Raw genomic sequence first — 265,011 nt, 5'->3', positions numbered from 1 at the left:
AGAGACGGTCTGGGAGACGAAGGGAACTCAGAGGGGGGATGAGGTGTGGCCTCCTTCTGCCGTGTGGGGCGTGAGGGTCCCTAGGAAGCCTTTCTCGCCCTTGGTCTCAGGCTGTTTTTCCTTCACCTGGGTACTGTTTATTGGGTCCTAATCACTGATCCCTGACCTTGTGGCTGTGCCCTGCCAATTTGTTCTCATGGGAAGAGGGCAATTTCTTGCTCTAGGTGTTCCAGGGTGTGAAGAAAAGGTATGTTTGGGGCTGTAAAGAACTCATTGCAAAACTTCCCTTAGGATGTGGAATGTAAACTTTTGTCACTGATGGGACTTTGCTCCTCATTTTCCTGAATGACTCAAATGTTTGCTTCAGACAATGACAGAGTGTATCTTGCTTGAATCATTGGATTTCTGTTATTTTTGTAAGCTGTGGGTGGGCAGTGTGACTCAGTATTATTCCAAAAGATGTGAAAATTATATTGCCTATTTTGGATCATTTCATGCTGAGATCTGGAACATTTTTTCTTGAATTTCAAATCTTGGAGCTTTGGGAATTTTGTTTTGTTTTGTTTTGCCTTTCAATCATTTCAGATCTTTTCCAGATACAATTTTAAAAGGAAAATTATGTAGCAATAGCTCCAAGTTATAAAGTATATTTTGAATTATAACTTGCTCTACATTTTTACGGTAAAAGACTTGTTAAATCTAGCGGTGTGTTTGTCATCGTGATTGTGAGAAAATTGGAGACTGTGGGGTTAGCGGAGTCTTGAAAATCATCTAATTCAAAACCTTATCTGGTTCTGCAGATTCTCTGACAACTGAGTTCTGTTTGAATGTCATCAGGTGATGGAGACTCTTTGGGTACCAGGCAGTACCGCTTCTACACAGCACTTTCACAAGAAACTAAAACCTGCTTCCCTGTAGCCCTCCTTTTGCTCCCTAGTCTCTATGAATCTCTAGTGAATAATTATGTAACAGAATGGTAGTTTTTTAAAAATACTTAACGCTCTACTTTCCATTTTGATAAATCAGTCCTTTTCTAGTAGTCCTCTTACTATTGATGTTAGGAGAAGAGGCTGAGGCTTAGTTTGTCTAGAAAGGATATTCTCACGTATTGAAGTCCTAACCACCAGTCCCTCAGAATGTGACTGTATTTGGAGAGGAGGTCTTTAAAGAGATGATTATATTAAAACGAGTAAAAACGAGGTCTTTGGGGTGGGCCCTAATCCAAACTGTCCTTATAAGAAGAGGAAATTTGAACACACAGATTGACACCAGGGGGCGCGTATACACAGAAGGACAGGAAGAGGAGCAAGAGGGTAGCCATCTTTAAGCCAAGAAAAGAGGCCTCAGGAGAAACCAAACGTGCCAACACCTTGATCTTGGACTTCTGGCCTCCAGAGTGTAAGTAAATGTCTGTTGTTTAAGACTCCCAGTCACGGTATTTTGTTGTGGCAGCTCTAGCAAACGAATACAGATTTGGCAGCTAAGAATAAGAAAGCTATGCGACAAGGCAGTTGCTTTTACCTTGGAGGATCGGAGAGGAAAGCACTGGGTTTCAGAAGCCAGAGTAGCACCGGAGCAGAGCATTGGAGAAACATGTCAGATACAAGTGCTCTTTCTGTCCCCCAACCCCCTCGCCCTCAGTCGTGGTGTCAACTGGAGCCATTGACGGGCAATAGGAATACACAGAAAGTTCTGGAGCAAAAGGTGGATTTATCACAAAACTCCCGAAGCTTAAGTTTCAGGGCCCCTAACTTGCTGGCGCTTCTTCCAATGTGAAGAGGTGCCCTAGCACAATGTTCATGTAATCTTGCTTTAAACAAAAAATTGCAAAGGATATTTGAACTCTACTTGGTTAAAACTGCTTTTCGCTGTGACTTCCTCTCCATCAGACTTACCCTCCTGTTGAGTGACATAGGAGTGGCCATAGGCACTTTTGGCATCCAGCTAAAGGAAATTTAAGTTGAGGTTTCATTTTGTTTGGATTCTGTGGCAACTATTTATGCGGCTTGTCATCAGATCTGTGTATATTTATGCTATGGCCCGCTGTCCTGGCTACCAGGACTGGCTACCAGGCAGTGGTGCACCGTAAATGTTTAACAACTGGATCAGTAGCGAGTGCTGATTCCTATGGTGTAAATATTCCCACCGTGGCCTATTTCAAGCTGTCAGTGTGACATCACTGCATGCAGAGTTGGGAACAGTACATACCATTCTATAGTATTTGCATCCTATAAAAACAAAAGACGTAAATAACCTCAAGCACATAGTAATGGTAAAATGTGGTGGAAATAATTGGGAAATGATGAGTTTTGAGTATTATCTTTGCTGTTAGTGTTATTTCTTTGTACGTTTATATTATTTAATCTTTCATAGTGTCCATGTTTAACAACTGTGTCTTGTGAGCCGGAATGAGCCAGCTCCATCACACCACTGTGGACCAGACTCACTCAAGCTGCCCACTTTGTTGCCCTGTTTTATTATGTGAAGGTGCAGGGCTAAAGTTAGGGACTTTATATGAAATATGTGAATGCAGCAGCAGGAACTGGGTTTTTAAATGTATGCAGCCAGAAGCTAGTCTGTGGAAAATTCTTACAATCATCAGGTATGTAAATTTGTACAGGGACGATTTGGTTGTCATCAGCGCTTAAAGTGGAAGTTCTTGCCTGTGAAGAATATGCTTGATAATGTAATGTATAGAATTTATAAATGCCCTGTGTATTAAAAATGAAATTTGCATGGTGTATTAATTTTCTATTGCTGTGTAACAAATTAGTCCAACATTTAGCGGTTCAAAACACAAACATTTATTATTTCAAAATGTCACAGAATCTCACTGTGGCTCAGCTGGGTTTTCTGGCTCAGGGTCTCTCACAGGCTGCAATTAAGGTGTCTGATAGGGCTGTAATTGGCTTGATAAGGGGGCTTGATTCTTTTCCCAAGCTCACTCAAGTGGTTGTTGGCAGGATACAGTTCCTCATAGGTTGTTGGCCTGAGGGTCTCAGCTCTTCACTGGCTGTTGACTGGAGGTCTCGAAATGAGCAACCCCCCTCATTCTTTAGGCATTATATGTCCGGACCAAATAGGTCAAGTCTCTAGTGCTTGGTTTTAAAAGCTTGTCCCCCTCTATCAAAAGCTGTCCATGACGCTATTTCTGCTGGGGTGAGCGACCCTTGCTACTCCCAGTGTGGTCCTCAGACTAGCAGCATTATATCATCGGGGAGCTTGTAAAAGCTAGAGAATCTCCGTGCCCATCTCAGGTCCACTGAATCAGCATCTGCATCCTCACCTGATTCCAGGTGATGCAAGTACTATCAATTTCAGGAGCACGGTGCTCTATCTACTACATCTCAGGCCTTTCCCTGGCCGTCACGTTCAGAATAAAAACCAAAGTCCTTCAAAGAGCCAATAAGACCTGTGTGGTCTGCCCCCAGCCCCTGACCTCTCTCATATCATCCCCTACAACACTCCCTTTTGCTTTCTCCATTCTAGCCAGTTTGGCCTCCTTGCTGTGTTTATACTTACTGGGTACACTTCTGCCCCAGGGCCTTTGCACTGGCTGTTCTGCCTGGCATACTTTCCCTCAGGTATCTAAATGACTGCTGCCTCATCACTTTTGTGTCTTTTTGTCATTTAGTTAGTTTCTCAATGAGGCCATCCCTGGCCACCCAATCTAAAACTGCCTCACATCAGCCCCCACACCCAGTTATCCCTTGTCCTTTCCCTAATTGAGGTTTCTCTAGAACTTATCCCCTGGGATGTTAGCTTCCTACACTCAGATGCAAGTTCCATGAGGGCAGTTTTTTATTTCATTTTACTTTTTAAAGTTCACTGCCATACCCCCAACTCTTAGAAGAGGGTCTGAGACGTGGTAGTAATTAGTTAGTTCTCTTGATCTACCAGTCCAGCCACCAGGAAATCAGGAAAAAAAGTCAAGTTCTTTGAGCTCTATTGGGTCCTACTGATTAATGCCTCCCTCTCTCTCTCATTTCCTTTCTTGCTCAACTCATTCTTAATTATAGAAATAACAAATGCAGGTAGCAAAATTAGAATGATACAGAAAGGTATAAAATAAAAAAATAACCATCACACTCCCCTCCTCAAACTGCTCCCTTGATCCCACTTCCCAGAAGTCTGCATTGTCAAGATTTTCTGTTTAGAATTTTTATGGTGGTTATCATAACCCCAGACAAGTTGCTTATACCTTTGTTTCTTGATTAATCAATGTAGAAAGTGTCTACTAATTCCCTGCTAGGAAAGTAAAGAGTTTAGTTCATCTGTAATGCCACCTATATTCCCTAGCTAGCTTTTATTAGATATATTATTTCAGTTCCCTTATGGTATAGTTTATAACTTCAAGTAAAACAGTAAAACTTTCATTTCTGGATTTATCAAATTCAGGCAGATCCTGCTGACTCTCTGCTATGATAGATAAGAAAATTGGCATACTCTCGTTTTCTTTCTTTATTCATCTGCCCTTATTTCTTTATTAGACTTTTTTTTTTTACGTTAGCAAAGGTTATGATATTTACATTCTGTTCTGTCACACAATTATAGTTTTCTGTTTCAACTATAGATTGATTCTAAGAATAAAAATCATTTCAAAATCCATTACAATATTATAATTATTTAAATATTATTCACCATTTAACTGACAGTGATTGGCGCTATAGAGAAGGAATGTAATCCAACGTCACTAAATCTTTGAAGGTTAAAGAAAAATCACTTATACATCAATATCTAATGTGTCCCCTAAATTCTTTTTATCTTCCTTTACTTCTAGGTCATTCTCAGCTAACACTGTTTCTGGTATTTCAAGCCACTTTATTTCTTGGAGGCCTGGTTCCTTTTTCTGGACGCTCTGCTTTTTTTGAAAGCTACTTGAATATCTTTTTTCACTTAGGGTAGGTGTCAAGTGCATTTTCTAAATTCTTATAAGTCTAAAAACATCTCTATTTGCCCATCTACTTAATTGCCAGATTGGCTAAGTGTAGAATTTTAGGTTCTAAGTGTTTTGCTTTTCAGAACGTAGAAGCAAGGCTGCCTTTATTGCCATGAGGCCTGTGCACTCTAAGAAAGAAAGTGGCATGAAATACTACATACATTGGTAGCTGGAATGATCTGGAAGTAAAGGAAGTACGAAGGAAATAAAATGCCTCGTGCTTAGAAGGGCCCTGTTTGGCTTAAAGTTCTGCTGTCGCCATCTTGAAAGTCTTAATAATTTTTGACCATGAAGTCCCATATTTTCATTTCTCCTAAGCCCTGCCAATCGTGAAGCTGGCCCTGCTTAGAAGATAGTCAAGTATCTAGCAATGTTGATAAGTCTGAAGTCAGACTGATTTTTATTCCTTGGTAGGTAACATGCTTTGTCATTCTGGAAACTTTTAACAAACATACACATGTTTTTATTTGAACTTGATTCCAGACTTTCATCAGGATGCACGTTGCTATGGGTCTTATTACACTGTTCTGGTTTGGCATTCGGTGGGCCCTTTCACTCTGAAATCATTCATTTCATTCTTAAGCTTAGGTGATTTTCCCTTATTGTTTCTCTGAGTTTTTCCCCCTTGTCTATTTTCTTTCCTTGTAGAACTTCAGTTTGATGGACATTGGACTTCCTTCATCTTCTATGTCTCAATTTTCCTTACCTCTCTTCTGTTTCCTTGTCTTTTTGCATTATGTTCTGGAAAATGTCCTTAGGTTTATATTCCAGATCACTAATTTGGCCTTTACCTTTGTTCATTATTCCACTCATTCACTATTTTTTTTTTTAACTCTGCAGTCATATTTTTAGGTCCCTCAAATTCTGTGAGGAGCTATGAAGCCTTCTTTTTCCTAGCAACTTGCTCTTGTTGCTTGAAATTTTCTCTCAAGTTTCTCTGAGATTACTCATTAGAATTAAGAAAAAGGGGGTTTGGGGGGTGGGAAATGAGGGTAAGGGGGATCAAATATATGGTGATGGAAGGAGAACTGACTCTGGATGGTGAACACACAATGGGATTTATAGATGATGTAATACAGAATTGTACACCTGAAATTATGTAATTTTATTAACAATTGTCAACCCAATAAATTTAATTAAAAAAAAGAAATTATAAGTAATATCCCGAGTACCTACAAAATCAAGTTTGGCAATATCCTTAAATCTTGCATCAATGGTAAACTCCCATGGTTTGCTCTGAAACAGACTACAATTTGACAATACTGGAATCACCTGAGCCAAAGATGAGGCAGCCAGTTATTTTCCATTAATTGTTGTTCCCAAGGTTTAAGTCCTTCAAATAAGCACATAAGAATAAATTAAAACATTTAAAATAATAAGCTATAATCTAAAAAAAAAAAAAATTAAAAGGCATACTTCTCTTATGTTCCTGAATTATGCTTCCTGTAGTATTAGTTGTCTGACGAAATGACTAAAGACAACTCACTAGTTGTTTCTTTTTCTTTTTCATTTTTGTCCTTTTATTCTGTTGATTTTCCTCTTTGTCCCTTCACATGTATAATCATACATTCTGTTTATTAGTTAGTAGCTGGTTTGGGCCTTTGCTGCTGTTTAGCGACATGGTTCTACCCCAAATGGGAGCCCTGACTGTGGTTTTAGATAAGTGGGTGAGGAGTGTGTACTGGCATTCTCGGGCAGCTATGTGGATAGCAGGCCAGCAGGTTGTGGACCCCTCAGTTATCAAAGTAAGAGGCTTTATCCTGGGAGAAGAGCACCTTAGTGTATTTCTGTCTTTGTCTTTATCTTCCTTCTTTTTCCTGGCATCTGTGGTGGAGGCCTGAGTTACCTCAAGCTCTGCTGTGTTTCTCTCCCAGCCCTCAGCACCCCCTTAGGCATGTTGCCCATTTTCTTTAAAGAGCAGTTCTCGTGTCAGCCTAGATCCGTGGTTCTCACTGTGGTCCCAGACCAGCTGCAACAGCCTCACCTGGAAACTTGATAGAAATTCAGATTCTTTACCCCCGCCCCCAGACCCACTGAAGCTCAGGGAATGGGGTTCAGCAATGTGGGTTTTAACAAGCCCCCAAACAGGCCCAGTAGCTGGACAACTATTGGCCTAGGGAAAAGCTACTGCTACCAGCAGCTCTGTTCCTAAGGAGGAGAAGGGAGGGTTATACCTGTTCCACGTGGTTCCAAAGTTCTTTCATGAGTTATCCTGGTGATTGTTCCATGGGTCACTCCTTTTCTTTAAATGTCTTTTCCGGAGCTTGAAGCTCCTCTGAATTACTTTTGGTGTAGTTTCCCGTTCTCTTTTTCAATCCATCAGACCCCATCTGCTTCGAAAAAACATAGCGATTTTGTCATAATAATACAAGGATATAAGTAATAAATCAAATAGTACGAAGTGACTTGCAATGAAAAAAGCAGTTTTCTGCTAACATCATTATATCTTTGCTACCCACTACTCCCCTGCCAGCCACCCAGAGCCATTCTCTGCTCGGAACTATTAATACTTTGAACTCTTTTCGCCACTTTTCTGTCATTTAACTTGTATTTCTAAATACAATGCTTACATGGCAATTTCTCAATTTCTCAGTTTTGGACATCACCTATTGACGACCTGTTAATGTTATGGAGAATTTAACTCTTTCACTCCATCCACCCCCTATTCTCCTCTTTCCAGCATTTAGGAGAATCAATAGCCAGAGTTTAAACAGGATTCGCTACACATGTCCATCATATGCTGATGGTTCCCTGTCTCTTATAATTTTAGTTTGGGCTAAAGTTAAAATCAACTATTTTTTTATTTACTTAGTTTTCTAAGTGCTTTTTAAATTAACTCTTCCCCAAGGGCTTCAAGGTGTCTGTCACGCTGTCATCATTTCCGCCCCCTTCCACCCCCAAGGTTAAAAAGACCATTTCAAGCAATCTATCAGTTTCATTCTTTTTTTTCAATCCCTGGAGGCCTTTCTCTTGTCCTCCTGTCTTTCTGTCCCCCTCTGCCATCTGACAGGTTGTTCTCCAGACCTCTGCTCAGCTATAATCCTGAGAATCCCCTTTCCCATTCTCCCATGTTGCACGAATCTTGGCAGGAAGCACTTAAGCAACTCAGCATCAAGTCATCCTTCCTTGAATTGTGTTTCAAATTCCTGGCCTCTGTCCTAGTCTCTCTGATTAGGTCATTCTTTGGATATTTCCAAGACAACTGAGGCCAAGTACCTGACTTCGTTCTTGCCAGTTATTGCCCAGAGAACGTCACCCTACCCCTAAACCCCAGTCCCATGACTGGGCCCTCATTGCTGCTCACAGAATTCCTTGATGCCAAGGGACGCCTCTTATTCTGGCGTTCATTGTCCCCTGAATTCCACATGATTATGCTGTCATCAGTACCTGGAGGAAAGACATGGATTGAAGTCAGACAGAACTGGGGTCAAATCTCACCCATTCCTCTGGCTAGCGGCATAACCTCAGGCATGTCTTATTTTCCACATTAGAAAAGTCCAAGGAGCATAATTAAGGTTATTGAGGGGATTAGATGAGGCATGTATACTAAACATCTAGGATAGTTCCTGCACATAAAGACTAGCGTTACAAGTGGTTCCCATTCTCTACCACCTTGTCTCTGGTCCCCATGCCAACAGCTTTCTTGGCATCATCATCTGGTGTTACTGTTTCCTTTGGGCCAACTGACCCTTCATGCATCTTCGCCTGGGTCTGTCTCTCTAGCACCAGCTGCCCTCCCCTCTCCCATACTTTGATACTAAGCTTTACAAGAAGCATAAATTATATGAATGTCTAACCACTAGGCTGTACACCTGCAACTAATATAATATTGAAGGTCAACGGTAACTGAAAAAAATAATTAAAAAAATAAAATGAAAAGAAGCTAAGTGTAGTTTCAAATAGAGAACCTTGCTTGTCTTCCCCATCCTGCTACAGATAAGTGGGTCAAATCAATACTGAGTCCCACGTGCCATCTTTTTTAGCAATTTGCTAGCTCAAAGACATCTTCTGATAACAGAAAAACGAAATAGATGTTGAACAATTTTGCTTTATCATCTGTCAATATTACACCATCTGCCCCAAGCTTCATGCCGATACCTTCCTTGTTCTTTTTCTGACTCTAAATATAGATGAAAGAGTCCTTTCGGTTGTCCTTAACTTATTTTGGCAAGACCCAGCTCATCCTACGCTTTAATCTTCCTTGCACCTTTTATGTAAGTCTGTGCTGCAGTTCTGTATTTGTTCTGGATTGAATGTCCTTTTCTCCAAGTTTTCTGAAAATCTTGGCTTTCCAGGCTTCCCTGTGTACCTCATGCTTAACCCTTTGCTCGCTGTTTTGCTCTTATAAATTATAAGTTTCTTAAAAGCAGGATCCATTTGTACATTTCTTTCATTTTTCTCCATGGCACCCAACATAGCACTTTACATGAAACAGACCTCGGTAAAATCTTATTAACCCACCTGATTTTTGTTACTATGTGCGAAGGTAATTTTTTTAAAGTGCGTTTGTTAAAAACATCTTTAAAGCTATTCTTTCTCAAACGTATGGGAATACAAACTTCTTTCCCATACCTGGTCTTGAATAGTAAGCCTAATTTGACGTTAATTCCTATTTTTAAGTACTTAAGCAAAAGATAGCTGGGATTTTGGAACTCTGTCTCTTATACTATGCGGAAAGATATTCAGTGGTATTTTACAGCATTTTTTTCAAGTGGAAAACAAAATAAAAACTTCAAACCCCCTCTGGTTTTAATGCTAACTTCTTAATTAAGACCTATAAAGGAACAAATCTGTGAGGCAATAAAATTAAGAGGCAGGACTCATAATTTAATTAAATGTACAGACTTAATAGGTTGTGAGTTATCTACAGGCGAAAATGTTTATAAGTTATATATCAGGAATGTAAAGACAATGAACAATATTTGAACTTATTACAGATATATTTAATGCTGCAATTTTCAGGTCACACAAAAATTACCTGTCATTTGGGTTCAATTTGAAAGAGATTCTTTGCATTTTACAAACATTTGTTTACTGATCATTAGGAGTGACTGCTGATTCCTCTTAATCAGAAAGGAGGACGAATCACCGCTGAAATAAGAATGGAAACAAAAATTCATCGAGAACGTGTCCGTAATTTTCTATTAGAGTATTTATCAGTTTTTTCTTTATATCTGCAATATTGTTAAACACACCGCCTTGAGTGCTTAATCAATGTTTGTGATTGTGGGTAACACTAGAGATTTTGCCACTGTCTCTCATTTGATCCCCTTTAAAGATACGCACGCCAACCTCATTCACTAGTAAGTACTACCTTGATTATTTGGTTTGTTTCTTATAACCTGAGAAACCAAAATCCTAATATCTATTATCTATGTTGACGTGTATGTTTACACCTGTGCCTGTGTCTCTGTCTCTCTCTCTCTGTCTCTCTCTCTGTCTCTCTCTCTCTATTATCTATTCCACCTCTCCTGGAGGTGGGAGTTAAAATTCCTTATACTGCTTGCAAAGTAAAAGTTGTAGCATTTCATAAATGGGGACAGTGAAGGATATAGAATTTCTTCCTTGAGGATATAGAATGTCTGTCCTTGAGGAGTGAACATTTCCTGATCACCCCCGCCTGGATTAGATGTCCCTGCCACATGCTGCCACATCTCTTTGTGTTTTCCCTCCACTGCACACTTAGCCTATTGTGTTACAATTTCATCTTTACTTGTTTATCTGTTTTACAGTGAGAGCCCACTGAGGGCAGGGATTGTCTGTTTTATCTCTGAAGTGTTAGCAACTCTGGATGTATATAGTAGACACTCGACAATGATGAATGGATGGATGGATACATAAGTTACTTTTAAATGTAGCCATCCCCTCAGGTTTATCCCAGGTCCACAAACACACAGACCCAGACACGCATCCTTTTCCAGACTTAATCATTAATAATCTACTGCTCACTCCACCAGGAATACTGTCCCAAACTGCGTGGAACTACCACAGAACTCAGAATGGGAAACCATGATCTCGTGCCCTGCGTAACTGTTTTTCAGTGACTGGGTTTGTATTTGAAACCTGGGGATTTTGTCGGTGATGCACACTACAATATTTTGATAGACCAAAGTGATACACAAATTTAAAACATCTGTGATTACACCATTGCTCTAGGCTCTAGGCCCCTGAAAGAGAAAACTTTTTGTTTTAATTTTAAATAGACTTTAATTTTTAGAACAGATTTAAATGTACAGAACAGTGAAGATAGTACAGAGCTCCCATAGGCATATAGCAAGTTCCCCTATTATTAACATCCTCTATTTGTCTGATACATTTATTACAATTAATGAAGCGATATTGGTACCTTACGATTAACGAAAGCCCATGGTTTATTCAGATTTCCTTAGTTTTCACCTAATGTCCTTTTTGTGTTTCAGGATCTCATCTAGGATACCACATGACACTAGATTGTCATGTCTCCTTAGGCTCCACTTGGCTGTGACAATTTCTCAGGCTTTCCTTGTTTGCCATGATCTTCAGGTACTTCGGGGAATGCCCCTCTATTGGAATGTGTCTGATGGTTTTCTCATGGTTAGACTGGGCATTATAAAATTCACCTTATAAAAGGTGAAGCCTTTTATACACAGTCTAGCACGGTAGGTACAACTTTTTTCTCCTCCCATATTGCCCACACACACCCAGGAGCAAAATCTCCCATTAGACAAGGGATGGAGGGGTGCGGGCACAGCGCCAGGAGCATTTAGGAGACTCTCCGGAGATATATACAGAGCGGACCAGAAAAATGCATACACATTTTGAGAAAGGAAAAAAGCTGTATTAAAATTGTAATACTAAATATATACGGATAACAAAAGATGAATACAAGTCACATTTGACTTCTGCAATGACGAGGTGCTCAAAGTGGCTACCATCAGTGTCCAGACACTTCCGACTACGGCGAACTACTGCTTGAGCAACGCTGACCCAAGTGTCTACTTATATACATGTTTTTGGCACCCCCAGTATTTTCTAAAAAAGTACCCCTCCCTATTCCTGTTTAGAAGGACTAACTTTTACTTCCCTAGGTCACAACTCATTTGGGTTGTAAAACTTAACAAAATAGTAGTCCCATAGCACTTTGATTTCTGGAAGACAGGTGTAACTCTAGAAGATATTGTAACAAAATAAAAGTAAACAAGAGATATTCAGAATAGGAAATCATCAACTACTTCTGAACAGACTCAAGAAAAGGCTATATTTTTAAACTTATAAAAAGTTTGCAAAGTACAGAAAAATTGAGACTAGTACAATAAACACTCATAGACATATTATTAGCTGGATTTAACAATTGTTAGTTTTACTATATTTGCTTCATTCATCTCCATCTGTCTTCTTTTCTTTTTTTGCTGAATCTTTCAAAGCAAGTGCTGACATCATAATGCTTCATCTTTAAAACCTCAGCATGTATCTCATAAAAATGACATTCTTCTACAAAGCCACAATAATGTATCCCACCAAAGAAAATTAACATTTTCTTAATATCATCTTATACCCAGATTATATTAACACGTTCCCAATTATCACCTAGGTTTCATAGCTGATGTTTTTGGAATCAGGATCAAAGTTCATGAATAGTATTTGGTTATTTTCTTAAGACTTTTTATCTAGAACATTGCTCCTCTCCTCTCCTTACAAAAAACGTTTTCTATAAAATGACAACTGTTTACAAGAAACTAAGCCCATCGTCTTGTGGAGTGTTTTACATTTGGCTAGGTCTTAATTCCCTTATCAGACAATGTCTTGCTTTGTCTCCTGAACTCCCTATAAACTGGAAGTTAAGTCTGAAGGCTTAATTACATTTAGATTAAATATTTTTAGTGAGAATACCTCGTATGTGATGCTGTGTACTTTATATTGTATCTCTCAAGGAGGTGTGTCATGTTGAGCTGTGTTTTGGATTCACTTTCCTGACCAGTGTCACTTATCAGCTGTGCCTCCATTTATACTTTCTCATCACTGTTACATGCTTAGGTTTGCACTTTGATTGAATATGTTCAATAGGCTAGCAGTCCCCCTTTAATAACATCTTCACCTTGGGCTGTCAGTTTAGAATTTTCCCCAGCTCCTGGTGCATAAAAAATCAGTCTGAGTATTGGCAAAGCTGCTGACTTTTGCGTGTTGGGGTCCTGCCTTCTTTCAGAGACTCTGCTGTCTTTCTCCCAGAACCGATGATACATCCCTCTTTCAGATCTATTCTCCCTGGGCGATGTTTCCCATCCAGACATGTCCTCTCCCCTTCAGAGCTGCAAAATTAAAAGTTCTGTCTTCTCCCTGTAACTTCAGGCAGACTGTTCCCTGCTTACTGTGAATCTGATAAACAGGCTGTCATGAGGATCAAGTAAATAAAGTGCTATCCAAGAGCAAAGCGCTATCATTTAATGCCCGTCAGTGGTTCAATGTAGCATTCCCAAACGACCGTTGTTTCCCTGAAAATAAGACCTAGCCGGACAATCAGCCGCAATGCGTCTTTTGGAGCAAAAATTAATAGAAGACTGGGTATTATATTATATTACGTTATATTATAAAGACCGGTCTTATAGTAAAATAAGAACAGGTCTTATATTAATTTTTGCTCCAAAAGATGCATTAGAGGTGATGGTCCGGCTAGGTCTTATTTTCGGGGAAACACGGTGCGTTTGTTCCATGGGGCATTAATGGCTATTAGGAAAAAAGAAAAACACACAACTTAAGAGGTCAAATGACTGGGTGATGGCTGAGTCAAAATTACACAGGTTCCAGGGTTTCTTTACTTGTTTTTACCTGTAGAAGACACATGATGTAGCCTAATCCAAAGGTACTTGGCTATGGAAACCCCTCAGTCCCCAGAATATTTCGTCGGGTTGGTGTTCCACAGAAACTACAATCAGTGGGAGACCCCCCACCCCCACAACTGGCTCCCAATTTCCTTAATACAGTGGTCCTCCCTTACTTGTGGGGTATATGTTCCAAGACCTCCAGGGGATGCCTGAAACCACAGATAGTACCGAACCCTATACATGCTATGTTTTTTCTTATACATACATACCTCTGATAAAGTTCATGGCTTCTCTTTGACACGTCTAAATTGCCAGCATCACTATTCTTGTGCTTTGGGGCCATTATTAAGTAAAATAAGGGTGACTTGAACACAAGCACTGCGGCATCAGGACAGTTGATCTGATTACCAAGATGGTGACTAGGTGACTAATGGGCAGGTAGTGTATACAGCGTGAAGACGCTGGACTAAAGGATGGTTCATGACCTGGGCAGGATGGAGCGGATGGGTGAGATTTCATCACACTACTCAAAACAGCATGCAATTTAAAACTTATAAATTGTTTACTTCTGGAATTTTCAATGTAATATTTTCAGACCACGTTTGACTGCAGGTAAGTGAAACCAGGAAAAGTAAAACTGCGGAAAACGGGGGACTACTGTGTATTTAATTAGATCAATCCTCTTGTACATAACTCATCTCCCATCACCTTCTGTGCCGGCTACACTGTCCCCCACCCCCCCATGCTGACATTCCAAGGTCAAGTGTCCCCTCCAGGAAGGTGAGAATACCCCATATCAGGCCGCTGTGGGGAGGCCCTCCTTTTCCCATGTCCAGCAGGACAGATTTGGCTGCCTCACCTTTCCTGACACACTGTTGTTCTGTCCCCTGAACAACACACATCCTCTACAATGTACTTTAAAAAAATGTTATCTCTTTTCCTTGTTATGAAACCTCTGTGTAGTTAAAGAAGGTATTATCCATAATTTTTCTCTGAACACATCTTCCAGAATCTAGTTCAAGAGAAATGACTTGCCCAAGGTCGCACAGCTTATATAAAGCAGCTCTGAACGTAGGGCTCTTTCCACTCCTCCAATCCTTGATGCCTCTAAACATGCCAAAAATGACAGTAACTTTTTTTTGGTCTCCTTTAGAAATATATTTCAAACTCATTCACTTTGTGATCAATTCTGATTCCCAGGTGGTTCTTTTCCCGCAAAATATGTGCCAAGCAGTGGTGTGGTAGCAAAAAGATTGGATACAGCGTCGAGAAACAAACTTTAGCTCCAGCTCAGATCTGAGACTTTAGGCAAGTTATTTGCTTTCCTCAATTATAAAAATAGACCAGCAATTCTCTGCCTGGGGCTTGGTGACATGGGAGCTACAGCGCTTTCCCCAATGATAGAAATCCCCATGAAATCCAGCTACAGATATCTGATTCAACCATCGTCGACATCCCTTCCAGTTGGTATTTAAGGCCCCAGACGGGGAATGGGCCTAGTGTGGGGCATCCTCACCTCCCGGGAGGGGCCCCTGGGCCTTGGCGTGTCAGCAGGGACGCGGGGGTGAAGCAGTGTGGCCCGGCAGAGGAAGGGACGGCAGCAGTGACGCGACATCAGTTCCGACAGGAGGACTGATCTAGTAAGTACATACGCAGGAGTCCCCTTTTCCGCGGTCTTGCTTTCCTGCGTTTGCCACCCGCGGTCCACCTCTGCCTGAAAAGGCAACCTTTCTCCAGTGAGTATTTGTTAGCTACTGTCATTATCCGTCTCACCCTTCATTCAAAACTATTGACCAACGGCCTATCATGCGACAAGCGCCACACTATTTGCAGGGTCCCCTCTCCGAGGTGTGGCCGCCGCCGGCCTTCGCACCCACGGCGTGGAATTCGTGAACGCGGTGTCCCGCTCCGGCCCTCTCCACCAGCCACACCCGGAGCTGGTGCCTCTCGGCGCACGGACGTGACCGAGCCCCTCTCGGGGACAAGGCCCGCCACCTACCGGCGGCCCACTTCCCAGCCGGTCGGAGAGCAGCCGGGGGGCGGTTTTCCAAGTTTGAACGAGCCCTGCGCACACTCGCGCACCCGCAGGCGCAGACCCGGCTCCGCGTGCCTGGCCGTCCACTCGGCCCCACGGAGGGCGCGGGGCGCGGCTACTCGACGGGAGGTTCGCTCTCCGCCCGGAGGGGGCCGTGGCGGGGCTGCGACTCCCTCGCTTCCCCCCTCCGAGCACGGGCGCCGCGGGCGCCGCCGTTCCCTGCGCAGGGACTTCCCGGCCTCGCTTTCAATCCGAAAGCCGCCGCCGGCCCCTCGCACCCGCCCGCCGCCGCGCGTGTCCTCAGGGAGCCCCGGCCTCCCTCCGCCGCCCCCGCTCCGCGCGCCCTTCAGCCGGTGCCCGCGCTCCACCCACCGGAGGGCGGCGGGGTGCGCGCGCAGGCGGCCGGACGACGTGCGCGCGACGCGCGTCCCCGCCCGCAGCGCCGGAAGGAGCCGGGCCGGGGCCTCGCGCGCCGTGCGCGCGCCGCCTCCCGCTCCCCCCCCCCCCGCGCCGCGGTCTCGCGCGCGCGCACTGAGGCGCCGCCGCCGCCGCCGCCGCCGCCGCCGCCGCCGCCTGGGCTGCTGCTCCGGCTGCTGCAGGAGGCGGCGCTGGCTGGCGGCTGCGCTCGCTCCAGTCGGCGAGCGGAGGAGCGAGCGAGCGTGTGTGTGTTTTTTAAAGATGGCCGGAGCGGCGGCGGCGGTGGCCGCGGGAGCAGCAGCGGGAGCCGCCGCGGCTGCCGTGTCTGTGGCGGCTCCGGGCCGGGCCTCGGCGCCCCCGCCGCCCCCGCCGGTCTACTGCGTGTGCCGGCAGCCCTACGACGTGAACCGCTTCATGATCGAGTGCGATATCTGCAAGGACTGGTTCCACGGCAGGTAAATAAACCCCCTCGAGCCCCGCCGCCGCCGCCGCCGCCGCCACCGGCCACCGGCCACCCGCCGCGCCGCCGGCCACCCGCGTCCCCTTCCGCTCGGCCGCCGCGCCGCTGCGAGCGCCCCGCGGCCCGGCCGCCGAGTCCCCGGCCCGGGCAGCCGGACGACGGGGCCCCGGGCGCGCCGGGCGCCGGGCGGGCTGCGGGGGCCGGTGGGATCGCCCGGCCCGACCAGAGTCGCCGCAACAAACGGGAACAAAGGCGCCGGCCGAGAAGTTGGCCGGGGCAGAGCGGGCGAGGGGACGCGGCCGGGCGGGCGGAGGGCGCAGCGCCGGCCCGGAGCCTGGCCGCCCGCCCCGGGCTCCCGGCTGGGAGTCGCCGCCCGCCCGGCCGCGTTGCCCCGTCGACCGCCGCGCGGAGCTTCCGGCAGGCGGCCGGGTCGCCCAGCCCGGGGTCTCCGGGTGCCGCGCGCGTCCCCTCCCCGGCAGGTCCCCGTCGCGCCCCCTTCCCGGGTCTTTCTCAAACTTCCCGGCCGGGGACGCCGGGACGGAGGCGCCGCAGCGCCAGCCCGCGGGCTCCGCGGAGTAAACAGCGCAACAGATGAGGCGCTGGCGGGGCCGCGGACGGGGCCGGTGGGAAGTTTGGGGCCGGGGGCCGGGGGCCGGGGCGGGGCGGGCGGCGGGGCCGGGGGACAGCCTCGCGGGCCAACCCCCGCGTCGCCGCCGCGCCGCAGCCCAAACTTTACAAAGAGTGAAATTGCCCGTCGCCCGCGGGGCCGGCGACACCGGCGGGCGCGCGGGGCCCGGGGCGGCCGCACTGTGACCGGCCGGCGGGTACCGGGGGCGGGGGCGGGGGCGCCGAGCGGAGCCCGGTTTGACGTTTGTGCGGGCTCGGGCCGCCTCCGCCGCGGGGCCGCCGACTCGTGTGTTTTGTAATCAAAGTGGGAGGCTAATAAAGGGCGGCGCCACCGCCTCTTGACTCCGGCGTGGGAGGGATTCGCAGGCATTTAAACAAAGAAACTAGTTGGCGTTGGGCTCCCAAAGTCCTTATTTGGGTGTTGTGGCCCAGCCTGCGGTCACCCTTAGGTGAAGCAGGTCTCCCGAGCGCCGTTTGGTGGGGCATCGTGGCGTGAGGACGCCCGCGGGGTAACAGCAGATCTGGGGACCGTGATCGTAGGAAGTGTCCTTTGATTGACAGCAGGACATTTAAATACAGCCCCCGCTCCCCCTCCCCAGTTTTACAGAAACACTGCGCGGCCGGGCCAGATGTCTTCGTCTCCCCCTACTGGCCCTGGGAGAGAAAACCATTTAAATTACCCCGGCCTTTTGGGTGCTGAGTGCTAGGGACACTTAGTTTCCCTTAATTTTCAAGTACAGTCAGTTTTAGTTCATCAGGTTTCAGTTGGCACGGTACTGACAGCACCAACAGAGGAAAACAAGAACATGCTGTCTGCGTAAAAGGAGGACAGCGTCCTTATTTTTACATCAGATAATCTTTAGCAGTCCGGAGAATATTTCTATAACCATGCCACATGTACTTAAGAATAAATTATCCAAGGTTGTGTTTCATTACTCCAACCAGTGTTTTTCTATGTTTTGATTATATGTAAAACTGAAACTTGAACTCACCAAATCTTGCCCATTCTATTTCTACGTCCTCTGTTCCCATAACATACCCTAGGCAACAGAATAGAGATTATCCAACAATCTAGGTTACATCCAGAATAAAGCCAGAATCCCTAGTGATTAGGTAAATACTTATTTTTCCCAAAGAACTATTTTAGCTGCATAAGAAATTTGTCCCGTTGTGCAGTGTGGAGATTTGATAGGTTAATACATTTTAGACTACAATTTTATTTATCTTAATTTAGGTAATTTAACACTATAACCATGTGGGGACAAAACCCCAAAAAACAGTTTCCAGGCTCTCGGCCTCACATAGAAAGGTGCTGGCTCGGGTAGTAAATGGCCATCAACTGTGATCAGATGCCAGCAGCTGTGGCTAGTTGGCCGTCAGCTGTAACCCGTAAGCCATTGGCCACTAATATAACGGCTGTGGCTATGCTAGCAGAAGGGAATGGGGGCTAGCAAGAAGATGGTGGCTGGCAAGTGCGGACTGCTATTAGGCAGATTATGTAGATCCTGCTTCCTGTGTCTCCAGCCCAGACGCCAGCGAGAATATATTGGTTTGACTCCCCTACTTATGGCTCCATGGGTGTTCCTTTTTGGCCTTACCGTGTCCTGCGTTCTTGGGCGGGGAGTGGGAGCTGAGACCCTGCACGACAAATGGCGCAGCGAGCAGGGTCTCCCGCCTGACACATGGCGTAGTCGGCAGGATACGGTGCTGGCCAAAGCTTTCCGAAGGGCAGTGGAGCAGTTTGTGCGTATGAAAGCTCAGTCTGAGGAAGACCAGGAGGAGCAGCTGCCGGAGAGCTCGATCCCCGTGGAGGGGTGGAAAGATGTGGATGGTTCCCCAACCAGCAGAGGCCGGAGAAAGCGGAGAAAGCGAAGGTTGTTGCTGCCCTGTGGGCTGGGAACTGCTTGCTGAGGCAACTTGGATGCGGGACTTGTCCCAGGAGGAAACACTTGCTAAGTCCTCCGTGGGAGATGAGGGTGAGGTCAAGGTCATCCCTCACCCCCAGGACAGCCCTGGCGAATGACTATGGACTATGAGGAACTGCCTTCTATCCCTGATTTAATGGACGCTTGACTGTTTGGGAACATACCACCATGTAGTGGGACTGGTTTGATGTTTGCTTTTGTGTCTTGACTGGCCGCCATTGATAATATGTAAGCACCTTGATGTGAGCCGCTGTTGTTCCAGCACAGTACCCCGAGAGGCACAGAGAGAGAGTGGCAGTGCCCTGAGAGCCCTGGCTGAGTCCAGGAAGTCTGGCTGTGCCCAGAGAGAGTGGCAGTGCCCTGAGAGGCCCTGGCTGTGTCCAGGAAGTCTGGCTGTGCCCAGAGAGAGTGGCAGTGCCCTGAGGCCCTGGCTGTGTCCAGGAAGTCTGGCTGTGTCCAGAGAGAGTGGCAATGCCCTGAGAGGCCCTGGCTGAGTCCAGGAAGTCTGGCTGTGTCCAGAGAGAGTGGCAGTGCCCTGAGAAACTCTGGCTGTGCCCGGGGAGACAGGTGGTACCCTAAGAAGCCCAGGAAGTCTGGCTGTGCCCAGAAGTACTGTGGTGGTCCCCTGAGAAAACCTGGCTGTGCCCGGGGAGACAGGTGGTACCCTAAGAAGCCCAGGAAGTCTGGCTGTGACCAGAAGTACTGTGGTGGTCCCCTGAGAAAACCTGGCTGTGCCCGGGGAGACAGGTGGTACCCTAAGAAGCCCAGGATGTCTGGCTGTGCCCAGAAGTACTGTGGTGGTGCCCTGAGAAACCCTGGCTGTGCCCAGAGAGCCTGGCTGTGTTCAGGATAGTGCATTCACCTCCAGGCTCCTTGCACAGGGCCCCTCGCAGAAGACGCTTGTCGCGTAGATTGTGAGGCGAGACCCTGTAGGGGTGGAGTGTGGGGACAAAACCCCAAAAAACAGTTTCCAGGCTCTCGGCCTCACATAGAAAGGTGCTGGCTCGGGTAGTAAATGGCCATCAACTGTGATCAGATGCCAGCAGCTGTGGCTAGTTGGCCGTCAGCTGTAACCCGTAAGCCATTGGCCACTAATATAACGGCTGTGGCTATGCTAGCAGAAGGGAATGGGGGCTAGCAAGAAGATGGTGGCTGGCAAGTGCGGACTGCTATTAGGCAGATTATGTAGATCCTGCTTCCTGTGTCTCCAGCCCAGACGCCAGCGAGAATATATTGGTTTGACTCCCCTACTTATGGCTCCATGGGTGTTCCTTTTTGGCCTTACCGTGTCCTGCGTTCTTGGGCGGGGAGTGGGAGCTGAGACCCTGCACGACAAATGGCGCAGCGAGCAGGGTCTCCCGCCTGACAAACCATTAAAGTTGCAGGTAGTTTATGGAGTATTTTTTAATACTTTGAAGTATAAATTTGAAAACAGGAGAAGTTGAAGGAAAAATAAAGAGGGTATATATATGTGAGGGAGGGAGAGCGAGGCCAAAACACGAATGCTCTGTTTTGTCACATAAATGTGTGTCACTTCATATCTGTGGTAGTGACTCTGAAATATATTTTTTGAATGCAGGGATTTTTTGAGCAGCAGTCCTTGAGAATTTAATGTGGTTCAGATGTCAAAAGTTAGAAAACTTAATGATGTTACCCTGCCATGCAAAAGCAATATCTTATTAGCAAGTTTAATTCCTAATGAAGTATTATTGGTAATTTGGGGTCTACATGTTTTCCCTGTGATCAATATTTGCTTTAATGTTTACTGTACCATGAAATGAGTGATTTTTTTTGAACACAGCAAAATGTTCCTTATGTATTAAATTACTAAAAAAAAAAAATCACTTGTTTATGTGCGAATTGGCCCCTAAAGTACTAAGGTACTTGTTCAGCTTTCCTTTGGTTTCTAGGGCTGGTTCACTTGTGGAGGAGGAAGAGATACAAAGGATTGCCTTTACCTGGATAATTTTATTTGTTCAAATAGAAGTTTTGTAAACTAAAGAATCAGTGAATTTTGATATAAATTTGGGTTTATATCAAACCCTGGAGTTTCTGACACCTGGACATCTGAAAAGTGATTGCCCTAATTTATTCTGACAGGAAAGGAGCGCCTGGGATGCTTTCCTCCCAGGCAGCAGGGTGGCTAGAACCAGCCTCCTCCAAGTTTGAGGCTCTTAGAACTTTGACGGCGTACTTGGTGTTCAGGAATTCCCATCCATGAGCCGCCAAAGGCTTTTTTGTAAGTGAGAGGGGAAAAGAACACTTGCCGGTGTACCATATATAAGTGATACCCTGGGGGTGGTGAGCTGAGAAATTAACAGGATTTTTCTGGGAAGGTTCCTTCCAACCTAGAGCTGGAATTCTTCCTCTCTGAGTCCTTGGTGGAAGTAAGACAATGGAGAGCTTTCCTGATAATGTCCCACCCCCTCATGCCTAGGCGAGGTGCCTTTCTGTAGTACACTTAGTATCGGCCTGTGCAGTACTGTATCTTTGCCCTAATTTAGTTGTATTTTAATGTCGTTGTCTTTCCATTAGATTGTAAACACCTTTGTTTGTTAGTCTTTTTGGTCACAATCTTTCTGACTGACAAAAGTAATACAGAAAAAAATGGAGTATAGAAAACTATCAAAAATATGAAAAGTACCCATGTCTTCCAGAGATTACCACTATTTCAGCATTTATGGTATAGGTTTGTGTTAGAAAAACGAATTCATTTTATGCATTCCACTGTTACCTAACTTCTTTTATTAATGCATACTTTTTCCTGTATCTTTAATGTTCTTTGAAAACATTTTTAGTGGCTACATAGTGTTTAATTTCACAGAAATACAATACGTTTTAAAGCGATTCCCCTTGTGTTAGTTTTTTTACCTTGTTTACTACTTTTTCTTGTATTTCCTAACGATGTATTAATAGGCTGTTGACATCCTTCTAAACAAATCATTGTGAGTATCTGTAATTATTTCCTTAGAATAAATCAAATGAGTTAATACATGTAAAACACTTAGAAGAAGATCTAGCACGTGTAAGTACTCAATAAGAAATTTCCTTGAAGTAGAATTATTAGTCACAGGGCACAGATATTTTTAGGCTTCTTGTCCTTATGGTCAGATTGTCCTCCAGAAAGGTTATTCCAGTTTATACTCTCACCAGCAATGTCCACTTGTAGTTCCCTGCATCCTCACCCATCTAAGGTATTATAAATACTGTCCCCCCCAAAACCAACTAAACAAAAACTTTATCATTTTGCAAATAAGTTAATATATCTACTGAAAGATATACCCAAGATTATTTATGGCAACATTATTTGTATTAGGTTGGTGCAAAAGTAATTGTGGTTTTTGCAATTTTTTAAAACTTTTTAAACCGCAGTTACTTTTGCACCAACCTAATACTAACCCCCAAACTGTAACAACCTAAATGTCATTAATAGTAGATTGGATACATCGTGGTATATTCATAAAATGGAATGCTACTCAGTGATTAAAAAAATGAGTAGTAGGCACTACTCATGCATACAACAACATGGGTGCATCTTAGAGATACAAAGTTGAGTAAAAGACGCCAGACACAAAAGGTTACAGTGTTTGATTCTAGTTATATGAAGTTCAAGTACAGGCATAATTGAATGAAAGAAGTCAGACTATTGCTTACCTCTGGGGGATGGTATTGACAGAGTAGGTCCAAAGGAGCTTCTGAAGTTCAGGAAATGTTCTATATCTTGATCTTGGGTGGTGGTTACATGAGTTGTAAAACTTCAGTGGGCTGTATGTGCATTGAAGACTTTCTAAAACTATTTTAATGGTTGAAGTGTACTTCACACACTTAAAAGTTTAAAAAAATGATAAATTTACCAGTTTGGCAGCTGGCATATAGTATTTTGGAATACATATAACATCTAGTCAAAACACTATTTTATACATTTTTTTGATATGACAGTTTGTCATAGGAGAACATACGAGTAGTCCCTTCATATGTTTCACTTATAAGGCTTTTATGCTCAGTTTTATTTTGTTTCTTGTTACTATAATGGGATTGCCTCTGCGCTTTATCATTGCGTATGATGTTGGCTTTGGCTCGGAGTGTGTGGGCGCTGTTCTTGGTGCTGGGAACGTAGCAATGAACAAAACGGAGTTATTGCTCTCGTAACATATTCTAGAGGGGAGAGATAGATAAACATGTATGTGACAGAAGAAAAGAACACTTGAGCTCGGGGAAGAGAGGGCTGGGGTAGTATAAGGCTCCTTTCATTTGGCGTCATTGTGGAAGGCTTTGAGGACACATTTGAACACAAGAATATTTTGGATTTTATGCAGAGTAATTGGTATATTTTGAGTGGGGGAGTAAACGATTGATTTAACCTTTAAAAGGGTCACTCTGGCTGCTACATGGAGAACAGACTAGAGGAAGCCAAAGGTGACAGACCAGAAAGAAGGCTATTGTAATAATCCAGGTGAGAGGATGATTTTGAAAGTTTGAGTCAGTTTGGGTAATTTACAAATGTCACATATTAATTTTTATTCCTGAAACTTGAATGAAGAGCTTAGTTTATGAGAATGGAAGAATTTTACATAGAATCATGCTATTAGGTAGGAGTTTCTTAGGTACTCACTCTGGAGTCCCAGGAACTCAGTCGAACACTTACTGAAAGCTTTGTACCAAGAGCTAGACACTGTTCTAACGGCATTCGATGAACTGATTAATTCATCTGATTCTCAGAGTCCCCTTGCTGGGTAAGTGCTATTATTATCCCCATTTTACAGATGAGGAATCTGAGGGTTAGAGCGGTCAGTCAGTAACTTTCCCAGGGTCACAAAGCTGACTCCAGAGCTGGCTCTCTCAACCAGTAGGTGGTACTGGGTCTCTTTTCCTTCTCTTTCTCTATCCTGGGATGGAGGTGGGGAAGGAGGCATGGGTGGAGCAGATGGAACAGGCCAGAGAGCTGCCTCTTTAAATACCTTACGTTTCTTCTTTATTAAAACTATTGTTGTTAGCATAAATGTGTTAAAAATGGTCATAACTGCCTTGGGAATAGTATAAAATATTTACTTGAAAAATTTTATAATTTAGCTGTTTTCTTCCTTGTTATAATGGATTTCTTATTGAAATGTATTTTAATTTTTTATTTAGGGATGGGAATTATTTTTAAAATGCGTTTTATATACATTCTCCCTTGATGATGAAGTCTTTTAGAGTATTACAACATAAACTTAACTAGGTACACATCTGTCTCCGCCTGAGAGAACAAAAAGCCCATTTAATGAATCTCGTAATATCTTTTATTGATTTGACAGTTTGTCATAGGAGAATATATGAGTAGTTTGTTCATGTTCACTTATAAGACTTTTATACATATATTCTCAATTTTGCTATTTAAACAAAATATGTTGTGAGATGAGAGTCTTATCTCGGGCTGCTTGACCATTGGTTTGGGGTAGATTTCTGCTTGGTGGGCTCTCATAGCCTGTGTTCTTAGGTTTGAAATTGAGTTTTCTGAACCTCCAAGGGGAAGAAAGCCTTAGTTTTGATAATCGGAAGTGAGGGAGCTCAAGAATAACAGTGAAACCGGTGTAGAGGAGTTGGATTATAAAGCAAGCTTTGGTGGGTTTGAGCAGTTTAAACTCCACAATAATTCACACAGCTTTAAACAGTTGGCCAGTGCTGATCTTGCAGCTGCTACCAAATTTCTGATTCTTTTTGGCAGTTAGGTTTTATTACTGTAGGTATTGTTCACTTGCTTTTTCATTAATGTTAATATACTTTTCCCATTAATTATAGTGTGAATTAATGGTAACTTGAATGATTTTTGTATGTGTTTGTATGAACTCTGGTTCCTTTTATTGGAGATGGTTTTTAGAAACCAAGGTCTGGCACTAGGTTGGTTCAGTGCTTCTAGGGCTTCTCAGTGGACAGGGCTAGGAACTAAACACACACACACACACACACACACACACACACACGTAAGTTTTCATAATACCTTTGATTCTAATCCAATACCACAGTGTTCATTTTGGCCTTCCCCTTCCATACTTGTAACTTTTTTGTCCAGGAGTGAGAAACCCAGCTCTCATTATCTACAATATTTGTTCAATCCTAGTGTATACATAAAGTAGTTCTGGAATTGCTAACCTTTACACTTGTAATAAACAAATTTGCTAACTAGACTACAGTATTTATTTATAATTCTTTTTATCTTTGGCTTTATAATATCTAGTCAAAACACTGTTTTCAAAGTTAACTTAGGTTAGTTCTTCTCTTCCCCGCTTTACTGTGTTATGTCATTTATTTGTAGTACAGTTAGGTTTATTTGTTACTGTTTGTATTGCATTTTGGATTCCTCCCACATCTGGTTGGTTTTAATTGTTCGTTTATATTTTGAAAATGTTACTGTCATTCTAAGAAATCAGAATTCTATGAAAAGGTATACTCAGAAGTGCCATGCCCTCTTCATCCCCCCTCCGCCTTTTCACCCTTTTCTCATCCACCTACGGGTAATCAGTCTCTTTCGTTTCTGGTTCATCCTTTCTGTGGGTTTTTTTTGTTTGTTGTCCCACAAATGAGCAGATGCTTGTATATTTTCTTGTATCTACTTTCCTTACACAAAGGATCGGTAGCTTACAATAAATCCTCCTTACTTGGCCTTTTCTCACTTCATAGTGTGTACTGGGAATCGCTCCATGTCATTTCATAGAGCTCTTCCTTGTTCTTTTTGACAGCTGTATGGTACTCCTTCATGTGGACCCACCCTATTTTATTCATCTCTTCTGTAGGGGTATTTAGGTTATTTACAATATTTTGCAAATACAGACAGTGCTATAATAAATAATCTTGTGCATGTGTATTTTCATATTGTTGGAGGTGTATCTTCAGATTAGATTACTAGAAGTAGGATTGCTTGTTCAAAAGATAAGCGCATATGTTGTTTTGTTACGATTACCAGATTTCCCTTGAAATGGTGGGACTAGTCTAGTGCATTCCCACCAGCAGTATATGACTGTGCCTCTTTTTGCACATTCTTGCTGTCAGGATGTGTTGTCATGTTTTTAATTGTTGCCGATCTGATACATGGGAAATGGTACCCATGTTTTAATCTGCATTTCTCTAATTACAGATGAGTTTGAACAACATTATATATGTTTGGGGGTTGTTTTCTTTTTCTTCTTGTTTTGAGGATCACCTGTTTATATCTTTTTCAGATTCTATCAGGTTTTTGGTCCTTTGTCTCTAATTTTTAAGAGCTGTGTATTAGGGATCTTAGCCCTGTGTGGCATATATAAATATTCTGCCTCAGTTTGTAGTTTTTCTTTCTTGTTGATGGTGATTTCTTTGCACCATGCAAATTTGTAAAAAGTATTTCTGCAGTCATATTTATCAATCTTTTATTGGCTCTGAACTTTGAGTCATAATTAGCAAGCCTTTCTCTTCCCCCAAGGTTAAGAGGATTTTACATATGTTTTCTTTTAGTACTTGTATGGTTTTATTTTTCACATTTAGATCCCTAATCCATTTGGAGTTTATTAAGGAGAACTGACGTTTTTGAAATTTTGAGTCATTCTGAGAATAGGAATGTTTATTTAAGTCTACTTTTGTATTTTTCAGATATGTTTAAATTTTTCTTTATATAGATCTTGCACATTTATAAGTTTATTTCTAAAAATTTAATTTTCTTTTTTACTATTTGCTAATGGTTTTTGGTTGTGTGTATGAAGACTTGATCTTTGAATTTTACTTTTATATCCTGGAAGAATTATTACTGAATTGTTTGAGTTAGTTGTATCGTCAGTTCACTAGAGATTCATATCGTATGTAAATAGAGATAGCTTCACTACTTTTTGCCTGTTCTTATGCCTGTAAATTATTTTTCTTATCTAATTGCACAGGTTTATACCACTGTACAATGTTGAAAAGTGGTAGAGATAGTGGATATCCTTCTTCCCGATTTTAGTGGAAATGCCTCTAATGTTTCCTCATTAAATAAGATACTAACTTTAGGTCTAACTCTTATCATATTAAGAAAGTATTCCTCAGTTCTTTTTTTCTTTCTTTTTTTTTTTTTTTTAGTGTTTTTATCATGAATGGATGTTGAATTTTGTCAAAGACTTTTTCAGCATCTACGGCGAGAATCATATGCTTTTTTCCTGACATATAATGTATTTTTAAGTACATTATCATTCTAAGACGTTAGCTCTAAGAATAGTCTCATGGAATAATATTCTTCAGTCTGTGGTTCACTATTGGGTATTTAAGTTGTATTCTGATAATGTTTTGTACCTAAATTTAAAAATATTCTGTATCTAAATTTAAAAATACCACTGCCTTTGGTAATTTTAGTATGAAGCAAAATTGACAAATGTAAGTGACATGGGGAACAAATAAACACTGAGCAAGTAAATAAATATAATAGAAATCACTAATGCATTCATGATCCAGGAATTTCTCTAAAGTACCGTGTTTTCCCGAAAATAAGACCTAGCCGGACAATCAGCTCTAATGCGTCTTTTGGAGCAAAAATTAATATAAGACCCGGTCTTATATTAATTATGTTATAAAGACCCGGTCTTATCGTAAAATAAGACTGGGTCTTATGTTAATTTTTGCTCCAAAAGATGCATTAGAGCTGATTGTCCGGCTAGGTCTTATTTTCGGGGAAACAGTAGCATTTTCTGTCCTGTGTTTTGTGAACCACAGGGTTTAAGGTATTCTGGGAGTTCACTTTTAATTTGTCCTTTAAAAAGCCAGTGATTATTTTCCTTTCAAAATGGATTAGTTTGAGAGCCTCTGAGTGTATATGAGCCAGCAGACATGAGTGGTTAGTGGAACTCAGCTGAATGTTCTCAAGATTCAGTTACTGGGTTGGTTTGGCATTCAGCTGAATGCTGCTACCTGCCATGAAGATCTTGACTTTAATTTTTGTTGTTTTTAGAGAAAATTTTAAGCATATGCAAGTAGACAGAATAGTGTAATGTGCTCGCAGGTAACTGTCACTCCTCTTCAGTGATTACCAATTCCTGACCAGTCGTTTCGTTTAAGCCCCTCCCCACACTTCCCCTGCACTTAGTGTTATTTCGAAGCAAATTTGTGATGATATCATTATACCTATGACTATTTTAACACGTATATCAATAACGTCTCTTTTAAAAAACTACAATACCTTTATTACAACTAAAAATAATTGACAATTCCTTAATATCATCAAACATTCAGTGTTCAAATTTCCAATTGTCTCGTAAATGTCAATTTTTTTTTAACTACTTGTTTGAGTCAAGATCCAGTTAAGGTCTATACATTGTCATTAGTTTATATGTCTCATAAGTCTCTTAATCTGCAGCAGTGGTTGCCAGCTGCATGGGAGTTTTGTACCCCACACCCCATGGGACACTTGGCAATGTCTAGAAACACTTTTTATTGGGGGGGGTGTTGCTCAGGAATCTAGTAGGTAGAGGACGGGGTGCTGCTAACCATCATGCACCGCACAGTCCCACAAAAAAAAAAGAGTTGTCTGGTCCTAAATGGCAGTAGTGCTGCTGATGGAAAACCCTGATCTGTAGGTTACCTCATGTCTCCCTTTTTCTGTTGCCATTTATTTGTTGCAGAGATTGGTTGTTTATCCTGTAAAGTTTTCCACTTTCTGGATTTTGCTTATTACATCCCTGCAGCATCTTTTCACATGTTCTGCTCCTTCCTGTGAATTGGCGGTTGGATCTAGAGAAGCTTGATCAGATTCAGGTTCCCTCCCCCAAAGAATATTTTATAAGTGGGAGAAGTAGTCTTCCACCAGGAAGCAGAAAACATCTGGTTGCTTCTCCTTTTGTCATGTTTGCTGCCATTGAACAGTGCCGATATCCATTCATGTATTCATTAGTGGTTGCAAAATGATGATAATGTAATTATAAGATTCCTCCTTTAATTAATTAGATGGAATACTTCTATAAAGAGAACGTTTTCCTTCGTCTACTCCTTTGGTTACCTAGTGGTACTTTTTGTATAGGAGAGGCAGATTTAAACGTTGGATTCTTTCCCTTTATCTCTAGTTTTGAAATTAATTGGCTCATTAGCATTTTTTATTGGTTATTATTTGAAGGAAAATTTAAATTTATAGTCAATAATATTGTAATAACTGCACGGTGAAAAATGGTTACTAGACTTAGTGTGGTTATCACTTCGTAAGGTAGATAAATAAATGTTGAATCACTACACCTGAAACTAACATAATATTGTATGTCAACTATACTTTTTAATAAAAGGAAAATTTAATGTATAATATTTATTAGCTTTAAACAATAAATAGAAATAAAAAAGACATGAATACAAAAAAGTGTTCATGTCTCCTTTGACCACATAGCCTGTAATTTAAAAAAAATGTGTTGAGAAATTCAAGCAATATAGAAAGATGAAAAAGTGACAGTGTCCTCTCTTTCCTGTAGTCCCCCTTACCCAGTGGTAGGATCGCTACCAGTTTTGAGTTTTCCATCTAGAAGGAAGGATTCTATACTCTGCTCTTTTTCATTTATTAAAATATCCTGGAGGTCTAGGAGAGCTTTTCATATCATATGCAGACATGTCATTCTTTTCAATGGCTGCATAGAATTCCATTCTGTGGATTTACTCTGATTTATCCATTTCTCTGTTGATGGATTCTTCAGCTGGTGTGTTTCTCTCTCTCTTCTTAGTACTTAAGAGTGCTGTAGTCTATCTATTTTTGTATGTTTATCTTTTTTCTTGATGAGCATTTGGTTACCCTTAAGGTAAATTTCTAGTATTATACACTTTGAAATTGTTTTTATCTGTAGTCATGTTTTAACGTTTATTTTCTAAAAGAACTGTTGATCAAAGACAGGAAGCATAAGGAACACTTATGCTTCAAACAAGCATAAGTGTTGAAACAAGTTTGATGAGGGTAAACATACTAACTATGCAAATTTAACGTACTTCTTTACCAGGACTGTTAATTACATTTGTCTGATAATTCTAATGGATCAAAAATCAATGTTAGAGAAAACAAAATGCCATATCCAACATGATTTTATTATGGGGAAGGGGGAATAAAAAATGTTTAGAATGCTTTGTGGAGAAGTGGTGGACTTCTCTTCCTTTGTAATTTAGAAGTGTCATTTTCCTTGAGCACAAAAGAGGAATTCAAATATCTAATATTGATTCCTGTTTATCAGTTAGTATTCATAACAGTCTGACATCATGTACTGTAAATTATTAAATTGCAAAAGCTGGGGGAACCTATACCATTATAAATAATTTGGTGTTTTTATGTGTAAAAGCGGCCATCAGATAATTGGTCACTATTTCACATGGAAGTTGGAGTGTGATCCATTGTGGTCCTTTCAATTTATACAGTGTCTTATGGGTATTTTATATTAGTAAATATAAAAAAGAAAATAAAATGGTTCTGGAAATACTCCCACTGCCCAGGAACTCACAGACTATTGAAAAAATACCTGAACAAAAGTCAAAACAGTGTAACAGTTTGGATAGCATCCTGACTGCTCCAGTAAGTGATAACGTATGGGACCCCAGGCCCTCTGGGAGCAGAAGTTTTCTGGCCAATTCCCATCAATGACTTCAGAAACATTCTGTGTGACCACAAGAGAGCTTTCTCCCGGAGAGACTGATTTGTGGGTTCCTGGGTTTTTCCTCTTCTCTGTGAACTCCCACAGTGCCTCACCTGTCACACACGCTACACTCTGTAGATGTATGGTGACTCCTTTTTACTTGACTACTTTATGAAGGAAACTTGGGGTAAACTGTCTGCAAATTAGAGCAACTTTAGTCTTTTTACTTAATTTAACTTGCCACAGGTCTCACTCACCTTCTTTACGCTTTTCTTATTTCAGTACTTTTTTAAGGCTAATTTTCTGTGTGCCTGGTTCTTTGAGTCACTTTCCTTTTTTTGCTAGCCCGTCTTTATTTTCTGACTATTAACATTAACATTTCCTTAGATTCCATGGTTACTAGGAGAGCAGAGTCCCTTCTGTTTGATTCAGGGACTTCTTTCCTCAAACCCTCTTTTCCAGCCATCCAAATGCCAACTAGTCAGCCCTGGACTCTGCTTCCCGAATTTTCCTGTCCTTACCTCTAAATTTGTGGTCATACAGCCTATGGCGAAGAGAACAGATTCCCTGATCTGAACTTGTTTTCTGTTTTCTTATTTCTTAACCCTTGTTGGAATTGATTATCCTCTGAAAGCTCGTAAGTGTTTCACACAGCTGTCCCCCAGGATCACCTTGTTAGGGCTGCCCATCTCTTCAGGGGTGTTCTCCAGGAAATCTCTCCACTTACCTCCTGTCAGTCACTGGGGGTGGGGTGGGGGGCTTGTTCTCAGCCTCATTCCTGGCCCCAGACCTGCTGTCTGGTTCATTCACCAGCTCCAATGCTGTGTGGGGTTCTTTCTTTTCTTGGACAGGACAGAGGAAGACTATGGTACAAGTCGTAATACTTGAAGATGTTAGGGTATGGGTGACTTTTCTTGCCTTTCCATGCCTCCCTCTCTACCACGTCATTTTTTATTGCCTCCGTCACATTTCAAGCTTTCATTGACCATCATTCACAGTTTCCGCCACCTCTGTGTAGTATTTATATAACGTATTTCTTTAAAACATCTTTAAATGGATTTTGATTTTTTAAATTTAGTTTTGTCCTAAACAGAAATATCTGTTAAGCCATGTGTTTCTGCATATTTTAATATTTGTGAGAAAAGATATGTTTATTGAGTTAGAGTCTTTATCACATAAAATGTGTACATGTAAGAGTGTCAGAAGGGTGATGGTGGTTGATAAAAAGATAATAACAGACATAGGGAAATGATACAGGTTTCTTCAATGGCAGTAAAGGATTGAAGAATTTAACCAAATGACAATGGCTGTACAAAGCAGGAGGCCCAGCCGAGTGTGTCCCTCTGGCAGGACACACTGCTCTGGCCTTTAGTTCCCGTACACTGGCCCTGTTGCCAGTGACAATGTGGCTAGGAACGGGATGCCATCGGGCCCGACATGCTCAGTGATCTCAGTGCTGTGGTTCTCGGGATTCCTCCTGTTTTACGGGCCACCTTGCCTGCCCAGCAGGTGTGAGTAACTGCTCACAACCTCAGCACATTCCTCGGTTTCTATGGTAAGACTGGCCGACTTGAAGATTGGCTTCTCAGATGTGCCATCTTCCTGGCAGGCTTCAAGCTTGCTTGATGTCTGTTCCTCCAAGTATGCGTAACTCGACAGGAAGGTAGACCTTGAGCTACGGCACTAAAAAGTAACTAGAAGGCTTGTACGCACCCGCTGGAAAGAAGGCCTCCTTAGAGGAGTCAAAGAAGCACATCTGTTTTGTCAAAATAGCACATTTGCTTGAAATGAATGACCTTTTCCCCCTTAGAACTTTTTATCCTAGTTGTTGTTTCTGAAGTGTCAGCACTACACATCTTGCATGCATCCACTGACATGGGAGCCACAGTTGCCAAAGTCTGCTTTACTATGGAGAGCTCTATTTTCAGATTTAGGACATTTCTGGAAATGTAACTTCAGAAGGAAAAGGGAACTGCTAAGTCATTGGCAGTTCCCTTTGGGTGTATTAGATCCCATCCCCTCTCATCTTTTCATGGACATGGCTTCAAGAGTTTCCCACCTACCCCCAATATCATTTTGTTTTCTTATTAGTGTGCCAATAGCATATAACTTTCATTAAAAGAAAAGCAAAAATAACGTTCCTTGACCTGACATTGGCCCTTCAGCTGCAACCCCATTTCTTTGTTTCTTTTATAACAAAATTCATCAAAAGAATTGTCCATATTTGCTGTCTCCAATTGTTTTGTTTGTTTTTTTCTCTGTCTTTTTTAAATTGAGGTCCCTTTCTCTCTGAACCCAATCCAATCAGGCTTTCATCTTTATTCCTCCATTGGAATCGCTCTTGTCCAAGTTACCAATGAGCTTCACCTGACTTGGCTTCTAGGAAATCCCCATGCTGGTTTTCCTCCTCCCTCACCCCTTCTCCTTCTCAGTCCTCATGGCAATTGCTTCTTACCTCCTTGATCTTTTAACCCTGGAGTACCCCAGAGTCCAGTCCTCAGTAGTTCCCCTTTTCTAGCATTTATCTGATCCTACGACTTCAGCTTTCATCTGTATGTGGATGACTGCTAAGTTTTTGTCTCCTTCGTAGACCTCTGCTCTGAGCTCTAGTCTTGAATATGTAATTGCGAACTTTTTGTTTCCACTTGACAATGTCATCCCATCCACCAGTCATCCAAAGTCAAACTCCCTTCCAATCAGCCCTCCTCCTCCTGCACTCTTCTTCTCCAGCCCAGTGAGTGGAATTTCCTTCAAGGTGTTCAGGCCACAATGTATGTCTCTGGAACTGATACACAATAATAAGTTGCTAGGAATGTGTTTTCTTTTCTGGAGAATGGCTGAGGCCTGGTGATGGTTCTTTCCCTGCTAACACAAATCAGTTGTGGACTGCCTCATCAAGTTGGACAATTTTGTCTTTAATCTTTGTTCAGGAATTAAGCATTAGATATTCTTAGTATTATTTACTTAATCTATACCTGTTTAGCCATAACAACTTTATTATATAGTGCATATAGTGTTCTTGTTCAGTATGTCTCCCAGAGAGGATGGAGGAATAATGGCGAGAAAGGTGCAGAACACAGTGAGTATGAAGATGAGCATGTGTGTACAGAGAATGCACGAGTTAAGTGGATATGCACGTCAGTTTGGCTAGACTAGAATTTTACATGGAGAGCAGGCTCTGGAAGAGCCATCCATATCCCCTGGCTTTCTGTGTTTGCAGCTTTACCTCTACCCTGTTTCCCTGAAAATAATCAGCTCTAATGCGTCTTTTGGAGCAAAAATTAATATAAGACCCGGCCTCATATTATATTAAATAAAACCCGGTCTTATAGTAAAATAAGACTGGGCCTTATATTAATTTTTCCTCCAAAAGATGCATTAGATCTGATGATCCAGCTAGGTCTTATTTTCTGGGGAAAACGATATCTCTAGCTTCATCTCTTGAAGACTTCTTTCTTTAAAAAAAAAGATTTCATTGGGGAAGGGGAACAGGACTTTATTGGGGAACAGTGTGTACTTCCAGGACTTTTTTCCAAGTCAAGTTGTTGTCCTTTCAGTCTTAGTTGTGGAGGGCGCAGCTCAGCTCCAGGTCCAGTTGCCATTGCTAGTTGCAGGGGGCAGAGCCCACCATCCCTTGCGGGAGTCGAGGAGTTGAACTGACAACCTTGTGGTTGAGAGCCCACTGGCGCATGTGGGAATTGAACCAGCAGCTTTCGGAGTTAGGATCGTGAAGCTCCAACCGCCACCGGGCCAGCGTTTTGACGACTTCTTGCTGAAAGCATTTGAGACTTGGCCTGAGGCCCTTCTTCAGCTACTGGAGCTCAGCAGCTTGCACTTGAAGCAGGCAGGAAATTCTGGGACCTTAGTGGCTCTATGACAACCATGCAGCATTTACTACTGGGAGACGTAGATAACTACCTAGCTCTCCTCTTCCCTTGAGTGGTACCATGCTGAAGCACTTTCTAGCAGCCTTCCAGGTGGCCGCAGAGGGGTAGGTGCTGCTCAAGACAGCCGCCATGGCTTCCTCCCCATCCCGCTCGCACTGTTCCTCTCCCCTGCCGGTGCTGCCAGGGTCACCTCCCGTATGAACACCTGCATTCAGATTCATATGTCAGAGTCTGCTTCTGGGAGACTCCCATCGAAACCAGTAGAAAATTATTCATGAGAAGAAAGGTCATAAGCAAGAGGTAATGGATTTAAAGTAGGGTTTGGATTCCATTTATTAAATAGCAGATAACAGATTTTTTACGTGATAGTCATGTTTGTGTGTTAATGCCTGTATAATCAGTGTGCTTTCATTTCTTGTATCGATAAGCAGATGCATTAGGAGAATGACTCTCAAAGTAGAATATATGAAAGCTGCTTACTTACCTCATCGAATGGTTTTCTAGTCCTGTTACCTTGAAAAGATGTCTTGCCTTAAAGTTTATGTGTGATATGATTTTAATTTGAAGCTGTTGCTGTTAATTTATCTTTCCCTTTCATTAGTCCTTTCGAATCCCTTCTTTTTCGAAACACTAGAAACATTCCGTAGCAGTAAGTAACCTTTAGCATGGGAACAATTGCAATGAAGTGTTAACATTTCATAGATTAATTTGCATATAAAAAACTAGCAACCACTTTGCCATCTTTGGGGAATGACCTAGCCTACTTAAATAAGATTTTCCTGTAACTGAAGGTTCTGCTTGTGAAATGTAACTGAGTGTCCTTAGAAAAATTACTCAGGAGATAAAATTCTTTATATGTCAACTATTTTTAGACAGATTTTGACAGATATATTATACTCTTCTTAATAGATACTACACTATTTAGTTTTGATGACTAAGCACCGTGGACCTTAGTTTTCCGTGTTATATGGGCTATTGGCCTGTTAGACTGTGCACGAAATTGTTCCAGACTACTGGGAATTTATTGATAGTGTTTCACCCTTTTCCTTGCTGGACTTTCTTGCTGTCTCTGATCTACTTTGCCCAAGTCCCACTGCTGCTTCAAATCTTTGTTTTCGAAACTAGAGTAAAACTTAAGATTTCTCTGGAGCATCAAACCACAGGTCTTCTTCAATTGCCCATCTACTCTGCCATCCTGGTACATGGGTGACAACAGAGGGGACCCAGCCAAGAATGGAGGCGATGCTTGCTAACGGGATTTCACGAGTATTACTTACATCTGTCTGGCAAGCAAGGTTCGAATCTTTGAAGGCAGAGTGTTTGTGGTGCTGGCTAGTAGCCTTGAATTCTCATCCTAGGATAGGAGTTCTGCCTGGTGAATAAGGGTAGCTCTGGCTCATAAGTAATTTTACCCAGAAGACAATATTCAGCTGGCTGGCGTAGAGGTACGGTGTACCTGGCCTCCTATGGATAAGGCTTGAGCCTGAACAGCGCCCTATAAGTGCGTGTTAATTATATTGTGATCGGGAAAATCTGAGACAAACGTCTTTGGTAAGTTTCTCTTGAGGTTAAAAAGATAGTTGAAAAAGTTTCAGTGTGTTATCAGGTATTGACTTTTTGGCTTATATGCATTCCAGGAACGTGTACAGTAAATGCTTGGTAATGCTGTTACTAACTTGGTGTCCTATGTTGTTAAGGAAACCGTTTTACAACACACTTGACTGACTGGTACTTTGTATCAGTTATAAAATTGTAAAACATTGCTTTTTTTAAATTTTGTAAATTTAAGTTGTAACAATTATAAAAAACATTAAATTTGTAATTAACTTTCACAGTTGGTGAGTCTGAAAATTAGCTTGTAGAACACGTTTTCAAGGTGGAAAACAATAACTCCATGGAGTGTTTCCTGAAAAAAGAGACCTGAGGTCCTGTTTCCCACTTATGCTAGTTCCCCAGCATGGATATGCGGAGAGCACATCCATTTCTTAAATTCTCTGAGAAGTCCAGCTGGTAAATAAAATGATTTGCTCTCAGCCGAGCATCTCCCAGTTTCTTTACTACGGACTTTTTGTGAGTAACCCTAACTCCTGTGGGACAGTTTAGTTTAAGAAATGCTCTTTTAGGGATATAATATAGCATTCCTCACTTAGCATGGCTCTGAGATGCACCGATTTCAGTTTCCTTGTAAGGAAAACTATTTCTCTGCCTAACAACGTTTCTGACACCAAATTTCTGGGTTTTCTGCACCAAGCAGTTCTCCAGTTCAAGTAGACACCAACTGGGTGTCGTATAATTTTAATTCATCTCTGACACCATCTAGAGTTAGTGCAGACCGCACAGGTTAAGACTGCCCCCGAGTTGGGACACCAATCGCAAATAGTGGGTTCCTAGGTTACTATGTATTTCTGGCTGACTTGGCCACAGATTGGGGATTCCCCTGATCCCCTCTTGAGGTTTGATAATTTGCTGTATAATGAATGGCTCACAGATCCTAAGGAAACACTCTACCTACTATTACCACTTTATTATAGAGGGTATTATAAAGGTTATAAATCCACAGCCAGATGAAGAGGTACATAGGGCAAGGTCCAGAAGGGTGTCACATTCAGGAGTGGAGGTGCCACCTCAGGGCACGTGGATGCATTCAGCAACCTTGAAGTGCCCCGAACCCCTTCATTTAGGGTTTTTCTGGAGGTTTTATTACTAAGCATGATTGATTAAATCATTGGCTATTGGGGATTAACTCAGTCCCCAGCCCCTCTCCCCGCCTCTGAGGTTAGGGAGGTGGGGCTGAAAGTTCTAACCCTCTAATCGTCTGGTGGGTTCCTCTGGCAATCAGCGCCCCCTCCTGAAGCCATCTAGGAGCCCACCCAGTTACCTCATCAGCATAAACTCGGGTGTGGTTGGAAGGGGCTTGTTACGAATAGCAAAATGTGCTCCTTTCAGAAGGGTTTTAGGCACTCTTGTGCCGGGACTCTATTTCTTATTATGTCATAATGTCACATGGTTTAGTTAAGTAACACTAGTCCCTCGCGAACAGGATTCAGGCTTTAGTCACCATGATATATTATTGACTGTTGCATTTGCACTGCAGTGAAGTACAGAGTTTGCTACAAGCTCTTCAGGGTGCAGATCAGCGAGCCGCTGTGTCAGTGACAGGGCACATCTGTTCTACAGGTCACACACACAGGAAAGGCTGCCGCCTTGTCTCCGTGTGAGAAACCCATGTGATGTATTACACAGCTGGGTCATCGAAAGACGGAAGTGGCCAATAAAAATGAAGGTGTAGCGAAGGAACAAAAAGTGCTGATTGTGGAAGTGAAATTTAAATTGAGCATAAATGGAAGAGTAACTGAAGGTGGGAGGGAATGTTGGCACTGCCGCCATTCAGGGGACTCTAGATGTGCAGCCGGAAGCTCTCAGGGAACGCACATGAATGGCGTGTTGTGAACTCCAGCGTACTACGTGAATATTCCGTTTACTATTTTCTTCAGTTCTCTGCACAATATAATCAACAGTAAAAGGGTCTTTAATGTTTTGACAGACATTTTTAAAGGTCAGGAAACAGTTATAATTTTCCCTATGGATTACTAAGATAGCTTTGCATGGTCATTTTTATGGTCTTGCACTACTGTGCAAAGCGAGGACTGCCTGTATCTTTCTTACATTTGCCAAACATCTATCATCTGACCTCTAGTGGAAATTAAGAAGAATTACAAAATGTACTTTGAGGAACCTGTAATAAATTATTTTTTTTAAGAGCACACACAGGTTTTTAATGTATATGTTAGTAAAGGATATATTCTTTTTTAAATTTATTTTTTGATTACAGTTGACATGTATTAGTTTCAGATGTACAACATGGTGATTTGTTTTTTTGAATGGATCTAACATATAAATAAGTAAAAAGTTTTTCTCACATTTTATGCACTTTACGTATTGTCCTTACTTGCATGACTTGAAATTGATGGTCTAGTGTTGCTTTTGACCTTTCCTGGACAGCTCAGTACTACCCGTTCTGCTTTTGACGAATACTTCAGATTTGCAATTGTTTTGAAGTTCTTTGAGATCTTCTGGGTAGTATATACAATTCCATGTAGGGATATTTGTTATGGATTATGTCAAGATTCCGTGGTCCAAACCTCTACTCTAACTCAGCCTTCATTGAGAATGAAGAAGCCTGCTAAGAAGTTAAGCAGTCCCCCTTAGAATACTACTTTAGTTTCTTTCCCAACAGAAAGTTCTCTAATATGAATCCTTTCTCTTGACTTAGCTTGGAATGTGGTCTCTCCCCCAGGTGCTGGCTGGAACTGAGGACTGTTTACAAGAGGAGAAAGGTTATTAGGGAACTAGATCCACTTGACTTGACTCCTGTCCTTTGTAGCTGACTCATTACTAAGTGTCCTCAATATAAAAGTTTATGATTTCCTGTTATCTTTCATCCCTGGGGGTGATCTCTTAGCCTGGAATATATTAAATCTTCTGTAGTTGTCATTAGACCCTAGAAAATGTAGCTTTCCTTCCCATACTCACAGTTGGAAAACTGTCAGCTGAGTTGAACTGGTTCTAATGGCTGTTGGTTCATCTTTTAAAAATCTAGTTATTTCTATTTGTAATCTACTTAATCTATGTATTCTCTTAATAGATACCCTACTTGGAAAATCAAGGTAGGGACACTTAGGAACTACATGAAAGGAAACAAATGGGCATAATATATAAATCTGTACAAATAGGACCCTTTCTGTGCAATAGGATTATACCTGTGACTACTGAACCTAAACAGTCAAGAATACTGCATTCTTTTTTGTTGACAAAATAAATATATGGACATTTCAAAATAAGATCTCAAAAGAAAAATTCATCAGCGGTTTATTTCCCCCCCTTAAATCCGTTTTCTATCTTTTGATATTTGCAAAATTCATACTTAAGCAGGCTCCAGGATAGTAGTGCAAACTAACGCCTCCCCACGGTGCTGGAATTCCTCTTTGTGTCACTCGGGAAATATGTTGTGAGCGTCTATTCTGTAATCAGCTTTAGGTAGGTCTGTGGGGAATAGGGAATTCTGAGTGATTAAATATCAGTCATGTCTTTAAGGATCTTAAAGTCCAATTGGAGTGACAAAGTTTTCATGGAAGCAACCGTGAATGAGGTGCCAGCCTCTGTGCTAGGGTTCAAGATCAATAGTTCCCCAAATGCCATTTCTCTGCCAAGCTGGCTGTGAAAGAATCACCTGGGGAACTTGTTAAAAATAAACATTATTGGGCCCCACCCATTAACTTTTCCCTGTAGATCTAAGGTGGGGCTTGGAATGTGTTTTTCTTTTTCTTTTTTTAAAATAAGCACCACACAGTACAAAAAACATACTCGAAGGTTAAACGGTGGAAAGCAATTCTTCCTCTCCTCTATTCTGCATCCACTCAGTTTTCTTTCCCAGAGGCAACTACTTTAACCTTTTTTTTTTTTTTTTTGCATATTGTTCCAGACATATACTCTGCACTTACAAACATGTATATGTGGCTGCTTGGGGGTAGAGGGAGCATATTATACAAACTGCTCTGCACCTGGCTTTTGTTGCTTTGCAGCATATCTTGGAGATCGTCCTATATCTCTTCCTACAGAGCTGCTGGTTTCTTTTGAAAGACTGGCTCATAGCCGCTTATAAAAGCTCTGCAGGAGATTCTAATGTGCAGCCAGGTTCGGGGGCCACAGATAGTGTGAAAGGAGTTCAGAAAAAGTTTTCTTGAAATGTTAATTCCTTAAGTCTTGCATTTCATGTGCTTCTAGATTCAGATTGCTTTAGAACAAATTTTTGCATGTTTCTTCTTCCTGCTGCAGTCATTAAGTAGAATTGATCAAAGTACATGAAGGCAGTAGTGTACACATTGATGTACATTCTGATAACAGACTTTTAAATGTCTTCCTTTATTAAGAACATTGCCAAGCAAACCTTTATGAAATTGCTACTGCTTATCCTTGATCATGGTGACAAGTGTTTTCTTCCCCAAGATGATTTACAAAGTTCTTTTGGGCTGGCATTTATTTGCTGTTTCACTGGTTATAAATAGAAATACAGTCTGTCTCCATGCAATAGCAGATCCACTAGGCATTGTTTGCATTCCCTTAGTCTATATAGACCTACCCCGTACATGGCTAGACCGGCAGAAAGTAGATTGCTAAAGAGGAGAAGAGAGCGTTAGCTTGAGAGGTTGAATGGCTAGTGGAATGACCACGGGATGGTGAAAAGCACGTATATTCAGCGGTTGTATATTTCAGAAATTTCAAACATCTTTTCTTTCTTTAGAACATTCTAATAGAAATTATTACCTTCATGAGAGAATGGTTTATTTGTGCTTAACTGTAAAGCTCCGTTTAATCCATTTACCATTTACATCACCTACGCTGTGTACTTTGGGGACCAGATAAAGTGACCAGCAGAACAAGCATGTTTTCTGCACTCAAGACGCAAGCAGTGCACTGTATCATTCATCATGTAAATTATATTTGATGCCTATATTTCACAGATTCATCTTGGAACAAATTTAATTCGAAGCTTGTCAGCAGGGTTTTCGGCTTTTTAAGGGGTACATTTTGTACCAGGGAGCGCATCTATCGGATCTTCAACTCCTTCCCCCCTTATTTTCCTCTCGTGTTCTTTGTTCAGTTCCTTGTTATATTGTCTTCCTCCCTCCTCCTTATTAACATAGATGTTCGTAGTCAGCTGGTTGGAAATAACTCAGGAAGCACTGGGACAGTTGGAAGCATGAGCCAGCTGTCGGAGGTAGGAACAGTGGTTCACGGTATATATGTCATTCCAAACCCTTGTTAAATACAGTTAAGCACATAGTATGTATGCCAATAAATAGCTTTAATGTGTCAAAATAAAATCGTCACAGAAGTTGAATTATGCCATGTTCAACTTATAAAGACAAGCACTTAAATTTTATGACAGCGGTTTTATATGTCAGCAAGAAAAGTTAGGTTTTTCTGAACCACAGTTTTAATTATAAATTACCAGTTTGATTTTCACTGAAAATATCTCATATGTGTAAATTGTAAATTTTTACTTTAAGTGATATCTGATAATAAATTATCTCATGGTTGAAACACTGCATAAAACAATTTAAAAGTGCAAAAGGGCCAGCCCAGTGGCTCAGGTGGTTGGAGTGCAGTGCTCCTAACGCTGAGGTTGCTGGTTCGATTCCCATATGGACCAGTGAGTTGCACCCTATATAGCTAAGACTGTGAACAACAGCTCTGCCTGGAGCTGGGCTGCCCTGAGCAGCTGAGGTTGGCGTGAGCTGCTGTGGGCTGCTGTGTGTTGCCCCGGTGACTGGCCACCAGACTGCCTCAGCTGGGGGGAGTAGTACAAGGCTCATCATACCAGCATGGGCCAGGAAGCTGTGTCCTACACAACCAGACTGAGAAACAACGGCTCTAACCGGAGTGTGGGGGGTGGGGAGGAAGAAAGGGGAGGGGAAAAAAGTGAAAATGCCCATTTGTATTCTAGTACTTTTAGTAGGAATGTGAACCTATTAAGCCAATACTGATTAGCAAAATAAAGTTTTTGAACCAGCAAAACCATTGTTTTCCAGTATCATTCTAAGCATTTTATGTATATTAATTTTTCTAATAACTCTTTGAGGGAAATACTGTCATTATCTCTATTTTTACAGATGAGACAAAAACCAGACAGGCAAAGCAAGTTACCCAAAGTCACCCAGCTACTAAGTGAGGTAGCCGGTATTCTAACATAGGCAGACTAACTCCAGAGAACTCAACCATCAAAAATTAATTAAACATGGACAACAAATTCTCCTTTTTTTTCCCTTAAAGAATGGTCATTTGAGTATCTAATTGAGTGTTCTCTGAAGAAACATATTTGAAGAAAAATATATTAAGCCTAATCATTAAAGCAAAGTTTCCTGCTTAGTCTCAAACATCATAGATAATAAGCCCAGAGCTATGTGAGCTGTGACTGGTGCCTAATAGAAACGTAATAATATTAATGGCTGCCATTTATTACTTAATATATTTACTGTGCCATTGCTTACTATATGCCAAGCCCTATGCTCTACGTGTTTACATACATTGTCCTATTTAATCCTGGGGGAGAAGAGATGAAGAAATGTGTTCAAAGTCAAAATAGCAGAGCTAGAAATCAAACCAAGCCATTCTAATTCCAAAATGTACACATCCCACTGAAGCCAATTGACACTTGTTTGTCTGGTGGCCTGGAACTAGGCTGGGTAGTCCTTGCCTGGCTTATAGCTGTCTGATGACCTCAGCTGACCCAGAGTTAAACAATATGAAAGGAAATGTGAGGAGCAGGTTGTCATCTCTCCTCTGTATTCCTGAGTTAATTCACCTCAAAGGCCACTCCCTACCCCCTTTGATGACTACTGTGGTGCTTTGGGCGAGAAGGTGAATTGTGATACACACGTGAAAACTTGTCTTGAAGCAAAATTTTAAGTGAATGAATTCCATTACCACAGCCTCGCACCATCTAAGGAAAGGCAAAAAAAAAGTCGAATTTATATGTTGGAAGATCTTTCCCTTTTTACCAACTGTTGCCTTTGTTCCTGAAACGAATTCTTAAAAAATTCAAGCTGAACAGATTTCTTTTTAAGTTGCTTGTAACTTTACTACAGCATACCTGTTTTCAAATAAGTTTTCACCAGTTAATCAGCATAAATTTACTGGGGTCATCGTATTGAGGGCATACCGTACTTGGTACTGAGAAAAGTATTGAGCTCATTTCAGGAAGTAGAGGATATATAAATAGCTCAATATTAGACATAAATGAGTGGAAACGTGTATCAATAAAATGCTGAAGGACTTTCTGTGGGGTGATCCAGTGCAATTTCACCAACGAGGAGGAATTTGCGTTGGACTTTAGTGTAAGACTAGGTAGTGTAAGACTTTGTCATGTAAGATTGGTGAAGAATGGGGGGAGCATTTGAAGCAAGGGGAATATCCAAGGACATCTACTGACAGTAAGATCATAAAGAATTTGGCCACAAGCTCTTTTAACACCAAGAGTAGAGTATAAATGGGAGCATTATCCGAGAAGAAAAAAAAAAATGTTTAGCAGATCCTCGGGAATTCTGGTTAGTCATTAATTCAATTCTGTTCTCATCAAGTGTCAAAAAAATGCCAGCTAAGCAGCAATTTCAGAAGATAAAAACAATAGAAAGTGCTAAAGTTGTCACTGTCCCACTCACCAAATGGCATTGAGACTGTTCTTCTATAGAAGGAAGCTATTCAGCAAAGGTCAGATTGGCACCCCTATAGGAAAGCACTGCCCCCTACACACACACACACACACACACACACACAGGTCTAATAAACATTGAACATTTTACTGTTAGGATAAAGGGCGATTTGTATATGAAAGTTTCATAAGAGAAACAAATGGAGTAAAAGAGACTAAAGAAAGATTGAAAATGATTTTTACAAAATTTGCTTTCAGAATTCCGCATTTTTATGCCCTACTGCGTTTGCTCTTCTGTTAAAGCTCTAGTGATTGTAAAATTCTTTTAATGGAGGTTGAAGGGTGGGAGGAGTTTCCGACCCTCTGAGAGAGAAAACAAAATGTACGTAGTAGTTCCTTTTAGTACCCTTCAATGATCTGAAATAACCTTGGTTGTAGGAACATTTAATTTTTGTTTAATTTGATTTTTAATTGTATTTTATATGATTAAAGAATTTTTTTCGGATTTACTAATGTATCAAATTTACTGTTTTTACTAATTTACCAAGTTTACTATTAAGTTCTGCAATTTTTTAAATAAATGTAAGCTGTAAATGTTTTGCCAGTTGGTTAGAGTTAGTCAAAACTTGAAGATAGCTCTGACATTGTAATAGAAGAGAGTGTGTAGGGTGAGTGTGGGGGTGAAGAGTTTAGAAGCTGGAGAGAGGAGCCATGGGTCTCAGGATTATTGGCTAAGTTTTGCCCAAAGTGTCCGTAATTAATTGGAACGTCCCTGTCTTTTCTTTCTTCCCTAAGCCTTGGGCGAGTCATCCTTAATCACGTATCTGAAATATTCCTGGGTAAGTTTATGATATATGCTGGGTTAGGTTTTCCAGGAGACATCTAACAATTTTTTCTCATTTAATTTTTTTGATGTAGCCATCCCTTTTTAAGAATAAGGAATGTGGCCATAGTCAAGGTATGACAAGACAAACCATGGGATATTAGAAGTGTCAAGTTGGCTTCTGTGGCCTTGAGTTTCTGTTCTGGTCAGAGTGTAGCACCTCTTCCTGGGATCTATCGAACCTCACTTTCAGCATCAGGGACGTTTGGTTTTGAACTCTGTTGCGTGGAATGTAGAGCTACCTCTCACACATCTTCTCACTTATCTCCAGTGAAGTTCTTTGTTCCATGTTAGCCACCCGCTGTTATTTACACGTGTACCTTATCACTGTTAGAGACTCTGCTACCCCAGAAATTTCAGATTCTGAACATGCCGCTCTTTGGGCATAATCTCTGCCCCTTGCACATCACTTGCTCAAGGCCTTCCTCTGTGTCAGGGCTGGGAACACAGTGAGACCCCTGAGACCACCTCACCATCTCCTCACTACCTTCTTCACCACCTCACCATCTCCTCACTACCTTCTTCTGTCTTCAGGCCCCTTTTGTCCAGCTTAGATTTCACGGTTTGTCATTATACTAACTCCCTTGTAAATACCCTCAACTCCTTTTCTAGCCTTTCCCTACAAAACCCCAACTGCGAATGGACCCCGCCTCCTCATCTGAGCCTGCACCACATGGTTGAACATTGCTGAAAACAAAACAAAACAAAACAAAACAAAATACAGGCAGAAAAACAATCACACAACTGCGCAGGAATGGTTTCACTTAGAACTCATTGTCACGGACCTCAGGTGGACTCTCAGCACTGCCTTAGCAATACTATTGTGTTTCTTGGTCTTTTCTTTCATCAGATCAACTATTTTATAGTTTCTTTCTTCACACCGTTCTGCCACTTTTGAAACTCAGCTGATTATCTCACACCACAGTAAGCTGAGAAAACAGAGGCCTTGGGACTGCAGTGTGATGTCCAGTTTATCTGTTTTTTTCCTCCTTTTGTCCCTTCTGCTTTTGGTGTAGCATCTAAGAAACCGTTTTCTGATTCAAGAACATGAAGATTGCTGCTATACATTATTTGAGGAGGTTTATAGTTTTCGCCCTTACATTTAGGTGTATATGATTCATTTGAGTTAATTTTTTTTTAATCTGTTTTTTGTTGTTGTTGTTTTAAAGATTTTTTGGATTTAAAAAAAATATTGGGGAATATTGGGGAACAGTGTGTTTCTCCACGGCCCATCAGTCTGGTTGTGGAGGGCGCAGCTCAGCTCCAAGTGCAGTTGCCATTTTCAATCTTTAGTTGCAGGGGGCGCAGCCCACCATCTCATGTGGGAATTGAACCGGCAACTTTGTTGAGAGCTCACACTCTAACCAACTGAGCCATGAGGCCACCCCTGTGGACGCTCAGCTGCAGCTCCTTGTCTTCAATCTAGTTGTGGAGGGCACAGCTCACTGGCCCATGTGGAAATCGAACCAGCAACCCTGTTGTTCAGAGCTTGCACTCTAACCAACTGAGCCATCGGGCTGCTTCATTTGAGTTAATTTTGGTATATAGTGTGTGGCGGGGTTCAGTTGCATTCTTTTGCATGTGTGTTTGTCTCAGTGTCATTTCTTGAAAAGATTGTTCCTTTCCCCATTGGATGATCTTGGCACCTTTGTTGAAAATCATTTGATCCTAAATGTAAGAGTTTATTTTTTGACTCTCAATTCTATTCCATTGATCAGAATGTTTCTCCTTTTTGTCTTGATTACTGTACGGTGCTGTCTTGGTTACTGTGCCTTTGTAAGTTAGTTTTAAAATCAAGAAGTGTGAATCCTCTATCCGATGATTCTTACTTTGGGTTACGTATTTTATAAAAAACCATGGCCCCAGGACATTGTACCTAAATATACAGAAATTTTTTCTTTTATTGGTTTGGAAATGAATAGTCTTTGAGTTAAAAAAAAAAAACTTTTTAAATGATTATTTAAAGCTCTACATTCCTGTTTGCAAGTTTGGTTATGGCCCAGTGTATCGTCACTAGTCCATGTGTGCTTGAAAAGAATGTGTAATCTATAGGTGTAATATTCTATAAATGTCCCGTAGGCCGCGTTTCTTAATCCTGTAGTTCAAATCTTGTATATTTCATAGATTTTTTTTGTTTTGCCTGCTTACTCTATCAGAGACTGAGAGAGTTGTCAAAATCTCCCCTTACAGTTGTTCCTGTTACATTCTCCCAGTGGTGAAATTTTTTATCAATATGAACATGTTTATCATATTTTTTGCTTTAGAGTCTGTGTTGGCTTGACATTAATATATAGTTTCTTTTGATTACTATTTTCATGGTATGCATTTACCCATCTCTTTACTTTCAGTCTTTCTGTATCCTTGTTTTATGTGTTTCTCTTATAACCAGTGAATTATATTATTTAAGCCCAGCTGGACAATTTATGTCTTTTAACTGGAGTTTTTAGTTGTCTCCCCAGAAATTATAATAGGCATCCTCAACTTATTATATTATTGAAGTCTAATGTTTAATGTTAATCATTACCTTCCTTCTCCTTCCAGGGTAAGTACCTGAGGACCCTGGAACTCCTTTGTTCCCTCCTGACTCAAATGCTGCGGTTGTCATGTGTTTTAGTGCTTTATATGTTTTTAAATCTCACATGGCATTATTTTGTTTTATGTAGTCAGTGTTTATATGAATTTACCCACATATGTATTACTTTTCTTAGCTTTTCATTTTTTAAATTTCATCCCAGACCTCTTTGTGGCTATTTTCCTTTGCAAGAAGTACATCCTTTGGCATTTCCTTTACTGTGGGTTAGCTGGAGGTGAACTCTGTTTTTGGTTGTCTACAAATACATTTCCGCTCTTTCTTGAAACATTTTAACTGAATATTGAACTCAAGGTTAGCAGATATTTTCTTTAAGCACATTTAACATATTCTAATTTGTTCCATCTACCATTATTGCTTTGAGAAGGCTCGTATCTTTGTAAGTAACTGGCGTTTTCTTGTACCTTTGAAATTTTATGGCTTTTGTTTTCTGCAGAAAGACTTAGACTTGTTTTTATTTGTCTTGCTTGAGAATTGTTGAGTTTCTTGAATCTGGATCAGTGTCTTTCATTATTTCTGGAATTTCTTAGCTGTTATCTCCTCATTATATTGCTCTGCCCTTATTCTTTCTTCACCTTCTGAGGTGAAGATTAAATGTTATACTTTCTCATTTTATCCTTTATGGTTCTCACCATCTTATTTGTATTTCCCATCATCTAATTTCTCTCTGCTACATTCTAGATAATGTGACCATCTCATCCAGTTCACTAATTTTCTCTTCCATTGTTACACCTGTCAATTGAGTTATTGTCATAGTCTTTTGTCCTCCTTTCTCAACTCTGTGTTAATCCTGCTTTGGTTCTTTTTCACATACAAGTTGTGGTTGTGTTTTTGTTTTATGCTTTTTTGGGGGTACAAACACTTATAAAATTTTACCCCTTGCTACTTGGGATGTAGCAAAGCTGCTGAGGTCATTCTTTAATAAATTACTCCTGTTTTCAAGATGTCACTAATGTAGTTTTTTTCGGTTCCCAGTTGGTTCCCTTCAACCTTTTCACTTCAGTGCCACGGCCATATAGATGGAGTGTTCTAAGTACAGTGCCTCAAACTAATTGAACTGATTAATTAGGGCTATCAGATCTAATGTAGAACTGTTAGGACTCAGTGCTCTTGCCATGTCAGTGGTGTTACCCAACTTACTAACCACCTTTAGCTGATGACAGCCATATTTTAAAGTTAGTTCGTGTCTTAGTTGGCTTGGGTTGCCATAACAAAATGCCGTGAGACTAGGAGTCCTAAACAACAGAAATATTTTTTCTCACAGTTCTGGATGCTGGTTGTCCCAGATCCAGGTCCGCCAGGGTCGGTTTTTGGGGAGGGCTCTCATCCTGGCTTACAGATGGTTACCTTCTTGCTTTGTACTCATATGGCCTTTCCTTAGTGTGTGCATGCAGATAGAGAGAGCAAGCGAGCTCTTTGGTGTTTCTTCTTATAAGGACACTAATCCTGTGGGACCAAGGCCCCACCCTATGACTCATTTAACCTAACTCCTTCCTTAGAGGTCCTGTCTACAAATATGGCCACACTGGGGGTTACAGCTTCAGCATGTGAGTTTTGGGGTACACAAATATTGAGTCCATAATAGGTGGCATTTATATAATGGTTGATGGTCTTATGGCTTATAATTGAGTTACTTTCGATATTTCTGCTACTGCTAATAGTGAGTCACTTCCCGTGTATTGGGTGTATACTTCCCCACAATTACTAGCAAGTGTAAGGGAAAATACTTGTTAGTGAGATCCTTGTACATTTCTCAGATAAATTCCAACCCATGTATTACAGTTCGGTAAAGACTTTCAGCTTACTTCCATGTTTCCTTTCTTTCCCTAATCTCAGCTGTGTGGGCGTGGAAGAGCATCACGCTGTCGACATTGACCTGTATCACTGTCCCAACTGTGCCCTTCTCCATGGTTCCTCTTTGAGTAAGTACCAGATGCGCAAATCAAAACTGAAGTTTAGAACTTAACGTGTACATGATAATGCTTTAAATGATACTCTGAGTAGTTCTGTTACACCCACCAAGGACTATAGGGAAGATTTTTCTGAAGGTGTCAAGAATGCAGTTTTTGTCTGACTTATTAAGTAACTTATTAAATAAGTCAAAATATTAAGGGAAACAAATACTATCATTTTTAACTGCTAGTGCAAAGCCCCCAAACTCAGGTACGTATTTTCAAAGCTTTCAATTTGGGAAGTGTGGTAAATTTTTTTCTGATTTTGGAAACTGATTTCAACTGTTCTTATCTCTATAAATAATATTTTAAATGATCTTTCAGTTGTATTTTGGGACAGTGTACAGAGTAAGACTACTTGCATGCACACATACGCATTATATTTTCAGGAGAAATTTAGGGCATCGATATGCTAAAATATTACTTCCGTTTTCCGAATTTGATCATCATGTTGAGTATGGCCTGGAGTCCTGCCAGCCATCCTCTCTGCTTGAAACCTGTCCGCCATTGTCCCCATCCCGAGGGAGACAAAGGCCAGACCAAGTCTCTGCCAATACTCTTCTTCCTGAGCTGGCAACACAGGCAGGGAAGCTCCCATCCTCCGGGGAGAACCAGCATCACATAGAAAATGGTATCTATTGTTAGCCTTTCACAAGTGCCTCAGAAAAATTGATTGAAATAATTAATTATTGTTGTACAAATGTGAAAGGAAAGATTTTAAAGGCTTTGGACTATAACTACTTTTTTTCCTTTAAAATGTAGACTGCAAACTAGAGTTTTTGTGTCCATTAAACTAAAGGGAGAAACTGTAGACTTAGTCATTTTAGAACTGGAAGGAACCTTTTCCTGAATATGCCTTGACAAACAAGGCATAGTCAGATGAAGGTAACCTATACAACTTCTTTATTTTGAATGTAGCCTTTTTCCTTGAACTTTGGTTTTTAAACAGAAATTTTGTTTTGAGGTTATGGGCAAGTAATTTTTTAAAAGAGACTACTAGCAACTGACTGCTCATATGTTTTGTTAGAAATGTTAAAATTTACCAAATTTCTTTGTAAGAGATTTATAAATTTAAGCTATATGAATGTATTAAAGTATTTCCTTGTAAAATACAGAATACCTATTTTTTTGTTACTACACAGTACAAAATTTGAGGTTAGCAGGTTGGTTAGAATTGTTACATGTGTATTTGGCTAATTTCTTGTCATAAATGTTTTTAAAGGTTTTTATTTTGTGTAGCGCTGAAGTATGTAGATATAACCTGAAATAATTATTGACCGAGTGTAATTCTTGGAGGAAGTGAATAATACTAGGTTGTTATCTAAAGAAGAAAAACAGAACTAAAATTGATAATAGTTTCAGTTCAGAATTTAAGTATGTAATCCCAAAATAAAATAATTTAAATTTCATTCTGTGAAAGATTAAGTGGGTTACTATGAGGCAGAATAGTGTTTAAGATATTACTACATGTGATGCACTCTATTTAATTTTTTTACAAAGCTTGTCATGCTCACTAAATTGATTTCACAATCCATAATGGATCACGACCTGCCCTTGGAATAACAATGCTTCCGAGGGAAGACTAGTGTTAGCTGGCCCTTCGTGTGCTGCTTGTCCTTGAATAACATAAGACCAGGCATTGCCTCTCTTCTGGGCAGAAGTCCAACGCTAAGTACCCATAGGGAAAAATGCCCAAGAGCCAGTAATCTCTTTTATCACGATTTCAGGCTCACCTTCCCCACACCTTACCCTCCACCCACAACTTGGGTAATCCCTTTGGCCTCTTTCCCTCTGCTCTTAAGCCTTTCTTGCTTGCCACCCAGGGATTCCGGTTCCTTTCAGAGTTCCCCAGGAATCCTTATAATAGATACCATTTAGATGGTATAATACCCACTTAATAGGGTGAATTTAGAGTTTACCCTTTTAATGGGAATTAAGAACTCTATTTGAGGGCAGGTATCAAAAAAAAAACCTAACACTTAAACATACATTCTCAGTGTTTTTCAGGCATGTGTAATCCATTCAAATTGTTTTCTCATTTTCCTATAGTCACTACTAAAATATTCACTGGCCTCCTTCCTTTAAGAAATTCAGTTAGCTCTTGCAGTGGCTGATTTTATGTGTCAAGCATGTTGGCCCAACGGGACATTTGTAGCCTTCAGTTAACATCCAGCACAATTGGCAGTTAATATGCCAATTTAAAAGCAATTGGCAGTTTACTGGGTACCAGGCACTACGCTAAGTTAGTACTCTACCTGTGTATCTCCTTTGATATTTATAACAGCATGATGTGAGAAACATGATGTAACTAGGTCTTGCATGTAGCGGTTTGCAGCGCTGGAGTTTGAACCCTTAGTTGTCTAAACGAATCTAATCTAATTAGAATCTAATCTGTTCTGCAAAAATGAACATTAAAACAATGTAATAGCATAATTATCATATTCGCTGGTAAGAATGTGAGTTACTTACCACTTTTCTGGAGGCAGTTTTGCAATATATGCAAGTGTCTTTATAATACTGAGTCTTCTAGCATCTGTAGGAATTTATCCCAAAGAATTAATGAGGGAAACAGATTTTTGTGTATGAATATTAATCTCAACTTTGTTCAAATCAAGATTTAGAAAGAATCAAAAAATAATTATAATATGATGCATCTGTATCTTGAAATAATTCTAGGCTGCCTTTAAATTGCTTTTAAATATTTAACAAGGAGAAAATACTCTTGATATAATAAGAAAGGTGAGCAGAATAAACATAATGATCCCAGTTGAAAATAAAATGGGGGTGTGTATCTATATATATGTAAGGAAAAAAGCCTGGAATTAAACATTCTTGAATTATAGAAGGGATTTTAAATGAGGGGGGGAAATAAAACCGCGCGCGCACACATGATGCCTTAAAAAGATTTTCTAGGAAGGTTGCTTTATGATTCTCAATTTTTCTCATGAGATTTTTTAAAAATGGGATTTTCTCTCTTCCGTACTGAGAGTCTGACTCCCATAAATTACTTGGGAATCTTGTTTTAGGCTTTGAGATATGAATAAACCTGATTCCCACCCCCATTGATTATTCAGTGTGGCTTCTTACCCACATGAGAGGATCCAGGATTATTATATTATTACGATCTTTGTAAGGTGAAGGTTTGAAGTAACTAAGACTCATAGAGTTGTGTCCCCCACGCAACATTTTATTATGAAAATCTTCAAACATACAGGAAAAGTTAAAAGAAATTTACAGTGAGTACCTTGAAACCCTCCATCTTCTGGCCATTAACTATCCCACTATCTATCCAACTTGGGTTTTTTAATGCATTCTAAATAAGTTGCAGACATCAGTACATTACCCAGAATCATGGAGGTTTTAGGTTAAGAGTGATTTTCAAACTTAAAAAAAAATTACTTGAAATCTTACATTAATACCAAACAAAGGATATGTAGCTGGTGCCACCCTGGTAGAAAGAGGCATGAGGTCCAGAGTTAACCCCTCAGCCTCTTCTTCATCTTTCCCTTTATTAAGGGTTCTGCAGTACAGTTGGGAAAACAGCACTCATTCCCTTCACTTGCACATTGAGGAAACTGGACCCACATGTGTTGAGTGATTTGCCCAAGATGGCAGAGTAAGTGATGGCTGAACTAGGAGTCAAATCCAAGTCTCCTGACTTTGTTGCTGTGACTGTTCAAGGTTGTAGCCTCCTGGAGCTGTGGAATCACAGAATCTTGGTGTCAAAAGTAGCCATAAAGTCACTTATTCTGTGAACCCACTTGTCTTCCTTTTTATTCTGATGCAGTCACCTGCTCTTCTTTGTGTCAGCATAACCATGCTTATCTGGGGAATAAATCTTGACATAAAAGAGAAGGGAACTGAACTGTGCTGTTGAAATTGATTTCCGATGTGGGATCAAAGGCCCTATCCTAAGAGGATGTTTTGGATGGTCCATAAAAATCATATTATGACCTAATGTCCTAGTGAAAAATCAAGATTTTAAATAATTGTGAGATTTTATAGTATGTGTAATGTGGATATTATAAAAAGTTCCAGCTGCTAATTTGAATTCCTTGATTTAATTTTTAAATTTTTTAGATTTTTTAAAAAATCTTAAAAATTTTTAAATTTTTTAGATTTTTTAAAAAAACAGTTAATCGCCTGTAATTACAACATTATATAAAGTAAAATTTACTTAAGCCTAGAAGTGCATTAAAAATGTGTTTTTTACTGTACTTAACATTTGTTATTTCTGATTATATAGAACATAATGATTAGAAAGTACATAGTATCACCAGTTACCAAACCTTTTTTTTTCCCCCCTAAAAATCTAGTGAAAAAGAGGAGGAACTGGCACAGACATGACTACACAGAAATTGATGATGGTTCCAAACCGGTACAAGCTGGAACTAGAACTTTTGTGAAGGAATTACGTTCTCGAGTCTTCCCAAGGTATGGAAACCTGTTCTGACCAAAGAAAATACAAGAACGTTACCTGATAAAGTGACATTATGTAAAGTAATGTTGTTTTTTTTAATTTAGTGGGGTGACAATTGTTAGTAAAATGACATAGATTTCAGGTGTACAATTCTGTGTTACATCATCAAGTAATGTTTTCAAATGTCAGGTTGCAACCTATTATTATTCTCAACTGAGGTTTTGCTAAAAAAATGAAATAGAAAATATTGGCACATTGCAAGTAATAGGACTAAATAAGCATAGTTTCATGGAACTTTGGTTACATGTATGTGTACTGGGTCACTATGTAAAAATATATTTCTTAACTGTGGATGTCAGTCCAAAAAGTTTGATATACACTAACCTAAGGAAATTGTTCCCAGAACTTTGTTCTTTATGATATGCAGCTATTGCTTTCCTTACACCTCACCTACTCCTATTTTCAAATTATTTTTTTCTTACGAGAGTTGTTTCCATATCTGTCTCCACCTCAGGTCTACCGGAAGTACCCACACCATTGCTCAGCCTCTCTGGTAGCAGCAGAACTGAGTTTTTGATTTTTTTAAAGATAATGGAAAGTATTTGAGTTATCTGTGGCTCAAAGAGAGTCACAAGCATTACACAGCATTTAATCATGCTAATTTAGATCATTCCCTACTCACTTCCTGATGTCTACTTAAAGTGATAATGCTTAATAGGCTTTTACACATGATCATTTCCAGGCTTGTTAAAGAGGAGAAGCACAATTTAAATTACAATAGCACGTGCAACCTATTCTGGAATTATTTCAGCTCCTGTAACTATAAAATCCTTGCTATCTCTTCAGTCTCTAGGATTCCTGTCTAACTCCCTCCGCCTTAACCCTTAAACAGAAACATAAAAGTATAAGTAGCTACTGCAGGCTCCCTCAGGTCTGCTGAGAGAAAGAACAAACACATTGTTAACACAGTGGTTTCACATGATTTTTGTGATATTAAAGATCCTAGTCTCAAATATTCTCCTTTATCAGTTTCAAAGTCATTGGGAAAATGTGTTTGTTTTCCTTGATTGGTTTGGAGACTAGGGCCAGTGTTTTCAGCCTGGGTCTGTCTATGTGCTGGCTTCAGAGAGGCTAATGAGTCCTCTAAAACTATATTAACAATTGAGCGTCAATGTGGGAATGTGCATTTTTCAGGGAGAAGAGCCATGGCTTTCATTTTTTTCAAGTAGGTTTGTGATCCAAAAGAGTAGTGTTAAAAATCCTGGCCTAGCAATTCCTATGGCTTCTCTGCCCAAGTAGCCATGATGGTCAAAGATGTCCAGACTCTAATTACCATTAGTTAAAGATCTTTGGTTGTATTTTGTTTAACGCCACAAACTTTCACATCATTAAAACCATAGTAGGGTGACAATAATTAACTGATTTATACATACTTGATGTGATGAACAGAGAAGTGTATAAAATAAAGTGAAGAGGTTATCTTCCTCCTCCCCTATTTTGAGACTGTAGTATAAGTCTTTTGAGACCCTTCTCAACATAATAACATTTAAAGCATAGATCTATGGATGTACATAGATCCATGTACATCCTAAGTTTTAAAAATAAAAAGGTGTTGTATTATGCATATGTGGTGCAGCTTGATTTTACTCTATTTCATAGATACTTTCCCACATGTATACAAAAATTTACCTCACTCCTCAACTGCTGTGTAGTACGCAATAAGTGTATATGTACGGCATAATTTACTTAACCATCACTCTATGATGTTTGTTTACTTTGTCTCCAGTTTTTTTCCTTTACAAGCATTGATCTTGTTACTTCTCTTAACTCCTACCACTCATTACAACTAATTGTAAACATCCTGTTATTCTGTTATCGCTTCTAGTGTAGTTTACCTGAACATTTACATACTGAAATATATATTTTGCTATGAACTAATTTGTTTTTTTCTCTTGTTATAGTTAAGGCATTTTATATAATATAATATTCAATTATATGTATTGAAGTAATTACCTATCAGTTTTACTTTTGGATAGTAAAAAGGGCTTTATAAAAAATTCGTTATAAGAAAGACAATTAGGTATGACTGATTGAGAACCATTGATTTAGATAATAACCTTGTATAGAATTAACCCACTACCAGAGGGTTAAAACTGAACTTACCAACAAAGATGATATTTTACTCTTATGTTTTCTTTAGTGCCGATGAAATCATTATAAAGATGCATGGCAGCCAGCTGACACAAAGATATCTGGAGAAACATGGATTTGAAGTCCCTATTATGGTCTCCAAATTAGATGATCTAGGACTCAGGCTCCCTGCACCTACTTTTTCTGTTGTGGATGTGGAACGTTATGTAGGTACGAACTTGATTCCATTAAGTACTTGGGAAAACAAGGTAAAAGCAAAAAAGATACTGTCCTAATAGTATTAAGAGTATTAAGAGTTGAATGAAAAGGTGTTAATTTAGTTTGGTTCCCTGGGTCACAAAAAGTGAAAGTCAGTATCACCTATGTTGAAAACTGTTGTCAGCAAACCTACATTTGCAGAAAAACAAAACGAAACATTTTGCCTATTATTTTCTCATCCTCATTCTGCTGCTTTTTTTGTTGTCATCGCACTTTCTTGCTAGAGTTTCTTGAAAAACTATTACCGACGGGCAGCTAGAGATACTGGGAAGATACTGGGAAGAAGACATTGGGAAATTGGATCGGTTCTAAGCCTCTATAGCATTCAGGTGCAAGATTTCTGGATCCTGCTTTAGTGACCTCCTGTTCCTTGGAGAAAGGCTGTGAAAAAAAGGAGATATTTTCATATCTGTTTTTATATTAATGATTTGGTGACATTGCCATTTAATGATGTCTGAATTACGTTGTTATTTTGAGGCCCAGAAAGGCATAAGAAACAAGGGGGAAATCCTTCATCTATTTCAATATTATTGACATTTTCAGTCATTTGATTCATTCTCATCATGGTATTTATATAAGGTTGGTGTAAAAGTAATTGTGTTTTAAAAGGTTAAAAATAATTTGCAAAAACCGCCATTACTTTTGTACCAACCGGACTACATGTAGATCTCATTCCTTGTCAGCAATAGACAGATTATTTGAGGATTAGATCTCAAATCTACCTTGACTCAAAACTGTACATCTACTACGATACATTATCTAATGTGCATGAAATATCTGAGAACTTGCTCCTTTACTGAGCCATTGGGTAACAATTCTCATTGAGAACTACTTCACTGAGGAAATCCAATTAAATGTCATGACTTCACATTCAGCTAATTTTGAATGTTTGAGAAACTAAGGGGTGAGGCTAAAGCTTAACCTAAACTTGTTTGCCTAGACAGCACTATAAAATAAATGGCGAATGTTATATAAGTATAGGAAAAAATGATCAAACTCCTTGACAGCTAACTTTTTAGTACTGCAAAGCCCTTTAGTTAACAGAATTGTCTTGACTCCTAAGTGTAAAATAAAGTCTACTAGGCAATACTTCCTTAACTTTTATTAAGTTACATAAAAGTAAGAAAATGGCATTTATTTGTTTCCTGTTTCAGGTTGATTAAATATTGCTGAATTTTGAATTCTACTTTATCCTATACTTTATATACTTTATCCTATACTTTATCCTATAGGACATTGTAAAACTGATTATGCTTCCCGGGGTGATGATGCAATGGTGTGTAAGCAACACCTCAGACGGTTTTATAGGAAAATTACAAATTAACCCCAGTTCAGAACTCAGTCCATAGACACTAACATGAACTGATTTTTGCTTCCTAACCACTAATTTTTTTCTTGAAGCAGAATATTAGAAGAGAAGACACTGCCAGGCAAGCAAAAATTGTTTGTCCTAGTTAACTTGTTTCCCAATGACTGACTCTTTTCACAATGGTAGAATCTTAGGTGTTATAGAAGTGAAAGGGAAAAATCAGTCCCCTGGTATTATGCATGAGGAAATGGAAACCCAGAGCCTATGGCAGTTTCCCCATTCCAATCTAATGCGTTTTGTCATGAGCTGCACCCAAGAAATCATTGGTATATAGAAAGCTTTGTAAACTAAGTTTTTATGCTCAGTGTTAATTATGCAGTTCTGTCTTAATTGCTTTATTCTTTCCTTCAAAAACCATCCCTTTTTTTAAAAGTTCTAGTTGGACTTAAAAATTAAGGCTACAGGGAGACTCTGTCTAGACTGTGTAGTTTTTATAGTAAATACGGTCTTTAAAATATTTTTATTTAGGGCATCTGTTCATGTAACTCTTAAGCCCAATAATAAGACTATAATTTTTCTCTGCAGGTGGTGACAAAGTGATAGATGTCATTGATGTGGCAAGGCAGGCAGACAGCAAAATGACACTTCACAATTATGTTAAGTACTTCATGAATCCTAACAGACCAAAAGTGTTAAATGTGATCAGCCTTGAATTTTCAGATACAAAGTGAGTAGTTCTGGACATTTTGGTTTAGCCTTCTGAGTGTTAGCAAAATGTAGTTAAATGATAAATTTATTGCACTAAGAAACATAATTGTGACTTCTAAAGTAGTACAGTGATAGCTATGTTGTTAGTTTTGCTTTGGATGCTCAGAGACTGTTTAGAAATACCATGCATTTTAAACTTTTTAATTATTGTTAACCTTGAGTTCCAGTTAATTTCTTAGTTTGGGTTGAAATGGGAGGTGCAATTTTAAGAAGTTTTAATTTGCATGACGTGGGTGTATGTGTGTGTTTGTTTTCTTAAAGGATGTCTGAATTGGTGGAGGTCCCTGACATAGCCAGAAAACTTTCCTGGGTGGAAAATTATTGGCCAGATGACTCAGTCTTTCCCAAGCCATTTGTTCAGAAGTATTGCTTAATGGGAGTTCAAGACAGCTACACAGATTTCCACATTGACTTTGGTGGAACTTCAGTTTGGTACCATGTCCTCTGGGTAAGATTGGGGTATTTCTTTGTTCTCCTATTGACAAAAACGTAATAGTCCTATTTTTCCATGGGTGCATTCATTTGCTGTAAATGACATTTGTAAAGAGGGAAGTTTTTGTACTATTTAAGTAGGATCCATTACCTTTAAGCATTATAATTTTTTTTTAATCCCAAGTAATAGAGGAGCCATGAGTTCTAAGTTTATATTTAGATTCCTTTTTTGCCCCCATTTTATCAGTTGGCCTCTTTGAGCCTTTTGTCTCTTTCTGTTTCCTCTTTCCCTTAGCCAAATATCACTTAATCACTGAATCAAATACTTGAGGAGCAAAATTACAGTAATAATAATTGCCTCTGACTTTAAGGTTAGTCTAGGACAGCTAGTTGGATAAGTTAGGAATGCCCATAAAGATACCAGTTCTTCTTGGCAGCTTATATTCACCTTGCTTTATCTGTGCTATTCAATACCACATGTGGCTAAATTTAACTAATGACAATTAAATATCATTTGAACTTCAGTTCCTCATTTATACTAGCCACATTTCAAGTGCTCAGTAGCCAGCGGTGGCTTACGACTGCTGTGTTGGATAGCACAGATATAAAACCTTTCCGTCATCATAGGACATTGTGGTGGACTGTGCAGATCTAGCACCAAATCTTCGTCTTATATTAAATGCCTGTGCATTAGCACTGCTCTGTCTGGACTGTGTATGATGCTGTGTCCTTAAGTTCCTGTTCCTTTTCCCCAGGAGAAAGCAAACGGTTCGTTCAGTAAAGGAAGTTTATTTGCAGATTTTTAAAATTAATCATTATATTATAGATGTTAGTAGAAAGGCAGTTTGTAGAGATGACTTTCTCTAACCTGGGGCCTACTAACATTTATTTACTTCTATACCTTGAAAATGAGATCAGTAGGATGTTTATAATTTTTGTTTTAAACCCCCTTTCCTGTAACTATTTCTCCAATGCTCCTTTATTGAATCCTTGTCATATTTGGGATGGGGAGCTTTAGCCCCTATGAAGATGCTTATTACGAGCAGTAGCTTCTGATCAGGTATGAGAAATGTCTTGTTGAGCCTAAAAATAATCTGATAATTAACTTAATTTAGATCATTATATTGGGAAATAGCATCAATCTAGGCCGTCCTAAGAATGGCTTTTCCTTTTCAAAAACTGTGATTACTTCCTTTTAGGGTGAGAAGATTTTTTATTTGATAAAGCCAACAGATGAAAATTTGGCACTCTATGAATCTTGGAGTTCATCTGTGACCCAGAGTGAGGTGTTCTTTGGCGATAAGGTGGATAAATGCTACAAGTGTGTGGTAAAGCAGGGACATACCTTATTTGTTCCTACAGGTAAGGTTTTAACCTCACCCCCGCTCCCCATAGTTGATACTCAGTCACATGAAGTCAGCTTTGGATTAGCACCTCGGGCTTTAACATGTTTGGAAAGTAGCTGTGCACAGCCTCAGAGATAATTCTGATGTTGGACTTTTCACTTCTTTGTCCCTTAGAGGGCTTCTCTTGTAGTTAAGACTTGTTTTGGCATAGTATTTTATGTCATTTGCCTTCTTTTTAATTTTTATTCAGGTAAAGTTCACATACTATAATATTCTCTTTTTAAAGTGTACATACAATTCATTGGTTTTTAGTAGATTAACAAGGTTGTGCAACCTTATCATTATCTAATTCTAGAACATTTCATCACCTCACAAAGAAGCCCCATACCAACGAGCAGTCACATCTCCATTCCCCCGTCGTTTGAGCTGCTGGCAACCACTAATGTACTTTCTGTCTCTGGATTTGCCTAGTCTGGGCATTTCATATGTGTGTGAAATATGCGTTCTTTTGTATCTCGCTTCTTTTAGTGAGCATGATGCTTACTGGGCTCATCCGTATACATGTATCAGTACTTCGTTACCTTTTTATGGCAGATTAGCACTCTGTTGTACACATATCGCACATTTGGTTTATCCACTCTCAGTTGATGGACATTTGGGTTATTTCCATCTTTTGACTATCGTGAATTGTTCTGCTTTTGAACATTTATGTAAAGTTTTTGTGTGGAGGGATTTCATTTCTCTTGGTTATATACCTAGTAGTGGAATTGCAGGGTCATATGGTTTATTGCCATTTAACTTTTTCAGGAACTGCCAAACTGATTTACAAACAGTTGAACCATTTTACACTCCCACCAGCAATATACAATGTGTTCCGTTTTTCCACATGCCGTCCAACACCGTAATTGTCTTTTTTTTTTTTTTTTGCCATTTTAGTGGATATGAAGTAGTGGTGTCTCATTGTGATTTTCATCTGCTTAATGAGTAATGATGCTGAGCATTTTTCTTGTGCTTATCGGTCATTTGAGCATCTCTTTGAGAAATACCTACTCAAATCCTTTGCCAATTTTTAAATTGGGTTATTGGTCTTTTTATTGTTGAGTTGTAAATGTTCTTATTTATATATTCTGTACACTAGACCCTCATCAGACATATAATTTGCAAATATTTTTCTCCCATTCTATGGGTTGTCTTTTACTTTCTTGATAATATCCTTTGCACAAAATTTTAAAATTTTGATGAAGTTCCCTTCAACTTTAACTGGACAGCTCTACATTTCTGTGAAAAGTGGCTGTCCTGGGGCAAGAAGGTATGTCTTGAGGGACCCTAAGAAGGAACTGAGTGCAGCCTTAGCTGTAGCCTCAAGTATAGGTCTTAGGTGTGTCATTTTGAGAAGTGAAGCAATGCAGGGTATGGGCTCACCAGGTCAGTGCTTTTGAGAATTGTGTTCTGATGTGTTCCGGTGACCTCGTCACAGGATCTGTTACCACAGGCGCTGCTTTTTTGCCTTGCCTCTGATGTATATAATAATAAATGAATATGTGTTGAATAAATGGACTAATAAATGCTTGGAACTACCAGAATTTATGAATCTAGATAAGTATCATTATTTTCATTGTGAATGGGCTAAGCTCTTCCCTTACATCCTCTTCCCAATATAAAGAAGAAAAGATAAGTTATAATAAATTAGTATTTCAAAAAGTGCCTGCTCAGGCACAGCAGCCTGAGAAGACAGAATGAAAGTTAGATGCGTAAGCCAGCGAACCCATACAGGTGTATGGTTGGCAACTCAAATTTAATAGCGTTTAGATTAGGTGTAGGTTAATGGTTCTCAAACTTCATTGAGCATCACAGTCACTGAGGGCTTATTAAACACAGATTTCTGGGCCTCATCCCGGCAGTTCTGACTCCGTAGATTTGGTGTGGGTCTGAGAATTTGCATTGTAACGAGTTCCTGACGACTGGAGACTTGGAGAACCACTGCTGTAGGCATTGTGGTTTTTTTCCCAAGGTGGTTGGCAACTGATAAACTTCCAGCAAACTAAAGTACAGTTTCCTTCTATTTATAGAGTAGTTGTATTCCCGGAAAGCTATGCCCAAACCATGCAAAAATTACTTTGTTTGCATATGTAATGGGGTTATAGCTTCTAGGCTCACATAGTTCGTGACAGGTTTTTGTACTTAGATGAATGCCCAGCAGAAATTCAAAAGTCCTGAGTAATTGATGCAGGGCAATTTCTTACTGTGTGGAACTGTCCTGTATTTTGTACCGCTGGCTCCTGCTCACGAAATGACAATAGTGCTTCCTGATCATTGTGACAATCAAAAAAAGCCCCCAAACTTTCCCAAACACCCAGCACAGGCAGTACTGCCTCTATTGAGAATCACTGATCTATAGGATTTGTAGCTGACAGACTTCTAATTTGTGATTTCAGGATCGGGCTCATGGCTTTGTGCATTTAGGCACCACTTGAACACTCAGCTTTTGAGGAGCATTTTGATATTGTGTCATAGCATTTTGATATTGTCTCACAATGAGGGCTCAAAAAATGAAAAATATAAAGAAAATGGGATCTATTTTAACAGCTAATTTTTATGGGCAAATATACGTGTATATAGTATTTATACTTACATAAAGTCTTTATGTTTAGTCTGTAGACATTTCTTTCAAAAATTAGGCATCTTCTCTTAGAAATGATTCTCACTTTGAAAACATTTTTATGGGAAAACAAGACATCATTTTGATTGCCAACATTTATATTTATAGCACCCAAACCCTCCATAATGAAACGTGGGTGATCTACCTTTCCTCTTTAGAGGCAGGTCTCGGTTTGAGTCCCTCTGATCCTCCTCTGCTTAGTCCCCACGGGTACTCATTTCCGATACAAGGGAAGTGAAGTGTTCAGCCAGGCTCAGTGTTCACGTAACGGAAATTTGCTTGCCTCATTCCAGCCAGATTGGACTTGTCTCAGTAAAATCTTTAATGCAAAGTTGGATTGTGTTTTGAAACTAAAACAGCAACCACCAAAACCTTCACCTCTCCCGAAACAGGATTTTGTCTAATTGGATCAACACATTTGTTTCCTCAAACTCAGCACAGAGCCTGGCATATAATAGACCTTCATTAAATAGTTGAATGAATGAATATGGGTTTTATAGACATGAACTTCTCTAGCACTGGAGTATGACGTAATCTGATGTTGTCATTTTGAGTTCATTTCACAGTTATTGATTATTACATTTATTTGGTTTAAATATTGAGAAATCACTGATTTATATACTTTTAACCATTTCAGGGTGGATTCATGCTGTGCTCACTTCTCAGGACTGTATGGCTTTTGGGGGGAACTTTCTGCACAACCTGAACATCGGCATGCAGCTCAGGTTTGTGTCGTCAGTATTTAAAGGCTTTCTTGTCCTTTCTTAAATTGGACATTGTTTAAAAGTATCAAAAAATATAATTCAGGTCTCATGGAGATAGGTCCTGAGAAATTACTAGGAATAGGAACTTTTAACAAAAGCATTGTGTTAAAATTTTGTCAGGGGGACACCTTGATGCATTTCAAATCTAAAGCAAATAATAATAATTGATTCAGTTTGAGACTAAATATATCCCCAAATTTCAAAATTTTATAAAAATGTGTGGGCCCTCCTCTGGCTGTTTTTACAATGAGGAAAATGAACTAAGTCCAGTCAGACCCAGGGGTGACATAAGGTGCTGGGGAAAGGCAGCCCTAAATTAGGATTGCTGTCAAAACACCTACTTGAATTTTGCCATGGTAAAGGATTAACAGCTAGTTCCCTTTCTGTATGAGAATTTGACCTTTTGGTGACTCCGTGCAGGATCCTGGCAGCCTATTGGGAGTAGAATGCTACTAGGCAACATTGCTTATGATAAAATGATTCTTGATAAGCTGCATCAGGATTGGGAGAACTAGAAGTACCTAATACGAAGCCATATATTTGGGGTTTCCTGAATATGGCGACTCTTGTAACTTGGTTTGCCCATGTGGAACCCTGGATGCTATGTGTCTGTGGAGTTATTGCAAGAAATACTGGCTCCGTGGGCCATGAAGCTTTAAGCCAGGGCAACTCTCACACTTGCCAAGTGGGATTCTTGTTTCTTTGTACCCGAGATGTCCCTGGGGGAAATATGGCTCCTGGCTGGCCTCCAACAGAAGACTAGTACTGTGGCAAGTTGTGGTTCCTGTCTGCTCTCCTTGACAAGCGCCAAGTGTGGTCTTGAGCTTGAATGCTGAGTATATCCTAAAGGAAAGCTGACTGACTGTTGCAGTGTTGTCCAACACATGGGGTTGCCTTGTAAACATATTCTTTTATTTATTATAGTGGAGCCCTTGTAAAATTCCTTCCATTAAGACTAGGATACAAATCCCAAGGCTTGATCTTTTTGAAGGCCAATGTAATTCTTCATTATACTGTCAAAGTTGTTAAAGTCAGACCTGGATCAGATCACAACTCACTCTTATTCAAATGTGGTGCTAAATAATATACAGTATTTGATTGGTCTTACATATTGTGGCCTACCTAGTATTTTATTTTCCTTAAGTTGGTTGCCTCCATTTAACTTTGAAATGCTAGTATTAATATTAGATTTCTTCAAATTGTATTTATTCAGGTGTTATGAGATGGAAAAAAGGCTGAAAACACCAGATCTTTTCAAATTCCCTTTCTTTGAAGCCATATGTTGGTTTGTAGCCAAAAACTTGCTGGAAACCCTGAAAGGTAATGAACAATCTGTACATTTTGTTGTGTGATATGCATGATGTTTGTAAATTCACTAAAAGCACTGATAGAAAGAGAGGCCCTTTTTTGTATGGTTTGGCCTTTGCCGTTTTTGTTTTTTAAATGCTGGATTCCCCCTGCCAAGAACCTCTTGAGCAAATTAGAGTCTAGTCCGTAAAGCAGTTGTATGTATGAAGAGCTGCATCAGAACAGGGAATGTTTTAAATGTTCATTTCACCTGGGCCTCTTGTAGCCTGCACACACACATTGTCAGCCAGGTCAAGTGCCTCACTTGTGAAAATGCCGTTTCAGCCCAGAGACTGTTCTGTGAATTGTGTTCCCAAATATTTGCTTTTAAAAATCAAGGGAGTAATCTTCACGTCCTGAGAGGATCAGGTAGCGCTTGTGCCATCATCATTATGACCCATTATGCTGGCCAGCTAGCAGGAGGTACTCTCAGCACAAACCAGCTGAAGGTCAGGTTATGAGACTGTAGTTGAAGAAAAATGGTTTTTTGGCGTGGGGGGGCAGAGGAGGGTAGTAATATGCCTTTATTTAAACTTGAAAGCTACCTTCTTTGTGGGGAATTTTCAAATTCTGGTACTTTATCTTTTGGTTTAATAATCTTTGAGCAGTCATGTTGGAAACTGAATGTACCCTTTTACTTTATCCATTATTTTTTTCGCTTTTCATGCACTTAACGTACATGAGAATATAGTCGTCTTGTTTTTGTGTGGTCTCACTTTTCAAGTCAGTTTGCAAATAGTGCTACTACCGTGTTTCCCCAAACATAAGACCTGTCTAGGCAATCAGCTCTAATGCGTCTTTTGGAGCCAAAATTAATATAAGACCCAGTATATTATATTATATATTATGTGTTGTGTTGTTGTGTTGTGTTGTGTTGTGTTGTTTGATACCCAGTCTTATATTATAGTAAAATAAGACCGAGTCTTATATTAATTTTTGCTCCAAAAGACTCATTAGAGCTGATTGTCCCACTAGGTCTTATGTTCGGGGAAACACAGTATTATGTTAATTCCTAGAAGAACAGATATAAAAAGATTAAACAGTAAAGTCTATTCTAAACATTTGTTTCTTTTTCCATTGAAAAGTTACACAAGAAGAAAAGGTAAAATGAAAAGAAACACCACTAACTTACTTAATTCCCAGGACAGCATGGACGGAATTCAATGATAAAATGTCTGTGGTCTCTTTGCTCAAAAAAGGTGGGGGGCGGGGGGGCTCACTGTCTTCGGAAGGAAAGAGTAACAGAACCCCATCCACACCGTACAACTCAGTGTGAACGGTGGTGCAGGTGTCTGTCATGGAGGGAGGGTCCCATGGATGAGGAAGAACAGGTGCTTTGTGCATGAGACCATCTCTGCTCCAGAAATGCACCCTTATCCTGCGTCCCTGAATTGTTCAGTGTTTCCAGGTAGTTTTCTACGGTTACCATGGACCACAGAGTTGCCATATATAGTTTCAAGTAAAAAACTGGAGTTTCAAGTTCATAGTCTTCTGTCCGAGTAGAAGCCTAGAAAAATAGGAACACTTTCAAATCCTTATTAAAATGTTTATAAATATTCTTGTTTTCTGGAAATAAAACCCAATTATTGAACCCTCCAGATTAGAGACTGGTATTTCAGTACTCAGGAAATTCAAAGCACTTTTTCTATGTTTTCTCTTCTGAGCAACACACACACACACACACACACACACACACACACACACACACACACATCTGGGGTGATGCTTTTTCCTTCATGTCAAAGAGGGGCTCATCAATGAACTTTCTAGAACAAATTAAGAATTTTTTTTTTTTTTTTTTTTTTGAGAGCCCACTGGCCCATGTGGGAATCGAACCGGCAGCCTTCGGAGTTAGGAGCATGGAGCTCTAACCACCTGAGCCACCGAGCCGGCCCAACAAATTAAGAATTTATCTGAAAGAAAATCTTGCCATTCTTCTTGTAGCCACAAGCAGCCGATTACTTAGTCTTAGAATAACAATTTAGCCTTTGTTTTGGGCAATTGAGAGTTTAGTACTATTGAGGTCTGATCAAAAATATACCTCTGTACATTAAAGAGAAAAAAAAATTACTGTAAAAGGATTATTTGTAGGTCAAGTTTCAAAATGTTTTCATTTCATCAGCCAGATCAGTACAGGATACCTGGCAATACTGTTGTGTCCTTCTGATCCCACTAAGGCTAGAGCCAAATTACCATTACCCCAGTTGCTGTCATCCTAGGCATTCATTCTGGAAACAGGAACGGCGGTCTTGTTACCCCATGTTATGTTGTCTTTCCATCCCTGACCTGTTAACTACTTTCCACTATGACCTGTGATTTGCCAGCTCTCAGACTGTTGTTATAGGCTTATATGAAGAGTTAAATGAGGGAGAGTTGTATGAAACTCTTAACTGTGTTTAGTGTCAGTAAGAATAAAACAATGAACCAATTTTGGGTTTATGTAAGTAAATTAGCCACAGGGCAGAAGTGAAATCTTTTACTTTTGCTTCAACTTATCTGAGTTGTAGACCACATCTAACATTTTATGTGAGTTTTAGATAATCAATTTGGTTTAAAAACCCAGAGAAGGCATGCTCATGCGTGTATATATTTACCTTTACAATGGTGAAGTGTCATACCCATAGTGGATTGTATGGATCCCACATTGCATACACTACACTCTCGTACAGTTTAAAGAATGACAAGACTGGCACTCAGGTCACCTCTGCCCAAGGTGAGCAAAAACGACCTTGCCAGTAATCTGGTCACACCCCTTATCTTTCCCATTGCAGCCTCCTCCTTCTCTTCTAGATGGAACCACTATTCTGACTTTTGTAATAATCCTTTTCTTCTGTTTTGTCACCTGTGTCACAAACTAAAATAGTTTAATTTTGTCCATTCTTAGATGTCAGATGAATAGCTTCCTACTGATATTCTTTTGTGGCCTGTCTCTTACTCATCATTATATTTGTGAGCCTTCTTTTAACTGGAGCATTTAGTACAACTACATTTAATGTAATTCTCTTTTCTTTTTCTTTCTTGCCTTTCTAATCGATTGTTTATTTCATTTTTTTCCTTTCAATTAATTTGGAAGTTATGCGGTTTGATATTGGGTGGTTACTCTAAAGCTAATCCCTTTGTCTTCAGAAAGGTTAACTCCTTTCTCTATTCCTCTTCTATTCCCACAGAACTGCGAGAAGATGGTTTCCAGCCTCAAACTTACCTAGTACAGGGCGTGAAAGCACTGCATACTGCTTTAAAATTATGGATGAAAAAAGAAGTAAGCAGGTTTTTTGTGTGAAATAACTGTTGCTTTTTCTATGGCAAGGTCAGGAAAACAGAGTCCTTATGCTGTTGTGGCAGCATTTGTGAGTAGCTGTATTAGGGGGAATGGAAATGATGCTTTAAATACAACTTGCATTTTATTTTACAATATATACAATTGAATTGATTTGTGTTTATATTTATGAGAATAAAGTACCTCAGTATTTCTCTAAGTTGGAAAAGAAAGAAAGTCAAGTATATTTAGGGTATTGACTAAGAAATGAACATGTAGATGTAAAATAATAATAAATAACTTGGAGCTCTCATGGTGTGCTGACCACTGTGCTTAGTCTTTATATCCATAATCTCATGTAATCCTCAAAGCAACGATATGAGGTCTGGGTGCAGTTATTCCCTTTTTACATATGGGGAAGCTGCAATTCAGAGAGTAACTTGCCCAAGGTAACTGGCGGAGCTAGGACTTACACCTGGGTCTCTGTGACTTCAAAGCCTATGTACTTATCCCTCTGCTAGACTTCTGTAAAAACCGAAGGAAAAGGAGGTCAAGGTTCAAGCAGAAGCTCTCTGTTTTCACTAAAATGTGGTCTAGTTGTTTGCATTTGAATCCCACCTCCTCCATGAGGCCATCCCGGATCTCCATTTGGAATCAGGGATCTCCATTTGGAATTAGTACGTCCTTCCATAGCATATGTCTTGTGCCAGGGGACTAGGATTATTTCAGTGCCTGTGTTCGCCTTTACAGCACCTTATGTATTGTGAATTAAATGTTAGGCTTCATTAGTTACTTCACTAATTACAGTAGTAGTTAGAATAGTGGACTTTGAGGTATAGAGTATGAGGTTGCTACCCAATAATTCTCTGGGAGACAAGTCTATGCTTAACTCAGACTAAGAAGATTTTATAAGTTAATGAGAGTCTCCTTAGAAGGTATCGCACTAACATGAACTCTGAGACTTGCGTTATTAATATTTAGCTATGTCTTTAAAATCTAGAGAACCTGAAAATTGGTTTAATAAATTCGTTTTTACATATTAAAGTGTAAGTAACTTTGGTTGTGTTTTCTTTGTTAATCCAAATACAGCTTGTATCCGAACATGCCTTTGAAATTCCAGACAATGTTAGACCTGGACATCTTATTAAAGAACTTTCTAAAGTAATTCGAGCAATAGAGGTAAGAGTAGAAACTCATCTACATGCCTGTTACTATCTGCTTTGAGAAGCAAATTGATCTACCACCACACTACAGAGCATTTGAGAGCTCTTATGTTAAAAAACATAGAATGAGCTAAGTCTTAGAAACAGTCTCAGGTTTTCAGGCTTCTAAAGCCCTAGAGAGAAATTAGAATATTGTAGTATAATGAAATAATAAAGAAACAATTACCAGGTTACTTTAGGATACTCTAATAATGAAAACTACGGAAAAAACCGAAATGTTCTGATCCAGTTCAGCTATCTGGAGATGAATCCATGTTGAGTAATTAGATAAAGAGAGGAGATGTAATGTGAGTCGAGCTAGGTGAAGCTGGGTTGGAAAGGCGGATTTTAGTGGGGTGGGGCAAGGAGATGCACTTGATTGGAAATATTAGAACAACTTGGTTAGGTACATGCCCTTTGATAAAAGTCCACAAAATCCGAGATTAGATTTTAATTTGTTAATTAGCAGCTATTCAGAAGAAAGGAAGTCTCAAAGTAATTATTCAGGAACATGATTCTGTTGGTGTCTAGCTTGAACTGAAAGGAGAAGTGAAGAAATTAAGTGGAGAAATGAAGTAATTTAACAGCTTAAATTAGATCTGTGTTTGGGGAATGGAAAAAGGGATACATCTAAGAAATAATAAAATGCTGGGTTTAATATTCTTGGACAGAATCGTTCACGTAATTCTCAATATGTCCAGATAAAATAGAAAAATGTTTTTTTTTTAAAGTAATAGTAATTGCATATAGATTTTTAATTAAGTCATATAGAATCATAAGTATGTATGTTAATGTATAATAAATACATAAATCTCATATGTAACAACCCAACTTAAGAATAAACTCGAGAGGTAGGGGTCTATTTGAAAAACTATAAATCTTAACTGAGGGAAGTAAAACAATAGTTGAATAAATGGGGGTGTCACTTCTGAAATACATCAACCCCAAATTAATATTACAAATTTTAAATGGTGAAATATACCTGGAAGAATATTGGACAGAAATAGCCAACATAGTATTTATTTTTTCATTGAAGGGTAGGGAATACATAAGGCAGCAAGATGACCAGTAGAAAAATGTGCGAAGAAAACATGTTATTTCACTAAAGAAGAAATTAAAATGGCCAATCCAATAAAAATATGAGAAGTAATCTCAAAATGTGAAAAAGTATTTAAGCACATTTTGCCAAATAATTTATGATTTCATATGATCGTTTATCAAATTGGCAAAAATAAAATTCTATATTCAAGCCCTGATGGTAGGAGTATAGATTAGTTTATGCTTTCTGAATATTACATCCCTTGATCTAGCAGTTTCACTTTAATAAGGTAAATATGAAGATTCCAATTAAACTTGGTAGAGTGAACATACTTGCTTACCACTATCACCTCTTGGGACCAAAATGATAGCAAAAGAGTAAAAAAAGACATTCCTGAAAACAAAGAGAATAATAGAGATGAAGATTCTAACAAAGTTTTAGAAGCTGGAAAGGAAATGCACAAGTGATAACTGATTTAGCAGACCAAAGAGCTGACCCCTGTGTGGGCAAGACCAGGAGCAGGTCTTATTTGTACAGAACCTTCAAAAAGCTCAGGAGTTAGGGACACTGGGACCCTCTGAATATGAGAAGGGAGATGAGACTGAAAACAGATTTGACTAAAGGTCTATTTCAGACACGAATTGATCTCCAAATCCCTGCCTTAACACATGCAGAAAACTAGAGCTTTACTTGTTTGAGAGGTTAAACTTGAGACCTCTTAAAGGTTGGGACACTGAGTCCAGCTGAGGGAGATGAAATGGGTGCCATACTGAAAACAAGAGGATTAAGTGACAGTCTACATAGTGAATGACTCTTCTCCCACTTGACTCCCCAAACGGTGGCAGTCTGGCCTCTACCTCCCTGGCCCAAAAGATGGTCTACTGGTACGGACGACTTGAAACCTTCCAATGGAACAACCCAGACAGATCTCTACAGTGAAACCTACCCCTTGAAGCCTATCCCCAAAGCTCCATTCACACAGAGTTCCCAATTTGCTTTTTCTTTTTACATAAAGTGAAATGTAAGAAACAATTTGTGTTTTGACAAATGTATATCCTGTATAGCCAAGATTCCAGTTGAGATATAAATCATTTTTATCACACCACAATGTCCTTTCTTGCCCCCTTCTAGTCAATCTTTGAATACCATAGGCCACCACTGTTCTGACGTCTGTGGCTTCCTTCATAGATTAGTTTTGTCTGTTCTTGAATTTCAGATAAAGGTAATTGTTGAGCATACACTCTTTTGGTGTCTGGCTTCTTTCACTCACGTTATGCTTTTGATCTTCATCCATGTTGTTGCATGTGTCAGTAGTTTTATTGCTGAGTGGTACTACTGAGTGAATATACCACAATTTGTTTTCTTCTGCTGATGGATATTTGGATTATATGCAGATTTGGCCATTATGTTTATATGTCTTTTGTGTTGAGTATATGTTTTCATTTTTCTTGGATAAATACCTGGGAATAGAGTTGTTGAGTCACAGGGTTAGTAAATTTTAACTTTGTGAGAATCTGCCAGTTTTCCAAAAATGGTTGTACCATTTTACATTTTACACTCTCAGCAGTAATGTGTAGGCATTGTAGGTAGGTAGTCCCTATTCTCACCAATATTTGGTGTTCTCAGTCTTTTAATTTTTGCCATTCTAGAGAGTATGAAATATTGTTTCATTGTGGTGTTAACTTGCATTTTCCTGAAGATTAATGATGTTGAGCACCTTTTCACGTGCATGGCATTTGTGTGTCTTCTCTTAGGAGGTATTTGTTTGAATTCTTTTTTAATTAAAGTTTATTGGGGTGACAATTGTTAGTAAAGTTACATAGATTTCAGGTGTACACTTCTGTAATACATCATCTATAAATCCCATTGTGTGTTCACCACCCAGAGTCAGTTCTCGTTCCATCATATATTTGATTGAAATTTTTGACCATTTAAAAAATTGTGGTTTTTTTTTTTAATTTATTTGTAGGGAGTACATTATACATTCTGGGCACAAGTTCTTTGTCATTTGACAAGCATTTATTCATATATATGTATATATATATGTATATATACATATATATATACATATATATGAATAAACACTTGTATATATAATACATATAATAGTCAATATTTGCCCACAACCTATGGCTTATCTGTTCATTATCTTAAAGGTAGCTTTTGATGAGCAGAAACTTTTAATTTTGAAGTTCAATTTATTCTTTTTCTTTTATGTTAGTGTTATTTTGTGTTCTCCTTAAGAAGTCTTTGTCCACCCCAAGGTCTTGGAAATACTTTCTATTTTTTTTCTAAAAGCTGTTACATTTAGGTAAATGGCCAATCTTGAATTTTTATGTATAGAGTAAGGTAAATCAAGACATTTCCCCCCCATATGTTTTTCGAGTTTTCTTAGCATCATTTGTTGAAAACAATTTGCTGTTTAATGCTTCCTTTTTAAAATGTACAGAGAGCCCAGAAGAGTTTTGAAGATACAGACCAAAAATAAAGGAGAAAAAATATTCAAAGGAAATAATAAATAAGCCTTCAGTCCAAAACCCAAATATAATTGATATCCTCAGGAGAAAAGAGTAAATATTGCCTCCATGAAAAAAGGACAGGAGGCTATAACAAAGGAATATTCAAAGAAGAAAGAAAAGGGGTTCTTGGAAATTAGAAATGTAATAGAAAAATAATAGAATGGTTGGAAGATAAAGTTGGGAAAATTTCCCATGAAGATTAAAAAAAAGAAATAGGACAGAAAAAATAGGGCATTTTATACAGTCATCATCAAAATAATAGAGGCTCCAGAAAGAGATACCAGAGAAAATAAGATTATCAGAGGAATAATCAAATAAAATGTTTTATAATTCAAGGACACACTTTCCAGATTGAGAGTCCTACAAAATGCCCAGTATAGTGGGTGAAAAAGATCTATGCCAAAGCACATCATGGTCAAATTTTAGAATACATGTAGTAAGTATATCCTAAAAAGCATTTGGGAAGATAATGTGGGTCATACACAAAGAAGTAGGAATCAGAGTAATATCAAATTTCTCAACAATAATGCTGCAAACTAGAAGACAGTGGTTGCCTCTGGAGAATGGGAATTGGGATGGGGAAGGGTAGACTGCTACTTTTCATCATATGCTTATAGAATTTTAATTTTCAAAACTACATAGGTGTGTGAGTTTGCTTTAAAAAGCAATTATTGATTTATACAACTGTGTTAAGTGAAAGAATGTTCATCATAGCAAAGAACTGGAAACAGCCTAAATAGCTACCAGTAAGGATTAGGTCCATCAGTTACGCTGTATCTATACAGGGGAGTACTGCACAGCCTTTAAAGTGATACAGAAAATCAGAGATATGTTCACGGTATATTACATGGGGGAGAGAAGGAATAAAGATCTCAGCGAATCTGTTGGAAGATTTGGTCTTTGTGTTTATGAGTAGTTTTTGTTTTCTAAAATATTTTTATGGCTGATTACTCAAGTATGTATATAGCCTTGTCATAAAAATACTCTGAATTTAATTCTTAAAGGAGGAAAACGGCAAACCCGTTAAATCTCAGGGAATTCCTACTGTGTGTCCAGTTTCAAGATCCTCAAATGAAGCAACTTCCCCATACCATTCCCGACGAAAGATGAGGAAACTTCGAGATCATAATGTTCGAACTCCTTCTAACCTAGACATCCTGGAGCTCCACACAAGGGAGGTCCTCCGAAGATTAGAGATGTGTCCATGGGAAGAGGCAAGTATTGTTTCTTGATTACAAAAAGAGACTTGGCTGTTCCTTCAAGTTCTTTAAAGGGTAATAAAAAGAGAACAGTCTGATCATTCTTGTTCTCTCATCTTTGCTTATTTAGCATTGTAGGGATCAATGGTACTTATGCCCATGACGGGGCGGTGCTTCAGTTTTCCAGGCACCAAGGTAGGAGTAGGATGACTTGGTCTCATTCGTTCGCTGACATGTTTACTAAGTGCCATGCTCTCCTAGGCTCTGGAGGAGATACCAGAGTGAGCACACTTAAGTCACTGCCCTTGTGTAGCCTCCATCCTAGCTCAGGTTGGAAGGATGGGAGGCAGGGACATATGTTAAAATAATATAATTTCAGGTAGTAAGTGTTATAAAGGGAGCCAAAACAATAGAGCAATAGAGTAAAGGGGATTGGGATGGCCGGCTACTGTAGCTGCTCAGTGGTGACATCTGGACTGATAAATAATGGGAAAAAATCAGATGGATACACAGATTTGAGGCAAAGTGTTGTGAGCAGAGGGACGAGCAACTGCAAAAAGCCTATTCCTGACCCAATAGCATCACATGGGTGACAGGGAGACTGGGAGACTCTTAGGATAAACTCATTCAAGTTTGAGAAATGCTGCCTAATGGACAAAGGGAGAGTGGGGGTGTAGGGGCAGTAACGAGATCAATGTAGGGCCTTTGTAAAACATGGTAATGAGATTTCAATGTGAGCCGTATCGTCCATAATTTTGCATCTTAAGTAGAGTATAGGCATAATTTAAAATGAACAAGATAGAGATATCAGAATTAAAGTACTTTGAAAAGTTATATAGAAATTATAACTTTCTTAAAAATTTAAAAGTGTATGTAATTGTATTTATACTGTTTGAAGATTTTGTTGTTATTCTAAATCTCCTCAACACATAGCCATCTGGGAAAAGATTTAACATATTATGAAATGTTCTGTTTATTATCAAAGAAAAAGATTACCCCAAGAAGGAAGTATTCTTCATGTATTAAAAACCAGCTGCTGTGTGCCTTACGTCCCACGGTGGCCTTTGTTCCTAGTGATAGCAGTCTGGTGATGTGTAAGTTGCTGCCTGTGCCTGGCAGGGGCACTAGGCATTAGGTCGGGGATAGTGACTGGGAAGGACCCAGCAGCTAGGATTTCGTCAGAAAGAAGCAAGGGAAAGAGAATTAAAGTACATTAAGTCAGTGTTTCTCCAGCTTTCCAGCTTTTCGGCTTTCTGCAGGAGTGAAGTGTCTTTCTTTTTATTTGTTTTATGCAAGTTTTACATTCTGCTTTATAGAATGTGTGTTACTGTTGATGGCTCTATGGAGAGACGAACCACATCCTGCTTTGTTTTTAGGAACCATTTAGTTTTAGTGCCACACCACTGTGTGTTTCCTGGCCAAGCAGCCACCGGGGGAGGAAGTACCCTGTATTTCTTTAGTCAAGAGACTAAAGGGTAGAGGTTAAATAAGTTCTCTTTTTATACTTGAAGGACATCTTGAGCTCTAAACTGAATGGAAAATTCAACAAACATCTCCAGCCATCTTCCACGGTACCTGAATGGAGAGCGAAAGATAATGATCTACGATTACTGCTGACAAATGGGAGAATAATTAAGTATGTAAACCAGCCCAGAGTATCAAACAGATTAGTTTCCAGGGGATTCCCTCTGTTCACTTAATCCCTAGTCCATACTGTTGCACAGCTGACTGAAATATGGGGAAAGTGTCTCAATGTCCACACTCTCTGCAAATTAAGGGTCCTGTTTGGCTGCGCAGTTGCTCTATTTTCTGATGATTATTTTTCCTCCGATATACAGAGATGAAAGACAACCCTTCGCAGATCAGAGTCTTTATACAGCAGATAGTGAAAATGAAGAGGATAAGAGAAGGACAAAAAAGGCAAAAATGAAGATAGAAGAGAGTTCAGGAATAGAGGGGGTGGAGAATGAAGAATCTCAAAAACCACTTAACAGTATGTTTGTTTTAATGGTCATTTTACAGATCTGTTCATTACTAATGTGATAATATGCGAAGTAACGTACTAATTTTAAAGTTCTTAGATTTATAGTAGTAGGATTGAAAATGCTTGTATTTCTAGTACTCGTTTGAGAAATCAGAAGTATTTCTGAGTAGTTTAGCCGTGAGGGAAATGCTGAACGTGAATGCCAAGAGATATGGAGCACAGGGAAGGTGTTATTAATGATGGGACATGTGCATGTCAGTAAATTATTCAAGAGTCACATGAAAGCTCATGCATTTTATGGGCCTCTGCTCCAAATAAGAAAACAATTGCACGTTTAATGCAATTTTACAAGTAATTTTAGCTAACGTGTATATGGTTTTCAGAATTAGGAGACATATAATTGGTTGATCTGAAGCTATTAGTAATCCATGTATTGTTTTACGATTGTAAAACAATCGGCCTGTAATTGGTTATTAATTTGTTATCATCAGTGTGACAAATAGTAACACCTCTTCCGATTGGAGGTCTTTCTTTGAACAAAGTCTTAATTTCTCACCATTTTTCAGGGCCTCTACATACCCTTCTGTTTTAATCCAGATAATTAATATTATTGAATCCATGTCGAATACCTCAATTACTGCTAATTCTGGGTATATTTGGTATTGCTGTAGTTGGTAACTGCATTTGTTCACATGCCAGGGAAAGGTGGCTAATCAGTGGAATTCATCCAACGGTTGCTAAGTGGTAATACCACGTGGAAGAGAAAGGCAGTGTTAGGGCCCAGTGTGTAAGTTTGTTGAATTCACTATTTACTTGAATGCTTTTTAGGTTTAGGAGAGTTACCTTTTTGTTTTTTCTTGAGAGAAATAATGCGAAAGGGAAAGTGAAAAACATCTTATAGCTTATTTTAATGTTGAAGGTTTTTTTCTAGAAAGAAATATTAAAATCTTTTCCAAACAAGGAATATATAATTATGTTTAAAAAATTCCAGAAATGATTTTAGAATACACTTCCATCTATATCCTGGTCAATTAGGGAGAAAGTCCTTGGGGAAAGAAAGAAATGAAGAAGGCATAAGCAGTGAAAAAGGAGGCTAGAACAGGAGCGATGGAGCCATCATGAGACTGGACGGACTTTAGATATCATCATGTTGATAGAATTCTGATGACCATCTCTTTCTCTTTTTCCCCATCCCAGGGTTTTTTACAAGTGTGAAATCAGAACTCAGGAATCGATCATCAGAATATTCTGATATTTCTGATTCAGAAGACTCTGGACCTGATTACACTGCACTGGTAAGCCCCAAAGCCTGTGATTTGTGCATTACTTGATGGAAAGATGAACACCCACTTTCTTTCACCTAGGAGGAAAGTAAATGACAGCTTTTCCCAAAGCCTGTGTCTCTCTGACCTTCATAGCACAAGGCTCTAGTGGTGGTATTACACATGTGCCTGCACACGTGCGCACACACACACACACACACCATCATGTGACTACATTTGATAAACATAGCTTTTGTCTGATTTTGGAAAGGGTGGAGGGAGATACCGTTCTTATGTTTCTCATAGGTTTATATTTCATTTTACCTTAAAGAAAACCTGTACTGTGTGTTTTTTACTAAGAAACCATGTTACTATAGTTATTAGAGATTTTCACTTTTTCATATGAAAGAGAAATAATTCCATGATAATTAAGATTCTGATTTTCCCTAGATGGATGAAGTATTTTTTGCTAGTTTGTACAACTTGGTCAGATTTCTTATATAGCTTTGCTTCCATTTAATTATTATCTCAGAAAAATAATTTTACCACTGAAGAGTCTGAAAGTTCAGGTGATGAAAAGAAACAAGAAATAACATCAAACTTTAAGGAGGAGTCTAAGGTGATGAGGAACTTCCTTCAAAAGAGCCAGAAGCCATCTAGAAGTGAAATTCCAATTAAAAGGTAGGCTTGCTGATGGTAGTAGTCTCATGATACTGTGATAGAAAGGATACAAAAACTCTTTTTTTAAAACTTGACCAAAATATCATTAGAATAAATAGGCTCTTTCTGTTTATCTGCTCTTTAGGGAATGTCCTACCTCGACGAGCACAGAGGAAGAAGCTATTCAGGGCATGCTGTCTATGGCAGGGTTGCACTATTCCACATGTTTACAAAGGCAGGTACAAAGCACAGACTGCAGTGGTGAAAGGAACTCTCTCCAGGGCCCCAGCAGCTGCCAGAGCAGTAAGCACGAGGTTGGGCAGCTGTATCGCGATGATAAACCAGTGGGATGTGGTAAGAAACATACATTATCAGTCTCTACAAAGTAACCCATGACCCCCAATCTAATAGCTCTATAATCCCAGTGGAGTTTAGAGATTCTGAATAAGAACTGTTCATGGCACGTTTTTAGTGGGAAATGGTACTAAGCATATTGGCCAAAAAATACATAATGTTAACAAATTATGTAAGATGCAAGTATAAGAACGCAAAACGTAGATTAACTGGGATTGAGAGTGTGTGTTCACCAGCATGATTTTATCATTACTATTGAAAGATTGTATTATTTCCTTTTCATAAGTTCATCAGAGTGGAAAGAATGTTGGGTGCTTTAAATGGTCTGCTAAATTTGAACAGTTAACCTTTTTTCCTTTTATGGGAGGGAAAACAAGTGTTGAACTGTTTCTGACTGAGGATGTTCTTTCGCACTTGTAAAGGAAGTATTAGGAAAGAGAGAAGACTTGATGGCAATGTCAGTGAGGCCACATAGTGTTTTCTTCTCTGTGCCGTTAGTGAACAATTTTGTTTCCCTAACTGTCTGAGGAGGACCAGGGAAAGATGGTATTTTGTTAAATGTCTATTAAGCAATGTGTTTGTTCTCACATAGTTAAATGTCAGCTGTGTACCAGGAGTTTGACATCCATTTCACTTAATTCTTGAAACAACATTTTGGTGTAGGTAATATAACTATAGATAAGGAAATAAGATTTAGTGAGGTTAATTTAACTTGCCTATACTTATATAGCTAGTGCTCAGTAATGTTGGAATTTGAACACAGGACCATCTGATCTCAAAAATCTTATTATATTGTTTAAGAGGAAACTGAGGTTTAGAGGATTAAATAACTTAACCTAAAGAAGCATTGCTAATGGAAGAGCTCAACTGCAAATCTAGGCCTGTCTGACTCTCCACTATCCCGTTGTGTCTCCCTGTCATCTCTTTGGTCCCTTGAAAGGAAAGCTTCTATGGAAATACTGCAAAATTCAGGCAAACGTATGCCTTTATTCTATATGGGAAGATATATCATTTTTAGAGAGAGTGTATTGCATTTGGTTTTACATCTACAACAGATGGCCATAGAATTTTACTCTAGGTCTTCTAGCATCTGGCACAAAACCTGTCATATAAATGACAGCCTTTGAGAGAATTGAAAGAATTAACATGTAAGATGGTGAGCTGGTGACTGTTTTTGAGAGGGGAAGGAGTGTGCTGAATGTGTATGAATAAATATTTAAACAGTTAGCATACTCATTTTTTAATAAAATACCAATACAAATTTGCTTTCAATTTTAAGCATTTGGCTAACTTTGTTCTTTTAAAATTAAGCTTGTGTGAAGGTAATTGAATTCAAACTTCTCTTTAGGATACCATGTCAAGACTGAAGATCAAGACTTGAGGAGTTCTTCCTGGATTAAACAATTCGATACAACTTCCAGATTTAATCTTCAGGTATAGTCAAGGTTTGAAACATGAACAGGAGATTTAGAATTGTCATTAACTCTGTTTTGGCTTTCTTTTTTTCCCTTTTTTTTTTCAATTGCAGCTAGTTATCAACCACTAGATTTAGGAAGGTAAAAATTACAATTAAATGCACATTTGAACAGCTACCCATTTTTAGAGATTCTGATATAATGAGTATACAGAGCTCATGGGTAGAACGTGATCTTGAAAAGAATAGTTTATTCAAGGAAGTAGTTAAAAACTAGTGTCAGCTAACACCGTTCGGTTATGTCCAGTTAGAATGAAACATGAAAGGAAAGAGAAGTACCAGAGGATCTCTTTTTGATCTCTGACATTGTTTCTCAAACATTTTTAGATACTAAATTTCTTAGGGAATTAGATGAAAATTATAGATTTCTCTTTCCAGAAAAATGTTCATCATAAATATTGGAATTTTGCTTGTATTTTCTCATAGTTTGCGTCCCACCCCCACCCCAGACCACCCATTGACTCCAGATTAAGAATCCCTGCTCTAAGAGAAGAAACTTTATGTCTCAGGTTCCCAGCATAGTAATGCTTACACCAAACAAAACGAACCCAAAGTAGGTTTTTTTAAAAATAAAACTTTTACAATAGCACCAAGCAAGGAAAGCGATACGAACTTTTGCTGCAAATCTTGGAAAATGACAACCAACGAAAGAGTCAAAATTCTTATGTGGCAGAGGGGTCCCTAAACCTAGACCCCAAGCATACTGCGTAGTGGAATCATGGGTGGTTTTTATTTTCTTCATTTGGCTTATCTATATTTTCTAAATATTTATCAGGTTTACAGTAAGAGCCAAGTTTTTCTTTTTAAGGCAAAATTTTGAGTGTACAAGTTGTTTTAATGGAAGGATATGCTCTAAGATCTAAGAGTCTTAAGATCAAGTGAGAAATCCCTTAATTGTTAAAATTCACTTATTCAATATATGATTTTATAGTGCCTCACTGTAGCTGGTCATGAAGTTTATAACTTTACTAGCATTATAGGATTCTGTATGAAAAGTAGCTACTACTGAAATCTAGCTGTTGTTTTTATAGTTGTCTTTGAAAATAAAGAAGTAGAGGATGGATGATTAGCATGCTCACCTTAGAGACAACCAAATATCTTTTGTCTGTAATCTAGAGAGAGATTATATAAAGAGGCATGTCAAATCATAACAGTTGTTTCTTCAGGCTCAGGCATATTTGAAAGATTAATTTAAAGCAAGTCTGTGTTTAATGCTGTTTTTAAAACTTCCTTGATCATTACAGAATCCGCGATATACAGAAATGGTTTAAAAGAAAATCACAGATATATTTTACATCACACACACACACACACACACACACACACACACACACACAAAACTAGTTTTACGAAACATTGTGTCTGCAGTATGCTCTTGTCTTTTCAAGTTTATCTTTTCCTTTCTCATTTCAATTCTGGTCTTGACCCTCTCCATTTATTTCAGGACCCACCCATCAGTAGATTGTTTTTTTCCTGACAGTTCACTCAATAATCTTAAAAGACTGAAGGAAGAATTGTTAGAGAAAAAACAGACTTGGGGCTCAGGATCTAGGGATTTTTTTCTTTTTTAGCAAGCAACTTAAATACAGATGAACGTTACAGAAGTTGGGTTCTAAAAATGATAGTACATTACACCATGAGAGATATTTGGGAACTGTGACAGGCTGAGGAAACAGTAAGTCCACATCTTCCATGGCACATGCTCACCGAGTTCAGGATGGCTTGTTGAAATTATGTTCGTGTTCTCTCTCTCCCCTCCTCTTCCCCATATATAAAGCTTTCTTCTTGACTTAAGTTATGCTGTAACTTCAGTATTTGAATCTTTCAGAGCTGTTAGGTTTTGGGATGAGATAGCCATCATGAAGGGTGGTCTTCTCTGGCCACTACATGTGAAGAAAACCAAAGTTCACTTGTGTATTTCTTCTCTCTCTTGCTAATGCATAGAGAGGTTAAATACTTCACTTTTCTTAAAGGAACCTTAAAAATTCAGTCTTGTTTTCATTTTTCTCCGTTAGGATCTAAGTAGAGGCCAGAAATGCATCAAAAAGGAAGGTTCGTCAGAAATGAGTCAGAAAATACAAAGTAGGAATTCTGTGGACAGCAGTGGTTCAAGCCCTCAAAATGGGAAGTATATGCAGAACTCGAGCTCACTTTCGGGGCCGTGCCAGATAAGTAATGACAGTGGAAGCCCAGAAAGGCCGCTTGCTGAAACTTCCTTTTCAGTGCCCCTTCATCCCACCAAGAGACCTGCGTCAAATCCCCCGCCTATCAGCAACCAGGCAACAAAAGGTAACTTTGCACTCTGTACATCACGTGTATTTCTGACAGTGGATTTTGGCGAGTGGGGCAGTCTGAGGCACTGGACGGTACAGTGATCACAGTGTGTGCGGGTTACTATGGGGACAGCAGAAGGACCCAGAGTGGCTGTCGGGAGGAGGTAGTTCCTAAGAAGGATGATAAGGGTTAGCCAGGCTGAGTAGGGGGGAGTGACAGGACAGACAACACTGAAGGAAAGTGACACTAGTACGACCCACCATACAAAGATAAGAAACAGTATGTGGGGTGTTTGTGAAATTGCAGTCAGTTTTGTTGCTGAAGCAGTTTGCTGCAGAATCTGGTGAGAGCTCATGTTGAGGAGACAGGCAGGGATCAGCCGGTGGGGGCCACGTTCTCCGAGGAGATGGAAGCGTTTCAACAGTGGGGTTCCGGCAGTGTGACTTTGCCCTCAGAACAGCTGAAAGCCTTGCTTACCAGAGCCCGCCCTTTACGTCTCGCAGGTCCTGGATGCCAAGTATGATTTTCATTATCATTTACACTGCTGTTGCTGTTTTATAGGTAAACGTCCAAAAAAGGGAATGGCAACAGCCAAACAACGTCTTGGGAAGATCCTTAAGTTGAACAGAAATGGCCATGCACGTTTTTTTGTGTGACGGAGCTGCTGTTGGAGCCACTCTTCCCTTTGGAGACCAGTGTCGGGGGTGCGGGAGCCTGGAGCTTCCGCCGTGCATGTAGAGAACACCGCCTGAAGAACAAAATGAACCTGATGCTGCATTTTCACTGTGCCACACCCACTCAGCAATAACCATTTGGACCTGGTGGGGGAGAGGAAGAAGGAGGGTGGAACCTTAAAAGGAGACCTTGAACTGGAAGGGGTCTCCTGTCAGGGCTTGAATTTCATTTTGTTGTTGGTAGTGTGTTGATTTATTTTCAGTGGTAGGGTAAAGAATTATCAATAATTTATTTAACAGATTTTTTTTTAAAGTTAACAGCTTTTAAATTCTTTCTTTTTTAAAGCTATTTATTTGGAAGATTTCTGGAGAAATATCTCACTAATTTAGATTTAAGAATGTGAAGGTTTTTAAATTATTTTTGATAGTGTGTGTGTTACATGTGGGAAGAGCCACGGTAACCGTAACTAGTCTGGACTCTTTAAATTTGATATTCAGGTTAAAGTCTTAAACAGGGATTTGATGCATTAATTATTTTAAATTAAGATGTATATGAAAATCATTTTATTTTATATATTTCATGTTTTTTATAAGCTATTAGCTTCGCTTTTGCTAACATCCAAGGTGCGTACTGTTATCCAGGTTGACCTAATATCCCACTTCCCCTCTGCACTCCTGACAGTTGTGACCACACAACAAGACTTCTCTTTGCAGGGAAACACTTTCATAGCCGATATGTAAGAGCCACATAAAAGACCCCACATTGCTCATTTCAGTTGACATTGCAATTTTCTTCTAAATAGAAAAAAAGGCTTCTTGCATTTTCATTTTTGCCGATGATATCTGGGTCCCAAAGAGAACAGCTTTAATATCTTTTTCCTACTCATGGGAAAAGTATTATAAGTTTGGTTAAATTGCCATATTTGTAGTTTTTCAAATACATTTGTAACTACAGAGGGCCTTCTTCATACTGCTGGTGTTGGAGGGCAGGGCCAACACCTGCCATGGAGGTTATATTTTATGACAATTTTACTCTGTGTACCTAATTTGTTGGAAAATATGATTTGACTTAGTTTATTCAAATCTGCATAATAGGCCGTAATATAATAGGACTATACTATATTAATTGTATAGAAGCAAGCATGTTGGAGTAGATATTTTGTGGTGTGTGTGTGTTTAGTTTTTTATTTCTTAACCTTCTGAAGAATTATTTAAGACATGAATTTGGAGTAAAATGGGTGCTTCTTGCAGTTTCTTCCATCTGTCCTAACTTAGCCAGTGCATTTGAGGATAAGTATCTGGTTGAGCTTTAAGGTAATTAATCATTTATCTCCTCAATGCACAATGTTTACTAAATGCCAGTTGCTAATAATAGCTAATATTTTTCTTTGTTCCCCTCATGGCATAAAAATAAGTGATTTCTGGGAGTGGGGTGGAGATACTTTCAATTCTGACAATAGAGCATTTTACAAGTTCCTACAAAGAAAACATAGACAAATAAGATCGAATTTATTTTTGTGGAGAATAAATATGGCCATATTATGGACGTGCTTTTTTTTACTCAGCAAGGACTTTCCCTTCTATATTAAGTATCACATGTAGCTTAAGAAAAAAAAATACACCATCATCTATCATGGTTGCATTCAAATGTGTATTTTCAAAGAGATATTTCTTACTCTGTCTTCACTCCAGTATTTCATGGAATAAATATGAAACTGCTTATGAATTAGCCTTTTTGGTCCAAGTGTTTGGACCAAAGTCTGGGTCTTTCTGGGTGGCAGGAAGAATTTTTATGGAAATACTGTCTGTAAGTGGCCTACTTAAACTCTGTCTACATTATGCCAAAACTAGTTAAGAGATGAGTACAGTCAGTCATTTGATTGGTTATCAGATCCCAAATATCAAAAATTTGGGTCTGTTTCTCCCACCTTCCCCACATAATATACTACTGTGATGTTTTGGTTTTCTGTAGACACCATTTTGATATTGCAGTACATTATGTTTTTGTCTTGGTTTAAGAAATAAGAGTTGTAATTTCTTTTTTTCAGTTACATCATGATCTGGGTTCTTTTTTCTTTTCTTTACATTTTTCACAGCTCTAAGTATTTCTAATTACCCGACTTTTTTCTTTAGCTATAAAAATTAAAATAAAACAATTTATTTTTATGAATTAAAATTGTGGCCAGTATCCACCCTGTGTACTTAGGCTGGTAAATAGTAAATTTAAGTAACGTAGCTGGTATGTGGAACTTCTAAGTGAAGGTACTGTGGATTCATTATTGGCAGTTTTAGCCCACTAACTGGCTAAATTAAAAAAAGCTTTCAGTAAGGTAATAAATACAACCACTAACGTAGGATACATGTATCTTTTCCTGAATTGATAAAAATTCAGCCACTGGTCCAGTGACTTTCCTACTCTTGTGAAGTTACTGGCTGTGATGCATCCCTTCATCTCATGGAAATAACTGAATTTGGAGGTGACTACAGCCAGTATCTGGACTGAAGTGTAACAACCTTTCATCTTCCCTCAGTTTGATTTATAAACAATACTACTGTACAGATACTGCAACTTAGACAGACAGCAGTGGTGGCATTTAGCTAGTTATAAGCAAATACCATTATATGAAACAGAATTATGATTTAATACATGCAATTTTAATTGTAGCAGTTAATTTTCCTGTATTGATTCAAATAAGTGACTTCTGTTAACCTGGGATCCACTGTACTGTAATTCATACTGTCACATAATATAGTGCTCTCCAGTATTTAATGCTGTAAACAGTACAGAGCTGGCATTTATCATAGTTTAATATCCTTGAAATGCATTGAATTTCATAAGCATCAGATAATTTTTAAGCATACAAAATTGAAAATTCGGACTGAAATTTTATAAATTCAGAGAAAGCAAGCCCATCTTTATCAATACTTAAATACTTAGCTTGAATAGTGTTCTATTTTTTAATAATACTAATTATTCCCTTTTTAATGAACTCTACTGTATTCATATGAGATCAGCAGGTATTTGTCAAACACCTGCTATGTGCCCAGCACTACTTAGTGCTGTGGGGAAATACCAAGTTGAAGTGTGGTCTCTGCCCTTGAAGGTATCTTCTCCAGGAAATGAGCAGTGTCGTTTTCACTTCTAAGCAAACTTAAGCAAAAGAGGGCCCGTTCGTTTAAAAAAAGCATACCTTTATTAGTTTCAACTGAGATATACTATGCTGCTGTAGAAGCAGAAGTAAAAAAATTTTAATTTAAAAAATTTTAAAAGGCATTTCACAAGTTAATAATTTGATGTTGTAGTAATAGAGTCATGGTTTAACGTGGAAGAGAGCAGAAGACCTGGATTTTTGTCCAAGTTCTGCCATTTGGGTATCACCTGTGTGACCCTGAATAAGTCACTTCTTTGAGTCTTAGTTTTCTCATTTATAAGTTTGGAGAAAAATGCAGTTAAGAAAAACATAGAAAAGCATTCCTTAACTTATTAACACTTTATACTTGCAGATAATTTATCATTATTTAAATTATAACTGATAATGAATACACATTTATATGCATTTTTAAATGAAAACTATTACTTATAAAATTTGTTTTATGTCCAATGTATGCCCATGGCCTGCTACCTAAAAAATCTGAAGAATCTCTAAAAAGGTGCTGAATTAAAGTCAGAATCAGTGCTTGAAGTGAAAGGAAAAGTGGAATAGTTTATGGATAAGAGTGAGAATGTTTATCTTCAAGTAAGTAATGTTTATCCTCAAGTAATCATTAAGGTGATTTAAAGTAATGGAAATAGTTGTGGATTTTTCTCAAAGAGGAATTAGGATGGTACTGCTCCCGGGGTCTACGTACTCTTCAGGCACTAGATGGTCATGGAATTAAAATGATGGCAGCAACAACCCATAGAACTAGGGGGTAAAAGAAGGTGGTTCCAAAGATGGGAATCAACAGGCAGCTCAGTGCTGGCTAAAAATGATTTGCGGGGTTGAAACCACTGTGGTAGTGTAGGAAAGGAGACGGGGTGGGACATGGCCAAAAATGAAGATTCTTTCTGCTTTTTTCAAGAGACGCTCTCCATAGTGACAAGACTACTCCCTACAGAGTTCATGAGTAAGCATACAGCCCAGTAACTACTGCCAGAAGGAACTACTGCAGTGTGTCAGCATTTTACAATTACACATTGAGATGAGGGCTTAATAATGTTACTCTGAAAAGTTACCAGAAATTCAGTTTCCTCATTAAATATTAAGCTAATTGCTCCCTTCAAAAAGAGAAGCTAAAATCACCAGTCATTTTTGGATGCCCCAGACCTTCATTTTAAGCGATCTTGAGGAGGTTGAGCCTCAGATCTTTAGCTTAGGAAAAAAGTGTCACCGATTAGTAAAGGAGACAAATGAAACCCAGATAGGGCAGTGATTCGCCTGGGGTCACAGTGGATCCTAGACCTTGCGGGACCACATGTGTCCTACTAGCAGCCCCTGTTCTGTGATGCTATGTTGCCTCTGCTGTCCTCTCGTGGATGGTGTTGATACGCTTACTAGAAGCCAGGCGGAAAGAAACGGGAAGAAGTAATACACTCACTGCATTGCTGTTGGACTAAGGTCATTTTAATACTGTAGCCTTACTAAAATCCCCACCCTTATTTTCATTTGTTTTTCAGTGAACATCATGCCACAAATCAGATATCTGATACTCCTTAAATACATTTTTAAAATTAACATTCTTAAAAAGCAAATGCCTATTTCCAAAGCAATTAGCTTATGATTGACTGTGGTTTTATTATTTTATAGTATTTTTTTCCTCTTTAGTGGGTAGGGGAAAATAATACTCATTTACCTGCATTCTACCCCTCAGAGTCTCCCTCTTACCTTTCTTTGGTGCCCTCTCTAGTGTCCTAAAGCTTTGACTTAACAAGTACAACATTAAATTTTATGTTAAAACCTTTTGGAAACTGTATTCAATGATTCTTCCAACAAGTTTATCTGCTCTGCACTATTTCACTAATAAACCCTGGCTACCACGTAGCCCTTGACCTCCAAATAGTTTACCTATGCAAGACCTGTGACATTCTGAATTTACTTTTCCTTGTTTCCGAAAGCAGTCCTAAGTGGAACTTAATCATAAAGTTAAACCTTGCCTTCACCCAGTTTTATTTTGGCCATTTCCTTTTCAAAATGTCAGCTATTTTCCCCAAGATTTTTCACCAAAACAAGGATCAAAAGTGCTGGAATATATATATATATTTTGCAGGAATAAACCCAGACATACTCTTATATTTCTGTGGTGGATTTTGGTTGGTAACAGTTACCAGCATTAAGTGAATTATATAACGAGGAGTTAATTCCTTGCCTAGAATCATTTCTCCCCTCTGATTCATAAGTAACCTTTTATTTTTACAAAGCATACATATAACTTCCACACTATAGTCAGGGACCTGAGGTGTAACTTACTAAGTGAACCCCCAGGTTATTTTATCTTGCAAAAGAAACCTAAACCAAACTAAGGGCCTTACATTTATGGTTAGATTAAATCAAAAGCTATAACCTCAATTTTTCCCCAAACAGCTTCTGACTGCAAAAGCAAGTCATGCAGTTGTTAGGTATAAAATAGCACTGATCAGGAAATGCATTTGCATCTTTGCAGATGGTATTTCCTTCCGAAAACGCTTTTCTACTTTTAATATAAATTAAGCCATAACAGTTTGATGCTGTGGAAAGAGGGTGAAAAGGTTCATTTGAAGAGATTATATATGAATTTTCACATTTACTGTGAAATGTCTAACTTTGCCAGTGCTTCAGCAGGTTTTTTTTTTGGGGGGGGGAGGCGGGGTTAAGGGAGGTGATGGGATGGGGTAGTAATGATTTTAGGGGTTTCAAATCTGTGAAATTTGAAAAGGGGACAGTTGTTGGCTATGGTATTTACTAGTTTTGTAGTAAGGTTTTGCTAGCCTGACTGACTTTCCTTAACTGATTTTTATGCCCATGGTCCAAGGTGACTGTTACCCTTTCTTGCTTGGGGTGTCTGCGGAGTAGTGTCTTGTCTGTACAGGCAGTCAGCGGGTGTGCACACGTGTTCTTTGAAGCAGAAGCACACTGTGTGATTACGGAGTGGGGTGTGGCTGGGAAGTGGAATGCCGAAGCTTTAAGAGCATTTGTTTTTCCGATTCATAACAGTATTTCCCATCTTTTGCCTGCAGGCAGGGAAAGTGTACAGTATTTATTTTGTTTCTGTTTTAAATTTGTAAGTCTTTAAATAGCTTATGTTGGTTATTAGAGGGGAGGACAAGTGACTTGTTTAAAGTTGTATTTGGTATTCTTACTTTCCAATTTCTGTATTTTGAAATACTGAAATTAAAATTGTATTACTTCTGTTTTGATTTTTTTTTAGCGCTGTGTATTTTTGGCTCATTTTGTTTGAAAGTTTAAATGTTGAAAGTTGTATAAAATGTCTTTGAAAGAAAAATTTGAATTCTATATCCTATTCTGACTTTCTGTTCCCTTTTTCTGCTTATTGAATCATGGGAGAATTATTTTGAGTATGTGAAAAACTGTATCAAACTTAGCCTCCTGACTATTTCTGAAGATTTAAATATGAAGAGTAATGTGTCATATTGTTTTATTAGATGTATTGCTGGGGAAGCAATTGCTGACAGAGAGGAAAGTACACAAAAGGATAACTGGCAAGATGAGGCTATGTGTGGCCATGGCTGTGGGTGCTGCTGGTGGACATTTAAGAACATTTACTGTCCGCAACCTGGGCACCCGACACAAGTTGACACAGCTCCAGTACTGCTCTAGCACTGAAGCTACAGAAGTGAACATGACACAGCTCCTGTCAGGAGCGGGTGGTGGATGTGAAAGGCCCGGGAAAACGAGGCTGTCACCTGCCTGTCTAGGGAAGGTGGGAGTGGAAGTTCAAGTCTAGTGAGAAACATGAGTTCTGTTTTGGGCATTGTGCTTATGAGGGGTCTGAGAGCCAGGCCTGGGAGGAGCTGACTGTGGTGAGGCCTTGCCTTGAGGGAGGAGCCCGGACCAAGGAGGAAGGAGCATCGGGTGCAGCACTGCAGGCAGAAGAGGAGCCTGGGAGGAGCAGGAAGTGGGAGGAGGAGAAGGAGCCTAGGTCCAGATTTGTGGAAACCAAAGTGACAGAAGGACCAAAGGCCTCTGCTCTTGCTGTACTAATAACTGACAGAGTAGGTGGCCAGAGTGCACGCATTTAAATGCACCTCAACCGCTGTTGCAAGAGTGGTACCCAAAGCATTTTCATACCTCCTCTTTCTTACTGGCCTGCTTTCTTCCAGCTAATTGAAAACTAAATCTACACAAATCTGTTCTTTTGTAAAAATCTACATACTATCTGTCACCAGGACTGCGTTCCTTAGACTTTTAATCTGATTTTCATGTGTCCACCAAGCAGTTAGACTGAGATTACCATTGGGGTGTGGGGGTGTTACCCACCCCTCAATTTAGAGTGGGAAGAATCAGGTGCTATGTTGCAGATAGGCTTTTGAAAAGACTCCCTCATTATCTTTGTTTTATTCCATTGGAGTACATTCTGTGTACAGGGCATATTTTCAATTCTTCCTCACGATGAGCCAGCAAGGTAGAAGGTATTCTTCCCATCCTGCAGATGAAACGGAGGCTAGTAAATAATATGGCTAGGTTCACAGTGCTAATGAGTACAACTGCGATTTTAATCAAAAGCCTAATTCTGAAGGCCATGTCATTTCTTCTGAATTGTTTTTCTCAAATTATTTTGTTACACACTTTCAATTATTAAAAAGAAATAGATGGTCTTTAGAAATGATTTGTATTTTAAAATTTTTTGTAAGCATCCATTTTGGATTGGAAATGTATTTTCTTACAGAAGTTTTCTGCCATGCAACTAAACTTTGAGTCTGTCCTTTCCCAGGGGCTGGGCACACATGAAAGAATACTCTTTATTTTCTAGGATCCCACTTTCTAGTGAAGAACGGGTGGTAAACGAGGGACATGGATTCCCAGAATTCCCAGAGTCACAGAGCTAGGCTGTGAGAAGAGGCCATGCCTAGTGCACTCCTTCCACTGAATGTGGGCCCTGTGGGACAGCACAGCTGCCGCCCTTGCTGCTCTGCCACTGCCCTTCCCACACTGAAGCCTCTTCTGCCATCATTTTCTGCCCTTCAGCTCTGGGAAATGGATCAGCCCAGATAAGGAAGGAGAAAGAAAAGTCTCGTTTCTCTCTCTCTCGAGATTGGGTAAAAGAGAAAAGCAGAACAATGGGAAAAGAACTCTATCCATTTTGAGAATTCCATTTCTGTCACCTATTAAGATCTGTAGAAACTCATCAGTAGGGTGTTAGGATAGATGTTTGAAGTTCCTTTACAATAAAAAGGTAGTACGGGTTTTTCTTTAATAAGATAAACATTATATAGCTCACTTTGAACCTAAAACCTAAAATTTTTTGTAACTGCTTTGTAAACTTGAGTGTATATAAGTGTGCTTGCTTTGAAAATACAGAATAGTCATTGTTAATGTGTAAAACTACAAAACAGGTATCTAATTATGAAAATACTGTTTTCTACATAAAGGGGAAAAAAAGTGCTTCCTGAGAGCTACTTGATTCCACAGAGCAGTATTTTCAGAGCTCTGAAGCAGGACCCATCACGGGTGCTGTTGCTCTGCTCTAATTCCTAGGCAGTGTGATGTTCAGGGAAGGAATTGCTCAGGGTTTCCGCAGGGCTCACCTTGGAAGACAAAGCACACACAGCTGGCCTGGGCATGGACAAGGTGGTGAGTCTTTGGGCTGCCAAGGTTCCCAGCCAGGAAGAGGACGTGGGCCAAGAGCAGGGTGAGCCGAACATGAGTTCCAGGCTTGGTTCCTCGGCTCCAGATCAGTGTGTGCTGCTGGCAGGGGCCGCCTGATGGAGACACTGAACACTTTTCTATCTGATCCTAGATGCCCACGTTCTGTCCCAAATGTGCCTCAACAACCTTCAGTGGCCAAGCCGGATGCCCTGGTGCTCTTCTTAAACCATCCCTCTTCCCACCCCAGCCAGTGATTCACAAAGGCCTGTCAGTGTGTCCTAACGTGCCTTTAGCCCATCTTTTGATGGCCACCACCCACCACAGTCTGTTTAGGAGCTCTTAGGGTCAAGACCAAACTCCTTAACGTGTATCAGTCAGAGGTAGAGTCAACTGTAAGGGAAAGAAAACCCCAAACACTAATGGCTTAAACAAGATAGCAGGCATCCCAGGACTGGTGACTGCTTCACAGACTTGTCAGGGGCTCAGCTCCATTCTGTCCTGCTGGCCTGCCCTCTGGATCCAAGACGATCCAGCCAGAGAGGGGAGGAAGGGTGAAGCTGTAGTCACTTTATAATTTCTTTATTCTTGAAAGTCTTTGGAAGCCACGAAAACAACCCCCTAATGTCTGGGTGACCTTGAATCCCTCTCAGTTAAGTCTCAGTCTTTTCATCTCTAAATGGATGTAATGGCAGCTTCTACTTCGTATGCTTGTTACGAAAAGTAGATGAGATGTAAAGCATGTAGCATTGTGCCTGGCACAACGTGCTCAATAAATGTAATAGTAACTATATTATTCTCTCGTTTTCAAGTCCATTGGTCTCTTAATTACTTCAGAATAACCCCGAGGGACAGAGAACAAAGGTACCATTATTTCTGGACCTTCCAGTCTTTGCAGAGCGCTAAGCACATAGTGGGTACTGCCTGAGGATACGCTACTTTAGATACTTATCACTGTATGGCCTCCTTCCCTTGGAGCTTCCCTGGGCTGTGGCTGACCTGGAGTAAAGGCACCTGCCTCACGTCTAAGTCTTACCCCTTGGCAGCTACTTCCTGTTGCTTCATGGGTCACGGAACACTTTAGGTCTTGGCTCTGCCTAGATCTCTAGGCCACCACTGTGCTCTAGAAATGGTTCTGCCAGCCCACGCTGGCCTCAGTGGAGGGAGGAGCAGATGGGAAGGGCCACGCTGCCTTTAACAGCCCTTCCTTTAGCTTCCCACACGTAGAGCTGAGCATACTGACAGAAGTTAGAAGAGGGTTTGCACAGTAGAAAGAAATTAAAACTTGAAATTTGTCCATTAAATATGATTATCTCTCAGAGCCCAAGGGAAAAATGAACCATTTTCAGAAACACCCCATTTCCTGTCCTTGTTTCTATTTTAAGACCCTCTTTTTCCACTTTCTTCAGTCTGTTCTTTGTTGGGGTCCTCCAGAAGATGGTAATAATGGTACCCCCAACCTGCATAACTGGGAAGAGCTTAAAGGACTACAAATGAGTGTGCAGGGGCTAGGGAAAGCAACAAGGGATGGTGGGCATCCTGGGGCTGGCAACAGAGAAGGAGCCATTCCCACCCCCGTGAGATCAGGGAAGGGAGAAGTTACTAGAACGTAGAGAAGAGCTATGTGGAGAGGGCTTCCCACAGGCGTGGTGGTGGCCTCTGGCACAAGGAGACAGCCAACCACCCAGGGGGATAGGCAGATGGGTGAGTACCCTGGCCTCACCCTCGATCTCTTGCCAGGCCCTCTCACTGGTGGGTACTGCTGGGAGCTGAACAGCCAGGAATCCCCCTGGACCCCATTCATAGAGGCCAGCCTTTGGGAACACAGAGCAGGGTGGAGGAGAGTGGAGAGTGGACCTGGAGGGGCAAATGGAACCGATCCAGCACAATTCGTCTACTCTTGGACATTTCCACACCCACCTCTTGAGAAAACCAGCCTCTTCTACTAAGAGTGATTTCACCCCAGGGCATAGTCTTCAATAGTCTGCAATAACCACCAGGAGTGATTCACCCAAAGTCTGAGTTAAGAATAACAGTCAAGAATAAGAGTGTCAATTACAGTGTTGGGCGGGGCGGGGTAGGACAGGAAGGTGGACTTTGGCCAATCTGTGAGGTTGGGGAGGACTTAGTCCCTCCTGAGGGTTGTTTTTTTTTTTTTTTTTTTTTTTTTGCCAATGGGAGGTGAAATCGTGCCTACTCTCTTCAGTTTAAGGGCTAACTACTTGTATTAGTTTGCTAGGGCTGCTATAACAAAGTACCACAGACTGGGTGGCTTTCACAACCGGTTTCTCATCGTTTTTGAGGCTAAAAGTTGGGGTTAGCAGGGTGGATTCTATCTGAGGGCCATAAAGGAATGATCCTTTCCAGGCCTGTCTCCCGGACTTGTAAATGGCCAACTTCTCCCCACGTCTTCACATCATTTTCCCTCAGTACATGTCTATGTCCACATTTTCCCTCCTTATAAAGATACCAGTCATACTGGATTCGGGTCCATGCTAATGACTTCATTTTAATTTAATTTTCTCTTCAAAGTCTCTGTCTCCAAATACAGTTACCATTGTGAAGTACTGGGGGTTATGACTTCAACATATGAACTTTGAGGGGGACACAATTCAATCCATAACACTGCTGGAGCAAGTCATACACATACAAACAATAACAGACTGAGTTTATAAATCTACCTTTTAAAAACGAAGAAACATTTTTCTTACTACCACATTGTCTGCTTAGACTTTCCTGACCACAATAGTGGTGACTAAGTGCGTAAGAAATGTGTTCTTTCCAGAGTCGCTGGCCTGCTCAGAACCCTTGAAATGACCCCTTTACCTTCAGTCAGATGAAGTTTGGGGACAGGGCTTCTAGCCCTACCCATGTCCAGAGCAAATCTCCAGGGATAAATATAGTTTTATTTATGTATTCTGGTGGTGGCATTATGGTGACATTTGCTTTCTTCCTCAAATACTGGGGGTGTCAAAAAATGTATACAAGGGGACACTGTGGTCAACGTTGCTCAAGCAGTAGTTCACTGTCATCAGAAGTCTCTGGACGCTGATGGGAACCACTTTGCGCACCTCTTGTCATTGCAGAAGTCAAATGTGACTTGTATTCGTCTTTTGTTATTGGTGTATGTTGAGTATTACAATTTTAACACAGTTTTCCTTTCTTAAAATGTATATACATCTTTTTCACACCCTCTGTATTTACTGAGTATCAAGTACTAGCTAGGCTCTGTGGAGGTCAGTGGGAACAAGACAGGGTCCTTTGTGTCAGAGCAGGGGTTATAGCCAAGGAAAAAGCACTGTGCTAGTCATTACGATAGCACCACAGGCTAGTCTGCAGTCACACAGGTCCCATGCCTGCCCAGATGCCTTCGGATCCCTTTTCCTGTCTCTGCACCCATCTGCATGTTTTGCTACCCAGGTGCAGAGCACCAGAGGGTCTGGGGCTTTCTTCCTGCCCCTGCACCTGCTCCCCCACAAGCCTTAGCCCATGCTGGATGGATGACTGGATGATGGTACCGGGGTCTGATAGTCCAGGGGAGAGACAAATTCTGAGTATTTATAGTCGATCCTCCTATTCACAGATTCTGTATTTGCAAATTTATCCTTGCACTGAAATTAACCAATCACTATGTGAGGTCTTTCATGGGCATACACAAAGTGAGGCGGCATTCTGCCTTCTGTTTCAGCTCTTATAGGGGAAACAAGTGTCCTTTCTGTGGTCTATTTAGTGCCATGTTTTTCACATTTTGGTGCTTTTTGTTGGTGATTTCACTCTTTAAAATGACCCCCAGGCATAAGTGCTGAAGGGCTGTCTAGAATTCTGAAGTGCAAGCAGGCTATGTTGTGCCTTATGGAGAAAATACGTGTGTTAGGTAAGCTTCGTTCTGGCATGAGTTATAGTGATGTGGGCTGTGAGTTCGATGTTCATGAATCAACAAAATCTATTAAATACAGTGTCTTTATGCAGAAACACACACAAAACAAAGTTGTGTGCTAATCCAAATTGCCAAACACGTGACCAGAGGCTCGCAGGCAGTGTACTTCCTCTAGGAGCAATGATTTGGTATTGGCTAATTCAGAGTTCACAGCGACTCATGAGAATCTACTGTGAGGCATGCATGTGGCCTTCTAGATTCCTGGAAATAAGCTGGAGCTTTTCAAAGCCCCAGTGGACATCTCATTCTGCAGCTTTTCCTTTTAAGCTTTTTGGTTGGTTTACTGTTTGTCCCAAATGTTATCCATTGCCTCAGCATGATGTTACAACGACCCACGGGGAGAAGCCATTAGGACTGGGCTCGTTCCTTCCCAGCAATGTGGAATAAATACCAGCCTTTTCAGGAAGTCTTCCAGGGCACCACTGGACAGGTCAGATGATGACTTCCTTGGGACTGAGGCTTTGAAAGCGGTCCAGCTCTGTTCTGCTCGGTCTGGGTACAGGTACCGGAAATGTGGGCTGTTAGTTTTCAAGGCTGCCATGGAGCTGGGGAGAAGACAGGATTAGGGAGGTTACGTTAGAATGCTACAAAGCTTGATGTGCTTACTTAGATTCAGCTGTTTTTCTTGACTAAATGCTAAATGAATTGCTGCAAGGCTTTGGTTAATTTCCAGAATTCTGAAAACATTGATTCTGACTATTTTTGCCAGTTTTCCATTCCTTGTATGGAAGGGCAAACTTTCTGAGTTTTTCCAGTATTTACTCCAGTATTTTCACCGACATCACCCTGACTTTCTTTAAAAAAATATTATTTTATTGCAAAACAATATTAAAACCATAATTACAATTACATTTTTAATGAAAAATGAATTTTTCCACAAACTGAAAAAAACACACAATTACAATCTGAGAGAAAAACTGCCCCCGCATTCATTCCCGTTTGTCTATCTAGTTTTCATCCACACACTTAGCAGATTTTTACATTTTTGTAGTACTATTACAAATAGAATTTTGTGTTCATTTTAATACTGTAAATATTTTTTTCACAATCTTTCCGCCCCGCGTCTTCCTTTTCCCCCTTTCCTGGTGCCTGTTACTCGCTACAACCAGCGTGAATGCAAACAGCACAGTGTGTGGCCTTCCTTAGCCTTCTCCAAGCGCATTCAAAAATGTCCCGCCACGGTCACAGGTCACCCACACACAGGATTCTCGTTCTGCCACCGCGTTCGCCATTTCCACACAGGTGTTTTCACTTAGCAGCACATTATGCATGTGTTTCTCCGCCGGTAACGTCGGTTGTTCACGCGTAGTCTGGACAACGACCCGCCCGTGGTTCCCAGCTCCTACCACCCCCACGTGATTCACGTCCCGTGCCTCGTACATCTAGAAGATTCCCCCAGAGTGCGGGGTCAAAGGTCACGCCCCGCGACCCTTCTAATCGCTATTCCCCGATGACCGTCCCCCAAGTCGAACAATTCACATTTCCACGCACGACTCAGTGCCACGTGGTCTTGCGCTAGTCACTCTTTATTCCGCAGCGGTGCGGGGACACGAATCGGTCTTGTACACGGACATGTTGCACAGCGCTCCTCTCGGGTTGCCGCGCCGCCAGCACCGGCGAGGACGCGCCCTGCAGCCCACGTCGCGGGCCGGGGTGACGCTCTCCACACGGGGCGCTCCCCCGGGCCGTCGTGCGCGTGTCCGTGCGCCGGCCCCGGGTCGCCGGGACCCAGGGGGCGTCCCAGGGGGCGTCGCAGGGGGCGTCCCGTCCTGCCCCGCACGCGCGCCGGGTGCCGACGCCGGGGTCTCGCGGGGGCGCCATTGCCACGCGCTCCCGGGGTCGCCCCTCCGTCTTCGAGGTGAAGCGCTCGGCGAGGCGCGCAGAGGCCCCGCAGGCAGCGCCTTTTCCTTCCAGCGCGTCGAGGGACCCGGCGCGGAGCCGGGCAGCCGTCGGAGCCCCTGCAGCCTCCCGGCCGGCCGGGCGATGTTCTCCGCGGGCAGGGCGGGCGCCTCCGCCGCGGGCGCTGCGGCCGGAAGGCGCCGGGACCCGCACAGCTGCGGGGCCGTGGGCGGGGCGAGGCCGCACCGAGGGGGTTTTTCCCCGAGCGGGGGCCGCTTTCGGTTTCGTTTCCCGCCGCCGTCTCCGCCCCGCGGGAGCCGCCAGGGCAGCCGGCGCTCCGACGGGCGGCGCGCTCCGCTCCCCGCCGCGGCCATGGCGCAGGCCTCCGTCGTCCGCGAGCTCACCCAGCTGCTGTGCGCGGCCGGCGGCGCCCTGGACGTGGACGAGCTGCGGCGCCGCTCGCGGGGCCGCGTCGGCGCGGACGCCCTGGAGCGCCTGCTGCGGGAGCACCCGCGCTTCGCGGTGGCGTCGCGGGCGGGCGAGGGCGGCGCGGCGGCGGCCCGGCGGGTGGCGCTGGCCGTGTCGGAGCTGCGCCTCTGCCGCGACCACCAGGGCACCAAGGCCACGTGCGTGGGGCTCTGCGCGCGGCTGCACCTCTGCAAGTTCATGGTCTACGGCGCCTGCAAGTTCGTGCGGGGCGGGTAAGGCCCGACGGCGGGCGGCGGGGGGACGCGGCGGGGGGACGCGGGGGGCTCCGCTCCCGGCCCCGCGCCGCTCCCCTTGGAGATCCAGTGGCCGTCGCCCTGAATCCTCCCCGTGGAACGTTTATCGAGCGCCTACTGACTACTCGGTACTGTGTGCGGGACTCGGGGGAACCCTGCCCTCGAGGCATCTGCCGTCTGAGTGGAACTCGGCCCGGTCCCCGCCGGGACACTCGGGGTGCGGAGGGACGGGGTGGGGGAGGGGCGGGTGGGCGCCTGCGAGGTGGGGGAGGGGCGAGCCCTGCAGGGAAGGGGCTGCGCCCGCCTCTCAGCGCCCCGCCACCCACGGCTTTCTCGCCGGCACGGTCCCTACGGCTGCCCTCCAGCCATCCCCCTCCCGGGTGCCCTTTGGTTTCTGGAACATTCCCAGCCTTGGCTCATCTGGTGGCCTTCGCTCTTCCTGGAATGCCTTTCCTGGTCTGCCCCAGGAACCCTTCGGGCCTCAGCCTCAACACCACTTTCCTTTTGAGCCCGTTCTTCCTCTCCACCACGTTGCCCTGTTTGGTGTTTTCACAGCACCCGCCGTCACGTTCCCCTCCCTCGGTAGAATGGACGGGTCTTAGCCCTGGCGGGTGGCCTCCCCCTGCGCCCGCGGGTGCTCAGTGAGCTTTGCAATGGATGCACGAGGCTTGGGTCAGAGGATGGAGCTCAGCCTGAAGGTCGTAGGGGCCCATCACGTGGCAGGAGAGAGCAGCCCTCAGGTCTGCATTTAGGAAGATGTATGTCGGTCGTGGTGTGGATGCTGATTGACAGGAGGATGTGATGGGGTCCTGTTTGGAAATCAGTCCACTTCTCTAAAAACATGAGTTCCTTTTCTTCCCATTTTTTGGGCTTAACACAGTGGACATTTCTTGCTCACGTCAGGTCCAGTAGTCAAGGGTGGGGTGGATTCCTGCGGTCGTTTGGAGACCAAGGCCAGCTGAGCGAGACGCTGCCCTCTTCAACCCTTGGCTCTTAAAGCCGTTCTGGGGATCAGGTTCCAGGAAGGAGGTGGAGAAGACGCGCGGTAGAGGTTGGACAGAAGTTGTTATGGGGCAGCTGTAGAAGTGGTAGACGTTCTTCCACCCACAGTCTCTGGACCACAAGATGTCTCGTGACCCGCCGGTGTGGGGGAGGGGATGAGGGCTGGGAGATGGAGTCCCGGGGCTGCAGCTGCCCAGAAATACTTACCTTAGAATATTCGAGTGCCCAGATAAGGCTTTAAGAAGAAGGGATATATATGTGAGAAATTTGGGAGAAATGCCAAGTGGTCGAGAGTGTGGTGACAGGATATGAGAAAGGTGATGCCCCGGTTTACTGTTGACTCAGAGATGACTTTTATTGTTGCTGAGAGCAGGAGAGGAGTTTGTTTTGAAGTTTCCCCAGGGGTATGAAGCTTGAGAGGACGGCCAGGGCTCCGACTGACTGGTTTGGAAATTATTGGGCAGTGTAAGGCTGGGGCTCTAGGAGTGGGTCAGATCTGAGATGGGGCCTGAAGCTGGAACCCTGGGGAAACCGGGCCTTCAGGGACCGGGGAGAACGGGCACCTCGGGAGAATCAGGAGCAGCAGCTGGAGAGGAAGGCAGGCACAGTAAATGGAGGATGGATGGCTGTAATGATGCGGATAACGGGTGCATCTTGTTAATGTCTGTATTTAGTAAAGGTGGCAGCCCTATTCTTAGGGTGGTTCCCACAATTTGGGATCAGATTTTCCTTGTCTTGGAAATCTGGACTTCTGGTATTTACTGGTCTGGATGATTCTGAGTTTTATTCATTCCTTACCTTTTTTTTTTGATGTTCGTTCACACGAGAGTTTCTTGAACCTTCCTTCTCCAACTGTTTCTGGGTCACGAACAGGGGGAGAGAGTGTGTGATCAGCTGTGTTTTCGATGCTTTTCTTGTATTCCTGAACCACAGGTCAGCTGTTTCAGAAATAGATCCTCTCTGCTGCTTTTGCTCATTGGTTACATCTGGGGAGGGTCCCCAGTCCCTGATTTCCGTTCTGTGCTTAGGGGGCAGTAAGCACCATGGTCAACAGCACAGCCCCATGCCTCCTTCCAACCCTGCCTCTGCTCCTTGCTAGCTGGGTGGTCTTGGGCAAGTTGCTTTCTACCCAAACCTCAGTTCCATCATCTGCAAAATGGAGATAATATCACCTACCTCATAGGCTTGTTGAGGACTGAATGAATTAACTCACAAAATGTTGGGCAATCCTTGTTGGTGATAAATGCTCAACAAGTGTTGGTGGCCATCATCATTATTACCATGGTTAGATAGATTTGGCTCTGGCAGTACCGATATTAGCCCCTCTGCCTAGCATATTCGTCCCTTCTCTCCTTGCCTGGGTCCTCTTCAACCCTAAGTATTTGGCTCAGGCCCTCTCGTTTGCTTCTCCACTTCCATCAGGCTCAGGTGTCCCTCCTCTTTGCACTGATACATTCAGAGCACAGCTGACCTTGCACTTCCCACTCCATTTTAGAGTCATCTCTGTGTCTTTCACCTACTAGATGAGAAAGGGAGAGGAGTCAGGATGACTCCAAGGGTTTTGGCCTGTGAGGTGGAAGAGGAAAGTTGCCTTTGCCTGAGATCGGGGAGCCTGTGGAAGGTCAGGTTTGGGGGAATCAATTAGAGGTTCAGTTTTCTTTTGAAATGCGTATAAGCGTGTGTCTGAGTCAAGCAAATGCTGTGTGCCCGACTCTTCCAGGTCATGTTGACACAGGTGATCGGTTGTAGTCTTTGCGTCACTGGGGCATAGTGCCAGTGCCTGGTGCCAGTGCTTGGCTCACAGTGAGTGTTTAATGGGCTTGTTAATCGAAACAATCGAGCCAGGGAGCAGGAAAAAAAGGGCTGGGCCTCAGGGTGTGTGTGTTTGTAAACATTTATGACCATAAGGGGTCAGCATTCATTTATTCAGCCAGTGTTTAAGTGTACAGTGATTGGTACGCTGTGACTCTTCTTTGGGAAATAGCCCTGCCATTCTCATCAAACCTGCTGAGAGGTGCTGTCCTGGGCTCTAGAACTCACATTACTATCTCTTCCTCTGTAAATAAGCATTGTGTTTTATTGTTGCATAGCCATGCTGGTTTTTCTCCGATGCTTCGAAACAATGTCAGGAACTGTTCTTGAAAAATTATATATTTTCCCCCCCTTTCTTCCGCCCCTCCTCACCTCCAGCCGTTGTTTCTCAGTCTAGTTGTGTAGGACACAGCTCTCTGGCTCATGCTGGTATGATGAGCCTCGCGCTCCCCCCAGCTGAGGAAGGGGGTTGCCGGTCATTGGTCAGTGCTCACAGCGGCTCTCGCCGGCTACCGGCAGCAGCTGCTGGCCCCTGGCCGCTCATGGCGGCACAGGGTAGCCCACGGCGGCACAGGGCAGCCTACCGCAGCCCAGCTGCTAAGGTTGTTCACAACCTTAGCTGTAGAAGGCGCAGCTCACTGGCCCATGTGGGAATCGAACCCTCCAACCACCTGAGCCCCTAGGCCGGCCCGAAAAATTATCTTAAAGACTGATTTTACCAGGTGTATTAGTTTGCTTGGGCTGCCATGACAAGTTACCACAGGCTGGGTGGCTAAACCAACCAGAAATTTATGTTCTCAAAATTCTAGAGGCTAGAAGTTAGAGAGATCAAGGGTTGGTTTCCTCTGAGGCTTCTCTCCTTGGTTCATAGATGGCCATCTTCTCCCTGTGTTCTCACAGTGTCTTCTCTTTGTAGCGTCTGTGTCCTAATCCCCTCTTCTTATGAGGACACCAGTCACACTGGGTTGGTCGCCTTCCAGGGACTTAATTGTAACGTAATCACTTTAATAACTTTTGTTTCCAAATACAATCACTTCTAAGGTACTGGGCGTTAGGACTTCAACGTAAGAATTTTGGGGAGACAAAGTTGGCTCGTGACACCAGCTTTGCTCTGCTTTGCAGGAAGAGCTGTAAGAACAGTCACACCTTAACAAGTGATCACAACCTGAGTGTGCTTAAAACTCACGGCGTCGACCACCTCAGCTACAGTGAGCTCTCCCAGCTCTTGTTCCAGAATGACCCCTGGCTTTTGCCGGAGGTAAGTGCCAGGAGGGAGTGTGTGCGTGTGCAAAGAATTGGGGAGAGGCCAGAAGGTTGGAAGCTAGGAAACATTATGGTAGAAGAGAAGCAAGGCCGCCATTGTGACCACTGGGGTCTGCCTGAAGGAGACCTAGATTGAATTCCTGGCTCTGTGACCTTGGGCCAACCTTGCCCCTGGAAGCCTCCTTTCCTTCTGTATCAGCCGGGCTGCTTCCTCCTTTACAGCGCTTCTGTGAGGTCAGGGGCCTGTTTGGCCAGTGGCTGCAGCAAGATGCTGTTTACACAGAGCCAAGGGGATGAGAAACTCCAGCCAGCCCTCTCTGTCCAGCAGGACTGCAGCCACGCAGGTATCACTGGGCCCAGTTGAGTCTGTGGAGAAGCTTTCCAGGGCTGCTGACAGACAGGAGGCACTTTCTACTAATTTAGTTGCACCCAGGGAAGTTGGAACTTTAGTTGATATGAATTCTCATATTGCATTTCAGACATTAACCACTTGTTTCAAAGCTCCCTGCAGTGGTCATAACATGAGTTCGAATCCTTCTAGAAGCAGACACCAACATGGGATTAGAAGTGTGAGAGGTTTGTTGGGGAGGCAGCAGAAGAAGTTGGGGTGAGCTTTCAGGCAGTGATGTGGGTCTGATATCTGTGGCAGGAGAGGGGGAAGGAAGAGGACCGGATAGGAAGAGAGCCTGACTACAGTTCCAGGAAAGCTTCTGCGTGGCCAGCTGGCAGTTCTGAGCTACAGGTTTCCCTGTTGGAGGCAACCTGGACTCCCTAGAATGCTGTGCTCCGTCATTGGCTGGGAACATCCCCGGGGAGTGTGGCTTCTGTGAATAGAGTGGTGGCTCCAGAGGCCAGCAGCTGGGCAGAGCTAATTGTGCTCTGCAGCAGATCTGAGCAGTGCCTTCCTGTGGCCAGCGCAGGTTATAGGAGATGCTCGGACACTGTTCCTGCAATGAAGCAACAGATTAGATGGGTATATTTTAAATACACCAAAAATATATTGGTATGTTTTAATGAAAAAGCTTCCATCTGATTCAATTAAAATCACCCATTTGAGAAAGGTGCTACATAGTATAGTGACTGGCACAAGATAGGTATTGACATTTTTCTTTTGTCTTTTGAAAATTAGTATTGATGTGCTTCAGCTAACCTTTGTTGAATATCCACTATGGGTCAAGCCCTGGTGATAAGGAGAGAAAAGACCCCATCCTGCCCTCCAGGAGGCATGTCTGCTGGGTCAGACACAAGCGAGCAGATAGTCGTAAGGCACTGTTTCAGACGCTGTAATAGAAGGGAGCACGGTGGTCTCGGGGGCGGGAAAGGTGTCCTGGACTCGATGGTGCCTGCTTAGGAATTGAAGGATGAAGGTCTGGGAAGAGGAAAGCACAGAGAGGAGGGAAGCTGGCAAGGTCAGGGGACGACATGTAGGTCAGCACAACCTGGCTGTAGTATTAAAGAGGGGAGAACGAGAAATGGGTGGGCAGAGGCTCATCCAGGCAGCCTTCTGAATCCCAGGCAGGAGTTGGGGGTAGGTTTGTGTTTGGAAAGCGGGCGTTCGCACTTCGGAGAGATCGTCTTGTCAATAGCGTGATAATTAATCAGAAGGTGACCAGTTGGGAGTGTGTAACCTGGGTGTGCTGGTTGGTTCAGAACACAAATGGGAGCTGAGACTATAAACTCAGACCCAGTGCAGCTTTTCTACCGAGACACTTGCTCTCAGGCTAGTCCCCTTATCAGATGACGAGCTGGGGGCTGCCACCGTGAATCGAGAACCTACTGTGTTCCAGGCATTGTATTAGCCACTTCGTGTATTTCCCATGTACTCCTCAGAATAACTCAGGAATGTAGGTGGGATTTTTCCCATTTGGGGGATTGAAAAACTGAATCTCAGAGCTGGGCTTGCTGAAGGTCAGGCAGCTTATAAGTGGCAGAATCAAGGTAAGGGCCCAGCCTTCTCTCGCCTTTCCCCGTGGAACTTCCTTTCCTAGAGTGGGGTCTCTGCTGAAACTTGCTCAGTATGAATTGAGTGAGTGGGCCCTTGGTAGACACTGGCCTGGTTCCCATTTACAGGAATTTGGAGTGTAGAGAAGAAGGAACAATTGATTCAAGTTCAAGTCCCAGCCCTATTCAACAGCCGTGGTATGTGCCAGATGGCTGTGTGACCTAGGGCAAGGCAGTTAACTTCTCTGAGTCTCAGTTTGCTCCCTTGAGAAATGAAAGGGCTGTATTTGGCCTTCTCTAAGATTCTTTAAACTCTCAGAACCTCAATGACCCTGGATTGTAGAAAAAAAGAGTTGGGAAAAACGGGTGTCTAGGCAGGGGATAGTTGGTGAATCAGGAAAGGGTGTAGGCAGACTGTAAGGGTTGTTAGGAGCTGTTATGCAATTTACATTAAAATGTCTCCTATAAAGGAGCTCTGATCAGTTTGAAGTTCTTTGGATTTTTGCAGTGGAGGGGCTTGTTCTGAGCAGTCTGCTGTCTACCCGGTTCCCATTTTGGCCAAGGGCATATGTTAACAACCATCCATCTAGAGTGAGGGATTTTCTCAGCTGTGTGGCCTGTGTGGACAACAGAATCACAGCAGTGGCTAGATTGTTAGAAAAACTTCTAACCAGTGAACTGGTCAGTAGGAGGTGGTGTCTTGTGAGACTTTCTTAAACTGCTGTCTTTTTTCTTTTCTGTCAACAGATCTGCTTTCACTACAGCAAAGGAGATGGACGCTATGGCTCTTGTTCCTTTAAGAAGCAATGTATCAAACTCCATGTCTGCCAGTATTTTTTACAGGGTGAATGCAGGTTTGGCACCAGCTGTAAGAGAGCCCATGATTTCTCTAGTTCTGAGACTCTGGAAAAACTGGAGAAGTTGGGCATGAGCTCAGGCCTGGTGAGCAGGCTGCCTTCCATTTATAGAAATGCTCATGACATCAAGAATAAGGGCTCCATGTCTGGCAGAGGGCACGTCCCTGCCCCTGGGCCTTCGGGTAAGTCCTTGGGCTTGTGTCCTGCATTCTGGCTGGATAAGTCTTTGCTTCTTTTGTAAAATGCAGTTAGTGATCCCTTCCTAGCTCGTGGGGTTGTGAGGATGAGTGGAAATCATGGCCATGAACAAGCAATACGTTCTAGAAAGATGCCAGGTGGTGTTGATGGTGAATGAATTCCTAGTGAGCCTGTCCTGTGTTGAGATGGGAGACTGCTGCTCCTGTGTGGTCGTCCCTCTGCCCCTGGAGAGATTGCCTTTCATGAGGGACCCCAAAGTTCAGAATGATGTGCTGTACAACTCTAGGGGTATCCTTTGCGTTACGTTCTGTTTCGATTTTTAAAAAATGAGTGGATGAAGCATATTTTAGTTTTGGCTCTCTTCTTGATATGAATAAATGGATTTTTGTTGTGTGTGTGTGTGTAAGTCGTAAATATGGTTTGTTTACTGCTCATCTTCAGCACTTGGACAGTGCCTGGCACACAGTAGGCACTCACATATTTGTTGAATGAATGAGCATTCTAGGATAAGTATTACTGTTTTTTTAAAGGAATGTCAGGCTTATAGGCACACGGGGGTTCTGAGCAGAGACTGTTTATGTAATAAGCATTTCTTGAGTACCTGTTATGTGGGAAGTGAATAACGTGGTCCCTCGGGGAGCTGATGACACATTAGTGTCCTTTTGCATTTTACAGTATCAGCTGTTGGCTGGCCATTCTGGTTATCCATTCTTTGATTCAACACATTTGAGTGCTTGCCATGTGCTAGCCACTGTCCTGGGCCCTGGGTGTGTCTTGGTGACTGAGACAGGGCTTCCCGCAGGGGTGCACAGTCAAACCCACTTGTTAGCGGTAGTGATCGCTAGGATTTTTAATAGACCCCTTCCTAAAATATCAGATAAGTGTCTGGACTACGAGCAACCAGACTTGTCCCACTAATCTTGTCTGATTTTTATATGTTAAAATTGTCCTTGCCATACGTGTTTTTTCTTTACATTTTCTTTAATTAATTTTGGTTAATTTCTTTAGTGTGAAGCCTAGAAGTAGACAGGTTTTGCTTTAAATAGATCTTGAAGAGTTCATTTGGATTATGACCTTATTAGAACCGGAGGGAAGGATAACCTCCCCTTGGGGACAGGGAGGTGACCTCCAGGGCTCCACAGGTGTGGGTTTTGAGGCTGAGCCTGTGGATGTTTGAGGGGCCCATGAAAAGAAAAGGGAAGATGACTAACAAAATGGCAGGTGATACTAAATAAGGAGGGTTTCCTATATACTTACAAGGTGGTAGGTGTGGCGGGGAAAATGCGATTATTAGGTGAGGGCTCATTGGAGCACTCCTAGTAAAGGTAAACTTTGAACTCACTTACATGCCCTTTTTATATTAAAATTCTGATAATTAACCGAAAATTAATTGAGGTTTTTATTTTGAGAGGTAAGCTTTCCATTTATTGCTTTTCTCTTGGTATTGGTACCCAATTCGAATAGTTCATTAACAGGTATTTGCTATTAGAATCAAATCCAATTTATAAAATGCAGCCCTTCACTTGCCCTCTGGTGTCATCACCGCCTTAGATCCAGAAGGAATCTTCAGCTGTCTCAGTGTGTGGGATAGTGGTTCTCCCAGGTTCCACCCTGGAGGTTCTCATTGCGTCAGTCTGGGACAGAGTGGGTACTTGTATTTTTAAATGGGTCTCCCAGTGAACCGGGTGTACAGCCCGAGCAGAGAAAAGAGCCCTCCGGGTGTCCTGGATTTGGCAAGCCCTGAAAAGCAGAGACATACACCCACCTGTGTGTCTGGTGCTTTCCTCCCAAGCACTAGAGAATTTTGTGAAGTAGCCTGCCCAATCTTGTTTTGTGCAGGGAGATGAATGAATCCTCTTTTCTCTCCTTTGTATCTTGAACTACTCCAACCTCATAAATAAAGCTTCCATGGAGGCTGATAGGTCTTTGTGGTGTTTCCTTGTAGAAAGAAGAGACAGTTCAGGTTCTGTGTCCCCAACTACTACTAACCAAGAGGAGAATGACCAGATCTGTTTGTACCATATCCGGAAAAGTTGTAGCTTTCAAGGTAAGTTGGCGGAAACCCTTCATCCATGTGCAGGTGGGATAACCGTGTCTCTTTCCTGGAGCTCTGCTCTGAGGCCATCCTGATGTTCTCTCTCCCATCTAGAGAATGGTGGGCCTTCTTAATCATGAGCTGCTGTGGCATTTGGCCAAACCAGTTCTGAAGCAGTTTTGTTGGCGAGTTGAGGATGGGAGGAATTAAATTTGAGTTTCTAAAAATCAAATTGTAGATGAGTTTTGGGGAACATAACTGGGTCTTCAGCAAGTGAGTGTCAATTGTTGACCCTTGGTCAGCTTAGCATGAGGTTACAGACGTGCATAAGACATGGGTGCCCAGTGAAGTGAGAACATGTAAGTGTCCTTTATAAAGGGGGGTCGTAGCCTTAGAGGGGGCTCAGAAACCCGGAAGGCCCTTCCTGAGAAGGAGACACCCGTGTTCGCTCTTGGGGGAATGAGTGATTAAGTTGGGCTTTTCTCTCCACAGCCCCTCTTTTACCAGAAGTAACAATTCTTTTGTGTATGTATCTGTATTTTCACTAAACCTTTGTTTTGTTCTTAATGCTGTCCTGGACTTTGATTGAAGAAAGGTTCCTTCTTAAAATTTGTGACTCCTCCTAAAAAACAATGACCACAACTTCTTGTTTCATTTTCAGTCTTTAAAAACTACCCAAGCAATTCATGAATATTTCACTTTGTAAGAGAGTCAGACTATACAGAGTAAAGTCTGAAGTCCTCCTTCAGGCCGTCTGTGAAGGTAAACACATGCTGTGTGGTCATGATACTTGTTTTACGTATTTTTCAACAGATGGGAGCATGTGACACATATTTAACCTGCTTCCTTTCCTTTATATTATATCTTGGAGGGTTTTTTCCATGTTAGTGTCTGTAAGTCCATCTTGTTTTTAAAAATAATTGTGCAGTATTCAATTAGAGTGATGTTGCATTGAGCATCTGAGTACACGTGTATTTCCATAGCTAAATTCCTGGAATGCTAGCTAAAGGACTACGTGCCATATAGACACATACATAGGTTTTTAAAATCAGCGTGGAGGTCTAATTTACACACAATTAAATGCACCCATTTGAAGTGTACACTCTGAGTGTTGGTTAATATGTCGCCCGTGTAACCATCACTGTCATCTAGATAGGGAACAGTTCCCTCATTTCAAAAATTTCCCGGCGACCCTGGACAGTTAATCTTCACGCCCCAATTTTCTGACCTGGCATTCCTTGATCTCCTTTTTATCGCTGCAGATGAGATTTGCCTTTGCTAGAACTAAATATAAATGGAATCCTACAGTATGTGGTATTTTGTGAATTTTTATGATTTTTCCCATTTGGGGCGGTTATTTGAGCTCATATCGAGTTGCAAGAGTTTTGATTATTCTTTACACAAGTCTTTGTCAGGTATAGGCATTGAAAACATTTTCTCCCAGTCTGTCTTTCGTGTTCATTTTCTTTAGGGTATCTTTTGAAGAATGTTAAGTTTTAATATTAATATCCATTTTAATATTGTTTGATGGTTTGTGCTTTTTGTACCTTAAAAATCTTTGCCTATTCCAAGCCCCCAAATTGTTTCACCTGTGGTGTTTTCTAGAAGTTTTGTAGGTTGAGCTTTTATGTTTAAGTCTAACTGTAACTTGATCTGTTTTCTCTATTTCCTTCGGTATCGATTCTTCTGTGTGAGTTAGCTACCTGTGTGTGTCATTTTTCCTTGTGTTTCGGGTGACTCGTGGTTGTCTGCTCGTGTTGGTACTCAGAATCCCTGTGGCAGGCTTAGCAGGGAGAGGCGGTGTGCCTGGGTTGCGGGGTGGGCTGCTGGCCTGTATCCTGGGACAGGGCTTTGGTGACTCGCTCGCTCACAGGCTTCTCGGCCTCTCCAGCCCTTCTGTCCACATTCCCGTTCCATGGGCAAAATGGCAAAGCTGCTGAGTACGAGCACGGCACGGAGGAGCGCCTGCTCTTGGGAGTCCCCGTCACTCTCATGGCCTTGTGTCTTCCTTGGTCTTGCTACACTGAACTCTGAGTTTGTAAAGCCCCCGGCCCTGACGACTTGTGCATACTTTGTGTGCGTTTTTCTCTTTCCTTTTTCTCTATCAGTTTGATTCTGTCTGCTTCATAGTTTTAGGAATTCTTCAATATATCTGATCTTTTGATGGAACGTTTCATTGTTTTCTAGTGCTTTTGGATTTATTCTTGTCTGTGGCCTGTCGTTTCAGGGACTGTAGGGAGACAGCGGATGTGGATGTGGGCATTTGACCTAGTTGATTTGGTTTCTGTGGCTCACCTTCTGGAAAGCCCAGACTCTGGACTGCTGCAGTGGGGGGGGGGTGGCATTAGAAAGAGGGAAGGAAACTGAGAAAGGGGACAGGAGGACCAGGGCAGATGTGGCGAAGGGGCCTCATGCGTTCATCGCTGAGCGGGGCCTCAGCTCTTGCCAGGCACGGTGCTGTGGTAGCCTGCGTGCACCCTCCTCTTCCTGGCGCTTGCTGGCTTGGGAGTGGCGGGGGCTCCACGCTCAGCTAAGATTGAGAACTGGAAAGCAAGCGCTTGCTGTTTGAGCGCAGTGCCTGCCTTTGGCCCCCATGGCCTTCCCGAGGAAGTGTCAGCCTGGAAGGTGGGGGGTGTTGTGCCTTCTTAAGGGGAGAGCCTTTCTCCAGGCCCTCCAGGACTCACCTGTGGCGCGGTGTCTGGAGGTGGTGACTGAACGCCTACCAAGGGTCATTTCCCTTAGTGCCCTGAGGAGGGGACAGAAGGTCTTACTGGGTTGTAACCTCTGGACCACATCTTCGGCCTCATCTATCCAGACCAAATATGTGTATGTAGTCAGGGTATCTCTAATCTTTTTTTTTTCTATTTTTTCCCCCAAAAGAGGCATTCTGCACCTTGTTGTGTATCCTTCTAGGTCATAGCATCTGGCTGGGAGGCAGGTCTGTGTCAGAGCGCACCGAGCTTCCCGTTCCCTTTCTTTCCTGTCTCCCTCCGCACTCACCATGTTCCTCCGTGTGGGTGTACCAGAACCTCAAAGGACAGAGAAGGTCAGGGGAGGCTGTGGACAGCATGCCAGGGGAGGGCCCTGTAGGAGCCCAGGCGAGGCAGGAGGGAGGAGCTAGGAGCAATCGAGGCCTCGGGGAGCGCGGGGAAGGGGCAGTCATGAGCTGGAATCCGTAGATCTGGGCCAGTGTGTGTACGTCTGCAGGGGCACAGCACTGTGTTCGGAGACCTTCAGGGTGTGTGTTGTGTGTTGAGGAGAGGGGAGGATGTTGGCAGGCAGAAGGATCAAAGTGCTAGAAGCACCCTGCTGACCCCCCGTGCTTGAACGTGTTGGGGTTGGGATGGGTGTAGTAGAGATAAAGCTGGCTCCATTTGGGTGTGACCACGACTCGTCTGCCCGCCACGTGAATAGCAGTGAGGCGGCGTCAGACTGCTACCTGCAGGGTGGAGCCTGCAGCCTTCTTACGGTCAGCGTCTTCACTGTCGTGAGATGAAAGTCATGTATAGTGTAACCTGCCGACGTGTCTTTTTAAAAATCAGCGTAATGTCCTGTTAAAAGGGAGGCATAAAAGTAAAATGTATATAATAAAATACGTAGTACTGCAATATCTAAATGCTAAGATAGGACTGTACTAAACAAAATCTCCCCCACAGATTTCCAAAACGTTCCCCGGTCAGCAATCAGGACTATACCTGTTGAGAACCACGGGACTAGGCCCTGCTGTCTAATGCCAAGCCGTCTTACTTCTTTATGTTTTTATTTTAGATAAGTGCAATAAAGTTCATTTCCATTTACCATATCGATGGCAATTCTTGGATGGAGGCAAATGGAAGGATTTGGACAAAATGGAGCTTATTGAAGAGGCATATTGCAATCCCAGAAAGGAAAGGTCAGCAATACGTCACCTTTTGTCTGCTTTGTATCTGGGCTTTTCTGTGTGGTATGAGAAGTTTCGACACAACAGTTTAGTTTTGATCACGCACCCAGACACTCACTCACTCACTCAGTGAGCAGAGTGGTCTGTAGGTGGAAGCTCTGGCCTGGGAATTTGACGCTAATGTCCATACTGGGTGTTTGATGCCTCTATTCTTCCACCTTCCTTCTTTCAGGGAGCGTCTGGGGGCAGGGAGGTGGTGGTACCAAGTAAGTTCTGAACTATTTGCTTTTGGGATTGGTCATGTACTTATTTCCTCATTGATGAGTGCAGAAATGAAGTCATATGCTGAAACTGCTGTTTATCCAGCCATTCACTTCCTTATTTTTCTAAGTGAGTCCCAGTATTTTAGTCAATTCACAGTAAATGGGGAAGGCCCGGGTAGCCTGATGTTCAAACACTTACCATATCTTGCGTTGAATTTACTAAAATATGTTGCCATGAAGAGAATTAGAGCCTACTTTTTGAGTGGATGAAATAAAATTGTGCTTAGAGTGAAATTATGTGCAAATTGCTACTGGCAAAGTATGTGAAACAAATTACTCCCTTTAGGAGGATTAAATGGCTCACAAACCACCCCTTGCTCTCCCCCTCTTATTCTGAGGCAAAATTTACACGCAGTGAAGTGTACAGATACTAAGTATATAGTTCAGTGAGTTTGACAACTGCATGCACTCGTGTAACCAACAGTGATCCCACGTAGCTCGTTTTCATCACCCCAGCAAGGCCCCCCACCCCCGCCAGTCAGCGCCAACCCCCGCAGGCCACCGCTATTCTGCTGTCACCAGAGATTAGTCTTGCCTGTTCTTGAACTTCATCGGAATGGAACCATACCCTGGACTGCTGTGTCTGGCATTCTTCTCAGCACTAATCCGAGTTCCCGAGGCTCTTCCAAGTTGTCTTGTCTCCCGGGCTTCCATAGGGCAGATGTTCAGGGATGAAACTGCTGGGGTTAGGCTGGGTCCATCCTCAACTCTGGCAGGTGATGCCACCTTGTTTTCCAAAGTGATCGTGCCACTTTCCACCCCCATTAGCGGTCGGTAGTGCCCCATCTCCCTAATGTTTGGTACTATCTGCCATCTGAACTTTTCCCAATCGGGGGGTGAAAATTGATATCTTCGTTTGCACATCCTATGAGGTAAAGTGTCTCTCCATGTACGTTTGTTGGCCACTTGTGCTTCTGCTGTGAAATGTCTGTCCCACTAGACCGTTTTGGTGGGTCTGGGGGGATTGTGTTGTGTTTTAGTTGTTTAGTTACTTATATTTATGTAGTTTTAGGAATTAAAAAAATTTCTGGATCTTAAACGTGTGTTGAAAATAAACTCTTCTGGTCAGATTATGGAATCTTTCAATGAAAGAAGTATTTATCTGTCTTTATTGTTTTATACTTTTTGTGTGATAAGAAATCCTTCCTTGTCCCAAGACTGTAAAGACGTTTTCCTGAATTTGCTTTAAAAAGTCTTCAGGTTTTAAGAACTGTATTTAATTTGTCCATGTATGTGGTGAAGCATGGGTCTAATTTCATTCTTAGGCAGGTGAATTACCAGTTTTGCCAAAAATCACTTTTTAAAAAATTTATTTAATTTAAAATTTTAAAACTTGTGGTAAAATATACGTAACATAAATATACATAACATAAAATATACCACCTTAACCATTTTTAAGTGTATATACAGTTCAGTGGCATTAAATACATTCACATTGTTGTGCAGCCGTCACCATTAACCATTTCCAGAAGTTTCTAACATTTTTCTCCCTTTTTTTCTTGATCAGTCTTGCAGAGATTTATTAACTTTACTGATATTTTTCTTTTTTGGAATAGCCAGCTTTTGTCCTTTTTAGATCTCATGTTAGATGACCCATGGTTTATTTCTAAGTGTATTTTATTTTTTATTTATTTAAAAAAGTTATTTACATTTATTGTGATTACTTACACATATGAATTAATTTTTACTGTCCATCTTGATTTTTGCTATTTGACATGCTTTTTCTTTCATCTTTTTTTTTTTTAACTTTTATTTATTTAAGTGTGTTTTTCCAGGACCCATCAGCTCCAAGTCAAGTAGCTGTTTCAATCTAGTTGTAGAGGGCACAACTCACAGTGGCCCATGTGGGGATCAAACTGGCAACCCTGGTGTTATGAGCATCACGCTCTAACCAACTGAGCTAATGGGCTGCCCCTTGGCATGCTTTTTCTACATTTCTCTTATATCTTTGGTCTTAGATAATTTTTCCTCATTTGATTTTTTTCCTTATCTGCTAGTTTGGAAGTTATGTACCGAATATCTGTGCTTTCCCTAAATAGGCCCTTTAACTTAACAAACTTCAGTGCAACAATTTAAGCTCGTTTATACTTCTAATCATTCTTTTGAACTATAAAATAATCATGAACATTGAATTCTGATTAGTTCCAATCAAATTTATTTACTACTAGTACTATGAATTTGGGCAAATTATTTAACCTTCCTGTGTCTCAGTTTCCTCATTGTCAAGTAGATAAAATAGTAGTTTCTACATCAAAGAATTATTTTGAGAATTAAAAGTTGATATATGTAAAACACGCGGAACACTGCAAGGCATATAAAATGTGCTATAAAAGCGTTACTTCTATTCTTTTTCTAATCCCAGGAGTTAGAAATTAGCATTGTTTTACACAGTCAATATTTGCTTAAACTGACATATTTGTCATTTTGTTTTGTGCTCACCATTCCTTTGCTATACGTTTCCTTCTGGACCATTTCCTTATTTAAGTTCATCTAGAAGTTACTTTATTGAGAGTCTAATGGTAAATGTGTTTTTTGTTTGTCTGCAAGTGTCTATTTCATCCTCATTCTTGAAAGATAGTTTTATTGGGTATTTTCTTTCAATTCTTCAAATATTATACCATTGTTTCCTGGCTTCCATTGCTTCTAGTTAGGAGTTAGCTGTAAGTCTAAATGTAGGTATAATAGTTCTCTAGGGCTTTCATAGCAAACTTGGTGATTTAAAACAACAGAAATTTATTTTCTCACAGTTCCGGAGGCTAGAAATCTGAAATCAAGATGTTTACTGGCACACACTCAGTAAACACTCAGCATATGTTAACTGTTGTTATTTTGGTTTCTAAGGATTCCCTTTCTTAACCAGCTCAGCAGTGCATTTTAAAAAAGAGTATTTTAACCAGCATTTTCTGTGTAGTGAAAGGAATGTCATGATAATGAGTTTTCCATATTACCTTGATTTCATTATTTTTGCATGGGAAAACTATCTGTAAAAGCAGTCCTCCCCTCCCTGCCTTGGAAACACTTTTTTAAAATGTGCGTGTCACGTTTATGTTCATCTTCTGGCCGACCGTCTAGAAGACCATGGGTAGCAGCTGAGGGGCCTGTGTTCATTTGTCTGGTGGAGTTTTCAGTGTGCCTCTCACGTTCTTTTGCAGGATCCTCTGTGCTGAGTCCGCCACCTTTCACTTTGATTCTCTGAACTTTCAGTCGATGACATTTGGTGCTGCCCGGGCTCGCCGCCTCTCCACAGCCTCCTCAGTTACCAAACCTCCACACTTCATCTTTACCACCGAGTGGATTTGGTACTGGAATGATGACTTTGGTTCTTGGCAGGAATATGGAAAACAAGTAAGTGTGATGGAAAGAGGGCGAGTGTTTCCTCCATCCATATGGAGGAGCCCTTCTAGGAACGGCCAGAGGATTGTTCCAGGGGGTCAGTGATAGAGCCAAAGAACGAGGTTCTTTTCTCCCTGAGCTCAAGATGTACCCCCAAATTTCATGTCCAAATTCCTTCCACCCATATTAACTTCCTAGGGCAGCCGTGACAAAGGACCACAAACTAGATGACTTAGAACAAAAGTGATTTATTGTCTCACATTTCTGGAGGCTGGAATTGAAATGAAGGTGTTGTCAGGGCCATGTTCCCTATGAAACCTGTAGGAAGTCCTTCCTTGTGTCTTCCTAGATTCTGGTGGTTAGCTGGCGATCTTGGGTATTGCGTGGCTTGTAGCTGTAGCACTCCAGTCTCCTTCACATAGCGTTCTCCCTGTGTGTGTCTTCACATGGCCTTCCTTCTATAAGAACATCAGTCATGTTGGATTAGAGGCTCATCTTAACTAATTACATCTGCTGTGACCCTGTTTCCAGATAAGGTCATGTTTTGAGGTACTAGGGGTTAGAACTTCAACAGATCTTTCAGGGGGACATAATTCAACCCACAATCTAATATTGTATTTAAAAGAATTACTGTTCTTGGCTCACTGAAGTTTCCTGCATTAAACTTGTCATCTGTGAGGTGTTGGGCTCCAGGATGCATGGCCCCTTTCTAGATCCTTTTTGGATTATTCTCAACAGGCTTCTCGTGTCAATTTACCTTTTGCATTTCCCCCCTTTCCTATGATCACCTTTACCTTGATCTGAAAGCTCCACAATTACCTTCACCCTTTTGTACCTAAACAATCCATCCATCTACACGGAAGGAAAGACCCCCATTTACTTCCCTGCTTACCATAATCTGACTTCTATTCCCATTACTCGTTCCTCTGATCACTGTTCACAGGGCACCTGCGAGAGGTGGGATCCAGGCAGACACAATCCTCATTGTACTGTGGACGCCAGCAAGGCGCTCTGGGGCCAAATCCCATGGCATTTCCAGCCTTTGCCCAGCCTGCTGCCCGCTCCCTTTTCACTCTCCTGGCATCCTTGATCCTCCCTTTGTGGGCGTCTTTTCCACTTCCTTTTGTGGATTTTGGGGTTTCCCGGCGTCCATCCCACACCCCTGTTCTCCACACTTGTGTATTTGCACTGCGTGACCACCTCAGTTCTTCTGATAGTGGTGGCCACCTCAAGTGAACTCTGTGTCTGTCTCCAGACCAGATTCCTCTTTGAATGCCAGACTTGTGTACCCAGGCACCCACCTGATACTTCTGCAGCCCCTTTGGTTTTTGTTCTGGGCACTGTGCTAAGTGCTCTGTGTGCCTTGTTTTAATTATTTTCCAAGCCTTCGAGGATGGTATGATAGTACTGTATAGTGATATGAATGTGACTGAAGCATTGTTATTAACCCTGTTACAGAATTGAGATAATTGAGGTTCAGAGAAATTAACTTGCCGGGGTTATAGAGTAAACAGGTTTGGAGCCAGAATTTACACTCAGTTAGTCCATCCCAAAATATCAGGTATCCTGTAGGTCATTGGAAAGATGATGACAGACCGAAATGGATAATTGAAAAAAAAAAAATAGAAGAACTCCCTAAGGACCAGAAAAAGAAAATGAGTGTGGCCCTCTGATTAAAGGATGGCGGGAACAAGACTCCACAGGGAAGAAACAGCATTGCTCAGGCTGTCCAGTCAGGCAGCATTTGAGAATCCACTGTTGAGGTGTCACCTTCATTTGAATGCTCATATCATCCATTACGAGTAATTGAATGCCCTTTCTTCTCTTCGTTGCTCCCATCGCTGTCACCCTCGTTAGCGACACCCACATGTACAATCTTCCGTTTTCCGTGGTAGCTTTAGGAGGCAGTTGTGTTGGCTTCCGTTCAGTGCCTCCCTCTGAACAGGAGGAGGGAGGCACTCCCTCTCCTGCTACATGCCTGCTCCCTCTTCTTCCTCCTACATGGCACGAATGTCATTGTGCGCATGTGTGCAGCAGGGTGCGGAGGGTGACACGCAGTGTGTCCCCATCATCGGACGGCCTTGCCTCCATGAAGCAGTCCCCGTCTTTCTCCCCTCGCAGGGCGTGGAACACCCCATGGCCAGTGTCAGCAGCAGCGACCTGGAGGAGGCCTACCTGGCGTACCTTGGACCAGGGTCTGACGCCAAGCCAGCCATTTTGAAGTTCCAGGCTGGAAAGCACAAGTACGAGTTAGACTTCCAAGGTACTTCTGACCCGCGGCCCCCACACAGCAGGGCCTGGCCATCGGTTTGCTGTGCCTTTTCCATGGGAACCCTGGAGGAGTTCTGTGTACACACTGAGGGCCAGGGAAGAAGCGAAAGGGTGGTCTGCTCTCCTGAAGTGCTGCCTGTACCAGGGAGACACACCTGTAAGCAGATGATGCCAGCCCAGGGCCTGAGGAGAAGCTGCCTGGGGGGCTGAGGAGGGGACGGGAGCCCGGAGTGTGGAGGGACAAACAGGCATGTGTGTCTGCCCTGCTGGCCACGGACGAGTCCCTCTGCGTCCGCGGATTAGTAGGTGCTGTAGTGGTTCTGCTGTGCAGCGTGGCCTCATGCTCACCTTCTCGTGGGCGCCTTCGGCACCGATGGGCTGCAGGTTACACACGTGCTGGGCACACACTTTAATTAAAAGTTGCTGGGAAACAGATTTTTATGTGCTCGTCGTGTCCTGAAACTGGGCCTTAAGTGACTTGTCCCAGTTGCCTTGACAGACAGAAGCAGGCCAAACACTCTGGCCAGTTCTTCCAGTGGCTGATATTTGAGGATTTTTGTTTTTTAAGTTTTAGTTTTTGTGTAATTTCTCTTAGGCTATTTCCACATAGATTTATCAGCCCAGCCTTGTTCAATTCAGTTTTACCCTTCAATTCATATCTGAATCCTTCTGGATGTTCAGCAATTTTAAAGGGAGTTAAGTGGGCCTTACTTTAAATGCAGTTTACTGTTTTCCCTATTTTTGTGGCCCTTCATTCTCTCGAGGGCAGCAAAGTGTCTTCAGTGAATTACCCTAAAACCACTTTAACTGCATGCGTCTAGCCAGTTGTTTTTGTTGGTGGTTTTGTAGCACTTGTGGTTTTGCTTAAGGTACAATCGTTTCCGCCTCATGGGCCCTTTCAGAGATCCTTCTTTGTTTCTTCTACTCTTTAATGAGAACTACTGTTCACCTGCCTGTAGCATCGGCTGGAAAACACCAGCCATATGTGACGTGGTTCGCAATCCAGTCTGATAAACACAAGTGCACTAAAGGGGGCAGTGAGAGATACGTGAAATAATAAAAGTTAGAACTGCCCTGAAAGTCAAGTCTACATAAATATCACCCATCCGACTGCTGCTGACAACAGGCTGAAATATTTGTTAAAGTATTTGGGGACTAGCCAAACAAATAAGGCAAAAATGTCCAATGCAGCCTTGATGACTGTCGCCCTAGGTGGCACCCTGGGGGCAGAGCAGACAGTCAGGTGAGGGTGGGGACGAGCTCGCATGCAGTTGACTGCACACCAGGCGAAAGCACGCTCACCGCAGACAGACCCAGGCTCACCTGGCTGGGCACAGTTCTTTTTTGTTGTCGGTAGTTAACAGGAACTCTGGCAGTTCGAGGGGAGTTACTTCTCACAACCTCACTGCTCGGTATAATGAAAGCAAGTCTCGGACCCAAATCTGCCCCTCACATTTATGAATTAAATATTGATTAGGAAGCAAGTACACTTAAGAAACACACACAGCAGGCCAGGTGACTTGTTCTGTAGGATCAGGGAAGGCACAGCTCTGTCCTTTTAGGGAATCTTGTCTCAAAAGAGTCACTCAAGGCAAATGCAGGATTCCAGAGGACAGATTCTGACATCTGTTCTTTGGCATGAGTCAGGCAGAGCCCCCAAGGTCAGAGTTTGCTTAGGAACTAAGCCTCGGGTATCCTCCTTAAGGGTAAAGTGGGAAAAAGGCCTTACCCTGTCCTTGGGAGGGCAGGGAACGGGTCTTGCATATATTTAACCAGTCCACATATCTTGAATAACTTTTAATTTCACCAGTGAAAGCCCATTTGAGATTCATCATAACGTGTCAACAGGCCAATAAAAACCCATGTAGTGTGCTAGCAGAGTATTGGATGGGAGTTCGAACAGCGGATAACAGAAAGGGTTGTGGTAGCCGGCTCTGGGTTATGGATTCCTGATCAGCATGTGGGGGACCCCTCAGATGTGTCCAATCTTGACAATCACCTGGACTGTAGCATACAAGGCACACACCTCAAATGCAGTGAGATAAGTTACAGACATCTACAAATGTTAAAACGTCTTTTAATGAAAAAAAATATTTTTGTACTCTTAAGTGCAGAAAGTAAGACTTGACAGGGTTTTCCTGGTGGGTGGAGACATGTAATCTAACTTGTAGGCCTTTGTGGTTTCACAATTCAAGGGCTGGTAACCCTTCCACCCTCAGGATAAATCTGAGGAGCTTGGGGGTGGCTGTGGGGCAAGAAATTTGTTTATTAAAGATGGTTTGGAATGCATAGAACAATTAGTTTAGATGACTTTATGGAAGTAAAATTTTAAAATAAAGGAAAAGCAAAATGCCACAAAAAAAAATAAAAAAGATGGTTTGGGTTTAAAAAGGTTGAGAAATACTGCTATAGTCAGTTTACTCAAAGTAAGGAAAAGTCTTGAGAGTGAAATTATATTCTGAATCCCACTGGCTCAAGTGTTGTAATTCAGTCTCAGGCGGGGCTGAAGCTTTTTTATATCCAAACTGGGAAAAATTGCTAAGCAAAATAATAGTTTAAACAAGATTGGAAGGGACAATTTAAAAGCACTCATGTATAATTGATATGTCAATTACTAATCATTCATCTATTCATTAACGCCAGTCTCCTAAGGATTCCTATTTTCTTTATTAATGTTTGAAATGTATAAAAGTGCCTTATTTTTAACAGACTGATTCTGGGCTTCACACATTTGGATTAGCTTTCCAATCCATTTAATTTGTTTATAAAAACATTGCCATCCTGTGTGTGTGTATAAAAAGTTGTATTTATATATACATATATAACGTTTTTTTCAGCCTTCACTCAGAAGAACGTGACCTATGGCACAGTCAGAAAGGTTTATCGGAGACCCAAACATGTGTCTCCTGAGGATGTGAAGATGAAGCAAACCGGGTAAGTGGCATTTGAGGAACTTGTTACGCAGCGTGTGTCAGGTGGGGCAGGCTCTGCTGAGTAAAGACCGGTGACAGCACTGAGGAGGTAAGGTGGCTGTGTGACTGAGCGAGCGCCTCAGCGCTGTGTCTGAGTTTTCTGGGCCTCGCCTTGCATCCATTCCATCTTTTGTGTTATAAATAAAACGCCACAAAGGATGATCTGGTGTGCGTGGTGGTTCATATTTGTGGAGATGGGTCATCAAGTTCGAGTGCCAGAAGGTCAATGCGAGTTCCTCTTCCTGGGCTTGAGCCATTGTGCACTCGCCCGGAATGCGTGAGGTGCCAGTTTCCCTCGGCCTCGCCAACACGGTGAGTCCAAGTGCTGAGATTTTTGCCATTCTCATAGGTGGGAAGGGCTGTATTAGTATTTTAATTTGCTTTCTCTTATAAGTAAGGCTTACTGTTTTTTCCTAACATGTAAGGACCATTTGCCTTCCTTTTTCTGTGAACTATTTGTCTTTTTGTCTACTTTTCTATCAAACTCGTATAGTATTTTGATATTTTTCTTAAATAGAAGAACTTTTTATTTATTAGGGAGACCAGCCCTTGGTTTGTTTTGTATATATGTATATATCAAATATTTTCTTTTGGTGTGTTTATCTTTTGGCTTTGTTTATGAAGTATTTTACCATGCAGAAATATTTATTACTTTATTTTATTTAATTTAAATGTATCAATCTTTTCTGTGCATTACTTCTGGATTTAGAATTTTGGTTAACTATGACTGCTCCTACTTCTGAAGGTCATTTTTGATTCTTTCCTTCTTCAGAGCCTACCTTAGGCACAGTTTGGAAAACTCTATCCTATTTCTGAGACTAGGTCTCTTTTGTCATCACTCTGACTGGGTCTTCAGGGGGCCACAGGAGAAGCCACATGTCAGAAATAAAAGTGATGATTTGGTTCAGATTCAGATTGAGATCTGAGTGATTCAGGACCTCCGTGCTCTGTAATCCGAGAGCCACATCTGTTGATGGAGTGAGGTGCGTGGTTCTTCCCTCCAGCTCTTGTGACAGGAGCTGGTCATAGCTCCAGCAGGCAGGTCTGCTTTGGGCCTCCGTGGCCAGCTGGAACATCATAGAGTGGGTCATTTTCAGAAACAACTCTACCCAGTTAATGGGGTCGCAGAAGATGATCTCCGCATTCAGAAGTGCTAATGCAGGAGTTAAATGGAAAGTTCAAACGGCTTTTATATACATCAGGTATCTGTTTTAGTTCCTTACTAGCCTTCAATCCTCCATGAAAATGTTTTATTCATGTGATTGGGTCTTAATTTTTCTTTCCTTATTTTCTTCTGGATATTTTTTGCCATTTTGTTTTTTCCCTTCCACTAGTTTGGAAGTTACACCCTGTTACGATTTTTTTTTTTGAAGGCCACCCTAGAAATTACAACATGTTTTCTTTACTTAGGTGTGTAAGTCAATCAGTATCTTTGCCCTCCTATCGACTGATATAAGGATCTTCATATACTTTATTCCATTTACTGTCCTCTTAAGTAAGTTTTTAACTTCACGAGGCACTGTTATTTTATACTGTGAATGTTTCATTAAATTTACTCACATTTTTGCCACTTTCTTTGTTCTTTCAAATTTCCTTAGGTGAAGGTCTGTTGGAAAATTGTGTTTTGTTTGAACGTATCTTTATTTTGCCCTCAATCTAAAAAATAATTTTTACTGGGTGTAGGATTTTTATTTACAGTTATTTTCTCTTAGAACATTGGTGATATCAGTCTACTATCATCTGGTTTCCATCGCTGCTTCTAAGAAATCAGGTGTCATTCTGGATGGCGCTTCTTTCCCTGAATCAGTTGTTTTTCCTCTGGTTACTTTTAAGATTTTCTTTTTGTCTTGGTGTTATGGACTCTCACTATAACGTGTTTGGGTATGTGTTTTTATCCATCCTGTTGGAGATTCTTTGGGCTTAAACCTGTGAATTGGTGAGTCTCATTAATTCTCTTTGATGATTGCCTCTACCGTGTTCTCTCTCCTCTTTGGATTTCAGTTCGGTTCTGACCAGATTCAGACCTTCTCACTCTCTTCTTCACATCTCAGCTTCTTCCCAGATTTTCCGTCTCATTACTGCTCTGGGCTATGTTCTGGAGAATTTCATTTTCTACGTCTTTCAGCTCACTCATTCTCTCTTCAGACGGTCTAATCTGCTAGTAGGCCTGTCCATTGAATTTTTACTATCAAGGATTGTATTTTTTATTTCTAGAAGTTTTGTTTGTTTGTTTTCAGATCTTCCACGTCTTTTTACAGTTTCCTATTCCTTGCATATGTTTTTAGTTTATCTTTTGTTTCTTTAAACATAGAAAAAATAGTTGTTTTATACTGTGCCTGATAACGTCAGCAACTTAAGTCTTCTTGGGTCTGTTTGCTTTTGGGATCTTGCTTAGTTATTTTTGAATTGTGCCATTTTCCTAGAAATGTTATTTGTGGGAATTCTTTGAGTCTTAGGATAAAGGTCTCATGCCAGCAGAAACAGAAGGTCTACCTATTGTAGGAAGAACAGAACCCTCTGAAACTGAGTAGCAGTGATTTAGTAGGTTGGTGCAAAAGTAATTGCGGTTTAAAAGGTTAAACATAATTACAAAAACTCAATTACTTTTGCACCAACCTAATAGAACTAGTTTCCCAGGCCTTGTTCCTAAACCCTTTGGGCCACACATGTCTTTTAGAACTCAGTTTTTATTTATTTTTATTTTTAGAAAGAGCACGTGCTACTTGTATTGTGTGACCCCCTGTAATTAACATTTCTGCGTCAGAAATCTGTACAGTCACTTTAAGAAGGATATACAGGGCTTCACAAGTAGCCTCTTAGCAAACTCTACTGCTGAGTTGAATTTTGACATCCATTTTATGTTTTTTTAAAAATGTCTTTATATGCCTATGCCAATTACACCTCATTGAGGCTATTTTAAATAATAATTCAGAGCTCTTCAATAAACAGTTTCAGAGCTCTTGGAATTTCAGAATCATGGATAAGGGTCTGTGTGTGCTGCTTTAATCGTATGCTCTCTCCCTTACGTGCAGGATTTGGGAGGCAGGTGAGACGTGACCCCTCAGGCCTGGTTGGTTGACTTTGGGCCACTTAAGCAAAGAGGGAGGTGTTGTCACAAGGTGGATAGTGTGTGTCTGTGCTTCCTGTTCTCTCCCTCCTTTTACAAAATGAGCTGCTGGTATGGACTAGTGGAGGCCATCTGTGACAGTCGGCTTGTGTCTGAGAACTAAATGTCAGAGTGTTTTTGTTTATGTTTTGTAGCAATGTCAAGCTTCAAAGCCCAAAGAGCATCCCCGACCATTGGGACACCTTGGCCCTGCCGGACATTGGCTTTAAGGTATGGGACTGGTGCTGCCTGGGGCTGGGGAGGGGAGTGTTCTCAGCGACAGGTGAGTGTGAGGACTGCGGTTTCCTCTGCCACTGACAGTGTCAGGCCAGGGCTCGTAAGGGAGGAGGCGGAGGGAGGTATGTGTGGGTTGTTTATTATTTGTTCAGGTCTTGGGGATTTCAAGGCTGGAGATCGTCCAGGAGATGGCTGTGGCCTTGAGGGGACAGGATGTATTGTGGATGGAGGATGAGGAGCTGGACATTTTCTAGGAAGGGCAGCAATAAGGCACTTAAGGGCTGGGCTCAGCCAATAAATACTAGTTTTAATAAGCAAGGAAAGGAAAAGAAACTAGGGGATGGTTTGAGTATGAGGGAACATCTAGAGTGGAAATTGCTGTTGGAAGGTGCTAGATAACTAGAAGACAAGAGAAGGAACAGTCAGTTCAGTAGCTCATTGAGGGCCTACTAGATGATGGGCGCTGCGCTGAGTTCAGTAGCGTGCCCAGACCAATGTCCAGGGCTGCCCGTCTGTGTGGGGCTCTCGCACTGGCTTCTGACGGCCGGCCTGCTGCCAGGCAGTGTGTGGCCCTGGGAGGACTCATCCAGTCGGGTTGATCCAAGCTCACACAGACACCAACAGGACAGGCAAGATGTGTGAAGGGGTGGGTGAGTGGACAGCAGCACTCTGATGTCAGCAGGCAAATCCACCATATTGAGGGGCTCCAGGAAGGTGTCACTGGGTCCACATCTGAATGGTGGCTGGTGCTTGTGCAGGCAGAAGTGGGAGAACAACATGTGGATTGATGGGAACTGCAGGGGAGGCAGCCCAGTTTAGGACAGAGGTGTCAGGCGTGTCTTGGATGGAGGGTGTGCACAGACATGGGGAGTAGGAGAGAGGTCAGGGCTGTGCCGTGGAGCCCCTTCCTTGGTCATGGGCCAAGCAGCAGCCATGACAGGTGTGAGAGCCCATGACGATTTCTGGCCTGGGAGGGGCAGGGTTGGTTCCATACTTGAGGAAGAGTAGTTTAGGAGCTTCCAGTGAGATGGGTGCAGAGAAAACAGTCAGGATTTGAGTTGCAGGAGACTCATGGACATTCATGCTAAGCCCTGATCATTTAGGACCTTTTGGGGGATGAGGTGGTTTTTATGAGGCTGCACTTGGAGTGGGGGCGGGGGGTGGTGTAGAGGGACTCCCCAGAGATCCCCAAACTGGCTGTCACTGGTCAGACCTGATGGAGCTGAGGACAGGGAGGCTGATTAGGTCCAGGCCGCAAGTGCAGCAGTTTGGATTACCACACTGCAGGCGGCTGCCGTTGGTCAGGGGCCCCTCCTGGCCCGTCACAAGTGCGGTTTCCCAGAGCAGAGGCTAAGGGAGAGGCGGGCTCAGCAGGGAGGGATGCAGTGGCCGTGCCCCTGAGTTGCTGTGTGCCCGTCTGCCAGCCTGGTCTTTCTGTCAGCGCTTGCGGAGTGGGGCGCTCGTGCAGCGCTGCTGCCCATGGCAGCGTTTGCCCCCGTCCACCGAACGTGTGCACTCCACATTTATTGACACAACTTGGTGGGCTTATTGACCATGTAGTCTGCCTTGTGTGCGGTCAGAAGAGCAGGGACATCCTGGGGACACCCAGAAGGGTGCTGATGTAAGCAGCACATACTGTCCTTCAGACAGGTTTCACAGTGAACACAAACTGCACACATCCTGCGCCTGGAGAGAGACGCCTGGGGCAGAGAGCAAAGGTGACCGCTGTCTGGGCTTCCTTCTGCACTTTGGTCACTGTAGGAGCAGCTTGGGAAGAGTTTGATCTGTATTCTACACTTTGATGATACATAATAAAAATATTTGCTCTTTGCAGAGGGTATCCCTCGATTCCTCCTCAGAAGAATTTCGAAAGGTCTGTGATCTCTTTAATCATACGCTGCCCTTCTACTCTGTTGAGAAGATCGAGCGAATCCAGAACCTGGCTCTCTGGGAGGTCTACCAGTGGTACGTTGGGGCTCACTCTTGGCAGGCTGGTGACTGTCCCCTCAGACCTGTACACAGGAGGCTAGCTGCTTACCTACCGTGCCCTGAGCTTCAGGGGCAATCCCGGAGAGTAGCCACAGCTTGCCATGCTGCTGGAATCGGGAGCCATGTCCCCGCTTTCCTAGCCATCTCATTATCTTTGTAGCGTCGTGCTGGCATGTCCCCTCAGAGAGACTGAGGCTTCCCCAGCGACAAAAATCAGCATTTGCACTCATACATTCTGTCTCCCCAGAGATCGATAGCATGGTGGGTGGGCACTATAAGCCACCCACACCCTGGGGAACATAAAGCTATTGTCCTGACAGCGAGAGAGCAGGGGCCTCATTTTTGTGCCTGAGGACCAGCCTGCTCTTGGACACTTGTCCGTGGGGAGGAGGTCCTCAGCAGGTCACCATGGAGGGCCTGGGGTCCTGCCGTCCTGTCCCCACAAGAGGTTGGAACAGTTTCATCTGTACTCTGGGCCCAGTGATGAAATCAGGGTAATTTACATGAGAGGGAGATGGGTGGCTCCCACTGACCAGCATCCTCCAGCTGCCCTGGCCGAGCTCCACCTGGAAGCAAGGTGTTGGGGACGAAGTGTGCCTGCGTCCCAAAGGTTGGTGCCTTGGGAGTTCAAGGAGCTGCTGACCGCCGCAGACTGTGGAGGGAAAGGCTTCCCTCTGCTTTTCAGCCGCTCCTGCTCTCCACCTTTCCCTTTCCTGGCCCATGGCCGGGTCTGATGGGCCTGGACCTGCATCTCCTGGTCTCATGACACTTCTCATAAAATGTGTTGTCTTGGGTCCTATTTGGCAGTAAGTGCCCCTGCCTTCAGCACACATTTCTCTCCTGTTATTCTAGGCAAAAAGGGCAGATGCAGAAGGCAAATGGAGGGAAGACGGTGGATGAAAGGCAGCTGTTCCATGGCACCAGTGCCAGTTTTGTCGATGCCATCTGCCAGCAGAACTTTGACTGGCGGATCTGTGGTCTTCATGGCACTTCATACGGCAAAGGTAAGAGTGGGGGCGCCCACCACCGGCAGCACCCAGCCTTGCTGTGCTGTTCAGGGCTCGGGAAACCATTTTAAAGCCATTGATGGTGGGGGTGGGGGGGGGCAGCACAAATTGATGAGCTGGTTCATACTCAGTGAGGAATGGCCTTGGCCGTCTGTAGGGATGCCCAGCTGGCGGTGCCCTTCCTCTCCTTGGTGAGCAGTCAGGAGCCGGGTCCAGCTTTGGAGCAGGGCAGCCCTGCTTGGATGGGGTTTTTGTTTTCCTGAGCTGGGCCTGCGTCCCTGTGGACTGGAGGCCCGGAGATGGTTAGCACGAGCTAGGAGAGGAAAGGGGTGTCTTCCCAACCCTATACCTGCACTGTGTTGTGAGACTAGAAATTGGAACACCTCAGATGCACTCATGTAAATATGTCATTCTAGCTACAATGTGAATGATCTGGGTGTTTTCCTGTCTCCTGGTTGTTTTAAAACTTTATATTTAGAAATAATTTCAAACTCACAGGAAAGTTGCAAGAATAACATTAGAAAAAAAACCACTGCTGCCTAAACTCCTGTGTACGTTTACCTAGATTCACGTTGGCTTTATCACCCCCTCATTTTTTTTAACCATTTGGAAGTGGGTGGCATATATCATGCCCCTTTCATACCTCTTAAGAAAAAGGACATTCTGCCATCACAGCATGGTTACTAAATTGAGAAAATGTCATGCTGATGTGATACCTACAGTCAGCGGTCCCTGTTCCAAGTCCAATCGTCGTCCGTGGGTTCGCCTTAATCCCGTGTGACGGCTGTGGGGTCAGGATGGACAGAGCAGTGGGAGGTCGTAAGCTGGAATGTCCAGGTGGCAGCTTCCGTTAGAGTTCCTAATTCTGTACATCGGGCTGCCGGTATCAACACTTTCCACACCCACCCTTCAAGGTTGGGCCTGACAGTCCTGTTTTATGGCTGAGGAAACTGAGGTTTGGGGTTAAGTATTGTTATGCCCAGAGTGCCTTAGGATTTGAGTGACAGATTCCGAACTTGACAGTTTTCTGTCTCAGAGTTTGGTTTCTTCTCTGTGCTCTTCACGAAACAAGGCTGGAGAAAGGGAGGACGGAGGGAGGGAGGGAGGGAGATTCAGTGACAGAGGAGCAGAGGCCCTTGGCATTGCCCGGGTGACAGGACGCCGGAGCCAGCCCTCCCTGGCTGCGCTGTCCCCGTGCCCATCTGAGCCTGCGCATGTCCTTGTAGGGAGCTACTTTGCCCGAGATGCCGCCTATTCCCACCACTACAGCAAGTCCGACTCGAAGCTGCACCTGATGTTCCTGGCGCGGGTGCTGGTGGGCAGTTTCGTCCGAGGCAACGCCTCCTTCGTCCGCCCGCCGGCCAAGGAGGGCCAGAGCAGCGCCTTCTACGACAGCTGCGTGAACAGCATGTCCGACCCTTCCATCTTCGTGATCTTCGAGAAGCACCAGGTCTACCCAGAGTACGTCATCCAGTACAGCACCTCCAGCAGGCCTGCGGCAGGGGCCTCCACCCTGTTCAACCTGGCGTCCTTCTTTGGCCTCCGGCAGTGAGCACGAGGATGGTTTTTACGCCTTTTTAGGCTTGTCTTCTTTTGGGAAAGTTTTTTGTTTTGTTTGTTTTTTAACAAAAAGCTTTTCATAAACTGTTTAGCGTTGACTTCTCGATGAAGTTACATTCTTAATCTCTCACTAATGGTAGTTTTCGATTTTAAGTCAATTTAGGCTCGATAGTGGGCTAATCAGTAGTGATTGTAGGTGAGCCCATTACTGCTTTTTACTAAGGTGTTAAGTTTTATTTTTTACTCTCTTTGTTGACTTTGCTGGTGATTGGCACCAGGCACAGAGTTTCCAGATAGTATTTTATGGATTGGTTTTAATTTTTAAGAGTATTTGTCTCTCCATTGCTTGGGTGTTTTAGGGTCTCGGTGGCATCTTGTTTTATTTTTGTCAGAATGACACAGTAGCCTGTGGTCCAGGAAAAGCTGTCAGAGCCCAGGGAGGCACCGTCGTTGGGCCTGTTGCTCTGGCTGTAATCCAGGCAGCTCTTCTGCTGCTTCTCCTGCACTTCTGGCCTTGGAATTGGCCCATTTATATCCCATTGTCAGACAAGTGGCTGCTGTGGGCTGTCATTGAATCCCTGCCTGTTTCCCTTTGTCACGGGCCCAGCCGTGAATGCCTGTCCCTGCATCTCCTAAGCACACTGGACGGCCTCTGAATATGTGTTTTATGTTCCCATGAGATTTGAATACCTGTGCTGCAAATGTCACAATAGAGTATGGAAATAAAAGAATATTTATCTCAAGTGGGTGACAGCTGAAGCCCATTCTTTTCTATCTGTGTATTGAGCACTTTTCTGTGTGTCGGGATATAACAGAGCTCCCGTTACTGGCCTCGGTGGGGGGCGGGGCCGTGTGTGGATTTATCACGAGCTGAAGGTTCAGGGCCGCTCACTTGCTGGGGCCCTTTCCACAGCCATAGGAGGGGCCCCTGCTATGTGGCCACATATGTGTTTTTTTCTTTCTCCCCCAACTCATAAGTTCCAAGCCCCACAAAGCCAAGAATCACTGTTGAGCAGACTATCGTGGACATGGAGGGGATGGTGTGTCCTGTGTGTGTCCACACACAGCAGATGATGGAGTCTGCTGGGCACTGGCTCTGGCCCCGGGTCGAGGGCCTGGCAGAGTCCCTCCATGTTACGAGGCAGCGTGACCCCTCACAGGTGCTGTGCCTATTGGCCTGTGGGTTTAGCCTTCAGTAACAGGCTTCTCACCTGCACCCTCCCTCCCACCCTCCCCGCCCCCATCTTCCTAATAAGACATGTTTATGCTCCTGGCAATGCCTCCAATTCAGTTTGTTTTGTCCTGTGGTTCTCAGATCCAAGCTGTTTTTTCATCTTTGGAACAGGGGCAGAGAGTGATCTGGAACTTTACATAGGCCAGCTAATCAAGCTAGAAAAGAACTGTTAACTGAGCAGAAAAATGAAGAAGCAATGACAGTACTACCTTATCCGCCAGCAGGACCTAGTTGTATATGGTATGATTTTCAGAGCCCCCAAAATATTTCCCCCACATCCTGACTAATCCTGAAATTTCATTCAGTGCTTTTCGATTAAGTCGTTGGGCCTACCACAGTGGAGGTGGGGGGCCCGAGGGGTGTCAGAGAACCAGTAAGCCAGGTGTTTGCCAGCTAAGTGCTGAATGTAGGTGAACTGATCCCGTGCTTGGTAAGCATCTGGCTGCTGGGAGCTGAGGAGTGGGAAGCAGGAGCGATGCCGTTGGGAGTGTAGGTGGGAAGGATGACAAGAGGAACCTGGGATGGCAGGTGACCAAATGCTCCGGAAAAGGCAAGTGAGCTGTGTGTGACGACTGCACACCGATGGGCTTGCTGACCTTGGCGAAAGCCAGTCAGGGAGAGCAACTACTTCAACTGGAAATTCAAGAGGGCCGGGTCCGCGTAGGGGGAGCTGTTCCTGTGGGCACGAGGGGTGGGCATTGTGATAGAAGAAGGCAAAGTAATCGGGACCCAGAATCTTAGTGCAGAGAGGTAGCGGGATCTGGGGCAAGGGTGTGGGGGGTGCCAAGCAATAGTCCGCAGGCCCAGCTGGGATGCGGCCCGAGGGTCTGTGGAGAGCCCAGTCAGAGCCATTTCCTCTCCGTGTTTGTGGGTGTTGGCTGTGAACAGTGGGGTGAAGCACAGCTAGCGGTTGTGGGTTGGGCAGCCAGTGATTCTAGCACATGAAGAAGCCTCACTGCTGTGTCTAAGGCTGGTGACCACCTGGACGGAGAAGGTGAGGGAAGCCAACAACGCTGATGGGTAGGGGTGCAAGGTGCAGACCTGCACTCCGAGGGGGCCAGTGCTCAGGAGCCTTCTGCAGGTGGAGGTTCCGTAATGGCCGTGGTGGGGGGTGGTGAGGGGGGTCAGTGGGTCACCAGGAATGGGGAGGGATGGCTTTCCCCAGAGAGCGAGCCCCCGGCCGGGTCCCAGAGATGAGCAGGCAGTGGCAGCGAGTACGTGGGCAGGCCGTGGGACCCTCACCCTAGTTGCTGGGACAGTGCTAGGGAACAGGGCTGCCCTTCCTCTGTGAGGCCAGAGAGGGGGGCTCTCGGGGAGCCCTTTGGGGGAAACATGGAGTGCTGGGGGCTGGGGGGCAGGACCACCCGGCAGAGGCAGCATTCCCAGCCCTGAATATGTGGGGACCGTTCTGCCAGCTCCCCTGAAACAGCCGGAGCTTTCTAAAGGTGGGTAGTATCCATGCCTACAGAGTCCTCTATTACCCTTAACTCTGCTCAGATGTCACGTACATGAAGGGGTCTTCGACCCAGGTCAGTCTCTTGTCTTACAGATGAGGAAACTGAGGCACAGAGAGGTCGAAAGACCAGCAGCCACAACCACAGGGCAGCTAGCTTGTAAGTTCTTTGTTGAATTTGAACTTCTCAGCAAAACAATACTTTTCCTAAAAATCATCTCTATATTTTGATTCTTTGATCAAAATTAAGATGATTTTCTTTAAAGGAAACAGTACACTTGGGCCTCTCGCTTTTCTGTGCGTGGCAACTTGCTACAGCGTTGGTATTACCCCATCTTGGATGGTCAGCATAATAAAGCTTTCAAACCACTTTTGAAGTAGAGCTTCTGATAAATGTCATTTTAAGTCAAACGCCACAACGCACCAGAAGCTGAAATGGCCCACGAGTTGGTGCCATCAGGACAATTCACCTAAGCGTCCTCTGCCCTGTAGATTCCTTCCATCCAGAGACCATTCTTCAAAACCCCAAGTTCTCGTCAAAACTATAGGTTTTTGCTTGTTTATCAGCAATCCCTTATTGGGAGAGGTGGATCAGTGTTCAAACACCCGTGGCAAAGTGACACCTAAGTGCAACAAACATTTATTAAGCATTTGGGAAATGTTACCTAAGTCACCTCTTTTACACTTGCACGCCAGGCACCCTTTCAATTGCTTACATGATGTTTTCCCCCAAATCTGAATTTCCACTTGAGGGTTTGCTTTGAATTAGGCGGTGCCCTCATCACTGTGTCGGCGGGAGACAATCTTGATGTAGATGCCATTTTTTGGACCTAGAGCCGATTTGGAGTCTAGCTGCAGTGGCACCTAAAAGAGAGGAGATTAAAATACTCGTCACAGTTAACCACATCGACAGGAAAAGTCCTCGGAACCGGGCCTGAACAGGCTTGTGGGAATTCAGCTGAGGGCTGAGGGATAGTGGGCCAGGAGTGAGCAAAGCAGCCTCCAGCGAGACCTTGAGAACCCAGCACAGCTGCCTGTCGGGGACGGGGCCCTGGCGCCCCAGCTGCACTGGTGCTCACCCCGCTTTCCTGTGTTAATCCTGCAGGCGAGGAGGGCACTTCATCTCAGGAAGCCTGCATAAGAGGTGGTAGTGGCTCACTTTGCAAATGAAGAAATGGACGTTCTGAGAGGCCAAGTGACTTGTCCAAGGTCACATGCCTGGAAAGGGGAGAGCAAAGCCTCAAAGGCATCTCTCCTCATCTCCCTCCCTGCTGCCCAGCCAGTAACTGAGCAGCCCCCTCTCTTTCCAAGGGGCTTTGGGGAGAGTGGCCGCACGCTGTTCCGTGTTCACGTGTGGTGTGTTCTGGCCTCAGGGCCGTTCAGAAAGCTTCCGTTATGTCCAACTTACAAGGCAGATTACAAGATGGACTGCAAACTTGGAAGAAGAGCCATAGAAATAAGCAGGCTATCCCCTTGAGAAGTGTGTCAAATGATGGTTCAGTGGCTAATGGGAACCCTTTCGAGGAAAGAAGAATCAACAGGCCTTAGTGCTGGGTCCTTGGCGGGCTTTTCAGATGTCTGGGGGTGAGAGTTCAGAGGGGAGACCAGTTTGATGTCCGAGAATCAAGATGGTCTAGACGTGCGCTCTCGCCTGTAGTAGCCAGTAGAGTGTGTGGCGGCTGAGTGCTTGAAATGTGGTTATTGCAAATGAGGGAGTGAATTTTTCTGCGATTTTCCTTAAAACTTCAAGTGGCTACTGTATTAGTGCAGGTCTAGACAAACTTGAAACGCTACTGGATTTCAAAAAAAGGAGAGGTCAGCTGGGGCTGCCAAAGTCAGGGCGGGTCCTGGAAGCGATGCCGGGGGTGGGGCGAGGGATGGGAGGAGCCATGTGAGCAGGACTTCTCAGGGGCCACTGGGATTTGAGGCAATAATTCCAAATGATTTGGAGGATGGGATTAGACTGGGAGCGGGAAGTGGGAGGGATGACATTCTAGGTCAGGGCAGCAGCCAAAGCAGGCAGGGAGGACCAGGTGGAAACCTCTCAGTGGGAAGTTGGCGCGGGGAACCCAAAGTGGGCTCAGATGAGCCTCCCTGGACCCTGCAGGCTGGGTACTCATGGCTGGTTCTTCAGCTGGGGAGAGCCAGGGTTAAGCAGGGTTTGGGGACATTGGTCTGGCTGCTGTACTGATTGTCACGATCAAGCGTAATTGCGACAAACCGCAGAAGGAGCTCCTGCACACATCACAGCTCGGGCAGTCGGGGCCTGTGTTCTCTCTGCTCCTTCATCTGTCTTGGTTTGGCCCTGTGCTCCCCATCTGCCCCTTTCTCTCCAGCCGTGACCATCAGACCCTGGTGGACATTTTCATATCCAGTACCTTAATCTTTTCTACTCCAAACAAACTCATTATTCCTCCTGGACCAGCAGCCCGCCCCAGTCTCCGTTGGGGGCAGTACCACTCTCTGGACTTAGAAGTTGTCACCATCCATCACTGTTTCCTTATTACCTGTCCCAGCAGAACGGGCCCTAAGAGGCATGCTGGAGTTGTGGAGGGAACAGCTACCATTGTGCAGAGGCTGCTGGAGGCAGAGGAAAGTGGGAGGACTTGGGAGGGAGCGAGACCTGGTTGAACTCCAGTTTCTTCACACTCTGGCTAGTCAATCATTCGCTCGTTAACGTTTGTTGAATGAATGAGTGAGCAACTGCCGTGTGCCTGGCATTAAGGTGGGTACTGGCATGTCCAACCATGAATATGACAGACATTTGGTCCCTGATCTCATGGCGCCTGCAGTCCAACAATATGACCTCAGGCAAGTTCCTTAACCTCTCCGAGCTTTATTTTAGCTCCTCATCTGAAGAATGGAAATAAGAACACCTACTCAGCAAGATTACTGGGTTCTCTTTTCCCAGAGAAGAGCTACAGCATCATGGGGCTCAGCCTGCTGTACGGAGAACAATAAGAATAATAATAGGTCGGCTCCAGTGTAGAGAACTGCGTGAGCACTCCTGAGCGGAGCTCACCTGCAGGGGCTCACCTGAGTTTCCCGGCAGGCTTCAAACCGGAAGTTGCTCAGGACATGGAGCAGCGTCAGCTTGACCTCCAGCAGCCCCAGCTGCACGCCCAGGCAGCTGCGGGGACCCGCCCCAAATGGCAGGTACGTGAAGGGCCGCCGGCGGTGCTGGGCCTCAGCCGTGAACCTGTGGGGCAGCGCGGTCAGGGTGGGCCCATGTCATGCAGGGCGTCATGCAGGGTCATGCCACATAAGAACGCAGGATATGGTGAGGCCTAAAAGGAACACCTACGGAGCCATAGACGGGGGAGTCATACTACCACATTCTCGCTGGTGGCTGGGCTGGAGACACAGGAAGCAGGAGCCACACGATCCGCAACCTGCCTTCTGCTTGTCACTGCCAACCAACCTCACTTGCTCACTGCAATCCGCTCTTTCTAGCTCAGCCACCATCTTCTTGCTAGCCCCCATTTTCTGCTAGCGCAGCCACAACGGTTATATTAGTGGCCAGTATCTCACTGGTTACAGCTGACTGCCAACTAGCCACAGCTGATGGCCATGCAATCACAGCTGATGGCCATTTACTACCCGAGTGAGCACCTTTCCACGTGAGGGTGAGAGCCTGGAAACTGCACTCCTGGCTCCGTCGCCACAGCCCAGGACACTGCCTTTCTTTTTGGGGCTCTTCAGCCGTTCTGTAGGGCTGAAGGCCCCCTGCACCTGAGGCCACGCTCCTACCAAGCGGGGTCAACAGTTCTGTTTTCTGTGGACCGGCCCCTAAGGTTCGGGAGCTGGTGGCTGCTAATTAATCCACCAGCTTCCTTCACCTCCAACCTTCCTTCCTACAAAGGCATGAAGAATTAAAAGAATCACCTGGAAACTGTACAAGGCCCTCCCACGGTCTCCTTCGGAATTCATTGTGTTGTTAATGAGCCTGCAGCCTCACTAGGCTCCTGAGGGGTCAAAGGGTCTTAAACCACAGCCCTTACCTAGACCCCTGACCCCAACTTGCCCACCAGACAGAGGGTGACACCAGCCATTCCCACTTCCTAGGGAGAGTTTTTAGGCGCTAGCCCTGCTCGCCTGCCCTCCCTGGAGGCTAGGTCCTGCCAGTTGGTCTCCCTGGCCCATACTTGCTTTCTGGTTCAAGCAGTGAAATTGAACCATTGGGGGTTGTGGTATTTGAACCCCTGGAAGCCCTTCCTCAGAAGACTTGCCTATCAGTTACCAGACGGCAGCATGTGCCACGTGTGTTCTGTCACAGTAAAGCTAGATGACAACCATTATTTTGTAGTATCCATGTCTTCCTTTTCTGGGTCCAAGGAGCCGTGGACTCGCCTTTTTTTCAACCTAATATTACTGCACTTTTGTTTCCAAAGGTGATGCTCTAAGCTCTGTAGCCACAGTTTATAGTTCTTGATATTTACCGTATTTCCAGGAGCTGCTGTGCAGCAGGATATATGTATCTAGGTCCCACTGCCCATTGTTTCCCAGGGCCCCGGGTGGTGGAGCTGGGGCTCGTGCCACAGGAAGTTGGAAGTGTTAAAGGGGTTTGGCCAGCCCTCTCCTTGCCAGATCGCCCAAGGAAGGGATGTGGCTGGATTCTGACGGGGAGGGGATGTGGATTCCTGCACAAACATTTTAAATCGGGGAGCCCAGAGATGAAATGGAGACAGTAGACCCAATCCCTGTAGGTGACCGGAGAGGGACCCACGTCTCCCATGTTAGCATAGCTGGATCTCATGGATTCCTGGAGAAATTTGGTTGATGCTCTTGTTTTGGAATAGGCTCCAGTTTTTAAAAAACAAAAGGGTATTTCGTTGCTTTCCTGTGCACACCTGAGATGTGATCCTCTGTCCTGTTCCTTCACGTGGACAGAGGACACTCGTCTGAAACTGCCTCGTTCTTCACACGCAGTGCCGCTGAAATGCTAAGTGTATGGATACCGATTGGGGATTTTTAAAAATGGCACAATTACTTCCTTCAGAAATTATGACTCACAAACGTCTGACTGCCATGACTGTTGATGGGGACAATCTTCAGTGTCTCCCTGCAGCTGCCTCCAATCCCCTTATACTCATGTCCCTCTGGGACCCCGTTGAAAGGGCGGTGCTCACCTCTGGGGGTCGAAGGTCTCCGGGCGCGGCCAGTACTCAGGGTCATGGTGCAGGGCACCCACGGCTGTCTCGACCACGGTGCCCGCGGGAATGCGCTGCCCCAGCACCTCACAGTCCTGCGCTGCCTCCCGTGTGAACCTGCGGGGACACACGGGTCTCCCCAGAGGTGAGGAGAGCGCAAGTGGGCACACCGGGCCCAAGGGGGTCTGAGTTTGAAGTGCAGGATGAAGCTGAGGGGTTGGGGGGGACGGGAGGCCCAGCCCCCTTTCCCGGTGACTCAGATGGTAACCAAGCCCCCACCTCTACTGCATTAAGCCTCTACTGCCCAGGACCCTGCAGTCTCTAGGCTCTTTGGACCCCCCTGGCCCTTGGTGAATATGCATGTGACTGTCCCTTCATCCATCCATCCTGCCTGAAGAGCCCATTTCTGCCCGGTGTGGGGGGCGCCCAGGTGACTTTGAAGGGCTTATTTCTGGTGGGGACTTGCAGGGTTCCTCCCCGGGCCATCTTCCCTCTATATTCAAACCTCTTTTAATCTCTCTCACTCACCCCCTCGTTTTACCTAAAGGAAATTGGCATTTGAAAATCTGTTCCCCATTCATAATGTTTCGGTGGATGACTCTACTAAAGAGGAAAACTTCCGGTCAGATTATTTCTTTTAGCGTGTCGCCGCGGCATAATCCCATTTTTGTTTTATTTTTAAGGGTTAGACTGTCTATGTTTGCATGTGAACGTACACTTTCTGGAAGAATAGCTCAACTTCTACAATGATCTCCTCTAGGGGATGGCACTGGGGTGGAGGGTGGCAGGGGACCAGGGGGCCAACTTTTTCTTTGGATCTTTCCGTATTGGTGAGGGTTGCTTGTTTCTTCTTCTTTTTTTTTTTTCAAGTATGTGCATATTATTTTGGTAATATAAATAATTATTTTAAAAATAAAAAGTAATCTTTGCTGGCTTTTACTTCAAGTGGTAGGACTGGGCTTCCCTAAATATCGTAGAGGAGATAAAATTATTACGCTAGTTTCCGTTATACCCTATTCCTGCTTATAAAAGAAATTAAGAGCAGTCCACACTTCCTTGCAGCATTCATCACTCTGTGATGAGCCTTTAATACAAGAATCAGGAACATGAAACACCAGGGCTGTGGGACCCCCCCCCCCCGCCCCATTCAGACCCTGAGTTACTAATGCAATGACTACGTGCTTGGAGCTGGTAGCAAAACACCAGTGCAGGTGGGGGGCTCTGAGGGGTACAACCTCAGTTCTAAGGGGTGAAACTAGGCTATCCCCTGGCTCCCTTCTTTTTCATTTTTACCAGAAATAGCTTGGACCTTGATGTAAGATCCTTTAAGCGCCGGAAAACGGGGACTTCCCTTCTGTACATGGTTGGGCCTTCCGTCTGACTAGGCTGCCTAAAAGGCCAGACAAATCTGCTAACTTATATATAACTGCATAGAATCCTGGATTCTCATTAGTAGTAGTTCAACAAGAATTGTTATGTTTTCCAGAAGGGCCATGTGCTGTCTCACTGATTCTCACAACAGTCCTGTGGGGCAGATGGAACAGGTGTGTGTCCCCACCGGACACGCAGGAAACAGAAGCCCAGAGCAGTACGGAATTTAGCCGAGATCACACAGCAAACTAAGGGCCTGGCCAAGACTGTCTTGACTTTCTGTCTAGAGCCGTTCGGTCATTATGGAGCACTGGCTCTATATGTGACTTTCTGAGGGAATTTTAACAAATTCATCCAGACACTGTGGTTTTTGTCCTGCCCTCAAGTGAGATCACCAGTTTGCTGGGTCCCCAGAGCAGTGCCTGCACCGACTTCCTTTGACTCGGTGCTGTTTATAAAAAGAGTCAGCAAGATAATTGGCTGCAGCATTTCGGTGTTAAAGAGAATGCTCACTTTGTCACTCAGCACGTTGTCTATTTAAGGTCTCACGTGATGAATTCGTGATTGTGTTTAGATCCAGGAAATGTGTCTGATGAGTTTGTACACTTTCCTCCTACTAGAGAACACGACTGTTCAACTCCCCTGGGTTCCCTCTGGGCCAGAAGCCGCAGCACCCAGTCGGGCTTGACCCCAGTTACTGGCCATCTCTGGGGTCCCGTAAAGGTTTCTTTCCTTTCGACAGCCTTTGTTCTGTTTTTATCCCTGAACATCTTACTTTGAATTTCATTTTAATGTGTATAGCAGCTGCCCACAGGTTCCTTGGAAGGAAGCTGGATGTAAATCATTAAAAACAAAAGATTGGATCCAGTTTACTCTGCGGCTCCCCCAAAGTCAGGGAAGGCCCATAGAATCAGCCTTATAACATTGGCGTCAGGAGAGCAAGACAAGCTGTGGCAGGACCGCTGCTCCCAGAGCAGGAGACGCGATGTGTGCCTGAGGCCCACACCACGGGTGCTTAGACTCGCTCCCCTGGAGTTCTCTATGTGCTCTGGGTCTGACCATTTTGGACAATATCTACAATCACACTCTCTAGTGATTTTTTCAGTTTGGAATATACTTTTAAGATACCTTCAAATAGTCCCTATTTTTTCTCTTAAAATGGCAAACGGTATCTCCATATGGTTTATATAGTATATTCATTCATAGCCATGCCAAAGGAACTTACTGATATACAGTTCAATGCTTTGTGTTGCTTCTGTCTCTAGAGCCTGAAATCCAGCCACTGTTTCACTCTCTAAGGGTCTGGAGACCCAAGTTAAGACCCCGTGCTCCCTGGGATGCCTCGTTTACGGGGCATTTGAAGAAAAACGGAAGACCTGATTCCTGCTCTCAAGGCACCTACAGGTTGGTGTGACTGGATGTGCATTGGAGACATGTTGTGGCAGTTAAAATGTGTCCAAGAATGTGTCCAAGAATAGACACATGAAGATAGTTACAACAGGAAGAGCTGGGGGGGTGGGGGTGGGAACAGGGAGGGCCTTGTGTGACAGGGCTGAGTTGGACTTCCTAGAGGGGTGTCTGGGCTTGTGGCTCTGAGGGCAGGACAGGTGTGGGTTGTTGGGGAGCAGGAAGGCACATCCCAGGCCTTGGAGCACCCTCTTGGAATGGCAGCTCCCAGGGCATGGATTTTACGTGTTTTGTATGTGGCTGATTTCCTAGCCTTGGCACAGAGCAGGTAGATGTTCAATAAATAGTTGCTGAATGAATGAATGAGCAGGGGGAATGGCAAAAGCCATCCAAAGCTAGGAGGCTGAAGAGACTGGCTAGTGTTGGGGAGGAAAGTCATGATAAGACAGGACCAATGACACTTGGAGCAGGTAGTTTGGATACATGACAATGGGTCAGACGTTTATTGCTCTGGTTACTGTGTGGAAGGCATTGTGTCTGTGCCCTGGGGGATACAGAGAAGCCCAAGACTCACACCTTGCCCCCAGGAGCTTGAGTCCAGCACTGGGGATAACGCAGGTGGTGACGGACGGAGGACTCGCAAAAACCCTGAACACTGATGCTGAAAGGGGCTGTGGGGTGCAGGGCGGGGTGGGGGGGGGGCCGCGGGCCTACCTGAAAGCCGGTGGGTACATGCGCAAGGTCTCTGCGATCACCATGTCCAGGTAGGGCAGGCTTTCCTGGAGGCTGCAGTACTCGGGGGTCGTCTGACAGAGGGGTCGTGACAACAGAAGAGTGTTGAGTTAGACCAAGCCACACAGCCTTCTGTTTTTTCCCTTCACTTTAGTCCTGCTGCAACTTGAGCAAACACTTAAATGGGAACCCCACTAAATCAAAAGTTGCTTCTACCCAAATTGCATTCGATTAGCACTCCACATATTCTGTTGTGCAGAATATTCTGTTGTTCTTGTTTCATGGTGCTGTATGTTATTGAGGACGAGCAGGCCCCATCTGGGAGCTGGAGGTCTTTGAGTGTCACAGAGAGAAGCTGGGTTACGACACAATGCTGGTGTTTGCTGAGAGCCGATGACGTGGCAGGCTACGCATTGTACAGGCGCTACCGTGTCTAATCCTCCCAGCAAACCAGCCAGAAAGCCCTTCTCCCATCTCTTAGGTGAGGAAACAGGCTCTGAGAGGTACTCACAGAGGTAGTAATTGGTACCTTGTAAAATGAAAAGGCAAATAGTGAAATGGCACACAAAAAAGAAAAAAGGTTTGCAACATCTATAAAGGATCGACAGTAACCAAAGCCAAAGCACTACGATTCATCAGTAAGAAGGGAAGCTCAGTAGGAAAGCAGTCAAAGGCTATGAAGAGGCAAAACACAGAAGAAAGGGGACTCGTTGTAATGCCTAATACAGATTAAAACACTGAGAGTCCACTGTCACCCATCGGATTAGGAAAAGTTGGGAAATATTGGTTAGATGCTAGGAGTCAAGACAGCAGAACCCCATATTGGGGACCCTGACACCCCCTGGACAGCATCCACTGGTGTGATGCTCCCTCTTTGGCCCTCACCCTATGAAGCAACATGGAACGAAATGACGTTACTTGAGGACCTGCTGTCCCCAATATGTCCTGGCAAGAGGCTTAAAGATCTTTGACGGGTGGCCTACTGGGGTTTGGGAGGCGGGCCCATGGGAAGGGGGGATGGCCTTGCTCACCTTCCCTAGACCCAGTCCCAGGATGGGCCATGTGCTTGGGCCAGGTGGCTGATGGGAGTGAGTCAGGGTCCCTGGCAGCAGTGAAAGCCAGACACCCCGAGCCCAGCCAGTGTCCTCACACCTGAGGGACTGCCCCCTTGGGAAAGCCTGGCATTCCTTCTCTTCCTCCTTCCAATTCTCAATAGTTTGGTTTGTATTTGTCTTTTCTGGCCTATGAGTCAGAAAATACAAAATACATAATTTCGGTGATTCTGCATCTGAGTTAAATGCTCTGATACATTTAAAACTGCCATTGTGTGATATAAAGAATGAATGGTAAAATTCATGCTAATAGTTTCACATGTAGATTTTTTAAAATTTAGAATGACAGTAAATAGGAAACAAAAAGTACTGTGACAACTGCAGAATAAAGGAAGAACCTCTATGTGTATCCTGAGTGGCATTTTCCCTGCTTTTTGAATAAGGGGTCCCCTATTTTCATTCCGCCTTGAATCCAACAAATTATATAGTTGGCCCTGCAGGGCCACGGTTGATTGGCCCAAAGGTGGGTGTCTGATCCAAGGAGACCAGTCTGGAAATTTGGATTTGGGGCCGAGACAAAGGAACTTTTCTCCAGCAGATGGAAGCTGGACACAGGTGAGCCGTGATCTGCCTGGTGGCCATGTCCTGCCTGTGGATGAATGGGCAGGACACATCTGCTGGCGTGAAAAGGAAGACATGAATTAGATTGCAGAGAGAAGCAGAGGCAAAGGACAGAAAGACCATTTCTTGGTGTCCCCTAGAGTTGCTTTCTCCATTTGCCATCTGCTCCTGGCAAGGAGCCCTGTGGGTGGCGTCTCAGTCCCCTTCCAGCAATTTCTCATTTGGGGCCTAAGTTAGCAACAGCTGAATTCTGTTACCTGCTACCAAGGGAGTCTTAACGATTACAGAAATGTTAAAAAAAAAAAGGGGGAAAAAAAGAAAAAAATTAATAACGAACTGGTACCATGCACCAAAATATAGACCTGTATCTCAAAAGCAAAAAGAAACCGGATCTCGAACCACTGTCTCTGATGGGTAAATGGTATTGGTTCCCCAAACAAAATTATATGGCTTGGAAGCCGTCAGCCTTTGAAAGAAAACGTTTTAAGATAGGCTGAGGGAAATTTGCTTTATAAATTAGAATTTGTCTTTATTAATTTTTTTTCCCCTGGATGAACTTTTTACTGTGCTTCTAAGCTTTTGGCGCAAGATACACATGAAAACATCAGCTTGGTCCAACAGTTCTTGACATGGTTCAACATTAGATGCAGAAGGATGGCATCTAATAGGGACGTTTGGGCCCTGCCATTCCGGGATTTGATTGTTGGTCTGAGGTGGGGCCAGGGCATCAGTTCTTTCCTTGAAGCCCCCCCCCCCCCACCGCCCTTCCACCCTGTCCCTGCAGTTCTAATATGCAGCCAGGGGGGTGTAACCACTGTATTAGTTTTTCCATCTGTCTCTGACCCACCCCAGTGATCCTGTTTGCGAGAGGCGTGGATGGATGGGGTATTGGGAGGCTCAGGCCTCCATGTTTTAACTTAACCCAGGTGAGACAACACAATTGAAATCCTTGTCTATTTACAGACCATTCCTCCCACCACCTTGTTTTGCCTGCCTGTAGTTCTTTCAGGAAAATCAATGACAAAGGGGTCTTGTGCCAATCCTGCCAGCAGAGGGCAGCAAGTGTATGGCAAATGGGGCTCCCCAGGCGGTTGGGCCCCTACTCGGCATCACAAGTTAAACCCAAAAGGACCTTAGAGCACATGAATCCAAATTCTTCATTATAGAGACGAGAAAAATGAGACCCAGAGAGGAAAGCTTGTGAACCTTAAATCACACAGGTAGAACTTGGAGTAGAAAACTCCAACTTAGTCATTCAGCCATCCCTCCGTGAACACCTACTGCGTATCATGTGCTAGGCTGGGCTCTGGGGGTCCAAAAAGGATTACGTCTCTAGTCCATGGGGAAACGGACTTCGAAGCAAATCATTATACTGAATGAGTGTGCTCAGGAACAGGAAATATAGTTCGTTTTGGGAATTCATTTACTTATTCATTCAACACACGGGGGTTGGTAGATACTATTGACCAGGCACTGTGCTAGGCGTGGGAACATCACTCTGAGATGCACTGACCCTGCCCGCCCTCTTGGAGCTCACAGCCTGTCTCAGGATTCACACCAGTGGGGAGGGTCACAGAGCACGGGAGCTGTGTGGGAGAACAGACGAGGGACACACACCCCGGCTTTTGGGGTCGGGGAAGCTGCCAGGAGGAAGCCATGTCTACACTGAGATCTTTATATGTATAAGAATAAGGCAGTGAAAGGTGGGTGGGCTTGTTTGGATGCGGGTGCAAACAAACCAATTTGAAAAAAAAAAAAAGATGAGTCGAATCACGAGACATTGAACCCTGAGTGGATATTTGATGTGCTTAGGAAATTGTGGTTCATTTTGTTGTTAGTGTGATGATGGCATGGGCGTCACATTTTAGAAAAGACCCTTTTTCTTTTAGAGCTATCTACTGAAATATTTACGGATGACATGATATGATGTCTGGGATTTTAAAAAATGGAAGTGGGGGAAGGTAGGGAAATCCATGAAACTAGAGTGGCCAATAAGCTGACATTTGTTGAAGCTGGGTGGCGGGTACAGAGAGGTTCATGCGATTATTCTTCGAATTTGTGTAGGTTAAAGTTTTCCTTTATAAAAAATTAAAATACAAAACTAGAAATGTAAGTAACAATAGTGTGTGAAACAGCCTATGCAAAGACTCTGAGATGTGTTAAAGAATTAAAAATGGTTGTGTTCAGGCTTGAATGGGAGAGGTGCTGCTCTGTGCTGAATGTGGGGGGACAGATAGCAGTTCTCCAGGCACAGAGGGCAGAAAGACCTCCAAAGCGTGGGGCAACCATCTGGGCCATGTCAGAAGAAGTCATGAAATGTGGTGGCATGGCACGTAGTATTGGAGGGCTGTCAAGGAGAAACGAAACAGAAAAGGTAGTTGTGCTATCTGGGTGCTCCATTATTTTTCTTCGCCATCTAGAAAAAAACTAACAAAACCATGTTGTGGGGGTAGAATTTATTGAAAGTGAAAAGGGGAAGGAAGGGAAACTTAGTCACAAAAGTCCATTCCCTTGGAAGAAGAGGCTGGCTGCCTCACCCCAAAGGTTTAAAATAGAAGCAGCTTCTTGGACGGCAGCAGGGTGGGAGCTCCGGGCTGAGCTTTCTGGTCCAGCCCTTCCCTTGCTGTTGCCTTGGGCACATTCAGGCCCTCTGTCTGGCTGGTAAGGACCCAGGACGGTCTGCCTCTCCTGGAGTGTCAGGAGAACTTGGGAGTCTGAGCACAATATTCTCCTTTTTCAAGCCAGGGCGCAACTTTAAGTGTCTGTGCTTCCAAAAGATAATGTTAAAAAGGGATCCTCAAGGGTTCTCCCTGACTCCTGTCGTCCAGGCCAAAATACTCAGAATTAGAATTTGGAAATATGCGGTGGCAGGGAGCTAATTCATCACGAGGCCCTCTGTTGTGTGTATTAGACTACTGGTGTGTCGAAGAAGAAAGCAATTCTAAAATCCAATGGAATTTATTGCAGCTGGGGCTTATTTCATAAAATAAGTAACTGCCCTTAGAAGGTTGAAAATAAGTATTAAATATTTGCTAATATCTAATAACGAGAAATAACAGTTAAATAGTTAATTATTAAATTTTGGGAAAAGCAGACATTAAAACAAATTGAATCTTTGCCTTTATCTTCTCAATCCAGAGCTTCATTTTCAGGGGAACTTTTTCATATGTGATTTTTCAATGAGAGTAACTTCTAATTTCATTACTAGGGTTTTTGGTTTCTTAGTCTTTCTATCATATAGTTTAGGAATCTGTAACCAACATTTAAATGTAATAGATAAACCTGATGGTTGAGGGAACTCCGTGGAAAACCTACTGGTAAATCCTTTAAATAGGAAGTAAGACAGCCCTCTCCTATTAATCTTGCTTTGCTACATATATATTTTTGTGTGCCATTTTCTCTAAAAGCTACTACACACACACAGACCCACCCCTGAAGCATGCATACCTGCACGCACAGCACAGATGTGATGTGCAGTATAAATGAGAAAAAGAAAAATGCCATCGCTTTCAAAAAGATTTTTTCTGGAGACTCAGAAAAATGAACACTTTCCTATTTTGCTAAAGGAAATAGAAGTGGGGTGGCTTCGGTTTTGGTCCTCCCAAGGAGGTAGCAACACCAGCATCGAATAGCATTGATAAGTGTGCACCCATGTGTGCTGGCTGTGCTAGTCTGTAAAGTGGCCTGAGTTAGCCCAGCCCTTGCCCTCCCGAAGCAGGGAACTTGAAAGTCCTTAAGATTTCTAAGCATTCTAGCATAGGGGACAGCCACGGGCAATACAGCCATATGAAGGGTAAAGATTTCCATGGGCTCTGATTCTCCAGGGGACATAAGATTATCATATGAACCCAAACCATGAAAATATGGAGACTTTGGCTGCTGCCCTTTGGCCCACCAACCCAGAAGGAAAGCCCTTCCCATTGTGACCAGGGTGACCAGTCTCCAAGATGAGCACGGAGTCCTGAGGGGGAAGCCTGAGCAGGGGCTGGACTCCTCACTGACCAGCTCTCTAAACCGGGGCCCTGAGGTCCTTTCAGCTCTGACGTTACGGCCTTGAGATTCCATAGCTGTGTCTGAGTGGGTTATTTCAGGGTTGGAAGATAAGCGCTGTGGCGCGGGGTTGCGAGAGGGGTGGGGAGCTTTCTGTCATCATCGTTGGCTTGCCGAGCCGAGGCCCAGAAGGCCCTGTGTGCTAGGTTAAAGAATTTGGCAGATTTAGATATAGACACGCTTCCATACCTTAGAAAAAGTAAGGAGGAGAGTGTATACAGTATTTATTTATATCCACTTTAAAGGGAAAGAGACAGAGCCCATCTCACATAAACACATGGATTATTCCAGGGTGCTCTGTCCTGAGGCCCTGGCCGTGAAGAGATTAGGCGAGGAGATGTAATGGAAGAACATAAACCAGGCTGTGTGTGTACACACACACACACACACACACACACACACACACACGTGCACTCCTGCTCCCACCCCCACGGGTGTCAGCGCTCTCCGCTGATGGCCCCGGGTTGAGCTTTATCGATAGTGTTGACCCTCTGCAGGAATTCCTGTCTTCCGAGATCTAAGATAATGACAGCACTTGGCCTCCTGCCACACCTTACTGCCCATGGAAGGATGTTTACATCCATTATAGCATTTGGTCCTCACAACTGCGCTGTGAGGTAGGTAGGGCAGTTTGTGTTGCCTGTTTTATAGATGGAAAAAACAGAGGTTCAGAGAGGTCTGTGGCTTATCCAAGGTCACACAGCGAGTAAGTGGCAGAGTCAGAACTAAATCCAGATCTTCAGAGTCCATGGATTTCCCATCCTGCCATGCTGCCTAGACTTCCCTTCCTCTCTCCTTCCTTTCCTTTGGTACATGTTATGGAAGAAGAACATACATACAGGAAAATAAAACACAGACAAAAATGGAGCGCTCCATGGATTTTCACAAAGCAGGCGCACCCGGTAACCGGCGTCCGGATCGTGACACAAGAGATTTCCAGCATTCTGAAGTGCCCCCATGATCCATGGCACACAGCCCCACAAGAGTAACCGTTCTGACTTCCAACACAAGAGATTATTTTTGCTCTTTCAGAACTGTATGTACATGGAATATCCAGTATAAGGGCTGTTGTGTCTGCCTTCTTGTGTTTGACTTTACGTCTCTGAGATATACCCCTGGTGTGCTGTGGAGTTGTAGCGTGTCCATTCTCATTGTTCTATGACCCCATGACCTGGTCATCCTTTCAGCTGTGGATGGACATTTGAGTTGTTCCCTGTTTGGGGCTCATTGTGAGTAAAGCTGAACATTCTGGTATGTGGCTTTTGGTGAACATATGTACACATTTCAGTTGGGTATATATACACCTCGCAGTGGAATTGCTGGGTTACAAGGGATGTTCATATTCAGCTAGTGTAGATATTTCGAACAGTTTTTCAAATCAGTTGTACACATTGCCCAAAATTTTAATGGTGAAATCAGTTCACTCTATTTACTCTCACTGTGGGTTTCTCCCCTCTTCCCTCTGCCTGCCCCCCTCCAATGTGCTGAAATCTAACCATCTTTATGCCAGGAAAGGGTTGAGAGAAAAAAAATACTGTATTATTTTCGGAGCTGAGTTATTTATTCCTATAGTGTGTATGGGGAGAAAAAGCGGGTGGTGAGAAACAGATAAGATAGATCTAATTACCTAATTTTAAAAATTTGTCCCAATTACCAGACACAAGCACTCCTAAGTGTAAAAGACATTCTAAAATCAGCTAGATTCGAACCTTTGAATTATCTGGTGTTTTGTAATGTTCTGTTCTCTCCGTTAGCTGTGGGTCATTCACAGTTGATTGTATGTGGCATTCAAAGATATAATCCCCTAAGTTAATGATAGTTAAATCACCCATCCCACTGTCTCTGCACCGAGGAAAGAGTCTTGCATTTAATTTGCAGAGAGTTTTTGTTCTTGTTGTTCACTCTCGCCCCAGGTAGACACTGAGTACCTGCCGTGTATTTAACAGAGTGTGTGGGGGAGAAAGGGGGAAAGAGGAGACAAGATATAGTTCCACACCATACTCCTTATTATGTATTTGGGAAACCATTTACTTGTTCATTCAAAGACTTATTATTATGGTAATATGGAGCCATTGAAGGTTTTTGGTAACATACTGAAAATGGTCTTTTGTGCTCTGACAATGACATGCAGGATAGATAGTTGAAAGAGTTGGGAAATAGTGCAGTCAGATGGGAGACCTTTGCAATAGTCCAGGTAAAACTGACGAGCTCCCATTACAGTGTCAGCTGTCAGAATGGGAAACGGGGTTGAAAGAGAGAAGCCATGTAAGCAGTGATTCTCCATCTTGGTGGCTCCCTGCCGATGCCAGGACCTCACCCCGGAATATTCAGTATGAATTGGTCTGGATTGGGGTGCAGGACTTGGTACTGTTTTAAGCTCCCTAGGATATGCAGTTGTAACAAGGGAAGACTTCCAAGGGAAGGTGCATCTTTAGATAATAAGGGGTCAGGAAGCAAGGAGATAAAAGCCGTTCCCAGGTCTCATTCCTGGGTGATGGAAAGAAAGATGGAAACAGGACCAACCTGGGGGGGGGGGCTGCCTCTTACAGGACAAGCTCAGCTTTGTGTTGGGGGACTCGGGGGAGACGGTGTCCTGTTCGGCTCACAGAGGTGATGAGTCTCTGGGGTGGAGGTAGGAAAGAACTGGAAACACTGCCTAAGGAAAGGTGGCAGAGGGGCTGGGAAGGAAGAGACCCTGGTCAGAGTCTCTAATCTGAACGTGGCCAAGGAGATTAAGGATGAAGGAAGGCCATTGCATCAGTCAACTGGGGGCAGAGGTGAGGCCCACGCCAGTTCCACTGGGGTTAAAGGACGTGCAGGGAGAGGGCGTGGAGTAAGACAGAGTGGGGAGGGACCCACACACACCTACCAGACGGAATGAAAGATTGGGGGAACAGAGCAAACCAAGGGGAGAAGGGAGGGCACCGTCACATGTCTCAGCAGCAGGCATGTGACAAAGAAAGGACGTGCTGCTCTTGTAGTTACTAAGGACAGAATCAGGCCCAGTGGTAAGTCCCAGAGAGAAAGATGTTGGCTCACGATAGGGAAAGGTTTTCAAATGCCTAGAACATCACAGTGAACCGGACAAGCCCCGTGCCCACTGGAGATTTCCCAAAGCTGCTCGTGAGCCTCTGAAAAGGCCTCCGTACGGTATTCACGGATCCCTCTCCATTAGGAGGTGGACCTAGAGACCCCATGGTGTGTGCCACGTCCCGACGACCCGCCCATCCACCCAGGGACAGCCTGCGACATTAGCAGATCCTGGGTCGCTTGGCCAGCCCGGAGGAAGGTCACAGGAAGGTGGAGAGTGATCAGCTTGCTATTCCTCCCCCAAGCCCAGCTCCCAGCTCCCTTCCTTGTGCCTCTGCAGCTCATTGATAATTCAGTCTAAAAGTCAGAGCCCAGGTCACTTACTGTTTGGGGAAATGGTAAACAAAGATAAGAGCTTTAAGCACTGGAATTTATTTTTTTATCCTCTCGGCCTAAAAGCAACTGCATGTTAAATTTAGAAGGCTGCTTCCAGACCCCTCCCGCCCTCCTGTTTCCTGCCTCCTCTTTGCGTCCATGATCAGCAAAGGGTCTCGCTGACCACTGAATCTGAAATGTGTCTGTAAAGCCCAGGAGTCTTTAGAGGCTGCCTGCCTGTATGTTTATAAAAATGTATCATCTGAGGGCCTGGGAGAAAGGGACCATTTCCTCCGAGAGCCGGCTCTGCTCACTATTTCAGCAGCAGCCATCTCTACCCAAATATTTACCTAAATATTTACCCAAACTCCCTGCCCGGGCAGGGCTGTGGTGCTTTTGTCTCAGGTCAGGAGGCGAGATGCTCTCCAGGGAAGGAAACACATTTTCAGCAAACCACGCTACAATTTATTTACAAAGGTCTCCCCCACGCTTGGGAATCTATAATTCAGCAGCTCTCTTTTCTATGTAGGTTAAATCCCTTTGCAACCTACTCCAAGAACCTGTAGAAATCCTTTTGTTGGCCTGGAATGCTGTTGTATTGAATATTGTTGGAAATAAATGAGCCATTGTCTGGGCTGAGAATTTTCTGGTTAGATAGAGATCTCCACTGTGATACGATTTATTGTAGCAGGGCTTTTTTTTTTCCTTCTTCTTTTTTTCTAAGCTTATTTTAAATCCCCTATTGCCTGCTCAGTCCATTTTCACATCTCAGGATGGGCAAGCTAAAAAAACAAAAGGAAAGAAAAAAAAGAACCTCCTTTGCCCCAAAACCATCTTCAGAGACCCAAATGGTATGGGGTACCAGATTTTAATGAGTGCTGGGAAGTGGGGTACGTCTGTCAGCCAGCTTTAGGGGAAAGGAGAGTTGACCATGCTGTCAGCTGGCATGTGATTGGGTTATCAGTCACAGGACGATAAACAGAAAAGAAGAGAGACTCAGAAGTTGCATAAGTTCAACGCTCGCTCCCACGTTCAGATGAGGAACCCCAGCCCAGAGAGGTCAGGTGATATGCTCTCACTTTTGCCCGGACAGAAGTTCTCCCTGATTACTCTTTAAAAAAAAATTCCATTAAACTGGCTAAGCTTTCAAATATACCCAACCCTAGTTAAGAGGAAGTTTTTGAAGTTAAAAAAAGTTTATAAAACACTTGACTGCTTTTTCTCTTTTATAATTAACTCCTGAGATGTTGAATATCATGATTGGCAGCTAGAAATGGACATGGCATGTGGAGCTGTGGGGTTCATCAGATCTAGCTGGAAGACTGTGGGTGAGTTGCCGAGCCTCGTCAGTTAGCTCATCTGTAAAATGGGGAGAAAACACACCTCCATGGGTTGTAGTGAGGAGTCCTCATAAAATGCCATTTAGGGGTTTCCTGAAGGAGCTCCGTTTGTAACTCTGATTTGGGACATGAGATGAGGAGTGTTAAGTACCAAATTTGTTTCCAAAAGTACTATTTAGAGACCCCGTGAGTCTGTGGGAGCTGCAAGCATGGGGTCACCCCAGGAGAGAGAGAAACAATCGTGCTTCTGAAAATTACGAATTCAGTTGGGGCTGCCCTGGGGAGATGCCAGTGAGAAGTCCCCAGTCCTGGGGACTTCTCTCATCAGAAGAGAGTGGAGGATTCTAGAAGATAAAGCATGCAGCTGAGCTGTGGCTGGTCCTCAGACCTGCCTCAACTCTGTCCTGCTCCTGGGGCGAGAATAAGGTCAAGGCCACCTGGCTACAGGCAGACACAGGTCCGGCCCAGGACCATGACGTCCACGCCACCAACCCAGCCCAGACACAGCCTTTCCTGGACCCAGGGTCAGGTTGGTTGGTGAGAGAGCTCACTGGGAACCCCCTGTGTTACTCAGTGCACTCCAGTAAATGGGTACCTGCTCACAGGGCTGAGGCTGGGTCTGCAGGTAAGAAAGGAGGGAGCAGTGGGCTTGGGCTGCTGCCAGCACAGAGCCCAGGGACTCGGGAATCCTTCAGAGAGCAGGGGCTGCAGGGGCCTGCCTGCCAGGGGCCAGCTCTGGGCTGGCAGGAGCGGGGAAGAGCTGGCAGACACCAGGCTCCTCCACTGTGGCCTCAGGACAGACTTGGCCTGCTGACTTTCATGTCTGTTAACCTTGAGCCCTCAAGAGTGGAGGAAAAGGGTCAAATATATGGTAATGGAAGGAGAACTGCCTGTGGGTGGTGAACACACACTGTAACATAGAGGTGATGTATTATAGAATTGTACACTCGAAACCTATGTAATTTTACTAGCCAATGTCACCCCAATACATTTAACAACAAAAAAAGTGAATGACGAACCCCCTTCTGCGTAGCCTGAGAAAGGAACCTGATCTGGGGCCATTCCCAGCAAGCACTTCTCACAGTCCATTTCCTTCTGACCCTCAGGGAGAGATGACTTTTCTTTGTCACGTGCCTTCCTCTGTGTGGAAACCTCTGGGCTTGCACACAGCTGATAACTTCCCTTTGCCAAGAACCGAGCACATTGCCTTCCGGTTATCTTTTCTGATCCTCACAAGACCCCCCTTTGCCCAGGAGGAGACGGAGGTGTCTGGAGCCCAGGTAGCTTGCCCAAGGTCACCTGGCCAGGCACCTGAAGCTGGGTGTCAAACCAGCCGGTTTCCAGGGCCACCTCTTCTTATCCTCGTGGTACCACCCTCCCACCTCTTCCACCTGACGCGATTTTAGCCCTGTTCTTTTTTCTGCAGCTGATGGCTTTTAGTGAAAAGGATTCTTTGTCAAGAATGGCTTCTCCAATGGCAAGCTAAGTAAAAACAGGCCCAGAGTAATGGCTAACAGGAGCTTCAGCACTGTTGTCGGCCCGTGTACACAAAAAAGTGTCTCTCCCTACTTCTTGGAACTGGCGGAGTGAGTTTGGATAAATAAGAATGAGGCTCTTGGGGAGAAAAGATTTTGTTGTTGTTGTTAATTTGGGGTGAGAGGGGACTTACTAAATCTCAGACAGCACATGCCTCAGAGCCTTGATAGTCGATTTCTGCTCAAAGTATCTGAGACACTGCGTTCCTGCCTCAGCCTGTCTGCTGGGTGCAGGCTGGGCCACAGGTGCAGGGGGGCTGCTGGGGCCCAGCCGGCAAGGCTCCCGCCAGCTGGCCTGCAGGTGGGCCCCACCCGGCCTCTCAGGAGTGGCCTGGCAGACCTCCCCGCCATACTGCCTTACCAGATATGGAGGGCTCTCCTCCCTCAGGTGGCTGAGAAGGGGAGATAACTCCTTGTCCTCCTTATTCCCACGTGTGCTCCCAAAGTCTGCAGGCCGGAGAGAGAGGGTGACAGCAAAGCTTACCTGCAGGTGAGACCCACACCCTCTATCATTCCTGGAATGGGGTGGCTGATGCTCCCAGCCAAAGCCCTTCTTCTCCCCCTCCCAATGGACTGGGCAAGCTGGGCCTGTTCACCGCCAAGGCATCCAGAAGAGGCTTCAGTTAGGGGTGCCCCTCTTCTGCAGGCAGCCTCTCATCTGGACAGTCCCCCCTGCCAGGCCCTATTTATGTTAACCCTTTTTGCTTTTATTATCCCTGCTATTGGGCTGTCTTTGTAATGTGGGACAAAACCCCCTGAGGGTGACCGTGGCACAGGAGGGCAAGTCACCACTGCCCCCTGTCCCCTCCCCCGTGGGAAAGAATTCTGTTTATGTGTTCCTATCTTTATACTTTTATTTGATGTATTTATTTTAGGGATCTTGCTAACAGATCCTGTCTATCAGGAATGTCACCTGTCCTACACGTCCCGGTAGCCGCCTCTGGGACCCCCTTGCTGTTTACAAATAGCCTCTTGCATGTGCTGAGAGTCGTTTCACTGGGTATCACCTCGTGCCGGCTGCTACCGGCCTTGTTCTAGGGGTGGGTGGAGATGGGCAGTGCACGGCCCTGGAGGGGGACAAGCCCAGCGGACGCCGGGGGCTGAGGCTCTGACGGAAGAAGTGTGGGTGCTGCGGGAACATGAGGGGGCGTCATGGGGGCCACAGAATCTGCCCCGGGGTGGGGGTTGCAGGGATCGGAAAGTCTTCCCACAGAAGGTGAGGCTTACGCTGGAGCAGTTTTCAAACAGCGTTTGTGTTCTTTCACATAGAAACAATGGAAGCACTTAAACAAGGTTTTGGAACAAAATTGAAACGAGTTCCATCACAGCCTCACCATTTATTGCTGTTTTATCGGAGTGCGTGCTCTCTGCGGTTTGTGCCTCTGCCTCACGCCAACCACGTCTCAGCCCATATATCGTGGCAGTGGCACGTGTTAATTACGGCAATTTGTTTTGGCCGTGGATCTTAAAGAATCGTTTGTTTCTTTTGTCTTCCGTGTCTGCTGGTCCCTGTAATGTGCAGTGTGCAACGGCCTCACTCCATTTCCCACCCCTCCCCGCAAAGTAAAGCTTCTGAAAGAGACGTAACCTTAAGGTGGGGGAAGACAGGGAGGGGGCTCTCCAAGGGCCAGAGGTGACAGGGTCACACCAGGAGGCCCTGAGGGTTGGGACTCGCTGGCTGGAGGGGTCAAGTCTGCAGGCAGGGACCAGGTGGGGGTGGTAGTGGGGACAGGGAGGGAAGCTTGGGCACCTGGGGGACAGAGAGGCAGCCCTGAGGGGGTGGCAACATGCATTGCAGGGCCCTATTTCCCACCCATCACAGGGTGATGGCAGATGGGCACCCAGCGGCTCCTAGATGATTCTTACAGCCCTGCAGTGTCCAGGACGAGAGGCCCCAGAGGTGAGGCCCAGAGGGGGTGGGATGACCTCCCAGCACGTACATAGCACACATGACCCCATGTGCCATAACATTGGAAACAGGCCAACTGCCCGGCCAGCCCCACCCTCTCCAGGTGGCCACTCCCACCAGGAGGAACAGGGTGCTGGCAGCTTTCCTGCCCATAAAGCCTGCACCCGTGTGTGTTTATGAAAGAGTGTTGTGCTGCGACAAAACCCTTGCGCCCCTGGACGCCAGCTGCTGTCCTTGCAGATGGCTTTCGCAGCTCCCCTGAGAGGCGGGGAAGCAGGCGAGGGGAGATGTGGGTGCAAGGTGGGGACAGGGAGAGAAAGCCTGGCCTGGGGGAGGGGCAGAGAGCAGAACCAGTGCCATCTTTAGAAGAAAGAAGAGTTCCACAGCTACACTGAGTATTTATGGACCAAGTCCTGTGGGGACAGGCACAGGGTGGGTTTCACTTACAGATGAGAAAACGGAGCTTCAGAGGGTTTGTGCCTCAGGTCAGTAGGCAGAGAGAGGGGGCAGCCGGGCAGAAATATGTAGTGTGAACGGAGTGAAAACCCAAGTCTACCCAGTTCCAAAGGCTGTGCCAACACCAGGTAAAGATGAGTACGGAAGTCTTTCTCTTTCTCATTCAAGCGGGACGTGAGAGGATGCGCTCCCCACTTTGTCGGAGCGGCCCAGGGACAGTCAGAGCCAGATACTTCCTAAGACAGGACATCAACCCCATGAACGCTGGCAGGAGCATGTAGGTCCAGCGTGATTGCTGGAATCAGCCAACAACCTCTGACATCCTTCTGAGCTCTCAGATCTTGGTAATTTGATCACTTTGTTGGTCCCTGACAGAAAATAGTTTCCTGGGGAAATGGGATGGCAAAAGAGTGTTTTGTTGGAAGGGAAGGAAGGAGGAAGGTAGGAAAAGTTCTGAGCTGAAAGGGAGGGGGACTCAGAGAAGCCATGCAGTAGGGGAACCAGGGGTGGCAAGGAAGGGACCCTGTTTTCCAGGGGAGCAGAATGCACGGCTGAGACCAGGTGGCATAGTGGCTTGCTGGCAGGGCAAGGAGAGACACGTGGAAAGGACATATGTCCACTAAGATCGCTAAGATGATCTGTAGAATGGTAATAACAGGAAGATTTGAAACAACCACAGCAAAATAAAAATGAATGTTTCTGGAGGAATGTTCTCTGTACTTACACACATCATCCCATTGCATCAACCCCACCCTAAGGGAGCAGATACGATTACTATCCCCTTCTAACAGCTGAGGAAACTGAGGCTTAGAGTTACGTGGTGCAGGGATTCAGCCTGGCCTTGAGGCACGGAGTCAACCCAGAGCCTGTGCTCTTAGCCGTCAGTCTGGCTCCACCCAGGATGGGTGACCATGAGGTTGGTAAAGGGCTGTGCGACTGGCTGATCGCTGTGGGTCTTGCTATGAGCCTAATTCCTCACTCCACCCTGAAGAGGTGGGTTGTGGCTCCTGTGTGCTGAGCCCTGGAGGGTGCAGAGAACTACGTTCTCCGCCGTCAGCTCAGGCCGTAGCCGCTGGGCGTAGAGGAACCGACCGGCAAGCTCGTTCCACGGGATGGAGGGAGCCCAGTGAACTTCTCTGTGTAAATTGACTGACTACTGAGCTAATGAAAATGTTGGAAGGAGCCCCTGAATTTGGATTCTGCAAGCCAAATGAACTGTGCTATACAGCAGAAGAGGAAAAGTGGTGCTCTGGGAGACTGTGCATTTCTTTGGAATTCATCTATCCCAACTGGAAAAAGAAAACACAAAACGTGTGGAGTGGGTGGCCAAGGAGAAGATCTAAAGGATAGTAAACTGAATGATTATAAGATTCCAGAAAGTTCTATATGTGGTTTGAAAATCTAGACTTAGTATATGATAAAAATATACAAAGTAGATGGATATCTCTTGGCTTGGTGTCTTTTTCCTGCCGGTGTACTCGTTTGCAGGCCTCTCAGCTCAGCTGCCCCCATGTCCTGATGACAGAGCATAAGAGTTACAGCAAGAAGACTTGAATTCTGTATTTGCTGTGTGACCCTGAGAATGGCACCTAACCTCTCTGAGCCTATGTTTTCTCAACTCTCAAAGGGATTTTAATAGATACTCGACCAAGTTCACAGATTAGGGAGAAGTAATGGCAACAAATATTTCTCTTACGTTTCTTTTACATCTCTGACAGTGCCCATCCCAGTGGAGAACATATGGAAGACGCGCGGTACAGATCTCCTGAGCCACCAAAATAGCAAGACTAGGCTGCGGGTAGGCGGAGAGTGAGATGCTAAAGATCACAGGGTAAGTACCAAGATGAAATCGTTTAAATGTTGGTTGAAGTCAAGTGGATGCCGTAAGCAATGATAGAATCAGTTTAGATCAGAAATGATATAAATCTTGGAAATTTTAGAAGAATGTGACATGATAACCAAATGGTATAGAGAAGTCATACAATTTTATCAAATGAAACAAAAAAATGTGGATCCCAGAATGTGTACTATAACTTGGAGAGCAGAAAAATGTATCCTTTGGTAGAATGAAACCAAAAACACAGGCTTGGATGTTGGGAGACGTAACTGTTATTCCTAGTTTGGCCACAGATTAGTGAAATGGACTCGGAAAGTCTCTTAATTGATCTGACTTGCTTCCTCATTTATAAAATGGATTTCTAAAAAAATTCATTCACTTTTCTGAGCTATAATGATATGGTCAAGAAAGTTTGAAAAACGTAACTCTAACACCCTGGGTGCTGCCAGGAAAGCTTGAGTGTGTTGCCTGCTTCAGTTCCCCCCTTTACACTGGGGCCTCTATAATCTGATTCCTTTGACTCTGCATGGGGTAGGAAGGTCGCAGCAGTTGATGCCCTTCCCTAAACAATAGCTCCTTTCCCCTTACCAGCAAAGAGCCAGGTGTTTCATCAAGTAAGAATATGAATAGAGTTGCCAGATCTATCAGATAAAAATGAGAATTTCAGATAAGCAATGAATCATTTTTGAGTATAGGTATGTCCCAGATATTGCATGAGACATACTTACACTCAAAAACAATTCATTGTTTATCAGAAATTTAAATTTAGACATCTGTATTTTATGTGGCAACCCTAGGTAAGTAATAAATACACAGCAAACTGGAGGGAAACTTTCCAAAGATTAAGACTTTTAAGTGCTCCAAACTACAAAACTTTGTGCTTTAATATGCTCATAAATTAACAGCTGTATTATATTATGCAAATTTATGTTAAGTTATTCACTATCTGTCATCATGCTCCACTAAAAATTGTATATATGACATTTTGAAAAAAATGACATCTTCTGATAAGAGTTTTGTTCTGCATTTTGGTGGCGCTGATTACCTCTGGCTCTCCTGAATGCCACGCAGCCGCCACCACACAGAGCCAGGGTCTTACTGAGTGGCTCACTGGATTACTTATGGCCTAGAATCGTGAAGGACAATCCCAAAGAGTGGCCAGTGGTTGCTTTCCCTCCATTTTAATGCCTTTCAGAAAAAACACAGCTTGGCGGTGAAATAACGGGAGACAGCATCCGGCCTTTTATCTGAAGTTGGCTGTTTCCCACCAATAAACACTGTGCAATACGAAGGGTCGCTTGACTGGACAAGCCAGAAGGGAGATCCCTTGCTTTTTCCATCTCTGTGCCTTCCCGTTTCTTGGTCATTATACACAAAGAGAGAAAAAGCAGTTTCTGCTGTTTCCTTGCTATCGCGTGGCTGAAAAAATGTCCACCAGTTGGCTAATTTAATATTCAGAGCATAATAGAGATGCCTTATCTTCAGGCTGATCTGCTTAATATTTTAACTGATGACTGTTGGAGGCTCCTGGTATGCTACCAGTTTGTTTTATTTTAATTTTAGCATATATATATATATCTTGTGGAATACTGTGTATGGAAGAAAAGCCGGTGTCTGTTCTGGGCTGGAGGGGTAAAATCTTGGTAAGGGCACATTACATTCCCAAAGTGGTCCTGACAGCAGAAGTTTAGAGGAGGACAGAGAGCTAGATGGCCGTAAAGAATCTTTGAAGAATGCCAGCTCAGGCTTGGAAGACAGTCTGTTTGCAGCAGAAATTACAGGGAGGAAGGCAGGTGAGGCCGATGCAATTAAAAAAGGATGCTTTGTTCATCCAGAAGAGAACATACAAATACTGAGGAAGGAGTCAAAGTGGCATGCTGGGGGTGCACTGGTCCTGCTCCCCCCACTACACAGGGGAGGTTCCTGCTCTGGGGTTGGGGGGTGGGCAGGGCTCACTGTCTACACTCGGTCTTCTGAGAGCAGGTGACAGGCTGGCAGAGCACAGGGTGAAATGAGCATGGGCCTGGGAGTCAAGTAACCACACCCAAACAGCGTGACCTTAGCTGGTCTCCGAATGGCCTTTGCCTCAGTTTCCTCATCTGCACAATAAAGGGATTAGATTGAGTGATCCCTAAGTTTCTTTCACCTTTAACTTTTATTCATTCATTCATTCATTCATTCATTCATTCAACTAACATTGATCACCTATTATGTGCCTGGATGTGGTAACAAAGAGGACCCTCCACTCATGGTGCCCACAGCTGAGCTTGTCTAGGGGTCGACAAGCAGAAGGGTGTCATCCTGCCCAAGAGAAGGAGAAGGAGGAAATGGTGACAGAGCTAAGGCTGCTGACTCCAGCTTTCTGAGAATGACTGAGGAAAGCAAATTCTGAGAGAGAAGAGTCTGTTGTTTTCTTGGCCACGGCTTCTCCCAGCTGAGGAGGGAGAGGCCGCTACTGATATGCACAACTAGGAGGTGCTGATTTCTGGAAATTTCTATCCAAGATGGAGTATCAGCATGATGGATTTAACCCATGGACCACTTGTCATTCTAGCTGACCCACATGGAGATGAAGGAACTAATTACAAGAAACCTGCCTTGCGTCTCCAAAGGCTGTGAAGTTTGGGACAGGAAACAAGATTGGGAGGCATGGGGGATATTTTTGTCCCTCCTTCCAGCTTTAGAAAAGAAAGGCAAGGATGGACATTTAGCAGGATACGGTTTAGATGCCAGCAATGGACAGGATTAGTTTTGCTGGATTATGGCCTGGATCACCAGAAATCTCCTGACATACACCTGAGAAGAGTATGTGTCAGGACACCCACAGAAGTGGGCTTTAAGCTAAATTTTGAGGACAGGGAGAAAAATGCTGCTAGATACACTGATAAGTGACAGGTTTCCCATATGAATGATTCTCAAGGGACATACGAAACCCAAGGGACAGAATGAATAGAAAAATTCCCGATATGTTGGATTTTACACAGAAAAAAAATTTTTTTATATGGAAATATTGATAGAATTTTATTTTAAGACACTCGGGTGCAGACAAGGGGAGTGTAAATTTGTCAAACGTTAAGTGAAAAGAAACAGTGTATTTCTTGGCTTAGGTTTTTTTTTTTTTCTTTCTTTCCTTTGCTATGGACTTCTGTGGTGTGTGATCTGTTTATTGGTTGTTGAAGTACGTTAATTTAGATATTCATTTTATGGTAAAGAGTGACCCATCTTGACTTCTAGGATTTGTTAGAGTTTCTCAAAGCCGGAGAGCCAAGTAAAAATGCCATTTATCCTGATAATGTCCTTAGATCCTTGGCGGGAGAAGATAGGAAGGGGTAACCCAAGAAAGGAGGAAAAATGACTTTGAGGCCCTCTCAACACGTTGACCGAGACCTGGCTGTCACAGTGCTAACAAAACGGTCATAAATGTGTCCAAATGGATGCTAAAGCACTTTGGATAACCATCTGCTCTCATAGACCAATCTACCACAGACCTAGAGGTCATTCCCAAGATAGCACCAAGGAATGTTGGAGCTTGTAGACCTGGGTTCCACTCTAGACTCTGCTTTCACCTTGCACTTACTCTCTGAGTTTCAATTTCCTAATCTTTAAAATGGGGGGAAATATCAAATTGGTTGTTAGACTTGGTTGGCCCAGCACCAGGCACAGAGCATGTGTTCGATGAATAGTAATTCTTCTTCTTATTTCCATGATACTTATTATCAATATTGGCTGACATTGAATACTTGATCCCCAAGAATCACTACTTGACGAAAACAAGCTGGAAATGGGTGTTTCTGTAGAGAACGAAACATCGCTAACACAGACAGCATACATTTATAACTGACCACGGCCCACAGACTGAGCACTGAGAAGATGGACAGTACCCCCTGAAATCGGACAGGGGACCCACAGGGAATCGAGCCCAGAAACAGAAGCGCCGAATGGTACATGTGTTACAGAACTTGAGACATTTTCTTTCGACGTTTCTGGGCGATTTCTACTTTATATAATATTCTCGGTTAGTAGGGCCTATTCCTTTATAGAGTTAGGTCAGATTTATTTAACATATAAAAATTATTATGAATAATTATGGGGCTCCATAACTGTTTACTGTTATGATGATCATGGGGCTGACTGCCATCATTAGCGTCTTTCAGGTCTGTAAATCACTCATTTGCAGCCAGGCAGGGGAATCATTAAATGAGCTTTTCAGAGAAAGGAGAGCAAGAGAGCAAGAGAAGAGAAGAGAGAGAGAAACAGAGAGAGAGAGAGAGAGAGAGAGAGAGAGAGAGAGAGAGAGAGAGAGAGAGACTGAGACCTAGACTCCAAGCAGGGCAGCCAGACACACTCCCTGAATTCTAAGACATGGTCTGTGAGGGAACCTCCCTAGGCCTCAGTTGTCTTGTCTGTGAGCTGCTTCTAGAGATGGGGCACAGAGCAGATGACCTCTTGGGTTTGGGACACAGAGCAAATAACCTCTTGGATTTGGGGACGCAGAGCAGATGACCTCTTGGGTTTGGTATCTTTCAGGCCTATGGACCAGAACTCTAAGACGTGTTTTCTAATGGTCTGAATGTTACCAGAGCAATCACCTCGAGGGGCTTGCCAGGCCTTTGTTTCTTGGCTCTGTGAATGAGCTGGGTCTGCACCAAACTTGGCCATGTCCTTAATCATGCAACCCAAGGTCATGGTTGAAGTTAAGTTTGCATATACCTCATGGGAGTATGGCAGTGGGTCTTCACCCTACCTATAGCTTAGAATGACCTGGGGGCTTTTAAAGTGGGGGGGATAGCCAGGCTGCAGGCCAACTAAATCAGAATCTTCCCAGAGGGATACTGAGCAGCTGCCATTTTTAGAAGTTCTGGAAGCCACGAATGTATGAATATATGGCTGTTCTTGGGCCTTGATTTGCATGTGGGTCCTTGGTCCGAGTGGCCACGGGGATAGAGAGGGAAACTGTTAGAACATCTCTAGTTGCCTGAAGTCAGATTCTGCCTAGAGGTGGGCTGGCGTCTATTCTCTGGGAATTTGGGGAGGCAGGCGGCCCTGCTCTGCACACCTCACAGGGGAGGAGCTGCATACAGGAGAGGTATCAGGGAGGAAGAGTGCCCCGCAGGGAGGGAGAGCAGGCAGCCCCGTGGATTCAGGGCTGGTTCTCCATCTCCCGACCACGTCCCAAGGACTTTTCTAACCTGAGATGAAAATGGCCCAGCAGCAGTTAACTGCTGGCCTCAGCTGGGAGAGCCACAAACCTGGGACTCTAACAGAGACCCAGGGAAGGGAGGACATTGGTCACTCTGCACAGCGACACCAGCAGTGAGCAGAGGGAGGGCCAGGCCTGCCACCAGGCTGCAGGACAAATGGCTCAGATGCATATTTCATGCTCTTTACTAAAGAACATGATACACGTGAACTACAAGGAAATGCAACTCGTGAAACATTCCTGGGCCGCGGAACCCAAAGAGAAAGCCTGGGCAGGTGGAGAACTTTCTACAATGAACAAGACGAGATCAGTGTCACAAACAAGTGAGGGAAAGCACCAAGCAGGGTGCCACAGTGGAGAGCAACCCTCTCCCTCCCTGGGTCTCTATTAGAGGCGAGCTTTGCTGCTCTCCTGGCTGGGGCCAGCCGTTATCTGCTGCTGCACCTTTTTCATCTCAGCTCAGAAAAGTTTTTGGGATATGGTCGGGAGCTGGAGGCAGAGAGCAGCCCTGGGGCATGGTGTTTCCGTGTCTGGAATGTTGGGGGGGGGGGCGTCAGGGCGGAAGCCGCCCGTGTCTTGCAAAGAGAATTCATAAACGTGGAGAATGGACTGTGACAAAGTCATGCAATGAGGGGAAAAGGCCACAGCAAACCCAGGAATACTTATCCTTAGGGCCAAAGATGGTGCCGGCAGAGGAGACCACACCATGAGGATGTGTGCCCCCATCTGCCTGGACAGTTGGCATTTTCTCAGTGCCATAAAAGTGCGGTGCCAACATAGCCTCAGGTCCCCACCCCAGTCGCAGCCCCGAAGCCCCCCTCTGGAGAAATGGTGGCACTGACATTGACCCGCCCGTCAGGCAGGACACTGCAGTGTTGAGGGAGTCTCAGAGTCACGGGATCATGAATGTTGAGACGATGCTGAAAAGAACAGGAGATGTGCTCTCCAGTCCAAGCCAGGCCCCTTCCTCGTGCATAACCTCCGACAAGTTCTGTATTTTCTCGAAGCCTCTGTGATGGTTGCTCTTTTGAGTCAACTTGGTCAGGCCATCGTACCCAGTTACTGCATCAAATGCTAATCTCGGTGTTGCTATGAAGGTATTCTGTAGATGTGTGTGGTTGACATCTCTGATCAGTGGACTGGAAATGACGGAGATGACCTTTGATAATGTGGATAAGCCTCATCCAATCAGTTGAGGCCTTGACAGCAAACTCTGAGGCAGGATGGGGAAGGCGACATCCTGCCTCAAGATTGCAGCCTCGAGTCCTGCCCGAGTTCCCAGCTCCCTGGCCTGCCCTGCAGAATTTGGACTTGGCCAGTGCCCACCATCCAACAAGTCACTCCTTAACATCTGTCTCTCCTGTTGGTTCTCCTCTGGCACCCCTAACTAATGCAACCTTCTTTCCCCACTGATTAAATGGGGACGGTAATTGTTCCTACTACATGAAGTTATTGTGAAACTCAAGTTAACACTTGTATGTAAAGCACCTGGCTTAGGACCTTTCACAGAAACATTCGATTGTCATTTTCACTGCCAGCAGAGAAGTCTAGTCTAATGCCTGCCTTTCACAGATTAGGAAACTGAGGCATAGAGAGGGGATGACAGTAGCGGGTGTATGTATGTTGGCACTGTGGCCAGAATTGTACCTGGATCCTGTCACTAATTCTCACGACAGCCTTAGAAGCTGCAAGGTACACTGTTGTTACCCCATTTCACAGACAGGAAAACTGAGGAACAAAGAGATTATGCCAGTCATCCTTGTCACACTAACAGTGAGTGGCAGCCCAGTGCTTCCACGTGTGCTATTGGCAGGGTTGGGACTAGCACCCAGGTCTTGGGCCTGCTCTTTTAGGTGGCAGTTCTCCTTGGTCAGAGAGAAGTGTAGGTTTGGTCTGAGTGTGACTGGGGACCCGTACCTCAGCAGAGCTTCTTAACTCTGCTATCAGCCAGCTGTCTGTCAGAGCAAGAGGCAGTGCCTGTCCCCAGGGAGGGGTGAGAATTGCCTGCAGGGAGTGGGACCTCAAACACAGTGAGTGACGAGGCAAGCATACCTCACTGCCATTTTCATGAAAAAGTTTGTCCTTTTTCCAGAACCACCCTCCCTTTTCCTCAGCCACTTGAACCAGTTTCTCATTGAGTTCAAGCTCTTGCATATAGCCAAGGGGTGAGGAGTTTATCCTCTTCCTTCCAGCCTTAAATTACTAATTAAAATGTCTTAGAGACTAAGCCCATTGCCAGAAGAGCCTGGGTGGCTTTCTAAAGCTTCTTGTTCTTAACCAGAGGGAAGTTGATCCTCTTCTCATCTTTATAATAAGGATGCTTTTTTGCAGGGTATCCGTTTTACGCTTCCTACAGCTCTGGCCCCAGTTTGGTCCCAGCAGGGGAAGGCCAGTGGAGTTTAATTACATTCCTCCTATAGGGAACATTCAAGGAATGAGGCTTTGAAAAACAACTTACGCTACCAAAAAGAAAAATAATCAAATTAAGCGAGTGAGAAACAGGCATTGCCTTTTGTGTCCTAGAGACCCAATCTAAATATTTAAATTTTAAAGACAGAATTCTAAGTGCTTAACTTTATAAACCTTACACATTGCAATTCATAGGGGAGTCAAACATCCTTTCTGATCTGGAATATTCATATGCCTGGACTGATAGTCTCATGCGGTTGATATTTTCACATATACCATATTCAGCTATAAAACATAATGCTTTAAAAAAAACCCTAAACACACACAGCCACACACACACACTCATACACACATACACCCACACCCTCCAACACAAAACATAATGCTGCCCACAGTCCTGGGGCAAAACAGACTTACCAGAAAACTTAGATTAAATTAAATGTCTGGACCACAAGCAAACATTTTAGAAAGGTCTCATATTCTCTACTGATTTCCCAATGTTTCTTCTTCCTTCTGTCTCTGAAATGCCCAGTGAATGGCTGTTAGTGAGCATGGAAATAGGCCCCCTCCCCTGACCCAGGGCAGACGCTATTAAATTCTTGACTGCTAGTAGACAAATACCATGAACTGTGAGAGGAGTAGACAAAGGCCAGGAGGTGGGCAATTAGTGAGGGCAGATTTCAATTCCATGTAGGAAGACTTTTATCAAGGATAATGGCGGGATGATAAGTAGTAAGTTCTCTGTTCCTGGGAGCATTCAAGCAGAGCGGCATGATCTCTCTGATATCTGTCCTGGATGGGATGGCCCCTAAGATCCCCTCGGAGTCTGAGGGTCCAGGTTCCCTCCTTTCCTTGGCGTGAGTTTCTGGGCATGAACTGGTGTGTGTGAAGTGCCCCGTGGGAGCCTTGTGGCAGCACAGTGGTAGGGCCATAGGGACTGCTGAGTGCTGCCATCACCTGCCTCTATCAACCTCGGCAGTGGCCTTTGACTCCAGTCTAACCTTTTTCCAGGATGCAGTAACCATGTATTTTCTCCAGTGCGTCTCCCTCCACTTCACCACCTTCAGTTTGCTTTCACCTAGTCTCCAGTTAAAAAAGAAGGCGTGAACTTCTGCTCATTCACTCATTCACTCATTCATTCATTCAACACCTATTCCTTGCAAGCCTCTTATGTGCCAGGCCCTGTTGGAGGCCCTGGGATATCCCAGTGTGCTGAGCAGTTGAGCGTCCCTGTGGGGACTGGAGTATACTGCCTCTCCCAAGCGTAGTGGCATTTTAATGATGGGTAATGTGCTGAAACAAAGGAAGGACCTCCTAATGGTGAAATATTAATAAGAGTGATGGGCTGATGGAAAGTTTTCAGGAAGTAGGAGTCTTTAAATTTGTACCAGCTGATACCATCCTGTTCCCCTGATGTAAAAGTGGTTTTGGTCAACTGAGTCCAGTGACTTTTTTTTTTAAAGTGTGTGTTTATTCTTTTATTCTAAAAGCTAATTGTTGGGAATAAAACCTATACTTGCGATGTTTTAAGGACCCATAACGTGAACAATAGTTAAATAAATGAACCATTCAGTTGAGAAACTACCTTTGTGCCAAGTGGACCCACAAACGCCAAGCTTCACCTGGCACATTCACTTTCCCAAGTTTATTTTTAATTCTTGCTTTTGAGGATTGACGTGAACCGACCCCACCAGCTTATTTGCTTAGCAAAGCTCGGCCTCTCTGGAGGCTCCAGATATTGAGAAGAAAATACTCTGAGTTGCCCCAGGAAACCAAATATATGCCGATGGGTGTGGCCCATTCCCAGAAGGAACATCTTTTTGCAGGTCACCTCTCCCTCTGCTGTGACAGAGCTGCTCTGCAGGGACTCCAGGGGGAAGGGGACTCAGAGCATTAATCGCTATAAATTACAAGTGCTGAAGTGCTACACTTGATTAAGCCCGTGGCCCAGAAAAACACCTGCACGTTCTTCCTGCTCTTCAACCCACCTCCCACTTGACCACCTCCACTGCACACATGCAGGGTGTCACTGGGCAAATTCAGAGGCTTCTGGGATGGCCAGGGGCCCCAAGTGGGCAGGGGCTCAGGAGGGGGAGCAAGGAAGCCTCTGTGTCCCTCTGGATCTCGGGGACAGAGCCAGAACCAGGAGCAAGACGAGGAAATAGGGCTGCAAACATTGAAGAACAGAGAGAAGAGAGAAATCTAAGAACGGGGGCCAGATGAAAAGGGAGAGGAAAGAGAAGAAGAGGCCTGGGGCTGTGGCTGCCACTGCTAAGGCCCCTGGGAGCAGTTCAAAGTTCAGGTGGTTCAGGTTCCCTAGTGGTCACATGCGCTGGGTTTTGGATGCTTGTGATGTGGAAGAGTTTGGACCCCCGGGTGGTGGCAGAGGAAGGTCAGTACTGAGCAGCACACATTCACAGCACAGATGGCCCCGGAGAGGCACAGTCTACCTGCCTGCAGGTGTCCCCAAGAAAACAATGGGCAGGTGGCGTGCATGCCAAAGACTTCTGTGTATCTAATAATCATATGGGCAGTTGGAAACGGGGGCTCCGCCACCTGGTCGATCCAGGGTGACTGGTCACTCTGCTTTGGGAACAGAAATACCTCATTTTCTGTCTTCCTTCTTCCTTCCTGGAGTTCGTGCTTTCGTAGCAGTGCTACCATTCCTAGCTTCCAAGCTTGAGTTCTCACTGTGTACCCAGAGGGGCCCTTCTTTGTAGGCTGTCAAAATGTCTCTGCTCTGGTAGTCATTGTTGGGGTGCCAGGGAAGGGTGAGGGAGTCTACTTCTTTGGGTCAGACACTTCCAGAATGAAGGACGGGAAGTGGGCAAGTTGGACACCTTTCAAGGTAGCCCCACTGCAGCTCCTGCTCCTGCAGTGAGAACAGCACAGAGTTTGCTCTAGGCTCCCAGGCAAACAGCCCCAGGGAGCCCTCTGACCACAGTACTTTGACATGGCCTCTCAACTGGCGCCTAAAGCTGGTCTCTCAACTGGCGCCTAAAGCTGCCGTCTCCACCATGCAAGAGGGCCCCTGTCTACACGTGCACACTGAGAGAAGGCTCCGGTGGCCATCTTCATTTCTCTTGAAAATGACCTTAAGTGAACTCAAAAGTTCTCCCTAGCTTCCACCCTGGAGAAAATTGTTTAAGGAAGCCAGATCATTGGAAGGTCACGGGCAATAATACACTTCTAAAGACGCACGCAGGACTGGGAAATTCCCCCACCCCTTTATCTCTCACTCAGTAACGTAAGAGTGACATCGTTATTTTTGGATTAATTTTGAAACTGTTCTACTAACGAAAGGTAAATCATTGCAGCACGTCACTACTTTAACTGTCCCTAGCACTAATTACTTGCTCCGTATATCACAACTAAGAGAGACGCAGGATTCAGGGTTTAGAACTTGGCTGGTCACGGTGAGGCCCATGGCCCAGCCCAGCAGCATCTGTGTCACCTAGGAGCTTGCGGGAAAGGCAGACTCTCAGGCCCGGCCCCAGACCGACTGCGTCAGAACCGGCATTGTAACCAGCTCCCCACATTGAACTTTGCGCTGGTCTTGCACTCTATTGCCACTAAGCTCATCCGGCTGAAGTTCCAGTTCTTTTCTTTGTTTTATAGTTCAACTTTAGGGCTGGAAGTTGTTCTTTGTTCCTACCTCTTTCTTTGTTCCTCAGTTCCTTCAATATGACTAATTGGCATTCCTCGCTGATTTGTGTTCTTTTGTACTGTTGTGGGATCTATAGGAAATCAACCATTACTGTCCTGAGTGGCAGGGGAACACCTGAACTGAGTTCCCTTACAATGTGGGATAGCACGACTCGAGCAAAACTCATTTCCAGTTTTTCCCTTGAATCTTAAAGTCTACTATGTCCTATTCCCTGTATGAACATATCCCAGAAAATTCACCCTGGGTGGGATCCAAACGGGGGAACATGTTTTGTTTTTTTTCCCCATAGTGAGGATACATTTGTGTTAAGCTGTTCGCACTTTTTCAACAAATCCTCCCCCTATGACAAAGGACATGTATTTATGAAACAGCTAGCTGGCGGCAAATGGCTTCTTTATTTTAAATGTAGCCACAGAATATGCTTTTTTCTTTTGAAATCTTCTGGCTGCTTCAAGGAACAAATCCTCAACCTGCTCACATTACCAGCATGAGCTAATCAGCTGAAATACCCAGCGTGGAATGTTCTTTTATCCTTAAAAGAGTAAGTTGTATTTTAATTAGATATTTAGAACGGTTACAAAGCAGCTCTTCCAGAGAAGTTTTAAGAATTTGGCCTTCCTTCTAAGGCATAACTGTGTTCAAATTATCCTAAAGAGAGGCTGTATCAATCTAGTCCAATTTGTGATTTACAACTGCGTTCTGCACAGATTTATAACAATAATTAAGCAGAAGGAAAATGGGTCATAAATTTTGGCTGGCACAGTCCAGCACCAAAGAGAAAAAAAGAGAATGCTTTAGCCAGATCAAAAGTCAATAATTTCAACATAAAGTGCTAAAGTTATAGCAAAAACAATTTATATGGAAAGAAGTTGTGTTTTTTCCTCTCCTCCTTTTCAAAATTAGATATTGGAGAACACAATAAAGCATCCACATTACAAAGATCTTATTAAGTAATTGGTGTGCTCTCTCCATTTTACGAGTGGTACAAGTGGAACAAATCTTACCTTCTCCTCAACTCTTGAATTTAATGAACATACCTCCCCTTCAATATGACTAAGAAAACATGGGGAAAAGAGAGAGCTCTCCAAGAAATTGGGTGACTTGAGAAAGAAGGTTCTTCAGCTGAATTTTGATGGTAGAACGAGAGGAGGGGAAGCCAGACAAAATTCCAAAGCCAGATGATTTGGAAGAAAACATGTGGCTTATACTGAAACAGCCTAGAGGCATGAATTATAAAAATGGATTATAAGCGTGTTATAAACTGAAACAGAAATCTATACCCCAAAAAGGAAAAAAGAAATCAAGGCCACTTGGGTCAAAACAGGCGGTGAGAGAGGGGGTAATACCAGACAGAATGTGTGAGTTGTAAAATGTGTACAAGATAATACCCAACAGTGAAGGAAGACTTTGGAGTATCCTTATACATGCCAAAAGTTCATTTCTGCTAAATGTGAGCACCTGAACTACTGACTTTCCCCTCTGACAATGTCACCTCTTGACTGGGGAAGGATGCATGAAGGCCACTTGTCAGTCCGGGCGTCATGCTAACCAACAAGGAAGCAGTTGACTGGCTCTGTGGAAATTACAGGCCACTTGGTATGCAGTGGCCATGTCATTTACAAGAAGTACATAAGAGCAAGCCATACACATCATTTAGAAGTACAAAAAAAGAAAAAAAAAGAGCAGGCAGTACGAGGCACTGTTGGACTTACACCTCTGACTTTGGAAACGGTAGTTTTTAAATGTTCAGAGGAAACGTGAGTGGGATTGTATAACAAGCAATTTGAAAGTGGGAGCTTCTAATCTGTGGACCACAGATTCTGTGTACATGGTGGGCACACTGTTTTCTGGCCACCTAGTAGTCATTCATCCACTTCCTATAACAGGTTAGGGGATGTAGAAGGGCAACGTGAGGAGAGAAAGGAGGGAGGAGAACAGACAGCACCCCTATCTCGGGGCAGCTTTCTCAGCCTGAGCTAAGGGGACGCAAGCGTATTCAGCTGTATCTGAGACTGACATTTTCAACCGGACCAGACTGGTCTGGACTTTTTAATGCCTAAAAGGGACCAGAGACTTTTGAGATCTGTCCGAGGTCTCATCAAGGAAAGAGAACAGAAATTTGTCAGAGCACATTTAAAAGAAATCATCAGACAAAACACAAGATTCCATGTGGAGAGCAAACAACCGGGGTCCCAGTGCCAGACTTTGAACCCCTGCATCAAGCCCTACTGTTTCGACTTTGCTAATATGTGAGCCGTCAACAACCTGAGCCAGTCTGGTTTGAATGTTTTAACACTGTCAACAGAAAGAATCCTAACCAATACAGCGCACATACATATAAATTCTTTTTCTTGAGGAGAGGGACAGAGCTTTCATCAGATTCTCGTAGGGTGTTGCCGTAAAAGGATGTGACTCGGAAAAGGGAGTCCAGAGCTCAAATCCAACGATCTCATGACAAAAAAAAAAAAAAAAAAGGAAAGCCACTTGATGAGCTGTGTGGGACTCGACAGGGACATCGTGGAAGAAGACCCTTGGGTATAGTGTCTGGAGCCCAAGTCTGGCATGAACTGGCACGCAAGAAATATTTGTCGAATGGAAAACGGCAGGAAATTCTAACAAGTCATACTTTACATGCAAATTTTCAGGAAAATATCTAATGTGTGAACATATAATCTGCGCCTCCATGTCCTGACAGATGGCCTATATTAACAGAACTCTGATTATAGTAAAAAAAAAAAAAAAGGAAAAAAAGAGGACCTACGATATTCATTGAGTGCTTACCATATGCAAGGCTATATAACTCTTAACACTATTGTGACTACCCAATTTATTTTTTAGGAAAGATACCCTCCATGTATTCCCGTTTCTCAGAAACAGTCCCAATTGTTACCTAGAGAAAGAAAACGACTTGGGAGGCTTGCATACTCGGGCAGGGCTTTCTTTATTCTAAGAAACAAAGGACCCTCAGAGTTGAAGGCTGCATTCTCAAAGTGGACCTAGGGACCACCGGCATCAAAATCCCCTGGGACGGTCATTTTAAAATACAGGTTCCTCAACCCTGGCCAAGACTTATGGAACCAGAATCTCGAAGTGTGGGGCTCTGGGATCTGCATTTTAAACGGTCTTCCCAGATGGTTTTATTTTATGTACACTAAAGTTTGAAAAACTTGACCTACTAAAATCTGGGGTTTTTTTTTGCCCATGGGCTCTCAGTGCTTTGCAACATTCTGCATAGCCCGGTGACAGGAGGTCCTTTGGGGAAAGAAGCCCCCATCCTAAGTTGGGGTGATTTGAAGGAGGCCAGGGTTTGGTAAGACAGGTCATCCTCCTTGAGGCCATGGTCAGTGAAGGCCCTGTCAGAGGAGAGGAAGCCCATGGAAACACTGCCTGTGTCCTCCCGGGAAACGAACACGAGATGTAGTCATGATGTAGCTGGTGGGAAAGACGTCTAGAGCCCCGTGGTCTCTACAGGGCACCCCACATTCTAGACTTGACTAATTGCTGCTTTCTATTGCCTGAGGGTTTTATTCGAAAAGGAGGTATTGTTTTAGTAGATATAAGTTCTTGTTTTTCAACTGGCCATGAAATACCCTGAAGCTGAAGATCATGACTTCTACCTGTTAGAGCTGTTTGTCCCCTCTCTAAGCCACTGCCACATCTGCCAACTGCTGGGCACTCATTCAATGCATAAGTCTTGCGTGTGACCAGCCTTTACTGCCTTCCTGGGACAGCAGCAGGAGCTGCTTCTGGGAAGCGCTCTCCCAAGCTCTCAGTCATACAACCTGAGCGTGACTGACTCTGGGGTGAATTGATGGGCTTAACCCCATTAGTGTCTTCATTCCCCTGGCCCACAGTAGTTGCTTCAAGAATGGGCAGTGACCTAAGTGTTCCCATCAGCGTGCACCTCACGACTCGCTGAGACGTTGGGACCACAGACGCTCTTTTCTCCATTGGTTCTGAGCAAGGAAGCCCATAGTCCAAATGTTCTTGGAAGGCTGCTTGGGGCTTCGAGAGAAAAGCACAGCTCAGAACAAGGCCCAGGACTAAGGAAGCATAGGCTGTGACCTGAGCACATCGCTGAGGCCTGGATAAAGGTTTGCCAGCAGCCACACCTATTCCTGAGCTGCTCTATTATCTGTACTAAAAAGCTCTCCATTTTTCTTAAATCAGTTTTGTTTGGGCTTTTGTTACCTGCCAGCAAATACATCTTAATAGATATGCCCTTCAGCTCCCGTGATTTCTCTTGTAGTAATATACCTCCATCATCTTCGGTCCCTCCTTCTCCCCCTCTTCAATGATGAAAACCACCCACCTACCAATCAGATAGGATATGCTAGAAGGTGGGAGCAGGTAGCAGGGTGATTTGGATTCACGGCTTGTTGAGACTTCGTGCCCAAAGAATATCGATTCATGGATCAATGTCAACCTGGAGCGAAGCCCTGTCCTGTTCAACATTTTAATCAATGACTTGGATGAAATAGGAGACATGCTTAGCAAGTCTCAGATGACGCAAAGCTGGAGGAATTGCTAATATGACAGATGGCAGAATCAAGATTCAAAATTATTTTGACTGACTTGAGCAATAATAAGGATAAATATAAATGCTTGCATCGAGGCTCAACAAATCAATTGTACAAGTAGGGGATTGGAGAAACCTGGCTTGGCAGTTGTCATAACATCATGGAACTTTAGGTTGAGGCAATTAGTAGCACAGTTAATGCATTGGAAAAGGAAGGCTAATGTCATATTTATTTTCTTGGTGGGATGAAGAAGTGGGATTTTCTGGGAAGCAGTTTTCAGTTCAATATAATGGAAAAAAAATTCTAATAGTTCCCATAACAGAAGAGGGCGACCTCCCAAAATTGTGAATGTAATAATTACATCAGAATGTAATAGAAAGGATTCTACTATGGTGGTCTTCCATTTAAAGCACAAATTTAAACAATGATTTTCTTCAACAATTCCTAAGTCAAAGCATTACACACATAAACATCCAGAAAAAAAATGGTGTGATAAAGTAGCCTAACTCAGCACCCTTGAAAGTTTGTTTCAAATCTGACAAGGAGGAACCTCATTTAGAAGGAATATCCAGAATCTGGACTTGGTGCCGACGGGCCCTGTTTCACCTGAGTCCATTGATGGACCTCTTTCTTTGTGTTCACCCAATCTTCACTCCTGCTTCCGATTGGCCCATCCTTATACCCACTCCTGCCTTCCAATTGGGCTCCATTTTCTGGAGCAGGTCTGCCCCTCTGAGCATAGCGACGTAATAGTCAGAACACTGGGAAACCACATCTCCTGCCCCCTCCCTGACATTTGACCCTGACTCACAAGCCAGGCCTGGTTTCATGGACCACCCCAAACAATATAGACATGTGCACAATTTTACTTTTCTTTTTTTTTCTCTGTTGTTCTGAACACTCCATTTTATTTGCTAACCCAGAGAGATGAAGGTGGGCAGTGGCCCTGTTTCATTTTACAAAATTAGAACGTGTTTTTAACAAGGCAGTTGTTAAAAATAAGTTTCACTTCAACGAACACACAAAATCAGTTGTGTGTGGCTTTCACACGGACCACTGGACCCAACTTTACTCACGTATTTCTCGTTGAAACGGTCTACTTCTGTCAGAAGTTTCTCTTGGCAGTCAGGGTTGGTGGCCAGTAGGTAGGTGGCGAAAGAGAGTGTGTTAGTGACGATCTCGTAGCCAGCGATGAGGAAGAGGAAGGCCTGGCCCACAACTTCATCCACAGTCAAAGGCTTGGACAGGAGTCTGGGCTGGGAAGGATTCACTGAGCAGCCGGTGGAGGAGAAGACTTGTCTGATGATGTCAAAGCTCTCCATGCCCACAGAGGGGGCAGAATGTCGGGCATCCAGGACCAGTTGGAGGAAGTCTCTCCGCCTCTAAAGGACAAAAGAAGAAAATGTCCATTTTGACCCTAGGGTTGCATAAGTGGGGCTTGGAGCACAACAGAAGACAGGCACATGCAGCTTTTACAGGGTAGCAACAAGGATTCTCGTTGTGGGGTTATCTGAGATGGCAGGCACCTGGAATCTCCCTGAATATCCCTCAGTACACACTGGTTCACAGACGGGTGCAGCGAACGGCAGACTGTCATGCTGCCATTAAAGAGGACACAACCGTCCTAGCTGGGCTGAGTCAGAAAGATGTTAAGCCATTTTGGTAAGTAAAAAAAAGCAAGTTGCAGAGCAGTATGCACAATTCTATAAAAACAGTGTACAAGATACATAATTACATATATGTGTCCATGCATGCTTGTAGAAAACATTTAACAACGTCCATACTCAGTGGTTCACAGAGAGCAGGAGGAGGTGGGGAAACCCAGGGCCTTTATTTTTCACTTTATCTGTGTTTGTACTGTTGGTTGGTTGGTTGGTTGGTTGGTTGGTTGGTTGGTTGGTTGGTTGATTTTCCAACAATAATACAATGAAAACATGACATAGATTTAAGTCAAAGCACAGGCGGCATTGTTCACTTATACATAGTTCAGGGCTTCTGTGGGCGGCCATGTTTTTCTCACAAAGCAGGAAGTTAACAGATCCTGGGGGAGGGAACTAGCTTTGGTGATGCTTGTCTTCAAAGTCTCCAGTCTGCATTTTGCACCCCTTAGCCTATCCTCCTCCTGTCCCATGCCTTTTGTTTTCAGGAATCCTCTACCCCATTTAAGTGGTTAGAGCTATCTTACCATTTCCCCCTGCCTTCTTTATCGGTCATTTGCATATTCTTTATATTTTCACTCTTGCTAATTGTAACCATAGAAGCGTTTACATATTGCTTTAGCCCTGACAAAGTATGTCCCTGGCCCATCTCTTCTTTGTAAAGGTCTTTAATGTGATGAGTGACAACCAATGTATTACTCTTTTCTGAAGTTTGTGGAATTAAACAGCAAAAGGCTAGTATCAGAACCATCAACAGAAAATATTATAATCTCAAAGTACATTATTTGTTGCAGCATTGTCTCAATTCACTGGCTTCTGGATTTCTGTTGCATTAATAATCTGTGCCACACACAGGAGCACTTAATTCCATCCTTTAAAGTTGTTATTTCACACGTGGTTGCTTTTTTTCCTGTATAAGAGTGGAAGCGTTTCCAGGGCAGAACCCTGTGCCCCATCCCTACTCCGGGCCTGATATTGTGCTGAGCACGTTAGGTATGCAGGAAATAATTCCACAAATAATAATGCAATGCAGGAGGTGCATTCTGAGAAAGGCTGTGTTAGATTTGCTTCTAACTGATGCCATTTGGAGCAGGACCCTTGGATCATGAAACCTTTGCAGTTACTCTGCTTCCCAGGTCTGTGGCCTTGGAAGGTATCTGTTGAGATGCCAGCAAGGGCTCAAAGCTAAGCCTGAGCGTCAGGGACCTTGACACTAAAGAGGCAGAGCCTCAGTGTCCTGCAAACCTGCTCGGGTTGTAGTAGCTGAGAGAATGGCAAAAGGTCAGCCAAGTTGGCTGCCTTTTCTGCCCTGGATCTGCTCGTTCTGCTTTCCAACTGGCATCCTCAATGGCTGGCTTTCCCCAGCTTCCTTCCTTCTGCTTCGTCAACATCTGGGTTGTGGCTCCACTGCTAGCTCTGGTCCCGAGGGACAGAGCTGGTACAGGGCAGGGCACAATGGCATGCGTGGCAGGTGAGCACCTCTGCCACCCTCAGCTCCTGGATGCCCAAGACCTCAGGGCATCCCCGGGCCTCTTGGTGGGCACGTTTGCTGCTACTTAAGGGTACGATCGAGTTGTGGTCCCTGAGGCCTGCCTGTGGCTTTGCTGGAATGAGATGAGTGTGATGATGCGAGGGAAAGCACCACCACATCCGAACTGTTGGATTTTTCCTGTGGCAGAACTGTAGCTGGCATCCTGTTCTCTCCTCCTGGCCGAGACAGACTGCTACCGGGCCCTCGAATCTCATTGAAATCTGTCGTAACCTCCAGCTACAGAGGCCAGAAAGGGCTGCTCTCTAGGGCTGGTGCCTGGAGAGCAGATTAGTGCAGATGGGTTTCTTTTATTTGCACTGCATCACAGAGGCTATTTGAACACTGCCCATTTAGGACCAAAACAGAGCTGGTTTATGGTCATATCCAAGAAAAATACGCACTCTGATAGATGTAGGTGTCTAATCCACCCATCGGCTAGAGCTTAGAAAAATATTTACCTTTTAACATCTGTGCAGCATTTTCCACTGCGCAAACACACATCTGCTTGATGGAATGTCTGCAGAGTTTAGATGGGTTTAAAGCAAGTTTTCTTAGTAACTGTATAGCTCTGTCTTGACACAGGCACTCCTGGATTTGTGGTTGGGAGGTTTTTCTCAGATCAACTCATTGTTTGAAACAAATAGCTCTCCGAGTTTATAAAAGGAAAAGCTTGAGGCAATCCCAGTAATTGGATCTTTAATAACCCCTCACCTCTTAGTAAGCCATTCGGTGCAACAGTTTTAGAATTTTCAGCCTGACTCCATAGCCAGAGGGTTTCAGATTGGGGTGGGGTGGACGGTGGGAATATGTGTGACCAAACACATAAGGAAGCCCTTTGTAGAAACAGTGAGGTTTGAAAAATGGAGCTTTCCTCATCCCTCCTTCCCCAGGCTCCAGCCTCACTCTGGAGAAGCATGAACGTGGATCAGCGTATTCTGTCCTTTTAGGCCACAGAGCCAGGCTGAGGATACAGGTAGCTGATTCTTCCCACACCTCCAAGGGCATCAAGTTGAGTTCCTGATGGTGTGTGTGCCGAGGGGCCGTGAGCCTGTGTACACCTTCCCCAGCTTCTGGCCTGGACACCTTTTCTGTGCAAGGGACAAAGCTGTGCAGGGAAGGCTGCTGCCCAGTCTGCTCCACGCATCCAGCCACGCCTTGAGCCCAATTTCATTCTCTGCCAAGTTTGCAACAATTGGACCTCCCGTCCTTTCCTTGTCAATCCCTCTGAGCCACTCAGCCTTTGAGGAAATGCTTTTAAAGCTTCATTTTGCCCAAGTCAATTCAGGATAAGACATTTCAGCCTTATTTTTCCTTTAAAGCAACTTTCTTGAATGCAGCAAGACTCATAAAGCATAGCCTGGTATGTGCACGAGCATGTCCAGTATTGAAATTATTTTCCTTGACAGGGAAAATTCCTATTTCTACCTTCAGCCAAGTTCAGTCAACAAATATTTACTCAGTTCCTACTATGTGCCAAGCATAGTGCAAGCCTGTAGGAGAAAAGAAATCTCTAGGTCTCAGATGAAGCAGGAGAGGACCCCCCAACTACACATTTTGTAGCAACATCCTCTGTGCGGAAAGGGAAAGTGGTTTGGTGACAGCTTCCTAAACCCCTCCCCAATATTGATGTCGTTGGTGCTGTAAAACTCCATTCTTGCTGTATTTCAACATAAAGAATATGCTAATGAAAAGTACACGTGGGCACATTTACCTAGAATAGTCTTTTGGGCACTGCTGTAACCTGTGCTGGGAGGGTGTGATGTTTGAAATAGGCCATGAGTTTGGGGGGGGAGGGCGGCAGCTTTAATTGTACTCGCCATGTCAGAGTGTACACAAATTGCTCCGGGCTTCTCCTCACCATCCTTCCCACCTGCTCTCACTTTCTCTTTCGCCCCATCCTCAACCTTTCTCCTTTCTTTCTACTGCTCCTGGAAAGCTCTCAGTGACTGACCACTATAGGGCAGCATGGGGTGGTGTGCGGGGCTGGGAGGGAAGAGAGAGGAAAGAGACAGTGATGCCAAATTAGGTTCCATTCCATTTGGAAGCCGTGTCCTAGTAAAACACGTTACCTCTTCGGCAGCTTGTTGGTCCCGCAAGGCAATCACATTCCTAATGAGTTTGTTAAAAAAGCCATTCAGTTCATCTCGGTTCTTATTGGGCAAAATCCGGGCCAGTGGGACCATTATGGATGGAAATGATACTTGAAAGAGAAAAACAAAAGTGGCATTGAAAAGGGGGCGATAATCAACCAAGGCTATTAGAGGCCGGTTGCCAGGAAGCAAACCTGGCCTTGAATTAGAGTCATTTGGAGGCCCGTCTCCCCACCTGAATTGCTGTTCCTTGGAGCCGGGGTGTGTCTTATCCCTCCCCTGGAGTCCACATCGTTCCTTGCACACAGTAAGCACTCGATAAACGTTTGTACACTTGAAACCCCACTTCCACCTGGCCCTCGAGAAGTCAATCTCACGCTTATCAATTATTAATAATTTTCCATGTCCTAGGTATGAGAGCCTAGGCTCTTTGTATTTCAAGAAAGAGCAGATGGCAGGCCACGTTTCAAGTCTTAGCAAGTGCTAGAAATTAACCTACTTTCTTAACTTTCTGGTCATTTCCATCTCCCCCTCCCCACACTGGATAATTGTCCCCAGAGCTGCCACTTGAATCGTCCCCATGAACTGCCGCTGCAGCAGCTGACAAGTATGATGGCCACTTCCCCTGTGGGTACCTCTCTTGCTGGGCAGCCTGAGCCATTGCCACCATGCCCTTGGTTGGGACAGGGCTACCTGGGTCTGGGACACTTATCGCCTCCTGGGGGGTGGCAGCGGAGTTCCATTCAGTTCAGCTTCTCAGCATTCACAGTGAGTGGGCCTACTATGCAGAGGTACTGTGCGTAAGCTGGGCTGGGGAGGGCGGTTCTGAACCCACGGAGGTTTCAGGAAGCTCTGCCCATTTTCAAGAGATAAATCCTGAATTAGTGTGACACCGCAGGTCAGCAGGCTCAGAGTGAGGAGGGGCAGCAGCTTTGTGATGTCAGAACCACAAACCACCTGCCCTGCGATTGATGGGAAGAGGGCCTGATTTGGCTGGAGCAACTCCCCTGGGGTGGAGGGGAGAGGGATGAAGGAGGAGCCTGCTTTGATCCCTTCGGAACTCCTCCTGCAGTTTCAGTGTGGAGCAGATGGAGGTGGCAGGGGCTTTCACGGAAACTGACTCGGAAGTGGAAATGAAACTGACCGCGGAATGAATAGATTCCAGCAGCCCAGCAAATGGTTAGAAATTTTGGCAATAATTAATGACAATAAAAACAACACTTCTATAAAAGCAAGAAGATACTGAAATTGGCCAGGGTAAAAACTCACTTCAAAAATTAAAGTAAAATAAATGGACTGGTCTCCATAGAATTATGTAACCTATTGGTCACCCATCACATGTGGTTTCTAGTTCACTATGTGTTGGGCCTCAAGCAGAGAAGTCTTCTGCAGAGGATTTTGCTGGCGGGGAGAAATATGCCTGAGAAAATGAAAGGCTTTGGGTTCCAGTGTCAGCATTGCCTTTCTAAGCCTCAGTTTTCCTATCTGTAAAATGGGGATGAAAAAAGCTTTCTTGTAGGGTGATTATAACCACTAACTGAAACAATGCATGCCCAACACTCAGCAAGGGGTTTGGCTGCTGTTCTCCCTATGGCAGTGGTGAGAGGCGAGGGCCACCTGTGTTAGTAACAAGCAGCCCCAGGCTGGTGACAAGAAGAGCCTACATGAATCCAGGAAGACAAGGCCTCTGCAGGGCAGATTCTGCAGGGTGACTCCCAGAGATGCCCCGAGTGCCCTTTCCTAGAGGCAGAGGCTGGGTCCTGAGAGCTGCCTGGGACCACCCACATGCCCGGGTCTGCCCACTAGGCAGTAGCCCAGTGTGACCGCCCTCATCAGGAGTTCTACTTACAGATTAAAACCAGGAGAGGTTTGGGGATGGAGAAGGCAAAGAAACGCCTGCAGTGCTTGACAAAGGGGTCCTCAGGAGCCTTTTGGGAGTCCACCGGGGTGCCGAAGGCGACACTGGCCACCACATCTGTGCTGTAGCAGCTGTAGCACCTATGGGAGAGGGACCATTTGAATCTTGAAAGGAGTCCACAGTCAGCCCACCCTTATACACACCCCTGAAGAGACAACACCCTTGTCCTCCTGCTTCCTGCAGGTCTGAAGTGAGGTGGTGGGAGACCCCACTGGGCGTAGCCCCTCTAAGCAGTGGCAGCAGGACACAGGAGACATAAAACACAACCGGGGATCTGAACTAAACAAAGATGAGGGAGGGGGGTAGAGTGTCACTCAACTTTCAGGCTTTGGACAGCCTTGATCAACCAGACATGGTCAAATATCAAATAGAGTGCTTTCAATCTTCCTCTCTGCGAAGGAGGGAAAATAGTTGACCCAAAGCCTACGTACGTTACCCCAAAGCTGTGCAGAGCCCACGCAAGGCCAGAATCTAACAGTCAGTTGCTGTAGAGCAAATTGTGATGGATGAATTAACAACCTGATTGTCTGTCTGCATTAGCTCTGGCCCCCGGTTCCTCCTAATGATTTTACAGTTTTCGTAAGCTCAACAAACAAGAGATCAGGGCCCTTCACACTCAAATAAATACAAGACAAATTTGGGACCGGCTTTATGAACATATTATTATGGAAAACACACATTGCACTTTAGAAACAAACAGAAGGAAAAGTATCTGGCAGTAGCTCCAGAAAAGCGAATCTCTTAGACTCTAGGAAAACTACCCCCCACATGGGCAATTTAAATCAGAACGATCCTGTTTTTGCTGTCAAAGTAGTTAGGTTGTTATTTCGGAAAGGGCTAACCACTGGGTATTCCTATCCTTTTACAATTAAAAGGTGTATTTTCATGGCTTGATGTAGGCACCCACTTAGTTCCTTTTCTTCCTAAATTCTACAGCCAACAACTAATCATAAGGAATAGATGGCATCTCCAGATGACTTCTTTTATCTTGACTGCTTTTATGGAAAACATTTCTACAATTGATTACACACTTCCCTGCCCCGGCACAAACAATTTGACTACTAAATGGGATTGCATCTGATCCTAATGGTTGAAGATTTGAGGGTTTTAAGAGTTGTTTACTTTGTTTTTCTAGCTCCTGTGCCCAACTTGTCTTTAGTCAATTCATGCATCTCATGACCAGAGAGACTGTGTAAAACAGGATTTTGTAAACAATATGGTAGAGTTTCAGTGCTGGTGATGCTATGTTATTATTTTATTAGCAATGATAATAGGAATGAGGCAGTTTCTGGCTGATGGGCCACTCCCACTGTACTCCTAATGTGTGGTAAGCCACGACCAAGCCCAGGACAACTGGGAGAAAAGCCAGATCACCAGCCGTTTAAATCTGGTGTGTGCCACTAAGTCATGGCTCCAGGCGGAGGTGCGCAAGCATTTTCCTTGGAGCAGAAATACAGGGACTTCTCCCAGGACTCTGTAGAAACCCAGGCATATCCTGGCCACTCCTAGGTCTGCAGAGGTCAGAGGGCGAGTCTGCCCCCAAACCACTCCCCACGCAAGGCTTCCCTTAAAATGCCCCACCTCCCCTGGGCTTTGTTCACATTTGCTTCATATTTCATATGGGTTTCATTTCTACTTATTAGTTAGTCCACCCATGCTTTTATGAGCTTCTAGCGTTTCCATAGTTTGCTGATCCCGAGGTAATAGTCCAGCAATTATGTACTGTTACAAGAAGCAGCAGTTGGAAAATGCAATTTCTCATCTGTAATGTAGCCATGTAGCAGCCTTACCTCTGGATGTCAAACGCATCCCCAGATTCTGCATAGCGTTTTAAATGAGCCACAAGAAGGTCACAGGCTTGGCTGATTAGGGGAGTCACCTGATAGCAGATAACAAAGGTGTAATTAGGACACTATGCAGGGAGCGAACCTAAATTAGCTGCAGAGAAAGAGGTTATGTGTGATACTTCCTGGGAAAGTGGACATTGTCTTGAAGGTAACTTCCATGCAGCTAAGATTCAAGAGGAAGGGCTAAAATTCACAGATATTGCAAAATAACAATAGCTGTAAACGTCTATTTCAGCTTAAGCAGTCTGTCTTTTTGGAAACGAAAAGAAGAAAGGATTTAGAGTAACTACTGTGAAATAATTATGAAAATGGTCATTAAGTGCTCAGGTGGAAATGAGGGTCTACACTCGTTTCATGCCATTGGGTTCACATTGGAGAATAGATAGACCACTATCCACATGTACTATGTTTGGAAAGAGCCCAAATCCATGTTCACTCGATTCCAATTATACTTTAGATCTTCCACTGGCATATAGAATCTTAGTAGCCAAAGGAACCTAAGGTTGTCCATTTCAACTTCTTATTTGATACAAAAGTCATTGTGAGAGCATTTCTGATGGACAGTTATTTCTGCTGAAGTTGTTTAAACCTTTAAATACAAGGAAACCCTTGACTTCAAGAGGCCTCCTGTGTCCATGTGGGACAGTTGCTGAATTTCTTTTTTTAATAGTAAAATATTTTATGATGCAAAATTTCGAACATGTGTGTACACACACACACACACACACACACACACACAGATAGAATGGTGTCATGGACATTCATGTAACTATTATCCAGTTTCAACAAGTTCTGATCTCATTTTTAGCTGCCCACCACTTTGACCCCGACACACTGGCTTGAGTGGGTGGAATTCTTTTGGAGCCTGACGGGCATCCACGTGACCTTTCATTCTCTCCTGTACGTGTACAAAACCAAACTGGAAATGTCGAGGGGAGTCATTTTAGCCAGTGCACATTTAAGAATAACATCATAGCTAAAGCAACACACTGTCATACATTGTTCTGAGCATGTTTATGGAAAACATATTTGGAAATGTTACCTGTGTTTAGATTTTAGCTTTTTGACAATAGAATATAAGTTTCTGAGGACAGGGAAGACTTCTGTCTGTTTGTTCATTTTTGTGTCCTCAGCACCTAAAACAGTGCCTGACACACAAGTATTTGTTGAATGAATGAATGAATGAATGAATGAATGAATGAATTTTAATGATTACTTAAGACCCGCTCTTTGCTTGTAAAGTCGTGAGGCATTAGGAAAAGTTCTAAAATGCGATCTACTTGTTAGATGGTATGCTGTTGTGTTGAGTCAAAATCTGACACCTTCTATAATAACCTCTTGCTGGTTTCATTTCTGTCATTTTCCACATGCCAGTTTCCCAAACACTCAGACAGCAGTACTCGTCCTTATCATCTCCTACAGAAGAATTCCCTGTTCCTTCAACTCCTCTGTCTGTCTGTCTGTCTGTCTGTCTTTCTCTCCTGAAAGGCAGCTCCATAAATGGAACACAGCATTTAAGTTGCAATTCCATAAATCCTAAATAGACCATTTCCTTGCACATTAGTCGCAATGCCAGGTTACGTAGACTTTTTGCCAGGTCATGTAGAAGACACGTAACACAGGCAAATATTGAGGTTCAGGTCAACCAAAGTCCTAATGTCTTTTCCCATGAATCATCAAGTGCAATTGATTCTTTGACTCTTCAGGGTCCATTCATTAGAAAGACTTTTCATTTACATTACATGTATTGCTGTAAAACGTTGTCCTGCCATGTGTACTGAGCAGAGCAATGTCTTAACTGCCCCAAAACATTCAGGTGACTGGAGAAGTCTGGCAGAGTGGGACAGACGAAGTGGCTGTTGGCTGAGGTTGGAGGGACACATGGCTTTGTTGGACCCCTTCTCTCCCATAGCTCCCTCCAAGCCAGCCCCACGTGCTCTGGGGTATAAGGAAAGAACTGTGTCACCAGGGGCCCAGCTGCTTGCTGTAGGAGCCCTCTCTGAAAGAGTAGGTCCTGAGAAGCAGAGAGGGCATTCCTGTGGCACGAGAGTGAGTGAGCTGTGGTCTGAACTTGGGGCTGTGTGGGTTCCCAGCGCAGGCACAGTGGCCCGAGCAGCACCTGTGAGCAGCTGAGCAGAACACACCCACACACACCCAGTGGAGAGATGGCAGAACATCCGAGACCCTCCCCTGTTGCCAAAACTCTTGGAGGGTGTATCTGGAGAGGAAATCCTGAGAAAAGGGATTTTCTGCTCATAAAGCCGTAAGGGCTTACAGCACTGGGGTGTTTATACTCAGTGTGGGTGGGCCAGGGGGGTGTACGTGTGCCTTCAAATCCCGTCTCTTGCATCATGGCTATTCCTTTTTGAAATTTGGTAAGTGTGCCTTGTACGCCTTCATTCGGCCTGTCAATACATATCCAGGATCAAACACAGAGCCCGTGGCCTTCCACTAGACTACACTTCAGGGAGCTGCAGAATTGGTCATTATCATTGCTTCCAGAGCTTCGGCTGTGCATGGATCTAAGTAAGTTTTCAGCCAGGCAGCATCTTATCCGTAAGTGAGTGAGGGTAGACTTTGTCAAATGATTTGCCCAAAACAGAAATTCACTTGACCTCATCTATCTATCCCCAAGTCCACTCAAAAAAGAAATAAGGATGGCTGTCCTGATTTACTCTTGGTAATTCTGGGTGGACTCCTCATGACTACTGAATTCTTTTCTGAATTCTCACAAGCCAACCCTTTAATAATCCATCAGTCAGAAGTATGTGTAATGGGTCACTTATAATGGCTCCTGGGCCATTACTGTCCAGAAATCTCAGACCACCTTAGTGTTTGGAGCACTCCGTGCCATCTAAGCCGTGCTGGTAACACGGGCAACAGTCCTTCCATTATTTTAATAAACTCAGTGGTACCAGTGAACTCTGCATTAATAAAATCCCATAGACAAAAACGTCTTTTAGATTTGTTTCAGAGGGGTAGTGACATGGTAAAAAAGAAAAATGCTGTTTAAAAGGAAGTCTCTTTAGATGTCAAGCTCGCTTCCTTAATATACCCAAATGGGATACAACATAAAATTTGATTTGCACACAACTCTTCAGAACACATGCCCTGTGTATAAAGAGGGGGTCCACCCATCCTGAATCCAATCATCTGCCATGGACAGTGCAGAGGGGGCACACCAGCTGTCCACCCTCAGTTCCTGTACATGTTTGTGACTAGAATTCTTTGTTGCGGGCTGGCCTCGTTGTAATTTTCTACCACACTCTGCCTGCTGTCTTTCGAACTGAATGGATAATGACATTTTTATTTGGGTTAATGTGATATGAGATGGGGCATGGAATATCAAAAATGTTTTAAAAAGCAGTGCAGGGAAAATATTATAAGACAGTAGAGCATGATCTGTACGTTGGCCAATAGCCATCCTTTCAGGTTTTCTTCCTTGCATTACACACAAGCAGTTATGGAATATTTACTCTTACACGAGTTGCATACAAACAAAAGCTCTCTTTAATGGGCTTGCAATCATCTTTATACAATCCACAAACCCTGCCGTTATTCCTCTAGATTTGTAGACAAACAGGCACGGGTGGCTTGCACAAACTCACATGCGCAGAAGACCATCATACAAATCTTAATGAAGGACTCTCATTTGGATGTTACAGTTCATCTTCGTAGCGTAATGAGTGATTTCTAGGTGTTTTTCCTTCACTTTTTTCATAATGCGCATATGTTACACTTATAATCAGATAAAATATCATTGCCACTTGTCACCTGGAATATGGCTGTCACCCTGCTTCTTGAGAACAATGACCATATCTTAAGCATGTTTGTAGTGTTAGTACCTTGTACAGTACCTGGCACAAAGGTGGACTAATAGTTTAGGCTTTTAAGGAATGTTTTTTTCTGGGGGGGTCACAGTCCAGCAGCCGAGCCTGGGGAGAAAATTTCCCATTTTGCGTCTGTCCCCTCTCAAATTGGTGTTCTTCATTATAGATCAGGCTGAGTGTACAGCTGTTTCGTAACTAACAGTAACTATCAAGGTAAATAAAGGACCTTCCTCAGCCTGGGAAGGAAATTCCCCAAGGGTGGAAGTCTGCACTCACCTGGTCTTCACTGTATAATTAAAGTGCACACAGTTAAAAAAAAAAAAAGCAATCTTTACCGACTATTGTCTGAGGAATTCTGAGTCAAGGTGTAGACACAGAGGGCAATGGAATTAATCTGAGAAGGTGGAGAGGGCTTTGTGAGTGGGCAAAAGAGACAACTTATGGGGTAATGATGCAGAAGGGCTACGAAAGTCTCATCACTGGAGTTTTCTTCCTCAAGGCTAAGACTCTGACCTTGTTAAATACACTTGCCCTTGGGGAGAGCAAATACTTGAATCCATGGCCAGTTATTAGGTTTCCTCTGATTGGCACTTTTTGGTTGTGCCCTCTAACCTCATTGAATCTATTTCTTCATCTGAAAAATGGAACAACAGTAGCCCCCTTGAAGAGTCGTGACAAAGATTCGAAATAAAATATGGAAGTCAGTGAGCGTTCCAAGCATCGTAGTTGTCTTCTGTAGGACCCCCATGCTTCCAGACTGCTTTGGAGCCTGGCATCATCCTTCTTCTCTTATTCCGCACAGACAACACCCCATTGGATCCACCTGTTCTTACCTTACCATGTTGTCATCACTTCCTTTCTTGCATCTGTCTTTTCATCTTTATTTTCCCAGTGACCACTCTAATTCAGGCTTTGCCACTTGTCACCTGGAATATGGCTGTCATCCTGCTTCTTGAGAACAATGACTGTATCTTAAGTATTTTTATAGTCTTAGTACTTTATACAGTGCCTGGCACATAGCAGTACTAACTTTTTTTTTTTTTTTGGAAAGAGCCTCCTTACCGCCTGTCTTTTCACTTTTCAACCCATCCTGTACACAGTCACCAGATTGGCCTTCTAAAAATACTTGTTATCTGAGCAATGTTTTGCTGAAACCCTCTGGAGATCCCCATTGACTGAAAGACACAGAACAAGCTTCTTACCCTATTTTCCAAAGCCCATTAAGAACTGAATCCTGCCAAGAACCATGTGAGTAATTGTAGACGCCCATCTTCCCCAGGTGAGCCTTCTGGTGAGGCCACAGCAGGCTGGCAGCTTGACCCCTAAGACAGAGGCACCCAGCTAAGCCATGCCCAGATACCTGACCCACAGAAAGTGGGAGCTAACAAAGGTTTGTTGTTGTAAGCTGCTAAGTTTTGGGGGTAATTGTTCCACAGCAATAGAAAAATAATCACTCTCAGTGTCACTGTCTTGTAGCCTCTTGTGTGTTGTCACATATTTTTTGAAGTTCTTGGTATTTGTTCTATCAGGAATGAGCACAGTGCAACATATTCAGTGGATTCTCTAGAAATATCTGTGGGATGGCTGATGGACTGAATATTTCCTGAAGGCCTTGACATTGAAGGTATCCAAAAAACATCAGCATTGAGGTGCTCTATCTTAGTATGAATGCAGTGCAGTTTGCTGGGAGCTGGCCCTTAATGAAGGACCTGAGACCCTTGGTGGTTCTACCTCTTGTTCTGGGCAATTCATTTGACTCTCTCTAAACTTGGGTTCTCACCCGTAAATGAGGGGCTAATTGTAATGAGCTATAAAGTTCTTTTGCGTGGACTTTCTGGGATTCGAAGGAGATCACTCAGCACCCGGTTGAGACAGTTGCTTGGGGACTGTGGAAAGAGCAGGTAACTTCCTAATTTGGGGCATTAAAGGGTCAGATCAGTGGGTCCGTCTACTTGTTCCAACACATGCCGTCCATAAGAAAGCCTTTTTGCATCTCTCTGATGCATTGACTTCAGAATTACCGTTAGACCCAAAAGACAGATCTGATTATTTTTGTGATCAAATAATTTAGTAAAAGTGAGAATTAGAACGCCAGATCCTCTGACTCCTGGCTTATTGCTTTTTTCCCTCCAAAATTAAGGATGCACATTCTCTTTGCTCCTCAGTTAATTAACTTTTAGGTTATAATTTCATTCAATGCAGTTCTGATGCCATGAACTTGAAAAACAAACAAACAAACAAACACTATTAAGCCTTTGGGTTCTCTGGAAGTTCGGAGAACAGAGACAGCCTGAGTGCTGGGGTAGACACATTTCCTGAGCAGGAAGAGGGCCTCTCTTGCGTTACCTTATACTTCTAACCTGAGATGACCCCACACATTGATGGTATGGAGGCTGGGTGACTCATTTGTCTCACACAAAGAGGGATTCAGAAAAGGCCCAAGTGCAGGCTGCCACTTTGATATCAAACATGGTCCCTGGGAGCCAGCCCCTTGGGGCCACGGCAAAGTGGTGATCCCAGAGGTACAACGTGCAGCTCTGCTCATCTGCCCAGAAGTGTTTGCCCCACAGGTCTGGGGGGGCGTCTGGCATCTTGGAGGCTAAGTGGCTGAAACAGAACCACCTTTTCCTCACTCCCCCACTTCCAAGTATTTAATAGCTCCTCGCTCTCCAGTGGAGTTCGCACCAAACTCTCCCCCTGGCACAGAACCGCGAGCTCTGCGTGCCTCACTTCACTTTTCCAGTTTTCTCTCACGAAGCTCTTGCATGTACTCTGTGTTCCAGCCGATTTGTACTCCTCTCTTCCCTGAATGTACCCTGCACTTTTTGTCCAGATGCATTTGTTCTTTTAGCTCATTCCACCTGCAGCGTACCTTCACCCTCTGTCAAAACTCAGCAAAATCTTCAGGGCTGCTTGTTCCAATGTTGCTCACCCCCCTAACCCCCCCCCCAAGTGCTTTTGGATGCTAGAAAGAGGATGTGAGCTGTCACCGTTTCCCACTACTTGTTAATAATGTAGGAATGTATGTACCTTGTTACCCTTCTGCATTAGAAACCCGTCAAAGACAGGAACTAATAAATATTGGTTGAATTTTATGAATTTTATGTTTTGTTCTATTTTGGCACTCTTAGTCCCATGGGCAATGTTGTTTTGGAACTGATGTCAGAGGGCAGTTTTCTTAATAAAGGTCAGCTAATAGGGATGGGAAATTACTTTTAACCGTATTGTTGGTTTAAAAAATAGGAAAATTAATACCTGAAAATGCTCTATACTGGCGACTAACAAATGTAAAATTAACACCAGTTAAGAAAACTTATAACCTCCTTCTGCCACCCAGATATTAAAAACATCCATGACTTATTTTTATGCAAAATTTCCTGTTGATATGTATCAGCTCTAGCCATCTAGGTGAATATCAAGTGTCATTTCTAATAAGTCAGTGGCTCTTGTTGTCAAGAGGTGTGACCAATTAGAACTCACCCCAATGAGGAGGTGGCTGCTGGGGTTGCCAGGCAACAGCCAAGCTGGGAGGCACATTGAGATGCTCTTTTAGATTTAACCAGCGGCAAGTCAGAGTGACGCGATTCTGGCAAAGGAGAGCCAAATTATAACCCAGGATGGGGTACCCATGATGAGGCGTGTGTTTTCTTTTAAATGCAGATGGATAAGAAACATTTCAACCAGAATTTAAACAGTCCATCATTACACTGATTTTAATTAGGAGATTAGGTGTCAGTAGAATACAACTGTGTCGCAGGATAATGGTCTCTTGCTGCTAGATAAATACCCAGGCATACTGGAAAATGGGCAACTGGTCAGGCAGGGACTATGTATTTTTGGACTCCGAAGTATTTATCACCACAGCTACACTTGGTTATAATGACTTTCATTTTTATTGTTTGGAAGGATTAGGAAATAAAAGCAATATTAAAAATAGACTGCTGGAGGCTGATACAGCCAAGAGAGAGCTGTTTGTTCTAACATTGTTGGAAGACTGGGTTCTGTTTTAGAAGCCCTTGTGCGTGATTATCTCAGAGTTTACAGTGAAAATGGAGAGGCCAAACTGAGATGATGACTGTAATTCTGCAAAGACTTTTGCACTGAAATGATTGTCACTATGCATTTACTCATAAGCTGGCTACATCAACTTAAATTTTTAAAAATTGTAGTCATTCTCAAGTAATATGTCTTCTCCAAGGCAAGAAAGGTCTAGAGGGAATAATAACCACATCTGCCTCTGCCTTTAAGATTCATACATTATTGACTGTGCCTTTCTGACAGGAAACATCTGGATGAAAGTGAAACATTAGGCATCGAGCTGGATTTTCAGTGACTGTGAGAGATACCAGCCTTCCTTGTTGGTCTGACTTTTCTTTATCTGAGTCCCCAAGCACAGAGATATAATTGGCTCATTTACTCTTCAGTGACACGCACACATAGCCTTAGGTTCTCAGGTATGAATCTGCCAGTTCTCTTCTATTTGCTCAGTGGGTCACCACCAGCTTAGATATCTGGGTGAATGGGGAAATGTCCATCACTTCTATTGCGCTTTGAGGATTGAGATGATACGAGCCACCATATTGGGTTGGATTCATGCTCCATCCAATGTGGAGCTTGGTCTCTGCTCAAGAGGCACTTGAAAATGGAGTTCCCCATGAAATCTACCTCTAAAGGCATAGCGCCCGATAGCTGATTGCGATGTTAACTACCCACGTTTTTACCTACTGCAAATTTATTTGAGCCCCGAATAAACAAAGTGAAACAAATTTCTTCACTGCAGGTTTCTCCTAAGCTTTTATGTCTAAGAAGATGGTTTGCAATATTTTACCGAATTGTATGACCATGGGCCTTTTCAGTTCTCAGTGATTTCAAATCCTTTTCCTTGGTGGTAATTCGTAGCTTGAAGTTCGTCACCATGTAAGTACAGTGTAGATGCTTTTGTCCTCAATGTCTTGTTGTATTCTTGCTGAAGGTTTACTGCCGCTTCAGTGCTGAGGTACATGTACCATCTTAGAACAGTCTTAGCAACTTATTCCAATTGAATTAATGTTTTTCAGCTCAGAGGAGCTTAGAGGAATATACAAATGTGTAGATTTTCTGATGTCCTCCCTTTTTCAGATGAGTCATAAAATTTAAAAATAAAGTGAGTGCTAACTGGGGTCCCCAGGGAATCCCATTACTTATATATTTCCCTCAGAGAAGAAATTAATTTAGCCCCAGTTTTGTTTTCTCAAGTTAAATCTATTTACTTCCTGACCCATAATAAAGTTTTACACAATCCCGGATTTACTCATTAATAGTCTTTTGTAAAAAATCCAGCAAAAGACTAAAAATCTCAGTAAATTTACTGGTTGCCCTTTAAAAAAAAATAATCCTTTAGAGATTAATCTCTGGCAGGTTAATCAGGCATAACTTTCCCTAATAAAACAATCAGTTGTTTTCCCAGCATTGCCCAGCCATCCTTTAATATAAATCTCAATAACTTATCTGTCACTGGGCTATGATTTCGATGGTCTCTTCTTCCAAAATCAGGCATGCATCAATCCAATTTTCACTGGTTCCGTATCTCTCTAGCTTATCCCTGGTATGACGTAAGCCAAAAACCAATTTTGTTTTACATTACAATATGCATTCAGGGTATAATGCTGATTTTAAAGTAACTTTCAAACATTGTTGACTAAGACAGCCTACTACCCACACAAAAAAAAGATGGTGCCTTTTGAATATTCATGACAGACACAGGTGGTGAAGGACATAGGCTGCCATGTTGGCACAGGAAAAAGCGTCAGACTTGCAAGGGAAAGCAAACCTTGATTTCAAAAATAATCCCTGAAGTTTGATAATAAAAATCCAGAAGCTAGTTACAAATTGAGGAAAGAGCGAAGATGTTAATATTTCAAAACTATTTCTGGGGAAACTGACTCAGGAAAAGAGTGGAATGCTGGATCCTATTGTTTCTCTGAGCCTCTCCCTTCTCTGCCTCCTGTGCCCCTGGCCTCTGTGTGTCTCATTCTCCTCTTAGTGTCTTTGAGACCTGCGTTTCCTATTTCCCTTTGTAGGTACTGGTGACTCTCTAAAGAAAAAGCCAACGATTGGTCGCATTCTCTTATTTAATTTGACCTCGATAAAATTATTTCCGTTTTCTCTTAGTCTTCACATATATCCTTCGGTGGAAAGCTTCCTGCTTCTTTGATTGTTTGCCGTCCATCCTTTCATTCACTGAGCAAATCGTTAGTGAGTGCCCATTATGTGGCTAGTGCGGTGCGGTTAACAATAAAGAAAAAAGAGGTAAAGTGAATGGAATTCAGCTGATGATAGTGCTTTATCAGGGAAAAATAAAGTGATGAAGGAGGTAGGGGTTCTGGGGCCCAGCTCCCATGGGCCTGGAGAAGCCCCAGGTCTGCGATGGTTGAGGACAAGGGACCAAGATGACACAATTCAGAAACCAGAGGGGTGGGGAAGGAGGCAGTCAGGGAATTAATGTCTGGCAGCCTGCTCTCCTCTCTTCCTCCCCTTTCCCTATCTTCCATAGGACAGAAACAACCCTCTTCTCATATCCTCCATCCTGTCTACACCTTGGTGTGTGGAGTCTGGTGCTCAGAGCCCCAAACCTTGCTCTTCATATGCAAAGGGGAGCTACTTTTGGAATTAGGAAAACTCTTTTCTCTCCTACCAAAGCTTGGCTTCCAAAACCATTGTCTCCGTGTGGATCAAGAAAGCCTAAAGTGCAGTTCCAAAGTAAGCAATGACTTTCTTGTTCTAGAGAGCACCCACTGCCTCCTTCTAAAGCAGTGAGCGCCATTGATTCAGTGGGGGAGAGAAAATCACAGGGGACATGATTTATGGAGCACAAAACGCATACATTGATTTAACGTTTGAAAAATATTATCTTTGTCACATACTTTTCAGTCCTCATGTTTCTTTCTATTTAAGCAGCGTTTCACACCTCCTTCCTTCCTTGAAATACTTTCCCCTTCCCCATTCTCATGGATTTCTATTTCAGGCTGTTCTTCCTGAGTCTTCTTTGTAGGTTTCTCCTCTGCCCCCCACTTTGTTATGGTTCTCCTCAGCACCCTCTTCTCATGCTATACCCACTCCCAGGGTGACCTCACCCATGTATTTGTTTGATGACCATCTTTCCTACCCTTCTCTCCTGAGCTCCAGAACTGCAGTCAACTTCTCCATGATACATGTATTTAGATGTCTCTCAGGAACCCTAAACTCACCAGGTCTAAACTCTCCAGAGGCAGGGAGAAAGGTGATTCCCCCTGCCCCTGGAATGGTATCCTTTCAAATGGAAACCCAAGAACCTAAATTGAACTATATTGAGTACAAAGATGGTTTTCAATGGAGTTTTGAGTTTATTGGCAGTATATGTTAAACAATGGGCTAGAACCGAAGCAAAACCCAGGGAATCTGTATCTATGAAATCTTTTCTCCCTCCCTCTTCCCTCCTTTTCATTTATGACCACCACCTTTCCCTAGTGCTGGGAACCACTTCGAGGAACTAAACGCATTCATCTGTTTTCTGCAACTAATTCAGGCACTAAGAATTCGATTTCTGAATCAGAAGGAGAAAATGCTTTGGATCCCAAGAGCTCTGGATTTGTTTCAGAAGTGATATTGTATCAGTTATTGGAATTTAGCAACCTGTAAAGTGCTAAAGAAATCTAGACCCTAATAAGATTCATTTTTCCCCCCAAAGAAGCGTAGCTCAAGACTGCCAAGAAAACTGTTTTCCATTCTTACTTTTTTCCCCAATAAGATACACATCACCAATTCCTTTTTAACAAATGATGAGATCCTTTCTGCATCTGTAATGCTGTCATGCCATTCTTTACTCATGAATAAAGAGAGGAGACACCATGTTTGAATTAGGGATGTCAACCGTTGGTTTACCTACTTCTCCTCCCTTCGCCTTCTTGTGGTTAACTCAACATTTTAGTGACTAGTGGTAATAAAGGTGTCCTCCTTTCCACTTGTCCAGGTGGTCAGAACAATGCTTTACAACTTTTGAAAGAAGCAGGCCTTTCCTTCAGACCAATTCTTACATGAAACCGCAGTATGTATCTAACATGGTTAAAGGTGGAGCAGGGTTCATTGCTGCAGCTGAAGCAGGATGTTCCCCTTTTCGTGTTTCCTTGCAGGGAACTAGTATAGTTCCCAGCTCAGGGTTTACATAGAACCACCTGGGGAGCTGTGAAAACCTTCAAACCCAGGCTGCACTCCAAACCAAACCAATTTAATCGGAACTTGTAGCTGTGGGATGCAGAGAGCAATGGTTTTCAAAGCTCCCCAGGTGATTCCATTCTGTACCTGTGGCTGAGGGAGAAGGTTGCATCTGAGCGACAGACGCTTCCAGCCTGTCTCCTGCTCTCCATGCCCTTCCTTGTATTATTGGGGGCCTGGGAAGAAGGCACTGGGCATATGCAGAGCAGCCCCAACGGGATTTTGGGTGTGTACTCTCTGCTGCCCTTCTTTCGGGGGAGGCTGCAACCTTCACATTCTGGGTGAAGCATTATTAGCAAGCTCGCAGAACCAGATGGCTGAGCTCTATTTCTCAAACAGCTTTACTGGTAAGAAAGGAGAAATTTGTATTCCCTCTGTCTGAAACATGTTTCCATACCGCAGTTGGTTCCAAATTTAGGCAGAAAACAGAAGAGTATTGCTTTTGACTCTCCTGGGTTTCCACAAGGGCCACATTTGCCCCCCTTCCTTTCCTCTATCCTCCAATCATTGGGACAAGTCCTAGGGGGCTTCAGAACGCGTTTGCAAACCACATGTAGGTAAGAGAAGCTGTCACATGGAGAGGTTAAGAGTACTCTAGAGTTGGATCCTAAATCTTGGCCCTGCCACTTACTAGCTGTGTGACATGGGACATGTTAGTTAATCTCTCTGTGTCTCAGTTTCCTCATCTGTAAAATGAGAGATAATAGTGTTTACCTCACAGGGACGTGGTGAAGACTAAGTGTGTTAATACAAATAGGAAGCCCTTAGCATGGTGACTGACACACAAAGCGGTGAGAGGGTTTGCTGGTGCTATAAACTGAGCTTGCCCTCTACCTGCAGGTACCAAAGGCTGCTGTGGAAATGCCAATCAGAACCTCATTGAAGATAGGCAGGAGCACTGGTTTCTAAGTGAGTTGAATTGGATAGGGTTAATTAGGAGGTATGGGACCCTGTCTCCTGGGGGTCTTCAGAAGATTTATAGGAATTAAACAGGACTGCATGCATGAACATCTTGAGGGTAAGCTAAGAGTAGCTTGTATTGAGGCAAAGACAGGCCACTCCCAGTGCAGACATTTGGAACAGCTGGATGTGGTGCATGGCCCTGGAAGGTCACTTGCCCATGAACCTGGGACTCAAACTGAGGCAGCCGCTTAGCTACTTCCCATGAGGAGGGCTCAAGTGCTCATCCCGAGTTTTTGCAGAATTCAAACAGAAACCAAAGCCAGACCAGCAGTGGTGGGGCCCTCAGTGAGGATCAGGTATGAGAGAACCTGGCTGGGAGAAAGGACAAACAGCTGGTAGAGAAGGACAGGCCACTGGGTGGGGAAGGAGGGAGCCCGGGGTTTTAAGGGGCTGGCAGCGTGTTGATCATTCCTGTCACTCGCTCGGGAAAGGTAACCAGGGCATCTTCCACACCTAGAGCTCTTCCAGGAACATTCTTACTCCTCCCCAATAACCCATGGCCATCTCATCCCTATTTCAGACTTGACTCACCGTTCACCTTTGTTTCAAACTGTTCTCTGGTTCCTAGTTATGTAAGGGCTGCTTCACTGTCTAGAAGCGTCCTCGTTTCCTGCGAGGTTGTTAGAATGCAGACTCTCAGGCCCCACCCTGGACCTTCTGACTCAGAATCTGCGCTTTCACAGGATCCCCAGATGACCCATTATACATGAAAATATGAGGAGCACTGCTCCAGTTTTCTCATGGGTGCCCCCAAAGTGCCGGGGAGAGAGTCTCAGGGCGTAGCAGGAGTTCCATAAGTGCTTGTTGACTCACTGATTTGTGACACTGGGGATGTGGGAGAATGGAGAGATGGAAGACACTCCAATACAGTCTCCTGTGTTTTCTGCAGAATAGGGAAGTCTGAAAGCCCCACCGGGCAAGGCATTGTGTTATGCCACCTGGACGAGTAATGCACTGTAAACCCGCTCTCCATCACATTGCAGAGAAGAAAGAAAGCATCCATTTTCTGTCTTACCTCATTCAGCTTTTCAGGACTGAAAGCAGAAGTTAGGACACTTCTGACCTCTTCCCATCTTTTGTCCCGTAAAAACAGGACGCTGTCCAATACCGGTTTGGATTCCAAACCCGATGCCTGATGGAAAGCAACAAGCAGAGGGTTAGGACATGAGACCATAGCCACCTCAGTGACAATAGAGGTCTATGATAAACACTCTAGTTAAGGTCCACCAGTGACCAACAAATGAGGAGATTTCTCTTGCGAGGATACAGAGGAGACTCCAAAGAGTCAGGGATGATGATCTAAAAACTCATGGTCGAGGGCTGGGGAGCAGATGGAAAAGCTCTGCTGGCCCAGTTTCACCCTGTGACCGCGTGGTCATCACGGTATAAATAACTCAGCAGTTCTGTGTGTTCTGCAGCCCCGTGTGGAGGTGGGGCTCCCTGAGGACCAAACAGCAGGCTTCTTGGGATGGGCTAGTCTTTCCTGGGATGGAGTTTCAGATCTGAACTTTGTGGCAAGGGGTTTTATGAGGCTGGATTGGTCCGGTTGGGCTGGGAGTCGACATACTCATGTGTCTGGGTCCTTGATGTGTGTATGTGTGTGAGTGTGTGTGGCGGGGGGATAGGGTGGGGACTGAGGGGGGACAGGGGAGGGGAAGAAGGAGAGTTCCTCAGAAGCGTGTCCCAACAGGGCTGCTTCCAAGAGAACCCCCGCCACAATGTTTTTGGGTTCTTCCATTCATTCATTCATTCATTCATTCATTCAGCAAACATTTGTTGCATATCTAATATGCAAGGAGTTGGCATACAGTGTTGAATAATGAAGAGATTGCTTTGATCCTCAAGGAGTTGATAGTCTAATTGGGAAGCAAACAATAAGTTCATAAACTAGCAAACAGATATCATTACTGTTCGTGAGAAAGGGAGAAAATAGGGTGAGGTGAGAAAATGATAGGGGACTAAACGGTCAGAAAGGCTTCTTGGAGGAGGAGATATTCACGCTGAGTCTGGAAACATGCAAAGGATGAGGCCTCTTTATTGCTTCTTCCCTGACCTGTTCCTTTTTAAAACCAGCTACTCCCCCCAAGTGGTCAAAACTGGGCCCCCCATGATTAGTCAGAGCAACCCCTAGCTCTGGGGCTGCAGGGTGTGAGGGGCTGAGGGGAGTGGAGGACCGAGCACTCTTCAGAACCACGTGTGATGCGTGGTTTCACTATTTCTTTTCACTGTATTAATTATAGTTGAAACATGAAGCCAGCGATCATAATTCAAAAGCCTTGTAAAAACTCCTATTTGGAGGAAAATTATAATTTTCTGATAAAATACGAACATTCAAAATAAGCTATGAAACATAACTGCAAAGTATCGGGGGAGGATTTAATTATATATTAGAACCGAGTTGCTGGGATAGTTTTCTGCCGAGGAATACCTCTCTATATTTAGAATGAAATTCTTTAGTAGTGCCGTGGTCACCATGCAGGATTGTGGGTTTGTGGAGTTTTGGGAACCTAACCCATGCGTTTAGGTTCCAGAGCCAAAGGAGAAAAATCATACCTTACGTATATTTATATATTGGCAAACACCCAGTCCTGTGTAATGCTACATGTAATAAAGCATTTCACTGCAAAGAAAGAAAGCTAGGTGGCAGTTTACGGGGTTCTGATGAAACACAATAAATTAAATAGCCCAAGATTGATTGGATTTTGTATCTATCCGCCAGGCCTAAGGATGGGAGCCAAGATATTTTTTATTTTGCACCTGGGGGGACAAATCTAGCCTGCCATGCAATATGTCAGCATAGCCCTCAGAGCTCTCCCTTACCAACCTGCCATGACAACGCTCTCCTCTCAGCCTACAGCTTCCATTGGAAGTCTCCGTGTGTGTGTTTTTGTTTTGTTTTGATGGAAAACTTTTGGGAGCATTGGTTAGAGTAATGTTTTCATTTCTAGATGGCATACTGTAAGAGGGAAAGCAGTAAATCAGTCGTTTCAGAAGAGTAGTCGGATGGTGAGGGGACATGAACTACCATATAAAATAGTTGTCAGATATTGGGATGTTTGGCTGGAAAGAGAAAACTTGGGAGATCAGATAGTGGTACTTAGTATGTGCTCAAAAAATATTTATTGAATGCGTATTACATGGAAGAGGGTATTTAGGTTGTTTTTGTGACCTGAGGGATAGAACTGGGTTTGATAGGGGAAGCTACGGGGAAAGTTCCAGCTCATCTAAAGGAGAACTCCCCGATCGTCCAGGGTCAGAATTGTCCAAAGATAAAATAACCTCTATCATGCAGGGTGTCAGGCGGGGTCTCAGCTCCCGCTCCCCACATAAGCACACAGCATATGGCTAGGCCAAAAAGGAACACCCACGGAGCCATAGATAGGGGAGTCACACCACTATTGTCTCTCTGGCGGCTGGGTTGGAGACACAGGAAGCAGGAGCCACACGATCTGCAACCTGCCGTCCGCTTTTCTGCCAACCACCAACCCTACTTGCTAGCTGCAATCCACTCTTGCTGGCTCAGCCACCATCTTCTTGCTAGCTCCCATTTGCTGCTAGCATAGCCACTGCAGTTATGTTAGTGGCCAATGGCTCACTGGTTACAGCTGACGGCCAACTAGCCACAGCTGATGGCCATCCAATCACAGTTGATGGCCATTTACTACCTGAGTGAGCACCTTTCCACGTGAGGGTGAGATCCTGGAAACTGCACTCCCGGCTCTGTCCCCACACCTGCCCTGCTCGATGAGCCTCACCACTGGAGACTGTACCCTCTTCTTGGTAATTCTGCCCAGGAGGCTCGAATGTCCAGGAGCATTTGGTCTAAATGACCTTGAAGAACTCTTCCAACCCTGAGGCTTCCTCTCCAGAAGACCCCTCCAGGTATTTTTTCCATCTGCTTACACACACACCCATTTTTACTTATGGCAAAATACGCATAATATAAAACAGAGTAGAAAAATGTAGAGGAGTGTTTTACAAAGTAAGGGTATTTAAATGGTTAAATTTTTATTCAAGGTAGGAGAGAGAGAGAGAGAGAGAGAGAGAGAGAGAGAGAATTCTGTGCCATGATGTGAAATGTGTTTCTTGCTGTAGGCCACAATAAAAAAAAAAAAAAAAGAAAAGAAAAAGAAAGCTTGAAAAACCTGTTCTAACCCAAACACCTCTCCTTCAACTAAAACCCTGTCCATCACAGTGTTATCAAGTTGTGGACATTTATTGAGCACCTACTAAGTGCCAGGTGCTATGCTAGCACTGCAACTATCAAGACAAAGAATGGAATTCTTGCCCTCAAGGAGCTTACAGTTGATTTGGAGAATGGGGAGGGGGTGGTGTATCACCAACATTTGTTGATCTTATAGTTAACAAAGTGCTTTTCCCATTCTTTCTTTAATTTTGGGGTAATGCACCAGCGATTAGGAGACACCGTCCTGATAAGCAGCGCTGGGTCAGTAGTGGCTCATGGCCCTCCTGCTAAGCTTCCCTTGGACAGTTAGATGTATTTATCTTTTCAATTAAGATCTCTTAAAATAGAGTCTAACTTCTTATTAGACCAGCTAAGCATAAACTTTAAACTTTGAAGACTTACAGTCCTGCAGAGCAGATTATTAAAGAAAACCCACACCTTGGCATTCTGAGCTCACGTGAGCAGAGCAGCCATTAATTGGGTGTTTATCATGAGCCAGACGAGTGATTCTCAACTGACCTCACAGAGCCACCAATGCCTCCCAGAGCGCTGCAAAACGCATGCAATGCATTTTTGCTATCACTGAGTGTGCCAGTTATTACGAAAACAGGCATACGAGGCATAATAGAATATGAAGCCATAGCCCAAAAAAGTTTTCTTGTCTCCTGGAACCTGCCAGGATGTTGACTCAAGATCTGTGTGATCTCTGGGATGCTTTGGCATGGCAGTCATCAGTTTTCTTTAGACAGCCACTCAGAGCTGCAGGTAAACAGAGTGAGATATTGTTATACTTGAGCTGTCGCGGTGCGAGTGTTGCCAGCTTGCTTAACGCTGAGTATGTCAAGTAGGATTCAAAACTATTCATGTCAGAAAGTGTGCTATGATCACAGAAAGGCCAGGTCCACTGTTACAAACTATCTAATTTTCACACAACCTGGGACAAATGAGGAAGCTTCCAGGGAACCACCTGTCTTTCTCCTCACCTGAGTGTGTGAAGCATGTTGCACTGCCCCTCATTATGTTATAATTGGGCCAAAACTCTCGAATTCTGCCACTTGTATAACCCCAAATTCTGTACCTGAGAACACACGCTGTTTTCAACACCTGACTACCACTGTACAAAGGTTTCAACCAGGGCTTGATTCTGGTGCTTTGAAATGGCAAAAGTGTTCCATCCACACTGGACGATTTTCATCCATTCAGTCTTTGCCAGTAGAAGATGGTCATAAGATCACACAAGATCCCTTTTTCTGCTTCATACCATGACTGGCCTGAGAGCATGGCTTCCAAGTAAGGTTGTGTGTAGTGTCCACAGCTCAAGGGGGCTGGCTCAGGAAGCACATGGGGGCTAAACCAAGCTTGGGCTCCGTCTGCCAACTCGGCATCAGCTGGTGGAAGGGGAGACTCTAATAATTTGGACCGAGGCATGATATGGGCTCCGGTGGCCCTGCCTGATACAGTTTCTAGAATTTTAAACACCAAGGAAGAGGAAACCACAGGTGTGGAACTGTACTTCCATTAGTCGCATGCCAGACAGTGTGGGCCTTTCTGACTGGGGAGGGGGATGAGGGGGGGCTTGTTAAATCTTCTGAGAAAAATCTCCAACAACTCTCAGCAGAGTTTCTTGCCATAAGCTGTGTTAACAAGGGACATAACACCTGATATAGCACCTGTCATACTTGGCCAGGAGAAGAAATTCTCCTGATGGTCCCTAAGAGGGACCCTTGCATCCAAAGTTCAAAATGGCTCTCTGGGATGCTGGTGGGACTCCATGATTACCCGTTGGCACTGATTGCCACCTGAACTGAGAACCAAACAGACCTGGTGATTAACTAGTCTATCATTCATATTTTATACAAAAGGAAAATCAGGCTCAGAGAAGGTCAAGGACTGGCTTAAGTCACACAGCTAATGAATGGTGGCAAATCTGGAACCTGATTTCATTTCTTTAAATTTAAGCCAAGTGCTTTTCACTGTACCGCTGGGCTATGGCTTAGAAGAGGTTGGGGGGAGGGAATGGGAAAGAAAAGAGTCTTATTAAGAGGAGATTGGGGCAGAGAAGGAAAGAGGTCAGGACTCACTTCCGTGGAACGTTCAGGAAGACAACCATTGAGAGACCAGAATTGGCTTATTTACTGTTCTCTCCCCCAAATTCTAGATATTAATCTCCTGGTTTACACATTTATTTTTACTTCTGTTACCATAAGAGTTAGGGAAAGAAGATATAAAAATAAGATTTTACTTATTTCTTTTTTAAAAAATGTAAAGATGGCTTCCCTGCTGAACCAAGGGTCTAGTGAGACACAAAAATAAGAAATCATTTTCAACAAGATTGGAAATTCAGAAATGTTCTGCAAGGTATCGGCAAAACATCTGAGCATTCAAACCAGCACCCCTTAGCATTATTCCTACATTCCTGAAGCTTCACCAGGCACTCAGTGCCTTGAAAGATATTAGAGTTCACCCTTACCCGCCATGTTGAAATCATGAAACTGTGTATTTTCTGCAGATCAAATGCAACTCTCTGAATCTGGCTTTTTTCAGGACCAGCCATGGCCAGACATGGGGAAAGCAGGTGAAAGAGGACACCTGTAGTGGGCAGGCCTCCCCTTCTGCCGTCACGTGGGACTTCCAGTGGGCAGCCCATCCCAGGATGCCAGGCTTCCTGAGCAGCCTGCAGGGTTTCCTGTGGGTAGCACAATGTTTCACATAAAACAGAGACCTGTCTCACCATATCAGGGGGTCGGCAAATGAGGTTGCACACCTGCGTTTCTGGTTGTCTGCAGTCTGTTTGCGTTTTATGTAAGAATGTCTGCTGTGGCCCTACCATCACATGAGCTGACCCTTCTCAAGATAACGCAAAGCTAAAAATAGTATTTGAGGTTTGACGGAGGTGATGAGAGCTTTTCCTAAGTCATGCACAAAAACCATTCTCACAACATAAATCTCACTGCTCAGATGGGAAAACCTGAATGTTGTAATTTACTCAATGTTACTTTTAAAGGACAGGAGATCGGAAACTCTAGATGAGCAAGTTTTCAGAAGCTGTCAGTGGAGAGGTTCCGGTTGTAGGTATGGGAGGGCAATTTTATGGCAAGGCTGCCGAGGCGCCCTCTTTCCTCCGTAGATGTCGGCAGGCAGGCCCCTGCAGCTCCAGCACAGGTGGCCTGATCCACCTGGAGCTCTGAATGGTTTTCCTTGCCGATGAGCTCTGTAATGAGCCGCCACATTTCTCTGTAACGGGGTGCAGCCGCAGATGCAGACATAATAAGGTTTCCAGGACTTTAGTAATCTTTGCCAGTGCCAAGGGCTTTGTGGTTTCACAGGAATTTGTCCTGTGATTCGAACGTTTATGTGGTGAGAGGTCGGAAGCAGCCCTTGGAGAGGCTGCACCTGGGGCAGCCAGGTCCCTGGGTTTTTATGGTTCTGGATAAAACCACTCACAGATCCATCACATGGCTTTTGATGTGTCTCTTGTGAGTCAGGAGTATGGCTGGTCCTGTGCCTGGAGAGGTGATCCTGCGTTGCCTGTGAGGGCCTGCGGCCTGGTACCCCGCCCCACACACACACAAATGCCACCACCTTCCATCTCCACTCCACATCACAGGCAGCAGAACCAGGGACCGGCCTGCCTGTAGCCTCACCCACTCTCCATGCTATCGTTTTGGACTAGAACTCAGAGCTCCCAGCAGCAGGTTTCGTGATGGCGCTTATCCCCACTGTACCCCCTTTTAGACAGACCAACGTAACATAGACCACCCACAGCTTCCCCAACTCCGGGCCCTGAGGAGAAGCCAGGAATGGGAAGTTCTAATACCGGTTATGACCATTTCTGCCAAGTCATGTGGACCCGGCTCCAGTTTCCACAGATCTTAAAAAAAAGAGCTGCCTTCATGGCCTCATTAAGTACCCAGTAGCAAAGAGGAGCTAATTAAAAACTATCTCAATCAAAATAAGCAAGTCTCAGAGTGTTGGGACAACTGAGGTTCTAGAAATGCTAAGAAGATTGATTTGGGTTTAATGGCAAACTGCGGTTGCATCACCACAAAGCAACTTCAGGAAGTGCGGAGGGCACCGATAGAAGCCTGAGGAGTCCATTGGAAAGTGGGCAAGACAGAGCAGAGTCATTACGCGGGACTGAGTGCCTCAAAAAATGTGAATGGGGAAGCATGTTATAGGAACTGCCACCCTGGGTCTGACCCACATTCTGTTCAGCCCACTGTTCTGGAGTTTGAAAAAATGATTTCATTCAACAACTTTTGAATTCATGTATTTGCTCAATATGACGTATGTTGGGGAGTTCCCTGCAGTGTCACCCACCTCCAGCCGGACTGCTCTGTCAATCCCTCACGAGTGCTTACAGCTTACAGCACATTTCAGACGTCCATACATACATCAATCCCGGATTTGTGAGCAGAGGTGGGCTCTCACAGGAGGGAAAATGAAACCATGCGTTTTTCAGTTCCTTTTCACTTAATGTATCAAACTAATATGCTGAGGTATTTTTCTGTATCGCAAGGGACCATTTGGTAGAAGCTTGCATGGAATAAGCATTTAATGTTTACTGAATGAATGTATAATAAAGCTGAATCTCTGAACACTTAAGTAAACATAGCTTATTAGAGGGAAGGCAGCATGGTATCTGGTAAGGAAAAATCACGCCTCACTAATCTCCTTGAGTTCTTTGAGCAGATAAATAAGCATATAGATAAGAGGGAACCACAGAACCCAATTTAATTTGACTTTCAAAAACCTGTGAGAAAATCTCACTCTAAAGACAGTTTTTTTGAAAATTGAGTCACTACGGGTTGCTGTATCATCAATATGGAATTGATTTAAAGATTGTAAACAAAGCTAAAGATAAGCGGATACATTCCCAGATGGAAAATTGTAAACATTGGGGTTTCCTAGAGATCTAATTGTCAATGGGTCTTTTCCCAGGTTTATGAATGATCTAGAAGAGAAAGTATATACTGATTCTCTGGGTTTGGGTAACGCCTCGTTTTTCTGGGGCGATGCCGATGGTAAGTGTGGTAAGAGTTCAGAGAAGGGGAAAAGTAAATGTGGCTTGAGGTAGAGGAGACTTCATGGAGGAAGCCGAATTTCAGGAGAGTCTTGAAGAAGAGCTAGGGTTTGGATGGTGCAAAAGAGGTGGAGGTTCTTCTTGTTAATAGCAGCTCATGCACGTTGAGTGCTTGTCTCGCCTGCGTATGAGGCAAGGTTTACATGCGTGATCTCATTTAGCCTACAACAGCCCAGTAGTAAGGTAGATCATTTCCCCATTTTCCAAAGGAGGAATTAGAGGCTTCAAGAAGTTAAGTAGATTGCTCACGCTTACGTTGTCAGTCAGTGGAAGCTCCGCTGTTACGCTGCCTCCAAATCTAGTGGGAGTATCAGCATGAGCAGGGCTTGCCAGAGCAGGTTACAGGAAGAATGGAGAGGCTGGTGTGACAGCTTGTGTTGGGGAGCTGTGAGGGGGGAGGGTGGAGCATAGGAAATGTATCTAAATTACAGAGACCCTTAAATCTCACCGGGGAGGCATGAACTTTCTCCTGAGGACAGTGTATTAATGCGAGAAGGAAATTAGAACCATATTCTGAGTTTGAGGCCTAGAGACCTCTGTGTCGGCCTTGGAAAAAAATAGGGAGCACAGACAAATGGTTTGGAGGAAGAATGGACTGAAGGTGGGGCAACTTTATTGGTGCCTTCTGCTTAAACGTGTATGTTGAGTGTATGTCTGCTACTAGTGTGTCATTTAGAGGGCTGCCCTCTTCCACGTCAGCTCTTGGGGTCTCATGCCCTGCTGACATCTGTGTGTCACGTGAAGTAATTTGGAGACACGTGGCTGCCACGTCCCATCTCGCTGCTCGGAGGCTAAGGGTACTCAAGAACCATGGCAGGCTCTCAGAGTGCCTCTGCTGCCTGAGGGGACACGGCTTGCTGGTCCAAGACCTGTGACTCACTAGATTCCTCCATGTCTTTAATCAATACTCTCTGCTGAGTCTGGTAGAGCAACAATCTACAACTGCATTTAACCATCAGACTCAGTCTCTAAGAGTCTGATGCCACAGAAGACCTTCAGGGGACTGTGACCAGGGGAGTGCCAATGTAGCATTTGGGGAAGAGAATCTAGAGACAGCAGAGAAGTAGCTAAATTTCTGCACCTTCTTCAGCCATCCTTCCAGGTTACCTCCTTCTAGTGGCTGCATGGTACATGAAATTGGGCATGGTGCTATGGGGCTCTGGGAAGAGGAACGTGTTTTGGGTGAGCAGCCAACTACTCAGTGAAACCTTGACAATCCAGAAATGTCACCTGAGGCAGTTGTTAGAGTAGAGGCAGTAAAAAGAGCCCTGGACTTGAGTTGGGAGATGGCATGGGAATCCCTGTTTTTCCTCCTATTAGTCATGTGACCAGGGTTGTCCCTTAACCTCTCTGAGTCTTAGTTCCCTTGTGTCTGTCCAATAGAGATGATAATAGTGCCCATCTCCTAAGTTCTCATGAAATTTAATGAGAAAAACCCACTCTGGTGGCTCCATTAGTACAGAACCTGCTGGGAAGGGCTGCTGATTCCTTTAAGACTCAGCTCCAGACATCTCCCATCTAATAAGCCTTCTTCTATCCCCATCCTGGATGGTGCAGTGTTTTCCACTACAGTAACACTCACCCTACCATGTTGTACTGGTCTCTCTGCCTGTCTACCTCTGTCACTAGACTGTGAGCTCCTTGAGGACAAAACTGTAAATCATAAAGAGTCTTCTATCTCCTTATAATCAGTACCTAGACAATGCCTGTTGTATGGCAAAGATGCAAAAGTTTGCCAAATAACCAACAAAAGAGTGAATACATTACCTACTATTTCTATAAGAATAAAAGATGAGTTTAATTGGACAAAAAGAAAAAAAAAAGCTTGGCACATAATGGTTCTCAGAATTCTCACAAGCAACTCTTTATTAATTCACTTTAGACTCTTTTTAAGAATCAACATAAAGGTTCTTGGTCTTCTCTACTAGAATTCCTATGTCCCCATTTTTGGCAGATGGGGACAATACTGACCTCTGCCATTTTCTGCCACCTCTTCTATTCTTTGGGATTTCTCATCAAAGATAAAAAGTAGGATATTTACTTTCTAAAAAAGCTGCAGTATGTATATCCTTTAGTGGATTGGAGACTTGAACTGACATAAAGGGGCCCTCTTACAGGCTCCTCCTGCTACTTGAGGACAAATTTCCTTTGTAATGTTGCTTGTCTTCCCTTTCCAGCCTTAAGACTTTTATACTCTCTGGGAAAGATGTAAGCGCAAGAGGCTCACAATTTGGCTTTCCCTCTGGTATTTATTAACCTTGCTCAGTCTTTTCTCCGTCACTTGGCCTGTGCTCTCTAGCTTTGAACACAGCTTTAAAAAACCCTCCTGGTTTTAGCATTTTTATTAACCACAACTTCTCCTGAGCTTTAGCTTTCTTGAAGCATTTCTTAAATGTAAATGCTATTCTTTTGTGCCAGACCTGTACATCTCTTTTGAAAACCTGAATGCACTGGGGAGCTCAGTTGTGAGTGGAACTGCTCTACAGCTGAGAAGAGGCAAAATCACATCCCTATTAGATGTGATGTGCAGTCCTTGCATCTGAGAATGAGTCCCCATCCATCCGTAGGCAGAAAGAAGACGACATACCATTCTGTTGGTAAAATTACTGAAGTTCTCAACCAACACCTGTTTGATCATGTTTGGTTCAGCGATAACGATGAACATTCGACGGCCAAGGTAGTACCTGGGAGGAATCAAAGAATTACTTTAAAATGTGTTGTATTTACCTACCCCTTTCTGCTTTCCCAAAAAGAATTCACAGTGGCTTAGAATGAAGGATGACAGATAAAGAGGAGGTACAGATGTGGAGAAGACGGCGGGATGCTGGTACCGCAGTGTAGCCATGATGCCCTGACATCAGATATCATTCCGCAGGTGTTTACGGAATCCCATCTTATACCATCTCCTGGAGATTCTGGGATGAATACGACAGAGTCCCTCCCCACCCCACCCCCCAAGGAGCTCATAGTCGGATTTAAAAAAGACAGATCTGTACATTTAGACACAATAATAAGGAATTCATATGATCCAGTGGTGAAACAAAGAAGGAAAATGGCAGAGGTCAGTGTTGTCCATATTGTCCAAAAATGGAGAGCTAAGCATTCTAGCCGAAAAAGATGAATAACTTTTATATCTTGATTATTGGGAGAAGTCTGAAATGGATTAGTAAACATTTGTGAGAATTCAGGAAAGATTAAACCAACTTGCTGGGGAAGGGCTGAATATTTGGTTGTCACACCTGGATATGAAGGAGTTCAATAGGTAACTTATGACATTAACGAAGAAATGGAGGAAAGGATGAACCTAGTCAGCTGGTACTGGTGAACTCTAACTGGAGACAGGGCGTCAGTACGTGTCTTCTTATATTTATTTATGAAAGTGCCGGGGGGACAAAGCCACCAAGATCCAGTCATTCAGGGGTCTCACAATCTGGTGCGAGTAATATTTAGGCATTCAGCACACAGTATGACATCTGGCAAGCATGGGTACCATTGGGGACGCACCCAACTCAGCACTTGGAGAACTGAGAAGAAAGGCTTCCCAGAGGTGGTGGTTCTCAAAGTGCATTCTGAAGGATAAATAGGAGTTAGTCCAGGAAGATGGCAGGTAAAGGGGGTGAGGGTGTATCAGGCAGAAGAATCAGCTGTGCCTCTGGGGACATTCTCCTCGGCTACCAACCGTAAAGCCAACGAGAGTCATGACAAGTGGGCCCACTGCATACTGCCATGTTTTTAGTCTGTAAAATTATGCTTTGGGATATAATTTGATCACTGGCATATTCAGCTCAGAGCAGTAAGGAATAGATTTTAAAGGGTAAAGTCATAAGATGTAACAGCAGCAAAATTTACTCTGAATTCTTATTTAGTCAGAACTTGTCATGACCTAAGCATGACTGTAATTTTTTAACTCTTCTATTTCTCACTGACTAGGGGGAAAATGAAAAAAACAAAAACAAAAACATTTTTGGCACATATTAGGCACTCAGAAAATATTGACCTGAGTGATGACATTTTCCAAAACTGTTGGGGAAATGTTTGGGACACAGGAGTTCAACAAATGTGGCCGAAGGATACTAACTAGTATTTACTGGTTTTAACCAAGGAGACCAAAAATAACCCAATAAGGCCATAAACCAGTCGTTTTATAAAATTTATGAGGAGTGTGTTATGGAATCTTTTGAGGATTTAGTGAAAGCTGTGGACATTTCCCTAAGAAAAATGGACATTCACAGCATTTTGTGTACAATTTGAGTTCTTGGACTCCTGAAGTCCATTCTAGAGCAAAGCTTCTCAAATGTAAAATGTGCTCAAAAGTCACCTGGGTCTGAAGAAATAATGGCTGAAAATTTCTTCAATTTGACAAAAGACATAAACTTACAGAAGAAGCTGAGTAAACTCGCTACTGGAAGAACCCAAAGAAATCCATGCCAACACACATCATAATTAAACGTCTGTAAACCAAAACCAGGAAAAATCTTGAAAGCAGCCATCGAGAAATGATATACTTTCTATAGGGAACACCAGTTCAAAAGACAGCAGATTTCTTATCAGAAACCATCAAGGCCAAAAGGAATCGTCTTTCCAAAAGGAAAGACGAGAACTGTCAATCACAAGTCCTATATTTGGTGAGAATATACTACCGGACAGAAGACAAAATAACAACATTGTCAGATGAAGGAAAACAAAGAGAATTTGTCACTACTCTTAACATCTACCCTGAGAGACGCGTCATGTTCATGGATTTCAAGACGCCGCGCTGTAAAGATGTCAATTCTCTCAAAACTGATCCGTAAGTTTAATGCAATTCATATCAAAATCACAGTAAGAATTTCTGTAGGCCTAGACAAATTTATTTTAAAATTTATGTAGAAAAGCAAAGGACTTAAAATAAAATCAGTTGTGAGAAAGGAGAATGAAGTGGGAGGAATCGGTCTAACAGAATCCAAGTCTTGGCTGCAGTTGTCAAGACTGTACTGGCACAAAAATAGACACATCGATGAATGGAGCAGAGCAGAGAACCCAGAGAGAGGCACACACAAATATCCTCAACTGATTTTTTTACAAAGATACAAAAGCAGTTCAATGGGGGAAGGACAGCCTTTTAACAAGTGGTGCTGGGGCATTGGACATATGCTGGCAAAACAAAATGACCTCACACTTTATACAAAAATTAACTCAAAATGGATCACACACTTAAATGTAAACCATAAAAGTTTTAGAAAAAAAAGGAGAAAATCTTTAGGAGTTAGGCAGAGAGTTCTTAGACTTGACACCAAATCTATAAAATACAAAAAAAATCAATAAAATCAATAAATTACACTTCATCCAAAACAAATTTTTTTTCTCTGAAAGATCCTGCTAGGATGAAAAGACAGTCTACAGACTGGGAAAAAATATGTGCAAACCACGTAGCTGACAAAGAACTTGCATCTAGAGTATGTGAAGAACTCTCAAAAGTCAAAAGTTAAAAAGCAAACAATTCGATAAAAAATGGGCACAAGGCATGAACAAATATTTCACTGAAGAGGATATACAAATACCAAGTAAGCACTTGAAAAGATGTTCAACATCATTAGCCATTAAAGAAATGCAATATTAACCACAGTGAGATATCACTACACATCTATCAGATGGCTAATATAAAAAATAATATAAAACGCTGATGAACATGTGGAAACAATGAGTCATTCATACATAGATGGTGTGAATGTAAAAAGGTACAGTCATTTTGGAAAACAGTTTGGCAGTTTCTTATAAAACTAAACATGTACTTACTACTATATGACCTAGCAATGACTAGCACTCTTGCACATTTATTCCAGAGAAATGAGAACTTATGTTCACACATAAATGTGTACATGAATATTCATAGCAGCTTTATTTGTAATAGACAGAAACTGTAAACAACTCAAATGTTTTTCAACAGGTGGATGGTGAAACGAACTGTGGTACATCTGTACAATGGAATCCTACGCAACAATAGAAAACCCAAACTATCGATACCTGGAGTAATTTTGCTGGATCTCCAGGGAGTTATGTGAGTGAAAAAAGCCAATCTAAAAAGATTCCATTTTCTTTTAATTTTAAAAGTTTATTTTCCAAAACCTTCTGCGATCTCTGTCCTTCCTTTTGAGAAAAAGTTTTCGTATTGTCTGATTCCATTTATATAGCATTTTTGAAATAACAAAGTTATAGAGATGGAGAAGAGATAAGTAATTGCCAAAGGTTAGGTCGGGGGTGGTAATGGATTGGTGTGTCTATAAGGGGTAGCACTAGAGAGCTTTGTAGTGATGGGACACTTCTGTATCTAGTTACAGAAACCTACACATGTGATAAACTTGCATAGAATACTACACACACACACACACACACACACACACACACGAAAACCTTATAAAATCCAAATAAGCATTGTGAATTGTCCTGATGTCAAATTTCTGGCTTTGCTAATGTACTCTAGTTAAAAGAGACTACCACAGGGAGAGACTGGGTAAAGAGGATGCAGTACCTCTCTGTGCATTTTTTTTCTTTTTTGGCAACTTTCTGTGAATCTATGACTATCTAAAACAAAAAAAATTAAACTCCCCTGGGAGCTTAATAAACTGTATAGTCATAGCTCGGCGCCTCACCAAGTCAGATCTGGTAGGCCTGGGTGGGGCCCAAGACTCTGCATTTTAACAGACTCTCCAGATTCTAATGAAAATTCCTCTGATGCGGAGAAACGCGGCCTAAGGGCAGTGGTTTTCAGCCTCAGTGGCTCATCAAAACCATCTGTCCAGCATTCAGAAAGTAAGGATGGCTGGCCCCACCCAGACCTAGCTGACCGGAAAGGACTGGGACCCAGTGATTCCTAATTTTGACAAGCTCACCAGAGGACCCTGATGTGATAACAATAACCAGGTTAGGGACCCAGAAACCCCAAATTATAAACCCTGCTCTATATTTAATTAAAGTGCACTCCCATCTCATTTCCCTAAATTCTTAGATCTAAAAGGAAAATATTTACACTGGGGTACAAACATATTTTGGTAGCATATTTGTATTGATTTAGTTATTACCAAAATAATTTTAAACATAATCTGGATTTTCAAAAAAGCAAAATAATGCTTCTACATTCAAATGAAAGTTGTCTTCCCATGTGGGCAGCTTGGGAGTCTTTGTTCTTTTTTTCTAGTAATATTGCAAATGCTAAAAACAATTTTGTCACAATTCCTTTAGAATTGCTTCAGAGCTGGTTTATGAACCTCATGAGAAAACTGGCCCCATTTTACATGTAAATTGTGTAATCTTGTGAATTTATATTTACACAAATGCTCATCTGTAGTTTAAGGAGCTCCTGGAAAGATCTTGAAAAGAAAAACATGTAAATGAAGCTTGTTATCCCGGCCTTCCTTTCCAGTTCTTCGGATGGTCCCATTATTTTCTTCTGCCCAGTCCTCCTTGAGGCAGCATCTCCCCCATTCCATGCAGTTCTGGAGCAGGTGTCAGGCATTGCACCCTGTCTCTCTGGTCATGAGGAAGGACACACCATCCATGTGTGGCCAATCATAGTATCTCATCCCCTTGGCAACAGTGACTGGTCCACAGAGTGGGCACATAACCCAGTCAGGGCCAGTCAGAGTCCTTCATTGGAATATATACATTGAGGCTGGGCTGAAAATGCTTGTCTTCCTCCCGGAGCTGCTGAACTAGCCATCTTTCTATTAATAGTACATGGTAAGAACTCTACAGAAGGGCCTAACAGATACCAGCAGAGATTTAAGATAAACAGAGAGTGTTGAGGAAGTACATACAAAGTTCGGTTCAAGGCTTTGCCCCCTGGAAGCCTTTCTTGGACCCTCCAAGCTTGAGTTGATTTGTCTTTAAGTTCATTTGAGGTGGATTTCTATCACTGTAATACAGAAGTCCTAACTAATATGGTGCCCCCCCTCCTTCTCAACCTTGTGAATACCTGATGTCATTCTGCCTCTTAAAACATACTTCTCCAAGAGAGTCTGGCCTCAGTTGTGTACACTGGTATGAATGTATGTCAACATTTTACTGCTTCGTGAGATGGGTGGTGCCCTGCAAAGCAATATGCACTAGAGCCCAGGAGGCTGGGTCCGGGGTCCTTCAGCTCAGCTACTCACCCAGAAAACCATCCAAGGCAAACTCCATAAATGCCCTGTACTTCAGCTTCTTTATTCTTGAAATATGGGAGTAAAACTGGGCAATCTCTGTAGTTTTCTATCACTTAAAAATCCTATAATTCCTATGAATTAAAAAGGAAATTAAATTATGGTCTTTGAATTTTAAGTCTGCTCTCTATCGGGTGTGAAGGAACTTCCTATATCAGTGAAACCAGTCAGTGGAGTATTTGAATGGGTTGAGGACCCCTCTCAGAACCTTTGAGGTAACTACCATGGTGAGCCTGTATTGAGTTCTCACTTCTTGTCAGGCCTTGTTATAAATTCTTTGCATATATTATCTCATTTAATCCTCATACGAAATGGACGGGGTAGTTATTATACCCACTTTTCAGAATAGGAAACTGAGACTTAGGTTAAGTAATTTGCCCAAGATAGGGACTTGATCCCAGCCCGACAGCTGCCAAAGCCTGGGCGCCTTGCCATTGATCAGACTGCCATCTCCTCCAACAGATCTCCTCCCAGGCCGGCCTGTCTGCGGAAGAGTTCCAGTGCTGAGAAAACAGCCAGGCTCCAGCTGTACAGACTGTCTTTTAAAGGTGGGAATTCAAAGCAGCTTCTTGCTTAATGGACCAGAACCACCCTCCAGCCCAATTACCAAGGTAAGTTCTTGCTTCCTCTAATCCAAATATATTTATAGTCACCTTTTGGGGCAAAAAATTCTTAGCCAATTATTCATTTATATTTATGTATGCACATAAGAATTTGCTTATTCAACCCCAAAGCACCTGGTTGAAGAGAAAATTGTGGCAAATCTGGGAGGTATTGTGGAGACAAAAATAACACTTGTTTGACTTGTTTAATGAGTAGTTTTCTTTAAAAAAAGAAAAACTGACCATTGAGTTCAGCCAAAATAGTTCACAGCTGCCTTCTGGGAATTGAGGCAGACTAGCCTGCTGGTATTAGCCCATCGGCTGCCTGGCCCTATTCCAGAGGACCACCCCTGTCAGAGGTGACCAAACTATAAAGTCTGTTCATTGGAAGACTCCTAGAGGTACCAGCATGAAAGGGTGTCCAGGTTACACAGCTGAATGGAAAAGCATATCGTAAAATGGTACATATAGTTCTGCATGTATTTGACTATTAATTAGTTCATTCATCAAGCATTTATTGAGCATATTCTCTGTGTCAGGCCCTATGGTGGGGCCTGTTAATAATATTCCTGGAAAAAATCTGGAGGAAGATATATTAGATAGCTAAAAGGGCTTATATCTACAGCAGGAAATTAAGGGGGACTGTTACTTTTCATGTTGTATATCTCTTTCATGTTCTAGTAGTTTATAATGATTGCATGTGACTTTTGTAATAAGGAGAAGAAAAAAGGGGGAAAAAGGGATTTGTCACTGGATTGGCCCCACTGTTTCTGTCAGGCGTCGGGGTGAGGCTGCCAAGACTTAGATTCAGGGCCCTGCCCTGTGATTTAACAGCTGTGTCACCTTGAGGAAACCATAACCTTCTTGTTCCAGTTTCTTGGATAAAAGATGCTGATAACCTCCTTATCAAAAGTGAGGGGCCCTGCAGTTATCTGTGGTTCCCCAGATTTGCAGTATTTCTCCAACTTTGCACTCCAGTGGGTGGGTCATACCTGCTAGTGCCACTAGGGAAGAAGAAGCTGGGGAGGGTGTGGCCCCAGGAGACCAGGTGACATGCCAACTCCCTTCCCACGTGGGCAGAAGGACTCTGAATGCGCATCTGTAGACCTGGTTTCCAGGTAGAGACGGAAGGATGGATGGAGGTCTCCGGCAGCTCTGACAACTGTTGAACACCAAGCATCTGATAAATCCTTGTCTCAGTGACAGTTTTATCTCCCAGCAGATTGAGATGCTAAAAGGGAAACTGCTGTCCTGGGCTTACGTCTAACCTCCAGCCTGGACTCTAGATGTGGACATGGCAGGAAGCTTAGTGAGGAGAGGTGGGCATAGCCTCCTGGAGAGCACAGGTGTGAGTGTCTGAGGCTCAATTTCCCGAAAGTGTAGAGAAAAGCTAAGTGGAAGTCCAGTGCTGGGAGTATATACTTGGGTGATTGGCTTTCACAGGGGCACCCCTGGGCTGGGCGGCCCACACAGTGCTGTGGAGACAGCGTGACCAGGAATCCTGGGGATCTCTCCCTGCTTGGCTCATTGGGGCCTCATGCTACCTAATCTGTCATTAGAGTAGGGGTGGCTGGAGTTAGCTGAGTGGCAGAACAGACGCGAGCCGCTAGGGACATTTTTCTGGAGGAGCCAGTGACACAGTCACAGGCTTGGAGTCTGGAGCTGCTTTCTCCCGACTCCCATCTGTTACTTTGAGCAGCGTGTACATTACCTGAGAAGGAAAACCTCAGCATACGCAGGCGTGGGGCCTGACCCTGAACGCACAGGCCCTACAGAGCTTGATGGACTGAATCAGCCCTTTTTCGTCCCTTTTTCTCCTTGGGGTCCATTTGGTTCCATTCTCCTGCCCTCATCACACTGGTCTTTCACTTCCTGGCCAGACATGACCTCCCACTCAGAGACTGATGTCTCCATCATTCTGGCTTCTGTTCCTGACCTGCTGCTTGTCTACACATGGGCCCCAACTCAGTTTGTCCACTTAGGACTTTGTAACATGCAAATCCCATTGTATGACTCCTTTGTTTATTTAAAACCCTTTAATGGTTTGTCGCCATCAAGCCCTTTGGGAGTCTTCAGCACGGCATACAGCATCCTTCATGCCCTGCCTTGCTCTCCAGCCTCTTCCCTCCCTACTCCTCATCTCCTCAAGAACCAGGACTGATGGTCAATATAGTTTACTGAAAACCCTCCACCATCTCTCACCTCCACACCTTTGCACATGCTGTTCCCCCTGCCTTCCTGGAACAGCACTCTTCTTCTCTTGCCTGGTTAACTCCTAGAGGTTCTCCGCTAATTGTAATGGTTTGTTTTCTGGGTTGCCTTTCCACTTGACTGTGGGTACTTTAAACACAGGGCCGTTGTCTCATTTATGTTTGCTGTGTAGCGTTTACTACGGTGTTGGATATGCAGGAGAAGTTCCGTGTTGTGAATGGAGCATGCTGTGTCCTAATTCTAATGCTGATGGGTTCAGGCCCACTCTCTCTCACTAGGACCAGACCACTGCAGTGGCTCCCAATGGGGCTCTTTGCCTCCAAAGCAAGTCCCCCCTCAAGGCCAAATCTACCTTTGTAAAACAATTCGTGGGGCATTTGTTTTACACTCCCAAAAAAACCTCTAATGGCTCTCCATTGAAGCAGCATGTGTAAGTTTCTTGGCCTATAACGAGGGGCCCGCAGGAGCTCGCAACTTCTCTCGCTGCCTCTCTGTTCTTCCACCAAGGTTCCCAAACCTTCTCAATTCACGGCACTCTTAGTGACTCTAATTGTTCATGGCCCCCCAAGACCAGAAGAAGTCCCTAACAGTCTCATTTTTAAGCAGTTAAATCCAAACACCTTAATAAATATTCTTCTTTTAACAACGTAGTGGGCATTTGAAAAAAAGAATACACATAAACTGAAAGTAGTTCTCACAGTGACCAACAGATGTCGCTGTGTTCTCCATGAATATTTAAAATAATCCAGGAAGCCCCTGTGAGTTCATTGTGGTACCCTGAGATGCCTTAGCACACAGTTTGGGAACCACAGCCATACACTGTTGCTATAAAAAAAGTTATTTGCAGTTCCCCAGATTTGCAGTATTTCTCCAACTTTGTACACGATTTTCCTTGTGTTCTGTCTTGTTAGTTTGAAAAAGGTTTTCTGACAGGTCACCTGTCCCCTTCTGTGGGGCATTCTTGGACCCTTTACTCCTCGCAGTTTCCATAGCACTTTGTCCACTCCTCTATTGATCTGCATCTCACTCTATTTTATTTATTGACAGGCTCCTTACTACTCTGTGAGTTCTTCGAGAACAAAGCCGTCTTATTTTTTTCTTGTGTTCCCAAGAAGCGAGAGAGCACCTTGTACATACACATACATGGGAGGATGGTTTTGTGTCTGCCTGATCCATCCTTTAAGACCGTGCTCAGTTACTGGCTCTTCCTAGAAGCTTTCTCTGCCTCCACTGGCCCACGATCCTACCCAACATATGGCTTCCGATTGTTGGTTCAGTCATGAGGTTTTTCAGACACTTACTACCTGGCATTCTTGGGCAACTTGGCCCGTGTCTGTGTTTTGCTTCTAAATGAGATGCCACATTTCTTCAGGAAAAGAGACATGAATGATACATTTTTGGATGGGCGGAGGGGGGGTCTGTCGTACTGCTGTCAGCTCAGTGCTATACACGGAGGGGAGGCTGAGCTATCTGTTGAGTGGATGACGTCTAGAGTGGGGGCAGCAGTGAGTTCTTTCCGACACGGGGAAAACTGTCCCTTCTGTCTTCGTGCCATTGGAATACACGGACACAGATCTTGAGATGAGTGTGGGAAAGGTGATAAGGGGCTGGGGGTGGGAGTACTGGCACCAAGAATTGATAGAAAGCATTGCATTTGGAGTTAGAACTGTATGACTTTTGGCCAGTCCCTCGAGTCTTAGGGTCACAATCTTTACCCCTGGTAGATTTCGCAGGTATCAGGTAGAAAAGCAGGTCTCACTACCCTTCTTTAGGGATCTTCTTGGCAACACCTAGGAATATGCTTCGTCAGTCCTGAGGTGGGTTTCTGAGTGTTGTAAATAGGGAGTTAATGAGGATTCGGTTCGATTTCACACAAACCAGCCTGGAAGAGGTTCTTTATCTGTAAAGTACAGTGACCCTTCTAGTCCTGGTGAGTTATGTCTGTGTCAAGCTACAGTAAAGCTTTCTCTAGAACAGAGCTATGGCGAAAGGAGGGAATTGGGCGGCCAGGGGGAAAATTATCTGAAACAAACCTGTAACGAAAAACCTTTCTACTTTATTGGATATACTCGCCTATTTAATTTATTCAGTTAATAAAACGTATTCCCTGGAGGGGGATAGGCAGAGGTAAGCTACAAACCAGTCTGCCTCTGTGAGCATGGATATATATGTATATCTCATAACAGTAAAAAAAAAAAAAAGTAATTAAGAGATGTATTGAAGTGTACAGAAATCCTGAAGGGCACGGAAGACTCCAATTCAAGTTACTGTCCTTGGCGCAAATTGAATTCAATAGGGAATAGATAAATAAAAATAAAGAAAAAACAAATTCAGAACAGATGTTAGGCAAGCAATTTTTTTCACAGTAAGAATCATAAACATGAAGAACAGCCTATAAGGGAAAGTTGTTGATGCAAACCGCATCAAGCCACTAAATAAATAGTTAGATGGCACCGCGGGGACAAAAAAAAAAACACTAAAATAGGCATTTGGCTGTCCCTGAATGTTTGTGCCCACACAGTTATGCCCAGGCATGTAGATTCTCAGGAATTGGAGGGAACGGTGTGTCGATGTGTGTGGGGAGGTGTCCTATTGCATAGAATACATGCAGAACATATATTTATGTGACAGTTTATGGCAAAATCTCCTCTCCCCAGATGATATGTGGACTCAGAATCTGAACTGAGTGGCTTGACAAAAGCTAGAATCAGTTCTGAAAAAGACAGTGCAGCCAAGGGAGGGACCTCATGCCACGGGAGAAATGTGTTATCCTGGGCTCGGTTTTAGAAAGCCAAGATGGGTCACTTGGGGGAAAGGAGAATTGATGGCGAAAGAATTTTAGACCCATTTGAGGAAGAAACAAGAAGCAGAGAAAAATAAAACAAAACATGAAAGCACAGATCATGGTATTTTAGAGAGAGAAGGAAGCTTCAACACACTGATTCTAGCCCAAACCCCGCATTTCACAGCAAGGGAAATGGAAGTCCCAAGAGGTGAGGTGACTGGGTGGGTGCCACCAGGACACATGCCATCACCAGATCTGCCACTTAGCCAGGAGGAGGTGTGAAAGGCCAGAGGAACCCTTCCCCAGCTTTTCTGAGGACACAAGTGTGGGACTGGCCCCAGCTGGCCAGGGACCGCTGCTGAAGTAGGCACTCTCTCAGGATGCCAGCTGGGAGCAGAGCAATCAGGATTCGAACCCCTGCTCCTTGGACGGGCTGTGCTGAACAGAGCACTGAGTTCCTTTGATTCTACATCAGACCTGTGAGATGGGCATGAACTCGAGTTTTTTAAATGTGAGGATGATGGTGAAGTCACTAGTTCTAGTCCCAGGGCTGGGAACCACTGAGCTAAGACCAGAACCCAGACCTGGCTCTCAATTCAGGGCTCTTGCTGGCATCCTAGACCCACCCCCAAGAATTAGGCTGGGGAAGAGGGCGACCCCTTGGAAATGAGACGTGAGATAGTAGCCCAGTAAGCACGCATACGCTTACATGGTGGAAAGTTCATGAACTTAATTGTCTGACCTCGTATGACTTGAGTGACCAGCTCATGGGGCCCCCCCGAGCAGGTCGTCAGTGCAAAACCTTCCCTTAGCCCATGGATCCCAAGATGGCCTGACATGGTAGTAAACTATCTTTGTACTTTGATGCACTAACTACTGAAACGATGGAGCACAGGTCACCGATGGGGAAACGTCTCAGACCCCTCGACACAAAGCCTTCATTTTCGGATGATTGACCTCCCCCCAATTCCTTTGCTGATGTCCCAGGGAAATAATACTAGTTATCAAAAATCAGCAAAACAAGACCTGCATGTTTGAGGTTTCCTTGGGGACAAATTTGTCTTGAATGATTCTTTTTGTCATTCCACAAATATTCCCTGAGGCCCTTTATGTGTCAGACACTGTTCTGGGTACTGGGAATATCAAAGCAGAGACAGAGTTCCTGTCCTTGAAGAGTTTGCATTCTAGCGGGAAACGGGACAATAAATAATGACACATCCTATTATTGGGGCACATGTCCTAAAGCAGGAGTATGAGAAGTGTCTGAGGAGCAACCGTCAGGGGCCATAAAATGGAGAAGTCTTCGGATTAATAAGGAGAACCCACACAGCCCTCTGACTAAACTATCTTTCTCCTCTTAAAACCATTTATGTTTCCGTATGAATTGAAGGTAATGCGATCTTGACAAATTACTTGAGGTAGGATGCCCCGAAATTAAAGAGCTGGTGCCAGTGAGAGGAAAAAGAGAAGTATAGGCCCTAGTGAACAAGAAAGCGGAAGTCAACGAGTCCCAGACCCAGAAGACTAAATTTATATGAGACAAAAAGACCACAGTGACCTAGTGGGAAAGAGGAAACTCAGAGAGGGCTGAAAGCAGACTTGAAAAGCAAACACATAAATTCTAAAGGGTTTGGCAGAGAGTGAGATAAGGGAAGAAGGGGCTCAGGAAGGGGGCTACTGGGAATTATTAAAACAAACTGAATTTATGGGGCAGTGCAAGCGTTTGTTGATAACAGGGCTAGTCTGGTAAAGAATGTACTCATTGGCTTATAGTCAACAGGAAGTGGGGGCAAGATTCCTGGGGCCATGCAGTCCAATCAGAAATGTGTGGTTTGCTTACACCATTTGGGTTCCGGAGCACAAGAAATTTAAATTTCTTCTGGAGGTCACTGTCAAGGTTTGAAGGCAAGACCTAAGGGCCCCTCAATCATGGTTAGAGGGAGCAATAAGGCATTGCTATGAAGTGTTCTCCAAATGTAAAAGGGTGCAGTCACTACAGAAAATAAGAGAGCAGTTCCTCAAAACCAATAAAACAGTAATTGCCATATGATCCAGCAATTCCACTTCTGGATATATACCCAAAAGAATGGAAACTGAGGACTTGGAGAGTTGTGTACACCCGTGTTTATAGCAGCACTATTCACCATAGCCACAAGGCAGAAACAAGCCAAGTGTCCATTCAGAGATGACTCAATAAGCAAAATGTGGCATATATGGGCAACAGACTATTCTTCAGCCTTAGAAAGGAAGGAAATTCTGACACATGCTCCAACATGCATGAATCCTGAGAACACTGTGCTAAGTGCCCTAAGCCAGTCACACAAGGACACATGCTGTATGATTCCACTTATATGAGGTACCTAGAGCAGTCAAATTCACAGAGACAGGAAGTAGAACGGTGGTTGCCAGGGGCTCGGGGAAAGACGGAATGAGGAATTATTGTTTAATGGCTACTGAGTTTCAGTTTTTCAAGATGAAAAGATTTCTGGAGTTGGATGGGGGTGATGGTTGCACAGCAATGTGAATGTACTTAATTCCACTGGACTGTACACTTAAAAATGGTTAGGAGGGTAAATTTATTGTGTGCATTTTGTATTTGTTGTGTGTATGTTGTGTGTATTTTACCGTAATTTCAAGAAAGAAACTATCCTCCAGCCAAATGTCTTTCATGCCATCCTCAACACTGGATTTAACCAGGAAGTAGGGAACCCATCAGTCCTACAGCCATGGGTCATAGAGTTCATCCTTCCGGTTATGTTGTAGAAGCATGAAGACCCATTCCACCCACTCGGATGAAATCTTTGTTGGTGTCAGTTGGGTTCTTGGGCCCTGAAAAGCAGTGCTCATTAACAAGCATGGAGGAAGGAGGGTGGAAGTCAAGATGCTCAGTGTCTCTGCAGGGTTTGAGATAAAGCAGGGTAGTGGGCTCCGAGGCAAGGAGGTCAAGGAGCTGAGGCTTCTTGCCCAGGGGAGGGTCTGGGAGACCAAACTCTAGCAGAGAGGTTTAAGACTTTGGGGAAGCAGTTACGAATCTTGAGGCTGGAGCCTTCTGGAACGATCCAGTGGCCATGTCAAACATGAGGCACAACCCTAGAGTCTGGCAATGAGCCAGAGAAAGAACGTTAAGAGTTATAGATAACCTTCAAAGGGAAGGGGAAGGTCCATTCACCAGTTGCCTCTCTGGTGGTTAATACGCACCAACCAGGCACTGCATTAGCGATAGAGAAGGTAGAGAGGGGGATCACCAGGGGGGACCTGGATTTCCTTCCCCGGGGGGCCCTGTTATGGAAGGCAGTGGTCTTGATGCATAACTGGAAGCCCACCTCCCCTGTAGCCTGAGTAGTAGCCAGCAGTGCTGGTGGGTGGTGCAACGCATAACACCATGTCTACCTAACATGCGGTGACAGGCCATCCACCAGACACATGCTCAGGGCAAAGGTCAGTAAATTCCTCTTTCAGCCGAGGCAAAAATAGCATGCTGTGTCCACAGTGTCCTCGCAGTGGTTAATATGGGGAACCTGGAGACCATGTCAGAGAGCCAGGCCTTTGTAAGGAAGCCAATAAACTAAGAGCCTTACCCAGAGTAGGAAACGTCATAGAGTAGGCTGCAGAATTCTTGACGTTTGGAGGCAAGATGGGAGAGAAGTTGTTAGGAGCAGGATCTTGAGATGTGAAGGGTAATCAAGGAACTTATTTTAGCAGTTAAGTTTCTATGAGCTGCCCCAGGCGTGTAGACATCATAACACCTGGCAGTGTCTTACTAGGGAATTAATTGGTGTGCACAGCCATAGAAATATTACACATAAGACTAACCAGAAATGATTGGAATATGTAGGAAACAACCCAAACTCGAAATGATTTAAGGGTCCTGTGGAAGAAAGGAGAATACGGTCATTTTAAAGATAAATATTCGTTATTCCAAAGTTAGTAGAATTTCAAATATGTGTGTGATGGTCTATGACTTTTTTTAATTTACGCTATGTACCTAGGGTTAATTTGGTTTTAACATTTAGTACCTTTGCTGTTTGCCCTCTGTGAGTAACAAGATTTAAAACTGTATTTGTTTTTTTCAATCATTGAAGGTTCCAAGAATGTGTTTGGAAAAAGTCTCTCTGTTCACAGAATAGTGATCAAAAGAGGAACTTTAAACTCTATGGGAACTGAGCCTTAGTTGCTTCTTTAAACTTAGTAGCGATTTGTTTAAAATTATGAAATCAAAGATGGGTTGTCATTCTTTTTTGGATAGAATAGGAATGTTATACGCGATCTCCATGAATTAGGGTTAAGAGCCCTCAAAACTGGGTAAATGTGTACAGTTTCATAAAATCTCTGTGTAAGAGTTCTTGACAGAAGATATATGCGTAATGCCATGTGCTATCTGGACCTTCTTCCAGATGGGAGAATGCCTTGGCAAATGCCACGGTGATTCATGGCTCTGTTACATAACTCTGTTTTGCATTTGGGTTGAACAACTTGGATTTGTTGCAGGTACAATTCAATTAAATATGGAATTCATTATTTGAAAATATTAGCTAGAAATAGAAGTTTTATGCGATTTTAATTTGAGATGTTCTATTGTTTGGGAACACATCTGTGCAGAGCTGTCATTTGGGGGATAAAAAAGTTCTTCATGCCATATTTGATCATCACTGATAGAGAACGAGCTCCCTTCCACCTTGAGGCTGATTTACCGGTAGATTTTGGAAACACCCATCCAGGAATGCAGAACTGAAAACCTGTGGCTGACTTCCTAGTCTCCGAGACCCTCAACTGTTCCCAGCTGGGTGCTCACCTCCCAGCCTGTCCCCAGAAGTGGAACAACCCCTAGTGTCCTCAACCTCGGTCTGTTCCAGCCAGGATGGACCCTTTGTCCCCAGTTGATAACAGGGATTGGGTCTGGTTTCTGTTGGGTCTGCTTTCTGAGGCCTGGGCTTCACGTCATGCTCAGTCTTAGGACTGGGTGTCTGCACGTGACTTGTCCCCAAGGCTCTTCTTATGCTCCTGCCAGACTCTCCTCAGGGCCCAGAACATCCCATAATTGGGCCCTGATGTCCACTGGCAGGCCTTCTTGATTCCTGCTCTTCTCAACAGTTGACTCCTGTCCAGCCAACACCTCTGTGGGCAGCTTTCTCCTGGACTGTCCATGATGGCCGGTGTTTACTAGAATAGGGAGTTATCAGTGTCTTACCCTTTAAACGCTGTGCTTTGTTCATCAGCTGGAACCTACTCTGTCAGCACCCATCCCTAGCCCACCCCAGTGAATGGGGCTACTTCCAGTTTCTAGGCCTTTTCCTCCTGCTGTACCATCCCCTGGAAATAAGCAATCCACTGGTCACATCTAGCTGAGATAGGATCTCCACACAAATTACTTAAACCTTTACACTCAATGCAAAAATCTTAAAGATGTTTCAAATTGTCAACTAATATATTTTGGTGAGCTTTTTAGCTTGAAAGTTTCTGGGTTAAAGCAGGGAAATCATTTTAATAATGCTTGAACTTGTGGTTTTAAAGAAGATGGACGGTGCTGTTTGGGGCAACAAGTGCTAGACTGGGTCCACAGTCAGATATGGAGGCCCCGTCTCTGGGGGAACAGTGTTTCAGCTTAGATTAGACATCAGCTGCCAATAGTGGGCTTTTTCTGATTTTTGTCAGAGGTTTCTCAGAACCTTAAACCACAATGGAACAAAGTGAGGCTTATAAAATTTTTTGAGGGTAGACTGTTGAGGTTGAGTCATTAGTTTGTAGCTGTATGGGACTGGAAAGGACTTCAGGTGTCATCTGGTCCTTTGCTTTTAAAATTGCTCATCTTGACTCGCTAGTGGTTATGAAACTAATTTAATGGATTGTGACCAACTTGTATTTGTTTTTTCTTTTCTTTTGTTTTTTTTTTTAATGAGATAATAGAATAGAATAGATCACAGTGGATCTTATATAGTAAATAAGATACTGTTTTGTAAAACTTATTTCAGATGTGTGTGTGTGTGTGTATTGGATCACAATATAAAATATATTATTTACAGAGGAGTATAATTAAAGTGTCAAAGTCACCGATCTGGTCCAAATCCCCACATTTTACATCTGAGAAAACTGAGGCTCTGAGGTGGGGAAGTGATTGGCCTAAATCCATTGAGCTAACAAGTGGCAGATAGAGAGTGAGAGCTGGAATTTGAAGCCCAGTTTCCTAGGGTAAGTTGGTAGGCTCTATTTGATGTTGTTCTACCCAAACAAGAGGAATTAATACAGGCTCTTAATCTTTAGGCGTATGGATCACAAAGACTTGGACAGCAGTCGTCATTAAAATATGCAGCAACCACCGCTGATAGGTTGACTTAGAATAAGGATGGCGGGGTGGGGTAGAAGTGGTGTGAGACGGAGGAGAAGAGGTCAGAAGTCTAGAAAAATGGGTAAACTTCAGAAGGGTTTTTGCATGAAGACTAGGAAGAGAAGTGGTTTTAAACCATGAGGAAGAACAGAAGCTTTGTGGTAATTCACCATGTGGTATAATAAGAGACCTTGATGGGAGCAGGTAAGGTGAAGAGTGTATTAAAGGTTCATTCAAAAAAAGGGGGACTCTTAGAATTCTTTTGTCCCTTTTTGGTTGAAGTTGCCTATTTGAGGACGGTTGTTCCTTTGATAATTCTAGCTATTGGGCTATGCATTTGAAATGGTGATAATTGTCAGGTGTCTTCCTGCTGACAACATTCTTTCTATTCTTAATAAAAGCCACCTAAAAAATCAGCCCGCTATGTCAGGGTATTCACTTTGATAAAATAATGTGCCCCTAAAATGCAATAACAGTTTAATAAAGTCATTTAAAAGTGTGCCTTTATAGGCCATGTGTAAGTGATGGATCTATTTTGGCCAGTGAGAATATTAATATTTAACTCACTAAATGACTCTCAATAATTAGGGCATACAGATCGTCAAGTTTCGTATTCATTTTGGTTCCAGACTCACATTACTTGAAACTGGTGATTCTAAGCTTTGTTTTCAACACGTTGATGAAAGACTCAACTTTTACCAAGTTGGCAGACCCCAGTGTTGTCCCCAATCTGGCCTCGTAGAAATGTTAGGGTAATTTAGGATTTCTGTGCAGAATTCCATAGTTTCAAGGATACTGTGTTCTCTTAATGATCGTAGTATATTTTTATTTTCATCAATTCCTCTTCAAACTGAGCTGCATTTTTAGGCCAAATACTTAGTAAATGAACCTCATTCTGAGGCACGCACTCCAAATCAGCCACAGAAACTTCAAATTCAAGGGCAGTGCATCAGTGTGTGTGAGGCTCGTCTGCCACTGTGGCTTTAATTCCACCTAAGAATCCAGCCATTCTTAGACAGCTATGATTCTGTCGTGCTCGGTCCAGTTTAGAAATGAGAACAATCTCCCCATATCGGCTGTCCAGGGTGAGTCTGAATACTTGAGTTTTCTTGCACAGATCAGCAATACTTTTCATCCCACCCCATCCTCTGCCACATTTTCAAGTCCAGGTGTCTTGTGTCTTCTAAGTTGTGTCTTCTTGTGTTTTCAAAGAACAATCACATAACATAGGGATGCAACAGGCTGAGTCTTTCAGGGCCCTTTAATTCCCAGAGTTTTTGATCTGTGGAAGTAGGCCAGCAAATCTCCCACCCATGGATGACATAGCCAACTGACTGCATCCAAGTGGCCCATCACTATGCTGCTCTTTAGCCTCATCTGAACAGTACGTAAGAATGATGATGGTGAAGGCTGCTTACAGAAGTTTTCGCACTTCAGTCACTTTGAGAGCACACACTTACCTAACGGCTGGCACAGTGGAATGTGCGCTTCAAACACTGTTGAAATGGCCTTATTGTTTTCATTGCTGATGCCACATGCTTTTCCACATGTATCCCAAAGTGCTCAAATACCTCCTTTATGGTGACAAGTTGCTATTTGTTGATGCATGCTAGCTAATTAAATAAAAACCGGTGCTAAAACCCTCCCAAGTTGGAGGCATGTAGGACCTGTCTACCTCCTGTGGGCATGAACCTTGCGTCTAAGTGCCAGGTCCTTTATACTGAAAGCTTATTTGTTTGCTAAATTGATTTTTTCAGCACAGGTACCCCAGGTTCCCTGGGAGGTAGATTGCTTCAGATTCTGATACTTGCAGAGATATTCTTAGAACAGTCTATTGCTGCTGGGTACAAGATGCTGCATGCATGATATTCAGACAGGGTATTCACTGAGGTACTGGCATGTCGTTAGGCAGAGGAATGGAGCAGAGGTGTCAGAAACACATATAGGAACTAATAAATGATAAAAGTGATATTTCATAGCAGTTGGAAAGTGATGAATTCCCAGATTAAATACCACCACCTGGAAAAAATAAGAGTGGATCTCTACTCCCACCGTTACCCTCAAATAAATTCCTAATGTATCAAATATCTAAAACTTTTAGATGAAATAAAAAATATCACAAAACTGGAAGTTAAAAAAAAAATCCTTAGTGGAGAAAGCCCTTCTGAGTAAGATACAAAATGTAGACACCATTAAAATTAATTAAATTCAACAACACAAAAACATGTTTTCTGACTGGAAAAAATACAAAAACAAAGTCAAAGGCGAAAATACTTGCAACATATATTAAATATAAAGGCAATTTTCTTTAATATATAAAGAACTTCTACAAATCAAGTAGGGAAAGCTCAATAGCCCAATGGAAAAGTAACAAAGAATTTTTCAGAAAACAGAAAACAATGGATTTTAAACATATGAAAAGATGCTCAAACTCGCTCATAATTAGAGAAAGGCAAATTAAAACTACCATCAAATGGTAAAGATTTAAAATTGTGACCACACATTTAATGGCAATTATGTAAGAGAACCAGATGTTCTCATACAGGTATTTATGGAAGTATAAATTGATATAACCCATAAAGAGAGCAATTTAGTAATAGTTATCAAAATAAAAATGTAGGTAATTTTTGAACTAATAATTTCATTTCTACGAATTTATCCTATATAGTTGCACAAGACAGCAATAATGTATATACCATAATATTCACTACAGTATTGTTTATAAAAGTGAAAGGTGTTCATCACTTGAGAACGTGTTTTAAAAATTAGGATACATCCATACAGTGGAATACTTAAAAAAACAGAATAGCATTTGACAAGAATGAATGTCTTGATATGGGACAATTTCCCAATTATCGTAAATGAACAAAGCAAGGTAAAGAACAGCATGTATCAGATATGATCTATTTGAGAATTAAGAAATTGAGAACAGAGGGTGTTCTGAGAAGTTAAAGGTCCAAGGTGTTCTGAGTAGTTAAAGGTCCAAGGTGGGAGTCAGTTTTCCTTCCTTCTGTATACTCATTGGTACTTTGAATTATGTACAATGTGCATATTTACCGACTTATAGCTTAATGTTCTGGCGAGAGTATATGAGATCAGTCAACAAATCTGGCTTGATGAAGGGATGCAGGAATCAAGTACCATTAATCAAATGGAGGGGCATAGGTGATGGACATCAGGAAGCATGAAAGTCAAATTCAACAAAAGGGAGATAAGTTTATACTAGAAATCAAGACTAAAGTGATGGGAGAGCAAGAAGAAATGGAGATGATGCTAAATAAAAGAGTAACTGCAGAGCTTTCACTTAAAAAGACAGATGAGAGTGAGCTGAACTTAGGGTGCTTGTAAGTATTTATAATTAATTAATAGTAATGGCATAATAAAGGCTTGTCATCCACTGGATTAGCAAGTCAGTTACAAATTGGACGGGGTATAAACTTGATCCTGTTTATATTCAATCACAAATGTGTGATGATTATGTTGATACTGTTCTTTCAGGGCTTGGGAAGGAATATAAATCCAACTTAGGGCGCATTCTCAGACTGCAGGAGATAACCAGTACTCATTAACTGACTGACGGTTACCTAAAGTGATAAAGCCTTCCTGTCTTCATATTACTGTGTTTCCCTGAAAATAAGACCTAGCCGGACCATCAGCTCTAATGTGTCTTTTGGAGCAATAATTAATGTAAGACTCATTCTTATTTTAATATAATATGGGACCCGGTCTTATTTTAATATAATATAAGACCTTATATAATTAATATGATATGATATGATATGATATGATATGATATGATATGATATGATATGATATGATATGATACTGGGTCTTATATTAATTTTTGCTCCAAAAGACGCATTAGAGCTGATGGTCTGGCTAGGTCTTATTTTCTGGGAAACACAGTGTGTTGCTGAGGGTACTACTGTGCAATTGAAGAGAGTTCTAATCCAATATTACAAATAAAAGCTGTATACGTGTGCATACCAGTCCACCCACTTTACATTCAAGTTCAAAAATGACAGGGACAATGTGTGTAGTTTTATCTGCACACAGCCTGGCAAAGTAGGCTACATAATTAGACATTTGGTAAAGACATTTTGTCATTGGTGGTGGTGGTGATGGTGATGGTGGTGATAATAAACACTAATGTTGTCACCCTTTCATAGCCGAAGGCTTCTCCAGCAATATCTTCCCCTATAGCAGTGACTGGGAGGGAAAATGGGCAAGGAGCCAGTTTCCAGTTTGGGGACCCAAACTCAGACTGAGTTGCTATGATGGCAACTGATAATAAGCATAACTAATCACCATATTTAGCTTTCAGGTCCACATTTCTCCCAACACACTGTTCTGTCCTGTCATTTAAGACACAATGTACCTCTGTATGGAAGTAACAGTGTGGGGTTTTACTTGTCAAATGGTAAATCAATCTATTTCAGTTTTTAAGAGAAACACTCTGGGATTGATAATACTTTCTAAAAAGTAGTCTAAAAATTAATATAATTTAAACCAAATTATTTCCTAAGGGAAGGGTCTTTCGTTGAATGGGAATTCTTGACATTCCCAGTCAATGACACCATTTTGCTTAAATTTAAACAGTAACAGAATAATTTTTAAGTCTGGAAAGGACCTTAAATATAGGCTACTTCAGCCCTTTCATTTTAAAAGATGAACATACTGAGTGTCATCATGATTACAGAGCTCAAACAGTACTTTGAGCTCTCCACCACCATATTCACACGAAATCCAAGGAGTGGACACATTTAAAAAGTCAGCATTTTATGGCTCATCTTTTTTTCTAGAGGAGAAAAAATTGATAGCTTTGTATGAAGAAATTATGTCATCACCTTTCTTCCTTTTTCCTTTTTTTTTTTTGTGGGAACAAAAAGTGGAGAGAATACTGCAATTTCTATCTCTACAACCTCATTTAAAATCATTCTCTTTGATTTAAGTTTTCTTGAAATGAAAAGGATAAATTGTGTTAACTTAGGTAAAGTTGGAGAAAAAGTTGATTGGACATCCTGTTGTCAAGGAAACCAGTTGTTTTTCTCTCTCTCTGTCTCTCTGTCTCTCTCTCTCTCTCTCACACACACACACACACACACACACACACACACACACACACACACACACACGCTCCATGCCCTCACCAGTTAATACAATGCCCTTTAAACTCCTCATCTGAAATTTTAAGATTACTTTAAAATATCCAAGGGCTCTACTCTGAAAATCTGTATAAGAAATATTCAAGAGAAGTGATTCCTAGAATTCAAACTCGAGGAGGCCTTTTTCTAATTCTCGGGAAGCTATCATCATGCTGAGTGCTATGTCTCGGAAATGTACGGGACAGTCTCCAAGGTCAGTGTCAAGTGAACTGCAGAATGAGACTATTGGAAAGAGAAAGCTGGATTGAGAACTTTTACAAAACAATAGAACACCAGAGAAAGAGAAAGGTAAAGTTCAATCCCTTGAGTTTTTATTGCGTAGCTGATATGCTTAAAGTAAGAAGCTATGCACTAAAAAGAGAGAGAGGAGGAAGGAAGGAAGGAAGGAAGGAAGGAAGGAAGGAAGGAAGGAAGGAAGGAAGGAAGGAAGGAAGGAAGGAAGGAAGGAGAAGAAAAGAGAGAGAAAGAAAGAAAAAGGGAAGGAAGGAAGGAAGGAAGAAAGGAAGGAAGGGGAAGGGAGGGGAGGAGAGGGGAAGAAAGTGAAGACAGAACTAAAAGGGATCTTAGAGAGTGAGGTAGCGTTGCTTATTAATGAAAGATATGCACCGTCTCCCTGCCCTTCTAGCTGAAGAATATACCCCCCTGTTCCATCAGAGTCGGGTTTGGCCACGTGACTTCCTGCCCTGACTTTGGGTTTAGCCATGTAACTTGGTTTGGCCAATGGGATGTAAGCTGACATGATGCAGCAGAAACTTGAAATATTCTTGTGCTGTTTGCCTTCATCATGAGAACAGCCTGCCCCAACCTACCTGCTGTTCCAAGGAGGATGAGAGATACATGGAGCAGAGCTACCCCACCTGAGGCCAGCGTAGATGAGCCACCTCGCCAGCTGACCTCCAGATGCGCCAGGAAGCCCAGCTGAGCTTCCCAGCCAAGGGTGGCTTAGATCAGTCAATCCCAGCCAACCCTCAGACACGTAATAATTTGTTGTTTAAGTCACTGCATTTTAGAGTAGTTTGTTATACAGCAATGCAAACTAATATGGAGAACATCTAGTATGACATCTTAATTGATTATTTTTGTAGGGTCACATAGCAAACTACAGAGCGGTTAGAAGAACTTGGCCAAAACTGTGGGTCTCCTGGGTAGGGCTATTTCCACAAAGAATACAAGTCAGTCCCTTTCAACAATCACCACTGGAAAAACAATGCTATGATTGAAGCCACTGGCCCCCATCGGGCTGTACTTTAGGAACACAACAGAACTTGACTGCACCTAAAAAAATTTTCACCGACCTAGAGGTCTGGAAAAGAGCTACTGAAAAATCACTCAGTGGCTGAGGGGAAGCCATGTGAAACCAGACTGAAATGATTAGGACATATTGAGAATCAATATGAGGCATGTCTGTGACATCTTGAGTAGGGTGAATCGTCTGGACTTGGGTTTCTTCACCAGATTCTGGAATTTTATTTGTTTTAAAAAGGTGGGCAGAGAGCATGCTCTGAAGCATAAAAGGGAAAAATAAAGGGAAAATCTATATTACATGACATGGCTGAAAACTAGGGTGACCGTATATCCCAGTATATCCAGGACAGTCTTAGTTTCCATTTTTGTCCTGGGGTAATTATTAATAGCACCCTGTTTCACTTTGAAAAGTGTACTTGAATGATGATATTGTCATAGAGCTGACTGTACATTTTGCCCATAGAGTTGAACAGAATAGGTCCAAGTAGGGTTTAGGTAAGTTCCTGGGGAAAGACCTGTCATGGGTCATCAAGGCAAATTAGACCAAGGCTTGGAGGGCCACCGTGTCCCATGCAGCACACCCGTGTGTACCCTTTGTGGTGAGAGATAGTGAGGAAACCCATGGCCTAACCCAGCTGGTCAGGGTTTTAGGGGCTGGGACGTGTTGCTGTTTCAGGCTACCACGGTGTCCCCTTGGGCAACCCTGGGGTCCTTTCTAGGCGGCCCCATCTGTCCTTCCAGGCACTCTCTGTGTGAATCCTCAGAAGATAGAAACACATGCAACATTCCCATCTCGCCATTACCTCCACATCAATTCAACACACACAATTCAAAATATATGGTAGAAGAACAGAGTTTCTCTCTTACCCACATAGAGGTCCGTATAGCTTTCTGAGCTCCATTTGGCTTTCCCAGAAACCCTGCAGGAAATACAGCACTACAGTAAGAATACAATTAAGCAAAATTTCAAGTATTCAAACTTATTCAGAAGAAAGTCTGGAACAGTGAGAACACAATTACATAAACAATAAAAAAAAAAGAATTGAAGTGATATTGCTTTCAAGTACTTTGGAGTATTAGAATAAACTAACAGCTTTAAAAAATATAGATTGCCATGGAAAAGTCTCAGTCAGCTCTGCTTTAATGGACAGGAGAGATTATCTGTACTCCAACTATGTGTGTATAATTGCTGCTAAAATGTTTGAAAACGGTTTGCTTTCTCAACTATGTTAACATTCCCCTCTGCAATTTGATTTATATTATTATTATTTTTGGCAAAGCCTCTTTTCACAGCCACTATATGTGTAAACGTCTGCTAAGTCTATCCAAATTAGCACAAATTCCAAATTATCATGATCCAAGTTAAATTTTAACTAAAATCAACATATTCAGAACCTAAGATCCTTAGAGCAACTTTATATAGGACAAAACACTAGGCACAATTTGTAGTGGGAAAGGAGTGGGCCTGAAGATACACATGGGGCAGAGGGTCAGAAAATGCTAGACTCCCTGTGTTGTGGGGATGGAATATGTGTGCAGATACATGCAATACACAGGGATTGTAAGGGGGAAGGGGTGGAAATTGCTAGATCCATTGTATTGTGAGACTGAAGGGTACATGAAAATGCATACTGGTTGGGATGGAGGTGAGGGAGTGGAAAGTGCTAGTCTTGCGTTGTGGGAATGGAGTATACAGGCAGGTATAGAAGGGGTGGGTGAGTGTACCGTTGGGGGAGCAGAAGAGATGGATGTCCTTGATTGGACATATATCCCATTCTCATTAAATCTACTTTCACAGCCTAAGCTTGCCATCTATCAAGGCAAACTTATATGAATATAAAAATAGTCACTGAAATGACTATGTTCTGGAAAGAACTTGGCAGGGTTTGTACATACAAGGATGACGAACTGAAAAGGAGCATATGTGGAAACCATCCAGAGGCAGGAGGAGCGCAGTGTTCTCCTCACATCGACAGTTAGACTGTTTTCCTCAAAATGTTAATATATCAAAACTTAATTACTCAACAGAACGCAACTGATCGTTTCTCCCCAGAAATACGTGAAATTTATTTACTTTAATTTCCTCTCTGGTTTGTTGTTCTATTTTGACACTTAGAAATTTCTTCGCACTTGCTTCAAGGGTTTCACAGGAAGCCTGGATGAGATAACTGTGGGTTTAAAGTTGTGAACTAGCCACCCCAGAGACAGAGCTGTGAGAAGAAAGTGTTTTTAAAACGCTAGGAAGAAAAAAACAACAGCAATAAAGAGTGAAAAGGGGGGCTGGACAGAGAAAGGGACAGAAAGGAATAGAGAAGCAACTGAGGAGGTGGAGAAGAAAGGACAGAAATAGCTAACGATTTTCTATCTGGTACCAAGGGCCAGCCTTTCCGGGGCAGGGGTGGGGGAAATCCTAGAGAGAGCTTCATGGGACGTTATCGGGATTGGCCCCAATTTAGTCCTTCCTGCCTTTGTTTGGCTTAGTGGCTCTAAACATGCTGGATCTGTTGGCTCCTGATGTTGGGTCTGGTGACAGCACCCCATGAGTTAGCAGAATAAATCATCTGGCTTCTGAGAAAACCCAATGTGAGAGGGAAAAATGGCCTGAGAAGATAGAGTCCTGGGCTGTATCTACAAATGCCTGCTGGACATTTGCACTTTGCATGTCACTCTCACAAATCAAACGCATCTCCCTGAACCAGCTTCCCTCCGGACCTTTTATTTCTGTCAACTCATGGCCATTCTCCCTGTTCCCCAGGCTCCAAAGTTTAGAGGCACATTCAACTCATCTTGCCTTGAACTCTCTACACCTAATTAATCACGAAAGGTGCTTCTCTTTTAATTCTCCTCACCACCCTGCCAGGTCTTTACTACTTCACACTTAGACTTCAGTAACAACGAGATTCTACAGACCTAACCCCTAAATTCTCTCCCTCATAGAGTAATCTTCCACTTCGCCGACACTCTCCTCATAAATGATAGTACACGAATAGTTCTTCATTTGCCTTTCTAGACTGTGAAGCATCTGGTATCTCTCTCTCTCTCTCTCTCTCTCTCTCTCTCTCTCTCTCTCTCTCTCTCTCTCTCTCCACTCTCTTTCTCAGCTGCATTCCTTGTGTTCCCCAATCTTTGGTTTCCCGTCACTCCAGGCTGCTTACCAAGCTGTGTGCTGGTTCTCATGTAGGTGCAGTCACACACATTGTCACTCCCCACCTGATTTGTGTATCCTTGTCTTTGTGTCTGTGGCTCCTACAGGACCCCTTTCTCCAGGAAGTTCTCCAGGATGATTCTAGCCCTGACAAATCTCCCTCTCCTCTGAAGGACAACCACCCAATCTAGTGCTAGAATATATCCCATCTGGTGTTGTCCACCATTATTTGACGTGGGCCCCTGAGGACAGCAGTAACTTCTAATTCTTCTGCATTCCAGGGTCTGGCACATTTAGACAATCAATAAATGGGTTTTTTAGTTGAATGGATGATTGAATGGATGACAGGATTCAATCTATATTGAGGAGTGATAAGTGATGGATCATTGTCATCACATAAGAATTCACTCAAGTAGAGGAAAGCTTGTTACATAACGCCTTCACATACAGACCACCCCAGGTGTAGGTGACTGAGATGGGAGCAATGTCTCATGGGTAAAACTGCCCTGGGCTCAGCATATCTCATACTGGAAGGCAATGGAGGACAGCCCTTACCTGACGGAAAAAGGTCAAGTTTCCAATAAAAGGAGAAGGCTTGGGATGTCTGATGCCCAACTTCTCCAGTCTTGAAAATGCTGACGTGGAGTACCTGAGGGGAAGAGCACATTTTCAAAACAGAGAAACTGAAGTTTGCCTTCACGCTTTTGGCCCTATAAGGAATCTGAATTATTGAGTTCTCCAGAGATAAAGGTAAAAGACGATTCCAGTTGACAACGTCTTAGGACTAGTGAGGTAGAGGCCAATGGAGGAGTGAGTAGCATAGAGCTCAATAAATTCCTCCTGATGGAGCAACAGGCTAGAGATTAAGGCATCCTAAAATCTCACAGTTAGAAGACAACTTCGAGACGATGTCGTCCAAATGCCCCTTCCCCACCTACAATGTCCATCAATAAATTGTGTTTTAGAACACGCTTCTGCTCCAGTTCAGCTCCTTTGCCTGAAAGCCTGCCATGAACAATTGTCTCAGAAGGCCAGGGGCAAAAATAACAACAGCAAAAAATAAGCTCCCTGTGCTGATTTGTGTATTTTCTTGGCCAAAATTGACCGCTGCACGTAATTTGTCCCTCATCACATTCCATAGCCTAATAGAGGGAAAAAAAATAGGGAGGGTACACACCATGGAGACAAGACCTCATCACCAACCGCTTAAAACCTCTTTCTGTCTTTGTTTTCCCGGCCTACAACCATATGGGAAGCATATTTTCTTAACCAAAAATCAGGAAATGTGGCCCGACAGATTTCGGTGCCACTTTCCAGGAGAAAGCGGCAGTCTGAGAAGTGCAGTGTGGCTGTCAAAACATTGGAATTACTAGGGAATTTCAACAGTTTATGGGAACAGAGGGATAACACAGTGAAAGTCAGAACTGGCTTAGAAAAACCTGGACATATGGCTGAAATCCCTAATCAGCCAGCTAATTAGGTCAAAAGTTCAGTTAGTTCAGAAAAATTAATGAGTCAAACTGGGTGTTTAGCATCATGCAGAGATCAGCCAAATCTTAATTTAGGAAAAAGAAAAAATACAGAGAGTATCAATACAGCCAGGCTTCATAGCAGTATGGGAAGTTTAAAAAAAAGAACCACTGCTGTAAGAATCACTCACTTATCATTAGAAAGATGAAAGGGTTGCTATAGTCTTTGACCTTCCCCTTTTCCACCTGCAGTCCAATCAGGAGCAGTTAAAATAAGGACTTTTCATCGCGTGCTCAGCGCTTTTAAAGTGCCCACTTGGTTTCTGCCAAACCAAGCCAGGGCAGAAAGGGAAGGACCTTTCCCCTTCCAGCTCTCATGACTGAAGTTTCCACCGCATGGCTGCATAATCAGGTTTGAATGAATCCCCAGGACATCACATTTAAGTCCATGTTCAAGTGTAATTACAAACCATACTCAAGAGCCACGTGCGAATTATATGGATTAGTCATACTCACATTCCTCTTCATTAGCGTGTGTACGACAGGTTGACAGCACAGGGTGTAAAAGTTACTCTTTCAAGTAGTCTCTGATATTTTAACTAACTTTCCTCACACCTAAGAGGAAAGACCAAAGGGGACTTACCAGTACACTCAACACTTCCCTCAACATCTCAGATCTGGTTTCTAGGTTCATTTCTTCATTCGTTTTTGTGAATTATTTTCTAAATGTAATCTCTAATGGGTAGAAAGAAATATGTCATCTTAGGCCACGTAATTACATCTTAATTTTGTAATTAGATGTCTTGATTGTCTAATTAAAGGACAAGAAGTCTGCACCTAATTACACATGCTAATTGTTATGCAAGTCCATGCCCTAATTATGTAACTCCACTTACAAAAAATACTGCTTGTGTGTCCCTGCACAAAATTCAGACATTTTCAAACATATGGCATCAACAGAGAATGTTCTGGACACAACCATAACTTTCACTTTGCAGCCTAGACTCAAGTATAAAACTTGGGTGTCTTCAGCTAGGAATTGGTCAAATGTTGCCATCAGTAACTACAATCCTTGCACCAAAACCAGCAGGGAGAGATCACTGTCACCAGACTTTGAGGCAAAATTGCAAAGTGGGTTTCATTTGTCTTGCTCTCACTTCCTTCTCTGCACACTTGTTTCATATACTCTGAGCCCAGGATCCCGCTGTCTCTCTCAACAGGCTCTTAACCCCAGGAGTTAGGGGTTGAATTATATCACTCCAAAACAGATAAGTTGAAGTCCTGACCCCCAGTACCTCACAATATGACCTTATTTGGACATAGGGTGGTTACAGATGTAATTAGTTAAGATGAAGTCATGCTGAAGTAGAATGGGCCCCTAATCCATCTGTTATGACTGGTGTCCTTCTAAGAAAGTGGCCACCTGAAGACATGGAAACACAGGAGAATGCCAGATGATGGCAAAGGTAGAGACTGGAGTGATGGAGCTGCAGGCCAGGGAACAAAGATCATCCACAAACCACTGGAAGCTGGGAAGAGGCAAGGAAGGGTGTCCTCTCCCGGTTACAGAGGCCCTGTAGACACCTTGGTTTCTAGAGACTGGAGCTAGAGACTTCCAGTTTCCAGAACTGTGAGACAACACATTCTGGTGTTTTAAGCCCAGTGTGTGGTACTTTGTTATGGAAGCCCTAGGAAACTGATAGACCAGGAATACCCAGGAATGAGTTTTAAAGAGTCAAGGAAAAATGTTTTGGGGAAAAAAATTTTCTTCTGGTACTTCAAAAATTGTCATTGTGAGAGAAATTTGCTATTTTTCAATGTCAGAATGTGCCATCAGGGGCGGCTGGATGGCTCAGTTGGTTAGAGCACGAGCTCTCAATGACAAGGTTGCCAGTTCGATTCCCGCATGGGATGGTGGGCTGTGCCCCCTGCAACTAAAGATTGAAAAACAATGACTGGACTTGGAGCTGATGGGTCCTGGAGAAACACACTGTTCCCCAATATTCCCCAATAAAATTTTTTTTAAAAAGTGCCATCAATTCCTGTGCCATCAAAAAAGTGCAGGTGGCCGAGGATGGTACTGGGCAAAGCAGGCAATATGCAACCATCATGCAGCCACCATCTTGTCATATTTAGAATAGCTTCCCTTTGATGGGAATTAATACAAATGTCTGGTAAAATTAAGAATATGGACATCTATTATTGTTTGCATTAAGGATACTTAAGTTGGAAAATGGCAACAGAAAGTATATGTAGTAGCTTCAGACAGCATTCTTTGGTTTTACTTTGTCAACAAACGCAGTCATTTACCGCTACAGGACACAAATCCTGCAGTGCCAGGGATGTACCTTACACTGTCCATTCTCAAAACAAATTGCACCATGTGGATCATTTTCAAAATAATATTTGATTTTTAAAGCCTAGAAATTCCCCCAACATTTCATTTTCCCCAAGGCAAAGCCCTCGATGCACTCAGCAAGAGTGGCCAGTCCGTTATTCAGCCACTGAAGCCACTTGTGATAAATTGGGAGATATTTTGACGAATCGTGTATTAAAGAGATGGTCAAGCTGATTGAGGTTTGGAGCAAAAGAAGAAAACAGTGAAATGAGGGGCCTGCCTTTCAAGATTTCCCTCGCTGCATATTTTAAGCAGTCATAGAGGAGCTGGTTTTACTCTCGTGTGCCTCTGGAAACCGGTTCATTCATTGTGTCTTCACCACCACTATCAGAGAATTCCAAGTTGGTGAGATGCTTCGCGAAATATCAGAGGCGGTTGATGTTTTTGACATGGTGAAAGATTTCTTTGGCAAATAACACCTCTCCTGGGATAAAAACTCATGATGCTTAAAGAACAGGTGAAACCTGGTCATGCCAGGTAACTCACCTGTCCTGCTATTTGGAAAAGAAATCCCCGTTTTCATGGTTACCCTACATGGCAACTCGCAATATGAACAGCTATCAAAGGTTTAGCCAGTAATTCCATAAAAAGTAGCCACATCAGAAACTATTAGAAAGAAAGCCGTAAATTGTTGCCTTTTTAAAAGGTTTTATGACGTGGGAGCAGTCCATAAGGTTTGCTCACTTTCCAGAAGACAAATCTTGAAATGCTTGACAGAAATTTGGACAAAAAAAGCTAAAACTATCAGGGAGAAAGCCTACTCTCATTTTATTGTAATTCTTTCTAGTTTTTATACTCTATTTTTTATGTTTGAGATCATAGTTTCTATAATTTTTTTCTATTTGTATTTTTTCTATATTTCTATTTTTTTCATTTAGCATAAGGAGAAAACTCCATGTCCTTAATCCTTTATGCATATTATTTTTGTGGCTGTATAATATTCCTCTTGTGGAGATACCATAATTTACTAAACTGTTCTGATTGTTAAATATTTAGGGTGTATTCAATATTTTTTTTTTACTAATTTAAGTTGTGCTACTACAATGAACATCTCTCTGCAACAAATTTTTCTAGCACTATAAACTTTTCCAGACCTGAAATCCATGAGTCACTGGTTTTAAATGTTTGTATACATGCCAAATTGCTTTCCAGAAAGTTTATCCCAGTTAGCCCCACTGTCAGCTATCCATTTCACCAAACACTCTCATAAAATTTTTCCCTAATTTTGTAAACACATCAATGTATCTGGACGTCTGCATTTCTTCCTTACTCCAGAGAGAGAACTTTTCTTTGCCATCCCTTTTTCTCCAATTTCAAAAATATTTCCCAACTTCGGGTTATTCTTTCTTTTGTTCTCCTCATTTCCACCACAGTTATCTCGGTGGCAGGCAGAATTGTGCGACTCCAATTGGTTCAAGAATTAGTTGGAAAATGAGCAGTCACTGATAGATGACTGCAAGCTGACTCCAGGCACGTTTGGGCAGGAAAAAGAAGGTAAGCAAATGGTTCTGAACTAACTAACTAACAGCCTCGTTGATTTTAGGTTGTATTTTCTTCTTTTTCCTTGCCCTATTTCCACCCACCCCCCAACCACAACTAGAGAAACTGTAAGCATAGAAATTGCTTCAATTGTGCTTCAAGGCAGGAATTCCTTGGAAACAGAGTTTCTAGGCAAGGTCACCTCCGTTCCCCTTGTAGGACCTCATCTCTGTTTTAGTATCCTCATCCTTACGTGCAGGGCCTTTTCCTGTGACCAGTTCCCTCCAAACCTTGCTCTTACTTGCCCTCAGGGCTGGAAATCATCTGGTGTGCATTCACATATGTGGATTGGTAGTGTTCATGTGTACGAACACCAGTTGTTTTTTATGCCAATCTTGTCATCAGTGATCCTGCTAAACTTTCTTATTAGTTCTACTGGTTTACATGTGGAATCTCTTTGATGTCTTGTGCTGACAATTTTATGCAAATAACATCAGTTTGTTCTCCTAATCTTTTTATCTCACTTTTTATTCTCTTCTTACATTGGCTGGGACCTCTAGTACAATATTTAAAGGAAGCCGTAAAAGAAAGCATCTTATTCACATTCCTGACCCTGTGGAAATGCGTCTAATGTTTCAAATTTAAGTGTGAGATTTTGCTGTAGTTTTTTGATAGGTATCCTTTATTGGGTTACGGACCTTTCCTTGTAGTCCTAGTTGGCTTAGAAAAGTTTTTCTTGATTAGTCTTGCTATTGGCTTGTCTGTTTTATTAATCTTTTCAAAGCATCAACTTTTGCTTTTGTTAATTATTTCTAACTTTTTTGTTTTCTATTTCATTAATTTAAGCTCATTTTTATTATCGCCTTCCTTTTATTTTCTTTTAGCTTCTTAACAATTTAGCTCATTTATTTTCAATATTATTGCATTTTTAATGAATGCATTTAAGGCTAAAATCTCCCTCTAATTACTTCTTTAGCTGCATGTCATACCTTTTAAAATGTAGTGCTTCCAGTGTTCTGTTTTGTTCTAATAGAAAACTTTTGAATATAAAATGTGCTAAAGAGTTGATTCAATAACATCTCATAATGGTGACACATGATATTTTTGTATCATTATGAATTTAAATATTTTTGTATGTTTTGGTCCATTGCAATTATTATTTATCAAACTGTCCCATCTTTGGCTAGTTGAGTGCATAGCAGGTTGTTCCTGAGTACTTTTGACAAAACAGATTCCTTACTTTCTTAAATGATAAGATGTGCCAAGGTTCATCTTGTACATTTCTTGCCCCATCTTAGATCAGCCATTTTTCAAAGGAGTCCTGGTTCCTTTTTGTGGAACATGGCATCTAGGGTCCATAAAAGGAGGAAGACTTTTTCCGCATGTCTTGGTGATACTTCACACTACTACAATTTGATTCTTCAACCGTGTGAATCCCTATTCAAAAACTTAAATAGATTTTCAACCTTGTTAATTGAATCCTTTGTAATTCAAATTATTCTAAATGTGTCGTGGTCCCTTACGTAAAAGATCAATATGGTGAATCCTACCCAGAAAGTGAAGGAATTCTTTTAAGTACACTAATCTTTCCCAACGGTATTAGTTTCCTATTGCTGTTATAACCCATCACCACAAACTTAGTGGCTTAAAACAGCACAATTTATTATTGTATGGTTCTGAAAGCCAGAAGTTCAAAATCAGTCTTGTTAGTCTAAAGTTGAGGGTCAGTAGCAATGGTTCCTTCTGGAGGACGTAGGGGAGTATCAATTCTTTGTTCCTTGGCTTAGGGCTACCTCACTCCAATCTCTGCTTCCAGGCTATTGCATCATCTTTTGTGACCGGCTCCTCTGGAGTCCCTCTTCTAAGGACCCTATGATTACATTTAGGGCCCACCCAGGTAATCCAGGACACTTTATGTATCTCAAAAACCTGAATTACATCTTTAGAGTCCCTTTTGCCATAGAAAGTGGCATTCAGAGGTTCCAGGGATTGGGATGTGAACATCTTTGGGGGCCACTATTAAGTTATCACACCAACTTATATTGGATATAGATCCTGATTTTATTTTGGAGTATGCCTGAAAAGGAGAAGTGTCTACAGTGGGGAGTGTGAGATTGTCAGAGCTTCCTGTGTAGGGAGAACTGGATGGTACAGCTGCTGGAGGGTGGGAAGCAGGCAAGCCCAGAGCACAAATAATACCCAGCCTCTGCCTCAGGCACCGCTGGACCGGGCTTTGATGGCCCTACCATCTACATAGCCAGCAGGAAAGTATTTTAAAGAAAATACTACAATTAAAAAATAATAATAAGTCATCCACTTGATGGTTGTTATAGTGCAGAGAGTTAACTAAGTTTTCCATTTTATCCCAACTTTTCAGGGCAGGAGAGTCAATAAATCTCAATTGATATCAAGGCATTAATCGTCTAAATTCAGTCATTTGTATAGCATCTCTGTAATTTTTGCTGTATCTGCAAATCGCTGGTGCTATTTTACTTCCAGTTTCCTTTGAATAACCTTAAATGCATTTATTTTAAAAGCAAACTTCATGTCGCTTCATAAGCAAAAACCACTACCACTTCCATACATAAAAACTAATGGTAAAATAAACACTTTACAACAGAAAATTTTAAAAGCCCGTGGACCCTCTAGAATGATGTCCCCTGTCACAGGTGGTCCATAGGCCACTGCTGGGAAGAAGTGGCTTTTGAGGATGGTAAAGCAGGTTACATTTTAACACGTGCCCTGCCTGGGTGTCCCTGGTTTGGCTGACAGTTTAACACCGTGGCCAGGGGCTGAGGGAGGAATCTCAGTCCTCTCTCAGTGGAAAATTAGATCAAATGAATCTCATTGTCTTTTATTTCCTATCTCAGAACTAAAGAGAGCTGGTCTGCACTTGACATTGGATTTATTCCAAACTATGACAGTTTCCCCTCACGAAAGGGAGCAGGCCTAGTAGTGAAGTCCTTTATCGAGGTTAGGGCTAATGTTAAACAACATGTCACAAATGGAGGCAGTCATTGGGTTGACACGTATTCATTCCATGGCTCCTACATGCCAGGCAAGGTGCTGGGTGCCAGGGACGCTGCAGTGACGTGGCAAGTACAGGCCTAGTGGGCCAGACAGACCGTCACCGGCTAATGACAAGCAGTTAGGCATTTCTGTTCTGATCCTTGTAGCAAAGAAGCATCACGTGTCAGGAGCTGTGCCAATTAAAATGTGATGCTTTGTGTTTTGATCACTTAAGAGCACTTTCTCTAACTATTGGATGGTATTTGTTGAACCCGAAAAAACAAAAATAGCAAGTGGTCCTTATGCTTTTGATCCCTCCCACCCACCCACCCCCGGCCCAGGTCAGTTTCCAAAAAAAAAGAAAAAAAATCAGGGCCCTCCAAAGAGGACCCATCTCCAGAAAACATTAAACTGAGGACAGAGATGTTAAAGCTGGTATGATAAACAAAGCTGTGTCACCCATAGCCCATGAAGGCAACTAGAAGAGGCTATTGCCTTGAAAGGGCTGGTGTCCCAGGAGGTCCAAGGAAGACAGGGCACAACGGGGGATAGGGAGAATGTTCACATGGGAGGAAACGCTGTGTACCTGCCTTAAGCCCAGTGTGCTCTGCTTTCTCGGGTATGCTTTCCAATGCCCGTCCTGCCCCCAAGAAAACCAATTAATATATTGTGGGACTCTGGGCAGCAAAAGGTGCAGAGTTGGAGTTGGTGGTTAAGAAAAGGGCTCAGAGTGAGGCCCAGAGCTAGGCCCGGCCTCAGCCTTTGTTCCCCAATTCTCTGGCACATCACACAGTTGGTCACAGAAACATTCTGGGAGCGTGCCTCGCCCTTTTGTGCTCGTGAGAATTAGAGAAGAAGGATGAAGGTAGAGAAAAGAGCAGTTTCCCAATACGAGTATGAATACACATACAACTCGTCTTTCTATTTCAAAAATAGAACAAAGCTCAATTGAATTACGTCAGAAAACCGGTTAAGTGGCTGATATTTACAAAACCCTTCTGGTTTTTTTTAAAAAGTATTTGACTGAATTTAACTAGACTGAGCTCCCTGCACCCCTCCACCGGAGAAACCAATGACATACATAAATGCAGCATAAAACCTTCCCCCAGAACCTCTCTTCTGGGATGGAGAGGAGGAAATAAAGAGTAACGGCTTAGTGCACTTAAAAATATATTTATAATACATATTTTAAAATAAAATATATTTAAATTATAGTACATTTACAGTTAGAAGTTTAAATACAAAAATATTTCAATAGAATTGTATATGTTTATGTATTTTTAAATGAAAAGCTGCCTCTTGTATCTGGACCGTGATTCCTTGTGTCAGGGAAGCCCCTGCCTCAGCCTGCTTGTCCCAGGAGCTGGAGAATTTGGCCCTTGAGAGGGAAACAGCAAGCCCCAGAATTTCTTACAAACTCCCTTCAAGTAAGAATCTAGCTTCTGTGGACTTCTGTCTTCCGCGTTCTGCATCTGTGCCTATGAGAATGAGGTTTTCATCAGAGAGCCACAGGCACCTTCTGGGTTCTAGAGACACAAGTCACCCAAGACGCATTTTTGCAGAGGCGGGAAAAATAACTAGGTTGCCCCAGATCAGCAGGAGCATTTCCACGAGACAATGAAAAGGACTCTTGCTCCTCCTAGACAGATAAGGGTCCAGGCCAGAGCGTGAGTTCATTTCTGTCTCTCCATCTGCCAATTAGTAGACTGGGCCTCACTGATAATTGTGGTCTCAAGGTAACGGCTTGTTTAAGTAATTGATGGTGTTTGTCCTCACTGGGGAATCTTAGCACATCAAAAGATGTTGAGAAAGCCAAAATTCACCTAGAGCCTGAATTAATCACTTTGTCAAGCACAACAAAGGCTGTCTTGCTTTGCTAATCATCCCAAATGAGGTAGCAACCCCTAGTTAGATAAGGAAACTATGGTGCCTTTAATTAATGTTTCAAAGAGCTCAGACTTGCTTTTTTACTCTCTTTATTTGGACAAGAATGTGGGGAAGTGCATGCAAAGCAGATATTTTCTGCATTTGGCGAGTGCAGGAAGGTGAGACTAAGCTTCACTGAAGTTCCTGGCAAAGGCTCGGGGCGTTAGCTGACCACAAGGTCCATGTGTGTGGTTGTCTGGGCCAGAGGATGTCATTCCTAGCACGTGCCCTTTGGCCTTAGCACTTCCCCTGCCCCAGGCGTGGCTACTGGGAAGCTACTGACCTCCTCACCGCCCCCCAGCAGACCATCTCAGCCTTCCTGGCTGCCACTCTCCAGCCTGCTCTCTGGCTGACTTTCTGATCCTAAATCAAGTCTCATAAGGCTCTCTTCACCAGGCAGCTCAAGCTTCCCCAGCCTCCCAAGAAGTCCTGACTCCCCTTTACCTCTGCCTCCCGCTCCCCTTCCCACCCAGAGCCCCAGACCAGCCTGGCCTTGGCCTGGCATCTGGTCACACTGCAGGCCCCCACCCAGATCATGGAGACCAAGCAGAGCTCTGGGATCCTGGGGGTCCAGAATAGGAGGTTGCACATGGTGTGTTGGTCTGATCCCAGCTGCACAGCCATCGTTAAAAGGATTTGGACACCCCTCAGGCGACTTGGTTGCCAATGAGCAGGGAAGCCGCTCAGTTCAGTTCAGCGATACTTACAGAGTGTGCATACCATCCAACGGGTGAGGAAGACACATCCCGACTCCCAGAGACTATCCTATGGAAAACGAGTAGGGGAACCTGGGATTTCTCTTGAACGTGGGGAAGCCCTGACAACTGCCTTCCATATACTTCTTATCTTACCTAGTACTTCCCGCGGCTTCTAAGTTGGTCACCAATTAGAAACGTCAGTGCCACTTTTTTTTTTAATCAATCCTCGTCTGCAATCAATCCTCGAGTGACGCCAATTCTGCTTTCAAAACACCTTGTTCTTTTCCTTACTTCTAACTGGCACTGCCCTACATCATGCCATTATGGTCTCTTCCCTATGCGTGGACTCTTCGGTAGTTTCCTGAACTGGCCTCCCAGCCTCCAGCATCTCTCCTCATCCACCAATCTGCATTCACACCAGTGCCAGCAGAATCTTGCTAACATGCAATACTGACCATGTGGCCTGGTTCAGAATACTTCGTCGCCTCCATGGTACTTTTAGACCAAACTCTAAACTCCTTTGTTTAGTTCAGAGGGTCTTTGATGATCTCGCCCAGCCTGACTCCATGTTCCACAGCTTTAGACTCCAGTAACCCTGCAGGACTTGGTCGGCCAGCTTGTTTTGCTCTTCCAGGCTTTTACCCAGGCTCTTCTCTAAGGGGAGGCAAGTGAGGCCTCCAGAGACCATAAGTTAAGGAGGCGCTCACTCTCTGGGGTGCGCAAGTGCTGGCCCTGCTCTTGCATGACCCTGAGCGTGCGTGCCTCCTTAAATCTTATAACCCCAGGTGTTTGCCTACCTCACACTGGTCCCAGTTTTCTCTTTTCTCTGCCTGGTTTGTCCACCCCGTTTCTCCACCTGGCAAGCCCTGATCCTTCTTCCGGCTTCTGCGGAAGGGCTCCCAACTGCAGGACCCCACCCAGACTGTCCTAGGCACATGAAGACGGTTCCTTGGCCACTGGCTCCCTAATGCCGAGGGACTGCAAGCGAAGAGCAGGAGAACTCAGTGTATTGTTTGTAGGCATATAATCCTGCCTAAGTTCCTTATTTACTGTACCTGGTTCTGTTTCCATCCCGTGGGCTTAGTCATCTGTCGTTAATCCTTTTGTTTTTATGAAGTCCTTAAAGAACCCTTAGGATGTTGTTGTGAAAGAGACATCTGCCTTGGGTGAACCCCAGCAGCAGTTGAAGCCCTGAGAGGGCACAGTGCCTGGCACCGAGTAGGCACTGACTGTTATTATGCCTCTGTGCCCTGCATAATAATAGCGAACAGTTATGGAATGTTTCCTGGGGGCCAGGAGCTGCTCTAAGGGCTTCAGACATGTTAACTCATTTATTCCTCTCCACACTCTGTGTGCGAGGTGCTGGTAGGATCATCTTCCTTTTGCAGATGGAAAGCAGAGGCTCAGAGAGATTAAGTAACTTGCCTAAGGTCACACAGCAAATGCGCGGCAGAGCTGGCATTCAGACCCAGGCTGTCTGGTTCTGGGAGTCTGTCCTGTGACTCATTTTACATTTGCAGAGCAGCGACTTGCCTGGCACCCAATCTGTCTACAAGACACGAAGGGGGGAAAGCCCTGCTTTGCTCTCTCCTGTGAGTTGAGGACTCTGAGGCCCCTGTGAGAGACAGATGCCATCCACAGGACACTGATATCTCCTGGAGTTCAAGCAATTGATCAGACTAGCCACTGAGTCAGCAGGGCCCCACAACTTGAAACAAGGACAGGTAGATTTAAAGTGAATAAAAATAAAAAATAAAATAAATAAAGGGAAGACCTGGCCTGTGCTAAGAACAGAGGGGCTGCTTTCTTTAGCCAGAGTCACTAGCTCTCTAAGCCGCCAAGGTTGGTACTCGGGGCATTAGATTCCTGTAGTGGGTGCACAGGATGATTCTCATTTCTTTCGTATCTAGCCTAGTAGGCATTCAAAAAAGATTTGCCAGTTGGATTTGGCTATGTCTTCATAAACCCAGCCAATATCTCCCTCTCTACTGCACGTGGACCTGCCCAATAGCCCAGAACAGGCCCGGGAAACCCAATTCTGTCTCCCAGCTTGGCAGATAACTTAAAGAGCGTAGGCAATCAAAATAACACAAGAATATTGGGAGCCTTTCGAAAATATTTCGAAAACGCTACATCTTGTTTGTTATGGTAATACCCAAATCTTTCCGGTGACCTTATTCTTGGCAAGTTCGCTCGTTGGTTTTTGATCACCTCTTAGCTACAGTGATCAACTGTAGGTCCCACGGGAAATTGTATAAAACAAGGTCAAAAGGCAATAGCTCCAGTCAGATGACCAAGAGTCTCAGTGCCCTTTGCTCATTCATCAGTTTGGTTGGTTCTGGCTCCTGCCCCTCTGGGCTCCGGACCAGACGTGCAGACTCACTGAACCCGCCTAGCCTTCCCCTTGGCCAGCCCATCAGGGTGTGGCCTTTTGCCTGCCTCCTGCACTTTATAAAATAATCCCTCGTATAATTACTACCCCTTGTTCTAGCCCGGGCTCACCCCAGCCACGCCTACCACCTCACCTGCGTGTGTTATCTATTTCTGTGTAACAAATGCCTCTAAAACTACAGTGGCTTCAAGCAGCACACATTTGTTACTGCACAGAGTTTGCCAGGGTCTATAATCTGGGAGCGGAATAGCGGGGTGGGGTGGGCTCAGGATATCCCATGAGGTTACAGTCAAGCTGTCAGCTGGGGCTACAGGGACCTAAGACTTGTAGGGCCTGAGAATCCACTTCCATGTCCACCTATGTAGCTGTTGGCAGGTCTTACTCTGTGGGCGTCTCTGGAGGGCTGCTCAGTGGGGGCTGGCTTCCCCTAAACAAACCATCCAAGAGAGACAGCCCAAGATGGAAGCCTCAGTCTTTTATAACCTAACTTGGGAAGTAATATCCTGTGACCTATGCTGTATTCTAATGGTCATACGACTGACCCCGGTACAGTAGGGGAGGGGACTGTGCAAGGGTGTGAATACCAGGGGACAGGGGTCATTTAGGGGCCATCCTGGCGGCTGGCTACCACCTCACCTATGACCCAGTGTGAACAAATTCAAGAACATCTTTCTTCCAAAGTTTCACCTTGGGTTTTTCAAGCTGGTTACTAAGCCTTGTAACGTCTCTAAGCTGTTTCCTCCTGTGATGAGGTATTGAAACACTGAAAAACCTTGCATTTTTCATTGCATGAAGATGTATTTAGTGCCTCCTTGGTGCCAGGCGCTGTGCCAGATGCCGTCATATATCACAGGGAGAATAGATAGGATCCTCTTGGCTTTTACGGGAAAAATAAAATCAGAAAGACTTCAAGCTCGGGTGGAAAAAAATGGATTTAAAGCCTTCAGGACACCATATGGCTAAGAATAGCTAACATTTACTAAGCACTCGCTTTGGGCCAGGCATTGTACCAACACTTTATAAACCTTGTGGCCTCTGTTCTCCACCAACATCCTTGTTATGCCCGTTATACAGATGGGGAAACTGAGACCTAGAGACCAGCCCGCTGGTCAGTGGCCAGGCTGCAGCCCAGGCCTGTTCTGTCTGACCAGCAGGCCTGGGCCTCTAATCAGGCCTCGTGGGTCTGTTCTGGCTCAGCGAGGCTGATGAGGAAAGGAGGTTGCCATCTCTCCTACGGCTGCAATAACCAAGCACCACCAGCTGGGGAATTACAACAGAAGTTGATTCTCTCACAGTTCTGGAGGCCGGAATACAGTCAAGGTGTCAGCAGGGCCAGGCTCTCTCTGAGGCGCTAGCGGAGGGTCCTTCCTTACTCTTCTGAGCTTCTGGGGGTTGCCGTCAATCCTTGGAGTTCCTGGCTGGCGTCTACATCTCTCCAGTCACTGCCCCCATCGTCACGTGGTGTTCTCCCAGCGTCTGTGTCTTCATATCATCTGCACGCTGTGTGTCTCTGAGTCCAAACTTCCCTCTTTTTGTAAGGACGTCAGTCATGGATTAGAGCCCACTCTAATGCAGTATGAACTCATCTGAACTTGGTTATATCTGTAAGGACCCTATTTCCAAATGAATGAGGCCACATTCTGGGGTGCTGAGTGGACATAAATTTGGGGGATGCACTATTCAATGCAATACAGATACCATCAGAGCTGTCTCAACAGCCCCGGAAGAGGCCTAAAGAGAATAACCCACGTGGGTGTATTGAGGGAAGGGGTCTTCCTGACTACCCTGGGGTCAGAGGAGGAAAAATGGAAAGAAAATAACCCTAAGGAAAGAAAACACTCATTCAAACACATTGTTTGCCTGGATCACTCTGAATGTTGTGCTTTGATTTTTATTTTGTCTGTTGGGTTTTGTGGAGTTTTGTTTTGTTGTTGTTGCTATTATGATTATACTAACTAATCTATATTCTAGTTGTTTTAGTCAACACACACTCTTTCTAGCAAAAAAGAAATGAAATTTCGTGGCTGCTTTTGGATTGCCAGAGTACCTTCCTGTTCCGATTCACAAAAGTGTATGACAGGGAGGAGCTTGGAAAGGAGATAAAAGTCACTTTTTCATCTTTGAAAGTTGAATTCCCCCAGTGTAACAGGCCTTGTGATACTGGGTTCCACCCTTTATTCTTTCAGCCAGCACAAAGGGGTGGTTTCTGGAAGGGCAAGACATAATCCTACAATATTGTTTTTTCTTTAATAACCCAGTAGGACTCTAGCACCCGTGAGAATATTTAAAAGAATTCTGGAGCTATTTATCTTTTCATCCATAGCCATTTCTTGGCATAAGAGCATCCATAAATTTACTGCCGAGTGTAGAACAATGAATTTGTCCTAAACAATACAGCTCACGATCTACAAGGATGCCCCCTGGTTATTGTATTTCAGGATATGGTGAACATACTACACTTTCTGCATTCAGGCTTCTTCCAGGCATGGAATCCAAACATCCATTTCTGGTCTTCTAGGCCTCAGAAATACCTTCCCTCAAACCTGCTTTTCCAGACTAGAGTTGGGTCCTTTATGTGGCAGCTGCTCCCTTCACCACCCCATCCCCTAAATCAGTGTTTGCTTTTCTCAGAGTATACTCTAGCCCCATCATCAGTCAACCCCTGACTGCCATCGCTTATTCAGCGAGAAATTCTGGGTGTATCCCCAGGGCCCCTCCCAGGTCCACACTGAGCCCCTACACTGAGCTCCTGCTAGCTCATCACTTCACAGCCAAGACCCATCTTGATCTTCCAGTGTCTCAGCTGGCAAATTCTCCATCAATGTCTATCCTTTTTTCAGAGATCATTGTTTTCATGTACACTAAAAATCCAAATGTCCACGCGCTTTAAGCTTTTGCTTGTTTGTTTGTCCTGTTTCTATCATTGCTTCTTATTTTATTTCGTCCTCTCATTTGTTGCCTCTTTCTGCTTTGCCAGCGATCAGAACCCAAATGGGTGATCTTGGAGCCTGTGGTAGACTGAGTCATTGCTCCCAATTCTTCATGTCCTCCCTGTATCTAAATTCTCCATCACCACCCTTTGGTCTGTGACCTTGAAGTACCTCCATTACAGTGGGTGAAGGCTTCCTCCCCATCCCATTCATGATAGGCTGGAGTACATGACTTGCTTTAATCAAAGGAATATGGGCGGAAGTGACATCAAGCCACTTTCAGGCTGAGGCCTCAAGAGACATTGCTTATTCCTCTTGCATTTCTTACATTCCTATGATCTGTCAGGAATAGAGTTTTCCAGAAGTATCCTGGGCCTCATTATAAACACCTGTGGAGCAGATCTGAACCCCGCTCACAGTCTGGAACAGAGCTACCCACAGACTGTGAGGGAAATATTGTTTGCCAGTGAGTTTGGGATGGTTGTTATACAGCATTATGGTAGTCGTAGCCGACTAATACAGGTCAACTCACTTCACTTCTCTGGACCTTCATTTTCTTATCTTTAAATGAGGCCACTAGATAATAATCAAGGTGGTCAACCTTTTTTGTACCCCTATGCACCCAAGGGCTCAAGAATATACCCAGCAGTAACAGAGACGAAACACACCAGAGTCAAATATGACACAGCACTAAGAAAGAGAAGGATTGGGAAATGTGAATTCCATTTAGACACTAGGGACTTATTGGTGGCCTTGGAGAGAGTTGTGTCGGTGGAAAATAGTGCAGAAGCCCCACTGCAAGGCTGAAGGGTGAATGCGAGGTGAGAAAGAGAGCAACTGTGGAGTCCTCTTTCAAGCCATCTGGCTGGAAAAGGAAGGATGGTGGAGTGATACCTGGGGTAGAACATGTAGTCAAAGAACAGGTAGTTAGCTGGTAAATTGGCTGGTTGGCTGGCTTACTTGTATGTTTTAAGATGGGAGAGAATTGAACTTGCAAGGAAACATCACCAGTGTCGTAGTTAAGGGATAATGAAAGGCTTGGACATGCATGTGCAGGAAACAAAAGGTCTGACTTACGAGAGTAGAACAAGACATATCAGGATTTATTTACTGATTTGATACGCATCATTTACGCTTCGAGTTCTCAAACCCAGGGCAAGGCAAGTGTCAACCAATGAAACAAAGACCAAATGGAAAATAGAATTGTGCTTTTACTGTTCAAATCAAAGGATAAATGTAAATCTTCTCATAGGAAAACTTGAAAATTTTCTGGAAAGCAAATGGTGTTTAAAGCTTGATTTATAAAGCACTTTTCAAGAAAACGACTTTCTTTTATTTTTAAACACTTACAACTAAGAGACAAACAATTGCACCAATGGACCAATCGCAGCAATAATATAAGTTGATGTAAGATTTACTATTTACAAAGGTTCAGGCTTTCTTTCAAGAATACAGGAAGAGGGTGACTGTTCCCGCTTTACCATTGCACTCTGACATGCAGCTGGTATCCCAGACCTTCTTCTTGAAAGAAAAATCCACACTCTTCCTCTCAACTGCCTTCCTTACCAAACACTTCTAAATCTGCTGCATTCTGGCTTCTGTCCTCACCACACCACCAATGACCATCCCCAAATCACTTAAGACTTCTTAGTTGCTAAATCCAATGGGTGTTTTTCTAAACCTCATTTCACTTGATCAGGGTCAAAAGCTACCCAGTGGTAATAAGCCCAAGATCATTCAAAATGAGGCTACCTGTTTAAAGTACAGCTCTTTCAACTTCACTTGAATGCATTCCTGGAGATCATGTGAGAATTCTGGGTGGTGTTTAAAAAAAATTAAATTAAAACCAGAATCTAGCTACCTAGTATCTCTGCAGTTATTGTTGCGTATAAGCCTGTAGTTATTGGATCATAGTAATGATTAAAATTTATTGAACACAAACTGTGCTCAGCCCTTTATGTTTTAAGTCATTTAATCCTCCTGACACACTACAAGGTAGGTACTATTATTATCCCTAGTTTACAGATGGGGAAACTGAGACAGGGATACCTCACAAACTTGCTTAAAGTCACAAAACTAGTCAGGATTTGAATCTGGTTCCAAAGTCCCAGCTTTGGACCATTACGCCAAGTGCAAGAAAGGCAGCCAAGAGTGAAACGTTTTTAGTGTGTTTTTAAAGGCAACGTTGATGACGTGAGGTGTGGCTAGAGTGCTTGAGAGTAGTTTATTTTCCTGAATGGGTTCAACGTCACCTTTGCACTATGATTTTGTTTAGCAATCCTTCCTTCATAAATTGTGCAGAGATGAGCTTTAACCCACAGCCCAGTCTAGCCTGAATTATGAAGACCAAATCTTTTATTAAGATCCAGAGTTCAATTCAATGTAATTTTGTTATATAACAAATGAGGGTGGTGGCTGGTTGCAGTGGCAACCACCCAGGAATGAGTGGAGGTTCTCTATGATAATATTCATTGCAGCAAAGAACAACGAACATGTTTGGGGGGGGGTCTACATATGCTAAGCACCTACCACACGAAATCCTGTATGTGATGTCTTTTAATTCAGTTCGCTTCAACAAATAATTGAGTGCCTGTCACCTGATAGAAATGCATCGAGTGCCCCAGGCACGATCCTGGGCACTTTAGACTAAAGCTGAGTCAAGACCCAATCCTCCCACCTTCCTGACAGGGGGGTCAGGGAAGTGGTGAGAGAGAGAGAAGATGCCAGGTGTGGTGGGGCCAGGAGCACAGGAATGTAGAAGCTCTCACCGGAATGAAGGAAGGAGGACATCCTAGTAGAGGGACGGAAATAGGTGTAAACAGATGGTATGTGGAAGGGACTGTGAGCCCCAGAGAGCAGTGTGCCAGGTGAGGCATGATGGGAGAAAAACATGCAAAGGTGGATGGGACCAGGCCAGAGAGGGCGTCATGTGCCAGGCTAGGGGAACTTCGTTCCCTAAGGCAGGAGGGCCATGGATGGTTTTGTGCAGCAGAGCGATTTGCTCCCGGGTTGTTCTTCTGGCTGCACAGTTGCAGGACAAATTTGCGGGGCACAAGACAGGAGGCAGGGAAACCATTGGGGAGGCTATTTCTAGCCGAGGAGGCTCTTGAAATTCTGAACTACAGTAGAGAAGAGCAGATAGAGAGGAAGGAACAATTAAAGGATCACTTAGGAGATAAGACTGCCAAGGCTGTAGATAGGTTGACTGTCAGGGGTGAGGGAGATCTGGCAGGCAGGGAATGTCAGCCCTCTCTTAACAATGACAAAACCAGCAGCAGTAGTGACTTGCCCACGGTCATCTGGTGGAAAAAGTGTATCTGCCCTAAACTGTAAAGGCCTAGCTGATAGCCACAATGCCACATTTCTCCTGAAACTTTCCCAGTTACTTCCCTCTCTCGTTGCTTATGTCATGAAATGATGCTACCAATTCTGACCACTCTCTGTGTGCACAGAGTTCAAATCCATCACTGTATAGCTGACTGTGCTTCACAGGGCTCACAGAGTGGGGTCCCCAGATGCCTATTGATTTGCGAAGGTAGGAAGGGGACACCTGAGATATTTTCATCATTTCCAAGAGCCTAATGTAAATTGTGTGTTTATTGACAATAAGATGGGGCAGGTTAACTAAAATGTCAAGTGTCTTTGCTTTGGAGTGGGATTATAACTTGGTAAACTAATGCTGGTTATCTCATTGGTCAGCTCTTCTCATTGGCATCAGCTTGTCTTTGAATAATTTTAAAAAATGGGAAAGTAAATCAATCACCACTTAAATATACACTGTTGTTTAGACAATAGAACGTGGGACCTATGGGGAAATGATATAAACAGTGGGTGGTGGTGAAGAGCTTAGACAGCATTGCTTTAAACTGCAGGGGTTGGCATTCCTTGGCACAGGAGAGGAGAAGCGCTTGTTGTTTGCTGCCCCTCTGCTGGGGTGGAATGAGTCCCTTCCCCCACACTGCAGTCAGGACACCCCACTCAGACCCTCCCTGCTCTGTGCTCCCCCACACACCACAGCTTCTCAATGGCTGTGTCCTGCATTCTATCCCATCCGCTGTTTTTGCGTCAGAGCCTTGCTCTTCGATTCCTAATGTGACAATTACTTGATCTGCATTCCTGGGAATGTTATCCACTGCACATCAATGAGGTGGAACCAGCACTCAGCCTAGAAAACCTTCAGCATGCAGTGAGCGTGTGAACGAAGCAGTCATTTATTTCCTCTTGCAATGAGCCATGTGCAAGCCGTTCTGCCAGGTGGTGAGAGCGCGGTGCCACCAGTGGGCGAGTCAGAGGGAGGCGGATCCTACCCTCCCTCCTGTGCTTGTGTGCGCATGCGTACGTACACACGAAACAGCAATAATCGTTTGCAAGTAGGGCTGCTGTGTCAGTTACCTGAGGCCTGATTATGATGGTTAACATTTATCAGGCAGCTACCACGCACAAGGTACTCTCATTGGCTTAAGATTCAGCCCCTGCCCTCAGGGGCTTATAGTCAGGCTAGGAAGAGAGGACACAGGCATAGACAATAAAATAATATAGTAAATGCCAAGGTAGTGATAGGACAGCAAGCTCTGATGGCATTCAAAGGAGGCAGGGTCATTGAGGACTGGCCTGGTTAAGGAGGCCGGAAAGACGAGTGACATTTGGAGGAGGTTTGCAAGGATGGGTAGGAGCGACTTAGGAGGGGAGGGCCTTCAGGCAGCAGGGATGGTAGTGTGCAGAGTGTACTGAGAGGAAGGGGCGTGCTGTGTGCAGGTAGGAGGGGACCGCAGGGAGGATTGGGGGGCATCTTTCAGCTCGGGAAGTGGAGGCAGCTGCTGGTTTGGATGCAGAGTATTGGTCCTCCCCAGGGTGTGTGGAGTGCTCAGAAAACAGGATTTTGGTTGAAGCTGCTATTTGTAGAGGCTGGCCTTTGCTTTCAGACAGTCTCTGACACTGTTTTCCGGGTACCTTTCAGCAAAAAAAAAAAAAAAAAAAGGCCATCCCCCTTCTGGGACCATGTTCAGAAATTGCTGTCTGTTGAGGCGACACCTAAGATGAACACCTTTGCGTGGACACACGATGGTTTTAGCTGGCCCTGCCGTGTGGCCCAGGGCCAGACTCTGCAAGGAGCCCTGATGTAGGGATATCCCCACTCAGCTGACACCCCTTCCTATCCCACCTCCAGGAAAGTATGTGATATCACATATTTCTGGCAAACCAGGAACCAGGCTGCTCTTAATAATTGCAGTGCCAATCCACAAAAGTGTGAGCATGTGCCCTCTGCCCCCACACTCCCCAAGCTCTCGTCCCCATGTTCCGATGTACGTTATTTTCATAATCAGAAACAGGTCCCTGTAACACTGCTGTGGTTCCTGAAAATGGGGTACTTAACCCTCAGTGGCAAGCGACAGCCTCTTAGGTTGGTTGGTAGGGTATTCAGGGGTAGAGGGAAGGATTCATTCAACAACTTTATTTCTGGAAGGGCCACTGTCCTCCCAGGCAAAGCGGCACCAAGCATTTACTCAAGTTGTTCAGTGAGGCACCAACATAAATCTGACAATTTGCTGTGTTAATAGAATGAATGTGATTCTTTCATCTCTGCCCAAAGAGTAGGTGCTACCAGAAGCCTGAATTCCTTACCAGATAAGAAAAAGTATGACCATAAGTATTAAGACTATCGCTGTTTTCTTTAAAACAAACAGCTAGGAACAACTCAGAAGCCCAATGAGTGTGGCCCTTCAACAGAATTCCCAGACTTCCAGAACCTCTAAGTAAACAACAACCCGTCTTACTGTTTTATAATCACATTTTGTTTTGGATTAAAAATAACGTTGCTCAGTCTAATCACCCATTTGCCCAAATTTGGGCTGATTTTAAAAATCAATCCGTTCTCAACAAAGATGATGATTTATTGGCTTTCAGTGCTGTCGAAAGACTGAATCTAGACACCGAGCATCATGCCCAAAGAAAAGTGCTAAGAATGTCATTTCCAGTAGTTGCATGTCTGCAGGAAAGGTTTAGCCTATCAGGAAAATGCCTTTGAAGGTCATAAAATTCATTTGGCTGTATAAGTTCTGGTGTGTATGCTAAAATAATCAGTCACGTTACTTTATAGTCACACCTCGTACTCTCGTTCTGGAAAATCAATAGAGTGAGGGGAAGGCTAGGGATATTGTGTATAACCACTTAAAAGAGAGAAAACAAAAAAACAATATTCTGTGAAAATGGTCCTCGAGGAAGCACAGGCCTAGTTTTCATAAGCAGGCTCAATTTTATCTCCAAGCTCATCACTGAGTTATTAAACCAAAGTGCCCATCCTATCGTCGACAAAAGTACAAAAAAATAAAAAAGGGAAATAGCATGTATCCTTCGCCAGATGCTTTGGGGCACGGGAAATTATCCACGGCCTTCAAAACGTATTGCTAAACTGTGTCCATTATTCACACTCGTAATGTTTTGTTCCACCAAATGTTCCAAACCCTAATATTGCCTTTGCCTGTGATGCTTCCCCACCTGAGATTGACTCCCACCTCTCCTCTGCCAAGTCAATTCTTCCCTGCATTTTAGAACCCAGCCCAAGACGCTTTTGCTTTCCAAAGCCACCTCTGACTGGCTGGCGACGCAGAAAAGCCAAAGGACTGGTTCAGGGAGGCAAGTGACAAGAAGCGTGCACAAAACTACAACGAAGCCCCTACGAGCTGCTTCGAGGGACTATTTCGAGGCTCCTGAGGCACTCAGTGCTATAGGAACTGCCAGTGAGGATGAGTAAGGTGTCCGGGGGAAGAGGAAGCAGTCACTGGGGGACCACGTGTGTTTTATCCGACTTGCTCTTCACCAGCAGCACCTCCCCTAGATTTATCACAGACCTGCTCATCAAGAGCATCAATATAGGAAGCAGTCATGCCGCCGAGACCTGGAAGGCACGTGGCGGTCGTTGGTACCAGCTGCCCACACCACACAGCAAGTGCTTTGGCAGCATTCGTGATGGACGCTGAGGGGCACTTCCATCCTCCAAGGCCATTCAAACAGCTGTGGTTATGCGTTTCCTCGGAGGTTGAACTGGAGCCAGCCCCACACACTGGCCCTCCTTTGCCCTCTAGACTCCGTCTCCTCTGTGTCTTGAAGGAACCATCATCACGCCAGGAGCCTCAGAGCTTGCAAGGGGATAATTGTCATGTTTTATCCCTCTGTTCAGCAGCCCCTATGCAGCTGCTTGACTGTCTGACCGTTCTTTTCAAGGGAATGTTCCAGACGGTCTTGATTGCGCTTCTCACTATGGCCATATGCAGCATTACTTAATTAAATAAGTTTAGGAAACACTGAGTTAAATAAAGTTAAACAGATTCCGCTTACCGTAGAACCTCCCGGTCTTTGATGTGCCATGAATTTTCAAGAAGGGCCTTATACTTCACTTCACATTATTAGGAGCAAAACTTGGGAAATGATGATCAAACTGATCTTTAGTCTGCAAATACCGACATCTGTGACTGGATATCCCTGTCTCTACCACTGATTAAAGCAGTGGCTTCCTTGCTCTGACAAGCTCAAGATTTCCCAGCTGGCTTCCCATGTTCCTCCCAATGGTTTTTTCTCCAGTCGTAATTGGTGTCTGATTGACCAAATACAAATTTGATGTATTTAAGGTGTATAACTTGGTGTTTTCGTATAAGTATACCTGTGTAATGATTATTACAATCTAGCTAATTAACTTATCGGTCACATAGTTACCATTTGTCTGTGTGTGTGTGTGGTAAGAACACTTAAGATTTACAAATCTTAGCAAATTTCAAGTATACTACATTATTATGAGCTATAGTTACCATGCTGTACATTAGCTCTCTAGAACTTATTCATTTTATAACTGAAAATTTATACCCATCTCCCCATTTCCCCCACCTTCCAGCCCCTGGCAACCATTATTCTACTCTCTGCTTCTATGAGTTTTCCTTTTTTAGATTCCACATATAAGTGATATCATGCAATATATGGCTCATTTCACTTAGCATAATGTCGTACTAGTTCATCCACGTTGTTGTAAATGGCAGAATTTCCTTCTTTTTGAAGGCAAAAATAATATACTATTGTATGTATGTGTATATACATTTATATACATGTATATATATACGTATATATATATATACGTATATATATATGTGTATATATATATATATATATATATATCTCCACGTCTTCTTTATCCATTCATCTATTAATGAACACTTACGTTGTTTCCACGTCTTGGCTATTGCAAATAATGCTGCAATGAACATAGGAGTGCATATATTTTTTTGAATTAGTGTGTTTGTTTTGTTCAGATAAATGCTCAGAAGTGGAATTGCTGGGTCATAAGGTAGTTCTAGTTTTCATTTTTTGAAGAATCTCCATACTGTTTTCCACAGTGGCTGCACGAACTTTCATTCCCACCAACAGTGCACAAGGGTTCCCTTTGTTCTACATCCTTGCCAACACTTGTTTTATCTTTTTGATGACAGCCATCCTAACAGGTTTGAGGTGATATCTCGTTGTGCTTTTGATTTGCATTTCCCTGATGAGTAGTGATATCGATCACCTTTTCATGTACGTGTTGGCCACTAATACGGCTTCTTTGGAAAAATGTCTACTGCGGGCCTTTGCCCATTTTTTTTATTGGGTTTTTTCCTTTTTTTTGCTATTCAGTTGTATGAGTTCCTTACATAATTTGGGTCTTAACCCCTCATCAGATATGTGGTTTACAAATACTTTCTCCCGTTCTGTAGGTTGCCTTTTCATTTTGTTGATTGTTTCCTTTTCTGTGCAGAAGCTCTTTAGGTTGATGTCGTCCCACTTGTTTATTTTATTCTTTTGTTGCATGTGCTGCGCATGCTCATGCTCATGTCATATTCAAAAAATCATTGCAAGACCAACGTCAAGAGACTTTTTCCCTATGTTTTCGTTTAGGAGTGTTACAGATTCATGTCTACATTTGAGTCTTTACTCCATTTCAAGCTAATTTTTGTGTATGGTAAAATATAGGGTTCAATTTCATTGTTTTGCATGTACTTATCCAGTTTTCCCAGCATCATTTTTTGAAGAGACTATCCTCTCCCCTTTCCCCATTGCGTATTCTTATCCTTTTTGTCAAAAATTAATTGACCATATATGCATTTGTTTATTTCCAGAAGATTTTTTCTGTTTTGCTGATCTATGTGTTATTTTTTATGCCCAAATCAAACTGTTTTGGCTGTAGAGAAATCAGGAAGTGTGGTGCCTGCAAGCTTTGTTCTCCTTTCTCAGGATTGCTTTGCCTATTCAGAGTCTTTTTGTGGTTCCTTACAAAATTTTAGGATTGGTTTTTCTATTTCTGTGAAAAATGCCTCTGGGTGGTGAGCACACATGTGATATATAGCTGGTGTATTACAGAATTGTACACTTGAAACCTATGTAATTTTACTAACCATTGTCACCCCAATAAATCTAATTTTAAAAATGCCATTGGGATTTTGATAGGAATTGCATTGAATCTGTAGATGAACTTGGGTAGTATGGACATTTTAACAATATTAATTCTTCTGATCCTTGAACACAAGATATCTTTCCATTCATTTGTGTCTTCAGTTTCCTTCATCAGTGTCTTATAATTAGCAGTGTACAGATCTTTTACCTCCTTGGTTAAATTTATTCCTAAGTATTTTATCATTTTTGATGCTACAGTAAATGGGATTTTTCTTAAATTTCATTTTCAGATAGTTCGTTGTAAATATATAGAAATGCAACTGATTTTTGTATGTTGATTTTGTATCCATCTACTTTACTGAATTCACTAATTAGTTTTAACAGTTTTTTGGTGGAGTCTTTAGGATTTTGTATTTATATGTACATATAGTCTTGTGGTCTACAAAAAGTGATGGTTTTGCTTCTTCCTTTCTGATTTGGATGCCAGTTGTTTCTTTTTCTTGATTAATTGCCCTGTCTAGGACTTCCAGAATAAAAGTGGTAGGAATGGGCGTCCTTGTCTTATTTCTGATCTTAGAGGAAAAGCTTTCAGCTTCTCACTGTTAAGTATAATGTAAGCTGTGGGCTTGTCAGATATGGACCTAATTATGTTGAGGTACATTCCTTCTATACCTAATTCATTGAGAACTTTTATCATGAAAGGAAGTCGAATTTTGTTAAGTGCTTTTTCTGCATCTATTGAGATGATTATATGATTTTTATCTTTCATTCTCTTAATGTAGTGTGTCACATTTATTGATTTGTATATGTTGAACCATCCTTGCATTCCAGGGAGCAATGGTTTCTTTTAAATATGGTCTAGGAGTGGGTATGGGTCTAGAATTAGAATCCAGTTCTCCCACATGTAAAGCAAAGTTTCTCTCTGAGAAAGAAACTTTCAGGTATAGTGATGGACTTTTCTGTTGTAGTCTTAAGTCTTAATCACCAATCATGTTTTACTTGAACCTGGTCTTAGAATGAGACTTGATCAGAACAACAACTCACCCTGATTCCTATTTTAATGTCCAGTTGATTTGTACCTCTGGGTCTTGGACTCCTGAGCCTTAAATGCAGCTTGGCACTAAAAGCCTTTCCACCTTCCCACACATCTCTTCTCAGCTTCCACCATAGTCATATATTTACTTGCTACTTAATGGAATGGCCATGGTTTACCTTTCTCACTGCCTCATCAGCCAAGAAGCTCCCCCATGACTCCAAATTCCCCTGTACATTCTACCCTATTGGTAGAAGCAGTGAGATTACAGTTCCCAAACTTCCATGCCCAAACCATAAAACTGTTTTCCTCTTCACTACTAGACAGAACAAATTTCCTACTCTTTTTGATCCAGTTTCTCTTTTTTTTTATTAGCTATTCGTACTCATTAAAGAAATATAGAAGATGCAGAAAGACTAAGAGAAGAAATAAAAATCACCCATAATTCCACCACTGAAAGAAAACCACTGTTAATAGCTGGGCTATTTCCTTAAAGAATAAAGAAATCTTCATCTTACCACCAGGAACCCAGCTGCCCGTTCTTAGGTGTGCTTGAGAATTTAAATACACTAGAAGTTAAGGTTGCCTCGAGCAATATTTGACTCGTACATCTTATTTCTCGTATATCAAATCTCTTCCAGAAATAAGAATTTCAAACAATTTTGTACAGAAAAATGAGTTTCTAAGATGTTTAGTCACATGTGTTTATGTCCTTTGTTGTGCTTCATGTACCTTCTAATATATTCTACATCCCCAGCTCCTACCCCAGTGGAGCAGCCCCGATCTTCTTATAGCCCAGTTCACGCTGCTCAGCCACCTGCCTGTCAATGTAAATGATCGTCATTGAAAAATCTTATCAAATGCAGTTTTAGGAAAACCATAAAAATATACTATGCCGGGGGTGGCCAGTTAGCTCAGTTGGTTAGAGTGTGGAGCTAATAACACCAAGGTTGCCAGTTCGATCCCCACATGGGCCACTGTGAGAGGCACCCTCCTTAAAAAACAAAACAAACAAACAAAATATATATATATATACACACATATATATATATATACACACATATATATGTATGTATGTACATATGTATACACACATATATAAATTTTACAATGCCCTCTTTTTAAATGAAATTAACTCTTTTGTCCTCTTGTTTCACACATACACTAAAAAATTAAGAAGTGTTTATTAAGTACATGCCGTCGTCTCTGCTCTACAAGGTGAGAGGGGCTATAAAATAGTATATCTGCAACAATTAGCAAAGTGGTCAAATAAGTTGGTACAAACAGAAAACACAATAGGTTTTCAGGAAAGGAGTTGGGCAAAAGAATTAAGATTTGTATTGAGCAGTGAAGGCTAAGAGACGAACCAGAAAAACATTAGCAGAGATAAGAGGCTAGCATTATTAGCCTTCAGCCAACATTTGTTAGGCGCCAAGTACATGCAAGTCATTGTGAGGGAAAGAGGGGGCATGAGAGAGATGACTAAAGCCACACGGGCGTGGGGGCGGGGTGGGGGAGTGCTTGGAAGTGCTTTGGGCAAGCAAGAAAAATTCCCTGAAGAGATGCCCCCGAGATTAACATGGAAGAGAGAGGAGGATAGGCATTACCCTGGCAAGGGTAAAGGCACTGAGACCTGCATCAAGATGACCCTTCACACAACCACCAGCAGCAAGCACAGGATGTGGGTGAGAGAGCGGGAAGGTGAGGCCGCTGAAGGAGGCAGGCACCAGACTCCCAACCCTGGATGCTGGGCTGATAAAAGTGTACTTCTTAACGTGAACCCTCATTGAACTAAATGCTAGAAGAATGTCTGTGCCAGGGACAGAAGTTTCCAGAATTGTAGTGAGATAAGTGACCTCTCCTTTGCCATTAAAGAACTCGCAGGCTGGTTGAAGAGGCAAAAAGCAATCCCGGTGTCCCTCACAATTTTACCTTCTCAGAGTTTGGTCTCTCCACTGCAGTCTGACCTGGCCTCACGGCAGGTAGAAGAACTCTTAAAGGAAAGACTAAAGAGTTTAAATGTTCAGGACATGCCACCCTCCACAATTTCTCCTCAGGGGCAAGAGGGCTGTGAGGGTTTCTTCACTTCCAGCTTTCCCTGAGCTCCCCTCTCTCTCCCACATGGACCCTCTCAGGAAAATCAAGAGGGAGGGAGGCCCCACTTCATTCAAGCTGATGTCTATTGCTCAGTGGCGACTTAGAGCCTTGCCTGGAACACGAGGGTCAACAGGACAACAAGGATGGTTTCCTTGAGCTGAATCAAGGGATAAATGCAAGAGCACCAGATCCATGGCCGCTCCTTCCTGCCACTTCCTTTCCTTCAGCAATATTCTCTCCCGACATTGAGCTTCCCGCAGAACGTCCATGTTTTCCCCTGCCTTGGGCATCTGATCCAGACTTCCTGTTTCCTGATCTTGCCCCAGGGCCTCACTCCATGCCTGGCACACATTAACAGATCAATAAATAGTTTCGTGATAACCACCTCTGCTTCATGCTTTTATCTAATCTCTGTGTCTTTGACGCAGGTTATATGGCCCTGGGAATGGATTACAAGTGTGCAGCTGCCTTGCTGAATGGTGCGGGGGTTATTGTCCGTGACTCTCTGATCTAAGCTGATGATAAACATCCAGTTATAGCAGTTTATCGGTTGGGACACATACCCCTTTCCATGACCAGAGCAGCATTAATGTATGCAATTCATTCATTCATTCATTCATTCATTCATTCATTCATTCATGGAACATTTATCAAGGGCATACTATATGTCAGGCACTGTGCTAGGCATTAAGAATACATAAATGAAAAAGACAGTAAGACAAACATGTAGAAAAGTATATAATATAACCATCGATGCTGTGAGACCACCTTCAGGACTCAGTTGGGACATGCTTTGAGAACCACCATTAGAACATAGCTACCGATGAGAAATTAATATTAATAAGCACATTAATAAGAAATTTAAAGTATACCTAAAGCACCAAAGGCTTATGTTCCTCTGCGTTTAGATTACATAGATGATAGTTCATTATAGTGGCTGGCATCTACTAAGCACCCACTACGTGTCAGGCTCTGTGCTGTGTGCGTCACTGAGCATAAGACACGTTGAGATAGATGGGTGCGGTGAGGGGAAAGGGCTATCGTTTGCTCCTGCTTTTGCAAGTGGCTGGTCTCAACACAAGATAAGCTCTACTGCGATGGGAAAGTTCAAAAGATAATTAAACCAGTTAAAAAGCAAAATAGCACTGGGACTGAAGCTGAGTTTCAGAGCCAATTTCCAAGAAGTAATTTCATCATCACAGAACATCAAACGTGAATTCCATTTTCAGCTATGCAAATTCCAAAAGAATAATACCTCACATTTGCATAATGCTTGATGCTTTCCAAAGTGCTTTCCCAGTTATTAATCTAGAGGAGGCTTTATTACCACCGGAAACATAAATTGAAATTCTGTTCAAACTCAAGTTCATTCTTTTTTCCCACTTCCCCCTCAACCACCAGAGCCACCTAAATCCAGGTGTTTATGATTGAGTAACTAATAAGTTTAATCGACAAAGTGAATGTGCATAAATGTTGCGTATTATGGTTCTTCAGTGTTCAGACACAGGCCTTCGATTGAGCCAGACTTTGAAAAACCTCCTGTTGAATTAACAAAATCACAGGGAGCTCCTCTCAGTTAAATCTGAGATTCTTTCAGGGTCTCAGACTTTGTGGGCACTGCATGCCCTATGTTCATAGGAATCTATTCCCTTCTATCAAATATTAGAAAACAAGGAAATTAATTCCACCACTTTGTCCTCAAACCTCCAGAAATCCCTGTCAGTGACTTCCTGCAAAGTAGTCCACAATTCCACAGAGTTCCTACATCTTTTTGGATTTTAATGTAACATGAACCAAGAGGCTGAATCTGCTATAAATCCAACATGGGGAGAGGATCTTAGAAAACCAAGGTGAGAAGATATGACGACGTGCGAGGAAATGCTTGTACGCATACTTTTCCAATGTGTTTCTTTTTCCATCTCTTTCAAACTTAATTATGTGTAACGTTCTCAGTCACTGAATCACCAGCCTTTCCTGACACCTCAATCTCTTGCATTTTAGCAAAAGATTAACCTGGCTGTTTGCTTTTAATTCTGAGGCTGTGTTAATACTCAACTCCCTCTAGATTAGAAAAGAAGAAAAACACACTCCCCCATGCACCACTCTGGCTCCAGCAAGGCTCCGGGGCTGCCGTTTCTGACATCACAGTCTTTGGAACGTGCTAGCTGTACTTACCATTTCAGGAGGGCCAAGAGGACCACTGACAGAGCCACCGTCAGCATGTAGCCATTCACTTCCAGTCTGAGAAACCCCAAGACTTCCATTATTCCTCAGAGACCCTAGAGGGGTGTCCTCCAGAGAATAGATGGCCGCAGGTCGCCCTGCCTTGACAAGAATCACGATCTGCTGATGGAAGAAGGAAGAGGCAACCAAGAAAACATCACATCAAGTGGGTTCTCAGAATGTATTCTTTCTCAGAGCGTCTCCTTATAAAGAGGAAGGAAGAGGAGGGAGAAACAAAGGGTTTCGGTGTAAGGCAATGAATCAGCAACCTCATTTTCCTGATGACTACTGTCAATAAACATTTATGTTAACTTCCCTGGGAAGCAGCAGCTCAACTGGCCCCAGGTTGGCTGAGAAACAAATTGGTTGCAACCATAGATTTGTATTCTGACAAGTAGTCCTTAAAGACTCCTCTCTAACAAACCAACAAAAAATTAATTCCTAATTAAATGAAGATATGGATAAAGAGACTCTAACTGTCCCAGAAAAACTTGGGGCGGATATCAGCCTGATGAAAAATGCTGACTGCACTGAGGACATCCATCCTGCCAAGGTCACTTGTTCCTGGGGTCTTATGACCTCTCTGGGCTCAGAGGTGACTGGTGGCTGGCTGTTGGAACAGATCCCCAAAAAGCTAGCCTCAGATCAGCATTCTCACCGTGAGATGGAGGATTTCTTAAATGTCTGAAAGCATATCCATAGGCTCATGTAGGGCTCGTTTGTTCCAGCTCTGAATTTATCTACTAAAGGAGACGGAATCCTTTTTTGCATATTAGGCATTGTATTACACCTTTAGTAAGGGGGAGGGTGTATTAGAGTGCAGTGGACCAGGTGAGGGAAGCGGCTGGAGCTGTCAAATCTGGAGACGACAGCAGAGGCCAGATAGCACAAAGCTATGGTGAGACACTTGGGCTTCATTTTCATGTGCCACTTAGGGTTTTCATACAGTTGTATTTATGTTTACTAAAATCATTTTGGCCACACATGAAGACTTCATTGGAAGGGAGCAAGAGGGAAAGCAGGGAGGCCACTTAGAAGATTGCTGCATCCATCCTGAGGTGTTGCTGTTCGGACCATAGAAGGCATGGGAGACGGAAAGAAGTAGATGAACTTGAAATCTATTTTGGGGGTAGACTCTGCAGAATTTCCTGGTGGTTGGGATGTGAAGTGGAAGGGGAAGAAGGAAAGACATCTGACTCGCAGTTTTCTGACTTTATCTGCAGGTATATAGGGTGCCCTTTACTGAGATGGGGAAGATGGGGTATTGATGGGAAAATCAAGAGTTTAGTTTTGGTCCTGTTAAGGTTGACGCCTCGGAGACATCTGAGTGGAGCTGTCAAATCAGTCATCTCAGCTGACCATAATAATGAATAATGAAAATACCATTTATGGAGTACTTACTATGTCCTAGTTACTATTCTAAGAGCGTTCGTATGTGTGAACCATTTCGTCCTCATAAACAACCTGATGAGGTAAAGCTTATTAACCTCATTTTATAGAAGGAGAAACCGAGGGAGGGGATGTAGGACATCCAAAGTCCATCCTGTTAACAAAAGATTATATTCAAACATGGATGGCATGCATATACAAGTGGTATTTAAATCCAGAGGAATAGATGAGCACAGCCACAAGAGTGGCCCACGCTAGGCCCCATTACTTCCCTTTTCTCTGACAACTTGCTTTGCCTCCCCGTTTTGCATTCCTACTGAGGTGTCCCCGAACAGCTGTACCCCATCTGGACCCAAGTGCCCCATGTTCCAGCCCAGCCCTTGCACACCCCCCCATTGCTGAGTCTCTCCTTTGTCCCATCCAAACAGTACGTACTGAGATGTTAATGAATCTGTGTATTCCCCATCCCAAAACACAGCTGCATTTCAACAAGGGGCATCTGAAATATGATGCTTT

General features: G+C 43.4%; 3 protein-coding genes across 3 annotated transcripts; 2 read left to right on the top strand and 1 right to left on the bottom strand.

Annotated features, from left to right (window-relative positions):
- Positions 1 to 16,304: 16,304 nt before the first annotated feature.
- On the top strand, positions 16,305 to 84,811 carry KDM7A (lysine demethylase 7A). The gene is made up of 20 exons (XM_081038614.1): positions 16,305 to 16,644; positions 49,173 to 49,258; positions 53,605 to 53,722; positions 55,909 to 56,069; positions 58,012 to 58,153; positions 58,456 to 58,642; positions 59,826 to 59,988; positions 63,269 to 63,356; positions 64,609 to 64,715; positions 67,910 to 68,001; positions 69,088 to 69,177; positions 73,763 to 73,972; positions 75,469 to 75,593; positions 75,796 to 75,950; positions 77,139 to 77,236; positions 77,736 to 77,884; positions 78,009 to 78,217; positions 79,566 to 79,651; positions 81,707 to 81,980; positions 82,527 to 84,811. The coding sequence occupies exons 1-20, from the start codon at positions 16,451 to 16,453 to the stop codon at positions 82,619 to 82,621; spliced, it is 2,829 nt and encodes a 942-aa protein (XP_080894740.1). The 5' UTR covers positions 16,305 to 16,450; the 3' UTR covers positions 82,622 to 84,811.
- Positions 84,812 to 97,513: 12,702 nt separating this feature from the next.
- On the top strand, positions 97,514 to 128,476 carry PARP12 (poly(ADP-ribose) polymerase family member 12). The gene is made up of 12 exons (XM_081038654.1): positions 97,514 to 97,896; positions 101,854 to 101,989; positions 104,683 to 104,974; positions 106,936 to 107,037; positions 110,794 to 110,917; positions 114,381 to 114,573; positions 116,683 to 116,824; positions 119,670 to 119,766; positions 123,066 to 123,141; positions 124,982 to 125,112; positions 125,989 to 126,140; positions 127,370 to 128,476. Exons 1-12 carry the CDS (start codon positions 97,568 to 97,570, stop codon positions 127,693 to 127,695), a joined length of 2,100 nt encoding a protein of 699 aa, XP_080894780.1. The 5' UTR covers positions 97,514 to 97,567; the 3' UTR covers positions 127,696 to 128,476.
- A 2,537-nt stretch (positions 128,477 to 131,013) lies between these two features.
- TBXAS1 (thromboxane A synthase 1) lies at positions 131,014 to 263,293 on the bottom strand. Its single transcript, XM_081038536.1, has 13 exons — positions 263,059 to 263,293; positions 232,594 to 232,687; positions 229,761 to 229,813; positions 204,974 to 205,070; positions 194,133 to 194,249; positions 180,039 to 180,127; positions 178,180 to 178,328; positions 176,310 to 176,440; positions 172,128 to 172,433; positions 139,033 to 139,124; positions 135,520 to 135,657; positions 133,427 to 133,589; positions 131,014 to 131,254 (listed from the first exon to the last, which is right to left on the bottom strand). The coding sequence occupies exons 1-13, from the start codon at positions 263,145 to 263,147 to the stop codon at positions 131,156 to 131,158; spliced, it is 1,617 nt and encodes a 538-aa protein (XP_080894662.1). The 5' UTR covers positions 263,148 to 263,293; the 3' UTR covers positions 131,014 to 131,155.
- Between the last annotated feature and the right edge of the window lie 1,718 nt (positions 263,294 to 265,011).

Source organism: Rhinolophus hipposideros (assembly GCF_964194185.1).
Source record: "Rhinolophus hipposideros genome assembly, chromosome: 25".
Classification (NCBI taxonomy): domain Eukaryota; kingdom Metazoa; phylum Chordata; class Mammalia; order Chiroptera; family Rhinolophidae; genus Rhinolophus; species Rhinolophus hipposideros.
This window is presented reverse-complemented; position numbering and strand designations above follow the sequence as displayed.

Coding starts and splice junctions, on each gene's coding strand:
- TBXAS1 (XM_081038536.1), bottom strand. CDS start 263,147: ATGGAAGTCTTGGGGTTTCTCAGACTGGAAGTGAATGGCTACATGCTG. Junction 194,250..204,973: donor GTAATTTTACCAACAGAATG/GTATGTCGTCTT, acceptor GCTTTCCATCAG/GCATCGGGTTTGGAATCCAA. Junction 135,658..139,032: donor ATGTACCCACCGGCTTTCAG/GTAGGCCCGCGG, acceptor GTGTCCCCGCAG/GTTCACACGGGAGGCAGCGC.
- PARP12 (XM_081038654.1), top strand. CDS start 97,568: ATGGCGCAGGCCTCCGTCGTCCGCGAGCTCACCCAGCTGCTGTGCGCG. Junction 114,574..116,682: donor GGCAGGAATATGGAAAACAA/GTAAGTGTGATG, acceptor CTCCCCTCGCAG/GGCGTGGAACACCCCATGGC. Junction 125,113..125,988: donor CTCTGGGAGGTCTACCAGTG/GTACGTTGGGGC, acceptor CTGTTATTCTAG/GCAAAAAGGGCAGATGCAGA.
- KDM7A (XM_081038614.1), top strand. CDS start 16,451: ATGGCCGGAGCGGCGGCGGCGGTGGCCGCGGGAGCAGCAGCGGGAGCC. Junction 77,237..77,735: donor GACCTGATTACACTGCACTG/GTAAGCCCCAAA, acceptor TTATTATCTCAG/AAAAATAATTTTACCACTGA. Junction 79,652..81,706: donor CTTCCAGATTTAATCTTCAG/GTATAGTCAAGG, acceptor TTTCTCCGTTAG/GATCTAAGTAGAGGCCAGAA.